Source organism: Epinephelus fuscoguttatus, linkage group LG17, assembly GCF_011397635.1.
Source record: "Epinephelus fuscoguttatus linkage group LG17, E.fuscoguttatus.final_Chr_v1".
In the NCBI taxonomy this organism is placed as follows: domain Eukaryota; kingdom Metazoa; phylum Chordata; class Actinopteri; order Perciformes; family Serranidae; genus Epinephelus; species Epinephelus fuscoguttatus.
This window is the reverse complement of record NC_064768.1, coordinates 6,808,034-7,060,814: the sequence shown is the minus strand read 5'-3', so window position 1 is coordinate 7,060,814 and position 252,781 is coordinate 6,808,034. Positions and strand designations below refer to the sequence as shown.

Sequence of the window (252,781 nt, the reverse complement as noted above, 5' to 3'; positions counted from 1 at the left end):
ACCCCACCAAAGGTGAGCCCTCCTCTGCTGTGGAGGTCAGCTGTAGCCCTACATTGGCTAAACAACCAAACCTGGATTTTAATTGTGAACAGCTGCAGCTACAAGAAGTGATGAGGCTTGTGGTTGCATATATTGTAGATGAAATGTTGCTCCATGAGTGACTCTCTGTCTTCCAGGCAGAGCCTTGGGAAAATACTGGTCACAGACAACAGAAACCCCAAGGTAAATACAGGCTATCTAGCCTTAGCTACACTTAACAGCAAGGACCCTGATATTCACACAGAAAATGTACAGTTTCTACTCGTACCACGCCTGCAGTCCTTTTCAAAATAGCATAGCAACGTAGATAAAACACTTTGTTAGGTTAATCACATAAGCCCAGGTCAGACCAAAGATTTGCAACGAGACAAGCTGAAACAACTACTTGCAATGCGCCATTTTGCAACTTTCTAAAAACCTGTCACACCACAATACAACGAGATGGAATGGTATATCATCTCAATGAATCAAACACCCTCTGTACTTCCATCTGATTTGCAGCTTTTCAGGCTTATTTTGTGGCTGAATATAATTTGTAGCCACTTAGAGGATGAATGAGGACAGTGATAGACAGACACTGGCTACAGTTGAAACAGTGAAAAACATAAAACGTGCATCAGACGGACTGTATTCATAATCAACATGCCACAATAATATTAAAAACCAGTGCCAATTAATCAGTCAATAAGTATGTGTGTGTGGGCGGGGCATAAGCACATACAGTGAGCTGCAGCAACCCACTGCCTGACACCAGCACACCGTGAAGATAGAAACAGAGGGTTCCACAGGGATGGAGCACCTGCTGCAGCAAGCGAATACACCATCTGTGGTCATTTTGACCTGATGAGTGGACTTTACTACAAGCCGATTGGCTGTTGAAACAGGTAACGTGCTTTAAAACCAGCCGCTGGCGATTTGACCAGTGGAGTTGCAGATGACACCATCAGCCAGCTTGAGTCCAGCTCAGACCAGCCAGTTTACACCACTGCAACATTTCTCTGCAACGTTCTGAAACGGTTTTGTCTCTTCATGAATCTTTGGTTTGAGCTGGGCATCAGGCAACAAAAGCACATGGTTAAGTTCAGAAAAAGACATGGTTTGGCTTACAATAACTATGGTTGTTGTAATGTAATGTCAGGTGACATACGTGATGTGACATACATTAAAGTAATTCGATTGACTTTTGGGTTCACACAGGACATGACCTGCAGTCTTCCGGTTGAAAGTCCTGCATTTCTTTAATGTTTTGACTACCACCCCCGTCCGCCCTATGAAGACTTTCTTGCTTTCTATACCAGTGGTTCCCAACTGGTAGGTCGCGGTCTAAAAGTGGGTTGTTGGTCCATTTTGAATGGACCACAAGTGACTCACAAACGTGTCAAGTTTGTAAAAAACACACTTTATTTTTAAGTACAGTTAATTTCCAGGACAGACCTGCTTCTTGACAGAAACAGCAAACTAGCTTGACGACATGGCCAAATACAAATATGATGCTAAATATATTAAACTGTGGGGACCTTGAACTAATGACTAAGGAGGAATCTGGAACCCGTGGCTGGACCAGTTGGGAACCACTGCTCTACACTACAGTGTTAGAAACAGCTGCCACCTGGTGCCTATCATACCGCTGCTAAGGGTTCCTCTGTGCGTTGGTGTCTGCTGCCGACTGGTGACACAAGTTTTTAAATAGGAATTGTGTAAATTTGCAGGAAAGCCCAATCAGTCTTCGTTCAGCATTGGTAGTATAACAACAGTGCAGCAAAATGCCGCCTGCCTACTTTTGTTCATACAGAATGTGCCTTTTTCAGGGCAATGGGGGGGCATGAGCAAGTAACAAAACATGTAGCTCAGCGTGTGACGTAAACAGTGATGTACAATACATGCATCGAAGGCCTATAAGTAGGTATGTGGTTGGGATCAAGTTCAAAACAATGGCAAGAGAAGACAGTGCTCAGTGGCCTGATGTGGTCCACATCTACGCAGCATTTCAGACTACCCAGAGGATTCTGATGTTGTCTTCGTGGTATACAACACACTTTCAATCAGAAAGTGAAAAAAAGTCGAGAGGAATTTGAAAAGGAACGGTGCCTTGATGATCTTCGACGCAAGCAATGGAGACGTGCTATTCTTCTCTGTCAGTTCGCCGTAGGGTCCCAGAGAACGATATGGAAGCTAAACAGGCCTCAAGGGTTTTGACGACGAAGAGTGGCAGAGACACTTCTGTATGTCATGAAATACATTCAGCTTTGTTTTTGGACTTGTCAAGCTGCAGCTGAGGCACAAGACAACAAATTGGCGACATCCTCTGGAACCCTGGCTTTGACTTGCTATTGCATTGTGGTGGTATGCTACCCCACTGGAATACAGATCGGTTAGCTGTATTTTTGGCGTTGGGATTGCCACAGTGTGCATAGTGGTGCGACAAGTGAGTGCAGTGTTGAAGACTGTTTCTTCATCGCTTTGTATGCTTGCCGAGTGGTGCTCATCTTCAAGAGACAATCAACGGATTTGCTGCACGGGGGTATCCGCTGTGTGCAGGCGCTATAGATGGGACCCACATCCCTATCATCACCCCCAGACACGACCCTATGTCCTACTCCAATTGCAAGGGGTGGCATTCCGTTGTTCTCCAAGCCATTGTTGACCACAACTACTGGTAAGAATTGCATTACAAATTTGTTTTAATGGGGGGTGAAGGCTTTAGAGCAATGTGTGTTTCATGTACAGATCCGCTCAAATGTTTTCTTATTACAGCTTCACAGACTAGAATGTCGGTTGGCCTGGTCATGCAAACAATGCTCAAATTTTTGCCAACTCCATCTTCAAAAGGACTGAAGAAGAACAAGGTGGATATCTCTTCCCATGGGAGGTGAGCTCCATGTTTGCGATAAACATTCTTTGATCAAACACATTTGTCAGGAAGCCAGACCAAGAGGTCTGTGTTTTGTATATTATACAAGTCAGGCCATTATTGCCATGTACACCTATTCTCTCTGCATGCATTTGCCCCGCTAACTGACAAATCCAGCAGTAGGCCTAAGCACTGAATGGCCAGTGGTTCTCAATTTTTGGTTTTGTGTAGTGATTACAGCATCACTGGCTTATATGGCCTATATATAGTCCTATAGGCTACAGCTACAGTAGCATTTTGTGAGGACATTTTTTAGGTTATTTAACTTAGACCTATATAACTCTTATCTTCCAGGTGTCCATGACTGTTGATGATGTGGCGATCCCCGTGCATTTCATTGAAGACCCTGTGTACCCCCTTAGAAACTGGCAAATGAAGGGGTTCACCCACCACCATGTACTCACTCAGCAGCAGTGGACTTTCAACTACCGCCTGAACTCGACAAGGACAGCTGTGGAAAATGCCTTTGGACGTCTCGAAGGTCGCTGGAGGTGCCTGGCCAAGCGACTTGACATCGCCACTGCCTCCGTGTCTGACGTTGGACTTGCATGTTGTGTTCTCCACAATATTTGTGAGCTCCAGAGAGACAATTTCTTACCAGAGTGGACCATGGTTGAAGACCACATCCGTGCGAATATTGGACATGTTGCTCATCAACATGCATAGACACATGCTGCTCATCAAGCCGTCCGTGAAGCTATTATATCCATTATTTGAATTATGCATGGACTACTGATTTGATTTTATTTGATTTGACACTATATGACTGTTGACATAATGCCAGCAAATAAAGACACTGGAAGGATTACATAAGTGAAAGTGATGCTTTTCATTAAGTTGTTTTAGTTGTTTCAGTGATCCCCTTCTGTTAGAGGAAAAAGCTTCTTGTTGTGAGCTAGCGGTACATTCTATTATCACATCTGCAGTATTAAAATAAGTAGCATATCTATCTCAGAATGGCAAGGTTATAATACTATCTATTATCATATAAATACAATTGTACATTCTTTCTCAAACAAGTTTCAAGTTTCACCCTACACAATACTTGCCTCTTTCAAGGCAATTATCACCTGTCCCAGCATAATTGTGTTCTCCACTTATCATGTTAAAAAGAAGTAGGCTGTCTGAACAATACTCTGAATGGCAAGGTAATAATGTTCTCTGGTTATCATATAAACACAAGAGTACATCAGACAACTTTTCACATGGCCCTAAACAATGGCCTACTGCCTCATTCAAGCAATTCTTGAGGATACGCAATTCTTTGTCTCCCCAGTTTCTCATCTTTACAGTGTCTTTAAGATTTGCATTTCCTTCTTGCTACTAGCTGCTCATTTCTGCTATCAGCTGTTTCCTGTTAGTCCACTGCCAGTGGGTGGCACGTGCAGTGTCATCAACAGCTCCTCCCACAAGTCATCAGTCTGTTTAAACTAAAAGATTCTGCCAATATGACTACCCTACGAGGCAGAAAATTGGGCACCTTGGATCAACTTGCCAATCCGGCTCTGTGTGTCTAAACAAACCCGTGGGCCGTTTTGCTTGCCGGCAAAACGGCCCAACATTGGCTGAAAATCTGGCAGTGTAAAAGGGGCTACAGAGGGAAATCTGCACATTGTTTATCGTCCACAGAACGAGGCTGCATGCCGAAATGTTCAGAACAAAATAGAACAGGCTGCAGTGAGAGTCTCTCTCCATGGGATATTTAAAAATGGGTTTGTGCATTTAGTCCTTCTCAGGCAAGCTTGGGAGTTTAGTGTTGCTGGAGCCCACAGGAATGACGCTCCACAATGCTTTTTTTTTTCTCAGAGTGAGGATTGGGATATATGCAGTTCACATAACCCGGTTGTTTACATAAATGCTTGAAGATCAACTCATTACTAAAAGTGTATGTCATATATGTCATATAAAAAACTGTGATGGTCAGAGTTGTCAGTGAAATTTAAGGTGCCCTGGTGGATTCACATTGTCAGCCTATGCAATGAGTAATATTGCAAGTAAATGTTCCACCTTAAAAGTTGCCAGCAGTCAGCCCATTGAATAAAGTCTATAGCTGCTGTGAGAGGCAGCAAAACATCCTTTAATTTTATTCATTTCAATTCAATTTTATTTATAAAGCCCAGTATCTACACATTTTATAGTTACAGTTTACTAATAAAACTCTCCACGGTATGAACAGTGGTTACATGAGCCTCAAAACCAGCCACAACTCAGCCCTGAGCACAGTGACCGTCCTCTATTGACCAATCAACAGACTGCAGTGTTCACAGCGCCACCTTTTAGGTACCTCAACAGGAGGGGGACCAAAAGTGGGGACAGTATGCAGCGGTTCCATTGGTACCATCCACAACTTTTCACAGTGAAAACAGAAAAAAAGCGCAAACTGAACTAAACCGAACCGTACAGCACTGCTTGGTGGAAACGGGGCTTATTATGAGTAAAATATTTTTTTGTAACAGAGGAATGTGAACATGTTCTAGTAGAAACACAAAGTACAAGCATGAACAAAAAATTCGCCTAATAGGTCCCCTTAAATGACCAAATGATTCAGGGCTAATTTGTGCAAACTTTAAAGTCAAACTTATGTGACAGAATCATAACTTTAAGTTTGTAAATGTGAAGCCAGTTTCAAATCCCCCAATTATAGCCTGTAGCTTTTATTCAACTTAAATGACAAATAATATTCTGCATTATATGAAACTCTAAAGTAAAAAAGGTTTATATTTTATATTATTGTCATATATCATTGTTTTTTTTTTGTGTGTTTCTTTTTTTTTTTTTTAATAAATATCAATCAGTTAATCAATATCGATTCAACCTCAGAGTCTGTTGGGCTATTATCACTCTTTGAAATATTAGCAATGTCAAGTTGCAGTTTTGTCCTGTTAATTTTTGCATGACCTCCTTTGTCTGATTTCTGTTAAAGGAATCAATCATTTCCATTGAACTGTTTCGGCTCCAGCAGTGATATCGATTATTAGAATTCCTTGAAGCTCTGGGACTATAGCTAAAGGTCAGTGAGTCAACTTTATGACATCTAATCAATATTATATTGAGATATTTATTCTGTTTTTGTCATAACTGTATTGCCTGTATACAAAAAAGTCCAAGGAACAGGGGTCCTTGAGGGGTTTATTAGGGACTTATAGGAACCAATCCACAGAGGTCTTTTACATGTGAAAGTTTGGGTCCTGATCTGTTCAACCAACAGACTGCACTGTCAACCAAAAACAAACTCAGCACTCTCTTAACCTTTAACACAGTGACCCTGTGAGCTCTGCAAATCCTGTGGTAACACAGCAGCATGTCTGCATCACTTCATTTATTTGTTTACTTTCCCCTCAGAAACAATTAAGTTTAATCAAGAACAGCAGTTTGACACTGTAAAACTTTATCACTTCAACGCCTCAACTGAGATAACTGAACTAAACGAAATTGTTTACTGTCAGTAGGTGACATCAAGGAAACAGGAAACAGTGCAATGATCACACTTGAAAGTGAAAAGTAGTGGTGTGCAGAATTAAGTATGAGAAAGAGCCGTCACTCTGCATTAAAATCCTTCTTAACAGGAGCTTCTTGGTGTGGAGACTTATTTGGTTTTTATACTTTGCCAGACCTTTCTTTGGTCCACCTTCCACTCCATTGGACGTTGGGATTTGCATGTCTTGTCACACATGTCACACAGCATGGTACACATTTACATATCTGTCATGTAGTCATGGCTAAAATTCCCACCAATTTAGACCTCCCATTAGCATGTTAACTGACATATACACATAAACAACACACAGACACACCCACACACATCTCCACAGATGATGTAATACATAAAACAGGTAAATACATGCTGACAAACACACAAACTCACAAGCACACACATACACACAAATGTGCATCAAATAGGAGTATGTACAGAGGTGGGCGAACAGGCAAAAACAAATAACAGCACAATGTTAAGGAAAAGAAAAGTATAATATTAATAGTCAATAATCATATTGATTGCAAAAGTAATCAAAAGAAATATTATATAAACATATGATACATAAGGCTTCATCAGCACTAAAATGTGGTCCAGACTATGCCGAATCATAGACCCAATCCGCCTATCTTCATCACTGCAAAACCTACACAAACACGTTTGTTCTTGGCCCCAAGTAGATCATCAGCATCTTTTTAGTGGGTAACACTGGTTCTCAGCAAGATTACTCAGAAGCACCCTCTATTTGAAAAAGGGCTCTTTCCATACATACAGTTAAAAGTCACCCATTTCATCCATCTAAAAATGATTTATTTTCCTTGATGTCAGCTTTCATGGAAGATGCTATTGCAAAATGACTGCAGTACTAATATCATCCACCAGATAAACTAGATAACTCGTTGCAACAAATTTTATGGTTCAATAGTAATCTGTGGATAGAGCATCGCCCTTATGTAAATAAACAATTAATTAACAAAAATTTTATGTCCCCTTTTGAAAACGGGAGACAAGAGAAAACAATAACATGACAATCACATAATTGAAAGAGTCATATTAGAAGTGTAAAAATGAAAAGTGATTTATTTACAAACTTAACACAAGGTTCTCCAAATCTGGGGGAGGAAGGGACAAAGTGGTGGGTGGGTACACTACTACATTTCCCTCATGTAGTTATTTTGTGGGTCAAAACTTAAGGTCTATTGGTTGTTGCCCTCCTTGTATTTGAAAGTTAGGTTTTTGGTTTGTGTTTTGTTTTTAGAGGTAGAGGTTAGTTGAGGCCTGGTTTTGTTATATTGGTTTCTTTTATTTGGCACAATCACTTTGTCCCTTGTCCCACAGAACCTTGTCCTGGGTGAAAGTCCTGTATATTTTATACCCATTCACCTCCACTCCTTCCCTACCTTCATGCTCTTTATACTATGTCATTTGTTTGGATAAGCACGCAGCCAGGTCTGTCTCATACAGATGCAAAAGGATGCCTCGCTGTGTTAGCATAAGATGCCGAGGGCCAATGACTTAGCATGAGTAGGAGTGTGAACAGGCTGGACACAAGCATGGTGAGAAAAAAGCGCAGATAATTTCTTTGAGGGGTGTTTTGTGGCAGGTTTTTCTGCTTTAGCAGGAGGTAATTTGATGTACTGTATGCTGTTGTGTAACGGTTGGTCATATAAACTCTCCCCTTCCACATTGCACACTCAGTGGAAGTGACTCTGAGCAAAGCGTCTCCAGTTGCTCCTTTATAAAGACGTTTTCATAACATAACATTTCCAGATCAGTGTCATAACCAAATAACTACTTGAAGTTGAAGTTTAAGAGATGTAAAATTTACTCGGAAAGTGAGACTCTGCACATTTGCTGCAAAACTTCAATCTGATTTTGCAACATTGTTCTCTTAACCTGAGCAGCTTTATAAATGCTGATGTGTCTCATCGATTTCATGGATCAATAAGCTCACAGGCTGCAGGGCGGAGAACACCACAGTCAATATACAGAGAGGTACATAGAACATGATGTCTATGTTTCTCATCATTGATTCAGTGTGTGTATTTATTACACCTGGAGGTTTTCACTGGTACATTTCTCACATATGGAGGGAGCACAGTATAACACATATTACAGTCACACCACTGGATATACAAACAGATATAAACCTACAGGTCACTGCAGAATTATGATCCTGAAACTCAGTAAGACACATTTTAATATATGTAGAGTATCTTGTTTCAGTATTTTGAGGACATGAGTCCATTCTTACAGCTGGCCAGTGCAATTTTAAAGTAAACTTTTATGTGAATTTTGTCCCTGATCCTTTCTCATTTTATCTCCATTTCCCACCTTGTGTTTACTTGAACAAATATTGTGCTGCCCTCTGCTGGAGAAAAGCTTCTGATACATTCAAGCCCAAAACTTACATGGTGCAGAGACAATAACCTGGTCCTTAACACCACCAAGACCAAGATGCTGATCATTGACTGCAGGAGGAATAAAAAGAACATTCAGACATTAAACATCAGCATGGACTGTGTGGAGAGGGTCTCAGATTTCTAGTTTCTGGGTGTTCAGATTGAGGAGGACCTGACCTGGAGCGTCAACTCCACAGCATTAATTAAGAGGGCACAGCAGACACTCTACTTCCCGAGACTTCTCAGGAAGAATCAGCTCACCCAGATACTTCCTGTGTACCTCTACCACTGCTCCATAGAGAGGGTGCTGACGTACTCTATATGTGTGTGGTATGCCAGCTGCACGGAAGCAGACAGAAGAACACTCCAGAGGGTTGTCAACACCACCCAGACAATTATCGGCTGTCCTCTCCCCTCCATGGAAGAACTATACAGTTTCTGCTGCCTCAGAAAAGCCCAAAACATTCTGAAGGACCTGTCCCACTTAGGTCACCAACTGTTTGAGCTGCTGCCCTCGGGCAGGAGATACAGGACCGTTCAAACAAGGACAAACAGGTTAAAAAACAGCTTTTATCCAAAAGTAATGGCTGGCCTGGCTGTGGAAAAGGGTGCAATACAAGGGATCTGTGCAACAGGCTGAATGCCCTGAATGTGTGTTTTGTAGTGTGTGTTTTTTTTTTTAAGTTTAATGTTTATTACTGTTTTTACTTTTACTTTTTACTTTATAGTGTGTTATTGTTTTTATAAGCACTTTATTACTTATCTTTGCACTGAGGAGGTTCATTCATTCATTCATTCGTCTTCTAACCGCTTCATCCTCTTGAGGGTTGGGGGGGGCTGGAGCCTATCCCAGCTGACATCAGGCGAGAGGCAGGGTACACCCTGGACAGGTCGCCAGACTATCACAGGGCTGACACATAGAGACAGACAACCATTCACGCTCACATTCACACCTATGGACAATTTAGAGTCACCAATTAACCTAGTCCCCAATCTGCATGTCTTTGGACTGTGGGAGGAAGCCGGAGTGCCCGGAGAGAACCCACGCTGACACGGGGAGAACATGCAAACTCCGCACAGAAGGGCTCCCACGTCCGGGATCGAACTGGCAACCCTCTTGCTGTGAGGCGAGAGTGCTAACCACCAGACCACCATGCCGCCCACTGAGGAGGTTATTCTATTCTATATTCTTTTATTACCTCACTGTGTTGTCTTTTCCAGGTTCTTTTATCTTCTTCTTCACTCAGTGTTTCTTCCAGCTTTTTTAGTGTCTTAGTCACTGTCCCTGTTTCCTCTGTTGCTGAGTGTAAGAGCCAGAGCTACAAAGTAATCAGTAATTTATCTTTATCTACTTATTTCTTTTCAGGGTTTCCAGAAAACTGTGTGATTACTGAGAGCTATAATTATACAAAAAAGGAAATGTAGTAAAAAGTTAAAAAAAAAAAAAAAAAGGAAAAGAGAATGGTTTGACAATGATGTCATCACTGGTCATACATAGACACACAGTCAGCATGTAAAGCTGTAGTACCTATTACTATCAACAGGGAGCACCAGTGTTGAGGCAGTGTGTATTGTATCCCTGATTCACTTCCTTGTGGAAGGATTCTTCAGAATAAGGTTGAACATCTGCATCTGCAAGTGTTTGAAAATTAAGGAGATACATATTGTAAATATGTGTAAAAGTGTATATGGCCTGGTGTGTAATTTAGCAACATTTCAGTATATACAAATATGTACATTTTGTTACACAGTTTTTAGGCAAACTATATTATATATAGTTATTATATATGAGTTTAAAACATGCTTGAGTGAAAATATGAAGGGTTATGAGGTAGTCACTCTATAAAGTTCAGTTTTACGACTATTATCTCTTCATCAGAGAGATCCTACGAATAAACCTCTCTAGTTCAGGGATCTAAAGTGTGTCTATCGTCAAAAAGTTTCTAAATGCCAAAAAACACACACATTTTATTACGAATGTCAAAAATGTCTGATTTTTCTTTGAACAAAAATCAAGACAAATCATTTAAAACCTCAAACCTTGTGGAAATGTTGGACTGCGTGGGTGGTATAGGACCTTAATGTTAATTGAGACACGTGAACATTGGAACAGGCTGTGTGTGTGTGTGTGTGTGTGTGTGTGTGTGTGTGTATGTGTGTCTGAGCATAGTGAGGCAAATATTAACTTTGTCCAAAGTACATTACTGTTCCTGAATTACGATGCACAAATGTCAGCAGAGTTGATGTATTTCAGGGCTCTGAACTTCAAACTCTCTGCAGGAGCATATACAGCTAATTTCATCGGTTCCAACCATCTGTATCATTAAAGCACATTTTACTGCACAATCAAACATTCGTCAGGTTTTCTGTGAGAGACTATGGAGCTGGTGAGAACAAGGTGAGACTGTATCAGTGGTGTGTTTGTGATCTTATTCAGTTATTTAAGTTACTGTGATCTTTTGGGGTTCAGATACCCCCATCCCATCCAATGGACCAAACTTTTCTAGCATGTCTAGATCTATGAGGCTGTTTACATGTGGCCGGCTATTTTCATAAACGGACATTTCACTGTCTCCATTTTCAAAAAGATCTTCGTTTACACTTACCCGTGTATATATACACAAGAGCACGCCAAACCTGTAGGTGGCAGTGTATCGAGAAGCTCAAGCCTTCCATGTATCCATTGTCACCATAGCAACATAGGTCGCACTTTTGACACAGGCGCAAGTTCCGGCGCGTACTGTGATGTCGGCTGCCTATAACTCTGTTTATCTCCGTTTATCTCAGTTTACATGCAAACGCGCAACCGGAGTTTTCCAAAATCTCCACTCTGGCCTGAGTTTTTAGAAAGACTCGTTTTCAGAGGAGAAATCTCCGTTTGCGTGTAAACGAAGGGCACAAACGAAGGAAGATGTCTCCGTTTATCAAAATCACCGTGTACGTGTAAACGGCCTCTTAGACTACCGTCATCTGACTCCACCCAAATGCACAGACTTACTTGATTGGAGGTTTATAAGCCAATCACTGTGTTCTACATTATTTGAAGTGGACTGCAGTAGAACCATGCCCCCTTTTTCCACAAGCATGGCTGACTGTGAGACAAGGAAGGAGCACAAGGCACATTTCAGTCTATAAATCATATTGTTAAAGTATGCTACATAGTTTGTGCTTTCAATAAATATTACATGTTATATTACTTATACATGTCAATTTATAATTTGAAAGCATTATAGACCCTTGTACTGTTAGTAAACAGTATGACATTTTTTGGTGGGTGGAGCATAGCTGTAGGCAAAATAATTCACCACAGCTAGCGCTAGCTAGCAAGTTCTGTTGACTTGTGTTAGACAATGGAGGAAGATGATGTGAGTGGTGCATTCAGCAATACGAGTGCTGTTGGAATGTACCGTTTGGTTATCCAGAGCACCGTACTCTCAGAGGGCCAGTGTGCACTCTGAATACTGGGGAGACGGAGCAGCAGACCGCCAAGCAGAATGAATGTGTTATCTTAAACATTGTTAATTCATATAGAAATATAACGCTTCATTTCTTCAACCAACAGGGTTCTCATTTTAGTGTAGAGCGTCAGACTGAATTTATGAATGCACCATGTCATTTCACTCACTCTCTGGGACCACAATTGTGTTACTTGCTTCAGTAAACACTGACCAGTAGGACCAGACTGGCCGACCCCTATGCTGTCAATCAGTGAATGGATGATTTGACAGGATTGCTGAAGGTGAGATGGCTGGCTTTGTGGTTGATTGACAACACCTGAATGGTTCCCTCCAGTTTGTTTTGGTATCAAAGCTAACATTAGCAAAAGTGTTAAAAAGTTCCTCTTTATATCGCCCCAGTTTCTGATGAGGTGACATGATAACCCTTAATACACATAACATCCCTACAAACCTTCCCTTATTAAGTTATTTTTATGGATGAGTCAGAGTTTTCAATGAACCTGGGTACAAATCCTAGCTGTCTCATATTAGTTATTTGTGGTGTTTTTGAGAGCATAAAAAGAGAGATGTTGAGCTTTTCAAATGATGATCACTAAGTGTGTGCTTGTAAATCAGCCCTTAAACCTGCCAAGCACTGCTGGAGAAATCACAGTTTGTAAATGTGCAGAAATTACTTGCAGTTGAAGAAAAAAAAAATCATCTAAATTAAATTTTATACAACCTGTCACCTTGATTCTTATTTCTGATACATGAATTATCCTCACTGGATTAGTTTAAAGATAAAAAGAGAAGAAAACATAATGACAAAAAATTGACAAAAATGTCATGAATTGTCATCGACTACAAAATTTTGAATTTTCGTCGACTTAAACTTGATTAAAATCACTAAGGATAAAAGTGACTTAACTGTGACTTAAACTAATACACATTTTCATTTTAAGACTAAGATTAACCTAAAATAGCTGTCAAAATTAACACTGCTGCTTTTAACCGGGAAGTCACTGTATGGTACAACAAGCTGACAGTGGAGCTTTCAGTCTGGGAATTTTTTGATTTCAATGACACGAATAAGTCAGCAAAATCGCCTGAGCCTTGATTATTCAGGGTTAAAGACTTATTTGCCTGTGTGCTGAACACACTTACATGATCTGTTCAGTAAACTCATGGAGTTGGATCCCTGATGCATCTGTATTTCAAGAAATTAAGCTACAAAATTTGGTTTGAAAGGCATGCAGACACGTTGGACATAAGTTTCTTCAAACCAATAAAAATTACAGAATTGAGGAACTTGTTATGCTCACACAAAAAAGTAGAGAAGTTGTTTCCACAGGCAGGCATATTTACAGCCAATTGGATGGCTTTTTCAGGATTTCTAAAATCTCTGTTTCCTAACCTGAGCTACTGTGATTAGCTTGTCCTCAGGCGCTGAAGTCTGAATCTCCTCATTGTCAGTGCTTTGATGACGGAGGACTTTGTATCTTCATGATAGTCTGGGTGTGAACAAAGCAGCAAAGGAGCAGGACATGGACCACTGTTACAATATTCTTGTTAAAATACAAACAATTAAAATTAAAAATCTCGCATCCACGTTTCCCTCACTTGCGTCTCTTCTTCGCATCTTAGCTCCGCCCTCGTAAAACATGGGAGAGAGATGCGAGGATGAGACGCGAGGAGAAAAGAAACATGGAAATATGTCTTTAGAGAAAAGAGACCTATTTTCCTCTAAAGGGTCACGTGAAGTGTTAGCTAGATCAACTGTCAGGAGGCTTTATTAACTCTCTCCAAAAATCACCTGCACATGAACAACAATCTATGTTCTGTATTTATAATCTGTCCTGTGTCCTGCTTAGAGTCACACAAAGTGTTTATGTGATTTATTCATTTTTTGTATCTGTATTTACTGATATTCCGATTGTGAATTTATTATTTTATAACCCAGAATATGATTATGGTGTCTTTTGAACACTGGAAATTATTTATTTGGCCAAATGTTTCAGGGAAAATTAAAATTCTGTAACTCATCAACCTGACGCTCAGGAATGATCAGCCTCAGTGTGAATGAATGGAAAAGGCGATCACTGATGTACAGATGTTTCTTGCTGACACGCTGACAGACAGACTCTTTGATTGTATCCATAATGAAAGTTGATGACGGAAATAACAGACTGTGAAGAGAAAAATTTTCTAACAAATGAAGAAAGTCATTTTTCTCCTTTTTTTTTTTTAACTCGATGGTGAATCAGAGAACAAATACAATATTAAACTTGGGAGTGATACACTTGACTTTAATCTCCTATCTGTCCTCCCCCCAGAATGACATTCCACAGATGTTATGATGTATCAGATCATTGCGCTGTCCAATCAATAACTGATATTCAATCAGGGGTGTGTGTCAGTCTGTAAAAGACTTCTGCGAAGGCTGCACTTGAGTATCCTCACTTCCCTCCACTCTGAAAGCCTCTTCTCTCCTCGACTCCTCTGGGTGCATTTCAAGATGGCGAGTCTCGACCGATTTCCGGGTCAAGTGACCGAGGATAGAGGATAGAGGAGTCAAAGAGGGATATAGGGATGAACCCACAGAGAGACAGACAGGGGGAGAGGACACAGAGGACAAGGAAAAACACAGGGAGACTAGTGACAGGGCCAGGGCCATAACACGACAAGTTACAGACTTTAGGTTTAGGCAAGAAAAGCTACTGTGATTAGGTTTAAGAATAGACACATGGTGACAGCGTACCTTAAAATTACTCAAAGTTTACTCAAAATCCAGTTCTGAACATCAGTCTTCTGTGGAAAGTCCCAGGGGAATGTCCTGTGTTCTGTAGCCCATCCACCACCCCAACCTGCCTCTTTATGAGACCACCTCTTGCTTTATTATTTGCTTCCACTGGTGCATTGGTCATGTGATCACAGCCTTCCAAATTTTGTGGGTTATGCACAACTTACTGGCTCATCATTACGTGGAATATGTACCGACTTTAGCTCATCACTTTTTGTAAGGAAAGGTATGCACCGTGCATGAGAACAGCCTGCTTGTTGTTATCACGGTGGTTGTTATGATTAGTGAACAAGACGCAACTGGATCATACCAGAATCCAGACAGCCTGACATGTACACTCACTGAAGCAGAAAAAATGAACCGCTCTATTGAAGTGGGACGTCTGCTGTTTGCCCAGGAAGAACGACAAATCAATACACTCAGATCACTTTTCTGTAACATCTGTTTGGTTTACATGTTCTACCTACATACAAGTAGGATGCTCAATCAGTGCATTTAAATGAGTATTTTAGGTTTTCTAAAGTAAACTTAAACATGATTACTAGCACTGCATCGAAGAGAGGTTTTGTTGGTCAACACTTGCAGTCAAATGTACATGTACTATAACAACACAAAGGAGAAACTGGCATTTTGAAAACGTATCAAAAGTCAAAAGGTTGAAAATTGTTCAATACCTCTACATGTATCAACTCAAAGGCACCACTTCTGTGAAAGAATTGGTCCGCCCATTAATAGCTGATATTAAAATAAAAAAATGTCATCTTGTTGTGTTAGTGGGAACCAGAATAGAAGGAGTCATGACTCACAACTTAAATTTCATCACATACCAGTCGCCACTGCCTGTCAACAAAAACAAAGACAACTATGGTTAAAGGAACTCTTACCTTTCTTGCATTTCACACAGCACTTTGAATTTGAACATCCACAACTCCCGCCTCCCTCCAAAGTCCCATCTCCCTCCTCCAACAACTCCGGAGTTTTAACTCCGGAGTCAGTGATGACTGATGAGTTTTAGAATAAGGTTACAGTGCTAATGTTAGATAGTAGTGTTAACGTTACTAGTAAGTGGAAACGCACAAGGAAGATAACGTTAATGTTTCAGAGGCTATGCTACAGTAGGCTAACGTTAGCCATTAGCAACAGGATGCTGTGTTGTCATATATAACGTTATGAACTGAACTGAACTTCATTTGTCATTTTTATGCAGCACAAAAAGAACTGACATTTCTATATCCTAAACAAAAAGAAACAAAACATTTAAAAACTATTTGTGCAACATATAAGAAAGAACACATAGTGCAATAGTAAAATGAAAAGGGTCGACATTTCACAGACAAAAACTCCTGAGAGCAGAACTGGGAGATCCTCTTCACATCACAGCACCATGAATTGTTTACATATTGCCGGAGCTTGCCAGATAATGTAGCCTCCCTGTCTGCTCTATGTAGTGTTAGCCCCGTTAGCTCAGCACCGGAGTCTGATATGTTACCATTCATCCATGTTTCAGTGAACACAAGAATGCAGCAGTCCCTCCCTCTCTTGGAGGTAATCCATTTTCGTGTCCAGCGAGCGGACGTTTGCCAAAAGGATGCTGGGAACAGCTCCGCCTTTTCCCTGCTCCCCCGTCCTGTCACAGCGCTGCCAGTGTCTCCCCGTTGGGGAGAAACTTAAGACTGTATTGCACTGACGAATTTACTTCTTGTTGCACCGTGTTTATAGCTTATATCCACAAGTGTCCCTTTTACTAGTTTATATCCACAAGCGTCCCTGTTACTAGCATATTTGTTGTCTCACAAACTCGGGGGCGGGGTGTGGGGGTGTGAGGAGATACTACGCAAGTGGTTACATCAGTCGGATGCCTCCACGTGGGGAAACCAGACAGGACAGGAGAAAACTGTTCTTAGAACCATATGAGAATGGTATAATTATGAGTTTTTATTTCTGGTGGAATTCACTTACATTTTGGTGTGCCATCACCTTATAATAGCATTTTAACCTAAACAAAGAAAAGTGTAAAATTTCCAGAAAGGTAAGCGTTGCTTTAAATGTGATAAGACAAAAGGATTGGACGGAGGCCATCATCAAAAATGCTCACATGTGTAGTGTACACTTCATATCAGGTTAGGGAAAAAGTATTTCCTGTTGTAGGGATGAATAACGTTATGTGTATTAAAGGTTATCATGTCCACCTCATCAGAAATTGGCGAGGTGTTAAGAGCAATATTGGGTTTTTCCGTAACGCTAACTTTTTAGCACATTAGCTAACGTTGGCTTCAATAGCAAAACAAACTGGAGGGAACTGTTCAAGTGTCGTCCTTCTTTGTGAGATTGGCATGGTAATCAACCACAAAGCTTCCTGTGACATCATCCATCCACTGAGTGAGAGCATATGGGTCGGCCAGTCTGGTCCCATTGGTCAGCTGAGAATGAGTACGTCCAAATGCACCACTTGCATCATTTTCCTCCATTGTCTAAAACAAACCTACAGAACTTGCTAGCTAGCACTAGCTAATGTCTGTGGAGACTTGTTTCGCCTACAGCTAAGCCCGGTCACCAAAACACATCATACTGTTTACCAACAGTACAAGGGTCTATAAACAAGTCTTTATAAAAAAATTAGATAATAATAAACAATAAAGAGAAAGAAAACTCAGACTGATCCTGAAATAAAAATCTTTAGATTATCTTAAAAAAAAATTTAAAAAAAGTAATAATTAAAGGTATAGTACGCAAGATTGTAGTTACTGTTTGTAGATGCACTCACCAGCAAAAATGATAGTAAAAGCCATCCTAAGATCCCCTCTTGATTGGCGTTTTGCCTCACTATGTTTGCATTTTTTTGGCACTGTGTCTCTTGGATGCCTGCTGCTTACGGTCTTGCACCTGGTTGCTACCTTTTTACAAGTGGCTTGGCCCCCCAGTATCTGACAGAACTGCTTCCAGTTTATAATCCAGTCAGAGCCCTTAGATCATCAGATAAGCTGCTGTTTGAGGTCCCCAGATCCAGGCTTAAAACTAAAGGTGACTGAGCGTTCTCAGTAGTTGCTCCAAAGCTGTGGAATAGCTTGCCACTTCATGTCAGACACGTCGATTCATTGGAGACATTTAAGTCTTCTTTAAAAACTTACTTTACTTACTTTTTCTCCTTGACATTTGGACCTGTTGTGAGCCAGACTTGATTTTTCCTGTATTGTTTTATGTTGATGTGTATTGTATTGTATACTGTATTTATTTATTTTAATGTTCTTGTTATATGGTACTTTTATTGTTGTTCTTGTAAAGCACTTTGGTAAACTTCACTTGTTTTAAATGTGCTATAGAAATAAATGTGACATTGACCTTGACCTTACAAAGTCCTGACCCAGGGGCGGATCTGGACACAAATTAAGCCCGGGACATTCAGGCGCACTGGCCCATGCACCGGCCCACACACCGGCCCAAAATAAATACAATAATGACCTGGCCACAAATTGCTATGTGCTTATGTACTTAAAATAAGAGCATATGACTCTATCCTAATGCATCTGATTTTATGCACAATATAACTGTCTGCTCTGCCCTGCCCAATTTATATCTCCATGGCTCACAGCCATGAACTAAGCAGGTATAACTTGGGCAATAGGCCCTATAGTCAACTTTTAGTCAGCTTATTACTACAATACTACTAAAAAGGTTTTCCTCTGGCTAAAATGTAATGCATAGTAGGTTATGCCTTCACATTGCACCTGTCATATTTCTGGTCCCATCCTCCTTCTCCTCACGACTGGGGTTAGTCTGTCCCTCAGCTTCATTGTCCTTGGGACTGGGAGCGTCACATAACTTTAATTGCATGATGCATCCACAGGAAAAAAGCAAGCACATATTTTCTTTTAGTACAGGTTTAAATTACAATGACTTAATGCAATACCTAGTAGGCTAGTTGGCCTCTTGAACTGGACACCTAGAAGAAATATGCAATTTGCCAAAACCAACCTTGCACATTACACACTCATGAATGTTAGCTAATGTTGACACACCTGCTATAATGGCAGTTAGCTCCAGCTCCATCTCTGCCGTTAGCAACACCAGCAGCCTCAGCCCATTGACCAACGCCACGGCCAAACAGATCGGTTATTTTGGAGCACTTTGCTGCCTCTTCTTGTAAAGTTTTTTTATTTGAATTATTTCCGAGCCACCCTTTCTTGTTTTACCGGCTTTATCAATGTTTTGTGTCTAATGGTCAAACTAGCCTGGTCTGCCATGAGTAATGACTGGTGACTGCGGCTGAGCCAATCAGATTTCAAGAAAAAAGAGAGCCTCTTTCGTATTGGAGGAGGCCGCTCTGATCTCCTCCTTCAATCATCAAAACATAAGATTGACACTTATGTTCACTCTGAACATCAACAGCAAACAAACAACACGGGAGGGATGCGGGAGTACTGACAGCTAGCAACTAGCCACCGGCCCACACCGGCCCATCAGGATTTGTCCCAAACGTCCCGATGGCCAATTCGCCATTGTCCTGACCTCACCTGAGTGCTGTGGGGGTACACATCCATCAATGTCCTGAGCACAGAATATACGAAGAAATGATAAATTCCAGGCAGAGGGCAGAGTCTCTGCAGAAAAATCAACCACCACACTGAGAGTGGGTCATAAGTGATGATTGAGAGGGATTACTTATGCGTGTGTCTAAACATTGTCTATTAGGAAAATCCTGCATAGTGTATCTTTAAATAAACCTTTGTGACGGATGTTCAGACCCTGTTTTCGACGAGTGTGGATGTTGTTTAATACCTGCTGGATTGTACCTGTCCACACTCTGCTCATAATTTGACCCACAGAGTCCAGGTGCACTGAAACGCAAGCTGCAGTCTGATTCCCTGCCAGGATGAACCAGATAAGCACGGCCTCAGGTGAAGAGGGACAAATCGGCCAATCAGATTGTTCTGTAGCCAATGGAGGCTAATCTATGCCAGAGGCAGCGAGTGTGTCTGTGTGTTTGTGCGTTTTCACCTTCAACACCCACACCCACACACAGCTCAACAAGCCTCAGAAAAAACTGTGAATGAGGTTTCATCACTTCAAATCTCTTAAAGTGTTTTGTATTTTGTGCTCATTCACAATGAATATCTTTGTGTATGCAGCCCCTTCCACTGTGTGAGTGCATGTCCGTGCATATGTCAATGTTTATGTAACGTGTGTGGTCTTTGTAAGATGAGGATGTTCGCCCCGAGGTGGTGGTAGATCATTTTTCAAAGCCGGGAGATTTGTATGGACAAAATGTTCCCGGTGGAGTGCAGGCTTGTCAGTGAGAGAAAAAAGCCCTGATGTGTTTTGATAGCAGTGCTGTGAAAAGAAGCGTAATGCTGCAGCTTTCTGTGGTATTCATCCAAAATCACAGAGCAGACAAACATCTTACGAAGGCTGATACCCATCTCGCAGCGGAGGCATTTGTCTGCTGCAGAGACAGCTTTCAACAGGAGAGCTCTCCGCACAGCACAAAGTCTTTGTCTCTCTGTTTACAGAGGAAAACAGAGATGTTCACATGTCTCTCTTGCAGCTCAGTTCACTGTTACCTCACCGCGGGCCTCGGGTATTCCTCAGGTTTCTTATTATCTCATAAAAGGTACGAGGTGTGTTTTGTGATTTGGGGCCCTACTCTAGCATCAGACTTGGACGTGTCCATTTCCAGTCACTGCATGCATACTGTGCCTTTTGAAAATAAACTTACACCAAACCAAGTAGTTTTTCTTTCTGCACCAAAACTACGTGGTTAAGGTTAGGAAAAAACATGGTTTGGGTTTTAATAACATTGACTCTTAGGGTGCTTTGAGACTCAAAGTTGTCTTGCTATGGTCCAAATCTGTCAGAATCGAGCTAGGACTTGGACCCAAATGCACGACACAGAAGACAAAGATCAAATAAACAATCTTTTAATTTCAAAGTGCAAAAGAAAAATCACTCTAAGTGGAAAACTGCAAAAACTTTAGAACTAAAAATCACTCTGAGAAAAATTACAGTAACAACGAAAAGGCCTGACAAAGTATCAAAATAACAAGACTAGATTAAGGCAAAACAAGACAAAGTATCAAAGTAACACAAAACTTGACGAAAGCAAAATGCAAGACAAAGTATCAAAGAAATACAGAACCTGACTCGACAAAGAACATGGAGCATAGAGCATGGAGCCTCTCAGAACAGGACAAGACAAACTGGCACAGAACAAAGGGAAAGACTAATATACACAAGGTAATGGGGAACAGGAGGAAACAATCAGGGCAGGGAAGGAGAAGGGCCAAGTCACCTGAAATGAGAGGAGAGTCAGATTTCAAAATAAACAGGAAGCCACGGGACAACATAGACACAAGACAAAAAACTAAACACAACCAGATTTCCCGAACATGACAGAATCATTGACTAGATTTGTTACAAAGCTGCATAACTGGTTGAGCTGGTCCGTGTACTCACGGCAGCGTTTACAAGCGGACCAGACAAAATGCCTTGTGAGAGAAAGCTGCTCTTGATTGGTCAGAATTTCCATGCAGGAAAAAACCAGGAGGTAGACAAAACGTTGAAGAAGAGTACACTTGCAAGATAAATGCGACACTTTCTAATGTCACAATGGAGAGGCAACTACACAAGTTTATTTTAGCACTGATCATCGCGTACTATATTGCTGTCATTGTTCATTTTAGGCAAATCATACAGTTTGAAAATGAGGCACAGTTCCAACTAGAAAGCAATCTTTTGATGCACTGAATGTGCCGAATGTACATGTTAAGGCAGTACAGCAAAAGGCGCACATTAATAATCCCTGGGGACTGTAACATGCTCATGTTTAACCCAAACAATGCGCAATGTGTAATGTGTAATGCGACTGCAGTTGGTTCGGACTGAGGTTGGAACACGTTCTCACCACAAATGAACTGCACCAGACCGGACCCAGACCACCTCTTCAAGAAAGTCTTGGCCTGTTTGTTTTTGGTGCGCACCCGAGTGCAATTGCTGTGTTCACATTTACCCAAACCAACCGCACTTAGAGGGCAGATGAACTTCAGTTCAACTGATCTGCACCAAACAGGGCAGGTGTGAAAGCACCCTCAGTTTCACATAGGACACAAACAGCTGACTCCTTGTTGAAAGTCCTGTATTTGTTTGACCCATCCATCCACCCTTACGTCATCTCTATGTGGACTTTCTTGTTCTTTATACTACATCAGCTGCTTTGAGTGTGTAATATTGCTACAGATGAGTTTACCATGGAGTTAGCTGAACTTATGGTGCATCTCATAAAGATACTAAAGGGAGCCTGTGCATCTGTATCAGACATTGAGGGGTGTGAAAAAGCATATCTGACAACCTGGAAAAGAGAACAGGTTGCAACACCACATCTCCATTCAGCCCAGCCGCGTGAAGAAAATGTTGGCATTGTACATTTCTGCAAACCACCCATACGTTACATTTGTGTGTTTCATACCTATCAGCGATTCTAAAGTGATGTAGTATATGAACTGACCTTGTCATCAGGAGGTAGAGGGGCTGGTGGATGATGTGACACTAGACACCCCTTAAGCTGCAGAACACTGTAAGAAACCAACAAACAACAAAACTGGTTGTCTTTTAGTGAGTCATCTCTGCATTTACAGCGGCTGTGTTGTGCAGAGATGCAGACATATGGAAGACCCAGAAATGCTGACCAAACAAAACAGACTGGGCTTTTGTGGGAGGTAGTTTTAAAGAGACAAACCAAACTGTGGTATTGCAATGTCAGAGTCCGGCATCACGTGATACCAAGGGGCCCAAAAAACACTTTTTCCAATAGCCTTATTGTAAAAGAGACATCTGTCAATCAATCAGTGGATACATTTTTTAACCCCGAAATGACTCCTTTCATTATCAGAATTTGACCCATTCAGTCTGACAACATTTGGAAAATCTAGAAGAGCTGCATGATAAAATCATTTTATCCTCATTCACTTTAGAGGAATGCTAAACTGGAAGCAGTCAGTTTGGCCAGCATCTCTAGTACACCTGCCCTATGGGGCCCACAGCAGTGCCATTCATCTAGATGATTTTATACACAGCATTGAACACTTAATAGCTTCATATGCCACTGAGAAACTTTCACATGAATGAACGGGGCCCTGCCTCCAATGTTATACCCAGTTGTCTTTATATGTCCATGTTTCAGACAGAGGGTGAATACAGTTGTTCCAGCACTGACAGTATATGGAATAAATAGTGTTTTTTGGACATTAAAGCATGCAAACATGTTCGACTAGAAACCCAAAATACTAATAATAAAGTATGAACCTGAAAATAATCATTGGTATAGAAACAAATCATGCTTCCCTTTTGTTCTTTGGACTTCACTGTCCTTTAAAAAGCTTTTAATCAGGACTTAACATACTGCACTTCACATTTTAACAGACAACAGCACTCTCAGTCACCAGGACAATGTTAATTTAGTAAAGTCAATCCGGTCTGAATATTTGTTTGCACATGTTCTAAACACCGTTAGTGCAAACACACATGGTATTTTTGCAAAACAGTGTTTCTCTTTATGATAGAAACATTTATGGCCAAAATTTGGAATCAAACTTTAATCCTGACCGTAAAATCTAAAGTACTAATATCAGTATTCTGCAATCCAGTAGTCTGCAGTACTTTGACCGTTAGAATTTTTACACTGTCAGCTTACAGTCACTGCATACTGCTGTGATTTTACTGTAAGATGTTACAAAATGCAGAACATTTGATCAGTCAGCGTTATTCTAGCTCAACTTGGTGAATCAGCAACAGTTTTGTTGTGACATCTTTGTTCAGTATTGAAATGTTTGTGTGCAGATTCTAGTGTGAAAGTGCCTAAACAGCCTTTTTTCTCGAAATTTCTTCAAACTTGGAAGTAAATTTACTCAGGTAGGCTACATACAATTTTGACATACTTACCTGCTTTACTTGATTGTTTCAATCTTTTCATGTATGTCTATTTATTAATGCTATACTACATTTTACTCTACTACATTTATTTGACAGTTTCTTTTCATACACAAAGAAAATATGATATGCTCATATGCTATTGTGCTACATTACGCTGGCCTACTAACCTACCCAGTCATACACAAAGCATCTAAAATTGGCTCCACGTTGAAGAATACCACTTAAATGCTTTAACATTTATTAATTAGTTTAAAAAATATATATTAAAACCTATAATAACAAAACACTGTGAAATTGGTAAAATCAGTTACATAAAAGAGGCCACGGGACTGATAGAGTGCTAGAAAATAAACTAGAATCATATTTTAAAATAAAGAAAGTTAGAAAAAAGTTAACTAGCTCTCCTTTAGCAAGCAAGCTAATGTTAAGGCAAGGCAAGGCAAAGCAAGACAAGGCAAATTTATTTGTATAGCACATTTCAGCAACGACGCAATTCAAAGTGCTTTACATAAAACATACATCAGATATGAAGTAGAAGAGGTCCCAGAATGGAGCCTTGGGGAAGTCCACATGTCATTTTTGTCCGCTCAGATGTGTAATTACCTATAGACACAAAGTAGTCTCTGTCCTTTAAGTAGGATTCAAACCAGTTTAGTACTGTTCTGGAAAGGCCCACCCAGTTTTTCAGTCGGTCTACTAATATGATGTGGATGACTGTGTCGAATGCTGCACTAAGATCAAGAGCAGTCTCAGTGCTGTGGTGTGGTCGAAATCCTGACTGGAAGACGTCAAAACAGTTGTTTAGAGTTAAGAAGTTGTTTAGCTGTTGAAAAGCAGCTTTTTCAATGATTTTACTTAGAAACAGAAGGTTTGATATGGGCCTATAATTGTTCATTACTGAGGTGTCTAGATTGTTCTTTTTTAAGATTGGTTTGATGATGGCAGTTTTCAGGGCCTGTGGAAGACACCTGAGAGAAGAGTTGTTGATAATCTGAGGCCATGCAGTTAGAAACTCTTTTGAAAAAGCATGTTGGCAGAATATCAAGGCAGCAGGAGGAGGATTTCAGATGTTGTATAATGTCCTCCAGGTTTTTAAAGTTGATCGTATGAAACTGTGTCATGTTACTTGAATTGGTCTGAAGTGGACACAGGGACAACACATATCCTGTACCTGATATGCAGGCACTGACTGCTTGTCCAATTTTCTTGATTTTGTTAGTGAAGAAGGACGCAAATTCATTACAGGCCCTAGTGGACAGAGGTTCAGAGGCTACTGACACAGGAGGGTTTGTTAGCCTGTCGACTGTAGCAAATAAGGCACGTGCATTATCATTCATCAGATTCATCATTATCATCAGATTTGTTTTTCGCCACCTGCGTTCAGCTTTACGACACTCTCTTTTTTCTATTCTGACCAGTGTGGCATTTCTCCATGGAGATCTTTTCTTACCAGAGACCACCTTCAACTTAGTGGGCGCAATGACATCAATCACATTGGTGAGAGAGCGGGTGAGGAAGGGAAAGTCTGAATAAATATTTCACTGGTGTTATCAGTGATATACCGTTTGGTGATTACCTCTGTTTGAATATTAGTGTGTATGGAGATAGCACTCTCAAAAAACACACAGGAATGATCAGAGAGAGGAACATCAGTTACCACAATCTTAGAAATATTCAGACCCTTGGAGATGATTAAGTCCAGAGTGTGCCCCTTATTGTGTGTGGGCACCATCACATGCTGAGTCAATCCATGGTTATCAAGGACAAAACACAGTTCGTTCTGGGTGTTGTCAGCATGGATGTTAAAATCAACAACAATAACTACACATTCAGAGTCGATACAGACTATGGACAGCAGCTCAGCAAAGTCATCAAAAAAGTTTGCACAGTACTTAGGCGGCCTGTAGATGTTTAGGAACATCGCTCGTGCAGAGGAAATCAATTGAAGAGCCACATATTCAATAGAAGCAAAACTTCCATAATACATTTGCTTGCTTTGGATAGATTCGTTAAACAAAACATGGGGGCACTGAATTTATGATACGGGACACTGAATTTAATTAAATTATCACAAATGAGACCACAAAACTGTAGTTCTTTTTGAAAGTTATTTGCCTCCAATTAGCAAATACTGCTTTTTTAAAATAATCAGATAAAATTAGCGCCTAAAGAGGTCGATGTTTACTGTGAGTTAGCTTGGACACCTTTAATTTTTACCCATGTAGCTTGCCTAGCAAGGCAAGCTAATTGTTAATGTGCTTGGTTAAAAAGGAATCCACCCAACGCTTTGAGATGGCTGTCAGAGATGACACAGGTGTAATCACATTATCTTGTCTGAGGTGTAACAGCTGGTGTGTTTCACATGTGTTATTTCCCAATCGCTTGAAGAAACAAGATTGGTGAACTGCCTTCAATACCGCTAACATTTTTAAATACCAGTTTGGGTTCAGCACCAGAAGTCACGCCATTAATGCACACAAGGTATCATGGGGGCTAAAACACACATTAAACACACATTAAACATAGCTTAATAGCAACCATTTCAAACACAGGTACACAAATCAGCTTCCCTATAATTCGTAGCATTGACAGACATAACACTTGCTTCTTGCTAGACACAATTCCCTCACAAATACAACATGCTTATGTTTTCAGCACCAGTCTATGGCACCTAACATCATAAAAATCTGCCTAGCGGCTAGTAGACTTTTCCTCTACTCATATGAAGCCAGGGTCAACAGCAGCATGTAACAAAGGTAACATTACAAAAATCTGTTCCTATAACTCACAAGGTTCACTGACAAAACAACTGTCTAATACTGAACATGTTTTCCAAACAAATATAACATGCTAACATTATTAGCACAAGCCTATGGCATTTTACATTGTCTAAATATGCCTAGTGAGTAGCAGAGAGTTCCTCTACAAATATGAAGCCTATGACGTTTCTGCATGAGTCGCCGTATCAACTAGGGACACATGGATGATTTTGGTGTCTGTGTTGTCACTAAGTTGCCCTAAAGGCCAGTTAAACCTATTCCTTTACGCCTGACAGAAAAGTCCCTCTTCTCCCTCAGAGTGCCTCTCCCTCTCCGGTTGATCAGTTCAGTGCTGCTGACTGTGTTGGACTCCGGAACGTCACCCCGACCTGACGCACTCTTGTACCAGAGCGCAGCTGTCACCATTACTTCATGCTTATTGGCTCAGGACCGAGAGAGGCAGAGGCAAAGCAAAGCAAAGGCAAACACGGAGAGAGTTGGACCCCTGCGCTCTGCTCCATCGATCTGCGGAGGCGCACAGAGGAGCTTCTACCGGACGTTGGACACATTTTCTGAGCTTTCACTTTTTTTGAGAGGGAATGCTAGAAGTGAAATCGCTGTTTGGATCATGCTATTGGGAAATTTGGTACGGTAAGACTGTGACAGTTTTGTTGTTTGATTCTCATGTCGCTTTGTTTTAGCTTTAATTTGGAAATCTTTTCCAGCTCTCTCCCCCCCTCCCCCGAAAAAAAGCTCTTGCAGAACTGATGTATCGACCTGCGAGTGGGAGAGCTGCACTTTGCCTCACATCAATGCAAGCTTTGAAATTTGGAAGCTTTACCTCAAGAGAAAGGACATTACATAACTGAGCAGGAATATGAATTATGAAGCAGCTATGACTGGCTGCTGTTATTTTGGTCTGACCGTCACTGGGACAAGATGCATGACAATAATGATGATAATGATGATGGTGATGATGATGATGATGCATTGCCGGGAACTGCTAACTTATCAACAGTGACACACAGATTTGTTTACCTGGGGGAGCTAAAGGTGAGTTGTAGATTCAGTAGTTACACTATGTACTGTCCTCCTTTCTGTCAGGGCATGGGTTTGATATCATCACCATCGTCATCATCATCATAAAGAACTGTAGAATTATTTGTAAGACACCTGAGAGGGCACATCAGTCATTGGTGATGAATTGGGTCAATATGTTAAATGTATTCAAAAAATCTTCAATAATATAATATTATTATCTGTAAGAGTGTATAAGGTGTATAAGATTTTAGTGGACATTTAAAAATATTTTTTTTCCAAATGTAATACTAAAGGTACGGCCATAAATCTAGTATTTTAAAATGTACAATGGGAAGGGATCATGGAATTACAATATGTCCTGGCCACGAAGGACTCAGTCTCACTGACTCATGTTAAGATTCAAGCTGAAAGTGCTTCACGTCTCACCAAGTGATCTTTAGAGCTTTGGTTCTCAAACGTTCTATCCTTAAAAGTTACACTTATCTAGCAGAAAACTGGAATTTGTAGAGAAAAGTAATAAAAAAATACACAGACTTTTATGTTGAAAAAAAGTTTGTAGCTCTCCTCTATCCACTTATTGATCATGTTACCCCTCAGAATTGAATAGAGTAGACTTTATTGTCATTGCACAAGAAGAACAACAAAATTAGCGTAGATTTATCTTGTGACCCATTTGGTGGTCTTGGTCCCCAGGTTGGGAAACACTGTTTCTAAGGGGAGGACCAGTTTTGGAACCCCTCAGCTATAAGCCTGATTTAGCCCCTGGAGGCAACAGTCAGTATTTTGAAGGTTTTGATGTTGAGACCTGGATACAGCATTGGAGGCGGGCCCCATTCATTCCTATGAAAGTTGCTCAGTGGTGCATGAGGTCAAAAAACTTTGACTTCCTGGGTTTGAAATTAGCTGGATCCTCCATATTGTTGAGCCCATAGACCAACGCAATAAAGACTTACCCCCAGACCTCCATGAAGTGGGCCAGGCTTTGAAGCCATTTTATATAGTGGCCAAACAGTGGCATTGCAATTTATGGGGTCCATCATGTGGTGCCATTGGGCCCAGACTTTTTTCCCATAGACTTGGGAAAGAGACATCTGTAAGTCAGCAGATAAACTTTTTTGAGTGCCACAACCCCACAAAATGATTCGATCTGCTATCAGGATTTAATGAATTTGGTCCAAAACATTTGAAAAGTCTAAAAGAGCCGCAAGATTCATTCATTCATCTTCTAACCGCTTCATCCTCTTGAGGGTCGCGGGGGGGCTGGAGCCTATCCCAGCTGACATTGGGCGAGAGGCAGGGTACACCCTGGACAGGTCGCCAGACTATCACAGGGCTGACACATAGAGACAAACAACCATTCACGCTCACATTCACACCTACGGACAATTTAGAGTTACCAATTAACCTAGTCCCCAGTCTGCATGTCTTTGGACTGTGGGAGGAAGCCGGAGTGCCCGGAGAGAACCCACGCTGACACGGGGAGAACATGCAAACTCCACACAGAAGGGCTCCCACGCCCGGGATTGAACCAGCAACCCTCTTGCTGTGAGGTGAGAGTGCTAACCACCACACCACCATGCCGCCCGAGCCGCAAGATTAAATAATTTTATTCCCATTCAAGTTAGCAGAGCATTAAACCTGAAGTCAGTTGCTTGGCCAGCAGATTTTTGGCTGTTTGGCCATGTAAGTCTAGCGTGCCTGCTCTATGGGCTCAGTGAAACAGCACCAGTCATCTGGTTAATTTCATACTGTGGAAAAAGTGATTTTTTGTCTTCATGTGCCACTTTGCAACTTTTATAGGAATGAACGCGGTCCCACTGCCAATGTTGTATCCAGGTCTCTGAATACATCCATGCCTTCAGCAGCTGAGCAGCTAACCTCTGGTTTTGCCCACTGCTAACTTGAATGGAGATAAAATTATTTAATTGTGCAGCTCATCTAGACTTTCAAAATGTTACTGGACAGAATGGATCAAATCCCAGTGTCTTTCACAATGTAAATCTTTAGAAACAAGTCTTTTGGGCCCCATGGATGGACCTGGAGGTTGTATTTCCACCGTTTAGCCACTATGTCAAATTGGCGTAAAAGCCAGCACTATTCCTAGTGGCTTGGGTTTATGTGTAGGCAGTGGATAGCCAAGACTTCCTCTTCCATGTGCTGGTCATTGTTTACAATCTGATTAGCATCTTGAGACAAAGGGAGGCAAGGTGTTTTAGGTCCAGATGACATTTTGGCTAATCTCTAAAAACAGATATCTGCATATGAATGCAGATACATTTCTTAAAAGCAAATAAAAAGCTAAATGGTCAGCACATTATAACTGATGGGCTCTGAGATTGCTCTTCTGCTAATGTGTTCCACTCCTTTGCTCTCCACATGGGCTATTTACGTGCAAGTAATGAAAGCTCGCTCAGACGTGATTGGTCAGTATTACTCAGGGTACTAACGGAAGTCAGAATGCTTCTGATACCAAAATCTTGTTGTTACCAACAGAGTCTGCATACGTACGTAGATATCTGTTTATAGAGATTCAAGAGGGACTACAAATGCAAATCCTGCTCAGTTCAGTGGTTCTGGTTCTTCAATGTGCTCCAGGGAACTTCAGAGGTTATTGACAAATTTTTAGGAGGTTTCTCAAGAATATTAATCCAAAGCTAAATAGTAAACAGATGGAAAACATATATATATCATTTAAATCAAATCTGAGCACTTACTGTATCTCTCTCTGTGAGTTTTTGAGTTTCAAAAGTTGGTAGATCTTTGGGCTGAATAGCACTGCAAAAATATTTTTGTTCGCTCTTTCTTGTGCTTCATACTTATACTGAATTAAATCATGTGCCAGGGTGCTGTTGGGAAACTCCCAAAGAAAGGAGCATGGATGAGTGTTCCTTAGTTTTAGGGCTAGAACTGGACAGAAACTTGATCACCATCAGTTTTGCCAGTGAAGTAATCATATAAGTCATTTGTCAAGCAGAACATTTTTAGGTTTCAGCTTGTCAGATGTGAGGATTTCCTGTTTTTCTCTGTTTTGTGTCACTATAAATTAAACGTTTTTGGGTTTTGAACTTTTGTTCCGACAAAATTTAAAACCATTACGTTGAATTTGGATATTTTTTCACTGGATTTTCTATAATCTATAGACAGATAGTTAAAATAATTGTAAGCAGATTGTCTGTCTTTTCTCTTCATTTAGATCCTTAACTTTGAGGAAAATTTAAATTCCTGTTACAGAAAATCAGGTGGTTGAATTAAGACGACATCACTTTGTGAGAGCTGGTTAGGAACTTTCTTGTCTAACTGTTTTGTTATAAATCCAAATTTAGTTTAGTTTTCTTTGTCTGTTTATCATTATTTCTTCAATACCAAGAAGGTTCTGTTCTGACATCACTGAGACTGATATATTTTGACATCTCACAAGTGATGTTGACCTCGGAAAACTAATCTTGCTGATATATGTGTACATGTTGATTTCACAGTTAGACCTTGGGTCTGGCACTGTAGAGATGTTTGGTATGATGCTGCTGTGAACATCTTAATCAGCTCTGTGTAGCTAGCATGTTATGTAAATTTTTATCTGTGGTGTGTCAGTGCCTGGTTCCTCTCTCTGAGCTAAACAAGGAGTGGAATCACAACACACTCAGCTTTTCCAAGGGTTGCCATTCCTGTCTGCTTATTGACCTCTGACCCCTCTCTTGAGATGTGAACATGATTGTGTCCGAGAGGTGAAGAAAAGAAACTCCTTGTAAGGGCAACAAGGTAGCACAGTGACCACCGTTACAGACACTATTGTGGAAAATTCTCTCATTAAAAGGACAGTTTCCTTTAAATCAAAATTTCATTTTTCCCTCTTACCTGTAGCTCTGTTTATCACTCTAGGTCGTTTTGGTCCGAGTTATATAATAATAATAATAAACTTTTTTTGTATTGCACCTTTTTTTAAAAAAAAGTTACAAGGTGCATGGACAAGGAATAAAAAATACAGTGACAATAACATAGTAAAACAACAATAAAAATAACATAACAACAATAATGAATGAATCAGTAAAAACAGAAGGAGAAAAGAGAACAAGAGCATAGATGCACTAGACTGCTGCCATTAGCAGGAATAAAAAGCCTTTTTAGAAAAATAAGTTTTTAGAAGAGATTTAAAATTAGATAAGGAGCTGGCTAACTTGATGTCCTCAGGAAGATCATTCCATAATCGGGGCGTATAGATGGCAAAGGCCCTGTCTCCCTTAGTCACAAGCCTAGTCCTAGGTATAACCAGTAGAGTCACATTTGAGGACTTCAAATTACCGGCTGGCTTGTAGGGAATTAAAAGCTCCATGATGTAGCCAGGAGCTAGGTCATGGAGAGCTTTAAAAGTTAACAGTAACATTTTAACATTTTAAAATCAATTCTAAATTTAACTGGCAGGCAGTGAAGTGCAGCTAAAACTGGAGTTATGTGCTCAAATCTACTTGAAGCGGTGATCAGTCTGGCAGCAGACAACTGCAGAGACAACTCTGGCTAAGACAGGTATAGAGGGTGTTGCAGTAGTCTAAACGGGAGGACACAAGGGCATTTACAATTTTGTTGTGGTCATGGAAAGATAAAAACGATATAATTTTAGAAATGTTTCTTAGGTGTTTTGGAAATGGGATCTGGAACTGAGGGGGCCAAACAAAAGAACTTCTGATTTGTCAGTGTTGAGTTGAAGGAAGTTTTGGGACATCCAGCATTGGATGTCGACAAGACAGGCCGTGAGGGAAGCAAGACAACTGGGGTTAGAGGATTTAAGTGGGACATAAAGCTGGGTGTCATCAGCATAACAGTGAAACTGAATGTTGTGTTTGTGGATAACCTGACCAAGAGGGAGCATATATATTGAAAATAATAAAGGACCAAGGATAGATCCTTGTGGGACACCACAGGAGAGATGGGCAGATGATGATGAGACATTGCCAATAACAACAGAAAGGGAGTTGCAGAGTGTTAAGCCCTGTTTCCACCAAACACTTTAGGTATGGTTTTGGAACCAAAAGTAACATTTTCAGAACAAAATAGAACAGGCTGCAGTGAGAGTCTCTCTCCATGGGATATGTAAGCTTTATAAGCTCAGAGGTTTATTGTTGCTGTAGCCCACAGGAACAAGGCTCCGCAAGGCTTTTTTTTTTCTCTGAGGATTAGAATATACGCCGTTTACAGTACATAACCAGATCGAAATTAATATACATAAAGGCTATGAAGCTCCACTCATTACTAAAAGTGTATGTCATTTAAAAACTAAAGTTATAGTGTCATTGCCTCATGCATTGAGTAACATTACAAGTAAATGTTCCACCTTAAAAGTTGCTGGCAGTCGGCCCACTGAATTAAATTACTTTTTTCTCCAACTCCAGCTGCTGCAAGAGGCAGCAAAACATCCTTTGATTTTATAGTTTCAGTTTACTAATAAAACTCTCCACAGTATGAACAGTAGTTACATGAGCCTCAAAACCAGCCACAGCTCAACCCTTAACAGAGTGACCAATCAATGGATTGCAGTGTTCACAGCTCCACCTTTTAGTACCAGATCTGTGTGCTAGGTACCCCAACAGAAGGGGGTACCAAAAATGGGGGTGTTACAGAATGGTTCTGTTGGTACCATCCACAAGTTTTCACAGTGGAAACAGAAGAAAAGTGTACCAAACTGGACTGGACTGTATGCCCTCTCTCCAGTATAGTGGAGAGTGCATCTGCTAGCTCACCTAGCATCACTGAGCTAGCTAACATTGCAGCTCAGTCATAGAGGACGTATTGTTTATATCTTGCCCTGTCACAAGCCTTTCATCCATGAGTAGCTGGCATGCTTCCTTCTGTACCGTGATACAGTTGGCGGTTGTAGTTTAGTAGAAAGAAAATGGTTCCTACATGAAACTGCTCACAACAAGGTCTGTGGATTACCTTGAGTAACCAGGTCATGATTTCTGTTGACACTGCTGTTGAGTTTTTCAAATGTATTTTTTTAGTGCTTTGAGCACCACCACAAGCCGAGTGACATCTAGTGCCATTATATTGGAGAGAGGGCACTCTGCAGAAGTGCTAATTGCCCCAGAGCTGCTGCTGAACCTGACCTTTAACCTACATGAGATTTTGCTTATTGGAGACTACAAACGATAATTTAATTTATGTTTTTGTAATGTGTGGTCTGTGGTTTTTCTGCAGGTAGTGGTTGCGTTCTGTCTGTGGGGAACTGATGTCAGCAGAGCTTATGTTTTTCATGCCAGTAGACCTGCAGATGGAGGAGACAACCCACCTCACACTAAAGGTGAGAACAGCCTCCATGTTTTATTCAAGACAAGTGAAAAAAATCAGCTGTTTTAAAAACAAAAAGCTGATTATGCATGCTTCAAATGATCAAACTGGTGCTTTACATGTTGTAGCCCTAAAATGTGAGAATGCTTAATGTTATTGCCAATCATTTACAAGAGTGGATAGTTTTTGTTTTGTCCAGGCATCCATTGGTTTCAGTGTGTTCCACATTGCCATTAAAACTATATTAGGTACAACCTATAGACTTAAAACTATTACAGTTAAATTTAGTTGCTTTATTTTATTGTTTTATTATTATTTGGAGCTACATTTGCAAGCAGAGATCATTTTGGTGCATACATTGATGCTCTGACATCTTAGAATTAACAATATGCTGCAGAAAACCACTGCATTAATGACTTATGTTGAAGTAGAATAAAACCCAATCTAGGAAACGACCAAAAAGCAAACGCAGATGTGGAAAAAGGATCAGATGGATTCATTTGTTTGATGCATTAAATGAAAACATCACTGTTTGGCAGCCAGGACTCAAAGTTCAGATACAAACAAAAAACAGAAACAAAACAAAACAGTCCCAACATGTGTTACTATAATGAAACCTTGACAGAACAGAAAGACTATTATTCCGCTCTCTGTTTGTTTTATCGTTTATTAAATTGAACTGAAACTATATGCTTCCTGTGGAGTGCTTTAAAAAACAGCTGGTAGTTATATGCATTGTGTGCTGTTTGTAGTTAATGGCCTTTACCCTGCATGAATACTTTGTGTACATAAAGTATGTTTGCAGCAGTTGTGGCTGACTGTGCCCCTCTCCTCTCTCCAGTCGTCTCAGAGTGGGTCAGCTCAGCGGGCTCCTGCAAGGGGAGGTGCTTTGAGCTGGAGGAGGCCAAACCTCCAGGATGCAGATGTGACAATCTGTGTAAAACCTACTACAGCTGCTGCTCTGACTTCGACCAGCACTGCCTGAAAACAGGTCAGTGTGATGTTACCCTGCCTTAACCACTTCTCCTGGTTTTATCTTCAACATATTATCTCCAACGAGGAAGCTGTGTTATCTGTCCTGTTTGATAAGATCTCAAAAAAACAGCTTTTTGTGATGAAGTTTTTGTTGTAGTCTATTTACTTATATCTTCAATGATAACGCTGGCTGTTATTTCCTCTTTTTCATATTGTCAACAAAGTCATTGGAAAGCTCAAAACCAACAATGTGTTACACTCAAAACACACTAAGCAGTGGCGATTCCAAGTGCCAATCACTGCGATAATTACATTTTTCTGCAGCTGGAAGGTGCGTTCATGTGTTCTAGGCTGGAAGAAACTCTTTGTATCATAGGTCAGCATGTCACGGGAGTCACAGTACCTTTAGTTTGGCCGCACTTCGCCCCAGAATCAAACGGCAGCAGTTCAGAGCAACAGCTTTCCGTAGACATTGCATGGCAGCCCGCTGCAGGAGCTCTCATGAGTATTTAGGCCAGCAGGACGGAGTACGTACAACTGAGTCAACTAACCTACAGTGTGTTTTCATGGTAATGACAGTACAGTGGCTGAAAATGGCAAACACGCTACAATGGCCCAAAACATTTCCATAAGGAGTAAGGTGCTGGAGCTTTACAAACAAAGCCAATTCAAAACTTAAAACGAAAATCCAAAACAAATACAACACCATAAACATGGTGCAACTAAAAAAAACATGCTGCAAAGCAAAAAACAAATACATTACAAAATCAAAAACACACAAACCTCCAAAACAAATGCAATGCAGTTGGTGCCGCTAATGCTAGCTAGCTACAAAAATCTGTTGCTATTTTGTCATATTGCAAAATACTAGGGCTAAATCTAAAATTTCAATAAGGAGTTAGTTTTTTGGAGTGATTTAGCAAAGTTCTTTTGAAGGAACAGAAACTTTTACCTTACTGAGGAGGTGTGGTTGACCCTGTTGCTAGTGACACAGTATTTTACACAGAGTTGGGTAAGGGTACTTTAAAAGTAATCAAAGTACTTTACTGCATTACTTTTTTTAAGGTAACCAGTTACTTTACTGCGTTACTCCCTGAGAAAAGTAACTCAAGCACTTTTAAAGTACTTCTGAGTATTCTACATTCCCTATTGGGCAATGGACCACAGGGTGCTAAGCCTACATTTTTTTTGTCTCCAAAATTAAAGTTGTGAACCACTTGCCCTTCACTGAGATCCAGTTCTCCCATCACAGCCGTCACTTTGACCAGTAGAAACACAGAACGATCTGCTGCCATAGACAACAGTATGACTACAACATCCCAGCGTTTTTAATATGTCCTCTAGGGATGATACCACACAGAGTAAAGGGGGAAATGATGGTGTGAAACAGCAGAGGCACTTTGTCAACCCACTGAGTTAACGTTACTGTCATTAGCATCAAGCTAGCAAACAACGGTACATCCTCACGGTTGGACATAAAGTAATAACATTAACAAATAGCAGCGGGGCTTTTACTCACCACAAAGGCAGAGGCTCCCAGCTTCATGTGAAACAGACTACATTATAGACGGTCCGTTATTTATTAATCCCTCTGTGTGTTTATATATTTACTTTTTATCAGCTCTGTTGTCTTTGTAAAGTTAACATATCGCACCGTCATTTCAAGTTCAACACTTGTTTCAAATTAAAAGCCCCTTATAACCTCGGCTAGAGAATCCCTCCAGTTTCTAAATAGGCTTTTATTCTGAAACATTTGTAGGAACTTGTTGTGGAAGATACAGTAACTTGAATGTTTATGTATGGCACTTCAAATGTAGCTCCTGCCATCTGCTGACGCTTTTAGGTGACTACAACAACATGTCGGCTGGCACATGAACAGACACAGTTCTGACAGTGACTCAAATAATAGTGAAAGTAATTAAAATAGGACAAGAATAACGCGATGACATCACACACGTCATGAAAGACGACCAGAGATAATTGGTGAGTACCATCGTGTAGTGTGTCATGTCTGTCGGCCAAGTCACGGCATGATTTCATGATTTCATGTGACATAGTGACTTTCAGAACGTGCAGAAAAGTCGTGTAGCGTGTACCAGGCATAATGCAAGTCCTGAGTCTGACCTGTCTGTCAGCGAGTCCTCCTCCATCTTTTTTTAGACTCCACCGTAGACAACGGCAGCATTTCTCCGACCACATAGTGAGCCACAAGCTCCATGGCTTCTTTCAGAACGATAGGTTTAACATTATTGCTGTTATTAGAACCAAAAGACAGCCCTTGCTGTTTCGGAGCTGAAGGACCAGCGTTCTAAAAGTAACGGAAGTAACTGATGTCTTGTTTGAAAATGTACTTAAGTATTTGATTACTCAAACAGCAAACTAACGCGTTAGGTTACTCGTTACTGCAAAAAGTAATCAAAGTACATTTAAACAGTTATACCCAACTCTGATATATTTTATGTGACTGGTTGTCCTTTTGTGAGCCTGCAAGGTGTGGACACCGTAAATGAAATGAACCGCATCACAATATGAGCCTGTGAAAGCGTTGAAATTGTGTGATCACTCTGCTGATGGGAGGTGGAGACAGACCTAAATCATCACTGCTGCATTTTTCCAGTTGCCAAATATCTCTGTGTAGTAATGTAATTTGTGGCGTTATAGTGTAATTGCTTTGGGTGGGAGATGATAACGCATCTCTACGGAGATCGACCACAAACATTCCAGCACCATCTAATCTGTGGTGTTTCATTAACTCACTGTCAGTCAGTGTTTGGAGAATATTTCTCCATTTTCTGCTCTGCTTAAGAAACTCTAAATCCTTCTAAAAGTAACTTTTATCTGTACCAGGCCCTAGTCTTAACTTTAAGGGGAAAGGGGAAGAATTTCCTTAGAATTTCATCACTAGGAGCAACACTTATTTGTTTGTGTGTGTGTGTGTGCGTTTTTGACTCTGCATTTTTTTGTATTTGCAGTGGGTTTGCTGTTAATGTATTCTTTTAACTTTCTGCAGCATGTTTCTTATTTGCAGCCTTTGTCCGTTGTATTTATTTTGGATTTTTCACATTTTTGAATTGAGTTGAGTTTCTGAAGCTGCCGCACATTTCCACTAATGGAAATGTTTTGGGTTGTTTGAGTGCATTTGACTTAGTTGACCACTATATAAAGTAAATATGTCACCCAGTGCAACAGGTTTATCTCCACATTTTGTAGACACATTTAAACAGATTCACACATGTATTGATGGTGCTGCTCTTTATAATATCAGTAACAGTAAGCAGTAGTATAGTGATACTGTAAATTTTCTACCTAATTTGTTTGCATTACTGTACTGTGGTACTACAGTAGCTCCAGTGCTCAGTAAAGCTCAGTGTACACAACATGATAAGAGCTCTGCTGCAGCTGAGGCAACATGAACAAAGGGCAACTGTCCTGGAGTTAGCCAAAATGCCAATTTTCATCTGATGCTAATTTAGACCTTGGCCAGGCGAAGAGAGTGTAACCACAGTTTCATCTTGAAAACATTAAGCAAACAACACTGGGACATTTTCCAACACTAAACTAAATCTCCTCAAGTGGGTTCAACAACCACAAGCTACTTGGGATTTTACAACGCCTGATTGGCTTGTAATTGGAAGTTGTTACAGACTTTATGTGCTTGAGATTTACCTCACAGTTTAATGTTTTCATTTGTGATTTTTGCCATATGGATTTAAAGCATCACTGTATTGTTTAAAGCAGTGAGGTGACTGTCATGAAGTGATGTACTGACTTTCCTCCTTCCTGTGTCTCAGCGGGAGGATTTGAGTGCACGCAGGATCGCTGCGGGGAGGAGAGGAATGAGAACCACGCCTGTCGCTGCTCAGATGACTGTCTGGAGAAAGGAGACTGTTGCTCCAACTACAAGTCACTATGTAAAGGTACTCATCATGATGTGTCTGTACATAGCATCATACACAGCTTGAGAATTAATGTGCATGAAAGTAGGTAATGACTCTGTACTGTTGTTTCCACGTGAGGTGAGACTTCATGGGTGCATGGAGAATGTGAGGAGATCAAGACCGCTGAATGTCCTGCAGGGTGAGTCTGAAACTGACATGAAACTGTTCAGCACAAGAGTGTATATACTGATACTATCCATGCATATTTAGTTTTTGTTTCATTTTACAGCAGGTGGGTAAAACTATAGGGATTTTTAAGCTTGAAAAAGTGTAAGTTTGCAAATATTAGAAAAATCAGTCCCTTACCACCATTTAGGAGCACTTCAATAGGATCCAGTAAAGGTTAATAATCTTTCTCTTAATAATCTTTTCATATGGTATTAATACCACCTGTGAATTCTGTTTATTTTTCCTTGTTCTGCTCAGCTTCATCCGTCCTCCCCTCATCATGCTGTCTGTTGACGGGTTCAGAGCCTCCTACCTGAAGAAGGGCAGCTCTGTCATCCCCAACATACATAAACTCAGTACGTGTGCTTTACTTTCTCTTGTATTTCATCTCCTGAATGCAGTTGTAGTGATTGTAGAGGTCATGATCTGTGTAACTGTGTGAATCTAAGAGAAGCTCTCGTGCATACTGTACAGCCCACTTAAATATGGACTAATACATAGCTAACTGACACAAGCAAGACTACTTAGAAAAAGAAGGGATGTCTTTTCGGAAATAAATCTGCAAGTCGTTGTCCTCTCTGGAACTTTCTTGGTGCAAAGCCTAGAAATTAATAATTTCCCTGGGAAATGAGAGGATGAGATTTCCAAGGCTGTTGGCTTGGTCTGCAATACTGTCCAACCCCTGTGCTTATGAGGATGGAAGCTGGTTTTCAAGTTAGGTGGGAGCCAGAGGGAGCTGAACTCCGGTAAGTAAGGGCTCTGAGCTCCCATGAAAGCAGTTAAACCATACATCTACCTAATACATAACCATCAATTGTTATTTTAAGCACACACACAAAAAAATTTAATGCAATGAGCATTATTAGGTCAAGATCAATTACCAAAAGAACTACGCACCGTGTTCTCTGTGAATGACAATATCAATCAATCAATCAGTCAGTCAATTTTATTTATAAAGCCCAATATCACAAATCACAGTTTGCCTCACAGGGCTTTACAGCATACAACATCCCTCTGTCCTTTGGACCCTCACAGCGGATAAGGAAAAACTCCCCCCCAAAAAAACTCCCTTTAACGGGGGAAAAAAACGGTAGAAACATGAGGAAGAGCAACTGAGGAGGGATCCCTCTTCCAGGACGGACAGACGTGCAATAGATGTTGTACAGAACAGATCAACATGATAAATTAACAGTAATCCGTATGACACAATGAGACAGAAAGAGAGACAGAGACAGAGTAGTAGTAGTAGATAGTATACATATGTGACAATAATCATATGTGTATAATAACAGTAGAAGTATGACTAATGATAACAGCAGCAGCAGGAGGCATCTGGCAGGATGCCAGGTTAGTGACATGCAGTACGGCTGAGTTAGCAAGATGCAGTAAGAGGACATGAGAGAAGGAGAGAAGGAGAGAAGGTGCCCGGTGTATTATAGGAGGTCCCCCGGCAGACTAGGCCTAAGTCAGCCTAACTAGGGGCTGGTACAAGGCAAGCCTGAGCCAGCCCTAACTATAAGCTTTATCAACAAGGAAAGTCTTAAGTCTAGTCTTAAATGTGGAGACGGTGTCTGCCTCCTGGACCGCAACAGGAAGATGATATGGCTGCATCACCAAGCCACTATAGTGTGCAAAAGCTTAAAATAACTTTGAAGTGCTGTTTCCTGTTGTAGAGTGAGTGAAAAATAGACAGCTACTTAAGAGAGACAGGAAACTAGCTCAACGACATGGCTCTTCAAACTTTTACAGGTTCTGCCAGAATCCGCTCTGGAGCTTGTACTGACCATTGAAGAACGCACCCTATGCCTGTTTAGACTGCATGAGCAGTGAATGTCAGAGCCCATTTGTAAGAAGAAGCCACTACAAGTAGGCCATTATCCAACGTTATCGTAATATTGAATGTTGCAATCATTTACTTGATACAACTGTTCATGGACCATGCAATGAGCAGCAGAGTCTCTCTGTCTCTCATGGAAAGTGCAACTGTGATGGCTGATAATTATTTATTTATTTTTGCCCTTAAAATAACTTAATTTAGAGACCCCATGAAGCTCAGATTATGACTTGAACTTTTGATGGATGGGGGAGTTGGCAACAAACCTCCACAGCAACAAAGTGTCCAAACTGGGAACAGATTTCCAACATTGCTGCAAGACCCTGGATCTCCGTCAGATGACCTGGATAACCTCTTATCCTCACAAAGCAAAGCACTGAGACTCATTTTGAAAGACTATAGGGAGAGCAAACGACCTGGCCCCAAACTCTGATTGAGGGGGATTTGCTGTAAGAGATGTAAAAGATAGGAGCACAACAAAAAAGAACAACAAAAAAAAGGTTTGGTTTTTGACAAAAAAACAAATTCTGGATGCACGCCCAGCTGTGACAAACAGTGCACATAGCAACCTATGACAATCAGAGATACTGAAATGAGACTTTACCGACTTTCCGTTGAAAACACTCAGCTCCTTGAATACAGCAGTATTTGTAAGTGGTCCTCTGCATCACATACACACACAAAACAACAACAACAACAACAACAACAACACAAACACAGATAAAGATATAGGACAAGGGGGTGTGTCACATCATGGAGGAGTTAGTCGGGAGCATTGGAGGGTGTGGGTGACCCCCACCCCGTGCGGCTCTGCAGGGGCCCAAGGCATCCTACAAATTTATTCAATTTTATTAAAAATTGGCCTCTTCCATCCTCCTACTCCACTCTTCCTCCAGACTGTTGTTGTTGTTATCATCATTATTATTTTTGCAAGAAGTATAGTTGGCATCATCATTACTGATGTTACTACTACTACTATTTACTGTCATTATTTTTAATATGATAATTATTGTTGTTATGATTATTATTGTTATGATTTTTATTATTATTATTAATGCAAGCAGTTGCCAATACTACTACTGTTAGTATTATTATTCTTTCTTCAACTATAAATCATATTATTATAACTATCACTACTATCACCATTGTTATAATTATTAACATTATAATAGTATAACCGTTATTATATCCACTAAAACTCATAAGTAACGTGCACCCGTACACTCTCAGAAAAGCATTGCTGGCATCAAGCACCTGGCTTCTAACTGCGTGTACTGTCTAATCACAGCACTTAATTAACAATTTAATCTTTTACTTGGACCGTGGACATCTTTTTAGAGCAAATGGAATATGCCTCAACAATTCAAATCCAACCTATTTTACTTCCTGCACCACCCATTTGCTCCCTCTGCCAAGGACAAGAGACAATAGGAACCAAAATATACAACAAGACATAACACATCACACCAGAAACCTTTAAGGAGACTTTAAAACATGAGGGACATTAGAGCCAAGAGAGAAATTTCCCACCCCACATGCCAAAACTACCACCTGAGAGGAACAGATAAGAAAGCTGATCACTGCTGGGACCAGACATACCCCTCGCCCAGTTTTCATTTTACCTCCCCTAACTCCCTCTCTGTGTTCACCTCCACTGTTGGCTTTAAGTCCCCAGCCAGATTATGATGCCCGCCATCTCCCCTTCCTCCTCAACAGCATTAGAATCATCCTCTGTCTATGCAGCCTGATTAAAGCACATCAAGTCCAGATAGCACAACTGACTGTGTACAAAATATAGCAAACTCTCACTGATCTGTCTGGCCAGGCCACAAGGATGATGGCACTTAAGAATGTCCCTGAGTAGAGCTGGGACCAACTGTGCCACTAGCTTTCTCTATTCTTATCTGCTCAGTCTTTGTTTTTCAAATGTGCTGTATAATGAACGCTGCCTTGTCTTGCTTACAGTTGCACAAGTCAAGATTTGGGTCAGCAGCAGACAACATTGACAATTTTAATTGAGTGCTTGAAGTATGTTTTATAAATTCAATGCATTTGTTTCCTCCTAGGAGAGTGTGGTACATCATCACCCTACATGCGACCAATCTACCCATCAAAGACATTCCCAAATTTATACACCCTAGCCACAGTAAGTGATGCTGGGTAAAGTCTTGATAACTGGTTTATATCTTTATTATGTAACATCAGATGGTACAGTAAAGCAGAGCTGTAAATATGTACTGCTACGTTTGTAAGATAGCCATGCTAAAATGAACTGTAGAGACATCGCTCTGTACGATCTCTCTGCAGGGTCTGTACCCAGAGTCTCATGGGATTGTGGGGAACACAATGCACGACCCGGTGTTTAATGCCACCTTCAGCCTGCGCACCAGAGAGAAACTGAACCACCGCTGGTGGGGTGGACAGCCTGTGAGTAAACTCTACATACCAGTTTGTAACAGGAATCAATTCAGACTTACACTGGTTAGCCATCAGTTACTGCACGTCACTCAGTGTTGCCAAACTGTATGTACAGTAATTATTGTATTTGCACAATAATTTTACGATATACGATCAATAATTTAAAAAAAGGCCAGATGCACAAGATGTTTCAGATGATTCACATGTACATTTTGCCATTTCAATAAACCCACAATGAATTTTGGAAAATGTTATTGTTTGCCATCTTTGAAAAGACTGATATCAAATTTTGCATCTGAATTTAGTACACAGGACATGTTTGGCCTGGCTTAGCACAAAAAGTTAGCAGAATGCTGACACTAACTTCAAATGATACCTTATTTAAAAACCTTGTGCACCACAAAATGTATCTCAGTTGGTATGCGTTCACGTGATCTCAGTCGCTTGGTGTAAGATGGATGTAAGGGTGCTCTCAGACCTAGAGTTTTCTTGCTTTGGTCCAAATCAGGGAGTAATTTTGTTGTGTCATAATTGTCTAGAGGAGATTCGTGTTCTCCCCACAGCATTTAAAAGGGGACCAAATGCTGTGTGTGAGAAAGCTGCTCTTGATTGGTCAGAATGTCCATGCAGGAAAAATCCAGGAAGTAAACAAAACATTGAAGAAGAGTACACCTGCAAGATAAATGCAACACTTGCTAATAGAGGGACAAATAGGCGGGTTGTTTTTAGCGCTGGTCATTGCGTACTATAGTACTTGCATCGTTCATTTTGGCAAACCATACAGTTTGACTAAACATGGAGGAGACTCCGTGGAGGTGTGAGAACATGAATTAGTCTTAGTTATCTTGGACAGTGGAAAAAGAAGGAGTAATTGATGGAGTTGTGGAGTGAACAAGAGTTGGTGTTTAACTCAGCATGTATCTGATCCACCAAAGAGCACTTATTTGACTGAGAGATCTTAATTTTTGAAACAGTTCTCCTCTCATTCCCACTAAAACAACACAGCTAACTAGCTTGCTGGTAGCAAGTTGAGGCGACAAATCCAAATGTAAAGTTTGTACACAAATACAGTTTATCTTTGTGGATTAGCCTATATTGATTCTGAACTGAAAAGGAGACTGTTGACATATGACACTTTTTTTTTGCATTTCTGGATTTATGTGTTTTTGTAGACATGCAAGGAGTTGTTAATATGTCACATTTCCTAAAAGGAGTTTAATGTAGTATTTTCCACCAGGAAGAGGATGGGAAATAATCTCATATCCCAGCACTATGCTATATTGTTAAAGAATGGCTGCAGCTCCACTTGTACTCTCCTCCTCCTGATTTGTGCTTGATATGAGTGTATTACCTGTGACAAGGGAAGTCGAATTGGGAGGGGCAGGGGCTCTTGCGTCTTGCAGAATTAAAACTCAAATGCAGTTGGTGGTGGTTACAACAAGCTTTTAATTAAGAGTTCATTCCTTGGGCTGAATTCAAAGACTAAAATTAGAATGACAAAACAGGAAAAAAAGTCTTACAAAAAGGGCACTTACCTAGTCAGAGGCCAAAAGGGCATCTATCTATGCATGTGTTTTTCAAAAGTTATCTAAGTGTAGTCTTGCAAATACTGACACTGCAAGATTCCCAATCTTTGCAAAATCCTATAGTGTCTGACTAAAAACTCAGATTGTCTTCAGATGTGAGAGGACGTAACACTTCAGTCTTAAAAAAGTCTTTATAAAGTCTTTCAGTTTATGGTAGGCATAAGACAATCAGACTTGGAGCGAGTGGGAATGTGTTGGTATATGTCTGCAGGGCTGATGATGATGAAAATGGAAACAGGTGTGTCAGTGGGAGGGGACATCAGGTGACCAGGAGTAGCAAGACAGTCTGAGGGCATCTATGGATGGTTCAAGGATGTCAGATCTGGGGAGTCAGAGGAGAGAACATGGCTGGGGAAAGTGAAGAGGGGCTGGAGACAGGGCCAGATCAGACAAAACAACTAACCAGTGAGAAAAGCCTCACAATACTAGGAGCTAAATCCAGTTAAACTGACTGGTGACTACCCTGCTAGCTAACAAATACAACATGTAGAGAACACTGCTTTTGATGGAGGTAAGCGAGCATGTCTTCCCTGCCTTCGGTCTTCGTGCTAAGCTATGCTAAGGTAAACACACCCTGAGCCTACTGTATATCTGTACCCATCTGGACTCAGAAAGATAAAACTGACATTTAGTTGCTGTACTAAATACAGTACCAAAAAGGCCTAGCTAAAAATGCATCATTCCCTGTTAGTGCAAAACAGAAGTACAGGAAGTACTCTATGCAGTTAGCTAGTAGTATGGAATTCATTTGCAGCATTCTGATCTCAGGAGCAAATGTGAAGGATTGCGTAAGTAGTGTGCTAAGGACACACATAAGACAGTATAGCCTAAGTGGGACATTCTGATATTCCCCTTTACTTTTTGTTTTACAGATCTGGATCACAGCAAAGGAGCAAGGAGTGAAAGCAGCCACTTTCTTCTGGCCTTGGTACTTAAGTTAGTATACTGGAATATTTTTCAATAGCTTCAGACACTGAAGGCTGCACTGCACTGGTAACTTACAAACCTTAAAACAGCTGTGGATACGGATATTGTTATTGTTATTATTATGGGTTATTGTGTGTTTATGATGTCAATATCCACTGCAAAAATTTTTCTAAGAGCTGAATTTCCAATATATAATTTATGATATACAGTAGTCCATAATATATGATGTATACTTGGTGGAGTTGTCATCGTAGATCCTGTTCTGTTGTGTTATTGGTGGACCTTCAACGGTAACTTTGGTATTTTTCAACTTGGACCACATTATCCCATGTTTTGTGTCTGAGTGACTAATGGAGACATTTGAAAAAACATAACAACTGGTCAACATTATGGGAAGGATATGGAAAGGATCCCTACAGAGATCGCTAAAGTATAAGATTCCTTTTGTTTAACCAGAAACCAGAAATCGCTTTTGGCAAACCCACCAGACTTCATTTAAATAAACAGTAATTTGACAGTGTATAGAGCCAGCATAGTTTCACATCTACTGGGTGAAAAAAGAGTTAATTTCAACCAATCCAGAGTTGGTGATTGTTGGAACACTGGAAAGATGAACAAAGGCAGTTTTTGTTATTTTTTTATTTTGTGTCTGTGTACTTTGACTGAAGTGTGTTTTATGAAGATAACATTACTGTAAATGAAGTCTGGTGGGTTTGGCGATAGCGATTTTAGAGCTGTTTCTGGTTAAACTTACAGAATTCTACTCTTGAACAAAATGATCTCATTCTATGATGTAATCAGACATTTATAATAATAATCTGAGCCTGTTGGTGGCAAAAACAAACACTTTTGGTAGACCTACACAGAAAATGGGCTGCATACGGATTTCTGCACAGGGATCTGTGTGGAGGACATGGGTGGATGATAACAATTATGTCATGTGGACTCTCACAGACATGCAGATCCTTGAGACACGTGGAGGCTGAAACTATGACATGGCCCTTGACATTCTACAGCGCTCTCACTCAATATTGAACACTTGTTGTTTCCACTCGTCACTTAGACACATCCATAGGAAAATTCTGTACTAGTTGAAAAATAACAAAGTCACCCTTCATCATTAAGTCTTGTATTGTAGCTCACGTGTTAAAAAATGTGCTTATGATAACAACACTTCAAATGTTAGAGAATCCAAGCCTGTTTACGCACTGACAAAAATGTTATATAGATGATTACACAGTTTGGTCTGAGCAAAACAAACATGAAAAATTTAAGGGAGCTAAATTAACGGCCTTTTAAACTTCACTTTGTAGGTGTCTGAAACAAATGTAGAACAGAGAGATACTTTAAAACCAGCCAAAATCTCATGTTTACACTGATGAGGACTCATTCAAAAACCCAGTGTACGTGTTAAAGTTTTCAGTCCACTTAAGCAGTCTCAGTCTGTTTTCTGAACTTTGAAATGCCAAAAAAAAAGTCTACAATCAATCAATCGATGATTATTTTTAATTGTTTCAATATGATTCTGTTAAAGTTGATTGGTTTAAACAGAGTCTTTATTTCCAATTTCCCAGTTTATTTCATGATGTCATTACCAAAGTAAACAAGCAGTGATAGAAATATGTTTTCTCTGAGAATCAGTTTACCTTTGCTTGTCATCAGTTAAACACATAAAGAGGCTTTTCTCCTTACTTCAGCTGAATGACAGCAGAGACAGATTGGTTTCAGAAAACATTTGCATATCGATGACATAATGATCACGAGGGCAACATCCTGAGACTGACTGACAATGGATTCAAACAAGCACAGACACAGAACAATATCTTCACACACTCCGTCACAACAGAGACCATTGGAGACTCAAACACCAGCCTGTTCAAGCGCTGTAAAATAAAAAAAACACTGAAGGCTGAGTGGTAAAAGACGGACATCAGACTGGATTTTATATATTAATATTATTGATATTTATTGCAATTAGGCTTATATTTATTGCACTAAATGTGTTTGTGTTTGTCAGAGAACATGTTGCACACAGACAGTTTTAAAGATAGATCAGCTCCCCCCTTTCCCCCTTTTTGTTCATAAAGACGGGAGGTTCTATGAACCTAGGAAGTCCTGTGAAACACGTGTAATTAATAATAATAACTAAAAAAAATATAATAATAATTTCATTTTTCCCACTTCTTCATCATCATTCACCATGTTTTGTTTCCAGGGTGATTCCTCTGGAGAGGAGGATTTTGACCATCCTGGGTTGGCTGCACCTGCCTGATGCTGAGAGGTGTGTCTTTCCATTCTTGGGACTTGACTTAGGATTTTTTTAGACATGAATGTATGTATTCAAAGTTCTGAAAAAAAATCTTTCTGACAGGTTTTTCTCATGGCACAAACTTTGACTTTTAGAAGGAGAAAAAATTCTGGTAAAACAAATAAAATTAATGTTGAAAGTCCAGTTAAAAGTTGTGCAAATATTGGGAGGGGAGCCAGAGGGAAATGAGACTTTTGGCAGTTTCTTCCAGTGTTTTGGAACTGATGGACTTATATCATGTCATACCTAACAAGTTACCTTGAAAAGACTGTAGGCTGCCCTAATTGTAATACCAGCACAACTGCAGGATGCAGCCATGAAACTTTACAGGTGTGTAGTTGAGCGCACAGTGAAGGCCGAGTTCAAAAATGGGTGTGGTCCGAGCAAGGGGGCTGAAGAGTGATAGGGGATAGGAAGAAGGGAAGGGGCCATTTGCCCCACACTTTATGACCCTGGCCCACATTTGTTTTAAGTTGCAGATTGCTGTATCATGGCTGGGGTGACTCCAGTGAAAGATGATCTATAGTTTTAAATACAACTTGTCCTTCCATTGTTTACAGTACTGATAGCACCGTCTCCCACAAGGAGGATATCTATCTCCTTCACCTCTATCACAGATTCTTTGGCCTTGTCCTGTATATTAGTATCATGTTTTTCCTTTATGAGTGAGATCATTTTTTTATTCCCTGCTTCCCAGTCATGAAATTGCTTTCCGGCTCGTTCAGGCTCAGTTCAGACAGTGGTTGATATTTGTTTTTGAGCCAAATGCCTGGCAATGCTGTATTTCTTCCTGTGATACCACAGTTTGTTTTTCTGATTCTGCTCCATTTGTTACTTAGCACTTTAAAAAGTTTCAGGAAAGACACTGTATCATCCAGATTTAGGATATTTGAGGTAGCATTATGGTTAACACTACTTTGATCAGTGGTGGAAAACATAGCTGTCTAACCATTGGTTGTCATGGGGAGTATCCCATGAAGTCCTTTCTCATCTTCCATTGTAAAAATTTTCGTCTGTAGCACAGCAGTTTCCTGTAGATATATCCAACAGTTTTGGCATGATGAGCCTCTTGTGGATTTTGCAGGATATTCAACACACACTTGTCACACAGAGATTGTCCATGCTGCAGCTCCTGCTGGTCTGATCTGTCCCCTGCCATGGCTCTGTGTATGTGTCAGTGTCTAGAGTTTCTTCTGAAGAAATAGCAGACAGTCCCAGGGTGGTAAGGTGTACGAAGTAGGGAAGGTGGCCATTTTCGCCCCTGGCTCACATTTGCTTTAAGTTGCAGATTGCTGTATCCCAGCTTGAGTGATCCCAAGGCAAGATGACCTATAAATACAACTTGGACTTTTACTTTATGTCAAAGATCTCAGCAATGAGTTGTGAGTCTCAAATAGATATATAAGAAATGCTGTATGTTTTATATGTAGTCAGGAGTGTCTGAGGGTTGGTAAGTGTCTTTTCAAGACTTTTTATTTTAGTGTTGAGTAGATGCTGGGTCAGCGAAGGGGTCATGAGCTGATAAGTGTTTTTATAGGTGTTTTTGTTTCTCAGTTCAGTGTGAGATGAGGTGAGATGCTTACACCAGAAACAACAAGCTCAGCAAAGGGTTTAATCTTGTTCAAACTTGTCTCACACCTGGATGATTTTTGAATTAAAAATCATAAATAAATTGTCTATGTTGTCAATCCTCAGACCGTACGTTTACGCCGTTCACTCGGAGCAGCCTGATACCTTCGGACATCGTCTGGGTCCTCTCAGCAGTGAGGTGGGTGTGACACCTGTGGGTTGAGAAGTGAAAAAAATAAACATCTCGGTTATTTCTTTATTTATCCTGTTTTTATGCTTCTGCGCCGGTGATAGCTGTAAGTGGAGGCATCATGTTTTCAGATTGTCTGTCCATTCATCCATCCGTCCATCTGTATGTCTGTCTGTCCTTCCGTCCGTTCCAGTCTGATGAATGCAATATCTTAAACATATCTTTAGCCAGTTTAATCAAATGTGGCACAAATGTCCACTCGGACTCAATGATGAATTGATTTGATTTTGGTAGTCAAAGGTCAAAGGTCACTGTGACCTTGTTTGAAATTCTTTAGTAGGAATGACCTTGTGTCCATCTCATTCTCTTAAACATCTCATTCCTTTCTTCAAAAACATCCTTTTGGACTCAATGAACTGATTAGAATTTGGTGATTGATGGTCAAGGTCAGTGTGACCTCATAAAATATGTTTTTGGCCATTACTCAACGTCACATCTCAGGAGCAGAAGGGGAGACATTTGGTCAGATACTGAATTGGTGGCAATGACTGAAGATCCTCTGTGCTGTCAGGCTGAAGATGTGAAGAATTTATGTGTTCACAGACATGGATGTAAACTGTAACTGCAACTTGAGTGGTTTGTAGAGGCATACAACCCCAAGGTGGTAATTCTAGTTTCTCTTGTCTACAGTTGGATAACCCTCTGAGAGAGATGGATAACATCATTGGTCAGCTGATGAACGGTCTAAAGCAGATGAACCTGCATCGCTGCGTCAACGTCATCATCGTAGGAGACCATGGTACGACTGCCTTAAAACATTTGATGTTATATCTCTTTTCTATAGTTAAATCTCTTTATGTAAAGCTGAATGAATAACAAAGAGGATGACTTACAAAATCAAACACAAGGGCTACAAATACAGATAAACCCAAAAAACAACATCATTATGTTAGTTATTACTGAGTAATACCGACTGTGCTTGGGCTTATAATAATCTCACCCACCAGTGGTGCACCAGTGGTTGACACCACAGTGGCTACACCCATTATCATTATACAGTCTATTCAGTACTTTTAAGAGCAAAAAGTCTCATTCACCTCCAGTGTATTTTCAGTGAGAGCAGCAGGTTCAGATTTTGGCACGTAAAAATGAATCAGCATCAGCATGAACAGAAAATAAGGTGAAAAAAAAAGTTCATATGTAATCTGTGTTATTTTTAGGTGAACCAACCCTTTGACTAATAATAACAACTGACACTGTGGCTGTCTTCTCTGTCTGACTGTCAGGTATGGAGGAGACCCACTGTGACCGGACAGAGTTTCTTAGCAGCTACCCGCTCAACATCGACGAGATTACGCTGATCCCCGGCTCACTGGGCAGAATACGACCCCGCGACCCCAAATCCACCACATGTAAGAAGAGACTGATTGGTTTTAGCACTAGATTGGATCAAATTTTCAGACATTTAAAAAAGAAATAAAATGGGCTTCATTTTGACATTATTCTTTCTTTTCAGATGACCCAAAAGTTGTGGTCGCAAACCTCACTGTGAGTGCCACCATACAGACATAAACTAAACCATTTTTTCCTGCCATTTTTCAAACTGTCCAGTGTGACAGAGAGAAAGAGAGGTCAGATCAGTCACTACGTTTGTTGTTTCAGTGTAAAATGCCGACTCAGCACTTCAAGCCGTACCTGAAGCAGCATTTACCCAAGAGGCTTCACTATGCTAACAACCGCAGGATCGAGGAAGTCCAGCTGCTGATGGAGAGGAAGTGGCACATCGCCAGGTAGCCTGAGACGTGCTTATTAATGTGACAGTTTAATATGTATAAATCATTACCATACTGATTCTGAGAAATGACTGTGCCAGGAATCTTTCTACTGTCACCAACACAAGCACACAGTAAGCCCAATCGTTTATTCTGTGTGTTGTTATTTGACGGTTTACTCCATCAGGTAAGAAAAAAACAATGCTTGATGGTATTTAATACATATTAGACATTGTAGCTCAAATAACTGAACCATATTCATTTGATTTTCAAATAAGTGTTCTTTCAAGTTGGTGAAGTAAAGATGAAGTGGCACTTAAATCCAGTGGTGCCAGCAGGATTATATTTCATAGTGTGCACAGGGACTGCCCTCCCGCCCACTTGTAGGGTACCATGAACACGTAGGTTTCCCACGCACGGACATACGCAGTCTACTCAGCAAGCGAGCAAGAGATTAACATTAACATTTCTAACACAACAGCACCTTATAACTCTGATTAGCCTACAACGTGCATTTCAGAGACAAGCCAACAGACCTGACAACAGCAGCCAGCAAAATAACAGAATACAATATAATATACTGAACATAGCCCAGAGAAACGTACAGGCATTTAACAGACAAAAGATTCCCTCATTTAGCAGCAGCATCACACAGTAACAACCCAGCTTCAGCATCAACAAAATATACAGCAACAATATGTAACACGAAGCCCAAACCAAGCTGCTACAATTAACAATAAAAAGATGATAAAACGAAGTAGTGTTCCTACCTATTTGAAGTTCATTGTGCTTCTCCCTGTTGCATCAAACTCCTGCAGAATGGCCTCTGCATCAATTCCAATATCATGATGATTGCAGGGCTCATCGCTTTGCAAAGCTGGCGGACAGCAGACTCGATGCTCGTATTGCTGCACTCTGCATACTCTTCGCTGCTGAGGCTTGTTTGCGTTCTTATTTCAAAATCCTGAAAAAATGCTCAGTTGTTTTCGTTTGCTCATTTCTAACTACTTTTGCTTGCTAACACACAAGATAAGTAACATAATATTGCTAGCATCACTACTGAGCTCCAGAAATGTTTATCATACACTGATCTCTGGCCCGTGATGTGTGCACCAATCATCAGCATCCAAATGTATGTGTCATAGTGAGTGGACACCAAAACATGCATCTCAGGCACATTCATCGGTAAAAAAAGAACCCAAAGACACAATCTGCTGCATTTGTCACAATTTTATTTTCAAGATAGGTGTCGCAGTGCAAACAGGTTTACAGCTGCCAGCACCACTGCTTTAATCATCCCAATGAAGATGTATTTTAAGAAATCTCTATAGCTTTTGTAATGCTGGAGAGTGTCCTTAATAATTTTCATGTTTCAAAGGTCAGTGTGTAAGATTTAGGGGCAGAAATGTAGTATAATATTCATAACTATGTTCTCTTTCATTGATATAAACCCCCCAGGAAACTAAGAATCTTTGTGTTTTTGTTACCTTTGAATGAGCCATTGATGTCTACATACAGAGGGGGTCCTCTTCTACAGAGTGCGCCATGCTTCTACAGTAGCCCAGAGCAGTCAAACCAAACACTGGCTGTATATCAGGCCATTCTCATGTTTGTGTTTTCACACCAGCCTCCATGGTTCTCTTACATGCTTGGCGCCTGGGAGAAGTTCTGCAACCTCATTACCAGATGCCACTGAATCCTACATACTGCACCTTTAAACTGAGTTGAAGGATTGTGTGGTCTGTTGAGGGGTTAATGGAGATTTCCTGAAATATTTGGTTAAAGTGAAAAATGTCCTGTCATCATAATAAACCCATGGCAGAAGACATTTGCCCGACAGTGTTAGACTTTAAGATTTGGGAGTTGTTATTTTAAACTTCTTAAAGAAAGGCTGCAGAAGGTTTTGATAGTTGGAAAAAACGTACTTTTGTTTTTGCTTTAGGAAAATGCCAGAAAAATTGAGGACTCGGTGTGGTTTCTTTGGTGACCATGGCTTTGACAACAAGATTACCAGCATGAGGGTACTGTGTTGATTTAAAGTCTCCTTAAATTACTATCTCTCATTGTCTCCTGTATTATTAACTGTGATATAATCACATTGTATAACACACCTCTGACAGTAACATATTGTTTTTACCTGATGTCTCTGTAGCATACACAATGATTTTTTTTTTTTATTGTAGTTCCAATCACTGAGAACCAGGCATATGTAAACCAGTGATTTAGAGGAGAACCATTTTTCCTCAGCGTTTAATGTGTTATTTTTTTCACCCAGACCATATTCGTGGGTCATGGACCGAGCTTCAAGTTCCAGAAAAGCGTGCCAGAGTTTGAAAATATAGAATTATACAACGTCATGTGTGGTGAGAATATAACTTATAATTTCTTTTTTTTAAATTGGTCATCAGTGATGCACCTTGGGTCATATAAGGCCACTTTACAAGTCATGTTTTCATGTGTGATGTGTCAAGAGAGCTCTGAAACCTTTTTTACAGCTATACAACAAACTTTTGTCTCCTGTTCAAATACATTTCTGATATTTTTATCGACAAACTGACCCTGCTGTCTCTCCTTCTTTCTCTCTGTGTCGCAGACTTGTTAGGGTTGAAGCCGGCCCCTAACAATGGGACATACGGCAGCTTGAACGACATGCTGAAAGATCCTCCACACCAACCCAGCATGCCAGAGGAAGTGACACTGCCGTCACCAGCGTCAGACTCTGATGCCACTGTGACCAGTGACCTGGGCTGCAGCTGTGACGATGAGGTCAGAGGACAGTGATGTCACAAAAAAATAATCTCTAACCCTTTCAGTTGTATTTTACAAAGGGGTATTGGTGCCATTGTAGGTTAAAAACAAAGAAAAAATGGAAGCAAAAGAGGGAAAGAAAATTCCCAGGAAAATGTCAGATTTATTGAGAGTAAAGTGGTAAATTTTTAAGACAAAACTTAAATATTCTATAAAATTAAAGTGGTAAGTGTAAAAGAAAAAACTTGGATATTCTCTGTGTTTAAAGCTTTAAATTTTCCAAAAAAACTTGAATACTCTCTGAGATTAAAGTGGTGCATTTGAGAAAAACTTGAAGTGGTAAATTTTACAGATAAAAACTTGAATATTCCTTGAAATTAAAGAGGTATATTTAAAGGAAAAAATGGATATTCTCTGAAATTAAAGTGGCATTTTTTAAGACAAAATTTGGATATTCCCTGAAAATAAGTTTAATATTAAAGTGGTAAATTTATAAAAAAGAAAAAGAAAAACAATGGATATTCTCTGAAATTAAAGTGGCAAATTTTTAAGAAAAAAAAATTCTCTGAGGTCTAAGTGGTAAATGTATTGCCAGAAAGTCATGTGATGTAGCAATTAAAGCAATAAAGTCCACATAGGGTCAATGAATGGGTCAGGACTTTCACCCAGCCTGACTGGGGTTTGTAGGTCAACACTGGCACATTTTAGACTTAGCTGACTTATTATTTGCAGTGTTTAGGATGCAATAAACTGCTGAATGCACACAGAGTACATAAACTGGGTCGAGAGCAGGAGTGCGAATGTCCAATCAAGACATAAGTGCAATGTCTTGGGCACCTGGACTTGCTTGAGTTTCATGAAGGCTTCTTAACTTCTGAACTGAAGAATGTTAGTTGCATTAATCAATATTTAATCCATTAGGGGGCAGTACAACATCAAAACAAGCTGCCATCTGTGCTTTTCTGTTACAGAACAAAGTGGAGGAGATCATAGAAGCCTTCAGTCCGGCAACAGATGGAGCTTACAGTTACAGTAGGTTTCTCTCACACTTCAGTCTCTGTCTAATCATTAAGAACAGAAACTAGACGTTCTGCAACATCCACCACAGAACACTGATCAGCTGTATATGTTTAGCAGCTGAGCTGAAGAAAACTTTGCTGTCCAAGTTAATCCATTTTGAGAAAAGTGACACAAGTAAAGCAGTAGTTTTAGTAGCAGCAAGTATCCACTAAACATGTAAAAATCTCCCTGTATCTTGTGTTCTTGGATATGCAGAATCTTCAATAATATCAATAATAATGTGGTTCAGCAATAAAGCAGCTTGACGTTACACTCTGTTGCAGTCAATCCTTAATGCACAACATGACAACTTTTTTCACAAAAAGACACGCCATGTCTCTCCTTCCTGCTACACGCTCATCAGGCAATCAGCCCCAGGCTCAGATGATGAGATTAGAGTATGTTGTCATAGTAACTGACTGATAGTTACGCTGAACTGGCTTTGTGAAAAGGAAAACTCAGTTTCCCTCATCTCAGGCTTGACATACTCACTAATCCTGCTTTCTGATATAGGGCCGGCCCAGGAGTTACTGATTGTGTGTTTGTATGTATGTGTGTGTGTGTGTGTGTGTGTGTGTGTGTGTGTGTGTTTGCAGACAGTACCCACCTCCCGTTTGGTCGTCCAGCTGTGATGTTTGACACTCAATACAGTTTGCTTCATCATGTGGAGTTCATCAGCGGGTACAGCAAAGAGCTGATGATGCCTCTGTGGACATCATACACGCTTCCACGACAGGTACACACATACACACACACACACACACACACACACACACACACACACACACACACACCAGTAATGTAAATATTCATTCCTAATTTATTTATTTATTGTCACAGTTATGCCCTGAAGAAATGCAACTGCAGAAAGAAAAGTTTCACTCTTAGTCAGCTGCATAGACATTACTGTCTGAACTGCAGCTTTTAAATACAATAAATGCACAAACATTACACACATTAATGATCATGTAATGTTTGTTTTCTTGGTGTGAGTTTCTGACAACCAGTTCTGTAATACCAGAGCTTCTTTGAATGCACACCTGGGGAGAGGAATTCTTTCTTGCAACAGCATTATGTCATGATTATACTGACATAAGACCCAAAAAGACTGTGATGGACTGTCAATCTTAAAGTTTCACTTCTCTGAAATAAAGTAAAATAAATTGCACCTTGGCACCATTGGAATTGAATTCAGAAATCTTACATTTAACGCTGTGAGCTCTGAAAGTGCAGAATCTGTTGCATAAGATTTTGCTCCCTAAAACACTGATTTGTTTCACTGACCTCCTTCTGCTTCTGACTCAGCCTCTTTCATCTACTTAAACTGGGTGTCAGGTTGTAAAAATCGGATGCAGGCCATGTTAATGACACGTGTTGCATATGTTGTTGTTTATAATGAATGACAGGGTGTTCTTTGTCGAGGCAGAACATAACGGAGCTGCACAAACATGCAAATATAAACACAAATGTGGCTGACAGCACCACTAAACACACAGACTCTATGATGTCTCTGACGCTGAGGAACATGCTGCAGGTTTACAAGGTGCAGCTGTTTACATGTGGCACACACACACACATAAATACACACGTGGCACCAAAAACACACATTCACACACGCTATTTTATCATTAATTAGTTTTGTTCCACTTTCATGTTTGTTACAATGTCTTTTTTTTTCCAGAATGCATCATATATATCTTTATCCATCCTCCTCACACAGGAACATTTAGATGAGAACAACAGCAGATTTTCAAAAACTATAGCAAATTAGATATGAAAACAATATGTACACACACACACACACACACACACACACACATATGTGTATACACATATATATATCATGTATTTGCGTACTTTTCTCCCTGTCTCCTGTTTGGTGTCTCTCAGGAGGACATAACTCCTGTCCCAGAGGTCTCCCCCAGTGTTCAGTGTATCCGAGTTGACTCCAGAGTGTCAGCTGATCACAGTCAGAGCTGCACCACCTACAGCCAGAACAGCCACCTCACCTACGGCTTCCTCTTCCCTCCAGGTAAAGCTGAAGGAGAGGAGTGTTAACACTGTTTGCATAATCTTACGGGAGTCAGCACAGGTATTCCAGTGATGTGTTCTCCTTACCTTAGAATGAGCCCCTTATATCTGCATAGAGAGACAGTCCTTGTTTATGGAAATGGTTCTATTGCCCCACCATATTTCAACAGTAGCCCAGAATGGACAAACCAAGCACTAGCTCCACATAGGGTCATTTGCATTTTTGTGTCTGCCACTGTAGTTGGCAGCCCCTCCATGATAAGCAGTGGTGGAAAACACAGATTTTTTTTAAGTGAAACTGCTTTATTCAGTGTTTTTACCAGCTTAAATCCCTGCATCTGTTTGTTTTGGATAACTCAGCTCCTGGCAAAAACCTCCTGAACAAGGAACACAAGAAGAATTCTAACAGAGAGAAGTTTCAGCTGGTTGCACTCTGCAATCCTTACTGTTACATGTCACTAAATCCCCCTAAATATTACACAGTTGACCTTTAATTTCAGCATATTGACTTTATTTGTGAAATGCAAAATAAATAAAAAACTTTCTCCTCTAATTTTTTTCCTCATACATGGCCCTTATACTCTTCTTACTAATGATATCAGGCTGTACAGCAAATATTGTTTATTGTTTACCAAGGCAACAATTACTCTTTCTGGGGTTATGATATATAATAACAGGTAGTTATTCAAAAATTTTTGAACCCACTAGATTGAAGATTTCTTTGTATTTAAAAAAAGTTATTTTGCTCACTAGCAGTCAAACTGAGCCTAAAGCAGCAAAACTAAGATTTACAGGTTATAACCTGATGTGAACCTCTTTACATTTTTCCTCAGTGATTCATACAGTATCTAATGAACATTCCTGTGATGTTTCTAAGGTGATGATTTTTGATATGATCTTGTTTTGACATGGAGAGGCAGCAGAGGATAAACACATTAGTACGTGTTTTGTGTTTTGTTGACAGAGCTGGCGTCGTCTCCAGAGTCCAGATATGATGCTTCACTTATCACCAACATCGTGCCCATGTACCCAGCCTTCAAGAGTGAGTCACTTCATTCACATTCAACAATCCAAGTTAATTTTAATGATCCAGAGTGGGAAATGAGGTAAACTGGGGTATTTCAGTGGCTAATACTGGAATCATTAAGTGAAGAAAAGTACAAGAAGTACCAAACAATGTGAATATCAGATAAAACAAAGGAGCAAGGTAATGACAAGAAAGGACAGACGATATGTCAGGTCCCATTGTGTATGTAAATGTAAAGCATGAGTCATTCAGTGTTGTGGAGGATCACCTCTGACCTCCAGAAAAGCAACATAACAACAAGATGAAAAACGTGAAATGTGCACGTTTTACTTTCTTTACACCTTAAAAAGTAGTGTCAGTATTTTTCATTAACGCGGACCCAATTTTTCCCTGTTTTGTATCTAAGTGGCTCAAAGGAACAACAATTTTTAAAACTGGTCCAGAGAGCTGCAGCCAGCAGCTGTGAAACGGGATGCAAGTTGGGGCATGTTTGCACCATTAATTTACATCCACTAAAAGTGCTTGTTATGCCTGGGATGGGGTCAGTTTGCAGAGAAAAAACTTTTTGTTAAATAGTAAAGTTCGGGGCGTCAGTGGCTTAGTGGTAGAGCAGGCGCCCCATGTACAAGGCCTAGGCCCCTTTGCTTGTGGGGCTGTTTTGAGTAAAACCAAAAGGATCTTACTCCTTAACAAAAAGGTTTATGTCTGTAGGGGTCCTTTCCATAATGTTGTCAGACAAATGACAAACGGAGCCTGTCAGTGACAAAAACAAACACCTTTAGTGGATGTATATTGACCATGCAAACATGCCCTGAGTTGTTGCATTGCAGTCTGTTAAGCCGCTGCCACCTGTAGCCCTCTCACTCAACTGGACCAATTTCAAAAACAGTTGTCTCTATTAGTCACTTAGACACAAAAACATGGGAAAAATAACAAAGTTACCCTTGAAATTGTAAAGATAATAAAATGTGCATGTTTCATGTGGTCCAGCTTTTTCATGTAGCTTTCCTAAAGGTCAGGGGTGATCCTTGACAACATTGATTACCCTTTTACTTGTTGTAATAACTGTTAAGTGACAGGATTGTCTTTTTGGAGGTCCAATACAGTAGAAACTCATCTTCCAAAACACAACTTTGGGACCAGAATCCAGAGTTTTCAAAGCCTGTTACTGATCAGCATGGCATTCTTACCTTCAGAGATTACAAGCAAGTGGACAAAACAATAGAAACATCCGGAAATGCAATAAAATCTACAGAAAAATAAGTCTGTGAGTGGATTTCAGCAAGAAGCTCGATGAAATTTTCATTGTAACAAAATCTTGGAGTGTGTCTGTAACAGCTACAAGCTACAAACTCAAAGTCTCATTTTCTGCAGGGTTTTTTTTCATGTATTTATAGTCATTCTTACCTGATTCAGCTGTCTGTGATTACCAGATTTATATGTCCCTTCTCTCTTCCTGTACATCGGTGCTGTCCAATTGTATCACGTAAGACAAAGAGACAGAAATGTGGTGATGTCAGGTCTGAGCAAGGACGGCCTGATACCCATTGTTTCTGCAGAAAGAGAGGACTTATCAGGACAGAACACACACTCTCTCTGAATCGCTGTCTCATGCAGATACACATAATTCATCATTGTTGTCAGCCCTGTGAACGGAGTGTGTGTCTGGGGAATTTATCGGTTCTCTTTATTGAGGCTGGGAAATGGATCGGCTTCATCAGGATTTAGAAGAAAACAGCAGGTTGACAGTTGAACACAGAGTATAATCTCAGAGAATACAGAATAAACTTAAGTTTCCAGATCAGATTGTAAAACGTGGCTGCCAGAGGTGACCAAACCCCCCTTTTTAAGGTACTAAAATAATTCTAACTGTTGTGTCATAAGCATTATAAACACATTTTTATCATCTAGTCCATTACAGGATGTTTAACTTCTTGATTAAAATTTGACGTGGTCATTTCCTCAGATAGTTTATTACGCCCTTCTCCTTTTCTTCCTGCAGCTGTTTTCTGGCTTCAAAGACAGAGCGTACTTATAAAGCAATTAGTGAAATTACTTAAAGAATTTCATTTAATGCATTGCTTGAATACTGATGTGCAGAAATTATGCAGAGCTTTCAAAGGCAAGTTATTCAGTTACATAAAAGGAAATGTTCTGTCTGGGGACTCCTTTGGAGAGGAAGCAGTTTTTTATATTTACCCCATGAGATTGTTTTTTTAATGAGCTACAAATTAGTATGTAAATATCAACCTGCAAATTAAAATATCAAAGCTTCAAAGATTTTTCTTTAAGGCACTGAGGTATGTTAAGTTGGAACAATTTTGGATAGTAAACTCTGCTTATCACTGCTGTGGTGTAAAAACCTAAAAACCCTGCATTGTAACATGTTTTCATTGTAGTTGAAGGATTTTTCTCTAAGGGCCATGTAGAAAAATAATTCAAATGGTCGGGAGCTGGGCCAGTTAGCTCGCGACCTTGCTCTTCTCCTCTCAAACGGACTTTCTTTGTCTTCCATTAGATATCAAAAACTCAAATACTCAGAGGTAAAAAAAATCACTGGAGACACGTAGAATCAGATGCAACTGAGTTTAATGTGCTCGCAGGCAACAAACACATCACAACCCAATGAGTCAAGCTCCGGAGCAAGACCGAAATTTCTTTGTTTGCGCTTGCTCTTTTATCGTAGAATTTCTGCTGAGTCATCTCTTTCCCACTTGGCTCTGATCGTAATGATATCCCACCTCTGCTGAGTCACTTTTTTCCCACCATAATGGTGTCATATTTCTGCTGAGTAATGTTTTTCCTAGATCTAAGACCGCCTCCTCTTACTAGGGTCATTCTCAGGACAAGCTGTAATTCCCCTAATTTTCCACTAGTGTTTTCTGAACCCATCCTCATGCTATTTTTAGAAATGATTCACAGTGAGTCCTAGATACTTCTCCACCACAATGCTTAAGTGCACAGTGAGTGTGTGTGTCATAAGAATACATGAAATATGTGTAATTTGTCAGTTGCACAGATTATATTGCTTCAACACATATCTTTTAAAGGTCAACTAAAAGGTACAGTATATGTCTTCAGTAAATCAGTACATTACACTACATTCCCCCCTTTGGGGCTACATAGTCCCATACAATAATCAACATGAATCAAAAAACATAACAGAGGAAAAAATATATATTCCCTCCTGTGGGACTTGAAAAGTCCCATACTACAGAACCATTATCAGTATACATCACACATAAACAGTCTCGGTAATAATTCCCATAATCTAATTGCTCTGAATGTTATTAATGTAGTGGTGTTTGGATACAAGAGTTATACTGGGTGCTCTTGCTGCCATTTTCCATTGCACGCATGATTAATTACAATAACCTTCTCATATACAGGTCGCAGTAAGCAAGGTACATAGTTATCTTTGCTGTTAATGCCGCCTAGTTACTATCCGTCGGGCTCATAGGTGGATGTGCCAGTCATCCTCAGGCGCCGGTAGGACGCCACCTGGTCCCTCAGCATCTCGATTTCCTGTTGCAGCTCGTGGTGGCTGACCAGTTGTCGCTGTAGGTCATCCCTAGCCTGGGCTCAAATGGGGCTGGTCCTCTGACATGGCTGGGCGCTCTTGGTAGGCCAACCCTGGATTCTGCTGCTTTGGATACAGGGATCTCCACATGCTGGCCATGCTCTGCACCAATCTGTGTGTTAGAAAGGACATTGTTTAGTTCAATTCACTTCCTCCTTTTCCTCCTAATTGCCCCGTAGGATAGATAACCTATATAATGTTAATCAGTTGATTGTTAGTATGGGTTTGGCAACAGCAAGGTTTTTCCTGAATCTATTGCCAATTATTTGGTTATTTCCTACCCTGAATCGGCTCTTCCTCTATACAACCTCGTATTCTCCTTCATTGGCTCATATAAGTTTATATTGTCAGTCATATTCTCACATACGTCCGTATTATCAATCGGGGTTTCATATAAATCGTTTCTTTTTTCTTTTGGGTGCATAGGATCTTATCCGTGGTTTATCTAGTTTCCACAATTCGCCTTTCTTGGGGAGCTTTTTCTGCTGTTGTATCAGCATAATAAATTGTCCCGTGGCCGTTCTCATGGCCCTTCTTATCAGGATCTGTACTAGGGGAGGGACGCCGAGTCCAAATATTACTCCTATATATATATATCCTTTTCTAACCAATCAAGAATTGATGAGGTTTTTAGTGTTCCAATTGGAATGTTGTACTTGTTGGTCTCTGTCTACATATGTAAACTTGAGTCAGGTCACCATCTTCACCTGTTTCTGAGCTGCTGCTTTCTTCTCCCTGCTCTGTTTCTGCCTCTGCTCTCTCTCCTCTCTCTGTTCTTTCTGCGCTTGGGCCCTCATCATCAGCCCTGCAGCTACCAGGTGGCGACTCATGAGCTCCATCGCCAGCCACTGAGGATGGGGTGTTTTCCTCTGAGGTGCTCTCTGTCGACACCCTCTGGGTTGTTAGCTCTGCAGCAGTGGTTAAGATGGAACCAAACGTCCTTACCTTCAACTTTCAAGGCAGTTGGTGTAGCTAATATGACCTTGTATGGACCTTTTCTGCGTGGCTGGTCCCACTTCCTTTCGAACACCTTGACGTACACCCACTCTCCAGGAAGTATGCATTGAAGGTCTTCTGGGATTTCGACCCTTCTGTCCTTGGTGGTGCCTTTCACCTGCTGGAAGATAGCCCTATGGATACGGGTTAAACTTCGTAAATAATCAAACGCTTCGCCCTGTAATTGTTCCAGGGACGGTCCCTCATGGGGACCTCTTAAGTAAGGTAGCGGCATGGGCCGGCCCGTAAGCATTTCATGCGGTGTTAGATGCGTGATTCTGCTAGCTTGTGAGTGCATTGATATTAGTGCAAGCGCTAAAGCATCCACACAGTTAAGTTTATTTCCACTATCTGCTACTATTTTTGCTATTTTGTTTTCAGAATCCCATTTGCTCTCTCTACCACCCCCTGTAACTGAGGGTGGTAGACTGTGCCAAATGTGTGTTTTAGTCCCAAAGCTCTCTGCTTCTTGTAGATCTCTGTTTTTGGAACGGGTTCCATTGTCGGTTCTGATTCTTTTGGGAAACTCATGCGTGGGAATGTATTGATTGATCAGAAATTTGATTACTGTCTTTGCATCCTCTTTCTCTCCATACTGTGAGCTCCTCTGGAGAGGCTTTCTGCTGTTCTGCTATTAACATATTTACATCACAGGGCGGCAGGAGGTCATGCACTGTTCTCTCTGTTTGTAGCATTACATACTGCTGACTGTATCCTGCCTTTCTTTTGGCTGCCACATCTGCTGCGTCATTCCTCTGGAGACAACTGTCCCTGCTTTGTCGTGACCCTTGCACTTAATCACTGCTACCTGTGCCGGCTTCAGAGCCTCCCGTAGTCTCCTCAAGTCCTTCCCATGCTTAATGGGGGTCTTTGCTGCTGTTAAAAAGCCAGATCTGATCCGCTGTGTCATTTCCACATGGATCGCTCCTATGACATAGGCAGAGTCTGTGTAGATGTTCACTCTTTCCCTTCAGCCCATTCTAATGCTATAATCATTGCTTGGAGTTCAGTCAATTGAGATGATTCTTTTCCTGTTACACTTTTGTGTAATCATTTCCTCAAACCCTGTCTCTGTCTGTCTTACCCTGCTGCTTTCAGTCCCTCCGTTGGATGTCTAAAACAACATCCATCTGTGAATACTGTTTTTTTTTTTTTTTAATACACATATTGCCTAAGTCTTTTTGCATGCACTGTAAAGGATATGTGAGGGGGGGCTTACTTCGTCCCCTCATACTACTACAATTGCTCTGAGGTCGGTTCAACAGCTGCAGCCACTCCCCCATTTCCCACCAATATGCAGGTGGATCCTATCTCCCACATTTTCCCTTCTATCTCATTACAAGATGCCTGTTGATATAGCTCGTTGCCAATCCTGTCATAATAAAGAGTTACATGGAGGATTGGGAGGAGGGTGTAGGGATTTAATGACTGAACCCAGGAACGCCAAGACTGATAGAGAGTGCCAATGCCAGGCGTCTCCGTGGTTTCTGGCTCGAGAAGGCCCCAGTAGATACCAGCTCAATGTCCTTCAGCCTTGGGGGAGGTATCCGCTGATAAAAACATTTGCGAGGAGGAATGCACAGTTGTTAACGAGCAGTTCACAGTGTAGCCATTTGGGAAGGTCACTATCAGCCCATCCGGGTGCAGAGTATGGAAGCTCCACACTTCAGCAGCACATCTCTCCCCAATAGATTCACAGGGCATGACAAAGAAGAAACATATCTGCGTGAAAATGTCTGTTCAGCCTGGAGTATGGTGGTAGTGAGTGGTTTGGTGAGCGGCAGATTTTGTGGTTGTCCCGAGAACCCAGTTAGTTCAACTGCTGAGGATGATATTTGGTGTTTAGACACAGGGAGATTCAAGGTGGCTCCACAACTAAAACACCCTCTACCGTCCTGACCCCCTCCTGGGCCGCCACGACCCCCACCCCTGCCTCCGAATCCTCCTGCACCTCCTCTCGAGCCACTCCAATGGGGAGGGCGAGGATCAACCCACTCTGGGGTCGGAAATAGATCTGGAGTGTGTATGGGGAAGGGCGGAAGCTGCCGAACCATCTGATTAGTTAATTTTTCTCTGCTTTTTTCCTTTTTTTTTTTTTTTTTTGCATCGTTGGTTTTACGTCGTGCATCTTCCAATTGGAGTTTTAACAGCTGAACCCGTGCTGACTCTGTACTGTCCCTCTCTGCCTTTTTCTGATGGCATTGTATATGACTTCATTAATCCTGTAAGCTTCACTGCTCTCTCCTCCTATTTCAGGTGTTCTGTGAGTTATGTATAACCTCACCTCTTGACCTATCACTGGTGAAATTTATGTGTTTGCCTTATTACTCTCCCTATTTGTGTTATCTCTAGTCCACAATATTGTACCAGTGAAGTCAGCCTAATTCGATCTCACAATGTTGCAGCAGGGAGCCTGTGTACTTGATTTATTTAACAGCTTAGTTTGATTCTCTCTATCTGCTCACCCCCTTCGCTGTCTATGTAGCTTCTTTCCAACCCGAAATGTGTTCATATTCCTCGTATTCTATCGGGCCCTCAGTTAAACAGTGTTCTTCTCCCCAGATCTCGTCTTCAATGATTTCTCCTCATTCATCTATTTTTAGATCCTCACTGTTTCTCCTCTCAGTGCTCACCTCCCTACTGCAACAGGTTGATTTATTAATTTAATTTCTTTTCTGCTGGCTCTATTCCACCCAGCTCTGAACAGTTTGATCTCAACCTGTCTTTATTTACTTATTTTATTTATTATAAACCTGTTCATATAAGCTATAATTACTTATTTTAAGCTGTACTTATCGCTTATTTTATTTATCTTCAAAACTAAATTAAAATAACAGATATGTCTTTTTTATTCTCCCTTTAACAGCCAACCAGTTTGTATGGAGTTCACCCGAGCAACTGGTTCAATCAGTGAAACATGTGGACTTTTCGTTGGTACCGTTAGCTTTCCAGTCCCCAGACAATTTGTTGACGCCGTCAGGTTGCCCTTGTCTGGTTTTGTTTCACTGAGACACTGTTAATAACTACCTCATATAACAACTTTAAAACAGATTTCACAACACAAACACAGATGTTAGATTATGACAAAACATTTAAACCCCAATTTGTCTATTTTCTTATAATGACCTTTAACCCAATGAAGATCAGACCCAAATGCCAAATTATAACAAAGCTCTGTTTTGTGTAAGCCTACTACCGTTGGCTGAGTTCCCAAGTCTGTGTTAGCTGCAGTCCTCACCTCCTCCCTTCGTACTCTCAGTCAAGTCAGCCTCCCAGTGATTTGTCAGTCTTTTTACAGCTGTATTTTTAACACCTTAACTGTATTTGCAACACTATACTGTTTTTACGCTCCTAACTTCTAGATATATTATAATGTATGTACAACAAGCTTACAGCTCACAGTCAGATTTTTACAATTTTTACACTTTTTGATCGATGTTAACTTTTTTGACTTATTTTTGGTCTTTTTTTCTCTTTTTCTCTCTGGTTGCAACGTCTTAAGCTCTGTCCGTTCAGTCCCGTTTTGTCTACGGTGACTCCCCCTCCTTCTTGGCTGGGAGGTCACTTTCCTCAAAACAGCGGTATCCACAGAAGCTTTTTCTTTTTAAAACCTTTTAACTCTTAAGAGTAAACCGCCTATCACAGTCCTGGTGTCTCCCCTAACACACCCACTCAGGGTATGCCAGGCAAGCCAACAGCGGTATCCGCGGGTTTACTACCAGCACTCCGCCACAAGAGCCTGCCGGGCTGGCATCAACACCCCGCCCCTACAGGCTAAAGGGAGTGTTGGCAAGTTTCGCAGCGGTAACCACGTATGTGCTTTGAGTACCTCTGACTCTTTTACCGGTTTCACTTCTTTATTCTCTCTGTTTTCTCAATACTTTAAATACTTTAACTATCTTATCTACTTTTGTTACTTATTTTCCTTTCATTCACACACACATTCACTCTTCCTTTTGCCTGCTTGGTTACTCTAGCTCACTCCCCCACGTTCCACACACACACACACACACACACACTCACTCACTGCCGCATTCACTCTCCATGTTTATCTCTCTAACTTCCACACACACACACACACTGTGTTGCACTAGATTCAGTTGTCTCCAGCAATATATCATCTATGTTCCAATGTTGTGTTATTAGTTAGTAATTTTTCATCACATTTTAGGTTCTTTAGGAGAGGAATTTGTCAAATACCTCCGACCCAGGCGGCCCTCAGCTGCACCTCAGACGCACCCGGTTTAGGCAGAAAAAGGCTCTGCTTACCTTATCTGGTGGCCACCTGTACGTCTGATGCGCAGCCAAGCGCCCCCCCGATCCCAGGATCCGACCTCCTCGTCCTCCTGGCTGGCTTCGCCAAATAATGTAGAAAAATAATTCAAATGGTCGGGAGCTGGGCCAGTTAGCGCGCGACCTCATTCCTTTCTTCTCAAACGGACTTTCTTTGTTTTCCATTAGATATCAAAAATTCAAATACTCAGAGGTAAAAAATCACTGGAGACACGTAGAATCAGATGCAACTGAGTTTAATGTGCTCGCAGGCAACAAACACATCACAACCCAATGAGTCAAGCTCCGGAGCAAGACCGAAATTTCTTTGTTTGCGCTTGCTCTTTTATCGTAGAATTTCTGCTGAGTCATCTCTTTCCCACTTGGCTCTGATCGTAACGATATCCCACCTCTGCTGAGTCACTTTTTTCCCACCATAATGGTGTCATATTTCTGCTGAGTAATGTTTTTCCTAGATCTAAGACCGCCTCCTCTTACTAGGGTCATTCTCAGGACAAGCTGTAATTCCCCTAATTTTCCACTAGTGTTTTCTGAACCCATCCTCATGCTATTTTTAGAAATGATTCACAGTGAGTCCTAGATACTTCTCCACCACAATGCTTAAGTGCACAGTGAGTGTGTGTGTCATAAGAATACATGAAATATGTGTAATTTGTCAGTTGCACAGATTATATTGCTTCAACACATATCTTTTAAAGGTCAACTAAAAGGTACAGTATATGTCTTCAGTAAATCAGTACATTACACTACAGCCAACAAAGTTTTATGGTGCGCGGCCTTCTGCAACTTTTCACAGGCACTTACATGATGTTCATAAATTAATGTATTCTACCTATAAGAATAAATATAATAAATGTATGAATGACTTTATTTTGAGCAAAATAAAAACAAAACAAACAAAACATCAACAGACATGCTCAAAAAGGAGTAGGAAGAAGTGTACACTAATATAAGCCTACCCCCTTCTCAGTATTCATGTTTAATTTAAAAAGGAAATTGCCAACAACTATCCCAAACTTATTTACAACCATTATTATGGATAGATAAACAACAGTCTTAGATATTAGATATGCAGACCTGTCTCAACCAAACCCAGATCAGCAGCACCCATCTTCATCTGCATACCTCACATAGCCCCCAGATACTGTGTCTGTGCATCTTGTTAAAGTGCTCTATAGTACCTTCCCTTTTAATCTTTCCCTTTAACTCCTCATCCACTTTAACTCCACTCTATTCCACAGATTCACCCCACACACTGCAATACACACTTGTCAAGGTTGTACGATCACAATGTTTTTGTTTTTTTTTTGTTTTTTATAATTTTCCTCTTGAATTATATCCCTCCCCTCTGTCACAAAACATTTGGAGTATTGCCTGGAAGTATTTTATTTGTTGCTTTGTACATTATTTGTACTGTTTTGAATTTAACCAAGTCCTTGAATTTCAATGCATGTGACTTTGAAAACAGTGTGCTCCCTATATCCACCGTTATGTACAATCCTGATGGCTTTTTTTGTAATATGTGTAATGTATATAAACTGCTTTTGTAGGTGTTATCCCAGACCTCCACACAGTGATTAAGATGTGGTAAAATGAGTGAGCAGTAGATGATATATAGTGAGTTGTGCTCCAGTATGTGTCTTGATTTTTCCATAGCTACAATGCTCAGTGCCAGCTTTGTTTGAATGTGACTTATTTGAGGTTTCTTACTGATTTTGTGATCCAGTATCACTTCCACAAATTTATTTTCACACACTTTTTCTATATAAACATTGCCTATCTTAATTTGCACCAGTGTGTTCATTTTTCAATTTCCAAATAACATCATTTTAGTCTAAGTCAGATTTAGGGACAGTTTGTTTTTGTCAAACCATCTTTTCAGTTTATTCATTTCTGTTGTGATCTCAGTCAGAAGCAGCTAGTAGTGGTATTGTCCGCATATAACACAAATTTAAATGTTATGAAACTGGACATGTATTCATTTTTTCCCCAAAAGATTGTTCTATTTTCCCAGTTTCAAAAAAAACCTTCAAAAACATTTACAACTGCATTAACATGCAGGTTTCCTGATCCAGTGATCCAGTAAATGGGGTTAATGAGTTTAGGAATGAACCTTCCACACATCAGAGACTGATGACACTGTCTGACTTATTCTTAATATTTATCAAAAGGTCAGTATTTGCTTTGTCTGGTGTTACCTTACCTGTCTGTCTTGTCTTTGTGTCTGCAGGGATGTGGAGTTACCTGCAGGGGACGCTGCTGAGGCGTTATGCAGAGGAAAACAATGGCATCAATGTTCTCACTGGACCCATTTTTGACTACAACTACGATGGCCTCCGAGACACCACAGAGATGATAAAAGAGTAAGACTGTCACTGACAACTGGCAGAACACACATACTAACAGTCCTTATAATATAATATATATACCAAATGAAAAACGTCACAAATACACTGTTTAGAAGCTACAACACAAAGTATGTTACTCTGTGATCTGATGAATTGAAGGTAAAGTGTAGCTTGAAGCTCATTTTTGATCTTGGAAAAAAATTGGTCAGGAAAAAATATTTATCAGAAAGTCTGCTTATGGAAGCTTTCAGATGGAGATGTGATACAAATATTATGAAATAAATCCTAATTAAAACCACTGGCCAAAGATAGCTACAGTTTCAGCTGGGCATCTACAGGACCTGTAACAACCTTTATTGTTATCAACAAAATCCAAGAAATTTTTATAATGTAGAAAGATAAAGTGGTTTGTTGTCTGGCTGGGCTCAGCCTTAAAGATAGGCCGAGGAGGTCAGACATCTAGAGGGAGCCACTGCAAGTTTTCATCAATGTGGTTCAGGCATCTGATCAGGTTGCCCCCTGGGCACCTCCTGTTAGAGGTTTTGCAGGCACATCCAACTAGATCCAGTACATGTTGGTGGGACTACATATCTCATCTGGCCTGGGAGCGCCTCAGGATCCCACAGGAGGAGTTGGAAAATGATGCTGGGGAGAGGGACGCTCAGCAGACCTTGCTAAGCCTACTGCCTGTGTGACCCAGCCCATGATAAGAAAAAGATAATGAATGGATGGAAAGTTATATGTTGTCTTAATTGTGAAAACAGAATATTTTGATATCTAGTAATAACAAGAAAAATACCATAATACCATGAAATATATCTTGTTTTAATGTAAAAAAAAAAAAAAAAAAAGTTTTATAAATTTGCTCTGTTTTTCTGAATTAATGAAAGAAAAGTTTTCATGGGACAAAATTTTTTTATTAACAGGATAATAATCTTATTCATTCACAAAAAACAGGTAGATAAGTGTTATTTTCTGAAGTGAATGCATTACACTTCTGTAACACACTGCTTTACCTTTTTAATATCAATTCCCACCCCAATTTGTTTATGATATAACACACAGCCTCTTTGTATTGTTTGAAGACAAAGTATTGTGATCTGTCCAGCCATCCATTTTGATGTGCACATCTGGGGCCAGGTTGCAGGACAGCAGGCCAAACAAAGCACCCCAGATGTCCCTCTCCCCAGCAATGCTTACCAGCTCCTCCTGGGGGACCCCAAGGCGTTCCCAGGCCAGATGAGATATGTAATCCCTCCAGTGTGTTCTGGGTCTGCCCTGGGGCCTGCTGCCAGTGGGACGTGCCCGGAACACCTCTAACAGGAGGCACAAGGAGGCATCCTGATCAGATGCCCGAACCACTTCAACTGACCCCTTTGACACGGAGGAGCAGTGGCTCTACTCCGAGCTGCCTTGAGCTTGGAAGCATTGTGATGCACTTCCTTTTTTCCTCTTATTGTTACTTTGTAAGGTAAAATGTTTTAGTGGGTTTAGTTATGTTGGATAATGGTCGCAGATTAGCAGCTGAGTTGAGCAAATTTTTATGATATGAAGTAATGTACATTTCTTTCTATAATCAATCAGACCACTCAACAAACAAACCTAAAATACCCAGCTGCTGTAATAAATAACTCTGACCCCGGTCCTTTGTCCAGGTTCGCAGCCGACACCCCGCCCGTCCCCACCCACTACTACACAGTGGTGACAAGCTGCCAGGAGCTGAACCAGACAGTGGAGGAGTGTGACGGGGCTCTCAGGGTCTTTTCGTTTCTTGTACCACACCGACCAGATACCAGTGAGGCTTGCAATGTGAGTTCAGTCTCCAGCTGCACGCCTGGCTCGCCAGGCTGCCCGCGAGGCTACATTTTACAATGCTAATTGAAAATGTTACCTGGGCTGCCGGGCTAATTTACTCACCTAACACAACCGTAACGCCTGACGTTCATGGGATTCACATGAACGTACATGAACGCGCAGCCGGACCAGCTTGTAAACAAGGGGCTGGAGATCAACACAGAGAGAGGGTGTGTGAGGTCATGCTATACTCCAGATGAAATTACACCTCTAGTTCTTCACATAGCAATTTTTTAATTCCTTCAATCTAGAAATGATGAATTTCGCTTATTGCTCCTTTAAACGTGCACTAGGATGTGTTTGAGATCATGACTATGATGTTCAAACGTCAGCTGTTTATCACCAGTTTTCAAACGCAACCTCCCTGTCATACATTCTCGTGTCAGCACGGTGGACGCAGAGCCTCCAAGCATTCCTATGAGACAGCACTGAGCAGGTTTTTTTCATGCAGCAAAGTGGTCATTGGATAAATGCAACAAAATCGTCACTTCCAGGGAGGCTCAGCTTCCCTGGGACGTAATGGAGCGGTAGGCGGGAAAGGACGCTTGGTGTATGAATGACGATTGGAGGAATTGTCTAAAAGGCTAAACCCCTTTGTGATTGACAGCGCCTCACATTTCAAGCTCAGTCCCTTGCGGATATTTGCTAGTGGAATCTTCTGACAGAAATGTCGAAGCATAAATTTAAAATGGTCGGTAGCTGGGCCAGAAAGCTCGCGACCTCGTTCCTTTCCTCTCGAATGGACTTTCGTTGTTTTCTATTAGATATCAAAAACCCAAAATACTCAGAGGTAAAAAATCACTGGAGACACGTAGAATCAGATGCAACTGAGTTTAATGTGCTTGCAGGCAACAAACACATCACAACTCAATGAGTCAAGCTCCGGAGCAAGAGGGAAATTTCCTTCCCACTTTGCTCTGATCGTAACGATGTCACATTTCTGCTGAGTTTCCACTTTTTTTCCTTTCATCCTAAACCCCGCCTCTTTACTTGTACTCGTAATGTTTTCCTGGACAATCTAAGACCGCCTCCTCTTACCAGGGTCATATCAGGACAAGCTGTAATTTCCCTAACTTTCCAACAGTGTTTCAGAGCCCATCCTCATGCTATTTTTAGAAATGATGCCTAGGTACTTCTCCACCACAATACTAAATGCTCAGTGAGTGTGTGTGTCATAAGAATACATAAAATAATAAACCAGTGTATGACTTCTCAGTGCACAGAGTACATTGCTTCAACACATATCTTTAAAGGTCAACTTAAAGGTACAGTATACACACTTCAGTAAACATTACACTACAAGTGCCCTCCGGAGTTCCTTATTTCCGTAAGCGATATAGCTCATTTTCACTGTTTGTACAGCACAGTTCAGATGTTTAAACCCATCTGAAAATCTTTGAGGTGTGTTTTACTGTGGTTCTATGGCATGAGTGTGGTTGAAAAACAGCTTCGATTAAATGTTCCTTTTATAAGTTACTGCCTCGCTACAATATGACAAATTTTATGGTGTAAACTTAAAGTGAGCTTTCTCTGTTTGAAAGACCAGCAGCTGCCACTGGTCAGAATCATCAAAGCTAACAAAAGGACTGGTGTGTCAGAATTGTTTTGCCTTCTCGACAATCTCTGTGACACTTTCCCGGACTTTTACTTTTTTTACAGTGGTGATTATATACTTAAGAAAACATAATTATTATATTACATTCCATTTCTGTAAATATACCCCCCCTACACACTAGAGCTTTAAGTCAGCCTCAGGAACTGTTATATCATTTTGATAAGCACTGATAAAGACAAGCCGCAGCAAAATCAGACCAAACTGAGTCGAGGGAGACTGTGAAGGCCTGTCATTTGTAAAAGGACTTTTCAAAGACCAGCAAACAGCCTTTTTTAATGATTTGTGGGACTTTTCCTTGATCCTATTCATCATGTAGGTATGTGTACTGTGTCATGTGGACATAATGACTGTGTGCTTCCATAAATATTTGGACAGCAGCTAGACTGACAAATACTGCTAAGCTTGTGCAAAACAACATTGTTGATCATAGAAGGTAACATCAGCTATGAGTCATAGTAGGTTTCCTAAATGTGTCAAACATCACGGTGCCAACAGTTAAACACAGAAGAAAAAATGGATCTGCGCAGTTGAACAACTGTAGGAAATTCTCTCCAACAGTGACTCATAGAAAGCTGATTAAACATAGACCTCAACAATGAACATGAAGACCTCTAGTTTCGCAGACCGGGTGAGGCAGAGGTCAAGTGCACCTGCACTTCGCCAACTGGGTGTGGCCAGGCGGATTTTGCAAGTTTGGCACACCGTGCGCCTGGTGCAGCTACTCCTCTTTCTCACCTCCGTCCCTCCTACCTGCGCAAGTCGGAAAGTGGGAGGAGAGAAGGCGTGGAGTGGGTTTTACACACATCACACCAATCAAATGAGCCCCTCTCCTCGCCCTTAAATGCACCGCGCGAAGGCGTAATGAGAGTTTACTCAATTCGCCATGGCAGAAGAGAACAGCAGCGTCAGATGGCCAAACTTCTCCCAGGAGGAAACTGATGTTTTGGTCTGGGAGGTCCAAGCTCGCAGTGTCCGAATATATAGAACTGCGAGCAGACCTCCATGGGCTGATGATGCAAAGGTAGCCTGGGAGGAGGTCACCACAATTGTAAATCAATGTTGCGTTTCTCTCGTGCGCGCGCACTCTCTCTTTCTCTCTCACAGTCTCACTCTGTTTCTTTTCTTTTGACTTTTCTAAGATGACAGATGCTGAATATATACTCCCTATCTGATGCTGTGGCTGTTTGTGGTTGGCTGAGAGGGATGTGAACTCATTAGTTTGCAGCTGTGTTAATCAAATCAGGTTGGGTTTCCACTACGCGTGCCAAATGTGCCAAATGGTGCCAATCCCCTTTGATCTGACATCATATGTGATGGGACAGTCGATATAGAGATACATTTATGTGCTGATTGCAGATAGTTGCATTGAATAGTGGTTTTTGTGGCTATTCATTGCATCGTTAATGTGCCTGATATTATGGAAACCTGCCTGTGAGGTTTTGGTGACGTGTGCGCACTGTCTGCTGGTCAGCCAAACTTCGGCTTACACCAGCTGTGCTCCCCCTGCGCTGACAGTAGACTTGGTTTCAGCTGGCGAGCTTTGAGCGCACCTTCGGCTAAGCCTTTTGGCACAAAACTGTCACTGCGCCAAGCTGGATCTGTCGACACCTCCCCCTGCTGCGCCGCCACACCCATCTCAGCGCACCTCGGTCTGCCAAACTACCAAACTGAGCGCGCCTCGGGTTGCGCTGCTCGAAACTAGCTCTGTGCGGGGTTCACCACCCTGCGCCACCCTGCGCTGCGCCGGGAAACTAGAGCCCGAAGTCTGACATGCACCATCTCACATTATTCTCCAGTGTGCTGATCAATTGAGAACAATTACACTCAGCACACTACCCTTTTTTCCACATTTCTTGGACTCTTTAGTTCACTGCATGATTCAGAAGTGTTTTGGGATTTAAACTGGAAGCTTTCTTGATTTTGAACAGACATTAATTTTGGCTCTGAGAGGAAAAATAGAGATTTCCTCTGTTTTTTACAGGAAGTAAAATTAGTATTGAAGAATCCCTGCTTTCGTGAGCTGCTACATGCTGACAAATATACTGTGCATGTTCAGACACATGCTGCAAATATGTACACAGTATAGGCCTACTTAAAGCTGTAGCTCTATTAAGGGAGAACATAGCCAACAGACAAGGCTTTACAGTGTAAATAGATGACTTATTTGAACCTAAACAGCCACCATACTACCCATACATAACCTTTTTTTCTCAGCACAAATTTTTTTCCTGTTTGTGCTGATGTCCTTTTCTAATAGCAGTATCTTGAAATTCCTGACATTTCTTTTTACTTAAAACTACAGATATATTTTAAAAACTTAAAGAGCTGCTTCTTTACATGTTTTTAGATGCAGATGAGAGATGGATTGGGCTGTTAACTATGGAAGTTTTACAAGAGTATAAGCATTCGTCTCAGATCGATTGCAGGCCCCTGATTTCAATGGAATTGATATCATGACTTTGGGATAACAGCAAATATCACATTGTTATCCATGGAATTGATTTAATCGTATTGAAATAAATTCAGATGATTTCTTACAAAGCACATACATGTGCAATACCCTACAAATTAGTGCCCCATGAATGCATTATGTACTTAACCTTAAGTTACATAGATTCGGTTTAGGAAAAGAAAAACATGGTGAATACGGACTTTACCTCTCACAGTTCACACAATTCCGAGCACTGGTCTTCTGGGGAAACTCCTCAAGAAAAGGTTTTCCTTAATGTTGTCTGGTTTAATCATAAAGCTGTGGTCTTTATGACAGCATAAAGGGGAAGTCCCTTCCCTTTGCTTCCCCGGTCTTATTCTTCGTATTACTTTGCCAGAGAGAGAAAGTGGGAAGTGTCTGATGAGTCAGGTTTTCACCCATTTGAGATTCTAAAAACAATTCTGAGAAATGTCTAATTGTGAGAGGCCATGAGGCCATAAAATTAGACCTTGGAGAGAGGATACATCAAATGTTTATTCAGTGCAATAGTATGAAGGTGGTCATACTGTTATAGATGAGTCAGAACAGACATTTGTGAAACATAATACTTCTAATAATAATATCTTCTCTGTACTTTACAGACCCTGCGTTTATAAAGCCTTTTAAGTATATACTTCTCTGATGTTTTTAAGAACACCCATTAAGCTGTCATGTGCATCAAGTAACTGTAGCCCAGGCTATAAAGTGACATTATTTTGTTGAAACTATTCCTTTAAAATAATTCCTTTTATTTGTGAAAGAAACAATTTAATGAAAAAAGTCATTAAAAATTCTCAAAGCAGTTCATTTTATTCTGGAATAAATAGATGATTCATAAATAGTTCATTTTATTTTTGAAATATCATTGAAATTAATTTATATGCACCAACAACTGTTAAAACCTGAGTTAAAAGTGGTTAAAATGGAGAAAAGGAGAAATAGAGAGAAAAAAGGAAAAAAAGAGAGTTGCTGCAGAGGGCTACGTAGAACGACCCAATCAGTGAACCCCTCTGGGTTCAGGTGATCAACCCTGTAGGGTCACGTCCGGTCTTCTCTTCCGATTCTGCGGTCATGTTTACCTCTGCTGCCTCATGTGCTACCTGATCCAAACCGCGAGTAAACCTGTTGCCATCCACGGGAGCTCCGTGAGACCGGATGATTTCCGCCGACCTGGCGAAGGTAAATGCTGAAACTGCGCTCCTAGCTTGATCACTCGGTCAGGTTTTTTTTTCCTGTGACATCATTAGATGACGTCCCAGCCACATCCCACCGTCCAGTGGAGAGCTTCAGCTGGTTTCGTGTGAAGTCTCCAGAGATCCAGAGATTGTTTCCAGATCCCAGATCCATAGATTCCCAGCGTGAGCTGGGTGGTGAGCCACATCGAAACTACTGATACTGAACTCTGAGAGTGGAGAAGAATTCCTTCATTCCCCCTTTCTCACAGACCGTGTGGTAGGACAGAACAAACATACACTGATACACTAATACACTTGACACGGATCCGAAGAAACAAGGGCCCCAACGGTAACTTTGGGACACAAAGGGTTTTTCTTTTTGCCGGCTTTATTATTTTAGTTTGTTATTTTTCATTGAATGTCTTGCAACAACTGTTGTATTTTCATTGTGTTATTGGTTAATAATAACAAGTGGCCACAAAAAGCTTAAACCATTGCCTGTGTCTTTTGATTGCTCAACCACCAGGGTTCTCACTAGCTGATAGTCTTCTGTTACTGGTCCATCTCTTCGCATTTACTATTACTTACCTGTACTCATGTTATAACATCGTAATAAGGGTTACATAACAGTAAAAATAAAGCCAAAACACGCTTCCTTATAAGTATGAGTGTTGGAGCTGTCAGTTGTAAAGAATCTCAGGCCTCAGAGTATGAGTTGTGGTAGTAGTTATAAGACTCTTCTAAATGAGTCAAGCCTCTTCTTTCTGTCTTGTACAGATATTTACAGATGTTCAAGTTTCTGTGACCTCAACAATATGGAGGTCAATGCATCAATCCTGGCAGAGATTAAACTCTGCATGACTCCACTAAAAAGCAAAACCTGGCAGTGTAACAAGTGTGATTTGAACCCAAATGCAGCACTCCAGAAGTTAGTGACAGTTGGTAATGACCTTTAATTAAACACAGGCAAAGAAGGCATTTGGCCAGATGAAGTAACACAACTAACAGTTTGTTCTCCAGGCTCAGAGCCCACACACAGGTCTGTCAGTGTCCGTGTTCAGGGACCAGGGCCTGGCCGAACCCAGAGACTGACAGACTCACAGGCTCACGGCCTCACGGAGAAGAGCTGAAATGTCAGCATGGCCAGGGGCGTCGCACCCGTGGGGGATGGAGGTGTTTTGACACCCCCACTTATACAGCAAGATGATTTCATCCCCCCCACATTTTCACCCCCCACCACATTTTCCAAAGGTAAACCCGTTTGACATTGACACACAACAGAGAGAAGAAGAAAGCAGAGATGCCAAAAAGGAAGAGGCAGCAGCAGAAAATTGACTTTTTTTTCAAGTCAAGTTGTCATGTAAGTGAATGCAGAGGAAAACAGCTCTCCGCCACCCCCTCAAATCAACATCATCTCTCTTTCGGCGGAGACCCTGCTCTCCCCCGCAGCCCGCACCACACGATACAGTCTATGGCACCACACCACACAAAGGAACTTAATGGGGAAAATTGTGATCAGAAGCTTACTCTTTTGGCGATCTACGGTGGGCTCAGGACAATCTTTTCGAGAAAGTTTAGTTAAGTGCAGAGGTTTTTTTTTCTCTGCCAAGAACCTCATAGCCTACGCTACAGTAAATCCACCGTGATAACTCCGCGATAGTAATTAAATATTACATTTTGTGATTAAAAACGTGTAAATTATGATACCGGACCTCCATTGTGAGGCTTGACCTTTTTTATAGACGAATTCGGCGAGTGATTTGTGTATGCCGCCATCTTGCGGCGGCGCCATTGCTGCGGTGACATGTGTCAGTCATCAATTCATTATGCTGTCATTGTGAACTGACTCTCGACAGTGACAGCATCATCAATAGCTGGACTGATGATGTTAGACAGTGGCCTCCGGTAACTGATGAAGGTATCTTAAATGACCACCAATATTAATATAGAAATTAATCATTTGTTTGAGCGATAAGCAGGAAAGATTAGAGTAATAGGGAAATAACAGACTGTATCATTAAACACTGTGTAATATAAAGTTAGCATACATTATGTGTGCTGACGTTAGCAAGCTAGCAGTGTGACATTTAATCATTGAGGCAACCTGATCTCACAGAAATACGTGAAATGACCACAACCTCTTAACACCGCATTCCGTGGTGGCAGCACGTAATGGGTTGAAATTACGTGCTGCCACCACGAAAACAATGCCAATGTAAAGTCAATTAGGGTCCTCTCCCGTGGTGGACACATGGATTCCCTGATTCAATCACGTCACGTCAACCTCGTTTTCCTCAATGATATCTTTAACATTCCTGTACACACACAAAAATGCGGAAGTGTACTTGATAACGCAACAATATGACAGGTTAATGTCAAGGCCATAAAATAAATGTATTTTGCCAGCTTTTGATAGCGTAGGGCTTTAAGAGCATTGTGCTGTGGGCGCGTTCCACTACTGTTTTGTAGCTGCTGTCCGCCGTCTGTGGGCTTAATGCCATTTCAGATTGCCATCCGTCTGCCATAACTGAATCCAAACGCCACTAATAAATAAATAAATAAGAAGATAAAAATAAGGCTGAGCACGGAAGAACCAGAGAGGAAACACCATCACATGGAGCCATCTGCCCCTGGCAACCCGGCCACCCTCCACTCCACCAGGGGAGAGCGGACCCCAAGCCAGTGCCACAGAACAGCGGCTGCCCCCTGGTTATACCTCCGACTGTGGCAGCTGTCACACAAACCGCTGCTGAAAATTATACATTTTGATACAGGTAGGCTATATACATATTGCAAAACTCTGTAAAAGTACACCAAAGCATATTTTCGTTTCCAAATATTTATTTGAAAACGAAACCATTCATACGGTCAATATAAAACATTTTGTTAGTAATAAAAAACAAATGTAATCTCAATGTGACCACGCCAGCCGGTGGGACTGTGGCTGAACCACTTCCAATGTTCATTCATTCATTCATTCATTCATTCAATCGCGTGTTCAATGTGTGTGTGTGTGTGTGTGTGTCATCAATAAAAAAAAAGTAATTATTTCGGTGTTTCTTTTATTCTTCCGTTTTTTTAATTAAAATGCGTAATATAGCCAACAATATTATAGACCAAATGTTAATCTAATTATTATTGTAGAATGTATTTAGCAAATCATCACTCTCAACTGGAGACAGCAGCAAAAAAAAAAAAAAGGTATTATAAAAAGCCGACAAATAGTGTTAATTAATTGACGTGAGACATTGAAGAGGTTGTCTCCTATAGTCTGTAATTTTTTATTTTTTTTTATCATAACCTCTCGGAAATTACTCAAAAGTAGAACATACTAAAAGTAAATACAATAATAGGCTAAATAGTATCTAAGCAATAATAAAGTGTCTAAACAATAATAAATATTATCTAAGTTATCTATTAGGCTGCCATTCCACTCTGTAAATAGATTTTAAAATTTCAATATAATTTTAATATTATTTTTGCTTATTTCATTATTGTTATTATTGGTTTTACTTTTTAGTAGTATTGTATTGTGTGAGGATGACTCATGTTAGTAACTATCTACAGTAAAAAAGAAACAAACAAACAAAACTCATTTTATACACGGGGCCTTCAAAGTGCTCTCTGAAACTACACCTGGCATGGCTTGTGTCCAAACAATGAAAAAAATCAAACCTTTGTCGTAGAGCTAAACCAAATACATCATTGGAAAGGTCTCAACCTGCAGAGGAACATATGTCAGTATGAAGATTCTACATGGCTCCTGCTTTCAGCCATTGACCTTTGAACCTTGACCTCAGTGCATGTTTGAGGGCTTACTCAGCAACTAAAGGGGGTACAGACATGGGACCAACTGTTACAGAGAGCTCTTGACCTCAGCTATCATGTGAGTGTAGTCAACAACTGTGGGTGCTGTCAGATATGGGTAAAATATGGATAAAATTAATTTTCACCCATTTAGAAATTAGATATTTAAAATCTGATTTCACAAATGTGTTTACCATCCCCTTAAAGTCCACAGTGTACTCTCAATTCAGTATTTACAACTTCCAAATCTGGGAAAAACACTTAGATTTTTAAAAAACTACAATTCCCTGGGACCGCGCCATGCAGTTTGATACATATCAGCAACATAGTTGTAGTTCTTCTGATTTGCAAAGTAGGGCTCTAAATAGGGTTGTAAAAAGATATATCTACTGAATATATCTAACATCAAGTAAAGCCGAACTAGTTATTACACTCCACCTAGATGAACTATGGTAAGAAAAAGTAAAGATGTCGGCTAATTTTCGATATTTTAGCTAATACACTAGAAACGGCGTTTTTGGGACAGTAGGTTCGCTTATGCTTGTAAAATAGGGTTGTAAAAAGATAGATCTACTGAATAAATCTAATATCTAGTAAAGCTGAAGTAGTTATTACACTGCATCTAGATGAACTATGTTAAGAAAAAAAGCAAGGATGTTGGCTAATCGTAGCTATTTTAGATAGTACTCTAAAAACGGCGTTTTTGGGACGGTAGGTTTTTTGCGGCTTGTTGTAAAACAGGGTCGTAAAAAGATACATCTACTGAATATATCAAATGTCTAGTAAAGCTGAACTAGTATGACACTGCACCTAGATGAAATATGTTAAGAAAAAGTAAGCATGATGGTTCATTTCAGATATTTTAGCAAGTTCTCTAGAAACAGCGTTTTTGTGATTGAATATTTGAATAGGCTATAACAAATATCTAGAACAGCTGAACTATCACGTTATTACCATTATTATTATTATTATTATTGGTGGGAAATTATAACAGAGGAATGTATTTGCCGTTTTAATATCAAGGACACTTCCGCGTTTTTGTATGTATACAGGAATGTTAAAGATATCATTGAGGAAAACGAGGTTGACGTGATGTGATTGAATCAGGGAATCCATGTGTCCACCACGGGAGAGGATCCTAATTGACTTTACATTGGCATTGTTTTCGTGGTGGCAGCACGTAATTTCAACCAATTACGTGCTGCCACCACGGAATGCGGTGTTAAGAGGTCGTGGTCATTTCACGTATTTCTGTGAGATCAGGTTGCATTGAGGACAGGCTACGTGACTAAAAACAACACGTATTTGTGTTTTGTTTTAGGTATTCAAGAATATTTTATTGATCGCCTGGCCTCCGATGACCAGAAAAACGGCAGTTACAGGTCTCTGATTGAGGGTCAAAATTACCTGAGCTCTGGATGGGTCGGGCAAATTTTACACCGCGTTTTAGACGACCATCACATCATATTGAAGGCGATCAATATTGATCGCCTTCAATATGATGTGATGTTCACGTAGCCTGTCCATAATGATTAAATGTCACGCTGCTAGCTTGCTAACGTCAGCACATGTAATGTATGCTAACGTTATATTACACAGTGTTTAATGATACAGTCTATTATCTCCCTGTTAAGTTACTCTAATCTTTCCTGCTTATCGCTCAAACAAATGATTAATTTCTATATTAATATCGGTACTCACTTAAGATACCTTCATCAGTTACCGGAGGCCACCGTCTAACATCATCAGTCCAGCTATTCATGATGCTATCATTGTAGAAAGTAAATCCACAATGACAGCATAATTAATTGTGGCTGACACGTCACCGCAGCAATGGCGCTGCTGCAAGATGGCGGCATACACAAATCGCTCGCCGAATTCATCTATAAACAGTCTATGGGCTTGACGTAAACAATGACAACTTCTGGTCAGTCTCTCGACCAATCAGATGCTACTATTTCTTCTTTTGTTTTTTGACGGTAACATCCAATCAGGAGCAGCCAAAGATCAACTTGAAGCAAGATAGTTTTCTGTCAGAATTGAAAAGAAAAGAATAGCCTAATAATCCTCCATGATAAAATAAAGATAAATTGATAACTGTTGATATGTGTGTTTTTTAAAAATAAAATTCTGTGAAATTCAATTCCCGGTTAATTTTTAAAATTTTTTCTTTTGTTTTTGTAGTCATATAACTTTTAATCCATTCATGTGACATCATTAAATGATGTCACATGAATGAATATGTATGCTGAAATTTTCAGTATACATATTCTGATTTTCCAGGTTGTCCTGAAAAAGAAAGATATTCATTACTTGACTGTACTTGAAAGGGTTGAGATTACACATATTGTACATTAATACAAAGAGAGATTATATGAGACCACTTATTAGTTCTGTAAATATTGGCTATAGTATGAAATGTGATTGTTAGGTTCAAATTAATTTGATAATTTGGCCATCTAATAAAGATAAATGTTATGTTGTTGGTTGTTAAAACCAGGAACAGGTCACCACACTCACGACCAAGCCAAGGTGCCAGAAAACCACTTGTGAAATAGTGTGAAAAAGAGGATCTGCACACTTGGATCAATGCAAGTATCTTTAATTCACCAAGCTTTCGGTCCGAGGACCTTCGTCAGGGTAACAGTCTGCACCTGAGAACAAAGAACAGTCTTATGTGGTTGATCAAGGTGGTCAGCAACACCTGTGCTGTGCTTAGATGGGAGATGTAGTTCAAAAGCAGGGTGTGTAGTCCTCTCTGCACAGCAATAGATTTCGAGTACAGGAAACACTCCACAAGAACCATGCGCAGATAACAACTAGACAATAGAGAAAAAACAGAGAAAAAAAATATATAAATATATACACAGTATAACAAATAGAAGATTGAATCTATGCATACCCCTAAATAAAGGGTTGGGAGTATTGGGAGTTCATATATTTTTTTAGTCTTGTCTCAGTTCTCAGGTAGCCTACAATGATATGGTTTGGTATATGTTCATATTAAAAATTGATAACAGATTAAATTTGTTTTAATAAATATGCATGTTCATAATGAATGACTCTCAGTTCATAATGACCGACTCTATGTTGGAAGAACCTCTGAATACTGTCTGGGGAACATTAATTTTGGAGAGGGAAACAGCCAAAGGCAGGCAGGATGTGGTGCTCATGTGCCACCCCTGGAACACCCCCACATTTAAAATCACTGCTCCACCCCTGAGCATGGCAGCCCATTAGTGCTAACGTCCCCACGCTTTCCGCCAGGCTCAGTGAGTCGGAGCCTAGAAGCGTGGAGACGTCAGCGTTAGCACTAGTCGGCTGTCATGCTAACGTTCCAACTCTTCTCCGTGAGCCGTGAGAAGAGAGGAATGTCAGCGTTAGCTCCCAGAGTTAGCACTAGAGCTACTACGGCTACTGGAGTAGCTTGCAGCTATGGAGCGCTTCTACCAGCTCTTCTAGTCACTGAGCCTCGCCTCCATTTCAGCAAATATATTACATTTATTACAGGTACCATCATCATTGAAGTAGGCAGGGGAATAGCTAAACACAGTCGCCAGGCTGCCCGCCGGGCTACATTTTACAATGCTAATTGCAAATGTTAGCTGGGCTGCCGGGCTACTCACCTAACACAACTTAAACGCCTGACCCATTGCTGGGACCGAGCTGCTAATAACTCAAGCTCCGGACATTAACCCATGCTACGATTGTAACATTAAATTTAATTGAATCGACATAGCGACATGTGCTTAACATTACTGTAACACTAATTAAAACGGACATTTGACTTTATGTATGTCCAGGAGAAGAAGAGCTAGCTCCGAGTCAGATTGTAGCCCCTTTAGCTCTTGCAGTGCTCTCCACCTTGGAAATGCAAGGCCAATGTTAATCCGAGTTCTGTCCCTTTCTTTATCCGACAACTTCTTCGCCAACGACCGTTGTTTCTTTAGAGGTAATGTCAGATCCTGGTAGTCTTCAGGTGGATGTTCCGCTCTCTGAAATTTCATTTCGAAAATATGCGCTGCCATTGCTCACCGGCTGTAGCCTTTTATAGGGAGGGAGGACTAAGGGCTCCGAGAGGAGGAGGAGGAGGAGGAGGAGGAGGAAGGGGGGTGGATTCACATGAACGTACATGAACGCACAGCCTGACCGGCTTGTAAACAAGGGGCTGGAGATCAACACAGAGAGAGGGTGTGTGAGGTCATGCTATACTCCAGATGAAATTACACCTCTAGTTCTTCACATAGCAATTTTTTAATTCCTTCAATCTAGACATGATGAATTTCGCTTATTGCTCCTTTAATGACATTGTCATACGGAATGTCCCACTAAACCCTGTTCAAGCTAAACTGACATAATTCTAAGTCGGTTACAGCCCTAGATTTATAAAGTCTTTGTATCAGATTTGGGGGAATTCTTTTTGACACCACTTTACAGATCTATATACTATGGCCAGAATTAGTGTCTTTAAGAAGTATTTTACTAGATAGATGCATAGATGGTCTTTTCACAAAACTGGGCAAGAAGCAGCAGAAAGAACACTTTTGAAATTGGTGCTATATGACCAGAGAAAACAGAGGAAAAGGATGGTGGCATTGCTTTTGCTCAAGACATAGACAAACCTTCAACTATTAGAATGTACTGCACCACACGGGACCAAAAAAACACCCTCACTGGTGTGTGATGTAATGGGAGGTCTCTATCTCTTGATCTCCTTCTATAATTATGGCGCCAGGCATACAAAAATACGGAAGTACAATCTGTAGTTTGAGCAACCAATATATTCCCTCCTATTTTCTCTCTCTTGTCACATATTAATGCTTGCAGTGGACCTTGATGTCTACATACTGTATATGTGCTAGGTATTCTGGGTGCATTTGTTGTTGACGTTCTGGGACGCCGTGTCATATTACACTTCTGTTTTCACAGGACATGTACAGTTTCTGCTCGTTAGATGCATACGCTCTTTTTCAAAATAAACTTACAACGTCTGTAAAACATCTTTAGGTTAGGTATAGAAAAACAAATCCTGGTTTGGCTCAACATTCATACGAGTAGCTAACACTGGGCTCCCGGGTGAAAGTCCAGTGGTTGTTGGACCCATCCACTGCCCCTCCCACCTGCCCTATAGGGACTTTTCAGCACCATTAGCATTATAAACGGATACTTGACTTTTTTTGTTGGTGTCTGATATGGAAATCACTGACCAAGCACCAGTATTTGACAACTCTGAAGAGAGAATGGGTTTGAGCAACGGCTCAGAGCCAGCGAAAATATGCCACATTTTCCCCGCAAATGAGCAGGGAGATCTGGGTGCTTGGATGATAGTGGGAAGTTTACTGTAGTTCATGTTAGTACCCACATTGTTATGATACAAAGCTGGTTACAAAGTATCCCTTAATGATTAAAAGATTTACCTGTCCTCCATCCTAAACAACAAGATATGTTTATCCCTGCTCTCCCAATCAAACCATAGGAGTGTTTTCTGATGCTGCCTTTATTTGTGGAAACCAGTGTTAACTGTTGTTTTGCTGTTCATGGTCATAGTTGGATGGATGGTGAAAGATAGAGGCAATACTGGATAAATACATAGAAACTACTAAGTTCACCTGGCAGGGCAGGACGGCACGGTGGTGTGGTGGTTAGCACTGTCGCCCGTGTCAGTGTGGGTTCTCTCCGGGCACTCCAGCTTCCTCCCACAGTCCAAAGACATGCAGATTGGGGACTAGGTCAATTGATAACTCTAAATTGTCCGTAGGTGTGAATGTGAGCGTGAATGGTTGTTTGTCTCTATGTGTCAGCCCTGCGATAGTCTGGCGACCTGTCCAGGGTGTACCCTGCCTCTCGCCCGGTGTCAGCTGGGATAGGCTCCAGCCCCCCCGCAACCCTCAAGAGAATGAATGAGAAGATGAATGAATGAATGAATGAATGAATAAGATGAATAACAAAATCAATCCAACAGCTCTTTGGTCGTATGATGTTAAATAGATGTCTTCTTTGTGACATAAATGATCTTAGCCCTTCTCTCTCTGTTGGAGGCTGCAGCTTTAAGGATGAGGGGAAGATAAGGGGATAACAAGGGGGCTGGGTTCAGAGTCAGACTGATACCTAAAATTACTTTTGGTTCTGGGATGTGCTAGGATGTATGAGAAAAAAGTCCCCTACACCTGCAGCAACAATTAAAGTAGGACCAATGAGTGGGCAAGTAAAAACAGAGACCATCTGTAGTATGCTCTGTGACAGGATGATGACAGATAGGAGGTTTTCTTCTATCCCATACAGATCGTCCTGTCTTAATGGTCTAACCTGAAATATTTCTCTCCCATAGATAAGCATTGAATTGATTCTCAATAATACTGAACAATATGTGTCCTTTATCAGTTCAATACTGATTTTACTACTACTTTAGATTTTAATTACGGTATGAATCCATCCTTAACAGGATGGTTGGCAACCTTAATGTGAAGTCAGAACTACTGAGGTAAATACAGTCAGTTTTGATGCAGACGTGTAAACATCTCTCACCTGCGAATTACCAAGACCATCCTTACTGGAAAATAAACCGCAAGCCAAAAATGACTTAGAAGATCATGAAACAGAAAATAGTTTTACAGGCTGAGCTCTGTAATTTCACTTTACTAGGGACTCTAGAAAGGCACTTATTACTTTACCAAACCTCAAAATAGCTGATTGCACTTTCACTTTTACGCAGTAGAGACTACAGCATATTAAAGGTGGTTTCTGTTTTTGGTAGCTCACTCAGCGGTTCCTCTGTTAAGGCTGGGATAGCTTTCATTTTCTGCCCTTTTCTTCTCTTTCTTGGAGGGTTATTGAAGCTGCAGGTGTCGAGGGCTAAGGAGGGGACTTTCTCCTCATCTATCCCAGTATATCCTGGAAAAAAAAATAATTTGGAGTATCAGTCTGACTCTGAAACCAGCCATTTTGTGTCCTTTCATCTTCCCTGAATCATATCAGACAATAATCTGACTTATTTATGAAAGAATTTACAAAGAGAATGATCAGTTGGCTGGTTAAAGCACCAGCCAACTGATCATTCTCTTTGCAAGCACAAGTAAAGCAGCCTCCAACAGAGAGAGAGGGTTAAGATCATTTATGTGACAAAGAACAATTCATTCTAGCAGATGGCTGGGAAGCTCCGGCACGGAGTCTGCCTAAAAATCTTTCATCTGAAGACATTTCCCACACAATGGTGACACAGAGTTGTTTGAAAGTCGGCAAGGTGTCCCTTTAACACACTCATCTTACCTTAGCATGTAGACCTGTGAAGTAGTGACATAAAGACATTTGCCAAATTTGATACAAAAAGAATTCTGCCATTTTTAGCTTTTTGGTGGAAACATACAGAGTTCAATCACATCCATGTTTTGGTTTGAGAAAAAACTGACACATTGATCTCTGTTTGTTCAGTGTGCTGGTAGGCAAGAAGTAGTAATGCTGTCTCGCGTGAGTGATAACTGACAGTATTTTTACAATACAGTTTACCAGTGGTGTAATGTCATTTCTGTCAACTTTCACTTGAATGACAGTGGCATTCATTTTTTTCATCTCATGCTCTGTATGAAAGTGAATAAGCATTATCCCAAAACTGTCAAACTAGCCCTTCAAAATAGAGACAGAGGCAGGATTTACAACAAGATTTCTTGCATTTCTAGCTGAAAGTTTAAGGTTTCTCTTGTACAGCTAGGCATAGTATGGCATCTAGGACACCAGCTGTCTCTAAAATACTGAGTTTAGCAGCCTGCATTCATTTTTTCCCAGGAGTTTTCCCTTCTCCTGTTGTAGACACACAACAGGAGGAATCTCCTCACTGCTGACAAAACATCAGGGCTGCAGCAGGCTGGGGCATGTACCATGTAAACAAAGGACTTCAAGCATGACTCACTGTGATAATATTTTCTGGAATACATAGACCTCCCAGTCATACAGCCATACAGAAAAGTTGGCCTACATGAGTTACAATCAGTTTTGTTGACATTTAGCATCTGACTAATTTTGGTAAGGTTAAACAATGAGCACAGGTTCCCTAAACTGCAGCTGACCTGGATATATGTTAAAACATGTATACTATTATGTAATAGACTTAAACTTATTATGATGATAAACTTTTTTTGTGTGTGTGAATATACACACATTCTGAGTTTGATGCAACATGTTCCAAACAATTTGGGACAGAGGCAACAAAAGACTGAGAAAGTTGTGGAAAACTTAAAAATCATCTGGAACCCTCCACAGATAAACCAGTTAATTGGTAACAGATAACAGTGTCATGATTGGGTATGAAAGGGTAATCCTCCAGAGGCGCAGCTGTTCACAAGCAAGGACAGACAAGGATGATCACTTTATGAAAAACTGTGTGGGCAAACAGTTCAACAGTTTAAGGATGTTTTTCAGCACACAACTGCAAAGAATTTATATATTTTACCATCTACAATCCATAATATCATCAAAAGATTGAGAGAATCCTAGGAAATCAAGGGACAAAGCTGAAAACAAACACTGACTAATTGTGACCTTTGATCCTTCAGATGGCACTGTGTTAAAAACCAATATATTTGTATCAGGGATATTACTACATGGGCTCAGGAACACTTTGGAAAACCATTGTCAGTAGACACAGTTTGTTGCTGCATCTACAAGTACAAAGACTCGCCCATGTGAAAGCCATATATCAACAACATCCAGAAACACCACTGACTTCTCTGAGCCCAAGCTCATCTGAGGTGGACTGACACAAAGTGGAAAAGAGTCCATCATGGACATTGTGTCCTCTGGGCTAAAGAGGAATAGGACCATCCAGATTTTTACTAGCTCAAATTTCAAAGCCAGCACCTGTGATGGTATGGGGGAGTGTTAGTGCCCATGGCACATCTGTGAGGGCACCATGAATGCTGAAAGGTACATACAGGTTTTGGAGCAACATATGCTGCCATCCAGACAATGTTACTGTAAAAGTAATTAAAGTACTTTACTGCATTACTTTTTTTTTTAAAGTTACCAGTTACTGTACTGCGTTACTCCCTGAGTAAAGTAACTCAAGCACTTTTAAAGTACCTTTGAGTATTCTACATTTCCTGTTGGGCAATGGACCACAGGGCGCTAAGCCTACATTATTTTGTCTCCAAAATTAAAGTTATGGACCATTTGCCCTTCACTGAGATCCAATTCTCCCATCACAGCCGTCACTTTGACCAGTAGTAACACAGAACAATCTGCTGCCGTAGACAACTGTATGACAACAACACCCCAGCGTTTTTAATATTTCAGGCACTTTGTCAACCCGGTGAGTACTGTCATTAGCATCAAGCTAGCAAACAATGTTACATCCTCATAATGGAGACGGACATAAAGTAATAACATTAACAAATAGTGGCGGGGCTTTTACTCACCACAACTGCAGAGGCTCCCAGCTTCATTTGAAACAAACTACATAATAGACGGTCCGTTATTTATTAAAGGTGCTGTATGTAAGAATGTGGCCAAAACGGTTACTGCACTCAAATTCAAAATAGTTCCGCGAGTCATGTCCACCCCCCCTCCCTTACAGATTCAAGGTTGCTGGACAGTGGCACGCTGGAGACTGATTTGTTTGCCCACGGGCGGCTGCCGTGGCAGGGCTGCGTCGCAGCGTCCTTGATCTTCAGTTTTCCAGCGGACCGTTTGTGCAAGTCCAGCTTCTCTGCTGCTAACGCTGCTGCCGGGATACAGCTGAGGAGACTGCTAATGCTATGTACTGGGACACTGCTAATGCTGCTTGCCGTGCTGCTGTAGCTCAGTCATAACTTTAACTAATGCTGAGACTCTACTGACTGCGTGACTGGTAGACGGTGGTGGGTGGCGCAACAGGCCAAAACACAAATTCAAAACATAAACATGATTTGTGGACTGTAAAAATGTTTTTTAAATGCGAATATTCTGGCTGTACTATTGTTGTCAGTGAGATCAGTATGTTATATTAACATTATTCCTTAGTCTCTGTGACATATTAGGAGGATTTTATGACTATTTGCTTTAGATTTCTTACATATAGCTCCTTTAATCCCTCTGTGTTTTTATATATTTACTTATCTGCTCCCGTTGTCTTTATAAAGTTAACATATCACGCCGTCATTTCAAACTCAACACTTCCTGAATTTCTTTCAAATTAAAAGCTCCTTATAACCTTGGCTGAGAGAATCCCTCCATTTTCTAAATAGGCTTTTATTGTGAAACATTTGTCAGAACTTTTTGTGGCGGATGCAGTAGCTTGAATGTTTACGTATGGTGCTTCAAATGTAGCTCCTGCCATCTGCTGGCGCTTTTAGGTGACTACAACAACATGTCGGCTGGCACATGAACAGTCACAGTGACTGAAATAATAGTAAAAGTAATAAAAATAGGACAAGAATAACCCGATGACATCACACACAGTGTGAAAGAGGACCAGGGATAATTGGTGAGTACCATCGTGTAGTGTGTCATGTCTGTCGGCCAAGTCACGGCACGATTTCATGATTCCACAATCGTGTAATGTGACATAGTGACTTTCAGAACGTGCAGAAAAGTCGTGTAGCGTGTACCAGGCATAATGCAAGTCCTGAGTCTGACCTGTCTGTCAGTGAGTCCTCCTCCATCTTTTTTTAGACTCCACCGTAGACAACGGCAGCATTTCTCCGACCACGTACCTAGCCACAAGCTCCATGGCTTCTTTCAGACTGATAGGTTTAACGTTATCTCCGTTATTAGAACCAAAAGAGAGTTGTTGCTGTTTCGGAGCTGAAGGACCAGCGTTCTAAAAGTAACGGAAGTAACTGATGTCTTGTTTGAAAATGTACTTAAGTATTTGATTTCTCAAACAGCAAACTAACGCGTCAGGTTACTCGTTACTACAAAAAGTAATCAAAGTACTCTAGTATTCTAGTAGTTACTTTGTAACGCGTTTTACCCAACTCTGGCGATAAACTCATTTCTCATTGGCAGTATACCAGAGCTGTATTGCTCTGCAATAGACAAGTGTGCCTTTCTGTTTCTTTGTTTTTTTTTTTTTTAATATATATTGGTGTTTCAAGTTTAACATCATGCGCTGGAATACAGGATAGAAAGCCTTAGAAGGCAGTGTGGAGACCAGTGAAATGTTATTGTTTTAAATTCTTTTTTATATGTTACTTATTTAGTCTCTCTCTCAAACTATGTGCAGACTAAATTTTAAGAATGTTCCAGTGCTGCTCAGGAGGAGATGGATGGTATTTTGTGGCTGTGAATCACACTGGCAAATTAGTGTGTCCACTGTATCGCATTCTATCACTGCCGATCTCAGCCATTCAAAGCTGGATCGGATATATACCCGTGACTACTGCAGAATCCTTTGTCCTGAGACTGAATGTTGATTTTAAACTTTCCAATGAAATACGAAAACAAGATGTTTAGCGGGTGTTAGTAGGTTTTTTGTCTTGTGGCAAAGGGGCTACAGTGATAAACATGCCCCTGCCTCAACTTATTTGGAACTCATGTTGCAGGCATCAAATTTAGAATGAGTGCATATTTAAAAATAAAGTTTATCAGTTTGATCATTTAATATCTTGTCTTTGGATCATATTCAGTTGAATATAGGTCAGAAAGGATCTGCAAAATATTGCATACTGTTTTTGTTTACATTTTATACAGCGTTCCAACTTTTTTTGGAATTGGGGTTGTAGTTGTTCCAAAGGCCACAACTGAAAAGTGAAGTGAAAAGCTAAAGGAAAAGCAGTAATTATTAAAGAAAGAAAGAGAGAGAAGTCACCAGAGAGCAGAGGTCACATTTATCCAGGCAGGTTAAGGTCTTCGTCCTTTTCTGGGGAAAAGTCACATTCATCCCTAAATGAGCTGAATTACTGATATTTATCTCAACAATGCTGACAACAACAATTGGTCTCTTGACAATGAAACACCATGGGGAAATACTCTGTAGTGTTCTCTGAGCTTGAAGCAGCTTGTACATTTAAGTTGTGTCTGGGAAGAGAATGTGTTGCCAGGAAGGCTGCAGGGTCTGGGAAGCAGTCAGATTCATTTAAAGGTCTTGTAGATCAAACAGTTTATTTCCTGCCAGGTTGCCCTCAGTGCGTAGCTTCAAGGATGTTTTAGTGTTATGTGCTCTGCAGAGAGGACTGTGCCAATAAAAAAGCTCAATTACTTAACCGAGATGTCAAAGAATGTTCATGGAAGAACACTGTCTGTTCTATCAGTCTGTGAGGCCCCTGCCAGCAGCAAAAAATACTTAAATATACCTGGTAAAAAACACATTATGATAAAAGTTACAGTTTGATGCTCATAGAAGTTTTATTTGCAACTTTAACCACAAAACAGGCAACATGCAAAGGCTGCTATGCATCAAACATCTGAACTCGTTCAGTTACACCTTACACTTTGTTTTAACTGTCCACCCACTTGATTTTAGTCATGGTGTGAGCTGCGTGTCACACTCTAAAATAAAAATGTAGTCATTCATCCATCTTAGATATGACATAAAATTGAACCCAGCGACATTTGGCTACAGTGTAGCTGCACGTCATTTTCTTGCAACACTTTAGCAGGAATAGCCTACTCCTGATTAAGTGCTTTAGCTTTGAACTTTTACACAGCTGATGTAATAATGAGTTTAAAATGCATGAAACATTGTCAGATGTCTGGAAATGTAACTTCTTCCAGCCTGGGAAAGCAGAAGTGACAGAGGAAGAAATAGCAGAAAATTTCGCACAGATGATTAAAAAAGCATGAAATATCATCCATATTGAACCTCCAGAGCAGGTTATTTTCAGAGTATCCGATCACAGCCTGTCAACACCCTAACCTCTGACCTCTCACTAAAGAAAAAAGTATCCTGACATGGACAAAAGTCCGGAGTCTCATTCATCCTCTTGAGGATGAATCCAGGATGACATCCATCCATCCTCTTGAGGGTCGCGGGGGGGGGCTGGAGCCTATCCCAGCTGACATCGGGCGAGAGGCAGGGTACACCCTGGACAGGTTGCCAGACTATTGCAGGGCTGACACATAGAGACAAACAACCATTCATGCTCACATTCACACCTACGGATAATTTAGAGTTATCAGTTAACCTAGTCCCCAACCTGCATGTCTTTGGACTGTGGGAGGAAGCCGGAGTGAATATGCAAACGGTGCCACCGTGCCGCCACAATATAGACTTTTTTTTTTTTTTTTTTAAATCAGACTCCAGACTTGGGCGGCACGGTGGTGTGGTGGTTAGCATTCTCGCCTCACAGTAAGAGGGCTGCCGGTTCGATCCCGGGCGTGGGAGCTGTTCTGTGCGGAGTTTGCATGTTCTCCCCGTGTCAGCGTGGGTTCTCTCCGGGCACTCCGGCTTCCCCCCACAGTCCAAAGACATGCAGATTGGGGACTAGGTTAATTGATAACTCTAAATTGTCCGTAGGTGTGAATGTGAGCGTGAATGGTTGTTTGTCTCTATGTGTCAGCCCTGCGATAGTCTGGTGACCTGTCCAGGGTGTACCCTGCCTCTCGCCCGATGTAGCTGGGATAGGCTCCAGCCCCCCGCGACCCTCAAGAGGATGAAGCGGTTAGAAGATGAATGAATGAATGAAAGTCTATATTGTTTGACGTCAGTAGTAATAGTAGATCATTTAACTGTTTCAGGGCTCTATTTCCACTGTTTTTAAACAGAGCTTCTAACAAACAAAGAAATCATGTACAACACTAAACACGATTTTATGAGGATTTTAACTAATGCAAAGTTTATTTAAGTCTGCAGAGATGGTGTTGCTGTTTTTACACTCTGATTCATCACTGCAACTCAAAATAATATGAGACACCTGTGTAATAAGAACTGGGGAAACAGGAAAATACCGCACTCACAGAGCTCAACCACCGAGCTTTTACACGTCTCGCACTAACAATAACTAATGACTCGGATCACCCCTCTCAACCCACACTTCACCCACAGATACAGGACCCTGAGGTGGAGACGGGCACACTTCAACACAAGCTTTGTCCCGTCTGCCATCTCTGCACTCAATAACCTCCCCCAATAACTTGTATGGACCCAGCCCTCCTGAGTGTGATCTATGTGTCAGTTGTTCAGTGTCTGGTGGTGTTTGTGCATGGTGTGTGTATTCATATGTTGTTCAATGTTTGGTGGTGTTTGTGCATGGTGTTTGTCGGTGGTGTTTTGTGTATCCAAATGTGACAGATTGTGAAAACAAATTTCCCCATGGGACAATAAAGGCTATCTATCTTGTTAGAAAATGAAATGCAATAATTGGGTCAAATTGACCTCATCAGTCATTAACTGGGCCACTTTTGCAACCTTCACAGAAACAGTCTGGCATTACGTTAAAGTGTTTTATGTGACATATTCATCGTCATCTAAGTAAAAAGCAAAAAATACTCCATACTAATGTCACTTATAGTCTAGCCCTCATCCTGTCTTCGAGTTTGTTTGACTGATATAAAGCATGTGGCATAAAATTATCACCAAATTCTGTGTTTCCCCTTGTTAGTCAACTTCACTCCAACTTATTAAAACAAATTTTACGCTTATTTTTGGAATATATGATGTCATAGACCTCATTTGCAGAAAAGTATACCTGATTGTTCAGTAAAAATAATCAGTAATTCTGAATTATGAATTCTGAGTTTGAATATAAATTGATGAATTTTTACAGAGTGGTATATGTCAAAGTTTTGTGAAAATTTCTTTTGGAAACCATTTCAAATATTTGAATGGCAGTCAATACTAACACTTTTGATCTTTGCAGGTCATATAGACCCAAGTTTGTTTGACTGATATAAAGCATGTAGCATAAAATTATCACCAAATTCTGTGTTTCACCTTGTTAGTCAACTTCACTCCAGCTTATTAAAACAAAATTTACACTTGGAATATATGATATCATAGACCTCATTTACATAAAATTATACCTATTTTTTAAGTAAAAATAATCAGTAATTCTGAATTATGAATTCTGAGTTTGAATATAAAGTGATGGTTTTTACAGAGTGGTATATGTCAAAGTTTGACTGGTTATAAAGTATGAAGTATCACCCAATTCTGTTACACATTTTTAGCCAACTTCAATCCAACTCATTACCACAAATACCACACACTTAATTGATGGTCAATAGACCTCATTTACATGAAATTATACCTTGTTTTTGAGTAAAATAAACAGAACTCATTAATTATTTTGGATTATCAGAGACTGCTATATGTCAAGTATTAGCCAAAATATTCTCAGGTCAAAATTGACTGATGCAATTTTATTCACAAACAACAGAGAGCAAAGTTTCAGTTTCAGATCCAAACACAATTTATTTACAAAAACATTTATTGCCAAAAATCTCTCAACTTCAAACTTCAACTCTCAACTCAGAACAGAACAAAAACAGAACTGTAAGTAAGTGTGTGTGTGTGTGTGTGTGTGTGTGTGTGTGTGTGTGTGTGAGAGAGAGAGAGAGAGAGAGAGTGAGAGAGAGAGAGAGAGAGGTATGTATGGCCATTTTTGTATGAGTGGCAGGACACAACGCTGTGGATTTTACAAATGTATACATTACATTTGTGGCACCTGATGCTGACTTTGGTGTCAGTCTTGCAGAAACTGCACCTCCTCCTGGGTGGGTGATGGGTTGAGAGAAGCAGCTGGGGGGGAGGGGGGTGGGGGGCTGCTGCAGAAGTTGAGGCACCCTGTTGGATTTCTGCAACCAAGCAGGCAGAGGCTGGCGTGCGGGGAGGAAGCTGCCGTCGGTTTATTAGTGGTACGACCAGTTCTCGCCCAAGCTCCTCAAGGAACAGCCTCCTCTTGTAGTACTTCCCCCGATTCCAGCAGGGTCTCTGTGGAACGTGCTCATCAGGGTGATAGCTTTTCTGTTTTTTTGGGCAGTAGGACACAAGAGCACATGTGTCTGTGAATGCAAACAGTGGGGAGAAGTGAGCACGCTCTCTTGTTGCCAGCAAAGCAGGGGGAAGCTCTGGCTTGTTGCATCTCACTGTTCCCACCATGGTGAGCTTTTTCTTCAGCAGCTCCTGGCCAAGGACATACAAAGTAAAGACATTATCACATGTGATGGTGTGTCCCCGGAGACCCTCGGTCATCTGGAGCACCACATGCATGCCCTGATTTCTCTCCAGCCGTCCATCAATGGGTTTGCCGGTGTAAACCTGCATGTTGTATGCGTAGCTGGTCTTTGCATCACATGCTGCCCAGATTTTGATGCCGTATTTTCCCGGCTTGCTCGGCATGTATTGCTTGAATGGACAGCAGCCTCTAAAGGGGACCAGACGCTCGTCCACTGTCACGTCTTTGCCTGGATTGTACATCATGGGCAGCAAGCACACCCACTGGTCTCACAGGTCACGAATGGTAGCCAGTTTGTCTCCAGCACGGCGTGCTGGTCTCGTTTCCTGGTCATCAAAGCGAAGGACTCTGGAGATGACTTGAAACATCTTTAGTGGCATGGTGGCACAAAAAATTGCCCTCCCATACTGAGCATGCTACAAACTTTCCACAGCCTCTTTGTTGGACCCGTACACCCCGGCAAGAATCAAGAGGCCCAGATATCCCCTCAGATCTGTGAGGTCCATGTTGCTCCACTTTGTGCCGTAGACACGTGCACACGTGCCCTCCTTGTTACTCATGTCCAGCACTAACCTGGTAATTGTTTCAGGCAGAAACAGTTCAAAGGCTGCCTGTATCCCTTCTACACGTGACACAGCATATCTGGTGGGACCCTGGGGGCTCCTCTCTTTGTCAGCTCCCAATATGCGGCGCCTGTCAGTAGTGTTGTCACGGTACCAAAATTGGGACCCACGGTACGATACCAGTGAAAATATCATGGTTCTGAGTAGTATCACTATACCACAGCAAAAATGAGGCAGATGTGCCTTTTGTCATTTATAAAAAGATAAATCACTTTTCTATAATACATCAATGATGTTTCAGTGGAATAAATTACTTATTGACTTATTCATACTTCAAAAACAGCATCAATAAGTGATGAACATAGGGGGGATCAAAATAAAATAAATAAATAATATAAAAATCAACCAAAAATCTACCAGCCACCCTCCTCCACTGACAAGTTAAGAACAGTCTCTTGATTGCAGTGAGGTTTATGGGCCGTTACCTGCCACGAAGAGAGAAATGTGAACGGCTCGTTTCTCCTCTGACACGCCACATACCTGTGTGCCGCCACGGCTTGGCTGTTCAGGTATTTCTGGGCAGTCATGACACCAACAAAGAGGAAAATACTGGACCTGGAGCCGGGCTTCTCGGTCACTGGTAAACCGCTTTATCTTGCGGTGGCCATAGTGTTCCGCCGAATTCCTGTCTGTGACCTCCGTTCAACCCATAACCGGCAGGATTTGCCTTTAGTTTCTGCTGCTGGTTGAAAGCTATACTTGCACAGCGTGCTCCTGAATGATTTCTTTTGCTCGCACAAAACTATTTTTAGTCGCAAATGCGAGTAAAATGCTCGCCCGTAGAGCTCTGTGGAAAACAAATCACTGTAGCAGCATATTGAGTGCCAGGTGGCCAGTGTGCGCCATTATTGGATGGCGCGTGGACACTCACCCTCTTGCAATTGGATTTTGAACTTATCCCACAGTAGTGGTGCCGTGAGGCACCGTAGTACTACGGTACTCCAACAATATGGTGTCATATGGACCGCAGTGTTTTAGTATCGCGGTCTACCGTTGGTACCAGTATACCCTGCAACACTACATCAGTGGGAGGGATGGAAGACCACAGCATGCCATCCTTGGACTGAAAATGATTTTCCCCTTCAGCCGGTTCTTCTTCCTCATCGGAGGATTCTTCCTGGCCAGTGGAAGCATAATCAGGATCATTTTCTGTGTTATCCTCTTCCTCTGACACCTCTTCCTCCATTTCTGCTTTCTCCTCTCTCTCCTCCTCCTCAAGAGGGCTGAAAATGAGCTTAAGAGCCTCTGCTGCACTGAAGCGTCACTTCATGTTGCTGTCTCAGAACAAAATGGTGAAGTGCTCCAAGGAAGCTGTACTAATGAGCTCTGTGTGAGTGATTGTTTTTGTCTTGACCCATGTAGGGAATGGCACATGAAAGATGTGGTAAGTACATGTTTATGAACCTGCAGCTTTGAAGGTGTGAGAAAGTGTGTGTGCTTGGGACATCAAAGATGTGATAAATTCATGCTAAGGTCATGTGTGTGTGTTGTGTGTGTGAAGTACATCAGAGAGGCACATCGGATGGTTATTAAATGAAGTTTAAGTCAACTGGGGGGTGGGGGGGTTAATCCAATAGCGCCACCTAGTGGTGGTCGGGTCATATAGTTCCGCGAATACCAGGAGTGTTGCAAAATTTAGTGAAATACCCATAATGCAATAGTAGTAATCATCAATTTTATTTGAAAAATAGAATAGTTATACACCACATGTCATTTTCAAGCAATTACATGGAAGAAAACCATATTTTTATAACGCCCCCTTATGGCCTCCGGGTCATATAGACCCAAATACTGCATAACTAGTGATACCTACACCTAATTTAAGACTCGGCTTGCAGTGACTTTTTGGATAGCATTTTCAGTAGGTTCGTTCGAGATGAGCCAGGCCTGCACAGATTCGATCACCAGTGATCGGCGCACAATGCGTGCCGGTTAGTTTTGTGTCGGACTTCATCCCGACTTGCTCTGACCTATTACAAAAGTGGACGCTGATAAAACCGCGAGAGCGAGGCAGCTGCAGTTTTTAGAGCCAGGCACTGCAGTTGCTCTCCACAGACTGCAATGCCTGGCTCTCACCTGATCTAACAGCTGACTGGTTTAGATGTCGACTCAACAAGATGACGTTTTAGATAAACTATTCATTTTTGTTGAATTTTGGAGATTAAGATTGTATTTGTTTGATGTGAAGGTTTATTCTGTGAACAGAAACAGTTTAGTTGTCAGAGACTAAATACATTCATCATAAACTAGAGTCTACTGTATATTAATGTTGGACTCTTTTAATTATTGAAATATTTAACATTACACAGACTTGTGGTCAGTGGGATGTGAGAATTCTTAAAATAACATTAGATGTGAAGCCCTGACTGTATCTGACTGAGCCTTAATGAAAGCTGTTGTCTTGTATTTTTTTTCCTCTGAAAAATATGAACCTTACAGTCAAACACAGTTTATTCTGATCACTTTTTTAAAGAACTGACATAATTCCAGACAGGATGTAAGTGTGTCTGTGACTTCCTGTACGGACTGAAGGCTGCTGGAAACTGTCATGAAACTGTCCGACTTCACCGCGGCTTTTTGTCACCGCCCCCCGCTGCGGCCGCCTGCTCTCGTCTACTTTTCAGGCAAGGCGCAGTTCATCTCGAACGAGCCTAATATTTCTACATTTCCGTTTATAAAAGCTCGGCATCTTCTATACGATCTTTACATCCAAAGCCAGTGACATTGTATCGTTTGGCAGTCACAAACACTTACGGTACCATTTCATCTCATACCATATGAAGCAGTCTCCTTCATTCACGGTTCTGATGATGTTGCTCGTAATTGACACACCCGCCTCTTCTACATGAACATGCTCATGGCTGGATAGGAAAACCCAGAGTTGAACAGTGAGACCCTTTATGTCGTATCTGGACATGGAAAGTAAGAATGCGATTGATTAAAGCATCTGAAACCCAACATGGAGACAAAACTGAAGTTATTGTTCTTGGCCCCAAACAACTCAGAGACTCTTTGTCTGATGACATAGTTTCTCTTGATGGCAATGTATTATTGTATTTTGAGCAGATTATCCTGTTTTGCTTTAGTTGCAGGATGTCTGCAAGATCAAGTAACATAAAAGACAGCTGCTTTTTCTAAACCACAGGTAACTGTTTCATATCAATTGTTCAAGACTGCACTTTAATTAAGGGGTTATATTGTACCCCTTCTTTAACTGTACTTCCAGAACAGCTTGACACATCCTTCAGTACACAGGCCAACTCAAACCCTGCAGCTAAAACGGAACCCGACAATCAGCCCTCCATGTCTGTCAGTCTGCTTGTAAAGATTACTGCACCAGCTGCAAACTGTTTTTAACCTGGAATGTTTTTCCCTTACATGGTGGCATGCAGGGGTGAAGACAGTTACTGTGTGTGGGTGTCAAATTGCAGGTTCTGGAAAAACAATTTGAAATATCACTCTGAACTTCTGTTTGTAAGAGATTTCAACTGATAAAAAGGTTGTTACCAAACAGAACAAAAACAAAACATGCATGCCCTGGAAATTTTCTTTTCCATTGTAGAGGAAATGAATATTCCAAATTACAGTAAAATATTTGTTCAAATTTCCTGGCTCATAAAATTTTCACACTTATTTATGACATTGTCATCCTGAATGGGGAAATTATGAAGTACAGTTTACAGCTGGGAGAAGTAAATCCAGTTAAAACAAAACAAAACTAAACTAAAATAAACAGGTTTTTCCATGTTGATCAGATGAGATGCACAGATGTGTTCATTCTTAATTTAGAGGGCATCTTAAATTCGGTGATTATATATGATATACATACATATATCTAAAAATATATTCAATAATATTGAACGTCTTGAAGGAATTTCTTCAAATGTAGCACAAACGTCCACTTGGACTCAACAACATGGTTAGAATTTGGTGGTCAAAGGTTGCTGTGACCTTGCGTTGGTCTCATTCTTGATGGAAACATGATATCTAGGTGAGGTCAATTTCACTGTGACATCATAATGTTCTGAAAAAAACAATTTTCTGGCCATTATTGAACGCCATAACTCAGAAACAGAAGCGAAGACATTTGGTCAAATACTGACTTGGTGACACTATCTTGAGTGTCCACTTTGAAAATGCTGATTGTAAACATCTACTGTGCTGCACAGTGTGTTTGAAGCATCCTTGTTTCAGAATTTGTAGCTTCTTTGCAGCAACAGTTGCATTAGAAGCATTGTTAACTGTCAAAGCTGTGTATGAGTCTGGACAGATATAAATTATAACTGCAACTTGACTGGTTAGGGAAGCAAACAGCCCTGTTGCAATGGCTTTTTTCCTGGTTATCTTTTGACCCTAAATTGTCTATGTGACATTTAAATCCTAGGCTGGGAATGTTTGGACAAAAATGAATCACTGCTGCCTTTGTCATTGTTAACTTTAACCTAAGTAAGTGACTCCAGGTCACAAGCGTGTTCATTATGTACTGCAGATTGCAAGCCAGCTGCTGCGCTTCCTTCCCTGCCCATCAACCAGCAAATTTTTCCAGAAACAAACTGGGAGTTCTGGGCGCTGGCAGCATGAGGGAAGTCAAATACTGTTCGCTGTGATGACACAGAGCAGGTTGAAAATCGAAGTTTCCCTTTAAATAGCCTAGTGTGGTCAGTAGATGTTATCGAAATCATATTTCACACAAACTTGGTAAACAAGCTTAATTTTCACAGTGCTGTGCAGGGTCCGAAAACTCAAGAAACAATCCCACACAATCCCTAAACAAAAGCTGATGTCTTGTTTTTCTGTGACTCACACAACCATACGATGTTATGTGTGCTGCAAGTGTGACCAGTAAAAGGACATACTGTATTTCTGCTCCTCGAACAGTTTGCATCTAATTGGTCTTCAATTTAAGCAAAATACAAAATAAGCTGACTAGTTTAAGTTTCAACTAGTTGTCATAATTAAATTGACTTAGTGGTTTTGCCACTCAAGAAGAAGGGGCATGACAGAGTGCCTGTGCGATCTTGGATGATGACGTATGACCTGCAGATTCTATTGTAGTCATACAACATCTTCTCATTTTAGCACAACCTTATTTATTTTTAACTTTAAGCACTAAATTAAGTAATTTGTCAGAAAATATTTGGCGAACAGTGTTGCTAATGAACATGATCAGGAAATGACTCAGAAAAATATGAGATATCGTAAAAGTACCAACATACACTAAAGTGGGTTTTTTTGATGATGTTGATTCCGTCTCGTCATCATCTCATTATCAACTTGTCTTAGTCATGGAAGAAAAAGGTCATGGACAAACATATGTAGTCATAATCTAGTAAGGACAGTTTGAGTTCAGAGCCAACCTGCTGATTTCCTTTTGGCCAGGGGAGAACTCACTGTCCTTGTTTTTACCTCTCTTGTTTTGTCTTCTCAAAGAACATATTGTCTTTTTTCAATGGAACTAAACTCATTTCAGTGTAACATATTAATGCCAGTGGCTGCAGTCAGATGGAAAGTCCCCCCTCTCCTTTCTGTGTGGTAAAAGACAAAAGCTGTGACTGTTTGAATTTTCATTATGCCTTATTTTGACAAAGTTGGCCCCAGGTTAGCATTAATCATTTTATCCAGCAATTGTTTTAGCACACAGCAATTCAGAGTTCAGCCTCAGGTGACAGACAGCCAGTTGGTCAGTCCACCGCTTTGGTCCAGATTGAAATGTTATGACTAATATTGGATGGATTACCATAAAATGTTGTACACACATTTATGGCTTCCAGATAATGAACCCTATTAAGTTTGGTGATCCTCTGACTTTCCATCTAATGCGACCAGTAGATTAATTATTTAGAGTTTTCTTAAAATAGCTCAACAACTATTGGATGTTCTACAATAAGATTAGGTACAGGGATGTTAGTTTCAGTTAATTTTGCTTTTGATAGACAACTGTTAACCAGTAACTAACCAGTTAATTATTGAGAAAAAGATGCAAAGTGACATAAATTACAAGAGGCCTGTCTTTTCTGTCCGGCAGTCCATTGTCTCAGTGACCTTTAGCCTCATCTCAAGACACTATCCATTTAGAGGTGGTAAAATTTTAATGTTTCATGCTGTCTTGCCTTTTCTTTTATTTTCTGTCAACTTTGCTGACAAGACAGCTGGATAGCCGCCTTATCTGCCATCATGCAGAAACATAGTGTCCATCGCCCATTCTCCAGCTTTTACTGGTGAGCTAATGTTAGCCTTGGCCTCTCTGCACTGCACTCCAGCCGGGTGGGGTGGAAGCTCGCTAATAGTGCCACTCATTTGCAATTACCGCTGGTAATGCAGTCCTGGTGGTGGGACAAATAAAATGGTAATGGTAAATGATAACTTGACACTTGTTGAACACCTTTTTACTCTTTCGACCACTCAAAGTGCTTTTGAGACTTTTTGAGACTCATTCACCCATTACAAGACATTTACACACTGGTGGCAGAGGCTACACTACAAGGTGCCACCTGTTACTCAGTTTTTAACACATTCACACACTGATGGAACAGCCATCGGGAGCAATTTGGGGCTCAGTATCTTGCTCAAGGATGCTTTGACATGCAGACTGGAAGAGCCAGGGATTGAACCACTGATCTTCCGAGCTGCTCACTCACCTGTACCAGTTGCACAGATGTTAGCTGAAGCCAGAGTTAGTGCAACAATGTTACAGCAACACAAAGCATTAAGGAAGGCCTGATGTGCTGTCTCAATTTGGCATCACAGTTTGCATTCTCATCAACACTAAATACTGGCTTTTTGTAACCATTCCAAAATAAGCCAAACTGTGAGCACAGAGCAGTGTAGCATAACAGCTGGTAGTTACTGTTTTGTTTTTTTTTAAGCACTCTGTGTTCTTCTTGTAGAATTCCTTGATGAAAGGTTTCAGTGTAGTGGGAGTTACCTGGTACCTGTATGTGAAATGCTTTGTTGCTCTCACTTCACTCCTCTTAACTGTCTGAAGATCAGCCTTATCATCCTGGAAAATCAGTCCAAAGGTTGATAGTGGGTGGTGTAGTGCCTTCAGCTGCATGACTAAGGTCATTTTTATTGTGTATGTGAAATGAATGTGTTCAACGGCTAGAGGGAAGGATCTGATTGCACCTGTGTACACCTGTCTGAGGACATCCTTGCGTCATCATGTCTATCAGATTTTGCATCCAAAGAGGCTGATTGAGCAAGCTTCCTGAGGAAAATCAAGCCCATAGAGTAGCTTTTGTGTTTCATAAACTGAAACATCCCTGAGTGAAGTCCAGCTGGGGAGCTGTCCTTCTGACTTTCCATCATTTCTCTACTGCTGCTCTTGAATAAAAACATAAAAAATCCCCTGTTTTCAGGGGGCATTTTTTAAAAACCACTTAGGTATGATTAGGAAAAGATTATGTTTTGGGTCAAATAACCTGTTTTAGTGGCACAGTCCCCACTGGAATCGCAGTGATGTTTCAGTAAAAAAACAACTGCTTCATCCCTGCTGAAAAAACAGCAACTGGACGTTAAAAAACACCCAAGTTTGGCGACTAAAAAGCTGTTGGAAGCACAGCGATGATTCGCTAAATCTCTAAAGGTTGTTGGTCTCAAATAATGGTCTGTAGCATGGCAAACATCTCGCCTAGGTGTCATACCATCCACCATCCCCTCCACCTCCAGATGACAAAGTCAGCTTATATACTACGTCACTTTGGAAACTTGATATGATGCATATGAAACATAAAAATCTATCATATTCATGGTTTGCAGAAATGAATGATGCCACCATGTTCTACTACAGCTACTTTTTGACAAAATGGCACTTTATGGACTGCGCTCTTTGTCTTATTCTGTTGAGAACTTTCAAAGTGCGCATTTTCCATTTCTATTTTAGTAAATATATGAAAAACAGCTGCACTGCGCAGTAGGTAAGCACTACCATGGTTAATGATAGTGGTCAATGCTAAAATCATACAGGATCCTCAGTCACAGTGAGGAACACTGCACACAGTCAGAATACTGCATTAACTGTCATTTCAGTTCAAGGAAGTGATGATGTGTAGCAGATGAATAAGATATAAATGATGTGGTTAAAGTGCCACTAAATGAATAAGTCATTGTTTGTAGAACCCACAGTTAACTGATGCCACAAACCACTGCTGGCAGATGACAAACTACAGTAGTTTTTTAGGAAATCATGGACAGTGAAGAAATGTGCTTGTATTTGAACTGAACCTCATTTGAGGATATCGAAGTGGGAATTTCCAGGAACTGTTTAAATTCTTTTTTCTGCACATTGTTCCCTTGTTGACCCTTCTCATGTTTACCAGGAGTACACAGGTTGTTTTGAAGGGGGATGCTGGAAGTGATGAAGCCAGTTTAAGCTGGAGAATATGGCATTGCAACACACTTGGCTCTACATCAACAGAGAGAGGGAGAGAGACAGAGGGAGAATAAAAGACAGACTCAGAGAGAGATGAAGGAGGTTGTGCTGCGCATATCAGTGTTTCTGGTACATTTGAAGCAATGATGTCTCACCCAATTACATAAAAACATAAACTTGCCAGCAAGACTTACATAACATACATTCTCTGACTAGGCTTTTTATAGATGAAGTCAGTATTATCAGTAAAACTCAGTTTGTCATCTATGAGTGTTCCCAAATACTTAAAACAGTTGACAGTTTCCACAGTCTGATTGCACAGCATCAGAGGGAGTGGGTCTGCATGATTTAAAATCAGCTCCTTTGTCTTGCCAATATTAATTAGCAATGAGCCCGACACACCACTGCTGGAACTTAGAGACCTGTGCAAAGTAATCAGAGACATCATCATTTTTGTTAGAAAAGCCCCACTAAAGCCATGTCATCGCCATATTTAATTAGCCTAAACATGCTGTTATGGAGGCCTCGTATCATTTCATTAATGTACACAGAAAAGAGTAATGGAGGCAAAATGCAGCTGTTAAGAGCAATCTCATCAGAGAGCATCTTTTTGACACATACTTTTTGTGGGCGGTCAGTTATAAAGTCTTTGACCCAGTGCACAAGGCCCCCGTTTACCCCAAGGTCCAGGAGCCATTGCAGAAGTACATTAACTTGCATTGTATTGAAAGCTGCAGTAAAATCAACAAATAAAATCCTTGCATAGGTATTAGCCTTTTGAAGGTGACGTCCTCAGTCTCTCTGCGGGCTTTATAAGCGAACTGTAATGGGTCCAGTTGTTGTGCTATTGATGAGGTGAGATGGTTACAAACAACTCTCTCCATGCACTTAGCCAGTACAGAGGTTAAAGCTATGGGGCGTAAATTATTTAGTTCCTTAGACCCTGTAGTAATTTGTGAAGAAAACTTTATTTTCCTTGCATACCTCCATGGAAAACTGTGAGCACATTGATTTATTAATTGATTGGGGACCATGTTTAACGACAAAACTACAGTATATCAAAACGAACATTTACAAATTCTCATACAACTTGTGCAGTAAAATACAAGTTCAGTCAGGAACACTTTTGTCAAAGAAAAATATATTTCCATTTGCAGTACTATATTTGGCAGTATGGCTCTGTTCTGGGGCCCCTCTGCCTTTCCTCGGGCCTACACAGAAACCCTCTTCCACTTGCCTAAGTGGAAAGCATAAAGTGGAGAGAGCACACCTCTCCCCCCTTCTGTGCGCCTATGTGGAAAGCCTAAGATGGAGAGAGCACATGTTGTGGATTTATTTGTTGCCCTTGAACAAAAAAATAGTCTGTGGTGTTGGTCAAAATTCAGTAAAACTTGTTTCCAATAAAATCAAAGAAAGTTCAGAGCACTCTGAAGAAAAACCAGATCAGAAGTCCAATGCAAGAAGGTTTCTTTGTTCAAAGATGGCATCCAAGTAGACCATGTGAGTTGGTGGTTCCAAACCAAGAACTGAGCCCAAAAGGCTTGGGAACTGACCTTTAGTACCTAGTCTCTCTCTGTCTCTCTGTCTCTCTCTCTCTCTCTCTCTCTCTGTCTCTCTTGCTCACTTTCTAAAGTTTAAAGTTTTTAACCAGTCATAAGTAGGGGTGGGAATCTTTGGGCACCTCACGATTAGATAACGATTACGATTCAGGGGCTACGATTTGATTATAAAACGGTTATTGATGCATCTTTAATTTATGTATATTGATGCACTTTTTCACAACACACATTTCTTTTTGTCTCACTGAATAAGCATTCAACACTTGCAATTTTTAAAAACAGTGCATTTGTAATAAGAAACAGTTGAATTCATTTCCATTATATTTTATTAAACATATAAACGGAAATACGTGCAAACTGGAAAGTTACAACTTCGTTGTACGGAACCAAAGGTAACAACAGGTATCTTAAATCACAAGATAAAATGCGCAGTTAACTTAGAGTAACAAATGATTCGGTGGCGACAGACGTCCACGCATCACATGTAACTGCGTTCCTACCTGCCTTCAACAGCGAGGCCATGACTTCTGTTTTGGTTTGATGGTAGAGTGTTGGGATGGCCGTGTCGGTGAAATAGCATTGGGATGGGATGGTGTATCTGGGCTCCAGTGTATGCAGCAGTGCTCGAAATCCCTGATTTTCCACGACGGAATAAGGACGCAAATCCTTGGCAATAAATGCCGCGATGGCCTTCATAATTCGCTTGGCCTTTTCCGATGAGGGTGGCAGCTTTCTAATTGCTTCCTCGATTGTTCTCTGGCCGGTAGCGCCACTAGTAGCCGCAGTAACAACAGCCTGCCGTCTCCCTGACTCCTCCGTCACGACACAGCTTACATATAACGTGGCTCTTGTCCAGTTCGCTTCCACCGTCAACGTTGTAGAAGCCGAAGTATTTCCACACGTCTGCTTTTAAATTAGAAGGAGCTGTTCAGATCTCACGGCGAGGTGGGTGGCGGTCAGCCATGTTTGTTTTCCTCTGTGCGCGTGTCGGCGTGTCCGCTCCAGGTGCGCATCCCAAAGTGTCCCGGAGATGATGCGTACCGCGCTTCTTAGTTCTGCATCATTTAGAACCTTCTGTATTACTCTAATTAATTGAAATTTGGACGTTTGTGAATCGATTCAGATTCGTCCACATCCGAATCGCGATGCATCTAAGAATCGGAAATTTCCCCCACCCCTAATCATAATAATCTAAATTTGTTGCTAGGTTATATTATTACAGGTTACAATAAGCCACCCAGCAGTAATTATCCGTAAGGGATAATGTATAATGAGCCGGTGAATACTGGGAAAATAACTCCCTTCAGGGGAATAGAACCCCGATGCGAAGCGGAGAGAGCACTAAGATGCCTAAGATGGAGAGAGCACATGTTGTGGATTTATTTGTTGCCCTCGAACAAAAAAATAGTCTGTGGTGTTGGTCAAAATTCAGTAAAACTTGCTTCCAATAAAATCAAAGAAAGTTCAGAGCATTCTGAAGAAAAACCAGAAGTCCAATGCAAGAAGGTTTCTTTGTTCAAAGATGACATCCAAGTAGACCATGTGAGTTGGTGGTTCCAAACCAAGAACTGAGCCCAAAAGGCTTCGGAACTGACCTTTAGTACCTAGTCTCTCTCTCTCTCTCTCTACAATAAGCCACCCAGTAGTATTTAAGTAAGGGATAATGTATAATGAGCCGGTGAATACTGGGAAAGTAACTCCCTTCAGGGGAATAGGTTCTATTCTAAGTCATTTTTCTGGAAGAAATCTGGCACAGAGCCAGCCCCCAACTGTGTTGTGGCAGTTGCTTGTGAAGGTGGTCATAATTCATCTGTCTTAAGGAAACATATACTATATTACTATATTTATTACTATATGACATTATTATCATTACCACTGCAGATAAACTCAGCCACCAAGACTAATGATTCAAACACAGTTTTGGTCTTGCTGTGCTATTGCTCGGTAGTTTAATTTCCATGCAATTCTTTTGAATAACAAAACGCTGAAGCACAATATTTCTGACCTATGATATGGTAGCCTGATAATCATTAATTGCTCTGTGTGAAGTTGTCTCCAATTACACGCAGTAAACCGCTTCAGCTTCCACACTCACTGTTCCTCCTGGTGGATAGACAGACCATTGCAACTGGTTTCTACAAATTAAACTTGGGGGAGTTACCAGTCGGCCCTGTATTCTCTACGTCATCGCAGGGGATCTCATTAGAGCTACGAGCCTGGCCAGGTGACGACAGGGACCTGTCACGGATCGGTCAGGGCTATACCACGGGCCAAACGGAAATGTGAAGTGGCTGCAACTGTACTCTCACTGTAGTTTTTATTTAAAAAAGGGGAAATAGTGCATTTATTGGGGACTATTTTTAGTGTTGAATTAATCCACATATGTTGTTTTAGTGAGTATTTACTGCAGGACAGTGTGTGTGGGACTAAGTCAAAATAAACCACAGTGTGTGTTTATGGTAATGAAGGAACATGTCACCCAATGACACAGTGTGGCTCACTGATGTGTTATTAACAACAATGGAGCTATATAGCACAGAGGAAGAAGATATACCATGCTGTAGATACACACACTTGTTAGTAGATACATTCACTGTTGGTTTGGCTCTTTGCATGAGATTGTTGACATAAAGAAAAATGTAGAATATTGCCGGAACTATGCTTTGACATTGTATATTTTTACAAACTTTATGTGACAGCTGAGTGTAATGGCAGTGGCAACAACCATGAAAGTTATAGGCTACCAGATGGTTTACTGCTTACTCCAGAACATTTTGTAGTTCCTCAGTATTTGGATTCATTGGGTTCTCAGAACCGAAAATTGATCCCAGAGCTAATCATCAGATCAAATAAATATTTAGAAAAGCTCTGAGCACTGATGCCACAGATAATAAGAATAAACAAACAGTTTGATTGAAGGTTTATTCAGAAGTATGGAGGCAACTGAAGTAGGCAATCTGTGATAATCAAATCATTTTCAAGGGACATACAGCAATGCAGCCCAATAACAATAAACCTTAGTTTGAAAGTCATGAGATCTGCGCAGACCAAATGCAGCACATATGCAACTTTTTTCAATTGCCAATAGTTTCCACTTTTGATGGATGAAAGAATCTAATAAAAGATGGAAAAATAAAGGAGATGACCAATATTTTCTTTCCTCAGTCACCCATTTTCCTCCATGTTTGAAGGAAATAAAAGAGCAATAAAGGTAGAGAAGCAGAAACTACAAGTAAGGATTATTTGAGTAATAAAAAGTGTTGTTTTGATTATGACAAATTATCCCAGAGACAGACAGGATCTTTGCACCAACAAGCTTTTGTCTTCTTTTAACCATGGCCAAAAAGAGGTACAGTATATTTAGACTCTGGTGATATTAAACTGTCATCAAATGGCACGGAAAAGAGTTTGGTTTTCTTTGGTAATTTTTTGTAGTTGTTGTTGTTGTTGTTGTTGTGTGCCTGGACTCAGGCTTTCTGAGGAGTAAGGGCAAAGAAAAAAAAATGCATCTAGTCTGGTATGAAGGAACACATCCATGTACTTGTTCAGCCAGAGCCACAGCCACAGCCACAGCCTGATGATAGTTGCATACAATTTTGGAAGGGTAAACACTGTGTGAGCCATATGTAGTATGCAGTCATGCAGTGTGCAGATAAACAGACCTTCAGTTACCTCTATATCACAATCACACTTCTGTCAGTCACTGTCAAACCTGCAGGGGTGTGTATAAGATTTTTTTCTTTGTCAAACCAGTAGCCCTACCTATCATAGGAATCTTTTATCTCAGACAAGCAACGGCAGGTAGAAGAGTCTGGGAGGAACAGCCAGGGCCAGATGCATGAAACTCTGTGAAGATTCATGGCAAAAACTGTGTCTATGCACAAAGACAGAAATGTGCCCATGCATTATTTTTTGTCAGCTTTATAAAGCTGGACAAATGCATGTTTCTGTTTATAAATCTCAATCACTTTGGAGGTGAGTGCATATGCATAAGTTTGCATATCAAAACTTGTGCCTGCTCCACCACTGTGTGTGAGAAATACAGCAAAGAGGATGTGCAGTTTCACAGACTGTGGTGCTGATGGACAAAGAAATCAGTCAGCATTAATTTGAACTTAAAACCCATGAATCGAAAGTCATTGATCAAGCAAAGATGCAAAAATCCAATGTGAGAATTTGATGCTTCTTCTATTTCACATTTTCTTTATTTCTGAATCCTTTATTTTTAAATGGTAGGTTGCATATGCTCTTTTGCAGCAATGTTTTGTTAAATGATTTCGTAGAACAGCAGAAACAAAATGATACCTCTATGTAAATTTTGATTTCAGCTGTTTATTTATTTTATTTAAATTTTATTTAACCAGGAAGTCCCATTGAGATTGAAAATCTCTTTTATATAAAACGATTCAAACATAGTGGCCTCTTATGAAAAACAAGCACGTCTCTATCATCACATTCTTTCTGATGTCCTAATTCATCAATGGATACAAGTGTTTCTAATTTTAGATCTTTTTGAAGATTGTTCCATGCTATTGGTGCAGAGTAGGAGGATGCAGTTCATTTGCACACATAAACACATAAACAAGACAATCTCCCTCTGAGGAACGGTGACCTGGACTGGAATCTAGAAAACTGAAAAGACGAAATGAAACATGAGCTTTAAATGGAAAAGATGAGGACTGTTTTGACAGTGAATAACCACTTTGTGTTTGTGTCTCTGCAGAGTGTGGAGGATGAGTCACAGTGGGTTGAAGAACTGCTGAAGCACCATACAGCCCGAGTCCGAGATGTGGAGATCCTGACGGGCCTGGACCTCTACCGATCTACCAACCTCACCTACACCAGCACCCTCAGCCTAAAAACCTACCTGCAAACCTTTGAGGGTGATGACTAGACACCCAGAGAAACAGACACACATATACAGGATGTAGCCCTTTGTAGAAGTCCTGCATTTTCACTGCATGTTCGCTGGACAGCTGGCGCATCATCGTTCCACTCCTGAGGAACTGCCTAAGAAGTGCTCAGAAAAGGAAACACATTTTTGAAAATTGAGAAGATTAAAAGAATGGTTTGGAAAGTTAAAGTTTGGAAGATTACAACAGGAATATTCAATACTATACAAAAAAATCTGAGAAGAAATAAGCTAGCACAGGAATGATGCAGGATGGGGGACTTTCTTGACAGCTGCCACTACACATTTCATAAATAGAGCTAATACAGTACATTCTCATGCACACATAAAGGACCATTTTGGGGTTTTAGCTCCATAACTACAAACAATGCATACTTTATATTCCTTCTGCCTATCCATTAAGTGCTGTAGATTTTAAAACAAAATGTATTGTGTCTTTTCTTACTCATAAAGGACGACTTCTCTCAGCAAACTGCACTTAAACTTTAACTTTGATTACGTCTTCATACAGTATGGAAATAAGTAGGAGCCAATGCCCACCATAAATGTTACAAAAATACATTTAAAAATGTGAAAGTCTACAGCTTGGTTTGCAAAAATGTGGGTATGGTTCTGTCAAGGAATAGTTTAACATTTTGGGAAATACACTTGTTCTCTTTCTGGCTAAGAGTTATAGACTGTCACCACTGTCAGCAGTAGGTTAGCCTAGCTTAGCATAAAGGCTGGAAACAGGGGGAAACATCTAGCCAGGCTCTGTCCAAAGCTACCAAAATCTGGCAACCAGCTCCTCTGAAGCTCACTAATTAACATGTTACATCTTGTTTGTTTCACCCAAAATGTCAGACTCTTTCTTTAAAACAACAGGCAGTATACATATAAACATGTATCAGATGCTCATGCAAACAAACAGGACTCGACATGTGTACACCAGGGTCAGAACATATTCAGAGCCCTTCAACAGATCCTAAAGTTTATGCCATTAAACATGTAAGAAAAATAAATAAATCAAGCCGTCCATGTGGTTCACCTCGTTGACAATAATTATCTCATGATTACTAAAACTGGTCTCACACAAACACATTACATTTCATATGGGTAACCACAGATGCTCAGTGATCAGCGTGTTTTATGTAAAAACAAACCACTGCATCAATATCACAAACATGGGTAACAGCTCCCTTCTGTTCTTGTGGCCTGCTGACAGTTTCCAGCAGCAACAAATCAAAAGTAAATGGTGCAAATGGAAGGTTTATTTGCGATCATACAAGTTCAATAGCTTTTCCCTGAAAAGGACATAAGTGACGGTTAAAATACAAAACGAAAAGAAACAGCAGTATATTTCTAACCCCGGTGCACACATGAACATAAAACCAGCCCAGTCTCCAGAAGAAAATGTTGGCATTGTACGTTTCTGCAGACCAGGAATATCTTACATATATGTTTCTTATCATATAAACATTTCTAAAGTGACAAAGCATATGAGGTGACATGGTCAGCAGGAGGTGGAGGGGATGTCACATTGGAAAGACAGCAGCAGACCACTGTTTGAGACCAACAAACAATAAAACTGGTTATTTAGCAAGAAATTGGCCACGAAAAGCAAGAATTTTAAGCCAAAACATGATCTTAACCTAATCATAACTAAAAGTTTTTGGACCTAAACCTAACCAAACATCAGGCCCAGTTCAGACCAAAGATTCGTGACAAGACAAAACTGTTTTAGAACGTTGCAGAGAGAAGTTGCAGTGGTGTGAACTATCTCAGGCCATCTGATGGTGTCACCTGTGACTTAGCTTGTCAAGCCGCCAGCAGCTTGATTTAGAACGTGAGACACACCTGTTTCAACAGCCACTCAGCTTGTAGAGAATTCAGTTGGTCAAGTCAACCTGTCAGCAGGCAATGGGTTTGCTTGCTGTGGCAGACAGTCCCATTTACATCCCCACAGCTGCTGGCACAGCTGTCAGTCTGTGTCCTCATGGTGTCGGATCGGGGTGTAAACCACAAGTTTCATCACGATTTGATATGATATTGATTCTTTGGAAAATGCTATGATTTTTGCTGCGATCGATATGCGACTATATTACATGCCCATTTAACACCGTCTGTTACAGAAGAAGCTGCCACCCATTTCTTTTTTTCTTTTGGCCACAAATGACACATAAATATTGTAAATAACTGTAACTGTTTAAGTGCAGTAAAGTTTACTTTAATCTGACTCCACTAACACATAAAACAGCGCATGGGGTAAGTTAACCTTCAGGGCTTTCTGCCAGAAAGATCTTTCTGGAAGAAATCTTTTCATTTTAACCATCATCTGTTTCTTGAAACTTCAGGTCTATCTGTCTTAAATCCCTGAAGGCAAACTTTTTCCAAAAGCCATAAAACATGGATTAACAACAGCACCATTCAGCCCAGTAATAACTGTAAAGATTCATAGACAGAAAAATTGTTATTTGCTAGTCACTCATTATTAGCTTAAGCATGTTTATACTGCATAAATTAGCCTAGCAGCTAACAGACTTCTTCCTCTACCCATAGCTTAGCAAATTACACAAAACGTTATTATTTCTCTTACTTACAGTTGGTTTAAGTCTCTGTATCTCCTGACAGAACAGCTCGGTTGAATTTCAGCCTGCATGCACGTTTTTTCAGCCTAACATTGTTGACACAGAGCAGTTAATGTTGTTGTAGTAAGAAGTTAGTGGAGTGAGATGGCCATCCAGGCTGGTAACGTTACATTGTGTTTTATCTCATAGTGGCATTGTTTACATACAGCATGTGCTCTGTCTGTCTATTTACGAGTAAGTAAGTGTCATCCTCATAGTCTTTCTCTCGGCTGCTTGTCGTCTGGCCGCTAGTCGTCTGCCTGCCGCTGTTTGACGGTGACACAGACTTTCAAAATAAAAGCCGATTTTAAAGATGACACTGGATCAATGTGTTCACTTTGCATCTATGACATTGGATCATTGATCATTTAATCGATATATCAGTCCAGATTGATGGATCGTTACACCCCCAGTGTTGGATGGTGGGTTGCTACTGCTCGCTGTATGTGCATATGTCACACACAAACTCACTGACTGATAATAAGTGCTGTTTACTATGAATATGGTCTATCTGAAGCTCAGGTTGTTTAATGTTTTAACTGTTTCATCCCAACTAGAAATGCAACTGTAGCCATTATCTCACTATCACGATCCTCATTCTGAAAAGCTGGAAGTTAAAGCAGAAGTACAGAGAGTCATTGCTATGGACGTGATACGCCGTCTCATCTGTCTCATTGGTGTAACCTGACAGATTTTTATTACATCACAAATGAGAGCACTGCAAGAAGTTTCAACACGTCTTGTCGTTAATCTTTGTTTTGAACTGAGCTTAAACCACAGTGTTGTTAAAAAAAAAAAAAAGTTTCAACATGTGTGCCGCATAATAATGTACAAACGTTACATAACCATGGTTGCAGAAACATGCAGTGGTAATTTTTATTCTGGCATGTGGGTTGCATAAAACACACACACACACCAACTGCAGCAATTTTCTCTCTGTTGTCCTCCTCCCTCTCATCTCATCTCCCTCCTTCTGTCTCAGCTGATCATCTAGGTGTATATTTTTATGCAGTTTGTCATATTTATTACGTAGCATCATAATAATAACAGCACCTAGTGTTACAGTTTTAATCCAGTGTAAGAGATCTGTCCCTGTTTACTTTAGTACGATAGAAATAGATCACTGATGCAATGGTTTATATTCAAGGAGGTGACAAAACTGATTCCACTATTTAAATTAATTATTTTAAATCCAAATTGATGGTTAGCATTCCTAAAATTTCCATCATCTTTTGCTGTTTAAATCTGTGTAACATGCCCAACTGCAGTAAGTCTGGTAGGTCAAACACAGAACTATACAATAAAGTAGTATAAAGGATGTTATATTGGACAGTCAAATTAATATTTCACATCCAGCTGTGCCCTGCAGAATTGGCTCTCAGTGTCTTTGCAACATGCATTAAGACAAATAAAACTACTAATCTAACAACAAGGCTGTACAACTAAAGGTTGTTTTTTTTTTTAACTCAGTATCAGTATTCCAACAACACTGGTGTCATTTTCAGTTTGTTATCACGGTCACCTCATCTCTTTATTCCTGCATTCACAAGCTTAACTCTACACAGATAAAAGCAGTCAGAACCTGTATTTTTTTATGTTTGCTATTTACTTTAGTGATGTTACACTGATGAGTTAACATAGCTACCTATCAAGGTAATTAGTAGAACAGAGAAAATAATCAATAAAATTACTTAAGAGCTTGCTAGAATGTAGACGAGACCATGTTTATTCCTGTAGTCTTTCAAATAAAAGTTGTGGAGAATCGGAAAACTTGACTGGAACTGACGTGTTCTTCATTTAGCTCAGCATCTACACCAACCAAATTACAGCTGCTGTGAGATGTGGCTGATTACAGGAAAATTACTGAGAGAAATAAATAAATAAATATGTGTATATATATGTATATGTATATATATATATATATACATATACATATATATATATATATATATATATATATATATATATATATGTACACACACACACTCACTGGGTACACCAACTGCTTGTTAACGCAAATAGCTAGTCAGCCAGTCATGTGGCAGCAACTCAATGCATTTAGGCATATAGACATGGTCAAGACGACCTCCTGAAGTTTAAACCGAGTATTAGAATGGGAAGAAAGATGACTTGAGTGACTTTTAACGTGGTGTGGTTGTTGTTGCCAGACCAGCTGGTCTGAATATTTCAGAAACTGCTGATCTTCTGGGATTTTCACACACAACCATCTCTAGGGTTCAGTGAGCAGCAGTTCTCTAGGCCAAAATGCCTTGTTGATGCCAGAGGTCAGAGGAGAATGGCCAGACTGGTTCAAGACGATAAAACGTAACTCAAATAACCACTCGTTACAACCAAGGTATGCAGAAGACCATCTCTGAATGAACATCATGTCGAACCTTGAAGCAGATGGGCTACAGCAGCAGAAGACCACACCAGGTGCCACTCCTGTCAGCTAAGAGCAGGAAACTAAGGCTACAGTTCACAGGGGCTCACCAATAGAGACAATAGAGGATTGGGAAAATGTTGCCTGGTCTGATGAGTCTGGATTTCTGCTGCGACATTCAGATGGTAGGGTCAGAATTTGGCATAAACAACATGAAAGCATGGATCCATCCTGCCTTGTATCAGCGGTTCAGGCTGGTGGTGGTGGTGTAATGGTGTGGGGGATATTTTCTTGGCACACTTGGGGCCCCTTAGTACCAACTGAGCATTGTTTAAACACCACAGCCTACCTGAGTATTGCTGCTGATCGTGTCCATCCCTTTACGACCACAGTGTACCCATCTTCTGATGGCTACTTCCAGCAGGATAACGCACCATGTCACAAAGCTCAAATCATCTCAAACTGGTTTCTTCAACATGACAATGAGTTCACTGTACTCCAGTGGCCTCCATAGTCACCAGATCTCAATCCAACCCATCCATCACCCCTTCAACCCGCCCTACTTGGAGTTTTGCTGCCTTTGGTTCTTGTCCCGCTGCGTTTCCCCCAATGCTGCAGAGCACCGACAAAAGTTAAGGTGACAAAAGTCTGACTAGAGTGGGCAGGAGGGGTGGTGGATGGGTCCAACAAACACCAACTTTCACCCAAGACAGCAATGTTCATGTCCTGTAAGATTCTAAAGCCAAACCCTGTTCTTTTTTCCTAAACCTTACATGTTTTTGTTGCCTAAACCCAACCATGTGTGTTTATTGTTGAAGGGAAAAAAAATCAATTTGCAGTGTTGCGGTGTTGGGCGTTTCTCAAGGCTGTTGTCCTTGCACACCTGGTTGTCATCAACCTGCACTGCTTACGGCCTATTTCCACCAGATGCGTGTTGGTTGCGTCTCCGCTCCGGCATGGCAGCGGAGCTGATAGGATTCCATTCTAGTCAATGTGTGTGTTTCCACCGGCTGCGGCTGTGCTGCGTTTCGGCTCCGTCACAGCTCCAGCAGTCCGGAGCCCTCCGCAACAGATACGCAGGACTTCTATTTTTGCCAGGCGCCGGAGCACAACGCAGCAATTCAGCACAGAGCAGATCGTGCGGGGCAGGAAGTCGTGCACAGAAACACAATAAAACATCCGGTTAATTTTCAAAACAAAATACACAGTGTTCACGGCGGATCATATTTCCCTGCACTACACCTTAAAAACTACATAATGGGCAGAGACAGGCCTGAAGTCAACAGGTCAGAGGTTTTTAGACGTCATTTCACCCCGTGAACACCATGGACGAGGAGATATTAATCACGGCAGTGCACCGAGATGTCTTCCGGCAGAGCTGCACCGCACAGCAAACGCAGCCGGTGGGTATTGACGGACGGCAGCGCTGGTTATCCGCTGTGTGAGCTGACAGCTGTTTAAAGATGATGGTATACACCCCAGTTGGCTGGGGGCAAAATTACTGTCCTCAAACATTATATACTGTGCTGCCAACCTGGGCACGCCCCCTCCCCACGTCCCAGACAGCCATGACGTCTCCTCAGCATCCACTCCTTCTGACCAGTCCCTCTACTGTTGACTTTCCCAGGCTCCTAGCACCAATCCAGTTGGTTCCACATGTTCCTTCTCCGTTAACCATGTGGAGCCAGGGCCCTCTAACAACTTCTTCAGTCGTCACACTTCTCTTTGTAATAGGCCAGCAATTAATTGTGGGCTTAGAAATTTGCCCTGCAATATAGCCACCATTCCAGTGCGTTTTACTGACCATAACACTGACCACTGACCTTAACAGACCATTTTCGAAATTCAGTCTGGTAAATTCTCATCCTCTTTCAAAATCTCAGTGGACTCGCAGTGGAGTAAACTTAAACAACCTTTTATGCATCCAGAGAGTCAACCTTAGTAACCACCTCAGATCTCAGTACACACACTTATCACCAGCTGCTAACCCACCTCGCAAGAAAACAGTACCAGTGATCCTGAGTATGGCGCTTATAAATGTCAGATTGCTTTTATTCAAGATTTTTATTATTAATGACTTGATTTTAGATAATAACCTTGACTGTATGTTTTTAACTGAGACCCGGCTTAACACAGATGGACCGGCTACACTCACTGAAGCCTCACCACACAACTACAGTTTTTCCTATTCATCCAGGACAGGTAAAAAGTGTGGGGGTACAGCATCCATACTCTCAGCGTCACTTGGTCTTAAACAAACTAACTTTGATGAATATACTTATTTTGAATACCACCCCTTTGTTCTTAACAGTCCTCATATACTGTGTATGTGTGTTTACAGGCCACCCAAACGATGCTCCTCTTTTTTATCTCAGACTTTTCAGAAATGCTGTCAATCATCCACACCAACCACAACAAACTTATTATTTTAGGTGATTTTAGTATGCATGTGCATTAGAATTTTTAAATGTTCTTAACTGTATGAATTTTATCCAACATGTTACACAGCCAACAAAGGCCCCACCTTAGACCTAGTAATTACCCATGGCCTCTCTGCAAATATTTCTTCAGTTGTGGATGTCGGCATTTCTGATCATTTCTGTGATCAGGAATGGTTTTATACAAGAGTATATTACAGAACACACTTTAAAGAAACGCTATCTTACTGCTGAAATGGCTGCAAATTTTATTGAGCTTTTAAGTGACACTCACACTGTCTTATGATTTTATTGTAAACAGTGATAACAGTGAACTTGGATCAACTCTGGCTAAAGCGGCCACACAACAACTGAAAAACACTGCCACTAATCCAACACCCCCATGGAGAAACAAAGAAATTAAACAATTAAAGAGAAACTGTCAGAAAGCAGAAGGAAGATGGAGAAAGAACGATCAATTAAAAAAAATTCCCAAATCAACTCACCATCTACAAAAAAGCAGTTAAAAATGCAAGACAGGCACAATTCTCTCAATTAATCACTGACAACCACAACAATAATAATAATAAAAAAAGATTGTTTAATTACCTCAGTTTTTACAAAGTCTAGCAGCATGTCAAGCAACTTAAAATGTGAAGAATTTGCAGTCCACTTCAGTGGCAAAATAAAAACTTTTAGATCTAATTTAAGTCAATCCCAGCCAATGAATTTTAACACCCCAGAATTTGGTTCTTTTAGCTAGACTTCACAGTCTGGTTGGCCTCTCTGGTACTGTTTTTAACTGGTTTAAATCTTAACTCTCCGAAGGAGAATTTCATGTAACAATGGATGAAAGTTCATCAAAAAGCTATAAAATGAATTGTGGGGTCCCCCAAGGTTCAATTTGAGGTCCAACACTTTTAAATCTTCACATGCTGCCACTTGGAAACATCATCAGGAGGCACGGCATCAGTTTCAATAGTTATGCTGATGATACACAGCTGTACATGGCTGTGTCTCCTGATGACTGAGGGCCAATCGATGCCCTTTTTAACTGTATTTTAGATATTAAGTCCTGGATGGCAGAAAACTTTCTTCAACTCAACCAAGACAAAACCGAGGTCTCAGTTATTGGTCCTGAAGGTCAGAAAGAGAAACTCAACACAAAACTGTAAGAACTGGCATTAAAACCCTGTCAACAAGTAAAAAAAGACCTTGGAGTTATCTTTGCCTCCAATCTTAGTTTTGAACCCTATATTAGAAGTATAGCCAAAACTGGATTTAATCATCTTAAGAACACTGCCAGAGTACAACCGTTTCTCTCTCAAACCATCACAGAGACACCAATGCATGCTTTCATTACCTGCAAAAGTGATTACTAGAAAGCTCTAGTTTCTGGTCTTCCTAAGAAAAACATTGATCAGTTACAGTTATTACAAAACTCAGCTGCATGTGTGCTGACAAGGACAAGAATGAGAGCGCACATTACACCAGTTTTAAAGTCTCAAGTCTTCTTGTATGCTTTATTGCGTAATGCACTTTGTGTTGCATTCTGTTTGTATGAAAAGTGCTATATAAATATAGTTTGATTGATTGACTGATTTTGAAAGAGACTGTATGTAAGTGTTAAATTTCCTGTGAAACGGAAGTGTATTTTGAAAGAAGACAATGCATGTAACAGGCAGAACTTGACACGGGGTCCCAGAATGTCAACAACCAATGCACCGGGCTACCTTGCACGTCGTATGTGGAGATAGAAAGTCCATGACCAAACGTCAATATGTGGTGAGGTTGGACTTAGAATGGGTTGCTATCTGAGATCAATGCTGACTAGACTGACTACTTAAAATCCAGTTTTTTACATCACAGGAGAAACTGTGATAACTTGTGGGATTTTTTATAGGGTCAGGAAGCCTGTTCCATTTTCACTGTCAAATTAGTTTTCCCTTTGCACATTGTAAATAAAATAACTGGAAGTGGGCATCAGAAGATGGGTACAAACATTTCAATGAAATGTGCAACATACAGAATTAAGATCATTTATATTCTACCTAAATTTGACCAAGACCTCTGCACCACATGATTGAAGCAGCATGCATGTGGCAAATTTAGCTTTCTATGTGCAGTCTGCATGTAATTCCAATAATCCTCATTGTAAAGTCAATTTAAGATCAAAAATTAGAGATGAATCATGAGGCCTGTTTTTTTTGGTCACTCATTTTCTCCAACAATCAAAAAGTGATTAGTTAGCAGTTTAACATTTGAGCTTGTAGTAAATAAATTTAGGATAATTCATAAATGAAAAAAACAACAACAACAACAAAAAACAACAACAAAGAAACAAAAATAGCAGAGGTATTGAACTAGAAGTAAGTTATTTCCCCTCAAAAAGTGTGGCAGATCAGCATGCATGACTTTGGTGTAACATTTTTATGGACCTGTATGCAACTGCAAACAAAGACAGTACTTTTCTTCCAACTCTGTGGCATCAGTTTGGGGAAAAAAATCTTTCGTGTTTACCACTAAAACAAGGGACCACCCTTCCACAAACAGCCTGGAGATAGAAACTGCTCTGTAGTCCAGTGGTGCGACAGTGGATACTTCTGTATCACTTACCAGACAGCAGCAGGCTGTGTCTGGGGTGGTTATTGTTTTTCATATGTCCTTCCATCTGACAATTTGTGTTCAAATCAAATTATCAAATTATGTAAGAGAAGAAGTGGTGGGCAATTTACCTTCTAAAACTACTTACTCAGCTCAGTAAGGACTGAAGAATCTGTTTTGTCTTTGGCTGACAGCATATCAGTCTGTGTGGTAAAACCACATCTGTCAGCTAAATTGAACTTGTTGGTTTATGAATCACAGGCTAAATAGAGATGTATACTCTCAAAATGAAGAAAACACATAAAGTAATTGAAGAGAACTGTGTCATGACATGGTGTGTCATATAAACATGACACACCATGTCACTCCTACACTGGAACAAAACATTGGGCCTCATTCAAGGACGTTTATATGGTTTTCTCCTTTGCTCCCAGTTGAACTCAGCAAACTCTGTTAGGGTGCTTTCACACCTGCCCTGTTTGGTTCGGTTCAATCGAACCCAAGTTCGTTTGCCCAAGTGCGGTTCGTTTGGGCAGGTGTGAACACAGCAATTGCACTCAGGTGCGCACCAAAACAACCAAACCAAGACCTTCTTGAAGAGGTGGTTGTAAAATTATGTCTCTGCATGTAAAGCTACCTTTTCTGCTCTATATATGGACAAGTTTCATTCCCATATACCACCTGATAGTAAACATTTGAATGTCATGCTCTCAAGCGTGAAGCAGCATTAAGGGACCTAGGAAATGACAAAGTATTACAGTCGTATGGTTTGTGTGTACTGTGACAGAAGTGAAGAGGCAATGCTTAAATATCTAAGCTAAGTAGCCTATGACTAAGATCAGAGACAGTCACAGGGAAGTAACACTGACAGTAACAGGTGAGATCTCTTTTCCAGGAGGGCCCTGCTCACATTCAGTTTTACACCCATTCACACCTGGATGCTGCCAAGAACAACCACATCTGTTAGCCACCAAGTAGTTAGGGTTAAGGTGCAAGGGCCTGAGGGACGATCCAAGAATGGAAGTGGCAACCCTTTGGTCAGAAGCCTGTTGGGTTTAAAGTCAGATGTTCCTCTAACCAACAACTTTCAAAGGCAATCAGTGTTGTCCCATCTTATGTATGTATATTACTTTGAATTGCCTGGAGCTTCCACATATTGTTCTCATAACAGCTGGGCAAAACCACAACACCCCTGAGGATTATTCTCACCACTGTACATCACTACCACATATGGTACAATAACCTGTTTTGCTTAAAGCCACAGTGTGTAGAAATTTCTCCCATCTAACATTGAAATCGCATTCAAACGGATAGCGCACTCTAGCGCCTCACTGTTTCAAACGCATATTGCAACAACGGTAGCCACTGTGTACCAAAAAGTTATGATAACATTGATGAAACCATGTCATCCAATACTTCATGGAGTGTTCATTCAGGCTGCTAAACAGGCACACACAACGCAAGTTGAAAAAACCCCTCCTCACCATGCTGGCTGTGTTTACAACGTAGGCCTGTTGGGGTGGGTGTAAATCGAAACAAACCAATCACGTCTTGTCTTTTGACTTAACGTTTTTTTCCTGAATGTAACTTTACTTATCTAAACCTAACCTGCATAAGTGTACTGTACCTAACCTGCATAAGTGTACTTGGCTAAACCTAACTTATGTAACTTTACTTGCATAAACCTGTTGGGATTCACAGGACCACAAATGATTTATCATTTGGTAAAATCATCACGGGACAATTTAAAGGCTTTTTCCTCTGCATGCTCTTTGTCTTCAAACAAAGAGGGCTATGCGACACCCATCTCCACAGGAGATCTCACCTCACACCTCAGTGAAACTCAAGTCCCAAAACTTGATTAGACAAGACCTTTTACAGTGACATGTGACTCTGTGATGTCACAGGCATCTGTACAAGATCTGCTCCCTTCCACAGAACTTTCTCTTCTTGCTCCAGCTGCTGTAGCAGCTGAACACCTCTTCCGGCTGGGCCGGGGACAGCAGAGGCCCAAACCCCTGCTCCATGGTCCAGACCACAAAAGGGAGGGCAACTGATCACAGACTCTGTTGCGAACACAAGGTTTTGCAACTAGCTTTCCAGCAACAAGGAACTAAGTGAGTTAGCACCCAGCGTCTAAATATGCAAGGACCCCGAGCGACTGGCTTCCTCGGATCAGAACCTTTGGAACAAAGGACACAACAAAGACTGCAGCTGAAACCACACCTTCTCAGCCTTCTTCTGCCGGCTAACAAAGCAGCACACCACCAAAGCAACTCTTCTTCCCATCCATTCAAGGATCGGTAATGTAACAACTGGGCATAGCTTATCACAGCTTTACAGGCTAAGCAAGACTGTTTGACTTGTTATATGTGATTTGATGCTGTTCATTGAGTTGCTGTTGTGATTGTTGGCAGTCAGGTCATTGATTAGTTGGCTTCGCCAAAGCTAAGTGTTTAGTTTGCTAATATTGTTCACAAACAGATTCTTGCACACAACTAAACAATCTCTGCACTAATCCAGACTGTTTGCAACACACGTCACATTGACATAGACTCATTAACAAATAGGCTTTCAACAGAGCTACACCCAAACAGGCATTTCAAAGTTCCCGCTTCTTTTCCTTTGTCTTTGTCCTGACCACACGGTCAGACAAACACCTCCCCCGAAACTGAAGCAGCCTTGATTCAGCCATTTTGGTAGTTCTCTGTTGTCAGCCATTTTGATTTGTAGACCAAGCGGCTCCTTGATCACCACACCCGCCTTTGTCTCTCTCTTCTTTCTCTCTCTCTCTCTCTGACACACACACACACACACACACACACACACACACACACACACACACATATACACACCAAGCTTGTGTTCTTTCTCTCTCTCTCTCTCTCTCTCTCTCTCTCTCTCTCACACACACACACACACACACACACACACACACACCTATACACACCAAGCTTGTATATAGTTATTTAGAATTTGTGTGTTTTGGTTTGCTCTTCTAGTTTGTGAATAAATATAATTCTATAATACCTGCTGTCTGTTTAATGTTGCACAACGGTGAATGAATAGTCAACCTCTGCTGTGTCAAGAACTCCGAAATCCTTCAGGTGTTACCGTTAATTTTGGTTGTTGTCATTAATTTAATTATTAATCAAACTCTAAATTGATAGTTTAGTGTATATTATGAGACTGATATCTTTAACTGGCTATCATTTTTTCCTTTATGGGAATGGTGCCCCACGAGGTGATTTAATGTTAATTAAGTCACATTATTTAACATAATTATTAATTATTAATAATAATTATTAATTATTTCCGATAGCCAATTAAATCCCAACATATTTGGTGCCTCCGTGTGAAACCTAGTGTGTTGACCCCAACATTTATGGTGCTGCCGAGTGAGGTAAAAATAAGTTGACCCCAACAAATCTAACCTATGTAACTTTACTTGCATAAACCTAACCACCATAACTTTCAGAGACGCCTGGTGTAAATGGGCTAGCAGGGCTAACCCCTGCCTATCTTTTACAATAAAGGCGAGAAAATTATTAAATTAAAGAAAATATCAAAATATTAGTTATTGAACCTTAGAACTGACTGTTTTTGGTGGAATCTATAGCAGCAACAGCACTAAAATAGTCACAAAAACATATTTATCTAAGTGGGCTAATTTTTTACAGCCCATACTCCTAGAATCAGCTTCCAATCATTGTTGTCACATCGTGAGTGACAGGTGTCATGACAACCCCCTTGATTTACTGTCCAGTTGGGCTAAATTAATTCAGCCCTTGCTATGTGATGGAGGTGGCCTGGCCGACCGCACCAAACCCAGGCCCGCGGGAGTAGGGGGCCCGGGAGCCAACGGCCCTCCCTCTTCCCTCTAACGTTTATACATACTATATAACGTTTTATACACAATAATAGATGGATTAGCAACTGTTTTACTTCTGATGATAAATAGTTCCCATCCTAGACTTTTATGGGTTTTTAAATTGTTTTATTTAAGGTGTAAAAAAAAAAAAGAGAGAAGACGATACTGCGATATCATACCGTCACCGCATCCCCCCCCAAATAATACCGTGGTATTGATTTTAGGTCATACCGCCCAGCTCTAGGCCCAAGCCCTAACCTCTTATTAAAGGAGCATTACTTCTTTCCTTTCTTTACCTTTCCTGTCTGTGTGTACAGCGGAAAATAGTCAGTGTATGTGTGTGTGTGTGTGTGTGCAAGTGCGCCAGCGAAAGAGAGAGAGAGAGAGAGAGAGAGAGCTTTTGGCATCAGAACATTTTTGTAGCCCAATTCTCTAGTTTTGTTGTAGTGCATTGTTGCTGTAACCTGGGGTCCGTTTCAGAAAGCAGGTTCAACAAACTCTGAGTCTAATCCTGAACTCTGAGTTGATCTACTCTGAGATAGGAAACTCTGAGTTTCCAGTTCCAGAACGGCTGATTTGAATCAGTTTAATCAACTTGGAGTAGTTTCACCTGGAGTTAAGCGCGTGCACCACAAGTATAAAAAGCCAGCATCAATGGAGCCCCGATTCGACGAGTCACCATGGCAACGTGGAAGAGGAGGGCTGTGTTTTTCACCCCACTAGAATTCGAAATCTTAATGCGCTCATGCGACGAGTTTGCACACGTTTTCAAAAAGAAGTGCAACACCGCTGCAGCTGCAAAAGAGAGGGAGACGGCGTGGGAGAACATTGCTGCTCTGGTCAGTGCATAAGTTTAAATGTAGTCCTTTGCAATCACAATAATATTACAGGGGAAAACTACTTGAATGGTAGCCTATTAATTTATTTCTTTTAGGTGCAATCCCGCGGGGGAGAAGCGCACTTGGCAGCAGTTTAGGATGAAATATAAAAACATTGTTCAAACAGGTAAGACCTCGGCATAATCTCATGGGGGTACCTCATTTTGATCATGTTTTACATTGTAAAGTAAATATTAAGTTGCTGTTTGACTGTGCAGTTGTTTTATCCCCAACATAATGCTGTTTTCACACACATAAATGTCTTCTCATCTATATCATGTTCTGTTAAATAATTAAGCCTATTTAAACTAACACAGACTTCTACTCAGCCAACAGAAAGAAGGCAGATGCCCGTGAAACGAGCACACTTTTCTGACCGCCCTGCATACAGTTGCCTTACTCAAGTGCTCAGCATCTCCGACATTGTACAAAAAACTTCCATTTGCAAAGAAACGCAGCACAACACACAATATCTGCTGGGATGTGAGAGCATGACTACGACTGGTAATGTTGCAAATGTAAGGACAGATTAGGTTGTGTATGTAGATGATGGACTGTGACGTGAAACATTACAGCTCAAAAAGATAATTGTCTGGAAATGCTAAAACATCTATGCGCGGTCTGATAACCATCTCCCGACGAATATTTAATTCTCTGCACAGTAATGCTGCACCTTCATCCACGGGATCGTTATCAAAAGGACATGCCATGTTAGTGAAAAAAGTCGCCACCTACTGTGCCTAATAGACTTCTACTGACTCTGATTTTTTTTAAATGACAGAGGGCAGAACTAGGCTAAGCCAAAACTCGCCTGCTGACTGAATGAATGAGGAAATCAAATGGAGTGTGTGGCTCTGAAAGAGGGCGGAGACAGAGAGAAACTCGAGGTTCATTGAGAAAAACCTGGTCCCGACCAGGTTAGGTTCATAGAGTCTGTTACTACGGTAACTGACCGAGAGCTTAAGTTACCTCTCTCTCTGAAACAGGCTAGAGTTACCCCTCTTTCTCTGGTTTGAGTTACCTCCCTTTTTGAAACGGAAAACTCAGAGTTTCCCTCATTTCAGGGTTAACAGACTCTGAGTTTTCACTAAACCTGCTTTGTGAAACGGACCCCTGGTACTGTATCTTGGTGAGATGTTACTGTTACTGCAGCTGAACTACTGATCAGTATAGGCCATAGGCCTAATGCGTTAGTCCTCCCACCCAATTTTTAGAATAGAATAATAGAATAGCATAATGTTTATTCGGACATGTTTAAAAGAAACACACAAGCTTTGGTTAGAAAAAAACAAAACAAATAAAAATATAATAATAAAGAAATAAAAAATGAAAGACATGAATAATCAAGTTGCATAAAGTAAAGGTCAGCTATTCGGCAAGTCACAAAGACAAACCAAAGAAAACAAAAACAAACAACAACAACAACAACAACAAAACTATTAAACAAAGAAATACAACTCGGAAACATATTTGCATATTTCACGTCCGAAAAGGAGCAGAAAGGAAGTGTGAACCTATCTAGTCCTACCCCTTTTTTCTTTCTATATTTTATCTTTAAACTTTATATTGAACCTAAATTTTTAAGCTTTCCGCATCATTTAACATATACAGCTCAAACAAATCAAGCAAGAAATCCATAAAAAGAACATTGCAATCAGAATGAGACATACTTCAACAACAGGACATGCTTTCAGTTCCTTGTTACAATTATTCCACGAGGTGACTCCTTTAAATGATGCGAAGCCTGCGGAGCTAGTTCAGGCAGACAACTCAAGTGCGCCAATCCTGATCAGCTCATCAGCCACATGCTCTCCTCAGCTGATAGGGCGGGCTATTTAAACCCCCTGCACTTACCTGATCATTCCTTGCTACTCTGCTGCTGCATTCTGCATGGTGCTACTGCTGCTCTGCTGCTGTTTCTGCTGCTGATCCTGCTGTGTTCTGCTGCTCTCGCTGCTGCTGCTGCCGCTGCTGTGTGCTGCTTATGAAGCTTTTCATTTTGACATTACTGGGGCTTCTGATCCTTGCCATCATGTCCTCCGTCTCATCCGAGTCAGGAAGCGAAGGCGGGTTGTTGGAAGGACAGCTGGAAATCCCAGACACCGACAACGAAGCGCCTTCTCCTTCTGTGGATCAGGGAGCCCTTCCCACAGCTCCTCATCGCAGCTCTCGCCTGGTTCTCAAGCAACTGAGTGACTGGCCCACGATCCAGATCCTCGAGGCTCTCTATGCCGGCGGGGTCTCTGCTCCATGCGGCCTCAGTCATGAGGAACTGTTCGAGTTTCTTGTAGAGCACGTTCCCGGTGCGATCGAAGATCCGGAGCCAGAGGGCCCCGCCACAAAAAGCAAGAAGGGGAAAGCCCCTGCCAAAAGCCCCTGCCAAGTCCACTTACACTCCCCGAAAGAAGGGGAAATTGTCTTCCACTCAGGCGTTTGTTCAGCCAAATGATGAACTGTTGTCGGCTCTGTCCGATATTAAATCCTCCTTAATAAGCATGGATAACCGTCTGGTTGTGCTTGAATCCACCGCAGCAGGCTCCACTTCCGCTTTCCCTCCGGGCAGGGAACCCTCGACATCATCGGCCAAGCCCCTGTCCTTGCCCCGGAGGACTCTGGGAACTGCAGTTCCTGCGCCAACTACGGGTGTGCCGTTCCTGTCCCCAGCTGGGGCTATTCCTGATGTTCTCAGGAACCAGATTATCGCAGGTATACAGCCCAATCTTGATTTACTTTTTATTGCCATGTTTGCTTTTTAATCTGATTGCTCTATGCTTACTTGTTTTATTAGGGCAGGACGTCAATCTGGTCAAGATTTTGATTTGTGTTTCTGACACATCAGATAAACGGATGGTGGACTGTGGCGACTTCTCTATCTTTTTAAAGGATAATGACCCCAGACTGTCAAAATCACTGACACTAGCCGAGTTCAATGTGGCTTTTGGTGTCTTTTAGAGACACTATTCGTGAAGTCTTTCCTGAACGCAGACAATCTAAATCCGCTATGTACCTCCAGAAAAGTAATCAGCGGATAGACTGGTCAGTTGTAGATCTAGCTTTAATAAGCAGACACTTCACCAGACATCAAGCCTTATCATGCTCTATCTGCGGATCATTTAACCATGGCCCCACTCTGTCCTAAGACTGCGTTTCAGGCCAATACTCCACGGCTCCAAGCTACGGGTCCTGCCGCATGCAAAACTCAGGTGCCTTATTTACCTGGTTTAACTGCCATAAATATTATTTATGTCATTATTTGATATGTTTTGTTCACATATTATTTAAATGATTTATTTTCCTGAATTTCGATTTTGGTTTGTATCAGGGCTGCAGAGGTACTGGTTGTGTATTGTGTTGCGCAGGGATGCTTTTGGGTGTTGCGCATGATGTTTACATGAGGTGCAGAGCAGGTACAGAGATGCTGCGGTTGTAATCTCCTCCAAGAAGGAGTTGAGAGCGGAGAAAGTTAAGAGTTTAAGGTAACATTTCATCATCGGACAAAGGAAGCAGTAATTTTATTGCCGTTTTTTGAAGTTTTTATTTTTATATTTTTGCTTTAGTGGACTCATTCCCTCTCGGTTGTGTGCAGCCAGCGAGGTATATTTCATTTTGGGATTTACTGTGTGTTCATTGTGCATTTTTACTGTCATGTTTCTACAGCGTGTAAGTAATATAATATGTTGTCATTCTGTAAATTGTCATATATTTGAACAGTTTGACGGTGGATTTGATGACGGTGACGAAGGGCGGAGAAATGAGAATAAATCCATCAGTATCTGAAACCCAATGGTGTCATCTAATTCCTGGAGGGAGTGATACCTGGTAATAATACTCCTATATGTATCAGTTTTAATGAAAATGTCTGTACTTACCGCAACTGTAAATATTTGCATATTTGCAGCTGGTGCGCGGACAGCCACCTGAGATCTGTGTGCCCAAGATGGGTGCGTCCTGCAAAATCAGAGATAAATTCTGCTCAAGCTCATCCCTCCATGCCTGTGAATGTCCCGGCTCTCTCTAGGGCTCTCAGAAATCATCCTATCAGATCTTTTGTCAGTTATCTAATAACTGGACTTGTTCAGGGGTTTTTAGCCAGCCTTTGTTGGCTTCCTAAGACTTGTGTGTGTAAAAATCAGCAATCAGCGTTTAAGGAGCCTAAGGTTGTAGATGAGCTGCTCGAGAAGGAGATTAAGAAAGGGTTCATGATAGGTCCATTTTCCAAACCTCCTTTTAGTCCGTTCAGGGTCAGCGCTATAGGTGTAGCTACCCGCAAATACTCGGGGAAAAAACGTCTGATCATAGATTTGTCCGCTCCTCATAATGGTCCTGTTCTGAGTATTAATAGCCTTATTCCTCTCGCTCCATTTTCTCTGTTCTATGCTACGGTTGAGAACGTGATTCAAATGATTAAATCTGCAGGGCAAGGTGCTTGGCTAGGGAAAGCTGACATTACTGATGCTTTTAAAGTGATGCCGCTCCATCCCTCCCAATGTTTTATTTCACAGTTAAATTAACCTTCAGATGCCGAAGCAGCCCTCGCATATTTGACACACTATCGGAGGCTTTATGCCAGATTTTGTATAATATCTATAAATTACCATTTGTCCTGCATCTCCTAAACGATTTCCTAGTGGTCGATTTTCCATCTTCGCCCCCAGCTCGTTGCATATCAATTGTCAGAAATGTTTTTTCTTCTCTCGGAGTGCCCCTGTCCGAAGAAAAAACTGTCGGTCCCAGTAAGCGCATCGAGTTTTTAGGTATCATGTTAGATAGTGTACTAATGCAAGCCGCTCTCCCTGAAGAGAAATTGTGTCGCATTAGGGATATTTTAAAATCATTCCCCCTAGCTGCTTCAGTTTCAAAAAGGGATCTTCTCTCTCTGTTGGGCCATCTTAATTTTGCTATGAGAATTATCCCTCAAGGGCATGCATTTGTGTCCCGATTGCTTGACCTGTCAAAAACGGTTAAAAATCTTCAGGATATAATATTAGATCAAAGGTATGGGGTGCCGTTTGTAAAGTGTCTCACGCTGAAAATAACATCAACATTTTGCCACATTTAGCTTCAAACAATGTTTAAAAAAGTATTGTGATTTTTTTTTTTAACGTCACCTTTTACCACATTTACAGCAATATTTGTTAACTTAGAAATATATTAAATAGTTAAATCTAAATATTAAATCTAAATCTAAATGCTAAATCTAAATCTAAATCTAAATATTAAATCTAAATCTAAATATTAAATCTAAATCTAAATCTAAATGTTAAATCTAAATGTTTTGGGTGAAACTAAATATTTACCTAATATGCAAATTCACACTGCCGGTCTCCGGAAGTACCAAAATAAAAGCTCGAGATGGTCAGACTGTTTATAGAATCAAATAACGAATTAAAACCAACTTATCGGGGGAAATGGACACTTGAACATACATTAGCGTGATAATAACTACCTAAAATAACAAGAAACGTGTTTGGAGAAATTTTATTTGACGTGTACTTTGAGTTGTTAGTGTCCCTTCTGAGGGATTAACAACCTAAGCTAAGCTAATAACCGTTAGCTGTTAGCCCCGTTAGCGGTGTCTGTAATGACTCATTAACTCTTAAACGGTCCGTGAAAAAAATATTTTTTTCCAGCGGATGTCTTAGTTACAACATGATTGAGCTAGCAAAGCAGTTTTGTGTTGTGATGTGTGGTATTTATTCAGTTTTGGGAAATCACGATGTCTAGAAAGCATCAGTGGCCGCAGCAGCAGCAAAGCTATCAGGACGCCATCTGTTAAATGTCTCCCATTGTCGGATACGACATTAAACTACTCAAGTTAGCTCAACCATGTTGTAACTAAGACATCCGCTGGAAAAAATATTTTCTTCACGGACCGTTTAGAGTTAGTGAGTCATTACAGACACCGCTAATGGGGCTAACGGCTAACAGTTAGCCCCGCTAATCTACGATAACCATGTTATTAATTTCAGACCGTGATAGTAATGTTTGTTCAGTCATAGTGTTTATAGGCTTTACAAACACCAGATTAGTCTAAACGGTGATACAGTGACGTGAAAAACGTGAGATGTGCATATATATGTTGCTAAACTCCGCTGGTTTTCTACCCGGAAGTATTTGTAAACAACAAGGTGATTCCCTCAGAAGGGACACTAACAGCTCAAAGTACACATCAAATAAAATTTCTCCAAACACGTTTCTTGTTATTTTACGTAGTTATCATCACGCTAATGGATGTTCAAGTGTCCATTTCCCCCGATAAGTTGGTTTTAATTCGTTATTTGATTCTATAAACAATCTGACCATCTCAAGCTTTTATTTTGGTACTTCCGGTGACCGGCAGTGTGAATTTGCATATTAGCTAAATATTTAGTTTCACCCAAAACATTTAGATTTAACATTTAGATTTAGATTTAGATTTAATATTTAGATTTAGATTTAGCATTTAGATTTAGATTTAATATTTAGATTTAACTATTTAATATATTTCTAAGTTAACAAATATTGCTGTAAATGTGGTAAAAGGTGACGTTAAAAAAAATCACAATACTTTTTTAAACATTGTTTGAAGCTAAATGTGGCAAAATGTTTGTTATTTTCAGCGTGAGACACTTTACAAACGGCACCCCATACAAGGGTGCCTGTCTGACTTTCGGTTTTGGTCCTTCTTTTTAGATCAGTGGAACGACATTTCTTTTTTTTATAATAACACATCAGAAACTTCCGCTTCGATTGAGTTCTTCACAGATGCTGCTCCTTCTGTTGGTTTCGGGGGGTTCTTCAAGGGGGAATGGTTTTCTGCAGCTTGGCCAGAGGAAATGCTCACTTTACCGTCAGACTGCAAATCAATGACATTATTTGAACTGTACCCAATTGTTGTGGCTTCCTTATTGTGGGTCAGCAAATGGTCTCAGAAACAGATTGTAGTCTTGTGTGATAATGAAGCTACTGTTAACATGATTAACAAAGGGCGCTCTAAGACGCCCACAATTAATTGTTTTCTCAGACGCCTCACCTGGACATGCGTGACAGGTAATTTTTTAATGCGCGCTGTCTATATTCCTGGTCATGACAACAGTGTAGCTGATGCTCTCTCTCATTTTAAATTTCAGAAATTCAAAACCCTGTGTCCAAATGCCAAGCCCAGTGGCCTGCCCTGCCCTCTAATCTCTCAAGTCATTCTAGATTAGGATGCGAAGGCCCTCTGCCCTCTCTGCTAAATTCTGCTGCCAAATATGAGGAAAGGTCTATCAAAGAACACATTAAAAACTTATGATTCTGCTTGGTGGTTTTTCTCTTCTTTCTGTGCTCGTTTTGCTTGCCCACCCTTGCCAGTCAATATTCCCTTCGTTTGCGCATGTATTGTCCACTCTTTTGAGTCCCGTAAGTTGCAGCCTCTCTCCATTAAAGCCATGATAGCCGGCGTTCAGTTTCATCTTCGTTGTCAAGATCCTTCAGTCTGTAGCACTGTTAATGCATCCCAGCATTCGCCTGCTTCTCAACGGCCTCAAAAAAGAGTGACCTCCAGGCAATGATAAACATTTACCTGTCACTATCTCCTTGGTGCACAGACTGATTTCAAAGTTAAGATCTGGGCTGTTCACTCCTGGCGTTAACAGAATGTGGAAGCTGTTCTTTTAATGGCGTTTTATGGTTTCATGAGGTGTGGGGAGTTCACCACTCGGTCTCTTTCTTTCAACCCTCTGCACGACCTCTGTTTTTCTGATTTAATATTAGAATTTGATCATTTCACTGTTTATATAAAACATTCTAAGACAGATGAATATGAATGATGATGAATAAAGGAAAGCCTGTGGTGATTGCAAAAATTAATTCTGCTTTCTATCCTTTCGCCTCCATGCTGAGCTACCTGAAAACCCGACCTGCTCCTGCTCCTGGTGACCCACTTTTTACCATTGATGGCAGCAAGCCCATGACCAGATCTTGGTTTTCCGAAAGGCTGCGTGAACTCTGCTTGAGTTGTGGGCTGTCTCCAGCGGCGTACACTGCTCACTCCCTCCGAATTGGGGCAAATACAACTGCAGCACTGCTCGTGCCCACGCCTTCCCTTAAGTCTCTGGGCCGATGGTCTTCGGCTGCTTACGTCAGATATATTCGCTTCAACAAAAATGAAATTCTGCAGGCTCAAAAAATCATGAGTGCTCATGCCCTGTAATCCGGCTTCAATAAATGTTCAGCTGCACATTATGGTTGTATCTGGTGGATTGCTGGGAAGGGGGTTTGCTGCTAATTATCCTTTTAGGCTCTAAATAGACTGACAGGGCTGATTCTATGGTAGATGCTCCACCATTCTCATAACTGGGCAGCTTCAGGCTCTGCATCTGCAGCTGTTGGGGGTCTGCTATTCATTCCCTGTAATGTCTGTCATGCAGATCATTTTCAGGGAATGAATAAACTGAGATAGAGCCTGATGCCAATCTTGCTTTAGTCATGCTAAAACTATTCTGCTCTGCAAATATTTATGCTCAATAAATTGCTAAATTCAATCCAGAGTTGTCTGACTGAACTGTAACACAGTGATATTTTGTGTTTGTTCTCACTAATTGTTTCTTTAATACACTCGTTCCCCTCAGGTCGTGCTGATTTTCTCTCATTTGAAACAACTCTTGGATACTGTTAGGTAATTTATTTTTAGCTTTATACATGATTTGAGCTGTTTTGAAGTCAACCAGATCTTTAAATTTTGGAGCTTTTGATTTGATAAAGAGTGGGTTTGTTGTTTCTCCATAAGTGTTTTTATTTACAATTCTTATGGCTCTTTTTTGAAGAATATAGATTGGATTTGTGTTTGTTTTGTACGTGTTTCCCCACACTTCCACACAGTAGCTCATGTATGGAAGAATAAAGGAGCAGTACAAGCTGTATAATGGTGTTTGATTCAAAAAATCTTTGACTTTGAATAGTATTGCAATTGACTTTGATATTTTGGTTTTGATGTAGTTTATATGTGGCTCCCAGCACAATTTATTATCTATTAATATTCCAAGAAACTTGTTTTCAGACACTCTTTCAATTTCAACATTGTTTATCATGAGTTTTCTTATGAAGTTTGTTGATCAATTTCCAAAAGTTATAAATTTTGTTTTACTCAGGTTCAGTGTTAATTTATTATAATCAAACCATCTCTTTAAAGATTTCAGTTCCCTCTCAACTGTATCCAAAAGTTGTTCCATGTTCGTACCACAACAGAGTAGATTTGTATCATCAGCAAAAACAACAGTTTTTAATAATTTGGAAACCTTGCTTATACTGTTTATGTACAGGATAAATAACACTGGTCCCAAAACTGAGCCCTGGGGAACCCCACAAGTGACCTTCTGAAGTTGAGATTTAAAGTCATTATTCATTTGCACATACTGATACCTGTTCTCCAGGTAACTGCTGACCCAGGAAAGTGCCACCCCTCTGACTCCATATCTCTGTATTTTCTTTAATAAAAGGTTATGGCCGACAGTATCGAATGCTTTTTTGAGATCTAGAAATATTCCTATTGCATATTCTTTTTTCTCTATTGCAGTTGTTATTTCTTCAACAAATTCCATTAATGCAAATGAAGTTGTCCTGTTAGCTCGAAATCCATATTGCTGATCACACAGTACATTATGTTTAATGATGAAATCATTCAGTCTGCTATAGAAGAGTTTTTTTTATTTTTGAAAATTGTGGCAGTAAGGAGACAGGTCTGTAATTTGAGAGCTTGTGTCTATTTCCAGTCTTTGCTATTTTCATTTTTTTTTTTTTAGGAAATATACCAGTCTTTAGGGATTGATTACAGATATGTGTCAAAGATTTCACCACACACTCAATGATGTTTTTGATCATAGACATATCAATACCATTCCAATCTGTTGACTTCTTGCTCTTAAATGATTTCACAATTTCAGTGATTTCATTTTCATCTGTTCCCATTATAAACATAGATTCATTTACAATTAAGTCATCGCTTTCAACATCATTTCTACAATCATACCTTTCAAGCTCTCTAGCCAGACCAGGACCAACACCAACAAAAAAAATCATTAATTCCATCTGCAACTAAGTGCATGTCACTGATGAGTGCATTGTTCTCTGTCAGGAAATGATTTGGATATTCTATTTTTCCAGTTCTATTTTTGATGATCTCATTCAGAACCTTCCATGTTTGTTTGATATCATTCTTGTTGTCCTCCAGTAATTTACTGTAGTAATCCCTTTTGCTGCTTCTCATGATTTTTGTCAGTTTGTTTTTATAGGTCTTATAGGTGTTCTCTGCTTCTACTGTTCTTTTCTTTAAGAATTCTTTATATAATTGATTTTTCTTCTTACATGCATTTTGTATTCCCTTAGTTAGCCACAGTTTTTCAGCAAATTTCTGTTTTACTGCTTTCTTTACTATAGGACAGTTTTTTTTCATACAGAGCAGTTGTTATGGACAAGAATGACTCATATGCTTCATCCACATCTTCCACATAAACTTTGTTCCAGTTTTGATTCATTAGATCATTTCTAAAAGAATTAATTGCCACTTGTGTTTTGTGTCTAATTGTTATGGTAGTCTTACTTTCTTTATTGGTCCTGGTACAGCTCTGGAAAGTTGTGAAGACTGGCAGATGGTCGCTTATGTCGTTTACAAGTAGCCCACTTTCTATTTTTCTGTCGATTACATTGGTAAATATGTTATCAATCAGTGTAGCACTGTGTGTTGTAATTCTAGTAGGTCTTGTGATTGAGGGATATAGACTCATACTGTACATTGCGTTTATGAATTCTGCAGTTGGATTATTTTCAAGTGGGTTAAACAAATCAATATTGAAGTCTCCACAAACAAAAAACATTTTCTTATTGTTTATGGCGGTATACAGCTCCAATAGATTTTCCCTGAATGTATTAATACATGATCCTGGCGTTCTATATACACAGCTTATTATTATATTTTTTGATTTCTCCATCTCCATTTCCACAGTGACACATTCCATAAGGTTGTCAATAGTAAGTGACTTTTTACTAACTAGTTTACTACTATAACTTCTGTCAATGTATATAGCTACTCCACCACCTTTTTTCTTGTTCCTGTTCATATAAAACATCTCATATCCCTCAATCTCAACCATTGCAGCTTGCTCCTCATTGAGCCACGTCTCCGAGATAGCTATTGCAGTAAATTTCTTTTTCAGTTGTTTTAGGCAATACTGTATCTTTGAAAAGTTTGTATTGAGGCTCCAACTATTGAAGTGAATTACTGATATTACTCCATCCATGCATGTTAAACTGCTCTTCAGTATAGTATTCACAGTGATTATGTAGACTGTTGTACAAATTATTTTCAGGATCAATTTCGTTCTCCATGTTTTGTAATTTGTGGTCTGTGTGTTCAAAAGTTTTTAATTCCATTTTTTTGTATTCCATATCCCATGTTTGTTGCTGTTCCTCTCCATTATCTCCAGTTGGAGTTGACTGATATTTGTCAGAGCTAGTCATTTTTGTATGTGATGTGTAGTCACTCTTTTTAGTTATTTATTACCTTGTGCTGTTCCTGTATGTTGTTCTTTTGGTCTCAGTTGTATTTGTCCAATTCATCTATGTCTCTGATGACCAGCACTTTGGCCTCCTCTGGTGATCTGTTCAGCTTTATGTAGATTTTGCAGTTAGCTGTCCAAGTAGATTGGATCTTCCTCTGTTTCCTTAGGAAGCGAGCTCTTCTGGCCATGTCCCCGTTCCTTTTTGTCAGGTGCTCATTGAGATAAACATCTGACCCCTTCAGCTTCTTTCCTTGTCTTATTAGTGCATTTTTATGCTTTCTGTTCACGAACCTCATTATTATGGCCGGCTTTTCAGTCTTGTTTTTCCAAGGCAAAGGATGACAAGCTTCTATGTTGTTATTGTCCACTTCAATCCCCTTAAACTGAAGGAACGCTGTCACCTGTTGCTCCACTGAGACTGATTCTTGCTCCTTGTTGTTCATCCCCGTCACAGCCCGGGCATAACTCCAAGGTTTTATCTCCAGTCCGGAGACTATGATAGCATTCATTCTTGTGTACTGCTCTAAATCGGCCACCCGGTTCTCCAGAAAATCAATCCTTTTCTCCTGCTCCGAGTTTTGTTGTCCCAGAGCCTTGACTTCGACTACCAGGTCCAGAATAGTTTTCTGTTGTAGTCTAACTGCCGTAACCTCCTCTGTCAGAAAGTCGAGCGATCTTTTTATTTCTTCAACTTCCTCAGCTGTGGGAATCTTTTTTGATCCCATTTCGTCAGGTTTAAATGCCAGCTGTCAAGCCAGCCAGTGACCCGGCTCAGCCGGCGTTGTTGTTTTTCTTTCAATCCGTCTTCCAAATCAGCGTTGCAAACCAGGCAGTGGTCAGTCCAAGTTTTCTGGTGTAAATCGAGTTTTGTTTTTCAAAGAACAGTACTCAGATGATGCTGAATTTTGGTCAAAACCAAGTAGGCTACCAGAGAAACATGGCAGCGAGACCTCCGCTCACCCACAATTTCACCACAGGCCGCTACTGATAACTTTATTTGTCTAAACCTAAAATTAGGGCTGGGCGATATGGCAAAAAATGTTATCACAATATATTTTTTCACATTGATCAATCTCGATTTTTATCACGATATGTGGTTTCTGCTGATTCTGCCAGTTCAGGGAGCATCCTGATGGAGCTTGAAGAAACAAGGGATTCATTGAAACTTAACAATAAAAGTTTAATAACATAAAACACTAAATAATATGCTTTTCCAATATTGAGAACAAAATGTTTTCACAGGGTATATGCAGGAATCCTGAGGTTAATTTCAATACCTTTTTTAAGACCTTCCAAAAAAACCTTAAGACCTCATCCCCACTTCAAGCTGTCGTTAGCAGCACATCTTTAACTTACTAAACAGTTGTAGTTTGCAATTAAATCTATGGAGCACAAACATACAACAGAACTCAGATAAGATGAAAAGGAATAAAGCTTGAAAGAATAAATTAAACCAAAGGCAGGTTTATTAAAATACACCTTATCACCTTAACAATATCTTTGGTTCCGGATGATATAGTGATGTCGCTTTCACGTTCTGCATTATTTTTGCCGTCCTCGACTTCAGTTTCACTCATTTTTTTCTCCTTTTTCCAACTTCTCTCTCCGTTTACCTCCCGTCACAACTGTAGCCACGCTTACAATAAGAAGTGGGTGTATCCTGCCTGCATGGCATATGGTAGCCAGCAGACTCTGATATGCTGTTGTTGCTCTTACTTTTGCCATATGATATCGATTCAAAATGTCCCATGCTGATAATTGAGATTGATCAAAATTTTATCGCAATCCCGAATTGAGATCGTATGATCACCCAGCCCTACCTAAAATACATAACTTTATTTGCCTAAAACCTTACCTATGTAAATTTACTTGCCCACACCTAACCTACGTATCTGTACATGCCTGAACTTAAACTATGTAGCTTTACTTGCCCTAACCTAACCTACGTAACTTTATTTGCCCCAACGTCACCTATGTAAATTAAGTTACATAATTTTACTTGCCTAAACCTAACCTACGTGACCTAACTTGCCAAAACCTAACCTACATAACATTACGTGCCTAAACCTAAAATACATAACTTTACTTGCCAAGTCCGAAACCTACTTATCTTCACTTGCCTGAACCTAAAATACCTAAATACATAACTTACTTAAACCTAAAATACATAACTTTACTTGCCAAGTCTGAAACCTACTTATCTTCACTTGCCTGAACCTAAAATACCTAAATACATAACTTACTTAAACCTAAAATACATAACTTTACATGCCTAAACCTAAAATAGATAACTCAACTTGCCTTAACGGCACGGTGGTGTGGTGGTTAGCACTCTCACCTCACAGCAAGAGGGTTGCCGGTTCGATCCCGGGCGCGGGAGCCCTTCTGTGCGGAGTTTGCATGTTCTCCCCGTGTCAGCGTGGGTTCTCTCCGGGCACTCCGGCTTCCTCCCACAGTCCAAAGACATGCAGATTGGGGACTAGGTTAATTGGTAACTCTAAATTGTCCGTAGGTGTGAATGTGAGCGTGAATGGTTGTTTGTCTCTATGTGTCAGCCCTGCGATAGTCTGGCGACCTGTCCAGGGTGTACCCTGCCTCTCGCCCGATGTAGCTGGGATAGGCTCCAGCCCCCCGCGACCCTCAAGAGGATAAAGCGGTTAGAAGATGAATGAATGAATGAACTTGCCTTAACTTAATCTACGTAACTTTACTTGCCGAAACCAAACCTACGTACTTTTCCCTGCCAAAACCTAACCTATGTAACTTTACTTACCTAAACCTGACTTATGCAACTTTACATGCTTGAACCTAACTTATGTAACTTTACTTGTCAAAACCTAACCCACGTGACTTTACTTCCCTGAACCTAAAATACATAAATTTACTTGCTTGAACCTAAAATACATAACTTTACTTGTCTTAACCCTAAAATTCATAACTTGACTTGCCCAGACTTAAAATGCGTAACTTTACTGGTCTAAACCTATAATTTGTAACTTCTTTTTCCTTAACCTAAAATACTTTATTTTACTGGTCTAAACCTAAGCTAAATAAGCTTACTTGTGTAAACCTAACGTGCCTAAACCTATGGAACATTACTTGCCTAAACCTAACCTACACAACATAACTTGCCTAAACCTAACCTAACCTACATAACTATATGTCAAGTATGTAACTTGACGTTAAGTAGGTAATAAATAAAAAAAGGCTGATTGGTTAGATATCATATTAACCACTAAATGGGGGTGCATTGACTTCCTAATGTTCCACTTTATTGCAGTCTTTACCATTCAGAGCAAGTCTTTCAGTGCAAAGGTCCTGATTTTTCACAGTTCAAAATCTCATCAGCGTTATCAAGTGAGGCTATTTGTCATAATTCCAGGCTCAAGGTTTCTGATGACTCCGCTTTGATACAGCGACTGCACAGTTACTGGCAGTCGACATTTCATATTATCTCAGCATCATTAATAGTCCATTAGTTGCAGTTAATTTTGATATCTGTCATAAATAATAAATATTTTCAAGTTATCAGCTGTTTTTCATCTGCACAGCAATCAGACTGTCTTACCTTGGCAGTTTGGATCTCTAGGGTGATAGTTTGTTTAGGTAAGTGTATTTCATATCTCAGTAAATCATTAACCTCTCTTGCTACCTTTTCATCTCGCATGTACCAGGTGACTTTCTGAAGGTAAAGGTGTCAAAAGCATCGTCACCTGTGGTTTGACAAGCTGAAAACAAAGAAACGTGAGGTTATCTCTGGGTTCTGGCAATCAGTTACTTATCTATTGCTCACACCTGGTCCAGAGGTCAGTACTGTTAAACTTTATCTCCCCTTTCCCTCAAGTAGTGGGATGTTTCACCTCTAACTGTCTGTCTTTCTGCACTGTGAGATTTGTAATCGGGGCCATGAGTTGGTTGGGGGAGTCACCGAAAAAGAAGAAAATTATTGTGAGTATTGGCTTTGGTTTTGATTGATGGCAAGGGAGGAAGCCACCATGCACAAACACAGGCCATTTTCATATAGTGAATACAAGTTCAGGAGAATCCAAGATGTGGTTTGTTCAATATAGTTGTTCAACCTTTACTTAGACTGCTGTTGAAAAGTTTGCGCAATCCTGCCACAAAAGCTTGCAGGACTACCTAATATGTACCGAATGGTCTTTGATGTTTTAAGGTTGTAGAAACTCCTCTTCACAAATGTGATTTTATATGAAAGGTATGTTTTGTACATTGAACATACAACATTGGTTCAACCAGACTGACAACTGAAAGGGCAGAAAGAGACAAAGATTCCCGCTACGTCTCATAGCGACACACCAGGTACCTTTCAGCATATCTAGATAGATTGATTAGGTAAGTGACGTAACACTTCTTTAAAATAGCATTTCTCAATGGGAGTAGTACCGTCCCCCAAGGGGCGCTCAGAGAACGTTGGGGGAACGTCAGTGCTTGGAGCAATATTTTTGAAAGAGGGGTGTTTTTGTGTGCCTGTTCACAGTTTTATCATTATACTTGCTTTTACCATCATTATCTGAAGCTTTTTTTCAACAAGGGTTTTCTTGCTAAAGATGAGGCTTATGTGCAGCTTTTAATTTCTAGGCCTACTATGGAATGGTAGCTAAAACTGGTACCTTGCTTTTTTGCATTGTATGATGCTGTCTGCACAGTTGGCTCTTCCTACTCTTTGTAAGATCTAGTTTAAGTTTTCCACCTCTGATGAAGAACTGTGCAAAGCCGCTTCCCTGAACTTTATCTTACCCAGAAACAGTCCCAAATGGGACTCAGCATCTGTCAGACTGTCTGAGGGGGATACCAAAACGCAGAGCAGTAACGTATTGCACAGAAGACTATAGGGCAGGACTTCTTTCCCTCAAAATATTATGACTTCATTCTCGACTTGTCAGAAAACACAGGTATGTGTTCACAGCTCTGGTCTGCTGACAATGGGAAAGGAGACTGTATCCTATTTTCAGTTGGTTTATCTGTGTTTGAAAAAAACTGCGTACATGCGCTAATACGTTATTGCTCTGCGTTTTGGCCTCTCTGCTGAAAAATAACTCCTGACAGGGGAATGTTATAACTGGCATCAATATTATTCCCCATTCCCCTATCGGGAGTTATTTTTCAACTGTCACCGGCTCACTATACATTATCCTGCTTAGAACATGGCTTACTACTAAAATATTCAAATGTTAGAACTGGCATCAATATTATTAAATTGCTGGCAGAGTGTACTGACAGAGGAGAGGCGTTCACCAGACAAACTGTAGCTGTTTTCTGGTGCGGAGGAGAGGATTTTACTCCAATTCTCCCGGTCAGAGATGCTGGGTGCCCAGGAGCTGCGAAGGCTGCCCTCACATTTATGGCCAGTGACCGACATGATCTCCCTGCTCTCCAGGCCAGCTTGGGAGAGCTGTGTGGACTAACGTTAACTGATTTTGATGCTCCTCAGTCCGTTGCTATGGCATCCCTAGCAACGGAGCAGCAGAGCAGTGGTGATACCTCAAGAAATAAACACAGCAGAATTGTGTTGATCGACCAGTCAGAATCAAGTATTTAAGAGTGCCATGTTCTAAAGTTATTTAAAGTCTACTTATTTATGTACTTTACCTAACCATGTTGTGTTACATGACGTTTCATGAAGTAGTTATGTTGTGTCACAATGTACTTATGTTCTGTACATGCTTATTTTCAATGAAACTACAATCTTTTCCTAAATTTAACCAACTATTATCGTCCTCTAAACCTAAACTATGACTGCTGCAAAACATGAACCACTTATTTAAAACTGCGACTTTTGAAATTGACTATGATGTGAAGACACGATGGTCATTTCTCATATTACTGCAAAATCAGGTTGTATTTATTATTTCACTTTATTAATCCCAAAGGCATGGTGACTCAATCAGCAGGTGTATCACATACAGTGACTAAAATATCTGGTTGAGTTTATCTTCAATATGTCATTTGAAACATTATGAGCTCTTTAAAGAAGGAGTAGGCAATGTGGATAAAATACTCTACTATGCTATGTGTATATTGTTCTACAGTATATTTTCTGGATAATCAACTGAGAAACTGTTGATAGAATAAAAAACCAAACACAAATGTCTGTGTTTGGCTGATCCAGAAAAGTAATACACCTAATACATCCAGAGTGACTGATGAGATTGCTACCTTGGTATGAATGGGGTAGTTAATCTCTGACAGCTGACACATTTGTATTGTCTGTTAAGCCTAACTTCCCAGAATGCACTGCCAAACTGTTCCCATCATGCACATCTGCAGTCTTTTGGGACAGTACATACATTTTTGTCTTTGGACCAGGAACATTGTTATTAACAGATAAGTGTTCAAAGAGCAGTCTGTCCACCAGATTTAAGACAGATGAATGCTTTGCCTTTTGAACTGTTTTTATGAAAAACACCTGATAACAAACACAGATGTGAAACCAATCTGCTTCTGCTGTTGGAAATAATGAATAAAAAGTTATTTATTTACTTTTTTCTCCAGTCAAACCTCTGAGGGAAAAACATCATCAAATCCTGGAAACTCAAATTATAATTGCTTCAAACTGTGTTTCCATAAAGGTTAATTAAATTAAATTAAAGCTATTGTTTAGCTTCACATCAGATTTCCAGAGTCTGAGGAAATGTGCTGGATCATTACAGTATAAATGATCTCAGTCACTGGAGTGCAGCATAACATCAAAGTAATTATTTTGTAGACAGAATTTAGACCATTTTACAGCTCGAATCAGCTACAGACTGAAATTAAACATAGTTCCACTGCAACAGCTTTAAAATTATTTGCATATGTTGATTATAAGAGCACAACAGAAACAGTAAACTTGAGAAATGTGCAGTATTGTGAAAATCATGTCAAAGGCAGCTTTGAACTTGTAATCTATGTGTTTGTGTTGTGTGTGTTTGTGTGTTACAGATCGGTGTCTTGGCTGTATCCATTGTGACCCTCATCCTTGGTCTTGGACTTGGTCTTGGATTGGATTTGCAGAGATGTCAAAACAAAGGTGCTGTCACACACCCACACACACACACACACACACACACACACACACACACATGTATATGTAAATGTCTCTGCACTCTCACATCAGAAAACCTTCCTCTGATCTGAAACCTGGGTTTGATTATCATGTCTTTAGACTGTGGTAGGAAGCTAGAGCGCCCATGTTGAAACAGAGAGAACACACAAACTCCACACAGAAGGAATAGTTGGTCTGAACTCAGAACCCTTTGACACTACCTCTTCAAGGTGAGAATTTCATGCTTTTATTCAGCTTTGTCATGCTGTATGAAAGGTACAATTACAGAAGGCATTGGAGTAGGTTTACCACACATTCTGGTTTTCCCAGGATTGTTCTCTTTTTGGGTGTGACTGCCCTCAATATTTCCTGGGACACAATTTGTCTGTTTTTTTGTAAAAATAAATAAACTAAATAAACTTCTTATTTAGAATATCAGACTTCCAAAAAAAACAGGATTCTTTGTATGCTATTCTGTTTTCTCTTCTTTATGTTTAGACGTACACTCCCGTGTCTGTGAACAGGTAAAAATTCAGTAGAACACAGTGACGATTAGCCTTATGCCTATACTTCTTTTTTATTAGTAGCAGAAATACAAAAGTTTACCTTTGTGAATAAACGAGTGCTTAAAATGGCCTTAAGTCTCACTCTAAATTATATGCACATCTCCCTGAGGTAATTTTGCAATACAGCTGTTAACAAAGTATATTTGCAAGTATGGTTTAACACCCTGCATCATGCCCTGCATTGCACGTCAAATGTCCTGGTTTTTCACAAATCAAATGTGGCAACCCTGCATCAAAGGCAAAAACAGTGGATGTCTGTATAAACTGGACAGCTGCCAGGATGGGATCATTGTGGCGTGATGTTATGTCATTGTTATTGTTTATACTGCCAATGCACATGTTGTACACTAGAGGCTGATGCTGTTGTGTTACATGTCCCGCCTGTCACACGCTGTCTAAAATCACACAGTGGAGAGGAATGATTCTGCTGTTGTTTGGTTTTGTGCAAAAATGCAAAGGATGCCTAAAGAAGGAACTTTATAGCGGCTCTATAGTGCCATCTGTGAAAAGGGCTGCTGTGAGGCAACGGTGCAAACCACCACACCACTGGCTGCTGGGTCACAGAATCTGCTGTGTTAGCTTCATACAATAAACAGCAATGTTCTCTGCTTTCACTTTATAAAGGCATCAGACCCACAGATGAAACTTTGAATGTGAAAGCATTCAATTTGGTGGATATGCAGTATAGAACGATTTTATAATTTGCAGCCTCTGACATATAATATCTCATAAATACACCGTCAGACATTTAACCAGCTGGTAGTGTCACAATCCCTGTCTCTCAGTCCTCTCCTGCCACTCTGCTGCAGTGTTTTTCCACTCCTCCTCCCTCTGCTTCACTCTACCTGCCAGCCACGCCCACCTCATCAGCCCAACTCTGCTCACCTGTCTACACAGCTGCAGCTCATCTACCAGCCTTGCATATAAGCCTCTCCAGCACCTTCACTCACTGCCAGATTGTTCTTTAGCATTATGCGAGACTCTCCAGCGTTCTTCTCCTGCCTGATCTCCCGGTGCCAACTCTGCCTGTCCCCGACCTGCTCTCCTCGTCTGCCTCCCGGTAAACTCACCTGCCTTCTGTCCCCGACCTCGTGCTTTGCTTCAGCGTCTCTGGTTTCTGCCTGCTCGTCTGGTCTCGACTCCTCCGCCCGGCCTCGTCTACCCTCCTGCCTGCTCCTCAACGGTGCTTCTGCCTTCGCTGACGGCTCTTCTGGCTACGGAGCGTCTGCCTCGCCACCTTTGGCTGCCGTAAGCTTCATCTCTTCCCCTCTCTCCGAAAGAGTTTTGAACTGTGTGGAACCGGGGGCTCTGGAGCTTCCCCTCGGTTCCGTGGCTGATCACGGCCGCTTCTCTTTCCCTCATCTGAGCCTCAGAGACTGTGTGAGGGCAACTTGCCCGAAGAACGAACTTTATTCTGTGTTTATTCTGCCTGCTGCATTCCCTGTTTGCTGTGGTGCTAATAAAAGTCATTACCAACTGTTCCTGCGAACCTGGTACTGCATTTGGGTCCACAAACACACTCGTTTCAGGTAGCTTTGAAATTTGAAAGGTTAATCTCAATATAGTTTTACTAAAAAATACTTTAAAACATGGGATGATGTTGTTGTTTCCTAAAGCTGACACTAAATATTACTAAAGAGCTATATTTTACCTTTACTGATGATGACAGTTATTACTAAGTGGTACCACTTAGTAACTGACACTGACCATACCCAGCAGCATGGCCATAGCCAGCTATGAAGTCACCGAGGTCCGGACCTCAGTAAAAATTTCAAAGAGCAAAAAATAGAAGAAGCCCCAGACAACATGGTAAACATTAACACACCGGACAGCTTTGATTTTGAAATGACACAAAGGAAGTTATCTGATGTATCGGCGGAACACGGAAAACTTGAATTCAGTTGACAGGAAGATGATGATACTGCTAGCTGACAGATGAGGTGAGTGAATGACAGTTTTTTTTTATTATTATTTTAGCGACGACCAAGCAGCCCACTGTAAGTTAAAGTTTAAGAAAAAGTTAAGTTCTTGTTAAGTAACGTAAGTAATGTTAGAAGCTTTAGCTGTGACACAATGGGTTGAAAGCTACTGGCTAATCATGCATGATGTGAGCTCACTAAAGGGGAACTAATGTTTTTTCAACCTGGGCCCTATGAGTGATAGGATGTTCAATATTTGACATTTCCCCTTTACGAAGCTAGGGCTGACCTGCCTGCAGCCCGTGAGCGTGCACTATATTAAATAATAGGGCACTCAGACAGCGTCATACAATGTCAAAATACGCCCACTAAAAGTGTATTGTCTCCTTGTCCGTGTACGTCCGTGTACTCTGTGCTCAAATAAATACGGGTGGTCTTCAAATTCAAATGGCTCATCCAGATCCAGTTGGTCAAAATCGGGTAAAAATTTGGACATGTTCGTTGTGGCAAGTCAAAACACTCACTCAGAGTGTGAAAGTCTGGCTTTGAAATCTCACGTCTCGTGAGATTTGAGTTGTTGCAGGAAGTTACCGCTGGAGTAACCCTACAAACACGAGAAGTTACTCTGGAGTAGTCATGGCTGAATTTTTACACAGTTTTGACCAACTGGATCTTGTACTTGTGTTTGTATCATTTTGGTATGAATTTTGCTAAAACTGGTTAAAGGGCTTTACCTCTCACCTCATATGTCTCAGTGAAAATGGGTTTCTAGAGTCCTTAGAAAATCTCTCTCCCTCCTCTCTCTCTCAAAAGACCATTATTGATGTACTAAACCTACTAGTACAAAGTAGCCTGGCATAAAAAAACTATCACCTCACTGTATAGGATTATGCACAGACTATAAAGTAGCTACTAGCTAGAGTGGTCCAAACTGCTGTTAAAATGCATATATTTTTTTAGTCAAATAATGTGAACATTTCCTGCAGCTGGACGAACACTGCTGACAATGGCATTATAACATATACTGATGATATAGCCATCCTGGCTCTCATGTCTGATACATGTGACACAGCTGTGTAGGTACAGACATGAGATCCAGAATTTTGTCTAGTGGTGTGGTAAACATTTTCTCATCATCAACATCAGTAAAACAGAGGAGAAGATACTCAATCTATCTATGTGTGTGTGTGTATATACATAGTTATATACATATAGTTATATATATATACAAAACCCAAAACCAGTGAAGTTGGCACGTTGTGTAAACTGTAAATAAAAACAGAATACAATGATTTGCAAATCCTTTTCAACCTATATTCAATTGAATACACTGCAAAGACAAGTTGCTTAATGTTCGAACAGGTAAACTTTGTAATTTTTTGCAAATATTAGCTCATTTGGAATTTGATGCCTGCAACATGTTTCAAAAAAGCTGGCACAAGTGGCAAAAAAGACTGAGAAAGTTGAGGAATGCTCATCAAACACTTATTTGGAACATCCCACAGGTGAACAGGCTAATTGGGAACAGGTGGGTGCCATGATTGGGTATAAAAGCAGCTTCCCTGAAATGCTCAGTCATTCACAAACAAGGATGGGGCGAGGGTCACCACTTAGTGAACAAATGCGTGAGCTGATTGTCGAACAGTTTAAGAACAACATTCCTCAACGAGCTATTGCAAGAAATTTAGGGATTTCATCATCTACGGTCCGTAATATCGTCAAAAGGTTCAGAGAATCTGGAGAAATCACTGCACGTAAGCGACAAGGCCGAAAACCAACATTGAATGCCCGTGACCTTCGATCCCTCAGGCGGTACTGCATCAAAAACCAACATCAGTGTGTAAAGGACATCACCACATGGGCTCAGGAACACTTCAGAAAACCACTGTCAGTAACTACAGTTCGTCGCTACATCTGCAAGTGCAAGTTAAAACTCTACAATGCAAAGCGAAAGCCATTTATCAACAGCACCCAGAAACGCCGCCGGCTTCGCTGGGCCCGAGCTCATCTAAGATGGACTGATGCAAAGTGGAAAAGTGTTCTGTGGTCTGACGAGTCCACATTTCAAATTGTTTTTGGAAACTGTGGACGTCGTGTCCTCCGGACCAAAGAGGAAAAGAACCATCCGAACTGTTATAGGCGCAAAGTTCAAAAGCCAGCATCTGTGATGGTATGGGGGTGTATTAGTGCCCAAGGCATGGGCAACTTACACATATGTGAAGCCTGCTTATTTCAGCAAGACAATGCCAAGCCACATTCTGCACGTGTTACAACAGCATGGCTCCATAGTAAAAGAGTGCGGGTACTAGACTGGCCTGCCTGTAGTCCAGACCTGTCTCCCATTGAAAATGTGTGGCGCATTATGAAGTGTAAAATACGACAACGGAGACCCCGGACTGTTGAACAACTTAAGCTGTACATCAAGCAAGAATGGGAAAGAGTTCCACCTGAAAAGCTTCAAAAATTGGTCTCCTCAGTTCCCAAACGTTTACTGAGTGTCATTAAAAGGAAAGGCGATGTAACACAGTGGTAAAAAGGCCCCTGTGCCAACTTTTTTGCAATGTGTTGCTGCCTTTAAATTCTAAGTTAATGATTATTTGCAAAAAAAAAAATAAAGTTTCTCAGTTTGAACATTAAACATCTTGTCTTTGCAGTGTATTCAACTGAATATAAGTTGAAAAGGATTTGCAAATCATTGTATTCTGTTTTTATCTACGATTTACATAACGTGCCAACTTCACTGGTTTTGGGTTTTGTATATTTATATATGTATATTTGTGTATATATATATATATATGTATATTTATATAAATCTAAATCTTTTTATCTTATGACAAAACTTGATGTCATTATTTATTTTTAGCTGAGCCGTAAACTGAAGAAGCCCTTCAGTAGGTTTTGAAAATTTCCTGATTAACAACATTCTTTAGAGATGATTAAATCTATTGAAAACATCACATTCCCGTATCCTCTTTTCTTATCATGCCAAAGGGCATTTCCTAATAGCAGAGCGGTGAACGGCCTGCGTCCATCGCCTGCTTACTAAGCACACACGTCAGACAAAGCATGTGTTTTACATTTGGCACACTTCCTGGGGGCATTTTTTTTTTCATCAGCACTTGTCCTTGCCGATGACCTGTATGAAATGCTGACTCATACAAGGAAAAATACATGCCCTTCCATATAAGGCCTCAATTTTTGGCCTTGCATTGCAATACCATTCCTAGTGACGAAGCAGCTGGCGAGATTATTTTGTTGTTTTTACCTTTTGTGATTATAAATCCCATAACTCCCTTTTTCTACTTACAACATACTTATCAGTGTGCTGAGTCAAAGCTAACTGAGATTTTTCCACTGTTCTCTGACATACTGCATGCATACTGGAGGACAGTTTTCATTTGACTTCATGTGGATGAGCACAGTAAAAGTCTACAGGTGAGACAGCAGCGCAGAACAAGACTCCAGTGTCCTGTGCACCATACACTGTTCACCCCCAAAATTATTTGGTATGTTTCCTCAGGTTTATGTATATTTCATATACAATTTTCATCCAATTGAGTCAAGTGCACCCCACTCATTCTAAAATAAATATTTAGAAATAGATAAACAATAAAAATAAAATAAAATAAAATAAAAACATTAATGTAATTAAATGGAATTAACCTGAGATGGATTAACTAAAATAATTTATGTAATTAGCTCACAGAATTTACCTAATGTACTTAAATTAAGCTTTTGTCATTCCTGTTAATAAATTCTGTGCATTTCAGATAGGTGTGTGATGGGGATCTAAGGTTGTGTGTATATACACTCACTGGCCACTTTTTTAGGTGCACCTGTGCAACTGCTGATCTACTGGGATTTTCATACACAACCATCTCTAGTGTTTACAGAGGATGGTCTGAAAAAGAGAAAATATCCAGTGAGCAGCAGTTCTCTGGGTGAAAATGCCTTGATGATGCCAGAGGTCAGAGGAGAATGGCCAGACTGGTTCAAGATGATAGAAAGGCAGCAGTAACTCAAATAACCACTCGTTACAACCAAGGTATGCAGAAGACCATCTCTGAACCAACAACACGTCGAACCTTGAAGCAGATGGGCTATAGCAGCAGAAGACCAGACCAGGTGCCACTCCTGTCAGCTAAGAACAGGAAACTGAGGCTACAGTTTACATCGGCTCACCGAAACTGGACAACAGAGGATTGGGAAAATGTTGCCTGGTCTGATGAGTCTGGATTTCTGCTGCCACATTCAGATGGTAGGGTCAGAATTTGGCGTTAACAACATGAAAGCATGGATCCATCCTGCCTTGTATCAACAGTTCAGGTCGGTGGTGGTGGTGTAATGGTGTCGGGGATATTTTCTTGGCACACTTTGAGCCCCTTAGCACCAACTGAGCATGGTTTAAACACCACAGCCTTCCTGAGTATTGTTGCTGACTGTGTCCATCCCTTTATGACCACAGTGTACCCATCTTCTGATGGCTAATTCCAGCAGGATAACGCACCACGTCACAAAGCTCAAATCATCTCAAACTGGTTTCTTAAACATGACAATGAGTTCACTGTACTCCAGTGGCCTCCACAGTCACCAGTTCTCAGTCCAATAGAGCACCTTTGGGATGTGGTGGAACAGGAGATTCACATCATGGATGTGCAGCTGACAAATCTGCAGCAACTGTGTGATGCTATCATGTCAATATGGACCAAAATCTCTGAGGAATGTTTCCAGCACCTTGTTGAATCTATGGCACCAAGAATTAACCTTGATCAAAATCAAAACTATTGGTATGAAAATATTTGCATCAACATGAGGAAAAGGTTTGTCCTCCTCGGTTTTTGCCTGTTCAGGCTTTCACCAGTTTATAACAGTTTCATATGTTTGATAGCTCTAGGCCTGTACGGGTTATATTACAACCTGTTTCATCTCAATTGTCCTTCAAATTTGGTGAAACCTAAATTCTTACTTCTTGAAAATATGTGGTCGTGTAGCAGTAAGTCAGAGGTTACAGGACCTGCTGTGTCATCTTGTGTGGATGACGAGGCTTCCTCAGTTCTGCTGGCTGCACAGAATTTTCCAGTTCAGCGGGTGATTCACACCTTGATGTCATATCATATGATGACATGTGACCGCACATGAGAAAAGTGTGACTTGAACTGTTACGTATGAGCATGTCTCATACGATGTCAAAACCCTCCCACAAAAAACTACAAAACCTTTGGTGAGGATGACATACAGGGAAGATGATGAGTGAAACATAAATACAGGATTATCTGGGATGTGTCAGTATTGAACACTGAACCACTGCAAAACCAACAGTGACAGACAGTGGAAAAAATATCTGAGATACATCAGCCATTGTTAAGAATAAGACATCCTATTATGAGAATGAACTTTTAATTTTTGTCATGAGTTAAATTTAACCTAAAAATCTTAAATGTTTGAAGAACTTTATATTTACGTTAACAATTATTTTTGAAAATATGTTGTCTAAGTCACAGCATCATTGCAGTCATTTTAACTAAAAAAGAGTAATATCATATAATAAGGTTCTAACATACCTAGTAATACTCTGACCTAGTTTGAGAAGCTTTACATTTCTGTTAAAGGAACAGTGCGTGAGATTTAGGGGGCTTTAGTGGAACCAGCTGCCAGTTGCAACGAGGTTAAACTTCTCCTGGTTAGAATTCCCTCAGTGTTCATTGTTCAGGAGAATTTTACCGTTAGCCGAATTATCCACAGAGGTCTCTTCCTCTCCAAAACAAATGAATCTGGTGATTGAAACCTGTTTCACGTTAAAAAAAACAAAAATCAGTGACTTTTCCAACGTTGTTTGGGACATCGCATAGGCTGTTATCCTAGCACCTGCTAATGTGTGCTCACTTTTTTTCTCTGATAACTCGTGAAGTTTTTACCAGAAGCTGAATTATCCACAGAGGTCTCTTCCTCTCTAAAACAAAAAGACCTTGGGTCTCATTTATAAACATTGCATGTTGAAGTCTCCTTGAGCAAGATACTGAACCCCTGCTTCCATCGGTGGCTGAGTGAGTTTAAAAAAAGCAGGTGGCACCTAGACCACCAGTGTGTGAATGTGACTTGTAGTGTAAAAAGCACTTTGAGTGGTTGGATGACTAGAAAGGTGCTATACAAATGCAGGTCCATTTTACCATTGCAGAAATTGACGAATATTTTCTAACGCACGCTATTTTTGGCTTTTGTCCATATGTACATTTTTAGTATGCACTGTTTTATAAGTTAGACCCCTAGGGATCTGAACCAGTAAAAACTCTGAATAAATCAGTTTCACGAAAAAAAAAAGTATGTTTTTCCAATGCTCTCGTGGCTGAGGAGCTGCTACCTATGCCCAATACCTTGAATGTCTTAAGATCCATACATTCAGGAGGCTTTTACTGGGAGGTGAATTATCCACAAAAGTCTTGTCCTCTCTAAAACAAACAGATTTAAAATGGTAAAAACACTGAATAAAGCAGTTATATGTTAAAAAAAAAAAAAAAAAAGTTTCAGTGCTCTCAACACAGAGGACATGCTCACTATGGCTGATGCAAAAACGCTAATCTCCCTATCTAGAGCCAGTGGTTGCTTTTCAGAGTCTGACTGAGACAAGAAGCATCTATCTTTTGATATCTTTCTAAGGTGATAAAAGGTAGTCTTATAAATATTAGAGATGTGTTTCTGGGAGTTAAGATCAGCATCCAAAATCACACCCAAGTTTTTGACATGCTCACATGATGAATGATGTAACGATACTATAAAATATACAGTGGCTGTTTTGACACAAATTCTTTAATAAATGTGATTCATTAAATCACTAGACTGAAGCTGTAATTGTGAGAAAAGGAGGCATTGTTTCGTGAGAACAAAGTTATATTTCAGAGAGAAGTGGTAATATTTATATTAATATATAACCAGGGCCGGGCGGCACGGTGGTGTGGTGGTTAGCACTCTCGCCTCACAGCAAGAGGGTTGCCGGTTCGATCCCGGGCGTGGGAGCCCTTCTGTGTGGAGTTTGCATGTTCTTCCTGTGTCAGCGTGGGTTCTCTCTGGGCACTCCGGCTTCCTCCCACAGTCCAAAGACATGCAGATTGGGGACTAGGTTAATTGATAACTCTAAATTGTCCATAGGTGTGAATGTGAGCGTGAATGGTTGTTTGTCTCTATGTGTCAGCCCTGCGATAGTCTGGCGACCTGTCCAGGGTGTACCCTGCCTCTCGCCCAATGTAGCTGGGATAGGCTCCAGCCCCCCCGCGACCCTCAAGAGGATGAAGCGGTTAGAAGATGAATGAATGAATGAATGAATGAATAACCAGGGCCCTGTTTCAGAAAGCGGGTATAGTGAAGTTAACCCTGAGATGAAGTTAACAGTTAACCTGTTAACTGGCTGGTTTCCTTCAACAAACCCAGAGTTTGTCTCTGTCTCCTATCTCTGACACAGCCAGACATGTTGTTTCATCTCCTTATTGATTCACTCCGTATTAAAAAGCTGATTGAACCAGCTGTTCTGAAACTGAAGTTTTCCATCTTAGGGTTAGTCAACTTAGAGTTCAGGGTTAAACTGAGAGTTTGTTAGACCTGCTTTCTGAAACAGGCATGTGATGTAGTGTTGACTCTCCTAGTATCTACTTTTGCAACAGGTATGAGATCATTTGTTTTCCCCATCAGTCATGATCAACTAAACCCACACAACTGAGTGTGAGAACCAGGTGTGTCTCCTCCAGACAGATGAGCCAAACACAACACAAGTTATCTGTGATGGAAAATCCCACAACTCAGACACTCATACACTCCAGTCTCACACTCCATTACTGCCACGTCTTTTTCATAAATAATAATAACATTTGGAAAGTCTAAAAGAGCCACAAGATTAAATCTTTGTATCCCCATTCAAGTTCACAGTGCACTAAACTGAAAGTCATTTGGCCAGTGGAAGTTAGCTGCTCAGTCACACTAGGCAGAGCTCAGCTGGGCTCTAATATGCTTGCTCTATGGGCAGCAAAGTGCAGAAGTAGTAGTAGTAGTAGTGCCCATGATCCCCAGATCTTCTAGGTAATTTTATATGGAGCAGCCGAACCATTTTAGCTCCATGTGCCCCTGAGCAACATCGGAATGAAGGTGACCCAGTGTTCAACACTGTATCTAGTTCTCTTACTACATCCATGATTTGGAACTGAGAACTATAGACACATTGTTAGTTTTGTTTTTTTTTGCAGAAAACAAGCCTCATTCTTTATTTGTACATTAATAGCAATAGTAGATTAATAACTGAGAACCTAGTTTTAAAAAAGAAAAGTTAAATATTTTAATTTACAAACCAGGTGTGTTCCAGTTGTCTCTTTGGATAGCAGGCAGGTAGTTTAAAAGGTGAATCCAGACAGAGGTGAAAGAAACCCAAACTTGGCATTCTCCTGTTTAAAAAAGCTATTCTTGGCCTACTTATATGTGTACATTAGGCAAAAAAGTGAAATGGCTCTGCTTTCCATTTTCAGAACATGTTTTTATTGTCTTTACTGAGGGCATGCACAGAGTTTGGCAAGTGTGTGGAATCTTCTGCAGAAGGACTTAAAGTTTCAATCATATGATTTTTATACTCAATCTTCTATATGCCAGTGTTACAGTGTATCTTAGCTGGTCTTTGTAATCATGTGTATATGCCCTTTTTGGCATTTTTGTGGTTCATTTATAGCATATATTAACATACTTTTTGGCTTTTCATTGTAGCAATCTTATTTTGTGTTTTATACTGCTTGTTTTAGAGCTGTACATTTTATTCTATATTTTTGTTCTGTGTTGTCTGTCTGTAACATGTATTGCTGCCTGCCTTGGCCAGGACACTCTCTCAAGAGTTTTTTCCGGTTAAATAAAGGTTAAATTAAAAATAAATAAAAATACAACCCTAATTCCAAAACAGACAAGATGTGGTGTAAAATGTTCATAAAAACAGAATGCAACAATTTGCAAATCCCTTTCCGCATAAGAAAATAGATATTCAACATGTCTTTTTTTTTTCATTAAACACATTTCCAATGCTGCTGTTCACATGAAATTCAAACCATACTGAATTAGACTATATTGAGCACTGTTTGGATCTAAGTCTTAACACGAGCCTGACCTCTTGACAAATCTCCAATTAAAGTATCAAAATGGCTATCAGAAATAATTAATAATTATAAATGATATTATTTATCATGTTAAATAATGTCACTTAATTCACATTACAAAACCTTGTGGAACACCATTTCTGAAAAGGGAAAAATGATAGCCAGTTAATGATACCAATTTGGAATTTTGATTAATAATTAAACCAATAACCATAACCAAAATTACCATATTAATGGTAAAGGTTGAAGGAGTTCTTGACAATTCATTCACTCTTGTGCAGTATTACACAGAGAGCAGATTTGATTCCAAATATATACTTATTCATAAAGAAAGTAAAGCAACAAAACCCACAAATCCTAACTTACTTTATACAAGCATGGGTGTATATATGTGTGTGTGTGAGTGTGTGTGCCTCAGAGAGAGAGAGAGACGAAAGGTGGGTGTTTGAAATAATGGGCTGTCTGGCCTGCAAAATAAAATGGCTGACAACAGAGAACTACGAGATGGCCTAATCAAAGATGGCTTCAGATCAGGGAGGTTTGCTTGATCCTGTGGTCAGGACAAAGACAAAGGAAAAGAAGTGGGAACTTTGATATGCCCCTTTCAGGGTAGCGATGTTGAAAGCCAATTTGTTAGTGAGTATGTGTATGTGAGACAGTATGTGTTGCAAAAGGGTCTGGGTTAGTACAAAGGATGTTTAGTTGCATGCAAGACTCTGTCTGTGAAAAACATTAGCAAACTAACATCAACTAACCAATAACCTAACTGCACACAATCACAACAGTAACTCAATAAACATTATTAAATCACAACTGACAAAGTTAAACAGTCTTGCTTAGCCTGTACAACTGCAATGACGCTATGCCCAGTTGTTACATCACCAATCCTTCAATTCATGGAGGGAAGAGTTGCTTTGTGGCGTACTGCTTTTGTTTGATGCAGATGAAGGCTAGAAAGAACTGTGGTACCAGGTGCAGTCCTTGCTGTGTCCTTGTTCTAAAGGTGCAGATCAGAGGAGGCTGGTTGCTCGATGTCCTTGCATAGTTAAACGTCGGGGGATAACTCAACTTGGTTCTCCTAGTTGCTGGAAAGTGAGTTGCAAACCTTGTGTTTGGCACACTAACTTCTCTGGTCCGGTTCTGCTCCTGTTGTGGGCATGCAGGGGTGAGAAAATGGGGGAAGGGCATAGCAGGTCCTCCTGCCTACGTCCTACCACTTCAGCGGTTTAGGAGCAGAGAGCCTGTAAGAGGCTCTGGAGAAAGAGCCAAGTCTTAGGAGAAATCTCAAAGTGCTACAGAAGACAGTGCAGATATGCTATGCTAAGACTTAAAAACAGACAACAATGGCAAGGCCCAGAAGGAAGATCCTCACATGTCCAGTTTAGATTTTAACAAATGACAAATCATCTGTGGTCCAGTGAATCCCAACCACACACTGACTGAAAGAGAAAGAGAAGGTCACACTAACACTAATTGATTTCCTGTCTGCATTTCTCCATTTTGATATCTTGCAAAGTTCAGACTGGATTTTGGCCCATTTTGAAACACAGACTGTCTTTAAATCTGGGAGATACTGGGGAGCCACCCTGTGAACCTCGAGAAACAATTAATGTCCTCAGTTACCAAACGCTTACTGAGTGTTGTTAAAAGAAGGTGATGTTACGCAGCGGTGTACACACGTCTTTTTTTTTTAATCAGTTGTACATTTGTTATTCCTCAGTGAGCTGCTGTGAGAGTTGTTTATATCTGTGATCTTACTGCCTCTAACCCAAAACATTGCATAGGATTTATTGTCAAGCCATGATTATGGGAATGTTTTATTGTCAACAAGACCACTAACATCAGCAGTGAACACCATACTCTACATGATGAAAAACTCCCCTGAGCAAATTTAGTGAAAAACAGAGTTGAATATAACGTTACAAAGTAACGCATTAGAGTACTTTGATTACTTTTTGCAGTAACGAGTAACCTAACGCATTAGTTTGCTGTTTGAGTAATCAAATACTTAAGTACATTTCCAAACAAGACATCAGTTACTTCCATTACTTTTAGAACGCTGGTCCTTCAGCTCCGAAACAGCAACAGCTGTCGTTTGGTTCTAATAACGGAGATAACGTTAAACCTATCAGTCTGAAAGAAGCCAGAAGGAGTCTAAATAGGTGGAGTAGGACTCGCTGACAGACATATTTCAGACTCAGGACTTGCATTATGCCTGGTACACACTACACGCTGGTACTCACCAATTATCCCTGGTCATCTTTCATGGCGTGTGTGATGTCATCAGGTTATTCTTGTCCTATTTTTATTACTTCCACTATTATTTTAGTCAGAACTGTGTCTGTTCATGTGCCAACCGACAGGAGCTACATTTGAAGCGCCATACATAAACTATCAAGCTACTGTATCTTCCACAGGAAGTTCTGACAAATGTTTCAGAATGAAAGCCTATTTAGAAAATGGAGGGATTCTCTCAGGCAAGGTTATAAGGGGCTTTTAATTTGAAACAAGTGTTGAGTTTGAAATGACGGTGCGATGTGTTAACTTTATAAAGACAACGGAGCAGATAAAAAGTAAATATATAAACACACAGAGGGATTGATAAATAACGGACCATCTATAATGTAGTCTGTTTCACATGAAGCTGGGAGCCTCTGCAGTTGTGGTGAGTAAAAGCCCCGCTGCTATTTGTTAATGTTATTACTTTATGTCCGACCGTGAGGATGTACCATTGTTTGCTAGCTTGATGCTAATGACAGTAACGTTAACTCAGCAGGTTGATAAAGTGCCTCTGCTGTTTCACACCATCATTTCCCCCTTTCACTCTGTGTGGTAACATCCCTAGAGGAAATATTAAAAATGCTGGGGTGTTGTTGTCATACAGTTGTCTACAGCAGCAGATCGTTCTGTGTTTCTACTGGTCAAAGTGACGGCTGTGATGGGAGAATTGGATCTCAGTGAAGGGCAAGTGGTTCACAACTTTAATTTTGGAGACAAAAAGGGAACTGCCCATTGGTTCGACATCCCATTGTCCCGACCATATTAAACTCATTGTTCCGAAGTCCGTTCCGAAATCATCATGATGCCCTGTGGTTAAGGTCTGGTTAGGTTTAAGCACGAAAAACACTTGGTTAGGGTCAGGAAAAGATCATGGTGCCGTTCAGGACCGCGGACAGTCGGACTAATGGGATGTCGAACCAATGACATGGACCCGAGAAAAAATGTAGGCTTAGCGCCCTGTGGTCCATTGCCCGATAGGAAATGTAGAATACTCAAAAGTACTTGAGTTACTTTACTCAGGGAGTAACGCTGGAAGTACTTTTAAAGTAACTGAGTTACTTTGCTCAGGGAGTAACACAGTAAAGTGTTGTCCTGTCTTTCTGTTGCAGTCGTCCCCCATACATCCTGTAGGAATCGATGTTACGAGCCCTACAATGACGAGAGCCCCGGCTGTAGATGTGACATGAACTGTGAAGCCAGCAACAGCTGCTGTTATGACTATTACGACATCTGCACTGTGCCCGGTGAGAAACTGATTGTTGACATTTAATTTTGTTTGTGTAACAATGAACATCTCCAGTAATAGCTGGGTTATCTGATGCTCCAAAAATGATTCTACCTTTGGTTGAATGGAACAGGGTGCAGCACACTAACTTTGTAATTGTTCTCTTCAGCCGAGCAGTGGGAGTGCACGAAGCTGCGCTGTGGCGAGAAGAGGCTGACGCAGAGCAAATGTTACTGCTCTGACGACTGCTTGTCTGCAGGAGACTGCTGCACAAACTACAAACATGTCTGCCATGGTGAGGATTAAAACAGAGGATGGGAAATTACATGAAAAATGATAGATAAAAATAAGTCAAGGCTAGGTGAGATAAAAAGCTGTTAAAGAAGCTTTTAAAAAATAATATTGGTGTTATGTAAACTTCAGCATGCAACATGTTGGTTATACAGGGGAATGATTAAACACTTGTGAATTTTAAATGTTTATATCTGATTGAGAGCAGCCTCTCAAGCTATAAAAAGAGACAAAAGGATGTGCCGATGTTAACTGTTTTCAACAGTGATATAAGGCCTGTAAGACTAGTTTGTAAAACATACTTCCTTTCTGCCTCTAAGTGCCTCTTTTGACTATAAACCACAGCTTATACTTTAACGAGGTCTATCAGGCAGGATGGGGCTCAGTAAGTGATATTTTCACTGGTATCTTTACAGCCCGAGTCATTTCTGATGCTTTTTTTTTTTTTTTTTTTTTTTTAAATATAGCTTATTGCAGTCTGGCCAATCTGGAAATCCATTGGTTAAAAAAAAAAATAATAATAAAAAAAATAAAGGATTTTTTTTTCTTCCTTTCTACAATGTAAATTGCAGAATCTGTCTTGAGAGATTACAGTCTGGCTGCTAAACAACATTTCACAGCTGCTGCTGCTGCTGCTGCTGCTGGTGTTGGTCAAACACCTCATTATCTTAAGTGTTCTGTTTATGTGTGTCTGAAACCTGTCTGCGTTCTCCTTACACATTCTCCAAATACAACTGAATACAAAATTAGAAGAGACACCAGTTCAAAAGTGTTTGATTGTCAGTATACATCTATTTAACCAACAGGCGTTGCTTTGATTTAATAATGCTTAGATTCTGAAATGTAATGTGACTGTTAATGTGACTATTTAAATGCTCTGTGTTTTTTCCACCCTGTTGTAGGAGAGAAAGAGTGGGTGGAGGACCAGTGTGATGACCTGTTGACCCCCACATGTCCACCAGGGTAAGAATATATAATTAATGTGAAAGATTAATCATCAGAAATCAAGATTACAGCTCTGGTGAGAGCACATTCAAGTTATCATAATCATGTAACCAGTTCTGTATGCGTCACAGAATTAATATAGCCACTATTTGCTATGTAAGGACATAGTGAAGTAATGGCATTCTAAGCAGAGAATAAGGTTCAGCTCCATCTCTGTGTGTTGTAATTCAAGCGTCTCTGTGGTTTGTTGTGGTATGCTAGTGTGACTGCAGGTGCATGTTAGTGTATGTGTGTTTACCACTAGCTGGCTCATTGCTTGCTGCTTTGAACTGCACTCATATGGTGGTTATTACTGATAACAGGACGGCATCATTATGAAAATTTCACACTCACCCTCTTTTTTCCCCCAGGTTAACACAGTTAGCTCTGTCAGCAGTGTTGCTGTTGTTTGTACTGTTTGTGGAATTAGCACCGTTAGCTGCTAGCCACCGGCTCAGCCATCTCCATATTGAGAACCGTGTGCTGTGCAGACAACTCTTATGCTCTGAATTTTCAATAGTTCTCATTCTAAGTCATCACATATCACCGCTTTGTCAGTGGACGTTCACGTCTTCATATTATACACTAGGTATCCTCCTGCATCTGCTGTTGACTTTCAGGGATGCCACAACCAATGCCGGGACATCAACAAAACCACGTGGTTAGGTTTAGAAATAAATGTCATCAGTTGGCTCTACATTCATATAGTAAGGGTGTCTGGGGTTTGTTGGACCCATCCACCACCCCTCCCACCTGCAATACAGAGTAGGGATGTGCCATATTATATAGTTTACAATAATACTGATATAATTTTTAATATGATATGAAAAATTTATATCGAGATACTTGCGATATTTCAACTTGTCAGCATATTGGTGTCAAACTGTTATCCATGCCAACAACAAGCATGGTTAAAAGTGAAATTATTACCGTGGTTCCAAACAGAGGAGCGGGGTTCAATTGTTTGGAATAAAGTGTGGCACCCTGAATGTTTGAATTCTCAGACTCTTTAAGCGACTCAGAGAGAACTCAGGAGTGTGTGTCATCACATGATTTTGTCACAAACCTTTGGTAATGTAATATATGTGTGTGCAATGTGTAATCTGCAATAGCTACAGTAGCATAACAGCCTGTCACAGGTGACAGTGTGATTATTAGAGGAGAAATGGCAGACCATAAAGGTCCAGTGGGAAAAAAATAACAGCTCAATCATTTAGGATTTTACTGAAAGAGAAGGAAATCATCTGTTGATTTATATACATATTTCCCAGGGTACATTTTTTGTATGTGATAACTGTTTAAATGTGTAATTTGTGATAAATTTTATTTAGCTGTACGCAGAGTTGGGTATAACACGTTACAAAGTACTTCGATTACTTTTTGCAGTAACGAGTAACCTAATGCGTTAGTTTGCTGTTTGAGTAATCAAATACTTAAGTACATTTCCAAACAAGACATCAGTTACTTCCGTTACTTTTAGAACGCTGGTCCTTCAGCTCCGAAACAGCAACGACTGTCTTTTGGTTCTAATAACGGAGATAACATTAAACCTATCAGTCCAAAAGAAGTCATGAAGCTTGTGGCTAGCTACGTGGTAGAAGAAATGCTGCCGTTGTCTACGGTGGAATCTAAAACATTCCGCAGGATAAAATCCCCACGACTCAATAGATGGAGGAGGACTCGCTGACAGACAGGTCAGACTCAGGACTTGCATTATGCCTGGTACACACTACACGACTTTTCTGCACGTTCTGAAAGTCACTATGTCACATTACACAATTGTGGAGTTATAAAATTGTGCTGTGACTTGGCCGACAGACATGACACACTCCACAATAGTACTCACCAATTATCCCCGGTCGTCTTTCAGGCGTGTGTGATGTCATCGGATTATTCTTGTCCTGTTTTTATTATTTTTACTATTATTTCAGTCACTGTGTCTGTTCATGTGCCAGCCGGAATGTTGTTGTAGTAACGTAAAAAGCGTCAGCAGGTGGCAGGAGCTACATTTGAAGTACCGTAAGCAAACATTCAAGCTACTGCATCCGCCACAAGTTCCTACAAATGTTTCACAATAAAAGCCTATTTAGGAAATGGGTGGATTCTCTCAGCCGAGGTTATAAGGGGCTTTTAATTTGAAACAATTTCAGGAAGTGTTGAGTTTAAAATGACGGCGCAATGCATTAACTTTATAAAGACAACGGGAGCGGATAAAAAGTAAATATATAAACATACAGAGGGATTAATAAATAACGGACCGTCCATGTAACTCCCCTCCAGTTGAAAGCACGAGCTCAAAGCGTTCTTGGAGTAACGGGCATTTATTTGCACATCCATGATATCAAACATGCGATCAAACATGCCGTCCAACATACCGTGAGAACTAGATAAATAAAAACACACACCATAATGAGTCAAAGGTAGTACAGAGCATTCTCATAGAGAATGATTAAACAGTTTACATATACATCCAACGAGAACGTGAGCTATCACACAGCTATTGCATGAGTTTCAGTAGCATATCTAATTAGCGTAATTAAAACATAAAATAACTCTGCATACCTCATTGGCCGCGTTAACTCAAGGGAAGTTAGAAGGGTAACTTCAGGCTTAACAAGTCTTCATGTAGTCCAAATCTTGGTAAAATGCACAGCAAAGGAAAACTTAAAGATCACAGGTGCTCTGCTCCTCCTGGCACTGCATGCATATACAGGTGTAGCAACAAAACCGACCTGACCCACAGCAACAAAAGAACATTAGCTCCTCTATGAAATATAAGATGTATGTTACCAGATTTTATGTTCCCAATTGTTTATCACGTTATTTATTTGTATTTATTTACAAATCATATTCTTTCCTAAAATGTAAATTATTCTTGTTTTTATCTCAAAAATATTAAATGAACTTAAATTGTATAACTGCCTCTGATGGCAGCTACAGTCCATAATGAAGTTTGTTTCACATGAAGCTGGGAGCCTCTGCAGTTGTGGTGAGTTAAAGCCCCGCCACTATTTGTTAATGTTAGTACTTTATGTCCGTCTCCATTATGAGGATGTAACATTGTTTGCTAGCTTGATGCTAATGACAGTACTCACCGGGTTGACAAAGTGCCTGAAATATTAAAAACGCTGGGGTGTTGTTGTCATACAGTTGTCTACGGCAGCAGATCGTTCTGTGTTTCTACTGGTCAAAGTGACGGCTGTGATGGGAGAATTGGATCTCAGTGAAGGGCAAGTGGTCCATAACTTTAATTTTGGAGACAAAATAATGTAGGCTTAGCGCCCTGTGGTCCATTGTCCAATAGGAAATGTAGAATACTCAAAAGTACTTTAAAAGTACTTGAGTTACTTTTCTCAGGGAGTAACGTTGGAAGTACTTTTAAAGTAATTGAGTTACTTTACTCAGGGAGTAACGTTGGAAGTACTGTGAAAGTACTTGAGTTACTGAGTAACGCAGTAAAGTACTTTGATCACTATTAAAGTAACCCTCCCCCAACTCTGGTTGTACTATTAATATACACAATCTGGATCTCACTCTGAGTTACTGCTGACAAACTAAAGAAATGAGAGATCATTTCTTTAGTTTTTACTGAATATTTGAAGGCAAACTGTAAAACTATATCACTTATTTTCTTGCAATTCTATGTCCTTAAATTAATAATACCTTTTTAACTAATTTTGTCATATCCTCACAAATATCATTACTGCAAAACTATCCTGAAATATTGTGATATTATTTTAGGGTCATATCGCCCACCCCTACTATAGATTTTCCAGCTCCTTATAATTGTGTTGTCACATGCAGTGTTTAAACCTGACGCCGTCCAGCATATCATACTGCGGCAACAGGTGCCATCCTGCCGACTGGCAGCCTGTCCTAACACAATAAAAAGCCCCATCCGTCGCGTTACATTTGGCATCACCCAATGGTGTTTCATACCACCACAAAAGGTGACTGTTGGCGATGGTGTCTGTCTCCGAAATCACTGACAAAGTGACAGTATTTGACAACTTTTGAACGAAAAGGGGCTGGAATTTTGTATAGAGCCCTATAACTGAAAGGATATTGTTTGATAATATTTATTTTTCTCTGCATGACAAGAATGAATGCAATAACTGACTGCCAAGTGATATTGATTGAAGGACCTCAAGTAATCAGCTTCCATTTATCTAACTAAAATGGAGGGCGTCTCTTTTCCTTTCACTTTCTTGACAATCATTCTCACACTTGGTGGGTGTGTTGCTGAGAACCCAAAGCAGTGCAGTGTCCAGTGCCAGCTCTTGAGATCTGCTGGACATATTTATTGGTAGTGCATTATTTGTTAAGCAATACTGGAGGCCAGTCAATCTGCTTGTTCATAACTGGCATGTTTTCACAGTCACAGAATATAGTTAAACTCACAAGAACACATCTGTGTCCTTGTTTCTTCCGTAGAGGCACTCCAACCAAATCGCCAAATTAATCTAAATTAATCACATACATCAACTTCTGCTGTGAAAGGATTTAAAAAAATTCAATTCAAATTAATTTTGGCAGATGTATCATATTAAAGCTGCTGAATTTTTGGTCACAGTTGTCCCCCTATCCTTGACTACCCAAACTGGTCTGCAGTCCATTTTGTAACGGAGTTAGTCAGCTGGTCATAGACACACTTACTCAGTTTGCATCTGAACGCCTGGTTGAGCGTGGCTTGACTTGGCTGACAGCTAGTGCTAACATGAGAGGCTATGCTAGCTTGGACCTCTGGGTTTGCTGCCAAATGCTCTGCGTTGAGGTGATATTTCAGGCTTGCAGTACTCCTATGGTATGAAAAGTCCTTACTGCAGTAACTGCAGAGAATGGTGCTCCTATCAACAGTTCCATCTGGCCATTTTTCCAATGTAATTGTTCCAGCCATGGGTCCAAGCAGCGTCCTCTCGTCTGCCTCCATTATATGACAAAGTCACTGTGGCATTCAATGACACACCGGGTCAAAGGGCACCGAGGACCATGATTAATTGGTGTTAATTTTTTAATGCATTGTTTTGACAGTCGTTATGAGTTATATTTGTGTGATCGATTGTGGCTGGTTAGTGGGGGCCAACTTTTTGTCCCTGTCCACTCCTGCTTACAGCCAACCAAATAGCTGTCTCAGAATTTTAAAAAATTTTTTTTTTACAGCAATTTCTTTTTTAAGGAAATGTCTCCAGATTTCAGTACTTACCACAATGTGCTGCTGGTTTACCCTTTATGATAATAAAAGAGTGAAACTGAATGTGCAGTTTTTTGTTTTTGTCACATAATCCCTTTCCTGCAGTGAAAAACGATCAACAGTCAGCTCTTGAAACATCCTGCTTCTGTCCAGCATCAGCAGCTGTACTCTGTTTTTCCTTATTGTATGTTTTTGTCTGTAATCTAATCCCTTCTTCCTGATGGAATCTTTTTTTTCTCACCATCACAGCTTTAAACGCCAGCCGCTGCTCCTTGTCTCTTTGGATGGACTTCGGGCTGAGTACCTGCAAACATGGAGCACTCTCATTCCTGTTCTGGACAAACTCAGTTAGTATCAACCATATTACACACTAATTACGCACATATTATGCACTTTGAATGATCATGTTCTAAAGTGCAAAATATGAAAAGAATATATTTTAGGGAAAACTAGTAGCTCTTAGGTACAAAGATACAAAGACCTCAAATATGCCTGTTCACTATTAGGAATTTAAAGGGACACTTTGACTTTTTGGCAAGTTCGCCTATTGCCGTAGTCCCTGTAGTCATATGTGCATCATCAAATGACTCCTAGTCTCTATACAGACTCTACATTCAGTGAATGTAGATTCTGTAGGCAAACCCCGGAGATCTTGCCTCCGGAAGAAGAGCGGAAGAGCCCTGGTTTCCAGTTGTAGGCTGTTTGTAGTCCACGTGATATTGACCAACTGGCTGCAGTTGTTGCCAGGTTAAACGGTCCGTGCAGTGAACTAACGAGGCGGAACATAATTGGCATCACTGCAAACTCTGAATTGCCGTGGTTCAGCATATTTACTTTCAAACTTTCAAAAAAAACGGGGGTCTGCCCCCAGAGGCTGTATCACCGTCTGCCGGAAGTCAGACGCTGAATACAGCCGATGGGTTCCGAGAATGAATGACTCCAAAATGCTCTTGTAGACAACTTGTAGCTTACACATTCACCACGCTATGAAATAATAATGTAATATTACGAGACAGCGTTGTTGTGAAGCCAAATGCACAGCCGGAACTACATTCCAGACATACAGTACTTGCTGGGCGGAGTGATTTCAGTGTATGTTTAGTGCAGTTACTCCCGTCATCAAAACAACAAGTTTGTTGAAAAGAAGATCATGGTGGACTTTCTGGTGGATGTCAACAATAACCGAAAATTTATAAGCTTCGGGGAAAAAATCATGGTATAGCCGTTCTACTGGATTGCATTAGATTACACAGGTGTACCTAACAAAGTGGCCAGTGACTGTATGTTACATACATATGTTGATGGTGGGATGGGATGAGAGTACGCCGCAAAATAATCACCGGAACACGGGGAGAACATGCTAACTCCACACTCACAAATCACCACAACTCCTGAAGGAACAACAACTTAAAATGTTCCTTAGCAGTCTGTTTATTCCCAACAATCAAAAGTAATGCCAGTCACTTCACTATATGCTCTGGGCAAGCACTTATCCATAACCACAACAACATTTGCATGTTAGCCTTATTTACCATGCTTGGATTGTAGGCTAATGTTACTCAACACGGAGGTAACGTTACAGCAGAGGGATTACTGAGCAAAATACACAACGATCACTTTCCACGTGTGCTCGTTTTGTGATGCCGACAGATGGTATGGCAGTGTCTCTCAAGAAAGGAGTTTGAACCATTCCTGAGCTTCTGCGCTCCATCCTTTCAGCGTAGTCCTCCAGTGAAAAATGGTTGGAGCAAACAAACATTTTCTGGACCGTTTCCACAGGCGTGTGGGGTCGATGTCCAGCACAAATAGTCATTGTTTCATCCTGTCCGTATTTTTCGTTGGTACTACGTGAAACTTCACTCTGCTCCATGTCTTCGGTTTGTTACCGCAACCCTTTACAATACATGTGTAAACCATGATTTACAACAGCACTCTGTAAACTTATCTCAAACTCTCTGGTGTGTCCAGCGGACAATACTGCAAATGCAAGGCTGCAAGCAATAACTACGGCACTGTCTCAGGTGCGCACTGTGCCACTCCGCCCAGTGGTTTACTCAAGAAAGTAGTTCCGAGTATTTGCTTCATGTGTCGTAATGTTACTTAATTATACATTATTATTTCATAGCATGGGGAATGCGCAAGCCAGAGCGTTTTGGAGTCATTTGATGGTGTATTTGATTAGTTTTGAGGGAGAGAGGGACCTGTACCGTTCACCTCCATTTCAGCGGGCAGCTCTGTCTCACCGATCTCAGAACAGCACGCACTGACAATTAAAGATAATGTACCTACTCATAGGGATTACGGCAATAGGCGAATTTGCCAAAATGTCGAACTATCCCTTTAAGGGTTTCTAGTAGGAAAGAACAGGCAGTGAATTTGCATTCCCCTCACAAATTCTTTACCCATTCTGAGCCTATGCAAAGGACGTATTATTTTTTTTATAAGATTTGCCTCACTTCCCCTTTGTTTTCATGTCATTACTGTACAATATTTGAATGAACTGGAACGATAAAACTTGACAGATAATTCGCCACTGCTGCAGCTGCTGCAGAAACTGTTTCCAAATGTCTTTCTTCAGAGTGCATTCAAAATAAGAATCTCAGTAATTAACGAAATAGTTTTATTTTTTTATTCATCAGTCAAATGCAGGGTCCCAAACTTTTTTATCTTAAGACCCCAAAGAGAAATTCGGGGTCTCCCTGGAACCCAAACTTACAGTATTATTGTGAATTGCCGTAACATTTCTAAACTACAGATAAAAAAGCAAAACAAACCATCAGTTTAAATCATTTTGAAATCTATAGTGTCGCTGTCAGGCAAAGTAAAAGGCAAAGGTATAAAGAAGAGCTTGTGACTAAATCCTTTAACTTCACTGGATCCATAAAGTGTCAATAAAACCTCATGCCTCCAACCTTCACCAAATGCAATTCAGTTTCAACAACAGAGTAATAATGTGTCAAATTTACAAAACTCATGAATGCCTTTTAAATTTATATTTCTGTTTTTAAACATTAGTTTGTTGAAACAAGTCTGACTGAACTTAATCTCAAAAGGTAGTGCTGACATTCACTTTCAGTGCACACAGCTCAATTAAATCAACACGTTCTCACTCCAACCTCGTCACATATTGATGTTTAGTCATGGCCTTTGCACATACAGATACGATGTGCAAGGGACCCTGGATGCGTTGGTTATTGATGTTCTGGGATGCAGAGTCAACTTCAGCCAGTTACATAAATTGTCTTCTTTTAAAATACACTTCTGTTTTCAGAGGAAATGCATGCATACAGTCTTTCAAAATAAATACCCTATGTCAGCACAACACCGCAAACTGACTTTTTTTTTTCTCCTTCAACAACTAATGCAAGTCGTCAGGTTTCGGAAAAAAGAACAGGGTTTGGCTTTATAATCTTGAAAGTTGGTGTTCGTCGGACCCATCCACCACCCCTTTCGCCTGCCCTAATTGGACTTTTGCCACCATAACTTTCGTTCTTGTCCCACCATGTTTCCCCCTGACACTGCCGGGTGCAGTTAACCTTGACACACAGCATCTAAGCTGGACACATTAGTGAAGTTTTCTTCTATTTTAATCAGGATGATGAATTCACATATCTCAGCACTGTTATGCATTTAACTATGCCAACTATTAACTCAATATAAATGGGTTTGTATCCCATTTGAGGTTGCATTCCGGTCCAGTGAGTTTGGTATTTGGCCTTCAAGATGTTTCAATTCTGGCGAATTCTCTGAATCACTCCTGAACTAATAAATTGTCTTGGATGAGAGAGCAAAACGTCTTCAAGACAAAACAAGTCAAGTTTCCTCAGAATTACATTTTCTAAGGAAAATGAGAAAGTCAGCTACCAACAGGTAACAACAACTTGTCTGTCAGGATTGGTTTTTTAAATACATAACTCATGAGTCATCCAGCTCGCAAATTATCTTCTCTGATCAACCTTTTAATGTGTGTACAAATGTGTGTGTGTGTGTGTGTGTGTGTGTGTGTGAGTTTCGGTATCACTGTGGGGCAGTTATGCCCACCACAATGAATTTTTCCAGCCAACATGCAGGGCAATGACACACACACACACACCTTTTTTACAATGGATCAAATAAATTAAATTTTCTCTAGCACAGTGCTCCCAGCTCAACATGTCTTTTGTTCTTTACATCACAGAGAAGTGTGGAACCTCGGCACCATACATGCAGGCAGCATTTCCCAGCAAGACGTTCCCTAATCACTATACCATTGTCACGGTGAGGACACAAGGCACTCACACCGCTACACATGGAACCATGAACACACACATGCAATCATACACATGCAGAAATTGTGATAGCTTTGATAAAAACTTTCTGACCTCTACCCCCCACATGCAGCTGAAATGGATTGCAGATTGCAAGCAAAGGCATTAACTGTTATTGTTGCTGTTATTTAGCTGCAGAGCACAGCAGCTTTGATTTGACTTTTTCAGCCAGTGGTGTGGCTCTAAGAAAGACAGTGTGGTGGGTCTGTCCACCACTTTTGCCCAGACTGAAATATCCCCAAACTATTAGTTTAAGCACCATAGCATTTTGCTCAGTCATCCATGGTCACAAAAGGATAAATCCTACTAACTCTGGTGATCCCACTTTTCTTCTAGTGACACCATCATATTGACATTTGTGACTTTGGAATAAATATAGAAATATGGTACAATGCACATATCCCCCTCAGGATGGATGTTTAATTTGTCCAATTCTTTGGTGTATGACCAAATTAATCTCTATAAAAAGATATCTACATGTGTAGAATCTGTAGGCAACAGGACAAGATGTTGGTATTGGAAGCATCTTGTCTTCCATTTGAAGTTCCAGAAGTATTCACCAATCATGTTTGAGCTGCAGGTAAACAGTGTGAAATCCATTTTATCATCTGATGACAATTTAGCTTTATATAAGCTTTTTAAAAAAAAGCATCTGCAGTCATATGCAGATTTCTGTTTATGGAGATTAGTTGAAATGACAGGCACATGGAAGAATAAGTCTCGGCTCAGTCGTCTGCTTGCTACACCAAATCAGTCTGAAATATTGTGCCGTTGCCCCCAGAGGCTTATCTTTTTCAGACCGGTAGCTGATGGGTCCTCAGATAATGACCAAAAGAAAAACTAACGATATTCCCATCAAAGCCATTGCACACAATGTCCATATTTTACATCTGAAATTGTTGCACATTTAAAATAAATAGAACCTCATCTTGTGTCAATCGTGTTTGCACACTGACTCCAGCATTTTCATCTGTTATTAAATTTTTTTTAAATCTTGCTCATCTGTTATTAAAATTTTTTGAATAGGTTCAATGTTCTGAGTTTTGTTGCATCTGTCAAAAACCTTCAGAGAGTTGTTGACCAAAAAGCAGCTGAGAAAATGTGACATAACCTGGAGGACAGGCACATCAGCAACAAGAGAGTGGAACAGGGCACAATATCATTTCATAACTCGGATAGCAAAGTTTTAACAGGTCAGATATAATATTAGGTAGATGATGAAGACAAAGAGGATTTGGACGACACAGATGGAGGAAAAGCGCCACCCATATACACACAGGCCTGAAATACACACACATGCACAAGTAGGCCTTGTATATGCATTAAATGGACAGATGTCAGAGTGAGGGGGCTGCGCCCTGAGCAGTTTGGAGTCCAGTGTCTTGCTCAAGGGCACATTGGCTGTGCCCAGGAGGCAAACTAGCACCTCTCCAGTTACCAGTCCATGCTCCATATTTGATCCATACGGAGACTTAACCAGGTGACCCTCTGCTTACCAACCCAAGTCCCTATGGACTGAGCTACTGCCGCCCCATACTTCATAGTTAGTGTATTACACACAGTCTAAGTGGACAGTATATACAGAATATTTTCACCATGTTACTTAACCATCTGACAGCCCCTTATTTTGGTGCTACATTTTCTGAACTGTAGAACTTAGTATTCCTACGCAGAAGTGCAGCTGTGTTGTCACTGTATTATGCCGCAGGTCAGCTGTTTGGGTCAGATTGTTAGCGGTTTATGGAGACAACAAATACAAGATAATAAATCTGTGTGATTATGACAGCAATGACAAAATGCTGTTCACTGTGGAGACAAAAGGATACCTTAATGAACCACACTATAGAGAAAAAAAACTTTTGCAGAGAGACACTGAATGGATTGAAAAAGAAAGAGGGGAAGCTTCTGCAGAAACTGGAGGCCCAGAAAGAGCAGAGCTAACTGTGAGCTGTAAACACATGCTCATGGACCCAGCCCTGCTGCCTGGACTTGGTTAAAACACAACCTCAGGGTCTTTCTGTATCAGAGGATGCCAGCGCTTTATGCTTCACTGATTTAATTTATTTGTACATATCCAGTGTAATCTGAACTGATGGTTAGGTACAGCAGTGCTCTTCACCAAGTGTCTCTCTTGCTTATTTGGCAGTGTTTTTTTTTTTTTTTTTTACATTATCCACAAAGAGAATTGTTAAAACACATGTCTTGCAGGTGGAGTGTAGATGTCTTTATTCAGTGTAACTAGCCACAGCTGTTTTTATTTCTTTGTTTGATCAGTCCAGAAAAACACAAGCATGTACAATCTTTAAAATCTTTAGAAAAGCAAAGTTTGGTTTCACTCAGATCCTGCATTTCATTGAGTGACACAGAAGAGCTGAAAACAAACAACAAAACAAAACAAAACAAAAATGTGTCAAGTGCCGCCCGTGAAGTGCTGCCCCTAGCACACACTGGATACAATCGCGCTGCAGCTTGTCAGCAGACGACCACACAAAGTTATTATTACTGTTACTGAAAGATCTGTACTTCCTTCACCTCTGCATTAGCTTAAAATCATGTGTGGAGAGCCACTAATTAAGCTTGATTTCTCACCTGAAGAGCCAATCTCCAGAGCTGTGACTCACCAGGCATTATCTTTTTGCCCATTGTCTTAATAAAAACAGGAATGTGGGTAATTTAGCTCTGGGTATTTCTTGACCTCAACAATGAGTCTCTCCTCATCCATTCTTTGTCACACGAGACAGCAACAGAGTTCTCTTTATACATCAGTGGTGAGGAGAAGAGTCGAGCTGCCATAGGAGAAGAGAAAAAGAGCTGCTACGGCAGCTGGTATGTACAAGCAGAGAGAGAGTGGAGGAAAAATGCATGTATTTCTGAGGGTGGCGAGGCCGAAATAGGGCAGTGGCATGAAGTGACACGCGTCTAGCCGGTGCCAGTTGGGGTAGTACATTGAAAATAATTGTGGCACATTTGTGGATAAGCAGCGTTTGTCGCTGGTGTGTTTTGGCCTTTAGGCCTAAGCGTTAGAATATGGAATTTCTTTGGTTGAGAAAATCCTTTTACGTAGAATTTTTTTAAGGTGGCTAAAGCCTATTTTGTTGCTGCCCCTGGCCACAGCAGTACATCACTTAGCTTCTGAGGTGGTTCTCCTGTCTGTTTCTCTTAACTGGGGGCAAGGCAAATGCCATCTCCTGTAGGTAATACACTGACTATGGATAACTACCTCATATAATCCCACTTCAGAAAATCTGAATGATCCCTTTAACTTGCAGTTTCAGAGGTATTTCAGCCCTTATGGTTGCAGGCTAATAAAACCCCCACTGGGTGTTGACAGCATGCTCCTCCAGAGGCTGAAAAAAATAGATTTATCTGAAGGCAGAGCATGTTTACACAAGCAAAGACAGACACAGATATGCAACTGAAGATCAAACTACAGATGTGTGTCAGACAACTTCTGCTTTTCAGGAATACATAACTCACTCATAAAGAGCACTGACTCCACCCTGTCACAAATCAAAAGAGGCCTCATCTCATACTTGCACTTTTACGGAAGTATTTCATAGCAAAACTGATTCATGCCGAAATAACTGTCACACATTCTCCTCTCCTCCTCCTCCTCCTCCTCCTCCTCCTCCTCCTCCTCCCAGGGTCTCTACCCAGAGTCCAATGGTTTGATTGACAACACGATGTACGACCCGGTGTTTGACGCCACCTTCAGTCTGTCCAGTCCAGAGAAAGACAACCCTGAGTGGTACCTCGGACAGCCTGTGAGTCTTGTTTGGTTTAACTTATGAACTTTGGATGCAGACAAGATGATGAATTCATAGATGTTAATAAATATTTTGTATAAGATAATGTAGTTGCATCTTTGCTACAAAGGAGCTCAGTGAACATTAACTGCAAAATACCCCAAAAACAAGGTAGGCTACCATTTTTCAGTGTTTGCAGATTTTTCTTTCAGGCAGCTTATAGATGCAACAGCCTTCAACAATAAGCCACCTGTATGTAGCATGATAGGCAAAACTAAGATATTTACATATTTCACTTGATGTAAGGATATGTAAGCATGGATGGATTACTGAACGGCCACACTGGGCACATACCTGGGAGCCTTCACTTGCAAAATGTCAGATGTCAAATGAACATGAGACTCAAAATGAACACAAAAAGACAAAACAATAAAAATAAAAAAAAACACAAATTGACCAAAAACCACCAAATCTATGTGTCTTGCTCCTATGTAGGAGAGGTGGTGGGTGGGCCCCTTGCATATTTGTGCTCAGGGGCCCATTGTTTGATTTGGATCCATGTATTGTATGTAGGTTCAATCATGCGCTGGGAGGAGCAGATACAAAACAGGAAATACATCCAAAACAGACAGATTTCACAGTTTGTGAGTTACTTGTGAATTAGACTTTAGATTATGCTGGATTTCTGAGGGAAAAGGACCCTGAGAATAATCACATTGGATTTAATGCAGTAGCCAAGAAATAATGTGATCTTGTAGCTGAAGATTTAACTCAGTATAAGTGTGTTATAAATGTGTAAGTTCTCCTGAGTCTCCTGCCCTGAGTCGACATGTCCTGTTTGTCTATGTAGATTTGGCACACAGCAAAACACCAGGGGCTGAAGTCTGGGACTTTCTTCTGGCCAGGATCAGACGTCAAAATCAACGGAAGTTTTCCCGACATCTACAAACCTTACAATGGGTAAAACTGAAACCTCTGTTTTTCAAAAGCTTACTGGGGAACCAGAGTGCTGCTGTGAAGTATATCATCCTGCTGGATGATTACCTGGTTTGAGCAACATTACAAAAGAACAGGCAGTTTAATGTCTCAAACAGTATGACATGGGTAAAGTATTACATTTTGGATATTAAATGGCACTTTTAATCAACATCTAAGAAAACAGAGCACTGAAATTGAAGTTAAGACAACGTCCGCCACCTGAAAAAATCAAGTGCACTTTAAGTATACTGTCACTGCTTTACCTTGCTATCAGACTTGCCTTACCTTGCACTTCTGCATTTAGTTGCCTGATAGAAGACAGAATGAAGGAGAGTAGCAGTTAGTAAACTAGACCTTTGAACTTTCACAAAAGTGAATTCTTTGTTAGCTGTGCTCCACAATTGACTATGGCCTCTAGTTTCAGATGTGACGGGACAGTCGATACAGAGATACATTTATGTGCTGATTGCAGATAGATGCATTGAATAGTGGTTTTTGTGGGTATTTATTGCATCGTTAATGTGCCTGATATTCTGGAAACCTGCCTGTGAGGTTTTGGTGACGTGTGTGCACTATGCGCCGGTCAGCCAAACTTCCACTAGTGCTACACTCCCCCTGCGCTGACAGTAGACCTGGTTTCAGCTGGCAAGCTTTTAGCGCACTTTCGGCGAAGCCTTTTGGCACGAAACTGTCACTGCGCCAAGCTGGATCTGTCGACACCTCCCCCTGCTGTGCCGCCACACCCATCTCAGTGCACCTTGGTCTGCCAAACTACCAAACTGAGCGCGCCTCGGGTTGCACTGCTCGAAGCTCTGCGCAGGGTTCGCCACCCTGCGCCGTGCCAGGAAACTAGAGCCCTTAGTGTTTACATCAAACTTGAGTTAAGAGTTGAACTCTGTTCCTGGATACTTAAATGTGACAACAATTTGAACGCCCTTGGCAGCTGTAAGGTTGTCACTATTCTGCCAGCAATTAATGATTTATTCTTTAGTTTTTATTTTAATTCATTCCATGCATTAAGGTCAAAGAAGTTATCATCACACCTTTTATCAAAGGCAGGCAGGGCGCAACCATTATTTGACCCTGAGCCCTGCTGAGAGTTCAAAAATCTGTTCATGCAGGCATGTGTGTGAGCAACCATAGTAAGATCATTTTTTTGCTAAACAAGCACAAATTATGATGTAACAGTTTTGTTTGTTAATTATCGCAAAAAACTTGCAATGGTTGTGCCACAACTTCCTTCCTACAGTGCAGATGAGCTGTAAAGACAACTGGTGAGTCAGTTGTGTTTCCTCTTGGCCGTCACTGTGCAGTTGCTTTTACAACAGAATGATTTTTTTGGAGGACTTTTTCTTGGCAAATGTTGGAGCAGTTATCACACCCACCTTCAGGGGATAGTTCACATGTTTTGAAGTGGGGTTGTATGAGGTACTTATCCACAGTCAGTGTACTACATACAGCAGTGGGTGGTCAGCACATCCCCAGTTTGGAGAAGCTTGCAGGAGTCCAACACAGACGCTAAGCAATTTACTGCTGTGGATTGGGGGTTGAACAAGGAGACATAGCATAGCACCTTTAGCCACCTAAACTATTTCCAACTTAAAACAATCAACATCACTTTAAGTGTAGGCTGTTTCAAGACTATTTTCACTGCTTTACCTTTCTGTCAGATGATTTCCAATGTGGAAATGAATGTGTTAAATTGCTCTTCAAAATCAGACTCCATTGAGAAAAACAGTGATTTAACATTGCTGGATGCAGGAGCTGCTGGTCTACTGCTGCCTCAGTCAGTTATTTTGTCCTTGTAATTCTTTGACTTTGGTGTTTTGAAATAGTTAGTTCAGATTCACCAGAGCCAAACAATCTCACAAACTAACTAACTGATCAAGGCAGCAGTCAACCAGCAGCTCTTGTGTTCAGTGAGCCAAAATTAATGGTTTTGTCAATGGAGTTTGGTGGACTTGAAAAGAACGTAGATGTGATACTGTTATGGGCTGTCTGATGGAAAGGTAAAGCACTGAAAATACTCTGAATATAGCATACACTTTTTATGTGGCCAGAATTCATTTTGCTGCTGACCCCCATCCACAGAAGTGCATCGTAGGTAGGTAGGTATTATAATACTAATACTTAATAAAATCTGACCCACCCTTTTTAAATCATCACAACCATTGTGAAAACTGGTTCATTGTGACACAGAGTTTCTTTCCATGTTAAGTAAGTGAGGCAGATGTTGCAACAGTTTTAGTCCCTGATGCAAGTGTCCACATCTGTAACAAAAACAGCTTTGCAGCTGAATGTTTGCAGAGACTGAGCTCATATATAAAAGCTTTAGATTAATCTAAGGAAAAGCACACAAGACCATTGGCTAGAAATGAACATTCACAAAAAACATTTCATGCTCAGTGTCTTTCATCAGGTAGCATTTTATGAATTTGTTTAATCTCTGACCTGTTGAGATCTCTGAAGCAATATCAATAAAAGTTCAATCAAATCACATAAAGTCCTTTCAAAGCGATTACAAGCAATAAAGCAGGTTGAACAGAAGTTATCATCACACCTTTTAACAAAGGCAGGCAGGGCGCAACCATTATTTGACCCTGAGCCCTGCTGAGAGTTCAAAAATCTGCACAAGTTCATGCAGGCATGTGTGTGAGCAACCATAGTAAGATCATTTTTTTGCTAAACAAGCACAAATTATGATGTAACAGTTTTGTTTGTTAATTATCGCAAAAAACTTGCAATAGTTGTGCCACAACTTCCTTCCTACAGTGCAGATGAGCTGTAAAGACAACTGGTGAGTCAGTTGTGTTTCCTCTTGGCCGTCACTGTGCAGTTGCTTTTAGAACAGAATGATTTTTTTGGAGGACTTTTTGTTGGCAAATGTTGGAGCAGTTATCACACCCACCTTCAGGGGATAGTTCACATGTTTTGAAGTGGGGTTGTATGAGGTACTTATCCACAGTCAGTGTACTACATACAGTAGTGGGTGGTCAGCACATCCCCAGTTTGGAGAAGCTTGCAGGAGTCCAACACAGACGCTAAGCAATTTACTGCTGTGGATTGGGGGTTGAACAAGGAGACATAGCATAGCACCTTTAGCCACCTAAACTAAGTCCAACTTAAAACAATCAACATCACTTTAAGTGTAGGCTGTTTCAAGACTATTTTCACTGCTTTACCTTTCTGTCAGACGATTTCCAATGTGGAAATGAATGTGTTAAATTGCTCTTCAAAATCAGACTCCATTGAGAAAAACAGTGATTTAACATTGCTGGATGCAGGAGCTGCTGGTCTACTGCTGCCTCAGTCAGTTATTTTGTCCTTGTAATTCTTTGACTTTGGTGTTTTGAAATAGTTAGTTCAGATTCACCAGAGCCAAACAATCTCACAAACTAACTAACTGATCAAGGCAGCAGTCAACCAGCAGCTCTTGTGTTCAGTGAGCCAAAATTAATGGTTTTGTCAATGGAGTTCGGTGGACTTGAAAAGAACGTAGATGTGATACTGTTATGGGCTGTCTGATGGAAAGGTAAAGCACTGAAAATACTCTGAATATAGCATACACTTTTTATGTGGGCAGAATTCATTTTGCTGCTGACCCCCATCCACAGAAGTGCATCGTAGGTAGGTAGGTATTATAATACTAATACTTAATAAAATCTGACCCACCCTTTTTAAATCATCACAACCATTGTGAAAACTGGTTCATTGTGACACAGAGTTTCTTTCCATGTTAAGTAAGTGAGGCAGATGTTGCAACAGTTTTAGTCCCTGATGCAAGTGTCCACATCCGTAATAAAAACAGCTTTGCAGCTGAATGTTTGCAGAGACTGAGCTCATATATAAAAGCTTTAGATTAATCTAAGGAAAAGCACACAAGACCATTGGCTAGAAATGAACATTCACAAAAAACATTTCATGCTCAGTGTCTTTCATCAGGCAGCATTTTATGAATTTGTTTAATCTCTGACCTGTTGAGATCTCTGAAGCAATATCAATAAAAGTTCAATCAAATCACATAAAGTCCTTTCAAAGCAATTACAAGCAATAAAGCAGGCTGAACAGCATCTCAGCTGATAAAGTACTATACTATGGTGATTGTGTAACGGAGGCAAAGGGTTTCTATCTCTGCTTGGGTTGGTAGATGTTGTTGTAATGTGGTAATGTTGTCATTAACCTTTATCACCCCTGACCCTACATTAAGAGCATTACCATGGAAAGATGAGATGGCTGTGCTCATAACAACACACCCTGAGAAGCCTCTGAAGAATTCACTGTCACTAAAGCTGAAGTTGTTAAGATACATGAACAAGTACGCAGGCCCGTTAGTGAGAAATCTCTTGAAGCTGTTGCAGTCAACCAGAAATAAATGTTGTAAAATTTTATCTAGAAGACAAGTCCAGTCACTGCTGTGCTTTATCAGCCCCCTTAGTTGAGACCAAAGCCACCTTTTCCATTCTGTTCAAACAAAACAAAGCAAATTTTAATGTCACTGTTTCTGCTAAAATGTCTTTTAAAGGAACTTTTAAACCACAAAATGATCATTTGTATATCAGTTACTCAGGCTGTTCTGATTAACTATTTGCATGTTTTCCTACAGTGTAGCAACCATTGTATTTTTTTTGTTGTTGTTGTTGTTGTTTTTATCCTAACCAAGAAAGCAATTGCTGACAATCAGCTGTTGATGCTGTTTGACGCAGCACTGTGCTCTCTCTGCCTGGTTAGCACTAGCTAACATAGCATAATGTGATCATAGCATCTTAATTTGCCATTTAATATTTGTATGTATAATTTGTGAAGCACTTTGTAACACTGTTAGTGCTATTTTGCCGCTTGGAGAGAACACCCCACACCGAGCCATTAATCCACACCGACACAGAAACATGGCTTAGCTATGTGATGCTAACAGTAGCCCTGTCACTGTGTGTGTGTGTGTGTGTGTGTGTGTGTGTGTGTGTGTGTGTGTGTGTGTGTGTGACTCTGTTCCAGGCACAGAGCTCCAGTCCAACAGCAGTAGTCTCATGATAAACAGAAAGAGTGAGAGAGGCGGAGCAAGTCAATACACTGAAACTGTACAGTAAAATGAGGTTTTACCAGTTTTAAATTGTCAATTTTACAGCAAAGTTGTGGTGATCAGACAAAATTGCAAGGTTGCAGAGAGTGACTGAATTGTTGCATTCAGAACATCGCAACATACTGGACGAAGAGTTTGTAAAAGGATGTTTTACAATAGTTTTGTTGTTATTAAACTCAGCCCCCCTTTACTTCAAATCATCAAAAAAAAAATTCAGTTTTTGAATTCTTTTTTCAACGTGGAGGCATGCAAAAAATACAAAGTTTTCTTCTGGAATGCAACATAACACAGGGTGAATAATTGATTTAAAAGGCAGTTTTAGCAGAAACAGTGACATCAAAGAATTGTTTTATATAGTCTGACCAGATTAGAAGAGGAGACTTTGCTGCATTTGTTCACACAGAGCAGTCTCAAGTAGACTAAAAAAGTACAGTGGTGACTGGACATGACATCTCGATATAATTTTGCAACATTAATTTTTGTTTGACTGATACCATATCTTTTGTTCCCTGCATTGCTTCACAGTTTGAGATTTCTTAAAGGCAGACCGACAAAAAAATCATTTTGTGAGTGAAGAGGTCCTTTAAACTTATGTTCACCACTGTCACCTCTCTCTCCTCTGTCTCTTTTTTTCCCAGTAAAGTGCCATTTGAGGAAAGAGTATTCACTTTGCTCAAATGGCTTCAGCTGCCAGATGATGAAAGGTTTGTTTTTCTTCTATTCAATTCAGTAAAAGCAGTGAGGTCAATAAAGGAATCAGAATACTTTCATTCAGCAAATACCTTCAGTGATTTATCTGGTGGCGTCATTGATAAAATTCAACTTTCAGTAAAAATGACTTTTTCCTCCAGACCAGACTTCTACACATTATATCTGGAGGAACCCGATAAATCTGGACACAACTACGGTCCTGTGAGTGGAGGGGTAAGTTCACCTGACTCACTGAATCACAGGAAGTGATTTTACATTTCTTTTTACATCATATCAGTAAATCTTTAATTAGTTCTGCACATCACCTGACTTCAACACTTAATATCAAACTAGCAGTGCTGAAACAAATCCCATCATCATATATAGCCTCATCATAGCCTCATGAATGTTGGCCATTATCACAAATAATCACAGATAAGTCTTGTTGTCGCACAATTAAAAAAGTCTAAAGTCCTTTAATGGCCACAGATAAAAGATCTCCATAAAGGTTGAATCAGATGTCCAATAAATAAATAAAACAATTGCCATCCCATCAGCAGAGTCAGACTCTTTATGGGCCTTTGTGAATTTCCAGACAGTCATTTAGTGAACCTCTCAACATCATCTTCAGTGGTGCATTTATTAAATCTGGGTAATGGCATGGTCATTTTTCAGGGTTACTCAAGTGGAAACCAAATGAGCCAATCAAACTGAAGAGCTAAAGATAATCTCTTTCCCCCTAACTGTGTGTTTATATGGAAAGAAAGTCCACCCCCTGCTTGTGTAATCTTGAAGTGGGTTTATGGCCAATTTGGAGAGTAGAAAGAAAGAATGTCTAATAACATTTACAGCTCTAACTAAACATGACATCATTGTTGACAGGAAGTGTCTCTGTTCATCTGATTTTTTTTTCAGTTCGTCATTCATGGTGATGTTAGTTAATCATCAAAATTGCCTAAATGGACCATTCCCATTAACAACAACATCATGTGTTGTGCACGTCCACCCGCTGCAGACTGTTAATTAACTGGAACCACTTTGCCTTTTCAAGTGCTTCTGTCAGCTTGCCTTAAGTTCATAAGGAAACTATATGCCTGAGCCCAACCTTACATCTGAGGAACTAATTTTCTACCCTTTTACAATCCTCTTGGCACAAGCAAAGCCTTAAATTCCATGCCTGCAGGAATTCTGTCTAAGTCCCAAATTAAATAATAGCAAACAACAGGACTCATGCTGAATCAGCATCTTCTGACAGATGTCTCAAGCTGTTGGAACATCCACATCCTGTTTTCCTGGAGCATGCAGGCACCTTTGGTTGCAGACAAAGTTTTGGTATCTGAGTATCTGGTGAATGAAATGTCATGCCTCTCTGGAGTCCAAGGATTCAAGACGGACAAAGCCTCTTTTGATTGCTCTCAGCCGGAGCAATGTTAGCTCTGCTCTTCCATATAACAGTCATTAGTGTAATTTTTTAAAAAGTTCCATAACAATGACCCAGCAGTTCACTGAGGAGCTGTCAGTCTGTAAGGCTCGTTGATCTGATCTTTAGAGGTTTTGCAGGGAATTTTACCCTCCCCCTCTTTTTACTTTATAATGTCCACTGGTATATTATAAAGTGCTGTTTGATCGGTGGGTGCTTTGGAGATAGCTTTCTTTGCCAGCAGTGTCTTTACAATACATGTGTGCTACCTCAGTGATGTCCACACAGTGGGTCAACACTGACAGAGATAAAACATTTAAAGAAACTTAATGAATAAGAACTGCAGTGCATAATCTACATTTTAATAATGATTTTAATATATTCTTGTATGTCTTGATGTCACATTATATCTAAAGCTAATGGGGGCTTTCTGTGGAGAAAAGATGGGCCAGCTGCTGAATGTGTGTGTTTATTTCATCTGTTTCCTGCAGCTGATTGAAGCAATCCAGGGTGTGGATAAGATCATTGGCCATCTTATGAATGGCCTGAAGCAGATTGGCCTCCACCGCTGTCTCAACATCATCATCGTGGCAGATCATGGTAACACACAATATGTCATTGATATGGCATTATTTAAAACCAATAAATGAAGCCATGGATCCAATTAGTTGTTTTGAGTGGGTTATAGAAGAAATGGTCTGATACAATATGCAGGGCTGACATCAGGGTAGATACTGACCAGCCACAATGAGACTGATCTATTTTTTTCTTTTTCAATATCATTATATAAATCTGTGTTTTTTGTATGTTTGTTTTATATGCTGCCTTTATTTTGTCACAACTGGCCACTGAGTCAGGTTTTTGTGCCTCAGCAATCGCCTGGATAGAAATCAATTTGAAAAAATAAGAAAAAAAAACAGTGTGATAGAAGTGTAAAATGCAGGCAAGTTTACAAGAAAACATACAAAACCGCTTTTAGTTCCTCAGAGCCAAGAGAACATCAACAGTCTGATGGAGTATAATATAAGAAAGGTTAACATATCAGCTAATTACTATTGCAGGTATGGAGGACACAAGTTGCAACAGGAAGGAGGTGCTGCAGGAGCTGGTGGGAGACGTCAAGAACTACTGGGTCACTGAAGGAACATTCGGGCGCATCAGAGCCAAAAACAACGAAACAATTTGTGAGTAAACATACTGAAGCTACCTGCTCTAACAACCCAATTGTGAGAAAAAAAAATGCTTCTGCAAACCACAGATTCATTACATTTTTACGTTATTATGTAGAAGATATGTTGAAACTTTCCTGTTTATGCACAAAAATCACTTGGTTATGGTTAGGAAAAGATGTTTTGGCTTAAAATACCCACTTTTTGTACCAATATCCCTGCTGGAAAAACAGCGACGGGTCCCTAAAAACACCTATGTTTGGGGCCTAGAAAATTGCTGGAAACATGGCAATGACATGCTAAAAGACAACTGTTTTTGATGTCTGTTTGTCTTGAACAGAGCTCTGCAGCTTGGCAGGCATCTCGTCTCGGTGTCACACTATCCACCGTCCCCTCCACTTCACAATGACAGTCAGCTCAGTTACTTCGTCAATTTAGAAATGTTGACATGATGCCTGTAAAATGTGCAATTTATTTGTGGTTTGCAGAAATGTACAATGCTAACATTGTAGCAACTGGGCTGGCTACAGTACTGCTGACTGAGTAAGAATAAGAGCTGCTGTTGTCAGGTGATAGCTCTGACCCACTATACACTAAGCTGCACCCACCACAGTCAAATGAAAGCAGTCGAGTATGGAGATCTGAGATAACATAAAATGCTTGCAATCAGGCAGTCTTTGTGTGACACATAATAACATGATTTTGATACCAATGGAGCTACCCAGCACTGGACACATCCACCCGAAATTTTAGAGCATATGCATTCCTCTCACTGAAAACATTAAAGTTCCAGAGGACTTTTATTTTGACAAAAACAAAAACATTTACACCATGTATTGATGAAGAAATGCACAAATTAGTGCATAAAATATTGTAAAACTGTCACAGTTTGGTTAGTTTAAGGTAGGGTTTAGGTTTCTACTTTGTTAGAATTAAGAAAAAATCTTAATTCGGGTTCAAATGAGCATGTTTTTTACGCAACTTTAGTTACATGTGTTGTAGTTAGCTTATATTATGTCTGTGACACAAGTTAAGTGCATTATGTAAATGAAAATAAATCAGCACTGACTTTTGGTGTCACATGGGACACAAACAGTGGTCTCCTAGATGAAAGTCCTGTTTGTTTGACACATCCATCCACCTTGACCTCATCCCAAAGCAGACTTTGCTGCTCTTTATACTACGCCACCTGAATACCCCCTTTGCTCCTGCATGATCATTATGGCCACTAGAGGTTGCCACCTAACAATAAATGTAAATATGGGTTGTAGTAAACTGCTTGTTCAGATGACCTATATGGACTATTTTTTGAAGGAGGACAGTCTGAAGCCGTCACAGTGATGGAGTGCATGGATAGAAAACAAGGAGCACCCACCAGGGCTGAAAAATGATGCCAACAGGGAAGCGTTAAAAACTGCAAAACTGCAGTCCACTTGAGACTGGCTCCAAGAGCAAGTTAATCTCCATAGGCCATCATGTTAACATGTCCAACCTCACAGCAGAAATAAACATGTTTACACCCTGGTACAAAAAACTGACCAATCAGACCAATCATTGCATTCAGTCTGAATGCAATGATTGGTCGGAGTTTTCTTAGAACGATATGAGAATGGTATAATTATGAGTTTTTATTTCTGGTGGAATTCATTTAAATTCTAGTTTGCCATCACCTTATTAATAATAGTATTTTAGCCTGAACAAAGAAAAGTGTAAAATTTCCAGAAAGGTAAGTCTTGCTTTAAATCCAGAGTAATTACTAATCACGTTGACCATGTTGATATCTTCTAATTCATAAAAAAACATCAAATGTAATAAGATGAAGTAGGCATCAAGATCTTGGATTTCTTGTATTAGATCAGTTTTTCAATCTTAAGAACAACTTGGAGAGTTGATTCTCAATCTTACAAATAATAACATGGTTAAGATATCACTTCAAGTTATATCCTGATTGCCTGGTTTGGTTTGGTGTAACATTAAATTGGATAAATTAAAATGTTAACGTCATTATTTTTTCCTTTTCAAAAGTGGATTCGGCCGGACTCATTGCTAACATGACTGTAAGTGTTCCATGCTCACCTACATGTTTAATTTACAGTGGAGTTTCTAATGAAATGATGACCTGCATGCAGTAAAACTTACATTTAAAAGGACTTTATTGTTATTTTCCCTTGAAATGCTAAAAAAATCTCACATTTTTTGCCAAATATAAGAAATGTACTATTATGAAATTGTGTTTGTGGTTATTTCAGTGTAAGAAGCCTGACCAAAAGATCAAGCCATACCTGAAGGCCAACCTGCCAAAGCGCCTCCACTTTGCAAACAGCCGTCGCATTGAAGATGTTAACGTCCTGGTTGATCCAAAATGGCTGTTTGAGAGGTATCCATGTCCGCTCTCCATCAATTTTTTATTTTTTCATTATTGTTTTTTTTTTTTTTTTTATCGCAGTTATAGGCTGGAGTTTTAGACCCTTTTTGATAGCAGACACCAATGTTTACAAAATACACTGTCATGGAAAGTACAGATCACACACAAATAATGCCACAGATTAAAATCTGAGCTGTAACAAGAGGCACTGCTTGACATCACAATGAAAAGACTGTGGGCTGTGAGAGGAATTCTAGCTGATTTTAGTTTTGTGGTAAACTGCCTGGGAGGTGGAAAAACTACAGTATTATGTTTAAAATTAGTTGGGTAAGACATGAAAAAACAGATACAAGTATTAAGAGATAAATCATCCTGTAAACAGGTCATTAGTCTACTTTTCTAAGAGACTGATGATGAAGTCTCTGCAATGCTCTACAGAGCTAATTGAAACCAGTGACTTTTATTGAACACATCCTGTCCTTTTCTCTAAATGCCCCTACCAACGCTGTTTTATTACTTCACACACTCCAACTCTGCACACTGAGCATTTAAGTATTTATCAAAGACTGAGCAGATTTTTTATGCTTAAGTTAAAAATCTGTTCCTCACAGATACCCAGGATCTCTCACATTCTGCTCTGGTGGGGCCCACGGCTATGACAACGACGTTGAGACCATGCATGTGAGCCCTGACAATTCTTTGACTATTCTGATCTATTAGCCATCAATCAACAGTAATGTCAACAAAAAAACTTCTGCTACCTTTCAGCTCAGTCGTCAGAAAGAAATGTTGGTATTGTAGATATTTGTGAACCACAGATATGTTACATTTGTATGTTATATGTAGTGGATACATTGAAACTTTTGTCTCAACAGCGCTGTGGTTAATGTGTAGTTAGGTTTAAGCACAAAAAAGTTACATTATACAGTTACTTGTGGTAAGGAATAGATGATGTTTTGGCTTAAAATACCAGGTTTTGGGGGCACAGTCCCACCTGGAAAAGCAGAGATGTCTTGGTAAAAAAAACAATGGCTTTTTATGGCACTACCCCTGCAGGATTAACAGCAACAGGTAACTAAAAAATACTCACATTTGGTACGTGGAAGTCACTGGAAATAAATGGAAGAATGACAGAACTGAGTGGGATCGAATAGGATAGGATATCAATACTATTATTTTCAGAATAAGTGTAAATAAATAACAAGACAAAAAGAGCTGTCCCATTATTCCCAAACATAATAACAGTCACAAAATGATTCTGCAGCGACAGAACAAGCATTTCGCATCAGTTGTGGGAGGCTTTACAGAGGCACACGTCTGCATTACCTGGCTGCAAGGTCATTAATAAGGTCATTATATGACAGCTTCTGAGTGAATTCTGCATCGATGCTGATCACAGAAAGACTACCAGATGTGTCTGTCCCATTGTTGAATGCGGGTATGTTTTTAATGGTTTAATGAGCTTAAGTTCCAAAAATCTTCACTGAGCAGATGCAACTGATGTATAAATAACTCTATTATTAACCTGTAAGAGCAAGCACAGCACCTGGCGAGCTTGTGTGTGTTGCAGCTGAGCTGCGTTCACTGAAACTATCAGCAGCACAGCTCAAACCATGGTGCATCTCAAAGGGCCGTAACTGGGAGAGATTATGCAATATGTACAGTTATGATTGATAATAATCGTATTGAGCTGTTTTGGTGCCAAATGTGGCACTGGTGCCCAATGCACAGCACATGCTCTGCTCGCCCTTAGCGGTAGTGCTGGTGACAGGTCACTAAAAAACAACCGGTTTTGTTGTTTGTTGGTCTCAAACAGTGGTCTGCAGCTTGGCAGGTGTCTCACACCATCCACTATCCCCTCCACATCCAGATGACAAAGTCAGCTCATGTACTACATAATACTACATACTAGAAATGTTGATATGATATGTAAACACAAATAAAATGTATCCATGGCTGGCAGAAACGTATAATTCCAACATTTTCTTCTCGTGACTGAGCTGTCCATCTGAAATTGAGAAAACATTTCTCTATCACTGCAATTATCTGCAGATTTCTTCCATATAGTTTTATTGCAGTTATGTTTTATAATTATTATCATTATTATTAGTAGTAGTAATTCTGTTTTGACCATCTTGACCCTTTTTTCCCAATAATTTTCACCATTGCAGCACTGAAATAAATGCCTCAAACTGTTCTTCTTAACTCTTGTCTTGCAGGCAATGTTTGTCAGTTATGGCCCCAAGTTCCTGTACAAAACAGAAATGGAACCCTTTTCCAATATTGAGCTGTACAATCTTATGTGTGGTGAGTTCATATGTGTGTCTTGGCAAATCACCGCTTACAGTAAGCATCCAAATCAACTGCAGGCTGTGATGAGTGGTGATTTGACTTGGAGTCTAATCAGAGCTTTAAAAACCAAAAGACTGTCAAAATCAAAATAAAGCACTGATATTACCTGTTGCAGTCAGATGAATGTGCAGAGACATTTGCTGGTGATAAATAATAAATCACAGTGACTGTTTAGTCTCCCTTAGTTTTTATCATCAAACGTAAACCTTTTGTTAAGAGTCGCTTGGGAGCAGATGGTGGTTGACACTGAGCTGCTGAGAATTTACAAAGCTCAGTTGTCAGAATATGGACATTGTGGAAAGAATGATGAACTAAAAAAAATGCACCGTTACTAAAAAAGCCCCTGTTTGCTCCTGCTTTACCACACAACACCACCACAGCTAGCAAAAGAAACAACACACTAAATGTTTACTGAGATATGTGACTCATGTCATGCAAGATTTCAGCCTATAGATTCATTCTTTGAAAAGAAGCTTAAATCTAAACTACACACACTGTCGTGACCAAACACATAGTGGTATGCTCCACAAAACTAAACAGCTTCATGTGTTTCATGCAGACGTGATGCAGATCTCTCCTGCTGAAAACAACGGGACCCATGGCAGTTTGAACCACATCCTGAGGCAGCCCTACTACACACCAGTGCCTCCTGCAGAACAGAGCAGGCCAGTTCAGTGTCCGTTGATCAGCCTCAAACCTGCAGACGCCCTGGGATGCTCCTGTCCTGCCCTGGTGAGTATTGTCAGGCTTACGTATTGCAGAGCAGAGTTAAGATTTTGTTAAAAAGAAAATGATCATTAATCCAACATATAAAATAACTGATAAAATAATCAGTGTATCCCCTGTAACTTCATGTGTTTGTGGACTTTGTGAACTGCCAGCAGTTTAGCCTTTTGGCCATCAGCCAACTTGGATTTTTGGAGCCAAAAGTGACCATTTTTGGACATGAGGGTGGACCTAATAGACCATATCTCTAGCTGCTAGCTTGGTTAGAACAGTGCATTTCCAGCTATAGTCAACAGTGATAATGTTAATTTTCGCTGGTGAAAATCAGGCTTAAAACCATTGTAACAAAATGTTCTTATTGAAAAAATTGAACATGAACAACTCCGAGAGGCCCAAACACACCAAAATGACATCAAACTAATGGCAACAAAAGCCGACTGTGAACACTACAGCCAACGGCTGCATCTGCGTGAGAGACACCGGTACTCTGTATATGTCACTCATACAGGAAATCGGAAAACCAACAGGATGAATTCAAAATGCTACTTAGCCGGTTAGCACATTAACAAAAGAACCTGATGTTGAAAGAACAAAGCATATTTATCATGCACTAGCAAACAATTACACAAACCATCATCAACAGTATCTGCTTACAAGTTCAGTGACTAAAAATTTAACCTTACCTAATATAACAGGTTTGTTTTGATCTCATTCCCTCTTGATTTTAGTACTTTGTTTGCTTACCTCACCAATGTTTCTCTTCTCATGCACTGAGCTGGACTGTCAATCAGAGTGATTTATTTCACCAGAGGGCCCCGCCATTCAACATGCTGAATCAGCTAAAAGACAAAGGCCAACAAGGGCCTTTGACACAGCCTCAAGTGGACATACGAGGAACTGCAGTTTTTGGCACTTACAGTAATGTTGACTTCATTCTTCAGCCCAAGAGATTGCTGCTTGATCCGACATAATTTTTAAAAGATTTAAAAGATAATGAAAGACTACTTTCATAATCTGAATAGGAAAACAGAGAAGAAACAGTGAAGACACATGACTGAGCTGGATTGGCCACAGGGCATACCGGGCAATGCCTGGTGGACTGTTGGCATATTCTGGGCTGGCGCAATCGTAATTTACTTAATGTAATTATGTAGATATTTTTTAACGGCTGTGCCGGTCTTTAAAGAATGGAAAATGGCCTATTAGTTATTTTTTACACTGACACTGGGCTAGCCCAATGAAATCTCTCAGCCCTTCCTCCCCAGCCCGCCCCCTCCCCGCTCATTTTCTGAGTTCTCCTGAGTTCGAGTAGCTGGCTGTTGGCCTTGTGCATAGTGGTGGAGTGCGTAGCCTACTAACGTACACTGATGGATAAACCACCAAAGTGCAAGGGAGGTGCGGAAAAGCAACAGGAGAAAAGGCACAAGAATATCCAGGCAGATGCAGCCAAGTGCTGTAAGATCTGGTGCAGCAGGGCTGTCCGCACCGAGTGCCGTACATCCCATCGCACCATACATAAATGTGGACCTGCTAGAGAGTAGTTCAGGCGAAAAGGTGGCTGTTAGTGGAAATGATTCAGAGGAGGAGGAGGAGGAGGGACAGAAATATATGGCCCAGGGACAGATTGAGTCTCTGTGCTCCGCGCTCAGGCGGGTGCGCTTGTGCACAACCAGCGAAAGCATGAGTGAATGAGCATGAGTGCATCACTAATCACCCTGAGCGCGGGCACACGTGAGCGCGGAGCACAGAGAAGCAGTCAGAGCTACAGGCTACAGTGAGGTGAAAAACAGAGTTCATATGACGTTTTTCCAAACAACTTTTTATGCCGGGGCTTCAGGACACTTGGATCACTACGGATGAGCAGTATGGAGATACTTGGTGGATTCAATTTTGTGTTCTTGGACGTTAGTCTGGGGCGCCGTCAGCCATTAGGTGTGCTAGCCGCTCCACCCGCCGATCTCTGCAAGTGATGCGAGGACTCTAAAACTTCACCAGGGCCTCTGTCGGCATATGGGTGAGTAGATAATGGCTGAATTTTCATTTTTGGGTGCACTATCCCTTTAGTTGATCACGGCTCAGACATAACTTAGGAAACATTAAAGCAGAGATACAACACCAGTGAAATAGCTTCCTCAACAGTTCACAACTGAAAAACTGTTTAAAAGAGTCAGCACATCAAATAACAATCTGCAACCATCAACACTGCTCGATCAAAACTAAAACTCGGATATTTTTTTCAAACATTTACAAACCTCTCACAACTGGCCCAAGATTGGGAAAAGATCCTGCTGTCATCACTGATGTTAGGGTGCTTTCAGACCTAAAGTTGTCTTGCTTTGGTCTGAATCAGGGACTGATTTTGTAACAAAGTTGCATAACTGCCTAGAGTCATATCAGCATTTACAAGCAGACCAGATCAAATGCCTTGTGAGAGAAAGCTGCTCTTGATTGGTCAGAATGTCCGTGCGGGAAAAATCCAGTAAGTAAACAAAACGTTGAAGAAGAGTACACTTGCATGATAATTGCAACATTTTCTAATGTCACAATGGAGGGACAACTACGCGGGCTGATTTTAGTGCTGGTCATCGTGTACTATATTGCTTGCATTGTTCATTTTAGGCAAACCATACAGTTTGAAAACAATGTTTTGATGCATTGGATGGGCTGAATGTGCATATTGAGGCAGTACAGGAGGAGGCACACATTAATAATCCTCCAGGACTGTAACATGCTCATGTTTAACCCAAACAATGCGTTATGTGACTGCAGTTGGTTCAGATAGCGGTTGGAACACATTCTCACAAATGAACTGCACCAGAGCTCGTTAGTAACCGGACGAAGACCACCTCTTCAAAAAGGTCCAGTTGTTTTAGTCCACACCTGAGTGCGATTGCTGTGTTCACACCTGCACTTAGGGAGCGGACTGTACTGTACTGGCTGCTAGTTAACTCCTAGCTGGCCAGCATCGCAAATCGCTTCAACCAGGGACCAGGTAGTGAGTGTTGGTCGGCTGACATCCTTGTTGCAATTCTATAGCAGCCCTCGCACAGTGATACCACCCCCCCACCCCACCCCCTTCTGTTCTCTTCTCACGGAGGCAGTTAAGTGAACACTGAACTTTGTCTCCCATTCAATTTGAGCTCCAACCGGCACAGCATCATTTCCATACGGTATCGTTTATTCTAGAATCGTGACTGTTTACATGTGCATATTGGTATAATTCCACTGTATCTGCTGTTGTTTGTACTGATACTGTGCATATTGGTATAATTTACTGTGAGTTGTTTGTACTGGTACTGTGCATTCTGGTGTAATTATTTGCATTACTATTTGTTTTTTGTTTTTTTTCAGATAAATCTGATAATTGTTGCTTGGTCTCTTTACTCATTTATTTAGTATAGTGTCCACACACATTCTCATTCTACATATACATAGAGCTATACTGGTGGCTTTACAGCCTACATTTTATTTAATATAGAGAGTCTAACAGAGTCATATTATTGATTATCTCTGATCCCTGTCAATTTGGTTGATGAGACAGTGCCACGCAACACCACTGATGCTAGGTGACGCCAAGCTAAAAAAGAAACTCATCCAACAACTGCAGCCGTCTCAAACGTGATTGATCAATATGAATGTAGAGTCTGTATATAGAGACTAATGCATGCCAAAAGTCTTATCCTTGTGAAACCAGCCTCTGGAATCTGGAATCTGCAGCAGACTTGAAAAAAGCAGACATGCCTTTATCAGCAGCCAGCCAGACCCTACAGAGGTTTGTTCTGGTTTATCTGCCAAAAGAACCCAATCTTTTTTTTTAAAAAAAAGTGCAGCTGTTTCGGGATGCTTCTGTCACTGTATCACATTTTACACATTTTTTCTTGACATCTGTTGTGTCACAAAAAATGCAATTTTTAATTTAACAATTTGTCAACAAATTACTAAATGCCATGTTGCTGACATATTTGTATAAAATGAAGCAGCTACTGTTGAGCTCTTGGATCATCTGAAACTGAGTTGCTTGATTTATGTTATTTATGCATCTGCGTCCTGCTCAGTTGCCAGACAGATGTTCTGCTCTTTTGTAGCTGTATTTTCTTCATATTGAAAAGCACATTGTGCTTTTGGGCTTAAAAAAGGTGCTCTTCAAATAAAGTAATTATTTAAAGCTATAGTTGGTAATCCTGTTCAGAAACACTTTTTGTTATACTGGGTGAAATGGTCCTTCCATCCTGAGAGCAGTCAATACATAAAGGGTCTCATTCATGAAACGTGAGCAGAAGGAATTTGTGTGTAAACTGTTCGCAGACGGAAATTTACATGTGTGTCATTCATCAATATTTTAGTAGCTCCGATCTTTTCGTAGCTACTAACAAAATCTACTCCTGCTCCTGACCACTTGTAGTGCTTGTGTAAATTTAGTAAGGCACATAAATATTGCTTGTCACTATTGGAAATTCCAATTTTAATTCGTATTGCGCTCTGTTATGTACACAATACACAGATGCCTTTGAAACACGTAATCTAAACATGACAAAAATATTAAAAATATAACACATTTAGTTAAATTAGTTGGCAATTAGCAGGTTTAAGATCCAGATTAGGTTCATGATTGTGAATTATTTATGTAAACCGACTCAATAGATTACACGTTCTTTCTACATGTTGAATGATGATAATAAAAATATCCGTAAGGACAGCTGGATCACAGCCTCTTCGGCCTTGGTGCCTGGGTTCAGCAGGGGCAGAGGGAGCAGCAGGTGGTGGAGCCACGAAGGAGCACGCTCCAATTATTTGAGACAACACTTTTTTTTGTGGCTTTTTGTGGCTTTTTGATCATTTGAATGAATAAATCTGATTTGAAAAATGTTTAGTTTACGTTGGCTGCAGACTGAATTATTTGGAGCTGTATAACACAGAGCTTTAAGCTATTAAGATTCAAATAATTTGAAGATGATGCACACAAAACTGCTGTAGGCTATATGTTATCCGTATCATTTGTTAAAATAAATGTTAAATAGCTCTACATTCTGACAGCCATAACTGATTTAGAGTTTATCCATTACGCACAAAACATCTCTGGTTTCCCGTTCCCACTTCATTCAAAACCCCACAAATGAATCTTCTATTTGTTTGGTGACCACTGTATTTTTTGTGTGTGTGCTTATGCGTTTCTTTGCCTCCAGTTTCATATCAAACCATTTATGCTTCACCTCTGACATGGTTCTTTGTACTCCGGAGACAACATTAACAGCATCTGTTACCTCCCTCCAGGCCTTCTCTTTGCCTGTTCCTGTTGTACCACTACTAACTAAAGAAAATAAAATGTTTTTTCTTAAGTCCACTTCACCCAAAATTATTTTGATCTCCGCTTCGGAGAAATTCTTTCTTCTTTCTCTCTCTTTCTTTCTTTGCGCCATGACTGACAGGTCGACTGGATGCACCTACACCTCCTTATATGGTGGTCATTGGCTATTCATGGGCGGGGATTTATGCTAATTGCTAATTACCGGGGAGCACGCTATCACTTTACGATGGATTGGCATTCATGATCATACACACGTGTTTACGATCAAATCTGAGTTTCCTGCGGCATTCCTGAATCCGGAGTAGGTTTTTAGTAGCGTAGGCTTTTATGTGCAAATCTACACACTGTTGGACTAAGAGTCTCATCCTACTCTCTAATGTGCTATGTGTGAGCTCAGTCCTGCGTGTTCTTTAATGAAGCAATAGGAGAAGATATTCCGTCTCAGTTAATGTAGTTTATTAAGCAGTAAAGGAATAAAATTACAGAGCTCTGGGTCTCAACTTCACGTCCCTGACGAACAACAAAGGTGTGTCACTTCACGAAGTCTGACCTCCTGTCCTTTCCCTGACCCAGTATATTTTGAGCGTAACAGAGTGTCATTGTGCATGCAAGGCGTTGTCCTCTTCTCATTGGCAGTTCCACTTCCTCCTTCACCACACCACGCCCCTGCCTCGTGTTAATCTGACTCCTTCCCGCTGACAGTGGGGGCGTGGTTCCTGTTTTGAAAGACAAGAGAACAACACAACTCCCTACACGTGCAGTACCTTACTATCTGTACATCACTTTCTATTATTTTTACCATATATGAAACTAATTATCTAAGCATTGCGATATGTGCTCCTCAGACTTCATGTCTCTTCCTCTCCTGTACTTCTCCACTTCTGCAAAGAAAACACATTCAGATCAGCTGAAATCATCTCAGTATTCTCATTGTTCACACATCTAAAACTTATATAGTGAAACACAACTGATAGTAAAACACATAAAATCATTCTATTCCCAACAGTCCCCCTTTTGGCCTCATAGGACTGAGGCCACTTTTTTTTTCAGTCCCAATGTCTCCAGGTCCCCCTTTTTAGGTCTTGTGATTACTGCACTTTTTGTTTCTTTTGAAACAAAAAGTTATAACTCCCCCTTTTAGTCTCATACACATGAGACCACTCATTTCTTTATTTTGTATTGCAAAAAGGTAAATATAAACGTGTAAAATATAAAAGTAAATATGGAGTGTAAATGTTCTGCAAGAATCTTTCTTGTATCCTGGCTTTATATTACTCAAACGTACTCTGGGCAGTGTTGCTTCAGAGGAGCTTCTAACCTTCACATTGATCACAGGATATCTTTACCGCACTTATGCTGAACTAAGAGTAAATGTAGGTGTGAGTGAGTTGGGTTTTTTTTTTAGTCTTTATTGTCTCTTATGTCTTCCAGTGTTCGGGCAGGTGTCTCTGCCACTGCACACTGACTCCAGTGATACCATGTGTCACCTTTTCCTGTAGTTTGTGGCGTGGGACGTCCGTTCCATGACTTTGTAGGGGCCAGTCCACCTATGCTCCGACCACTTTCTTTTAATCACCTTGAGCAGGACCCACTCTGATGTTGGGTGCCCCTCTCCTTCTGCTCCCTCCTGAGCTGTGGTCACCTGTTTGGAGAAAACTGACACCAATGCTGTTAGTTGGTCATAATACAGTTTATATTGTAGAGGACTTTTTTCCTCTTCTGTAGTTTGAATCCCAGCTCCCGGTCCTGGGAACTGTTGCCCTGTTTTCAGCTCATATGGAGTAAAACCTGTCAGTGAGTTAACAGAGCTCCTGATGGATAATAGAGCTAGGGTAGCGCATCCACCCAAGTCATTTTAGTCTGGGCACAAATCTTGCCTATTTTTCCCTTAATAGACTGATTCATTCTTTCCACTCTGCCCTGTGACTGAGGATGATAGACCGTACCAAATGTATGTTTTAGTCCCAATGCTCTCTCTACTTCTTGTAGATCTCTGTTTTTGGAATGGGTTCCGTTGTCGGATCTGATTCTTTTGGGAAACCCATGCGTGGGAATGTATTGATTGATCAGAAATTTGATTACTGTCTTTGCATCCTCTGATTTGGCAGGTATGGCTTCTGGCCAACCAGTGTATGCATCCACTGCCACCAGAAGACACCTGTATCCTCCCACTCTCTCTAGCATGTCTGTATAGTCATTAATGACCTCTTGACCTGGGAGTTTGGGGAGGGGAAATCTCCCCTGATGTGGTTTCACCGTGGGTCTAACATTGTATTCTGTACATATTTTACATTCTCTGATGTGATTCTCATTCATGGCTGGCAGAAAAGGGTGCCACCAATGAGTGAGACCTCGCACCATTTGCATCGTTCCATAATGAGTCACACCATGAGCTTCTTGAAGGACTGATCTCCTCAGCCCTGGGGGCAGTGCAGGTCTCCCGTCTGGGGACCTCCACATACCCTCTGTCTTAACTGCTCCTCTTTCTCTCCATACTGTGAGCTCCTCTGGAGAGGCTTTCTGCTGTTCTGCTATTAACATATTTACATCACAGGGCGGCAGGAGGTCATGCGCTGTTCTCTCTGTTTGTAGCATTACATACTGCTGACTGTATCCTGCCTTTCCTTTGGCTGCCACATCTGCTGCGTCATTCCCTCTGGAGACAACTGTCCCTGTTTTGTCATGACCCTTGCACTTAATCACTGCTACCTGTGCCGGCTTCATCAGAGCCTCCTGTAGCCTCTTCATATCTTTTTCGTGTTTAATGGGGGTTTTTGCTGCTGTTAAAAAAACAGATCTGATCCACTGTGTCATTTCCACATGGATCGCTCCTACGACATAGGCAGAGTCTGTGTAGATGTTCATTCTTTTCCCTTCTGACCATTCTAATGCTGCAATCATTGCTTGGAGTTCAGTCAATTGAGATGATTCTTTTCCTGTCACACTTTCTGTAATCACTTCCTCAAACCCTGTCTCTGTCTGTCTTACCACTGCATATGCTGCTTTGAGTCCCTCCGTTGGATGTCTAAAACAACATCCATCTGTGAATAATGTTTTTTTACACATAGGGCCTAAGTCTTTAGCTTGATGTTTTGCATGCACTGCCAAGGATATGTGAGGGGAGGCTTCCTCCGCCGCCTCATACCACTGCAATTGCTCTGAGGTCAGTTCAACAGCTGCAGCCACTCCCTCATTTCCCACCAGTATGCAGGTGGATGTTATCTCCTACATTTTCCCTTCTATCTCATTATAAAATGCCTGTTGATACAGCTCGTCGCCATTCCTGTCATAATAAAGAGTTACATGGAGGGGATCGGGAGGAGGCGTGTAGGGATTTAATGACTGAACCCAGGGTCGCCACGACTGATAGAGAGTGCCAATGCCAGGCGTCTCCATGGTTTCTGGCTCGAGAAGGCCCCAGTAGATATCAGCCCAATGTCCTTCAGCCGTGGGGGAGGTATCCGCTGATAACAACATTTGCGAGGAGGAATGCACAGTTGTTAACGAGCAGTTCACAGTGTAGCCATTTGGGAAGGTCACTATCAGCCCATCCGGGTGCAGAGTATGGAAGCTCCACACTTCAGCAGCACATCTCTCCCCAATAGATTCACAGGGCATGACAAAGGAGAAACACATCTGCGTGAAAATGTCTGTTCAGCCTGGAGTATGGTGGTAGTGAGCGGTTTGGTGAGCAGCAGATTTTGTGGTTGTCCCGAGAACCCAGTTAGTTCAACTGCTGAGGATGATATTTGGTGTTTAGACACAGGGAGATTCAAGGTGGCTCCACAAATAAAACACCCTCTACCGCCCTGACCCCCTCTTGGGCCGCCACGATCCCCACCCCTGCCTCTGAATCCTCCTGTACCTCCTCTCGAGCCACTCCAATGGGGAGGGCGAGGATCAACCCACTCTGGGGTCGGAAATAGATCTGGAGTATGTATGGGGGAGGGCGGAGGCTGCTGAACTGTCTGATTGGTTCATTTTTTCTCTGCTTTTCTGCATCGTTGGTTTTACGACATGTATCTTCCAATTGGAGTTTCAACAGCTGAACCTGTGCTGACTCTGTACTGTCCTTCTCTGCCTTTCTCTGATGGCATTGTATATGACTTCATTAGTCCTGTAAGCTTCACTGCTCTCTCCTCGTATTCTTCCCCTGAGTCTGTGTCTGACCATATCTGATCTCCCTCATCGTCTGCTTCCTGTGTCAGTCTCTTTACATGTGCTAACCCCTGTCTTATTTCCCTAGTTACTTCCTGTTTAGCTTTCTCATACTCCTCCTCATCCACCACATCTGCATTGATCACTCCCTCCTTAATCACCAGCAAAGGCATTTGCCTGTTGCTCCCCAAGTATGGTGGTGGAGATGGGGCTGGGGGTGTCTTTGGTAGGTCGGGATACAATCTTTTATGGGTGGGCTCTGGTGGGGTGGGCGCCGGAAATGGCGCAGGTGTTGGCGGATTTTGTTTGTCTCTTTTTTTTTTTTTTTTTTTTTTTTTTTTTGTGAGTCTTATCAGTTTGTTTACAATAAGCCATTGCCGTAACTGCCATCTTATTGAGCAAGGCGCGTTTACCTTCCTTATCCTCCTTCTGGTTTTGTCCATTGTCTTTTTATGAGTTTTGGTTTATTCTCCTTTTTTTGTATGTTCTTCCAAATCATCTCTCGCCTTTACCTCTGCAGCCAGCAATTTCTTTGTAACATTTACTGCCTCCTCATCGCCAGGAAGCTCATTTTGGGCCTGTAATGCCTTCCATAAATCATCAAACTCCTTTCCTACAGCCTGTCTCTGCTTATCTATTACTCCTGACAATAACTGTTTCCTAATCTCACCGCACTGTGTTTTTCTGGGATGGGAGGACACCCACCCTGCTCACGATAGTCCCTGTCAAATTCACCGTCCATGATGTCTCTCTGTCCCTCCTCTGTCCTTACTTATTTTACTCAGAGGGTACTACTCGTCACGATGTTACAAAGCTTCACACAATTACAACAATACACACAATACTCAGCGCCACATGACCGCTCTGCAGCGCAGTCCGCGTGGACTTATTTTCCCCTTTCTACCGTTGTGATTTCGCTGCTTAAGTTCCACCAAATGCAGGCCGACACACCCAAGCTTCTACACCACTCTCCTAGGAGGGTGCGGGGTGCCTATGGCTCGGCAAATGGCTTCTATCTTAAGGCGAAATTACACAACTTCCTCTTTTCTTCCCCACAGAACGCGACCACCGCTCAGGCACGAAAAGAGTTGGAATTCGAGTCACCGCTAATAGACTCTACACAACTCTTCCGCCCCGTAAAATAGCTGGTTGTCGGTAAGCCACCCACAAAACAATAACCCCTTAAAAGACTTATTTATTTACACTCCCAATATCAGGGTGGTTCTGCGGACCACTGAATAGATGTCTCAACATGAGCGATAGTATTCAGTGTTAGGGATCACATGGAAAACGCTCCCCTGCCCGCAGAACTCTGTAACCTCTTTTTGTGTTGTAACAATCTACAAAGGTCTTTCAACCTCAGACAACCCGTGTCTTCAGACTATATTCTCAGCTGTCCAAGGGGCAACCTTGATGGTTCCCAGCTTATCAACCTCAGGACACTCGTCTTTTTCTTTTTTAGAGACTAGATGGAAAACCTAGTCTCAGGGCTTTTCACCCGACTATGTTTCATATTTAGGAGTCAAATTTATGATTTGCTCCAGGGCCTTACACCCTGTCCTGTCGAGGTGTTGACTATGTTTCGTATTTAGGAGTCAATTTTATGATTTGCTCCAGGGCCTTTCTCCCTGTCCTGTCGAGGTGTTGACTATGTTTCGTATTTAGGAGTCAAATTTATGATTTGCTCCAGGGCCTTTCACCCTGCCCCGGGGCATTTCACTTTTGTTTTGTTTTAATTTTATTCCTTTACGTTTTAGACTAGGAGACTGTAGTAAAATGACAACACAATCTTTTAGCATTTCCAATTGCAGAACTTCGATAAAACAGGCGTCTGCTTACCTTTTTCTCAGACCGGCCAAGTGTTGTCACGATACTGTCGTCCTCCGCTGAATAGTCTTTATTCTGTCACTTCTCCGTCTTCATCACGTCGGGGTCACCAAATTGTTGGACTAAGAGTCTCATCCTACTCTCTAATGTGCTATGTGTGAGCTCAGTCCTGCGTGTTCTTTAATGAAGCAATAGGAGAAGATATTCGGTCTCAGTTAATGTAGTTTATTAAGCAGTAAAGGAATAAAATTACAGAGCTCTGGGTCTCAACTTCACGTCCCTGACGAACAACAAAGGTGTGTCAGTTCACGAAGTCTGACCTCCTGTCCTTTCCCTGACCCAGTATATTTGAGCGTAACAGAGTGTCATTGTGCACGCAAGGCGTTGTCCTCTTCTCATTGGCAGTTCCACTTCCTCCTTCACCACACCACGCCCCTGCCTCGTGTTAATCTGACTCCTTCCTGCTGGCGGTGGGGGCGTGGTTCCTGTTTTGAAAGACAAGAGAACAACACAACTCCCTACACGTGCAGTACCTTACTATCTGTACATCACTTTCTATTCTTTTTACCATATATGAAACTAATTATCTAAGCATTGCGATATGTGCTCCTCAGACTTCATGTCTCTTCCTCTCCTGTACTTCTCCACTTCTGCAAAGCAAACACATTCAGATCAGCTGAAATCATCTCAGTATTCTCATTGTTCACCTATCTAAAACTTATATAGTGAAACACAACTGATAGTAAAACACATAAAATCATTCTATTCCCAACAACACAGATGTACTCACTTTTCAGGAATGAGACCCATTGTGTTCAGAAAAAGGAACGAAAAAAATCTGACCTCTGTGGCAGCTGCAGGCCTGTAAAAATTGACCAATCCCTGTCTTTCGGTGCGAGTGGAAAGAACCAATCAGATGCCTTCATGTCTCGTCCTGCCCACGCCCCCCTCCCTCCCTCCTCTCTGTGTGCAGTCATCATGTGTCACCGTTGCCGGAAATATTCAGCACACTCCTCAGCAGAAATACCGAGAATACCGAGCAGGAGAATAAGTTTACTGAACAATAGCAGAGAAAATGCAGCCAAAAGTACCACTTCCAGCGTTACTTGTAACGGCTCACCCCGCTAAACAGGCTAAGAAAAGAAAGTCGTAGGCAGAAAAGGCTACGACGAAAAAGGCTTTTGATAAAACGAGAGGACAAACCAGAGTCAACCAACATCGCAGCTTTTGAATGGCGGAGACAACTGAGGGAGCTGAAGGGCCTGAAAAGTGATGCAGAGGTTGCTGTCTTTCTGTTAGACAGGTAATTATTTGTTTTGCTTCGGGGGGATTTGTTATTTTCATGGAATATGTAATGTTAGCCAACTTAGCTACTTTTGTAGCTCGTATTAGCCCAATGCTAACATTAGCTTCTCTGTCGGTGTACTGCAGGATGCACGTTAACTGCAATATTTTACTATTCAGCAAAACATCAGATTAACAAACCACACTCTTACTTTCCACTTTGCTACATAAAGGACACACTATTTTCTGCAGGTCAGCAGTTGTTTTTTGTAATATTTTTAATCTAATTGGTAAAGGCATGTTAAACTTTATTACAGACTCAAGTCCATATTCAAGACACACAATACAAAGACAGATAACACATAACACATATTTAAAAAACACTAAACAATACATGTGCTAAAAGTGCATAAATTAATATCCATGACAAACTTTACAGTTCTAAAAAGAGGCATTTATACTGTCTGCAGCAGCATGACTGGTATCTGACAGAGCTGTACTTGATATTCATCATACTTAAAATGTTATTTATTGTATTGTACTTTTTTCATACTTTTTTTTTTTTTTTTATCTATGGACCAATCTTGTGTCTGAAATAAAGTTATATATAATTTCATTTTCAAAGCACCAAGTTGACATATAAATCTATACATCAAGTTTCTCAAGACACCTTGGCGAGTATTGACACGTACATTTATGAACAATTCGCTTGCACTGAGCAATCTAGGTCTCCTCAACAGAATTTGCAGAGCATCATGCTACTCATAGTTTCTGCATACTTGCTTTCTTATAATTTGTCCACAAATGAGCTGTGTAAAAGGATGTACAGTATGCTTTGAACAGAGCCACCTTCACAGTATCTGAACATGATTGAAACTTGCGAGCAAGAGTATTTGCCTGCACATACAACCTGCAGCAGTGCCTATAGATATCTTCATCATCTGTCATTTTTTTCATGATGAAAGTATAACTATCAGCAGGCAGTAGTAGATTGCTGGAGAGGATTAAATTACTGTTCTCACAAAACTTTCTCAAGTGATTAGCAAATATTGATCTATCTGTGATATCTGCATTTATGTCTCCTATGACATACACACTGGTGTTAGAGTTATCTTGGTTAAAAGAATGAATAAAAGCCAGCTTATTCAAATAATCATCCTCATTCTGATTACACTCACAGGGTATGTATACATTCAAGTTCACAAGTTCTCTATTATTCTGTGTGTACCATATTGCAATGTACCAATTGACACCAACTCTGATCACATTTATCAGCGGATGTACCTGTTTCCGCCAGAGAATAGCTACACCCACGGGTATCCTGCCCCTGAATATTCCTGTGCTGAGGTCGGTTGTAGACTCCCCAGCTCCATGGAAGTCAGGATTTAAGGAGCTCAACTGTCCGAGGTCCTGTTTTGACAAAAATGTCTCCTGAAGACACAGTATAAGACACAGAACCTGAACAGTCATTGTTCATGGCTTTAGGAACCTGTTAAAAAAAACTGTAGGCAGATCCAGACCCTTAGCTGCATCAGAAGTATTTTGACCAGACCAGCTATGGTCATCTTATGTGGCTCATAATACCGACAAACTAATGCTCCATCAGGCCACAAATCTGGGTTATACATTTCATTTACCTCCTTACATTCAGCAGAAACTCTGAATGAGCTGAATCTACGGTTTTCAGTGCCAATCTTTAGACAATTCCATTCACGCCCTAGTTTCACCTTAAGATAAACAGATAAAGTCTCTGCATGTAGGTCTGGGTCAAATCTGGTGGCAAACACATTCACTAGTTTGGTCCTTACTGTGCTGATGTTAACAGCTCCAGTCCCGACAACGGAGATGCCGTTCCTCTTTTTTAGAGGAGTGGGCAGTTTCTTGGGCTGGGTTATCAGCATAGTTTCAGGACACTGTCTTTTTCTTACAATGTGACTCCATGTAGGAGAGCGGGTTTCTGAGACCATACCTCCAGGACCTCCAGCAAGCTCACCACACGCGGCGTTGGGTGTCGCCGCCGGCGCCTCACTCCCAGCAACCAATCCCATGGCACCTCCCCGCGCTACTCCGGGCAAAACGCCAACCACAGTGTCATTCCCCAAGTCCTCAGCGGCACTGACAGCCCGGCCATCCCCTAGCGCCTGGTCAGCTGAAGCTTCCAGCGCAGTCACACATCGCTCAGTAATAGTTCTCATGTCTTCACGAGCATTAGCCTGAAGCTGCATAGCGCATTTCATGGAGCAAACATCCGCTTGCAAGTGCTCCAATTTCACCAGCAGGCTTGAGACATCCATGCTTGTGAACGTGACGGGTGGTACTGTAGCTCATCCAAGTACTGTGAAACAAATCTTGGCATATTCTCACCACACTCGTTCATCACTTTCAGGCAGCTCTTGATGCTGTAAGCATCTTTCTGTGGCCCTTTGTGTGACACACTGCGCTGCATAGTGGGGCACAGCTCAAACAAAACTTTCTTAGATGCTTCAATCCATTCAGAGTCAAAGGCGTTTGCTGCCAGCATCACGATCTCATCTTGACTCATTGTCCTAATTTTCATAGCAAGAAAGTTGAGCAGTTTATCTTCAACAATCACTTTACCATCATTTGTCTTGTAAATCCCAGCGCACAGCGTCTGCCATCTTCGAATCGCCTCATCATAGAAGCGCCTTTATTGATTTTTGCTTTGTCTGGCGGCTCGGCTGTTCAGGTACTTCTGGGACGGCGCATGGACACTCACCCTCTTGCGACTGGACTTTGAACTTATCCCACAATAGTGGTACTGTGAGGTACCGTAGTACTACGGTACTCCAACAATGCTAGAGCAGGTGGCAACCAATCATGCGGGACATGAGTGAAAAGAGACAGAAATGCTGTGCAGTCCCGCACAATGCAGGACATCTGGTCACTCTACTTCCACTGCCACTCGCAAGCAGCAGCTAGTAGGGGGCCCCATTATGGGAGATTCCAACATGTTGTCGTTGTTGCTGTGTCTATAGGGGCTCCATCATATTGTCATTGATATGGACCAATGTCAGCCGTCTCTGGGGGCCCCCTTCCAGCTCGGGGCCCTAGGCAATTGCCTAGTTTGCCTGTCCGGTTGCGACGGCCCTGTCTCAGAGACATAGCTTCCAAACATTTAGTTTTCTGTATTATGGTGAATGTTTTTGCATGAGTTTATGCCTTTTCTGCATCAATTGATGTTTTTTTTATTCTGTCAAAATAAAACTTCTCTTCATCTTACATGTTTTTATCACATGCTCAAAGTATTAAGGGGGACATGTCATCTGTGTCTCCCAAAAATCTACACCTATACTGAAATGTATTTTACCACATTTAAATATGTAAATGTGTACTATGCTAGAAAAAAAAAAAAAAAAAAACATTAACTTCCACTTATTTAACATTTTATGTTTTGGTTTGTTTTCTTGTTCTCTGTTTTTAGAGTGATAATACTGTCAACAGCCGTCTGAATCTGACAGCAGCAGAAGGTGAGCAGGCTCACAGGCCTTTAAACAAAGTCTGTACCTTAAATATCTCTGTCTCTCGAATTTGAGTTTTTATTATATTGATTTTTGGACTCTAGGTCAGTTCCTTAAAATCTTGCCATTATTTTTTTTTTAATTTTTACATTTAATATCAAAACTGAATGCACTTTAAAGAAACTGCTTGCACTATTCTGTCTCATATGTGTGTCCTTTTACAAATTTCTCCACATTACTGAATTGACTTCTTGACACTTGCATTCGTATTGATGAAGCAAAAATCAATGTCTGAAGCTGGGTGAGATGGCTCCAGACCTTGGCTTCAACGCCTTTGATTGGACTGGCCTTTACTCAAAAAATATCTTAGAATCAAAAGGATAGTACTCAGAAAATCACTGAAGACACTTAGAATCAGGTGCAACCAAGTTTAATGTGTTCACAAGCAGCAACACATACAATTCATGAGTCAAGCTCCGGAACAAGACTGAAGATTCACTCTCTGCGCTCTCCCTTGTACGCAGGTGGAGGTTCTACTGAATCTCCACCTTTTTTCCTTAATCCTTCCCACATGAGCCAGAACATAATGGTGTACTCTTTTGGCACATTTGGACATGATCTCACCATTGATGAGTAATCTCTCGAGCCACCTGGGTATGACCGTGCGGTGCCAGCCTGGACTCAAATTTCCCCACCATTATGTCCGAGCAAAGTCTTATCTAATTTTTTAAAAACATTTAATCTCAGTGGCTTTCATGCAATACATGACCAGATGTATATGTGGATGAGTACAATACATGGCTAGATGTGTAAATGAGTACGTTGATTCAACATATATTCCATACCTAATCAATCTATGTTGGTGAATACTTACTGATTGTCATTTAATCACTGTTTGCAGTTAAGGCTCATTTTACACTACAGTATCCCTGCTGATCCCTAGCATTGTCAAAATTCCACCGACTGAACTTTTGATCTTTCAGTGTCCGCTGCAGACAAGAAGCACATGCTGTTTGGCCGCCCACGAATGCTGCAGCCTGACCGGAGTTACTGTATCCTACATCAGGAGGGCTTCATCAGCGCCTACAGCCACGATGCCCTGATGCCTCTGTGGAGCTCCTTCACTATTGATAAGCCTGTAAGTTTGTCAGTGGTGAAAAAACAAATAATAATTATGCATGATTTTAATACTAAAACCAAAAAGACACACGGTAATATATAATCAGGTTTTTTTCAAGGATGACTTGTGCACAATTTCAAGTTCCAATTTCTGATCACTGATTCATAGCAGTTTAATTTCAGGCTGTTAGTATAACGCCACCTATTGGTACATGAACCATAACATTTTGCAGGTGCGCTCATGTATGATGTTTGCATATATAATCTAAATTTGGTTGCAGTTGCACAATGAATTCAAGAGTTCTGGCAAGGAGTGTGCCATATCATCTCGTTCATGATAATACCCGTGTAATTTTTAATATCATATGAAAAATTCATATCTTGATGCTCGCAATATTTCGATTTGTTGACATATGATGTCATACTTACCAACAGCAACAAGCATGGCGACTCTGTGGTGGTTCCAAAAACAGGAGCAGCTTCAGTAGAGTGGAATAAACTGTGGTGTCGTTAGGCCTGGGTGTCCTCAATGTTTTTTGAACAGCGTCGGACTTCTCAGACTCTTAAGCAACTTACCATGAGTTGCCTTTTCTGCAGAGAGAACTCATTCAGTGGCTCCTCCGGCAGCAGCACAGCATTTCTCTCTCTCCTATCTCACCACGCTCACACAGGAGTCGGTGTTGTCAAGTGATTTGCCATAAACATTTTGTAATGTACTTTTGGTATCGCAGCTTGACAGAAAAACTACATATATGTGAATGTGAGACAGTTATGGTAGCGTAACAGTCTGTCACAGGTTACAGCATAATGATGAGAGGAGAAATGGCAGAGCATAAAGGTCCAGGTGGGAAAAAAAACTCAATCATTTTGTATTTTGCTGAAAGAGAAGGAAATCGCCTGCTGATTTATTTACATAGATCCCAGGGTAATTTTTTTTTACTTGTGAGCTGTTTAAATGTGTAGTTTATAGTAAATTCTATCTGTATCTGTTCTATCTGTAGTGGATTAATGTTACGCAGATAGATTTTGTTTCATACAGTTTTCAATGATGACTTCTCTGATAAAAGCTATTTCCAGTGAAACAGTTTACAATCCAAAGACCACAGCTGGCCTCCAGTTTAGTCAGAGTTACTTTATCTCAAAACTGAAGCATATACAAACAAAATTTATTAAATTTAAATTTAAATTTAGAATATTATTTATTGGAAAAATATGCTGTTTTAATGGTATTGAGTTTAAGGGCGTCTAATAACATCTGAAGCTGATTACTGTATTTAAACTAAAGCTTAGGTTTTTCCATTCTTCTAGATGAACTTGGACCCATTGCCACCAGCGACGCCAAACTGTTTGAGGGCTGATATCAGACTCCCAGCATCCCAGAGTCCCAGATGTGACCAGTACAACACTGCAAGGAACCTGACCCATGCCTTCCTGTACTCACCCAGTAAGCATCAGCACCCACCTGACACCAAACTAATGGAGAGCTTCATACAGCCCAGAGTCCGTCGCGCCCTCATGCTTCATGTACACAATCACACAGGCACACACATTTATTGATACACAGTTCCTCTGTCTCTCTATCACTCCTTCACACACACTTCCACAGAATTTCAGTCCATCCACCCCCTATCTTATTATCACACAAACATGTGTGAGATGATTTGGGAATTTGCCATCATGTCTTGGAAATCTGCTGTTACAGGAGCCTGCCGGTGTTTCAAGTAGACGGACTAGCAAAACCCCCTCATCACCAAACAGCAAAATTCTGTAATAAAAATGGTATATCATCATAATCATGAGCAGATGTTTCCCCTTCAGGCTGATCATGTCAAAAAAGACCTGATTTATTCTTCTTCTTCAGAAATGTTTTTGTGAATTCCTGTGAGATGGTACATCACTGACATGTGAAATTTTCACCAGTGATTGGAAGTTGTGTGCAAATGCTGCTCAAGAAATATAATGCAGATCAACTTGATGATAATGCTGAAATCAAGGACCAAAAATTCAGTTTCAGCTCTACAAAAAAAGCCTAAAGAACCATTAAAGTCTGCTGACTAGATTGTCCACCATTTAGTATTTTTTGGAAAAACACAGTTTTGATGCATCTCCACCTATTGCTCAGATTTGTCCCAGATTTTCTCTGGATCATTATTAGACCAAGCTTATCAAAAGTTACCAAAAGCTTGTTGATATCTTGTTGTGCTCAGCTGATGACTAGATGGAGACATCACGGATGTGTGGGATATGTTCTGAATGTGCAGACAGTTTTGAACATGAGCAGAAATCTTGCTCGGGGTTTATGAATTATGTGATGTGAATAGGTACTACGTGTGCATTTAAAGAGGTTACTTCCCCAAGCAAAAGAGGAGGTAAAAGTAAATAATGCCTACATGTGTGTGTTGACTCAGCAGAGATAACATAAAATGAGAAAAGCTGCTCTACAGGAAAATAAAAATGTAAAGCCAATACAGAATATCTGAAAGCCTGACTGCATTATATTCCATTTTTAAAGTCTGGGTAAAGCAAAAATAAATATTTGTAATTAGTTTGTCACACCACAGACAAATGTGTTATCAAGCACCCACCCAAATTTGATTCATCAAAAAATTGCCAAGTGCATAAAATTACATTTCAAAATCATGAAAAAATAGATAGTGTTGACATTTCACTAAGCTCCACCCCTTTGTGATGGTTCAATAAGCTGTTCGGGTAAGGATGGAGCCCACACTGTAACTAACTGCACTCCCTGAAGAAATATTATTATATTTTTGGAAAAATGAAACAGTGATTCCAGAAAGAAGCAGACAGAGGGGTCTACAAAATGTGTTTGAAGGATATATCCAGGATGTCAAACTGACTGAGCAGCAACAACAGGTTAAAAAGACAAAGATAGTTAGAAGCTAAAGCCAAACTACAGGCTACAGATCACAGTGTAAAAGTGAACCACCACATCGCAACAGAAGACAATGAATATAAAGGGAAACTTCATGGATATTGAACCAGCTGTGTGGCATTGCAGTGTGTGCAGATGAACAGTGTTTGGCTTCGCCCCATGCCGCTGCCAGCACCCGGACAATTTTCATCTGCATACAATGTGATGACACACAGCTGGTTGAATATCAGCAAAGTTTCCCTGCTTCCCTTCACTGGTTCCTGTACAGCAGGGTAGGGTAGGGTTATTTTTTTCATTAAAAAGCAAAAGCAGCCTGTGTATCTTCAGTAGCTGGCCAGCTAACGGGTTCGATTTTGGTTTTGGAACAGGGAGGAAATGTGTACCGTTTTCCAACCTCTCCAAGTAACAAGTATCACTTGCCCCAAGGTTTCAGGCACAACATTTAGCTCCAAATCCACAAAACCAGCCTGAAAATGAGGGAGATCTGAAACGATTGCATTAGAGGCAATGGAGCACAGCTGTGTTGCTGTTGGACCCTGGTCTGAGCTACTATTCAAATGTGGAGTTGCACCACATGTTAGTACTATATAGTTCTCAGTCTTTTCGGGTGTTTTCAACAAGTGTTTTCTAACATGTATAATATGTTTAGATGTAAATCTCAGATTTTACTTTACCCATACCATGATGCCTAAATTTTGCGTTTACATAAATAAAGACATTTCCCCCATAAATGGGTGCATAAATCTTCACGAATGCAGGAAATGAAGTGTTTAATGCTCAAATTTTTCTGGGGGATGACCTTCAGACCCCCCAATTAATGGGTCTCATTCATGAAATGTTAGTAAATCTGTGAGTAGATCTGTACATAAAAAACCTTGGTACTAAAAACCTACTCTGGATTTATGAATGCAGTGGAAAACTCAGATATGATTATGGCATGTGTGTATGTTTATGAATGCCAATCAACTGTATATTAACAGCGCACATCCCACCCATTAATAGCCAGAGACCGCCATGTAAAAAATATAAAAAATGTATTATATAAGGAGTAGATCATTACTATGGAGCGGTGCATCCTGTGGACCTGCGAACATGGAGCAAGCAAAGTAAGAGAGAGAGAGAGAAAAACTTTGCTGACTCAGAGACTGAAGTTATTTTAGGTGAAGTGGGGTTGAGAAAAACATTTAATTTTCTTCTATTAGTTGTGGTGTGACAGGGACAGGTGAACCAAAGGCCTGGAAGGAGGTAACAGGTGCTTGTGTAGATTTTGTTAGTACCTAAGAAAAGCATAACATATTGATGAATGCCGAAATACATGTAAATTTCCCTCTGTGAACAGTTTACACACAAATTTGTTCTGCTCACGTTTCATGAATGAGACCCTATGTGTGTCCCTACCATTTTTCAAATGAAACTATGCCCTTGGGACTCAGAGATCTGAAATGAAAGAAGAGTGAGTGTGTATCAGAGAAAATCAGCTAACAAGAATGAATGACTCAAAGTTGGCTGTAGTTGCGACCCTTTATTTAAACGAAAACACCTCAAGGTTTCTGTTCTCTAGAAATGTGTGGGATATCTCTTCTCCATATCTTGCAGTTTGACCTCAGTCTGCACATGGGAAACATTGCAAGGGTATAGTCAATGAAGTGGCTTGACTGAAGAATCAAAAACAGCTCCCTTGAGCTCTGCAGGAAATCTGTCTTACTCCCTCATTTTCACTTATCACACTTGTTGTAGTAAACCATGTTGCTGGGAGGGAAGTGTTGGTTTCTGCAGAACTGAGGCAGTTTTAGTATTTTCTCTTTCTTGTTCTCACAATGCAGCAGGTCAGACTGACTTAACATACCAAAATTAGCTTTTTTTTTAAAACATAAATTATAAATTATAAATTTAAAAAACATATAAAACATTGTCTCTTGGAAGCCTTTAGCCTGTAATTTTAAAAGATAATGAACTATGATACTTAAAGACCTAAACAATGGTATACAGTAACTTTGCAAAATGTCAAGGCTCAAAGAGTTTTTGGGGGGATAGAAAGCTGAAGATTATATAGATGTCAATGCAATTCAGACTCAGTCTTTTCATAGAACTGGGATGTCTATGCAGTAGAAAGACGCACATACTTTTGACATTGGTGCTACAGAATCAGAAAAAAGCAGAGAAGAAGAACTGTGTAATTCATTTTTCCTAAAATCTACAACTACCAGAATGCACTGTGCTGCACTGGACCAATAAACACCCCTGCTGGTGGGAGATGTAATATAAACTCTTGACATAAAGGCGGCCAGCTGTAACTAAATGATTTTGTATTACTGTAAAACAGTGAGCTCAAACTTGTTCCTGAAAACATTTGAGGCAAGATTGACGCAACGCAGTAACAGAGTCTAGGTTTATATTTGATCTTATATTTGCTTAGTTTAACCGTTTGAGCCTATGTATTTTACTGAGCAAGAAAAAGTATGGCACCCACATCCTGCTCATAAACTCTCAATATTACAGCAAAACACGGAACTAAAGTATGTTTCTGCAAACATTTTAGCCAAGATATAGGCAATGCAGTAACATTATTTTGATTTATACAGTATGATCAGCCCTTCCTAGTTTTAGAGTTTTGTCAAAGTTTAGTCTGACCTTGAGACAGAGATAGCAGGCAGTGGGTCTGTCTCTTGATCTACTCTATACTCTTTATGTCAATGGCGCCCAGAAATAAAATGTGTTATTATTATTATGGTGGCGACATGGGTATTGGGCAATACGAAAATATGTAAGTAAGTACAGCCTGTAGTTTCAGCAACAGTCTGAGGGCCAGCATAACTCCACCGGATGATGCAAAAGGTGTCATCCAACAATTTTTTTATTTAGGCACTGGTAAAATGGAGGGAAGTTAACCATAGTTCATTTACACATACTTCCCACATTGTTAGTGTCAAGCACAAACTGGAGAAGGACTCACAAAGTAGACTCACAGATAAAAGTTCAGAGTCTTTAATTGGGCTCAGGCTGGTACACAGATGATCAGTAACACAGGCAAAGGTATGCAATTCGACAGGCATAAAGGGTGGTCAAAAGGCAAAAACAGTCAAGAACACACTCACAAGAAGCACTAGGAAAATGTTGGAACTCTCACTCAGAGGTAAAGACAGTCTGGCAACAAAGGAGGGGAAGACAGGGACTTAAATAAACTAAGACAAGGGATACAATGAGACACAGGTGAAACACATTAGGGTAGGGCAAGTAATTATAAAGGAGGGGAACTTGACAGGATGTGGGATCTGAAACAAGACAGGACGGTGAAATGAAACAAGAAACACATGGATGACAAATAAACATGAACTCAGGTAGCTTGACAGGTCATGACAGTTATGATACAAAGCTGGTTGAAAATCAGAGAAGCATCCCTTAAAACAAATGTTTATTTCATAGACATGTTTAAAAATTATTTTTCAGCCTTGCCTGAGCGTAAAGCAATACCTTAATAAATTGAGGTTGATTGCCGTCATGTTTCTTCAATTTTCCCATTTCCAAGTGAATCAATGACCCAACACAGTGGCCAGATACTGCTTAAAGGGGATTTATGGTTGTACGTAGACCTTACGCTCGTAGCCTATGCATGTCACCTATACCGTTGTGAGCATTTTTATTTGTGCGGTGGTGTGTCTGTGTCACTCTGCAGTTACACCTCCAAAACACACATTAAACATGGCTTAATAGAGACAATGTCAAGCACAAGTACACATGGCTACATTATAACTCGCAGCATTCACAGACAAACGTGTTAATCATGATACATTTTCCCCACAAATACAACATGCTAACATTATTAGCACAAGCCTATGGCATTTTACATTGTATAAATTAGCCTAGCGATGAGCGGAGATTTCCTCTTCTCGTGTGAAACCTGGATAAAACCCGAAGTATAAATCCCTGAAGGATAAATCACACACAAGACTTAAAATGCTATTTTAGTGGAGGCTTTACTGTCTTCACAATTTATTGTTTCTTATCTGTGAACTAAAAGTAAATAAAAGCTTCGTTTCCACTGAGTATAATGGTGTCAGTATACAGAAACAGAGAGGAGGTCTACGTCACTGCGATGCATAGTTACAATTCTGGGAAGGTGCACGACAGGCTACGGCATAAGTTACGACATAGGCTCTACGTTTACATGGAGCTTACGCTGTAATTATGGCGTCGATTCCAAGCAGAAGTATAAATTGCGTGTTAGCGTCAGTGTTGGCTGTAAAGAAACAATTTTTTATGAGTCCACTGTTTGATCAACAGTCTGAGATTTAGTTGAAGACAACAGTTTGATACTGCTACAGTATAATATATTGGAACATAACTTTGGTAGACATTTCTGTAATAAAAGCCTCAAGACATCCTCCCATGCTGCTTGATTAATATCTTGTTTCATTAGAACACTCAAAGGTCAAGTCTACATTTTCCTCAAAAGCTGTATTTCTTGGTATTTTCCTGTACAGTTTCCTCAGCTGCCTCCTGCTCCAGCTAACACCACCCTTCCAACAGTTGTAACTGTCACCAGCATCATTTAGCCACTTACCTAGAGCCCTGCATGGGACTGTTTTCTTAATCCCACTCCTGCTGGACTATTGATCATTACCGCCTGCTCCTTCACCACAGTGTGTGTGTTCTTGCCCCATCCTGCAGTTTGAGAGCAGCAGAAGAGGGGGGTTAGGGCTCAGTGAGGTCAGTGACATCCGATTACATATGTGCAGCAGTATGTTACGGTTGCAACCATAACCTACACACAAAATGCAAATGCTTATCACATTCTGTGTCATGTTTTGAGGTAAATTACCTTCTGGAAATGGTTATTGTTACTTCTACTTCTTTTATTATTATCTTTCATAAAATGATCATGCGGGTAACAAATGTAGCTCTATGCTAACTTAAATGGGAATAAAGTAACTCAATCGTGTGTCTTTTCAATACTTTCCAAATGTTATCTGATCAAATTGCTCAAATGTGTATAATTAAAGGAGTGAAACAGTAGTGAACAAGTTTACCTGTGTTACCTAAGTTTACCTCTACCTACCAATTAACAGGCATACAGAGAGGGCTGGTAAAGAGGCAGACCTTGAACCCACTGATCAGGAGTATCCATCCATCCATCCATGCATCCATTTTTATGGCTTATTCCAGGCCAGGTTGCGGAGGCAGCAGACTGAGCAAAGTATTCCAGATGTCCCTCTCCCCAGCAACACTTTCCAGCTCCTCCAAGGAGTTCCTGAGACGTTCCCAGGCCAAATGAAATATATAATCCCTTCAGCATGTTCTGGGTCTACCCCAAGGCATCCTACAAGTTGCATGTGCCTGGAACACCTCTAATGGGAGGCGCCCAGAAGGCATCCTGATGAGATGCCCAAGCCACCTCAGCTGGCCCCGTTTGACGTGAAGGAGCAACAGCTCTACCCTGAGCTCTCTACTGATGTCTGAGCTCCTCAACCTGTCTCTAAGGCTGACCCCACAAAGGAAACTCATTTTGGCTGCTTTTATCCACAATTTTATTCTTCTGGTCACTACTCAAAGCTTATGACCAAAGGTGAGGGTTGGGCGTAGATGGACCAGTGAATCAAAAGTTTTGCCTTCCATCTCATCACATCACAACTGAATCTGCGCAAAACTGCCAATCCATCTCACGCTCCATTTTACCCTCACTCGTGAACACACCCCCAAGATACTTTAACTGTTTTGCTTTAGGCAGTAATTGTTTCCTAACCCAGAGGGGGCAACCCACCATTTGCCAGCAGAGAACCATGGCCTCAAATTCGGAGGTGCTGACTCTCATCCATTTCACACTTGGCAGCAGACCTCCCCAGGTCATGCTGGAGGTCACAGTGTGATGAAACCAACAGAACCACATTATCTGCAAAAAGCAAGGAAACAATTCTGTGGTGCCCAAACTGGACCCCCTCCTCTCCCTGGCGCAGAGGTCTGGAGATCAGGAGTAGTACTTCTAATCGTATTGTATTCCAACACATTGTGGGAGCCACAGTTTATTTAGTTTTATATAGTTTTTTTGACCACCTGCTCCCATTCGAAGCAGTCTACCACTCTCACAGTGAATATTCACAATTCATGTGTCTCAAATCTCAAAGAGAAAAACCTTGGTTTACTTGTACACAACAGCTTTTCAGCATTTACCATTTCTCTCCTGATGTGACCGTGCTTTTTCCCTTAATAGGGGACACAGGATTGGCAATGATGTGATGCTGGGTCTGGTCTGTTGCTTGGAGCCAAAGCCCTTCTATATCCTTCTTTTATAGGACATAGCAAGGGAACAAATTGGAGATCAGCGTTTTGGAATTTATTTTTGGTGCGATTGCCTTCACAGCAACTCTTCAGCATAACAGTATTCATTTAAACCAGTTTGTTTGAAGTAGAAATTTGGAGACATATTTCAGTTTCCTCTATGTTATAAGCTATGGTGTTGCCGTCTATGCAGGGCGCTGGTTTATTAGGATGTGTGGTGGAGACGACTCTGGATGAAGTATCGCTCATCTGATGTATTAGACACATCAGACTGTTTTCAAGCCCAGTGAGATGATGCATCCGAGTGCTTTGTTTCTTAGAACTGAAGTTAAGGTTTAACTGTTAAACATTGTCATGCAAATGAAATGGGAAACAGAAAACCTGCCTTTACACAGGATAGGTAATTGTACAAATTCAGTGACGTTCTTCGTCTCCCCACGTGTAACCACATCTAACAATCATTGTTTGTTGTTCTTACAGATCTGAATGAAACAGCAGAGCAGCAGTACGATGCTCTACTGATGAGTAATGTGGTGCCAATGTACCCTGAATTTAAGAGTAAGTTACTGATTAATTATCACAGCAAAAACTACACTGCATAAATTCCCTTTTGTCTTTGAACTAAATCTTCTGTCCTCTTGCAGAGATCTGGGACTACTTTCACAGGATCCTATTGAAGAAATATGCCTCTGTTTACAATGGCATTAACGTGGTGACGGGCCCCGCATTCGATTTCAACTATGATGGCCGATTTGACACTCCAGAGCAGATCCAAGAGTGAGTTCCAGTCATGATGAATGATGTAAATGAACAATTACCCTTTTAACAACTTGTTCTTCAAGAAAAACAGCCTTGACACTATGTATGTATATATATATATATATATATATATATATATATATGTATATATATATAAAATTTCCAGTCAGGCTTCAGAGAGAGCCACAGCACAGAGACAGACTTATTAAAGTCTTCAACGATCTTAGTGTAAATGCAGACAGTGGAAATTGGGAGGACATTGGCAGGCTTCTGGAAGGCTTTCGGAAGGCCTGGGAAATTTGAAGTGGCTTCATCTGTACCACAGCAGGTCAGACCCAAGGTGCAGACTGTGCAAAGATGCCCCTTAGAAGGTCCAGCTCATGGTGGCAGGGTGTAAGATGCAAGCAGGATCAGCATACATGGAGAGGCAGAACCAAGTGGCTGGGATAGTGTATGCGGGACTATAGGTAGTTTTTAGAGCACTCATCTTCCATGCAGAAGGTCGAAGGTCGAATCCTGCTGGAGTTGACGCCAGCAAAGGCATGCGGTCGCTAGAGGCTCCCACCGCCCAATCAAACCGGATCAGATTCCTTAAGGAGGCTTCAGGATAAGCAGCGACTCCAGAATCTGAGCCAAGTTCTCAACACAAGCGCATCCATAATCTGTCGAAGACAGGAGGTTCCAGACATAAAAACGGATTCATCCAAAAAACATCATTCCTCCATATTTTCATGTTGTAGGTGTACAGATTAAGCTTTTAAGAGAAAAAGTTTGGCCCCTAGTTTGGAGCATGGACTCTGTGTAATTGAGCGGCACCTGAGCAGTCCAGACACTGGTGGTGGTGGCGGCGCATGACTGAGACTGAGGCTGAGACTGACTGGTAATGAGGCTGATGAATCTGCGAAGACTAGGTGGTGATGGGGAGGTAGCTGCACAGCTGAAGCATGAAAGAATTACAGGCAGAGAGAAAGAGACATATTTAAAATAACAAGCAGTAAGATAGGCTGTGGTAGGCTAACAGAGAAGATGTGTCGCTGTGCAATTGGTTAACTGTGATGAGCTGACAGAACAGCTGAAACGCCTGATAATGATGGCAAGAAATTATGAGTGAGCCTGTGTGCAAGGAATGAATGGCAGGTGGTATGAGAAATGAATTACAGACCTATGCATGCAAAAGTATTATCTTCATGACTGAACATTTGCTAGAGCTTCATCAGTTAATTTTTTTTTTTACCCTAGTGTCTTTTTATGTGTAAAAAAGTATCAGATTTTTACATTACCTATCTTTAAATGAAGTTTTCTCAAAATAAGTTTTTTTCTCATACTCTGAGTCAAAAATCACTCTGGAGGCACTTATATACACCAGACTTTCCAATTTTATTCGTATCTCGTGTATATTCTGAAGGAGAGGCTCAGTGACTAGAAGAGCTGGTAGAAGCGCTCCATAGCTGTAAGTTACTCCAGTAGCCGGTGGCAGCCAACTCGGCTAGAGCCATCACCAGAACCCAGCTAGTGCTAACACCGGGACGTGTTAACGTTCCTACTCTTCTCCATGAGTGAGAGCGATGTTTTAGCCTGTCTACATTTTACAATGCTAATTGCAAATGTTAGCTGGGCTGCCAGGCTACTGTGGTGGCAAAATTACAGTAAATGAACAGTTTAAGGAAAAGTCTTTACACGTCGTCTGTCTTTCTGAGTTTTATTAAGCATTCATGAATGGACTCACACACAGATACAACCGCATGAAGAGTCAGTCAATGACTCAGGGCCGATGTCCTCTCACCCTTCTATCTTTATAGTTCCCATAAGGAGTGAGTGCCTCGATGTTCTCTCACCCTGCTATCTGTATAATTCCCATAACACAAAAGTCAAAATATATGGCACTCAGGTGGTTTGACATCCCTAAGACACAACATCTCTTGAGGCTAGCAAGGACACTTGTTGTGGGAACCTCCCTTTAACCCTATTCCCATCAGGCCTCTGTTGTATTTCTCACTGCTGTCACAGTAGGGGTAAACTGAGCAATATACATCATAGATCATAGCAAGTACCCTTATATAAAAACATGCATTACATGCTAAAGACAAAAATAAGGTCAAATACCATATTTTCCATCACACTATTCACCTAACACAACTTAAACGCCTGACCCATTGCTGGGACCGAGCCACTAATAACTCAAGCTCCGGACATTAACCCATGCTACGACTGCAACATTAAACTTTATTGAATCGACATAGCAACATGTGTTTAACATTACTGTAACACTAATTAATACAGACATTTGACTTTATGTTGTTACTTACCTGTCCAGGAGAAGAAGAGCTAGCTCCGAGTCAGATTGTAGCCCCTTTAGCTCTCGCAGTGCTCTCCACTTTGGAAATGCAAGGCCAATGTTAATCCGAGTTCTGTCCCTTTCTTTATCTGACAACTTCTTTGCCAACGACCGTTGTTTCTTTAGAGATAATGTCGGATCCTGGTCGTCTTCAGGTGAACGTTTCGTTCCGCTCTCCGCCATTTCGCATCGAAAATACGTGCTGCCATTGCTCACTGGCTGTAGCCTTTTATAGGGAGGGAGGGCTAAGGGCTCCGAGAGGAGGAGGAGGAGGAGGAGGAGGAGGAAGGGGGGTGGATTCACATGAACGTACATGAACGCACAGCCTGACCGGCTTGTAAACAAGGGGCTGGAGATCAACACAGAGAGAGGGTGTGTGAGGTCATGCTATACTCCAGATGAAATTACACCTCTAGTTCTTCACATAGCAATTTTTTAATTCCTTCAATCTAGAAGTGATGAATTTCTGCTTATTGTCCCCTTAAACATAACATTTCAGAAAACTTGTCATATTAACGTTCTCGTCTTCGGAGATCGCCATGTTGCATCGCCATGTTTCTACAGTAGCCCAGAGCAGACAAAGCAAACACTGGCTATACATAGGGCGACTTGCGTTTTTGTGTTTTCCGCGTCGTTCACCATAGGCCCTGTTTCCACCAAACACTTTTGGTATGATAACTTTGGAACCAAAAGTAACCCTTCAGACATGGTACCTAGACCCTTGCATTTCAACTGCAAACAGTACTCTTAAATGTGGATGGGGTTGTTGTCACTGACTACTCACTCACTGCTCTATCCAGAACTTCCTATATTTCCTAATCACCGGTGACACAGATGGAAGTCTGCGTATTGTTTATCATCCACAGAATGGAGTTACATGCCAATATTTTCAGAACAAAATAAAACAGGCTGTAGTGAGAATCTCTCTCATGGGATATGTAATAATAGGAGCTTTGTGCATTTAGTCCTTCTCAGGCAAGCTTGGGGTTTAGTGTTGCCGGAGCCCACAGAAACGATGCTCTGCAAGACTTTTTTTTTCTCTAAGGGAGGATTAGAATATGTGCAGTTTACATTATCTGTAGAAATAAATATATATTTTTAAATGCTTAAACACTCCTGAACAATGAACACTTAAGGAATACTAACCAGGAGAAGTTTCAGCTGGCTGCAATCTCCACTGCTAGATACCACTAAATCCTTCTAAATCTTACTCACTGGACCTTTAACAACCTGAAGTACAACCTGAGAGTTATCACAAGGTGATATATACATAATAGATATGGAAAACAAGGCTATAAAACAATGCACTCTAGTACACTCTATGGCCAAAAGTTTGTGAACACCTCAGACTAAATACTTGTGTACTTTTGGTCTCAGGCCCTTTTTCTATTGTTTTTGGTTTGGGCCCCTCAGCTCCAGTGAAGGGTAATCTTATTGCTGCACCATACAATGATGTTTTAGGCAATCGTGTGCTTTCAACTTTGTGTAAACACTTTGGGTTTTGCCCTCTCCTGTTTCAGCATGTGATTCATCTGTGCACAAAGCCAGCTCTATAAAGAAATAGTTTCACAAAACTGCGCAGAGTCCTGACCTCTGATGAAACGAAGGCAGACTGTGAGCCAGACCTGATTACCTACTATGAGTGTTGGTCCTCAATAACCCTCCTGTTGTTGAATCGCAGAAAATCTCTGCTGCAGGTTCTCTGGTGGAGAGAGGAGGCTGTTAGAGCAGCACATTAGTGTCAGTGATTTTGGAAACATGTTTAAAATGGCTGGTACTTTAATTGAGTTAAGTTTTCTTGGGATTGCTTTTGTCGGTGAATAAGACTGTGTTCTTTCTGTGTGACTCTAGGTTTATGCCTGGCACGAACATCTCCATTCCCACACACTACTTTGCTTTGCTGACCAGCTGCAGGGACTCAGCCCTACCAGTTACCGCCTGCGTTGGCGAGCTGCAGACTGTATCCTTCCTGCTGCCTCACAGACCCAACAACTCAGAAAGCTGCAAAGTAAGAAACCGCAATGCACAGGAGTTTGTTTTTAAGTTTACAGTTTACTGCCCACTCTGTACTCTGTCTCTTTTCTCACAGTCCTCCTATTCTCACCACCTTATGCTGGGCCAGACAAATAAAATGAAACTCTTTGTGTGACTTAGTGTGAAACTCCCTGCCTACTTGCTGCCTTTCATGCTCATGAACAAAGCAGCAGTGTCCTCTGTTCCAGTGTGTGACGGTGATGATATTTCCATTTACACACACACACAGTTACTTCTCATTTCAGCAGTACTTCTTGTTCTTTAGTGGAACACAAGGGAACGTAAAGATGCCCAGACTGTCCAGGAGAATATGGATGAAAAACTGAATTAGTTTGGAAGTAAATATGAAAAGGAAGGTACCAGTGGATGAAATGCATTATCTTGTGTGGAGAAAGTGTATAAATGTGTCCACAATGGTAAGACTTCATCTTCTGGAGAACATGAATGTGCTCAGTAGGTTCTGTGTTCATCTGTCCACTAGAGATGTAGTGCACATTTGGTTCGATGGTGGCCCTAAAAGAAAGGTCAGGGGATCACCAACAGTTACATTATCTGGAGACTAAGAATACCCATCAGAGTTTAAGGGATACTTTGCCATGGACCAAAGTCTTCGTAAGGCACAGTGTTTGGGTGTGTTCATAAATCCAGTCTGATGCTTTACACTAAAATGAGAGCCCTGTTGTTTGAAGAAACGATGCATTCCGTTTCAACATGAATTAATGAACGGTTAGGTTAATCACACATTCATTGTGTTTGGTGCTCTATTGATTCGTCTGCCCAGCGGATGTTCTGCCACTCCAAGAGCGCGGTGCTCTGGATAACTGAATGGAACATTCTAACAGCGCTCCAAACTTATGAACAGCTCAGTTTGTGCCAGCATGTGCGTGCAGAATGAGTATTTCCAAACACACCTTAATTTTTATCAACAAAAACTATGACGAAACATGTTTGTCATGACAAAGATGAGACGTTGAAAGCTAAAAATAGATCTTGATCATAAAAGCTATGACAAAATGTGTATTTTGTTTGCATGGACAAGACGAGACAGGACCAAAATGTTAGAGGTGGATCATCAGACATTCCAGCCTGCTCTCATTCCAAAGTCGTCAGATACTATCGCTTTGTCAGTAATTTTGGCGTCAGACGCCAAAAGCCTATCATGGCAGAATGATATGCAGCCAGGCAGAATCAGTATGTAACGTGGCCAGACATAACCTTTTGCGTTATTATGATCAGCCACTGGTCAGGCGGACGGCATCTGACATGGCGGTATGATACAGTGCCGGATGATGTAAGGCTGAAACTCTACCCGTAAGGATGTAATATAAGGAGCTGGAGAGTCCCTGTGGGGCGGCTAGGAGTCTTGGTAGATGGATCCAACAAACCCCAAATTTCTACCTGGCAGCCAGATGTTCTTCTTCTTCTTCTTGAATGTCAAACCAAGATGTTTTTTTTCTAAACTTAACCATATGCTTTTGTTGCCTAAACCTAACTATGTGCTTTCGTTGACGTCCTGGCATTGCTCATCGTGGAATATCAACAGCAGATGCAGGATACCTAGCACATAATATGGAAAGGCCACTGACAAAGCAGCAATTTGTGACAACTTAGGATAAGCACATGTTGGACATTCAAAATGAAAGGAAAGGAGATCAGAATGATAAATCATTTTATGTAACCTATTAGAAACATGTTTAAGGACAAGAAGCCGAGAACAGCCGTGCTTGAAATTATATTCTAATGCCATATAAGCTGTATAAGCTGTATGAGTATGGAGCACCAATGGGTTGGTAACCTCCGTAAATAGTCAATGGCAGGATGTTTCACTAGCCTGCAAAGCACTCACACCAGAGCAGTGTTAGCTGTTAGCGTCAGTTCTGAGCTGTTTTTCTGCAGTAAGTAAGCAGCCTTGTGTATCTGACAGTGGATGGTGAAGCTATTGAATGAATTGGTTTGTCAGTTGCAGTGGTGGATGTTAGCAGCTAGCTAGCACAACCTGATCTCACAGAAATTCGTGAAATGACCACGACCTCTTAACACCGCATTCCGTGGTGGCAGCACGTAATGGGTTGAAATTACGTGCTGCCACCACGAAAACAATGCCAATGTAAAGTCAATTAGGATCCTCTCCCGTGGTGGACACACGGATTCCCTGATTCAATCACGTCACGTCAACCTCGTTTTCCTCAATGATATATTTAACATTCCTGTATACACACAAAAACGCAGAAGTGTCCTTGATAACTCAACATTATGACAGGTTAATGTCAAGGCCATAAAATAAAATAAATGGATTTTGCCAGCTTTTGATAGCGTAGAGCTTTAAGAGCACTGTGCTGTGGGCGGATGGGGCGCGTTCCACTACTATTTTGTAGCAGCTCTCTGCCGTCTGTGGGCTTCATTCCATTTCAGATTGCCATCCGTCTGCCATAACTGAATCCAAACGCCACTAATAAATAAATAAATAAGAAGATAAAAATAAGGCTGAGCACGGAAGAACCAGAGAGGAAACACCATCACATGGAGCCGTCTGCCCCTGGCAACCCGGCCACCCTCCACTCCACCAGGGGAGAGCGGACCCCAAGCCAGCGCCACAGAACCAGCGGCTGCCCCCTGGTTATACCTCCGACTGTGGCAGCTGTCACACAAACCGCTGCTGAAAATTATACATTTTGATACAGGTAGGCTATATACATATTGCAAAACTCTGTAAAAGTACACCAAAGCATATTTTCGTTTCCAAATATTTATTTGAAAACGAAACCATTCATACGGTCAATATAAAACATTTTGTTAGTAATAAAAAACAAATGGAATCTCAATGTGACCACGCCAGCCGGTGGGACTGTGGCTGAACCACTTCCAATGTTCATTTATTCATTCATTCAATCGCGTGTTCAATGTGTGTGTGTGTGTGTGTGTGTGTGTCAGAGAGGAGTATCAATGAAAAAAAAGTAATTATTTCGGTGTTTATTTCTTTTATTCTTCCGTTTTTTTTATTAAAATGCGTAATATAGCCAACAATATTATAGACCAAATGTTAATCTAATTATTATTGTAGAATGTATTTAGCAAATCATCACTCTCAACTTGAGACAGCAGCAAAAAAAAAAAAAAAAAAGGCATTATAAAAAGCCGACAAATAGTGTTAATTAATTGACGTGAGACATTGAAGAGGTTGTCTCCTATAGTCTGTAATTTTTTATTTTTTTTATCATAACCTCTCGGAAATTACTCAAAAGTAGAACATGCTAAAAGTAAATACAATAATAGGCTAAATAGTATCTAAGCAATAATAAAGTGTCTAAACAATAATAAATATTATCTAAGTTATCTATTAGGCTACCATTCCACTCTGTAAATAGATTTTAAAATTTCAATATGATTTTAATATTATTTTTGCTTATTTCATTATTGTTATTATTGGTTTTACTTTTTAGTAGTATTGTATTGTCTGAGGATGACTCATGTTAGTAACTATCTACAGTAAAAAAAGAAAAAATAAGCAAAGAAACAAACAAAACTCATTTTATACACGGGGCCTTCAAAGTGTTCTCTGAAACTACACCTGGCATGGCTTGTGTCCAAAAAATGAAAAAATCTAAACTTTGTCGTAGAGCTAAACCAAATACATCATTGGAAAGGTCTCAACCTGGAGAGTAACATATGTCAGTATGAAGATTCTACATGGCTCCTGCTTTCAGCCATTCACCTTTGAACCTTGACCTCAGTGCATGTTTGAGGGCTTACTCAGCAACTAAAGGGGGTACAGACATGGGACCAACTGTTACAGAGAGCTCTTGACCTCAGCTATCATGTGAGTGTAGTCAACAACTGTGGGTGCTGTCAGATATGGGTAAAATATGGATAAAATTAATTTTCACCCATTTAGAAATTAGATATTTAAAATCTGATTTCACAAATGTGTTTACCATCCGCTTAAAGTCCACAGTGTACTCTCAATTCAGTATTTACAACTTCCAAATCTGGGAAAAACACTTAGATTTTTAAAAAACTACAATTCCCTGGGACCACACCATGCAGTTTGATACATATCAGCAACATAGTTGTAGTTCTTCTGATTTGCAAAGTAGGGCTCTAAATAGGGTTGTAAAAAGATATATCTACTGAATATATCTAATATCAAGTAAAGCCGAACTAGTTATTACACTCCACCTAGATGAACTATGGTAAGAAAAAATAAAGATGTCGGCTAATTTTCGATATTTTAGCTAATACACTAGAAACGGCGTTTTTGGGACAGTAGGTTCGTTTGCGGCTTGTAAAATAGGGTTGTAAAAAGATAGATCTACTGAATAAATCTAATATCTAGTAAAGCCGAAGTAGTTATTACACTGCACCTAGATGAACCATGTTAAGAAAAAAAGCAAGGATGTTGGCTAATTGTAGTTATTTTAGATAATACTCACGGTAGGTAGGTTTTTTGCGGCTTGTTGTAAAACAGGGTCGTAAAAAGATACATCTACTGAATATATCAAATGTCTAGTAAAGCAGAACTAGTATGACACTGCACCTAGATGAAATATGTTAAGAAAAAGTAGGCATGATGGTTCATTTCAGATATTTTAGCAAGTTCTCTAGAAACGGCGTTTTTGTGATTGAATATTTGAATAGGCTATAATAAATATCTAGAACAGCCGAATTATCACGTTATTATCAATATTATTATTATTGGTGGGAAATTATAACAGAGGAATGTATTTGCCATTTTAATATCAAGAACACTTCCGCGTTTTTGTGTGTATACAGGAATGTTAAAGATATCATTGAGGAAAATGAGGTTGACGTGACGTGATTGAATCAGGGAATCCGTGTGTCCACCACGGGAGAGGACCCTAATTGACTTTACATTGGCATTGTTTTCGTGGTGGCAGCACGTAATTTCAACCCATTACGTGCTGCCACCACGGAATGCGGTGTTAAGAGGTCGTCGTCATTTCACGTATTTCTGTGAGATCAGGTTGAGCTAGCATGCTTAGTAGCCATTGTAGATTTATATGGATGTACAAAGACAAGCGGGAAACACCGTGAGGGCGGAAACAGAGGGCTCAGCGGGGATGGAGCACCTGCCGCAGCATGTGAACACGCTATCTGCAGTCATTTTGACTTGACCAGTGGACTTCACTACAAGTTGACTGTCTGATGAAACTGGTGACCTACCTTACATTCTAAAACCAGCCGCTGGCTTGAGTAAAGCTCATTGTACGTTCGCACCAAAAGCTGCCAGAGCTGCAAAATAGTTGAATTTGCTCTAGCAGCGCCACTGGTAAAATATTTGTGGCAGCGAAAGCAGCTCAAGTCACTCATGACAACAAATTCTGAATGTTCAATTATGCTTCTCAATTTAAAGGAGCCGCAAAGCAAGTTACTGGCTGGGGCACAGAAATGTGACTTCGTGCATTTGCCTGAGTAAAGAAACTTGGACAATGAAAACAGAATAAAAAGTCTAAATAGGTCTGACATTAAACATTAAACACACACAGCCTGTGTTGCGTTCAGGCCTTATCACGTAAATAACAAATTCCAGCACTTCAATAGGCCGTAGCACAACACAGCAGCATGTCAAGTGGGACGAACCTGAACCAAATATGAGCAAAATTTTTTGATCTGTTTTGAAGTCTTCAACTTTCATTAGACCCGTCGCCTTTGCAGCTCTGGCAGCTTTTAGTGTGAACATACAGTTGGACGGTCAGTTCACACTGCCGCAACTTTTCTCTGCAACGGTCTGCAATGGTTTTGTCCTGTCACGAATCGTTGACATGAACTGGGCTTAAGAGAACCAACCCGAGCAGTTACTGAGTTACAGCCTTAGACAGGAGGTGAGAACCGTGGCAGTAGAACAACTTAAGCTGAACCATATGTTTAACATTGTTAATGGTCATGCCCCCAAATATTTATGCTCTAATGTATCCATGGTCCACACGCAGCATAGTCATAACACTAGGGCCAGCATACGCTCCTGCATAGTTCCTAGAGCTAATAATGCAGTTAAAAACTCTTTCTTTTATACTGGTAACATGGCATGGAATAGTCTGCCAACTTTTTTTTTTTTTACTTGTCTTTTTAAAAGACAGGTCAATCAGATTTTATGGAACGAGGTGTCATCCTTTGGATTACTGTCTTATCGTCTTCCAGAAATCAATCAATCAATCAATCAATCAATCAATCAATTAATTTGTTTTGTCTCTTTCTTTTTTACTTTGACAGAGTACACAACCCGAATCTCACTGGGTTGAAGATCTCATGTGGTTCCATCAGTCACGAGTCAGAGATGTTGAGTGGATCACAGGATTGGACTTTTACCAGGACAGCAATCGACCAGTCCCAGAGCTGTTGAGGATGAAGACCCGCCCCACAGCTGCCATTCACAGAAAACAGTGAAATCACTCTTCCCCACAAGAAGAAATCACCAACATCAATATTCAGTAGCTATTAAAGTATTGTACTATTCTGTGTGTAGTCTTAAATGGTGTCATCACTTTGTCAACACTGGACTAAAGGTACCTGTTATCTAACAGAGTGACATTGTTTATTTATTTACTTCTCAGTTTAAAAGTGTACTATTTAATCTATTCTGGTGATTTTATCCTGTTGATTTTATTATAATACATATTTAGAGGTTGTTTCATGCAAAGCCCAAATAAGATGAGCCAACACAGGTATTTAAGGAGCAAAATTTGAGCAAATCTTTGTTGACCTTGTGGTCTTTTAGAGCCATTATACTACAGAACATTCTACAGTAAATGTGATCAAACACTTGTTTCTTTTGTTGTTGTTGCTTTAGTTTGGTAAAATTTGGGATTTTAGGCCTATTTGTCTGTTTATTGTACAAGGAATTAGAACATTATCAAACATATTTTTCATAGCCCTGGCGAGTACAAGTAAAACACAACCCTGTCTCACTCCAAAGTCGTTGAAATCCAGTGCTTGGGCAGTGACTTGCATCATCAGACACAGACGAAAAAAGCTGTCCTTAAACATTGGCACGACTTTCACCAGGGAGAGCGGTGTTTGCGTTCCATAAGATTATAAAGCCAAACCCTGTTCTTTTTTGTGCTTTTGTTGCCTAAACCCAACCACACAAGAGACTGTATGTAAACTGTGCATTTCCTGTGAAAACAGAAGTGTATTTTGAAAGAAGATGATGCATGTAAACAGGGTCCAAAACTAACACTCGCCACTCGCCAATTACGGGTAGATTTTGTCTTTGGCTGGTAAATTTTTAAGACCACTCGCCACTCTGGCGAGTTATTTTTTTTTACCAGTGAAAAATGGATTTTTTGTTACTGGAGAACGATGCTGGTGTCGGCTGGTTTCCTGGCAGAGTAATGTGTATTTCAGGGAGAGACGATCTTTGGTCACGTAAGTGTGTCAGTCATGACATTAACACAGCGCGCCGAGGTGGATAGCTGTTGTTAGGCACATTGGCAAGGCGCAGCTGTGAGGCTAGCGGAGCGTTAGCCGCAGCATGACCGGAGGGAAGCACAGCCAGTTAGCCTCCACTAGCTTCCCAGCTAGCCCCGGCTCTCCGTTTGGATCCAACCAGAGCACCGAGCCCTGGTTTGTTATTCAGGTTAAAGTGGGAAGAAGCAGCGGGTTTGTTGGGCGGCTGGGTGAAGTGGAGCCTGCGGAGGAAACACCGGGACCATCTGGATGTAATAGTCCATAGAGGTGCTGTGGTGCTCAGCTGCACAGATAGGAAACCCCTTGGCTGACAGGATGTACCACTCTCTCACTCCGCTACTTTGTTAATAGGCTCGTTCAAGATGAACTGCGCCTCGCCTGGAAAGTAGACGAGAGCAGGCGGCCGCAGCGGGGGGCGGTGACAAAAAGCTGCGGTGAAGTCAGACAGTTTCCCGACAGTTTCCAGCAGCCTTCAGTCCGTACAGGAAGTCACAGACACACTAACATCCTGTCTGGAATGATGTCAATTCATTAAAAAAGTGATCAGACCCATATATCAGTTTGTTTTCAGTCTCCAGTTGTTTTAATTATGATAGATTAATTTATTAAAATGCTTTACAGGTGATCTGTAGTTTATGTTCATGGTTTATCCTCCATTTGACGTGAATTCTCCTGTAAATCAGCATCATATCAGTTTGACCTGTCCCCTCAACTACACAGGCTAAATAAACAGTGCTTGACTATAAGGTTCATATTTTCAGAGGAAAAAAAATACAAGACAACACTTTCATTAAGGCTTAGTCAGATACAGTCAGGGCTTCACATCTGTACAGATGTTATTTTAAGAATCCTCACATCCCACTGACCACCAGTCTCTGTGTTGCTAAATACTTCAATAATTAAAAAAGTCCAATATTAATATACAGTAGACTCTGTATACTTCATGATGAGTGTAGGCCTATTTAGTCTCTGACAACTAAACTTCACCATCAGTCACACAACATGTTTTCTGTTCACAGAATAAACCTTCAGGTCAGACAAATACAATCTTAATCTCTAAAATTCAAGAAAAATGAATAGTTTATCTAAAACGTCATCTTGTTGAGTCGACATCTAAACCAGTCAGCTGTTAGATCAGGTGAGAGCCAGGCAGTGCAGTCTGTGGAGAGCAGCTGCAGCGCCTGGCTCTAAAAACTGCAGCCGCCTCGCTCTCGTGGTTTTATCGCCGTCCACTTTTGTAATACGTCAGAGCAAGTCGGAACGAAGTCGGACACAAAACTAACCAGCATGCATTGTGCGCCGATCGCCAGTGATCGAATCTGCGCAGGCCTGGCTCATCTTGAACGAACCTATTGTTAATGTACCTCCATGCTCTGAACCCCCGTAGAAGATTAAGAAGTAAGAAAAAATATCATGTGGTGATGCTGACCAGGTATTGCGGAGCCTCCCGCAAAAAAACAAAAAACTGAAGCAAAAAATCCTGCTGAGGCTGAGATTTTACCGACCGACGACCAAGAGATGGAGGTTAATGTTGCTCCTGCTGCCGCCACCCCTCAGTCTTATCCACCGGCAGCATTAAGTGACTTGACTTTTTTTCCCTTAAATTATTAATTATTTGGTTGGCTGGTAAAATATCTACCTGGCTGGTAAAAAAAAAAATCACTTACCAGCCAGCCTGGCTGGTAAGTGAATGTAACAGTTACATTCTTTTAACAGAATGTAACAGTGAATGTAACAGGCAGTGTAACAGGCTGTAGTTGATATGGCTTCCCAGAACTTCAACATCCAAAGCATCCATGCATGTTGCGTGTTGTATCTGGACGTGGAAAGTCCATGACCAAACATCAATATGTGATGAGGTCAGAGTGAGAATGTGTTGTAAAATACCATTCACCTCTAGCAGAAGTTTCAGAGATGAATAGAACAGAAACCCAAACTGTCTGAATGGCAAGGTACTAGTAAATGAGACTATGTGCGTTTGTCATTTGTCTGGAGTGTCTGTTTAAAGGTTTTTCTCATGTTGTACCAGTCACTGTTGATAAAAACTCAAAACAATCAGTCAGCACAGATTTTGGACCAAAACTGACACAATTTTATAATAACCTGTGACATATTTCAATTCAATTCCAGTCAATTTCAATTCAGTAGAAGTCAATTCATTTATTCCAAAGGAAATGCTTGTACCAGAGAATGCTTCAAATTACAGTAACACTTAAAACAGTAACCACTATTTAATGATTCACAACCAGTATTAACCAGTCAACCAGTGTCAGAGTCACTCACAGTAGGAGTACGCTAAGTACAAGAGTTACTAAAAATGAACTAAAATGGTGGAAAAAAAAGACTGTGCCTGATAATAAATGTTATATTGTATATGATATAACAGCAAGAAGTGGTATTGCACATGACTAAGGAAATGATATTGCACCACACTGACAGGTGATCATGATATTGGTGGAAGTGTTTTAATAGTGAGGCATGAGTGAAGATGCATGTGTGTGGTGAGTACTGAGCATACGACTGGATAAATGAGACTTGACTTATACTGCACGAGTTGTTTGAGAGTTTGTAAACAGATGTTTTCATATTAGTTTTGCTGTTGATAAATGCACACCCTGTACTTCCATTCATGAAGACTGTTTTTTGTTCATCGGGGAGATGTGAAAAAACAAAGTTATCTTCACAGATTCAACGTAACACAACATTAGTACTGACATACAAATTGTCATTTTGCAGGTAAAGTGTTCTTTTAATGGTCTGACTCTGAAGAACAAGTGAGAGCCGCTGCTCAGCAGGCAGCAGACAGAGACAGCATGGAATCAGAGCTCAACATAAATGTTTGCCCAGGGCAGGTAAACCTTGTGTGCAGGTGTTGCACCCACGAGTCACACTGGACTCGGGATGAACTTTTTATTTTTATTTTTATTTTTAAAAAAAGACAGATGGTCTTATTCTGAAAGAATGAATGAAAACAAACAGTGATTTTGCTGGTCTTTAGTAGCTTTACTCTAGGTGTAACTGCCAACTCATCTGGCTTAGAACAATGTAGCCTACAATATAGGGTAACAATCACAGTATTGTATAAAAATCACAAAAGGTATTAAAACTCATTCAGTGATCTACAATTCTTATGACTAGTATATTTTATAGATAACAATAGCCTATATATGAACCCAAAGATTACAATAAATTAAATGGTAGCCTATTACAAATTAAGCTCTTTTCTAAAAGTTTATTAACTACTAAAATCCCACATCCTGTGTTCAATACAATGTATCTTAACTGTATTTACAATGAAGCTTGATTCTGCACTTAGCCCATATGGTAATGTTTACCGTTGCTATGGCAACAAGTGACAGCTGACGTTAGCGTTAGTTAGTTAGCTTAGCTCAATCGTCCGACTGGGACATGTAACAGTGAAATCACTCCGCTCACAGGTGTTATAAACATAAATACAACCGTTAATTAACCAGCTGTCACACTCGCTACATTGACGCAAACTGGCACTATAGCGTTACACCAAGAAGATGGATATTTTCCCCAAAATTACATTTGAATTAATCAGCGTTTCATCAGCCGAACTGGACGAAGTTACACAGCTGCAGATCAATGTAAATACAAAGTAGCTTGTGAGTTCCTGGCGTGTGTGCTGCGTTGCATGGCAACAGACTGGGGGAACTGTTTTTTTCCGCGGAGCTACATAACATACTTAAATAGTTTATTTCATCACCTTTTGTTAACATTTCTTTACTCAGCATTGTTGTTGTTGACCTGTTGTATAAAAGCAATATCACACTAAAAATGTGGCCCATCGACATTATCTGGTTTTGAAGTTGAAATAGTAATTGGTTGTTTGTTAGTTACCTATCTAACAACACATCAAAATAATTGTAAGCCAGTCTTGTTCAGTGCATCAGTTTATCATGTACATTCAAAAATATTTAGGCCTAATATTTAAGATTGTTTGCTTATAAATACATAAACCTGGTTGTTCTATATTTAAAACACATTGGGTTTATTAGTGCTATTAAATAAATCTCATTATTACTTATCATACTCATTATTATTTCTTGAGCTTGTTTTATTTATTCATTTCACAGATAGTTATACATCCTTAGTCCTTAAATTACATTCATTATGGATGTGGACTTAAAATCATTGTTTTATTTTATGGCCTTGCTGCCCTGGCTTTTGGCCTTTGTGCCCTCAAAAAATTGACAACACGAAAGGCCAAGTGGCCTTGCCCCTGAAACAATGAAATTCCAGGCCTGCATATATCTGTGCTGCTTGGACAGAGACTGACAGTGTTTGATGGCAACCGTCATTCCATCTTGTGTCTAAAATTAGCACGTCCATCCGGATGTTGTAATTCCATCGCTGCCAGTTGAAGCCAATCGGATCCATGACTACTATGGAGTCAGTTGACCCAGGAGTGAATGCTGATTGCAACCTTTCCCAGTAAATAAAAAAGCCAGATGTTAGCAAGTGTTAGTGGATTTTTTTGTGCAGCGAGAGAGGGGCTTATAAGTCAGATCTGCCCCTCGCTCCACCCTCTCGTCCAAATATGGTCACTCCATGCTGCAAAAAAACCAAGATGACCACAACAGAAATGCTGAACTCAAGGCTTCAAAATGGGAGTCTACAAACCAATGGGTGACGTCATGTTGGCTCTGTCCATTATTTTATAGGCCTACAGTTCATTCACTGATGTTTTGACATTTGACATTTCAACAACACTGTCTTTGACGTGTGGTTAGGTTTAGGCACAAAATCTACTTGGTAATGGTTAGGAAACGATCATGTCTTAAATTACCTGCTATTCGTGGCACTATCCCAGCAGGAAATGCAGCAACGTCTAATAAAAAACAAACACTTCTAATGGCACTTTCAGGGGTTAAAAAAACACAGCAATGATGACTCACTATAACACAACAGGTTTTGTTGTTTGTTAGTCTTGAACAGTGGTCTGCAGCTTGGCTAGCATCTCACTTCGGTATCACACCATCCACTATTCCCTCCATCTCCTGTTGACAAAATCAACTGATATACTATGTCACCTAATAAACATCTGTGATGTATGAAACATACAAATGTAGTCATGGTTTGCTACTTAACATTTTCCTCTGGTGACTGGGCTGGAAATAACAATACAGAGGCCTCTGCATTTACTTCTCCATACAGGTTTGCGTCAATATCTTGTCACTGACTGATTCACTTCCCTATGTATATATGTAAACGCAACAAAGTAGGTGGTCTGCTGGTACCAAAGAGACACTATGGTCATGGTGCTAATTTTAAACAGTGTAAGTCTGTGGAAGATAAAAACTTCTATGGGAAAGGAGCCAAGATGAGGCATTCAGGGGATAATGGGGATATTCTGTTAAACAGACAGGAGACACTGTTAATATTAACTCTTAATAATCAGTTCACTCAGTCTCAAATGTTTGGACGATCCACTTCATTTAACCTCAAGAAGTTCAATTCTTGTCATCTATTTTCAAGATTTTATTGTGGAGCTTACCATTGGTTAAGGTGACGCTGTGTCAAATTGTGATGTACGCTCTAACCAGTCACTGTATTTTAAGATGGATAACACATGTCCACTTCCTCCCACTGTACAAAAATGAAGCCAAAGTATCTCTGACACAGCCGCTGCCATCTTTTCTGGTGATGTAATTTGGAGACAGATGGAACTTCTCAAACTCAATGATCCTTTCCTGGTAAAGGATCCTTCCAAGTTGGGTCCGACAGAGGCGAGGCAACAGTTCTTCCTAGCAGTCGGTGAACACGCATTGGAACAGGCTGGCGAGTGCCTTCAGGTGTTCGTCATTAACCCTCTGGGGACTGAGGTTTTAGGGTACTGTGATAATTTTGGCACACTCTAATGTTGTACAATTTGAATAAATGTAAGCATTATTTTCAAAGGCACATGACTTTTAGGGAGAGTCTATTTCTGGATTGTACTTGGTCACATAAGGTGATTCTGTTGGTCTTACTAATGTATAAAGCATTAACCCATATATTCACACCCTAATCCTTTTTCAGAGTGGAGTGAAGACAACAGCTGAAAAGTCCTTTTGTGGCATTGATTTAACTGACCACACCATTTACAGTATATACACAGACTCACACACAGAATCACACTGTAATTTCAAATTATTTGTCTCATCACACACTCAGCTACAATAATATGAATAGCATGGAGACAATGTGGGTGCTCCAATGCCAACCATTACCACATATTCTGGTCATGTCCATCATTAATTCCTTTCTGGCAGGAGTTCAAACAGTTTTGCAAAATGTTTTCCAGGTGGACATTTCATTTAAACTAGAGACCATATATTTGGGCACCTTGCCATTGGACAATGTTTCCTCTCATGAGAGATATCTATTTTGGATCCTAAGTGCTGCTAGCAGGAAAGCCATTAGCAGACAGTGGCAAAAGCCAGCAATACCAATAGTTGATGACTGGATTGGCATTACGCATTACATCTTCAGGATGGAAATGATTACTTTTTCTATTAGACTGCAACAGGGCAAGATTTTTAAAAGATGGGAAAATTGGATGGTGTACATTAAACCTGTTTGTTCTTCGTTTGTTTATGGTGAATTTATGTCCTTTTGAGTTTTTTTTTAATCTTATTTCTAATTGATTTTTTAAATCCTTTCTTATCCACATAGCACTCCATCACTGCTGTAAATGATTCATTTAAAAACTTTTATGTTTTATCTAAATCTTGTTATTTTAAAAATCTCATTATTATGTGGCAGTGGACACATTGGAAAGTGTAAATTATTATTATTATTATTATTATTATTATTATAGGTTTCTGTCAGTATTTTTTCATGCTTGTATGGTAAAAACCCCTGGAGATATTAATCCAAATAAATGACATATTTATCTAAATCCTGCCGAGCACTGCTGGGCAGATCTCATTGAGGGGGCCCCGCCTTCAATTCCACTAAATCATGTGCAAAGAATTGTGGGTACTTTATACCCGCTGAGGATACACATATGCATCCTTGAAAATTATTTGAAAGGAGGACATAAGGCCAAAACACACCGGTGGCGTCATATGATGGCAGCATCACTGACGCGAGTCAATTGCCGCCCCCAACACACACAAAAAGCGTCGCGCTGCGGGGCGTCAACCAGATTTCTATTGCACGCTCCAGTCTGCTAGGCTGGGAAGTACAAAATAGCGCGTTTTCAAGGGCGGCAACGCTGGAAAAATAGGACAATAGCAACGCGCATCGAGCTGCCGCCGGTGTGTTTTGGCCTTCAGTCCTCAGTAGAATTTGAAGGATCCTTGACATTGGAACAGTCCTGAGTTGGGATTTGATGACGTAGCCTCCTTGAAATTCAGCCATTTAAGGATCCTTCCTTGACTTTGAGAAACATCTCTAGAATCTGTGCAGTAGCGATCAGGTGGAGCCACAATATCAAGTTTCCACAGCCCCACCCGATCACAAGCGGCGCCACTGACCACAAGCACACTGATTGGCACACAGAGGTGTCAATCATGACATCACAACCCCTTTCTATAGCATCAAATAACTAATTAAAACCAAACTTAGCAGAAAAACAACCACTTGAACAACCATTGGCCTGATAAGAACTAGCCTACCTAAAATGACAGAAACCTACATAAATTAGTTCTGTTTGTTTGTATTAGCATTTGTATAATGGATATCTTTTTGATGATGGATGGAGAGAAATAGAACACAGCAATAAAATGAGTTGTAAAAGCTGAAAGGCTGCAGGTGATATAAATATAGTGCAGTAAAGGGATTTCCCCAGCAACCGTCTGCTTTTACAGGCCCATCAGATCAGCTGCAGCAAACATTTAGTGAACAGGTTTCTAGTGAGGGGCTGCGTGCCATTCAATAAAAGAGACAGGATACATCAGTGTTTTCTCAGAGACAAACATGAGACAGTGGACAGGAGGAAGCAAAGTGAGCCAAATGGGAAACACCCAGAGCTTTCAGGAGACCATTAGCCTTTTTAACAGCAGGCATTTTGACTTGTTATAGTAAGCACGTGTTACTAACAACACTAACAAAGGCTCTGTCTACTTAAAGTGTTAGAGACAGAGAGCAAGCATGCACGATAGGAACCTGATATCAAAGTTTTACTGGATGTTCGACTCAAGCCAGATGCCTCACACAAACTCATAATGTTTACTGCCTGAAATGTGCACCCCAAACCTTTCTCTAACACGACACCCTGTCAGTATGAAAAAGAGTCTGTGCACACCTGTTTTTTTATTTTTCTCTGGAAAATCAGAAACAATTAAAACATTTTTGTTTTGGAGCTAACAGTTGTCTTACCACAACACCTGTATCATTGTTACATTTGCAGATGACACAACAGTGGTGGGCCTGATCTTCAGAGAAGATGAGACAGCTTAGGGAGGAGGTTCAGAGGCTGACAGGATGGTGTGCAGTTAACAACCTGACCTTGAACACCAAGAAAAAACAAAAGATGATCACCGACTTCAGGAGACATGTGGAGATGTGGAGAGGGTGTCAACCTTCAAGTTCCTGGGCACACATATCTCAGAGGATGTTACTGTAATTTGAAGCATTCTCAAGCATTCTGGGACTTAGCTATCGCATTAATGCTTTCTCAGTGTGGAACTGTGTAACCCTTTCAAAAATCAAAACAACAAAAAGACAAGCATCACTGTATTTCACTGAATGAGCACTAAGTCTAAGAAAAAAAATCTAAAAGTTAAGATTATAAATGAAATTTATTTGCATTCATTTGATTCCCAATCAAGAAAATCTGGTAAAAATTGCATCACGTTGTTGATATGGACTTCAAAAATATTTTGAAATGCAAAATAATGGAATTTCAAACATGCAATTAAAAATGTGATTCATCACAATTAACTATCAAAATTCAGTCATTAATCACAGTTCAAAAACATAATAATCTGACAGCCCTATTAATGTATTATTCTTTTGTCTCTTTTTTTAACTTAAGGGAAAAAAATACACAAAAATCATGTTACTCATTTATTACTTTTATTATAGTTTTTTTTTATTGATCCTTGCTTGGATACAAGTACATTTATTCACTTCCCTTTTTGTCTCCATGTTTACCACTGTATCTCCTAATATGATGTCCAGCATCACCTCAGACATTTAAGTTTAGAATCTGAGGTGGACTGCATCACCCTCTCAGGACTACCTCATGCACTCACTGACCTGTTCACTGAGTCACCATCTTTTGCCTGGGAACAGTCATTTTCCTCCACATTAAACCTTTCATTACTTCGAGTTGGTAGCTACATTTTAGGCTTACTAATTGCACTGTGACTGGCCAAGCAGGTCACACAACATCTATTAAAGGCTCATGGTGAAGTCAACCAAACACCATCAGTGATTACATAGTGTAGGGGCGTACAGTGGGATGGAAACATCTGATGTGAGCACTGCCTGCACGGAGTCAGAATCTATTTTATTCAGAAACATTTAGGGCTCCACTTGCCTGGCGTTTATTTGGAGATGATGTCAGCAACAGTTTAAGTAAATTGGTGTCAGCTATAAATATCTTGTTGAATTTTTCCATTGCACACCAAGCCTTTCAGTGACGACAGCAGGTGTTTCCCAGGATGTTTACTTTGACTTTACATTTGCTTTTACTGATCCTTTTAGTACAAATATGTACGGCTACAATAATCTACAGTGATAATGACTCAAAACCAATTTTTTTTTTAAAAAAAAATGGCACACATCACTTCAGAGCTATACTTAAAAAGGTGTACACATAAAAAAGGCAATGGAAAAAAGATATATAGCTCTAACGAAATAAAGGATTCTAACTCTAAATGCAGAATTCATGACAAAAATTGAACAGTTTATTTTTTGCCACACAAGCTATGTGTCTCTATGTCAGTCTCAGCTGCTTGTTTCACCACTTTAACCTCCTTCTCCCTGCATCCTCATATGAGGACATTATATTTTGAGTTTGTCCCCCCTGCACAGCTGTTGTCACCACATCTCTAGGACCTAACTGACCCATTAAAAGCTTTACATAACTCTAACTTTGAAGGCTTGCAACTGTCTTGCTTCTAGTAGTTCAATACTGCCAGTACAATATTTACTGCTACAGTAGTGAGTTGTACATGCAACAGTCTGCATACAGTATGCAATTCACTATTTGATGCAAGATTAAAAACCGCCATAAAAAATGTGCTAAAGGCCATCTGTTACAGTCTAAATGTATTTTTTACTGTAAAATCCCAAAATGGAAAATTGTCTTAACATTAATGAAGACTTAAAAAATAACTTAAATATACATTAACTTTTCAACAAAATATCAATCAAAATAAATTAAGATCATCATCATCTCAAAATAATAATTGGAATAAAAAAGTCTGTATCTATAGATGTCATTTAATGGCCATTATTCAATCTAAATGAAAGCATCTAACTGGATAATTTTAATACTGCCTGTAACTTTAATACAGGCTGAGTTAGGCTACTTAATGTTTCCAGCTGTCCAGCATCCAGTACAGACAGTTGTAGGCTGGTTTTGTTTCATAATAATTATTATGTGGAGAAATAATTTGTTTAAATTTCTGTCATTAAAAAATATTTTGTTTTCTTTTTTGTAATGGTAAAAAAGAGCAAGAGAGAGAGAGAAATTCCCACAGACCCCCTGCGATGATGCCAACTGGCATGTGTTGCTCACCTTCTTCATTGGGACGGGGAGGGGTAAAGTTATGGGGAGACAGGGCTGCTGCTTCTGACTCATGTGTTGCTTCTGACTCATGTGTTGTTGAGTCTGGTAAAGGGGCAGGGACAACTGATAAATAAGAATATCTTGCTGAACATTTACCTGCACTGATTAAGTGTAGGTTATAAAGGAGTGATGTGTAGGCTAACACTAGTCTGTAGCTAGTTTATTTCACTATGGACATTAAGCTAACAGGTTCATTTCTGCCACTCACAGACTGTAGACTACCCACCTTTCTTGGAGAAAAACTGACTCACATATTGACACCCTTTCTTTTGCCTCTCCTCTCTCTCCTTTCTCTCTTTCTTTTTGTGAAAACCAGATTTTCTTTTAGTACTAGTTAGCATGATGATGACTGTAGCATTCTAGTGCAACTGCTGACTGCTACCAGGCACCGTTGCTAAGGCAGGACCAAACCATTTCATGCAGATACAGGGGGGTGGTCAGTCAATATGGATGTTTACTTTTTGGTCAGTGGGGATATTTTTATTGCCAAACACAAGTAAAAACAAAGAGATCATTAATTGTATTACTATATCTGAAAAAAATAAATAATATAATGGTTTAATAATTTTATATTAATTTTTGCCTTTTTTTGCTGTTTACAGCTTATGAGTGTGAATGGGGATGAAATCATTTAATTGTGTGGCTCTTCTAGACTTTTGAAATGTTATCAGACTGAATGGATCAAATCCCAGTGAAGAAACGAGGCATTTTGCAAATGTATCCACTAATTTACAGATGTCTCTTTCACAATGAAAGTCTAAGGGGAAAAGACATTTTAGGCCCCATAGCACCACGAGACAGACCCAGATGGCGTAATTCCAGTTTTGGCCACTACGCATATTGGCTTCAAAGCCTGTCGCTGTTCCTGGGGGCCTGGGTACCTTGCTCAACTGTTACTGGAGCGCAGAGCAAAGAGAGGCAGGACTTAAAGGAATACTCCGACGATTTGGGAGTTAAGCCCTTTCTCTATCATTTTCATAGTGAGACAACATGATTGATATCTTTCTTGTTTATTTTTTCACTTTTACTGAGAAGGCTACTGACCCCCTATAGACTTCAGTTGTATTTTCTAAGCGAAGCCGCAATGCTAACCGCTGAGACCCAACCACTGGACGTACAAACACAAAACATATATTGATCATGTTGTCTCACTATGAAAATGATAGAGAAATGCATAACTCCCAAATTGTCTGAGTATTCCTTTAAGAAGGGTCAGTTGAAGCCTTTGATGTTTTTCCACATACAGAATCTGGCACAGTTTTCCACTCACAAAACAGCAAGTGTTCCCACCAGACTGTCTGGAGTCTGGACACTCAATAACATTACCATTGTTGTAACATGTCCAGTGAATGAGTGGAAAGATTTACAGGAGTAGCCTTTACAGAAAAAGTGAAAGTGGTTCGGGGTCAGAGTGAAAGTGCAAAAGAGGATACGGGAAGGTACACAAACCACCGACAGTTTTTTTTCTTTTCTTGAGAACAAACTGCTGTCAGAAATATGTGTAAGTCAAACAAAATTGTTTCTGTTTATCCTGAAAAACAAAAATCATAGGTGAAACAATGTTGTTACCATAACGACAAACAGTAAACTTAAATACACAGTCTTGCTTCTTCTTTCACAAAGATGTAACATGCTGAGACATGTTGCAAGAGGGTTCCCTCTTCACAAGCCTCATGCTGGTTTATTGACTGTATTTTATTTGGATGTCCCCCAGCTGTTACCATGGCAACATGGCTTCCTCCTGAGGTCATGACTGGGGTATGAGACATAATGTGCCTCCATTAAACAAATTGTAAAAGGGATTCTCCCTAAAAAAAAAATACAGACCACCAAAGATAGCTTGTGGCGGAGGCAGTTATATTCTTTCAAAGCAGAGCAAAGTATGCACTCTGCAGCTGTATTAAAAGCTAACATGCACCCAGTAATATGCTGGTGTTAAGGAGGATGTTTATTGTTCACCATCTTAGTTTGGCATGTTAACACTGGCATAGTTTCCTTTATAAACCACTTTTATTAGTTTCTGGAGATGTAAAGCATGGCAGACTTTTGCATAGAGAGTTGGCTCAAAACATTTCAATTTTTATTTATTTGCGCTTTAAACAAAGGTATAATTTGATTCCTCGGCACATTTCTTGTTTGATAACTGTGGGTACATTATATTTTATTTATATAGCCTATGTGAAGACAGGTAATATCGCTGTTTTAAAAACTGTAATTTCTGAACCAAATTTGTTTTTGACTTCCTTTAACCTATCTTTAATTATCTAGACATACTTGCTCTTAGTGAAAAACGGAATGCTTCTCACAATGCTCTTCTCTAAACCATTTATGGCCTCTACACATGATCAGCTGTAAAACCGCTTAGAGCTGGCTGTCCCATTGTTTGTCTATAGAGAGGGCGGCAACGCCTGACAAAGCAGCACCGCTACCCTTGCCCTCGCCGCGGTGCCGCGGTGAGCGGTGAGCGAATTGCTCTCTTTTGCAGGACATCAAACCGGCCTCACAACTGCAGACCACATGTCCATGACCCAACAGCTCATGACCTCCACATGCAGCATCTTCGCCTGAGAGATCATCTGAGACCAGCCACCCAGACAGATGATGCAATAATAAACCATCTCAGGGAAGCTCATCTGCATACTAATCATCCTTATCAGGGTGTTGACCTGACAGCAGTTGTTCATCATAACTGACTTATGCGGATGTGAGGCTGGTTGGATGTACTGCCATTTTCAGGGAAAAAATATTGGTGACATCATTCATTCATTCATTTTCCGTAACCGCTTATCCTGTCGGGTGTCTCGGGGGGTCGGAACCTATCCCAGCTGACACTGAGTGAGAGGCAGGGTACACCCTTGACAGGTCGCCAGACTATCACTGGGCTGACAGATAGAGAAAGACAGCCATTTACATACTGTACATTCACACCTACGGACAATTTATGGTCACCAATTAACCTTATCTGCATGTCTTTGGTTTGTGGTTTGAACCTCCCACTAGGGTTGGGTCGGTATGAGAAAAAAACCCCAAAACATCTGCTTTTTGTGAAAAACCGCATCAAGTCGGTAATACCGGATTTTCGCCACTTGGGGGCGCAATTGACTCATTTAAAATAAAAAACGACCAATGGACAACAGAGTGACAGTAAGGGCTCTAGTTTCCCGGCGCAGCGCAGGTGGCGCAGGGTGTCGAACCCCGCGCAGAGCTAGTTTCGAGCAGCGCAACCCGAGGCGCGCTCAGTTTGGTAGTTTGGCAGACCGAGGTGCGCTGAGATGGGTGTGGCGGCGCAGCAGGGGGAGGTGTTGACAGATCCAGCTTGGTGCAGTGACAGTTTCGTGCCAAAAGGCTTCGCCGAAGGTGCGCTAAAACAGACCCGGCGGCATGGGCGGGCATTGGGGGGCAGTGCCCGCCCACAGAGTCAGCTGTGCCCGCCCTCGACTGGAAGCTGTTTATTTTTGGGGGGTTTTGTTTTTTAACTCAGAGTGGCCAACTCTCTCTTATTCCTATCTCGTTTTGACGATCATACAGTTCAACCAATCCAACCAACAAATGAAGTCAACTTTCAGCCAATTACAGACAGAGGGGGGCGGGTGCTGACTCATTCATTCATGGACAGCATCGATAATTAATATCGCCGCGAGGCGCGAGCTATGGATATCCGGAATTATTTCCAAAAAAATATAACGACGAGAAGTGACAACGCGAACGGGGGGGGAGCAGGAAGCAGCAGCACCATTGACTTTAACTGGAAACGTAAGCACAGAAGTCAACAGTAACACTGAAGTAAACATTCATGCTAGGGACTTGACTCAAAAATTTAGGAATGAGTGGAAGGACAATGTGTTAAGAAGGTTTCACACACTCCACAAACGCCGCCTGCCACTCTACTGAAAGTGACACACACACACACACACACACACACACACATCTTACAGATACACCCACTTAGGGTACTTAAAGGCAAAAGGGTAACACTGATTTGTTCTGCTCCTTGTGCTCCCTAGCTGCTGTAGCTACCTCTCCTAGTTTGAATGTTTACTTCAGTGTTCAGCTTGACATCAGTGCTTATGTCTCCAGAAATGCTTGACTTTTGAGTTGAATAAATGGACAGAGCACTACAATATTGTTTTTTGTTTGTTTTTTTAGATTTTGGGATGAACTGCCCCTTTTTGGTGAGGGAAAATAATATTTCTCAGCACTGTAGGAGTGGTCACAGAGCCATTGTTCAGCCTGAAGTAGTTTGAAAAAGTTTGCCCCCCTAAAAAAATTTAGTGCCCCCCCCTTTAATTTGTTTCTGCAGCTGGGTCTGCGATAAAAGCTCGCCATCTGAAACCAGGTCTACTGTCAGCGCAGGCGGAGCGCAGCTGGTGTATGCCGAAGTTTGGCTGACCAGCGGACAGTGCGCACACGTCACCAAAACCTCACAGGCAGGTTTCCAGAATATCAGACACATTAACAATGCAATGAATACCTAAAAAAACACTGTTCAATGTAACTATCTGCAATCAGCACATAAATGTATCTCTGTATCGACTGTCCCGTCACATCTGATGTCAGATCAAAGGGGATATGCACCGTTTGGCACGTTTGGCACGCGTAATGGAAACCCAACCTGATTTGATTAACACAGCTGCAAACTAATGAGTTTACATCCCTCTCAGCCAACCACAAACAGCCACAGCATCAGATAGGGAGTATATATTCAGCATCTGTCATCTTAGAAAAGTCAAAAGAAAAGAAACAGAGTGAGACTGCGAGAGAGAAAGAGAGAGTGCGCGCGCACGAGAGAAACACTGTCAACAAATTGTAAATTATTCAATTTATTTTAACCCGGGAGGTTAGAGAGCCCAGCTCCCTCTCCAGCATCCTGAACCCCCCTTCCTGAAGGTGCAGGAAGGGCTGGTCCCGTGGCTGCACCCGGGCCGTCTGGTCTGGCTGCGGAGCTGGGGTCATCCTCCTCCTCCTCCTCCTCCTCCTCCTCCTGACAAGATGATCTTCAGTTTTGCGTTCTAAAAGCTTTTTTTTTTTTTTACATATATATTTGTACTTGTAGGGCTATAAGTTTGCGTTTTTAGTTCCCAGAAGCTGGTTATTGTTGTGTTTATGTCAAAATAAAGTTTATCAAACGTTTTCACATCTTTGATTTTGTGATTTACCTGCCAAAATGATCACAATTCATTTGGGAAAGACAAGTTCATTTTACAGGATCATCAGCCCGTGGAGGTCTGCTCGCATGATGATGATCATTATTACTGCGATTAGATCATTTTGATTAATGACTGACCATTAAGACGTGTTTCTGATAAATATTTTAATGTGCACAATAATAACCTTTCACATTGTAATCATATTTTTGTTTGTTATCTTTTGCATATGTGTGGCTGCTCCATGTGTGTCTGAGCAGAGTGCACGCGCGTTGTGCACCCGCCTAGAGATGCATATTACTAACTTGTTTAACAACGAAATACTGCGCCGTTGACTTTAGACCAGGTTTTTGTTGGTCACTGGCACATTTGCTTTTTACGTCATCTAACTAGCAACGCGCCATGACTGCGCCTGACCACTCCTCATTTTTAGACCAACACACCCAGAGAAGCGCAAGTTCATTTGCTAGTTAGATGACGAGGGCGCAGGGCGTGAAAATGACAACTGCGCCTGCATCTAAATAGCAATGACACTTGCAACATGGATTATGCACCCTCCGCCGTCCGCTTTAGACCATCTAAATAGGGCCCTCAAAATTAACGTGAACTGATGTGAGATGACCACACCTTGTTGAAGGCAGCCATCAGTCTTGGCTTTATGCTCTGAAGATGGAAAAACATGACAGCTGCTCATGGAAATTTGTTCAAATTCCCCATTAGCTGTCAGCCTGAATCATTCTGAAAAAGTCTGAGGAGAGAAAAAGGCTGCGAAAATGTTACAGCTCACAGTCGCGGGTTCCGGGCTCTTTAATTCAATGTCTCAACAAGTGTTTCCAAAACTCTCAAAGCATTAAAAAAAAAGGAAAAAATGAGCTGGCAGGATGTTAGGCTTGTGAGGATACATAAAGGACCACGTCATATATTTTTAAACAGCTGATTACCAAAGCCATTTCACAGAAACTAGGCTACATAATAGCCTAGTAACAACAGCAGTTAATAACAGCAAATTAACTTGACTTGTAACATGCATTGTACTAAGTGAATTGCAGAAACAAGTTCTCATTGACCAAGTTTATAAATAGTTAAGAAATTGTAACTTAGGTGTGAAATAGTTTGTATAAAAGTGCTGGGCAAACAAAGAGGTGTTCCCTAGTAGTCTCTCCCCAGGCTACTACTGTACCTCATTATCCTATAAATATCTCTTTTAAAGTCAAATTAAAGGCTCAGAGGAGACAATCTAAACACTTAGTATTAGTTGAGACTGAATAAAATTATCCATGCTCATAAAAAAAGGTTTCATTTCTTTATTTTCAGTGGACTAAAATACTAAAACTTGTCAAATCAGATTCAGAGTTTATTTCATAATCCTCAGCACCAATAAAATAAGCCATTTTATATTTTCATAAGATTTAACAGATCTTGTCCTGACAGTAATGAACTAACCTTGTTTGACATCTTACTCTCTAGGGTGTTTTTAACATCATTTTAGGGGAAGGGAATTATAAAACTAGTTTTTATTTACAGTCATTTACTTCTTAAAGTGTTTAAGGCTAATTCAATCTTATATAAGCACTTTTGTCCAAAATGTTTAATTATATTACACTAAAACATTAAACCACAATAAAAACCAAAGGGAGCTTTCTAATACCAGTCTTCACCTATGAGGCACATATTTAATTAATCAGGGCTGGGCAATATGGAGAAAATCAAATATCACAGTATTTTTGACCAAATACTTTGATATCAATATCACAACAGTGTTGTAGGGTTGACTGTCAGTGCTTTCACAACATATTTACACAATGAGATTTTTGATCAGTATTCATCAGTAATGTGGATATAATGCCTACGTGGGTAAAGGTAAATATCAGAACAGCTTGAACAGTCCGGAGAGTTTAGAAAATGACATTACTTTACTGTAATGCTGCCTTTGAAACCAGGAAAAGACAACACTTGTATTATTTTTATTATTACAATGTCCTAAATCTAAGACAATATATAGTCTCAATCACTGTATCATTACAATATCAAATTGTCCAGGCCTACCTTTTATCACTGGTAGATATTGATCACATACATTCTGATTATTTGGAAGGATAAAAAAGATAAAAATCAGGTTTGTGTCAACTTTACAACATGAAATCTTTTCACACAAATCCAGTGAAGTAATTCTATGGACTTAAGTTATGTGCGCCTGTAGAAAAAAAAGCAGTGATGTCATTTATCCACAAGATGTCATCAGTTTTCTACAAACAAACATTAACACACCTCAACATCTCATTTTCAAGAGAGACCTGAAAATCAGTCAGGTTTTTGACAGCTTCAAAGTGCAAAGGATCTAAAAGCAATCTTTCCCAATTCAGTGTTAGTTCTAGGGACTTGCAGTATTGACCAGTCCTACGAACATGTGTTGTATTATATTTGACATCACTGGAAAGCTGTAACACATAAGTACTTAATAAATAATAAATAAATAGATAAAAGCTCATATGTGTTGTCATGTTCACAGAGACTAGAAAACTTAGACAAGAAGAAACTGTGTCAAGAATTTGTCACAAGCACACCTTTCGGGGTCATTTTATGGGCTGGGGTGGATTATTTCAAGGCTTTATATCGCTTTTTATTGGACAATGCACATTTTTTCCCTCTGTATTTACATTGATCTGTATGTTTTCTTGTGTTAATAAACCTTTTGAAAAGTGTTCTTAATTTTCCGCCTCTGGTGAATTTTATGCATCGATGTGTGCCTTTTCTGCATCAAGTTAGTATGTAAATGTATTTCATTTTTTCCAAATAAAAGTTCTCAGGGGTCTAAATATTGAGGGGCACGTGTCTTCTGTATCCCCTCAAAATCTACACCTATGAATACAGTAACTAAGTTTATACTCCAACAGTGCTGCCTACCATTTGGGAGAGAGGGGTGGGTCTCTTTTCTCTCTGCAGTCCAACAGAGATGACCTGTGATCGCTTCAGACATTAACTTAAAGGCTGAGTATCTCTAAAAACCCAGCATCAACTCCAGTCAGAGACAATCAACTATGATGGCCTCTCACTAGACTCACACAGAACGCATTTACATGAAGATACAGATAAATAAATATAAGATAAATATAAACAGGCAGGAAAGTTTTTGGTATACTGTAAATACAGTGCTGCACATTTTGCTCTCTCATTCAGTTGATTATTAATATATTTTATTTTACCTTGTAAAAAAATCTTTGTTAAAAATATTGAGATACATAAAATGGATGAGGAATAATTTGAGAGAGATTTGGGTTCATAATAATTCTCATCTGGGAGAAATAAGTGACAACAGTATGATCACAGGTTTGTGGATGGGGAATCCTCGATGCGTAAAATAACGCAATGTACCATGCGGCCTAACCTTTAAAATACTTTTGGGAAGTGGAGCAACTTTAAAGCTTACCATAAATAAGGGGTGACTCTTTCCAAATACCATCGTCATGATGAAGCCAGGGCACTCCCAAAATATGCCAAAAAAAAAAAAAAAAAAAAAGCTTGATTGATGAATGTAAATCGAGACGCGTCATGCAGACTAATAAATAGAGCAGTGGAGGTAGTGAGAGCACCATCCTCCTCCTCGCAGATCGCTGCAGCCTGCAACAGCAACACAGCAGGTTTACGATGGTAGGTGTAGAGACGGAGTGCAGCTGGATTCGCAGACGAGCCGAGACTTCTCACTGCAAAATATGTCTGTGGGCCACATCTCACTCCCCAGGGTTTATTTTTATACAGCTGACTTCTCAGAGGATTTTTTTAACGTGCGGGTTATTTCATAGGTTATTTTATTGTTGTTTTAAGAGACTTTCGGACATGACATGATGGAAACATTCATCTGATTCGGGAAAATCCTTTAAAGACATGACAGAGACATTTCCAACATTTTCATTATTGTAGTAAATTAGATAGATAATTTGGATTGCGCGAGCTTGTTTTTGTATTTACTTGATGTTTCCCGGTATTTCTCCATGTTTCCTTGTCGCTGCATCTCCTTAGATTTCTTTATTTCTCTTGTATCATCTCGTATAACACCACATTTCCTTCAGTCATTTCCTGTCTCCTTTTTACTTCCAGATGCTGAGACGTCTCCTCCCGGTGGTGCTGCTGTCACTGCCCGCCGTTCTTGTTGACGGTGTCGCCGAACCGCTTCTGACCTTCACAGACAAGGACCCGATCACCGGGGTCTCGGTAGAGTGCGACCGCTGTCCCCCCGGGACCTACCTGCGAGCGCGCTGCACGACGACGCAAAAGAGCGAGTGCTCGCCGTGTCCGACGGGCTCGTTCACGGAGCTGTGGAACTACATCGGCAAGTGTCTGCGCTGCGGGGTGTGCGGACAGTACCAGGTGGTGAAGACGCCGTGCACAGCACAGAGTGACTGCCAGTGTGAATGTAAACCGGGATACTACTACAAGAAGAAGTGGGACATGTGCCTCCGCCACAGCGAGTGTCCGTGCGGACAAGGGGTGTTGACCAAAGGTAGGCTGCTGGTACTGCTGCTACACAGGCTTTCGTTTAGGGGAGACCGGAACCAGAGCAACCACAGTGTCAAGGCTCATACTTGTTACTGGTTATTCAGGCTATTTTTAAGTTTAACATCAAAACATTCATTCATGGTGTAAATGTCTTAAAATAAAAGTCCCCTGCTACTTCGTGTATTTACTGGAGGGATAAATGCACATGTTTGAAATACTGAGGGGGGTGGGTCCCCTGCATACCAGCTGAAATATACACATATGCATAAATTATATTCCTAATAACCTATTATGAGGGGTAGGGGGTGGTGGAAAAAGGGGGAGACATATCAAATAATTTTTTAAGCACTGGGGAGGGATTTTTTTTTTTATGTTGCTTTGGGGAGGGGCATACAAATTGAAACAATGGGGGGGAAATAGATACAGCAGAGTATTTTTGTGTGGCAATAGTATATCATCACAAAGCACAAAGTATCAACCTTTTAATTACATAAATTATTAATATTACAAATACAAATTAAACTTAAGGTAGCCTACTAGAGTAATATAACAAATTGCTTTTTCAGTTCACTAGATACATTTTGCTGCTGCAAAACAATGGCTGAAGTGAGATGAACGGAGCAAAAGTCCAATAACAAATATTAACAATAACAAATAGCAAAGTCCAATAACTAATTTATGACAGAGCGAGGGTCAAGTATCCACCAGTCACTCAGGGAGGCTCACAGAAAACAATTTTGTAGCTTGGGGAAGGTGAAAAAAGAAAAAAAAATGAATTCAGGCACCCCCCCCCCCCCCCCCCCAACCCCCCGATAAATAAAGAACAGTTCCAAATACCCCATCAGTGATACTGAAAATCCTCCTAATGCCTGAAAGGTGGACCATATGACGCCCATTAGAGCAACTTACTTCATGTTAAATTATTCAAAACTTAATGTGACTCATTGTAGGACTCCGGGGGAGCTCAGTGTATATAGTGGCAACTCTGACTGCTGCTTTGCATTACTTTAGAAACTACTTCCATAGAATAACTTTATATTGAGTTGAATACTTGCCTTTAAATTATTTTATTTGATAAGACTTAAAGTCTGTTGTTGTTAAGTTGTCCCTAATCTAAATGGATGTGACCACATACATTATAGCAGGCTTTAAACTGGATTTAAAAGACTGAATGAGAGTTCTGAGTTTTAACATGTTAAATAGACTTAAATTTACTGCCCTCCACAGGCAAATAGCTTTAACTACATTTTCAGTGTTTTACATATTTTTTATTACACAGCAACAAAAATCTGTGGAATGATGCTCCTGAAGGAGTCCACTTATGCACCAGCACCGTTTTAATGTTTAATGCATTGCAGGAAAGTAATGTGCACTACACTGCTACTGTTCTATGGCTGTTTTTAGTCAACATGTCAATTTCTCACATATATATTTCCACAGTTTTTTGTTGCGTGTAAAGAAAGACTCAAATCTGTTGCTGTGCTGGCAGTCAAAGCATGACTCATCCTGGGCAAGAAGACAGAAGTGGTTCTCCTCCTTTATCTAAAACTAATGTGCATGTCTCCTCCAGGTACACCTGATGAGGACACAGTGTGCCACAGCTGTCCCAATGGCACCTTCTCCAACACCGTCTCTCCTCACCAGAACTGCACTCTACACAAAAGCTGCAACGCTCCAGGCCAGGAGCTGGTGCTAAAGGGCTCCACCTGGCATGACAGCGTGTGCACCACCTGCGAAGAGCTCAAATCAAAAAGTAAGATCACCAGTCTGTGAAGTTCATGAAGAAGCATGTCATGTTGCCGGTTTTGTTTTTTAATGGTTGTCCCATTGACCAAAACAAACACACTTAAAGTCACTCGCGCCTATTATCCAAAGCAGCACTTTAAGGTTTTTTACAACAACCTTAAAGACAGCCACTCATTAGTTATAGTCACCTCATTTCCTAAAAACATAAACATCCTGGTGCTTTGCTGGGGGCTACTGTATCTGCAACATGAGCTGAAGTTTGCAAACTGAAATCTGAGATGTGGTCTTCAGGTTCAAAAGTAGGCCTACATGGTGGATGCTAATACACACACTCATGCAGGAAGTCATGTTTAGGGATATTGGAGGGTCGAGAGGAAGGTAACTTTTTACTAATAAAGCACCTCGTTTCCAACTTAAAGTCCACAGCACAGCACGGGAGCACAACAGACATCAGCACAACAGCATACGCAGCACACAACACACTCACTGTCACACCAGCTTACATGGCCCATATATAGGGTTGTGTTTTCGGCCTGGTCATTGGTAAGTGATCGCGTCTGCAGTGCAGCGACATTCGGATGGTCCATTGGTTGTGTTGTTTTTGCTGCTGACAAGATTGTTGGTAAACAGACTCATTGCAGTGAGTGTTGAAAGTTGCATTTGCTGCTTTATTAGTGTATATGATGCGGTGCATATAGGTCTTTTCGGTTTTAAACATAATACGAGCGAGACTAAGTTGTAACATTAGGCAGGCCTAAGCTGAGCCCCCTCCTCCACTACAGTTTTCAGAGGCTTTCTTTACGGGAGTCAGGTAGAAGACGAGTGCTCATTCTTTGTCAAAGTTCTTTGTCAAAATACGTTAAAATCATGTGTTTAACAGGGAATTATTCAAAATTTTCCCGAGGGAGAAACCCGCGTACCCCCGGGTAAAAAATTGTTCCCACTTCAGGGTGAAAGCCCTGGATGTTTTCAACTCCTAGCGACGCCCCTGTTCTGCAGTCATGTTACCTTATCAGTTTCTGATTATCTTCTTTATTTCCTGCAGATGGAGGCGACTACCTCAAAGAAATCCTCCCAGATTTCTTTGTTCACCAGAAAATAAACATCAAGCGGCTGCGTCAGATAGTGCACAAGCTCCCATCTGAGGACAGCAAAAGACAAGGAGCAACTTTGCGACTTAACCTCTCAGAACTTAATGCACGAATCAACACTTGGGTTGCTTCTGCCACGGCGAATCAGGTTCGTCAGCTTCCGGGGATTCTGAACAAAACAGGAGCAAACGGTGCTAGTAAGAGACTGCAGAACAAGCTGCAGAGAATCAACTTAAATCTGAAGGAGCTATGTGATATGAGGAACGAGGTGGATGTAATTGCAATTTCAGGGTAGGCTGAGGTAGAAAATATTTAGGTATAGGTGCCAAGAAGTTTGATTAGTCCAGTGTTTATTTGGGGGGAAAAAAACTTTTATTTTTTGTATGTAATTCAAGAATTGCTGCCCTTTTCGAGATGCACTGTCAATACAGGCTTTAGTACTTTGCGTTAGTTAAAGGAGAATACCGGTCAATTAGAGAAACAGTTCATTCACTTCTATCTGCATCGAGCTGATAAATATTCCCTCCTTTTTTCAAAGTTCAGTCTTTTTGATGTTCTTAAAATCGACCAAACAATACGAACTTGACTGTGTCACCGAGCTTGAAATGACCTGCTTACCAATTTCTTGCAAAATTAATGT

General features: G+C 40.6%; 3 protein-coding genes and 2 long non-coding RNA genes across 5 annotated transcripts in view; 4 read left to right on the top strand and 1 right to left on the bottom strand.

The window, feature by feature from the left end:
• The first annotated feature begins 27,076 nt into the window (after nt 1-27,076).
• Nucleotides 27,077-115,714, top strand: LOC125904194 (ectonucleotide pyrophosphatase/phosphodiesterase family member 2-like). Its single transcript, XM_049601443.1, has 25 exons — nt 27,077-27,391; nt 33,973-34,075; nt 34,904-35,053; nt 38,829-38,954; nt 39,054-39,114; nt 39,402-39,499; nt 43,044-43,123; nt 43,285-43,404; nt 45,854-45,909; nt 48,124-48,189; nt 49,912-49,984; nt 50,666-50,774; nt 51,262-51,387; nt 51,492-51,523; nt 51,638-51,765; nt 53,690-53,768; nt 54,023-54,110; nt 54,341-54,513; nt 55,467-55,527; nt 56,151-56,290; nt 57,445-57,586; nt 58,550-58,627; nt 69,712-69,844; nt 71,485-71,638; nt 112,112-115,714. Exons 1-25 carry the CDS (start codon nt 27,374-27,376, stop codon nt 112,280-112,282), a joined length of 2,565 nt encoding a protein of 854 aa, XP_049457400.1. The 5' UTR covers nt 27,077-27,373; the 3' UTR covers nt 112,283-115,714.
• On the bottom strand, nt 49,891-56,278 carry LOC125904214 (uncharacterized). Its single transcript, XR_007451405.1, has 3 exons — nt 56,162-56,278; nt 52,518-52,711; nt 49,891-49,997 (listed from the first exon to the last, which is right to left on the bottom strand). It is a non-coding gene; the product is annotated as an uncharacterized LOC125904214 (long non-coding RNA).
• A 14,785-nt stretch (nt 115,715-130,499) lies between the features above and the next one.
• LOC125904215 (uncharacterized) lies at nt 130,500-135,374 on the top strand. The gene is made up of 3 exons (XR_007451406.1): nt 130,500-130,653; nt 130,771-130,878; nt 134,923-135,374. It is a non-coding gene; the product is annotated as an uncharacterized LOC125904215 (long non-coding RNA).
• Nucleotides 135,375-142,419: 7,045 nt separating this feature from the next.
• LOC125904193 (venom phosphodiesterase 1) lies at nt 142,420-228,268 on the top strand. The gene is made up of 25 exons (XM_049601442.1): nt 142,420-142,523; nt 145,518-145,605; nt 160,611-160,745; nt 160,896-161,021; nt 161,920-161,980; nt 167,442-167,539; nt 171,370-171,449; nt 175,144-175,263; nt 176,096-176,205; nt 181,939-182,004; nt 182,152-182,224; nt 183,902-184,010; nt 184,472-184,594; nt 186,605-186,636; nt 186,829-186,956; nt 187,556-187,625; nt 189,164-189,251; nt 189,856-190,028; nt 206,039-206,084; nt 207,059-207,213; nt 208,503-208,638; nt 216,841-216,918; nt 217,005-217,137; nt 221,306-221,462; nt 227,717-228,268. Exons 1-25 carry the CDS (start codon nt 142,482-142,484, stop codon nt 227,888-227,890), a joined length of 2,601 nt encoding a protein of 866 aa, XP_049457399.1. The 5' UTR covers nt 142,420-142,481; the 3' UTR covers nt 227,891-228,268.
• Nucleotides 228,269-248,364: 20,096 nt separating this feature from the next.
• LOC125904205 (tumor necrosis factor receptor superfamily member 6B-like) overlaps nt 248,365-252,781 on the top strand; it is a 5,648-nt gene continuing 1,231 nt past the window's right edge. The window contains exons 1-4 of the mRNA XM_049601458.1: nt 248,365-248,458; nt 248,906-249,308; nt 250,875-251,057; nt 252,096-252,781. The exon at nt 252,096-252,781 is cut by the window's right edge and continues 1,231 nt beyond it. Of these exons, the coding sequence (XP_049457415.1) occupies nt 248,456-248,458; nt 248,906-249,308; nt 250,875-251,057; nt 252,096-252,436 (930 nt within the window). The 5' untranslated portion in view covers nt 248,365-248,455 and the 3' untranslated portion in view covers nt 252,437-252,781. The remainder of the gene's footprint in view (nt 248,459-248,905; nt 249,309-250,874; nt 251,058-252,095) is intronic.

Coding starts and splice junctions, on each gene's coding strand:
- LOC125904193 (XM_049601442.1), top strand. CDS start 142,482: ATGAGTTGGTTGGGGGAGTCACCGAAAAAGAAGAAAATTATT. Junction 145,606..160,610: donor GCAGAGATGTCAAAACAAAG/GTGCTGTCACAC, acceptor TTTCTGTTGCAG/TCGTCCCCCATACATCCTGT. Junction 171,450..175,143: donor ATCACTATACCATTGTCACG/GTGAGGACACAA, acceptor TCCTCCTCCCAG/GGTCTCTACCCAGAGTCCAA.
- LOC125904194 (XM_049601443.1), top strand. Junction 57,587..58,549: donor CGGCTTCCTCTTCCCTCCAG/GTAAAGCTGAAG, acceptor TTTTGTTGACAG/AGCTGGCGTCGTCTCCAGAG. Junction 58,628..69,711: donor CATGTACCCAGCCTTCAAGA/GTGAGTCACTTC, acceptor TTGTGTCTGCAG/GGATGTGGAGTTACCTGCAG.